At 40.2% G+C, this 229,925-nt stretch overlaps 4 protein-coding genes, 2 non-coding genes and 2 pseudogenes across 9 annotated transcripts; 6 read left to right on the top strand and 2 right to left on the bottom strand.

Moving 5' to 3' along the window:
• Positions 1–3,996: 3,996 nt before the first annotated feature.
• Positions 3,997–33,721, top strand: ACTL6A (actin like 6A). 2 transcript variants are annotated; one of them, XM_060639267.2, is made up of 14 exons: positions 3,997–4,189; positions 14,928–15,004; positions 15,171–15,345; positions 18,528–18,628; positions 19,721–19,818; positions 22,854–22,948; positions 23,269–23,375; positions 23,473–23,562; positions 25,154–25,215; positions 25,492–25,606; positions 25,759–25,839; positions 27,577–27,672; positions 30,839–30,925; positions 33,243–33,721. In XM_060639267.2, exons 1-14 carry the CDS (start codon positions 4,165–4,167, stop codon positions 33,321–33,323), a joined length of 1,290 nt encoding a protein of 429 aa, XP_060495250.1. In that variant the 5' UTR covers positions 3,997–4,164; the 3' UTR covers positions 33,324–33,721. The 2 variants fall into 2 exon arrangements, with proteins under 2 accessions (XP_060495250.1, XP_060495251.1); XM_060639268.2 differs by lacking the exon at positions 3,997–4,189 and adding an exon at positions 9,587–9,689.
• LOC132684109 (small ribosomal subunit protein eS1 pseudogene) lies at positions 9,141–9,791 on the top strand (annotated as a pseudogene).
• Positions 33,722–34,104: 383 nt separating the features above from the next.
• Positions 34,105–69,030, bottom strand: MRPL47 (mitochondrial ribosomal protein L47). 2 transcript variants are annotated; one of them, XM_060639269.3, is made up of 7 exons: positions 68,888–69,030; positions 66,154–66,305; positions 65,519–65,579; positions 47,735–47,831; positions 41,442–41,572; positions 38,301–38,396; positions 34,105–34,306 (listed from the first exon to the last, which is right to left on the bottom strand). In XM_060639269.3, exons 1-7 carry the CDS (start codon positions 68,983–68,985, stop codon positions 34,183–34,185), a joined length of 759 nt encoding a protein of 252 aa, XP_060495252.1. In that variant the 5' UTR covers positions 68,986–69,030; the 3' UTR covers positions 34,105–34,182. The 2 variants fall into 2 exon arrangements, with proteins under 2 accessions (XP_060495252.1, XP_060495254.1); XM_060639271.3 differs by lacking the exon at positions 68,888–69,030 and adding an exon at positions 68,342–68,871.
• LOC132684110 (non-histone chromosomal protein HMG-17 pseudogene) lies at positions 41,588–42,174 on the top strand (annotated as a pseudogene).
• A 51-nt stretch (positions 69,031–69,081) lies between the features above and the next one.
• Positions 69,082–84,009, top strand: NDUFB5 (NADH:ubiquinone oxidoreductase subunit B5). Of its 2 annotated transcripts, XM_078453193.1 has the most exons (6): positions 69,092–69,306; positions 75,651–75,739; positions 76,795–76,861; positions 78,200–78,261; positions 79,845–79,951; positions 83,775–84,009. In XM_078453193.1, exons 1-6 carry the CDS (start codon positions 69,183–69,185, stop codon positions 83,893–83,895), a joined length of 570 nt encoding a protein of 189 aa, XP_078309319.1. In that variant the 5' UTR covers positions 69,092–69,182; the 3' UTR covers positions 83,896–84,009. The 2 variants fall into 2 exon arrangements, with proteins under 2 accessions (XP_078309320.1, XP_078309319.1); XM_078453194.1 differs by lacking the exon at positions 79,845–79,951 and having other exon boundaries at positions 69,082–69,306.
• A 24,558-nt stretch (positions 84,010–108,567) lies between these two features.
• LOC132684529 (U4 spliceosomal RNA) lies at positions 108,568–108,707 on the top strand. The gene has a single exon (XR_009612715.1). It is a non-coding gene; the product is annotated as a U4 spliceosomal RNA (small nuclear RNA).
• Positions 108,708–111,767: 3,060 nt separating this feature from the next.
• Positions 111,768–229,440, top strand: USP13 (ubiquitin specific peptidase 13). The gene is made up of 21 exons (XM_060639274.3): positions 111,768–112,097; positions 134,320–134,445; positions 146,251–146,311; positions 155,591–155,712; positions 161,393–161,535; positions 163,170–163,354; positions 170,261–170,355; positions 171,679–171,866; positions 176,556–176,627; positions 177,248–177,341; positions 187,362–187,487; positions 189,206–189,359; positions 191,760–191,934; positions 198,406–198,494; positions 200,834–200,956; positions 202,567–202,593; positions 205,644–205,787; positions 208,872–209,038; positions 209,602–209,755; positions 222,823–222,907; positions 224,582–229,440. The coding sequence occupies exons 1-21, from the start codon at positions 111,930–111,932 to the stop codon at positions 224,673–224,675; spliced, it is 2,592 nt and encodes an 863-aa protein (XP_060495257.1). The 5' UTR covers positions 111,768–111,929; the 3' UTR covers positions 224,676–229,440.
• On the bottom strand, positions 130,831–130,988 carry LOC132684497 (small nucleolar RNA SNORA81). The gene has a single exon (XR_009612706.1). It is a non-coding gene; the product is annotated as a small nucleolar RNA SNORA81 (small nucleolar RNA).
• Positions 229,441–229,925: the final 485 nt, after the last annotated feature.

Here is a 229,925-nt window from a genome sequence, read left to right as displayed (position 1 = left end):
TTATTTGTAACAAATGATAATCTCCTGAATTTGTTTTCTAGCTTGCATTTGCAAGTTGAAGTTTTTTTCAACTCTGAGACTGATAAAGGCGGAGATGGGATGAGATCGGTAATATTTTGTAATGAGTGCTGTAATTCCATAGTCTGAATTCTGCCAGAGCTGGTGAAAAAAGGCGTGAGGTACAGCGTCTTGGGCAGGCTGATGCAGCATTACAAGAATGGAAGACCAGCGACCCAGTGAGGCAAAATCAAGTGTTACACTGGGTACTCAGAAGACATTCTTGCTGCTTGGAGATTACAAAGGATTTCTAAAAGGGCGCTTATTTTTATTGATCTGGATTCAGAAGCAACCACTGAGCATCTACTAAAGGCTAATAAGTTTACATACATGTTACTTCAATATCTTTTATTTTTAGGTTGATAGAAGGAGAATGCTGGCTCAGGTGGGAAAATTGTAAGCATTGGTTGTTTTGGTACATTATGCCCTTGAAAATTGGCACAGACAATAATCTTGAGTTGCTGTTGTTGTTGTTGCTTTTTAATCCAACTAGCTCTCAGTAATGTTAATGTAGGCTCAGCCAAGACTTTAGGGAAAACATGTTAGGCTACAGAGGAGAAATATTAACACACACACACACAAACACTCACATATTTTATATTTCACAAAATAGATTCTGTTGGGTCAGTATTTTCCTTTTAATGTATTTCCTACCAGCTTTCCTAATTATGAAGAATGGAAGCAAACAAGTTGCCACAGTATAAGTCTTACCACGAAAGAAACAATGTCATTATTACCAAGCATGTGCAGTTCTCTGACATTGTTCTCTTGGGATACTGAATAGGTTTCCTTTCTCAACAGTCCCTCCAGCAATTCAATACTTTAGGGGCAACAATCTTAGTGCCCTATTACAATTTTGCTGATTAAAATTAATGAAAGACTTAAGTGTGCACTTTTATCTGCATTAACATGTCATTAGTCCTGACATACCAGATGACTCTGAAGTTCAGTTCATTTGAAGTTCATTACAATGGTTTATTATCATATAAAGTAATGCGTCCCGTGATACATCAAGAGAACAAGCTGACCTGAAATTATGAATGAATGATCTGTTTTCTAATATCTTTTCGAATTATCAAATAAAGCCAATCCCTTATTATAAACAAAAACAACTAAGCATGACTTTCTAGCATTTTCTCAAGCTGTGTTCTCTGTGTTGTCATACTAAAGATTCTCCTGCACTCCACTGTGTTCTTTATGGGTGGAGACATTCACAGCATCTCAGGCCTCCCTGAAGGCTAGCTGTATGGTCCTCATTAACCCTACTGAACTGTTTTGTTTTCTGACAAACACTGAAGTTGTAGGACAAATATTTTACTTTTACTTTTATTTTTTTTTGTTTGTTTATTTATTTTGAGAGAGAGAGAGAGAGAGAGTGAGCAGGGGAGGGGTAGAAAGAACGAGAGACAGGCTCCACACTGTTAGTACACTGTGAGATCATGACTGGAGCCGAAATCAAGAGTCAGATGCTTAAGCAACTGAGCCACCCCAGTGTCCCAACTTCTTCAACCCAACTCTATTTCTCCATGGATGGGAGAGGTTGTAGATAATACTGATGAGAGATATCAAGATACATAATCCATTTTAGTTGGTATATTGAATTACTATGCATTTAAGTTGGTATATTGAATTACTATGCATTTAAACTATAAACTGATTTAAATGAATTACTGTGTATTTTCAACACAAATAGTATTGCTTCAACATTTAATTATTACCAAAGTACCACATGTTTTATAGCTCATTGGCTTTATTAGTCAAACAGCATAAAACCACAGAGTGGAAATGGAAATATTTTTGAGGATTTGATAGGTATTTATACAATGAAAGCTATTAGTCAAACAGCATAAAACCACAGAGTGGAAATGGGAATATTTTGAGAATTTGATAGGTATCTATATACTAAAAGCTATAATCATGGGGGCAACAATTAACATAGAGTACTTAGTGCACTGTGCTAGATGTGTTACATGCATTATCTCAGGGGTCAGTAAACTCTTTCTACAAGGGGTCTGATAGGAAACATGTTCTCCAGCTTAGTGTCTGTCATAACTACTCAACTTGGCCTTATACCCCAAAAGCAGCCATAAATGAATAAGCTTGGCTGTGCTCTAGTAAAGCTTAGTTTATGGTCATTGAAATGTGAATTTCATATAATTTTCACATGTCATAAAGTATTATTCCTAAAAATAATTTTAAAAACCATTTAAAAATGGAATAAACATTGTTAGCTCATAGGCCATACAAAAACAGAAAGCAGCTTGGGTTTGGCCATGGGGCTATAATTTGCTGACCTCTGCATTATCTCATTGGGTTAATGGGGATTTCCTAAATGATCAGATACACTGAGATTATACTATTAAGTGAATGGGACTGTTTTCTCACTAGCTTTGTTCCTCACCCTACTACCACTCTGCCGCGTTGCTGGCACTGAGACTTACGGGACTTTATTCCATTATTCCTAGGGCTAAGAGCAGCCTATATGTCCAGACTTTAGACAGACCAATTCCAGGGAGAGATATCAGTGACCTGGACTGGGCTGGTAAAACCAGAGGACTAAGAACAATAGACAGGCTAGGTATATATTTAGAATCAGGTACTTGCTTGGATGAGGATTGTTTGACACCTGTCTCACAGGATAAAAAAAAGCGATGATACTTTTATGGGGTGTATATCGGGCTCTGTGCTGACAGCTCAGAGCCTACAGCCTGCTCTCCATTGTGTGTCTTTCTCTCTCTGCCCCTCCTCCACTCATGCTCTGTCTCCCTCCCTCTCCCTCAAAAATAGATAAACATTAAAAAAATCAATGATACTTTAAAAAATAATTTTAGGGGCACCTAGCTGGCTCAGTTGTTTAAGGGTGTGACTCTTGATTTCAGCTCAGGTCGTGATCTTCATGGTTTGTGAATTCAAGCCCTGTCTCCAACTCTGCACTGACAGCGTAGAGCCTGCTTGGGATTCTCTGTCTGCCTCTCTCTCTGCCCTTACCTTGTTCAGGGACCACACACTCTCTCTGTCACATAAATAAATAAATAAACAAACATTTAAAAAAATTTTTTTTAATGTTTATTTATTTTTGACAGCGAGACAGAGCATGAGCGGGAGAAGGGCAGCGAGAGAGGGAGACACAGAATCGGAAGCAGGCTCCAGGCTCTGTCAGCACAGAGCCTGATGCGGGGCTCGAACTCACAGACTGCGAGATCATGACCCGAGCCGAAGTCGGACGATAGACCGACTGAGCCACCCAGGCGCCCCTAAATAAACAAATATTTTAAGGAATAAAGAAAAAAATATTTTTTTAAAGTGCTACCTAAATTTAGTTGGGAAAATATGTCATCTCTTTCTTCTTCTAATTATTAATAGTCATTTAAAAAATTGCAGGATCCTATAGGTTTATTTGATTTACTGTTCCCCTACCCCAAAGTTGAGCTTTTAACATAAAAGTTAGTTGAAAATCTTTTTAACATAAAAGTTAGCTGAACATACTTTTTCTGGAAAAAAAAAAAATTCTGCATCCCCACAACCCAAACCTGGGAGTCGCTGCGCGGAGACACTGTTATTTCCAGACTCTTTTCCAGGGTTTTACTTTCTTCTACCAGAGTCCCACCGCTGCTCGGCGCCCAGCCACACCCCTGGACCCGCCCGGACACTTCCCCTCGGACTCTCTCCTCCCTCTGCTGCTCCCTCTGCCGCACTCTCCCGCCCACTCAGGAAGCTCCGCCCACTCGGGAAGCTCCGCCCCCCAGCTACCCCTCTCGCCTGGGGCCAGTTCCGCAACCCAACTCCTTCCCTCCTTCCGTCGCTTTACCCTTTCCCCGCCTCCATGGCTGCCCTCGATTGGCTAAACTGGCTGTGCCGCGGCAGGGATGCAGCACAGCCTCTTTCTGATTGGCTAAAGGGTACCCGGGCCTCTTGTGATTGGCTGATAAGAGCAGACAGCAAGTGTGACTGAGCTCCGGGGTGTGTGGACGCGGCTTTGTTGCCCGAGGGGGGTGGCGGTGGAAGTTAAGGGGGCAGGGGGTTAGTGCTTCTCGGGACCCACACTCGCGGCCGTCGCAGTCACTTCGCCCGGTAGCCTTTAGCGTAGGAGTCGCGCGGACAGCAGCCATGAGCGGCGGGGTGTACGGGGGAGGTGAGTGAGTGCGGCCGGACGAGAGAGCGCGCCTTTTTAGCGTGTGGGTTTTGTAACCGCCGCCCCCAGCCCTCCCCAGCCCTCCCCTCCGCGGCGGCCCCTTCCGGTCTCCCCGCTCGGGACCCCGGCCTCCCCGCCCCATCCCCGCCCCGCGCTCTGCCCGCCCCCGGAGCCCACCCGGCTCTTTTGAGAGCCTTGGGCGCCCAGAGTCGCCGCCCCCTGCGGTTCCTTCCAGCCTCGGCCCCCCGGAGGAGCAGGGTTTTGGGGGTGCGCTCCGGCCTCGGGCTAGGCGGGCACTTCAAGGGGGTCGGCCCGCAGAACCCCGGCTTGAGTGGCCAGCCGCAGGGTTGCATCTCCCCCGGTGTCTCCACAAGTCTGCGACATCGGGGCGCGCGCGCGTGTTTAAACTTGGGGGGTTCCAGCAGTTTGCAAGCGTGGACGGAAGGTTTCCGCAAAGTCCCTTGGAGGGTAAAGCGAGCCGAGAGAGGTACCACTGCCTGGAGGAGTGGCGGCCACTCCCGACGCAGCCTCCTCGTTCCGTGCTTAGCAGCCTCACACCTTTCCGTAATTTCTGCCTGTTGACTGGGTTCTCCAGAGTTACCCATGGGAACACCTGTAACTTACAGATGCTTTCTTGGGCAGGCTGTAGTGTGGTGGAAAGATTGACACGGGTCTGGGAGTTACGCAGACCCGGCTTGTACTTTCAGCCCCACCATGTATTGAGCGCTTTAGCCTTGGGCAAGTTACTTAACTTTTCTCAACTTAGGGCTCATTTTGGGAAAGATAATTCCTGCCCAGTGGTGTGGCTGTGAAGATTCAATGAGATGATGCTATACGTGGCTCCGCAACGTGTGGTCCATGATCAGCAGAGTCAGCATCACCTGCAAGCTTTTTAGAAATGCAGACTCTCAAGCTCCAGTCTACATATACTGAATCAGAGCTTCCATTCTTGCTAGACAGGTAGAGGAAGCACTGGTGTATATGATTCTGGTTTGTGTTGTGTTTGAGGAGTTTCCAGAACAAGGAGACAGATTTGAAGTGTTGCTTTTGTTACTGTGTCTAGTAAGGATGGATACTGTTTCTGAAGAGGATGGCATTTTACAGGTAGGGGATAGAAATTGGGTTTTCAAAGTTCTTAGGAGTTTTTGGAGTGTAGCTAGAGTCTCTTTGAAGTAATATGCTGACCCTCAGCCCCTTCTTTCCCGTTTATGTTCTTGGTTTTGATTTCTCACATGTGAGCATCCCGTCCGTAGTTTCCCATTTTTTACTTTGGAGAAAGCCTAGTGGATCTTCATGATTTACCTCTTCCTCATCTGAAGATGCAGTCCTGGATCTTTGTGCCTTTGCCTTACGGAGGTTGTTGACTCTATTCTGACCTTTAGGTTCACTGATCCAAGGACTTAGAGGCTGTCTGGGAGTATTTCCTTTGAAGGCATTGTTTAATATGACTGAGGCAGAAATGGATATTAACGATACCAGCAGCAAACATTTATTGAGTGCATACTGTGTACTAAGAACTGTTCCCAGATACTTTTCATGTGTTGCATTTAATACATGCATTAGTCCAATCTATAACAACCATATAGGGGATGGTAATGCTGTCCCTGTATTACAGAATAAGAAAGTAATATGGAAAAGATGAACTGGCCAAGAGTTATCGAACTTCCTAAGAAATGGGGAACAAGAGTCTCTGGGTTGAAGAAGATGGCATTTCAGTAAAACCCTTTCCTATTTTAAAAATAAAAAGTTTTTTGGTGGTTTCTCCATAAGTCATTTTTCAGTTGTATAGCCACAGCATATTCATGTATGGTTTAGGTATTCAGAATAAACGTCCTTTTTCTCATTTGCTTAGGAGGGGAATATGTCATAAAGCCTATTCCACATACAAAATATTTAAAACTTACAAAAATAAGTGTATGATTTTGTGTTTGTGCTACTACTGTATGGTCAGTATTTATATTGGGTGACATTTTCCAAAGGGTGTATTGTGAGAAGAAACCAAACTTCTTCTCTCCTAGGTTTTGTATAATCAACTTAAGCTGTATTTTTTTTTAATTTTTTTTTCAACGTTTTTTATTTATTTTTGGACAGAGAGAGACAGAGCATGAACGGGGGAGGGGCAGAGAGAGAGGGAGACACAGAATCGGAAACAGGCTCCAGGCTCCGAGCCATCAGCCCAGAGCCTGACGCGGGGCTCGAACTCACGGACCGCGAGATCGTGACCTGGCTGAAGTCGGACGCTTAACCGACTGCGCCACCCAGGCGCCCCAAGAAGCTGTATTTTTAACTGACTTGCTTATTGAAAAGATGTTTGAAGTTTAAATTTTAAAATTTATGGCTGTCTTATTCTAATAATGATTTCTGACTAGATCTGACATTGATCTTTAGCGTTAGGTATAATGCATAATTTACCCAGATTTCTATACTTTCTAACTGGTTTCTGGACCTACTCATTGTTCCTGTGACTATCTCTCATGGTGCTCCTTTACTTCAAACTCTGCATTATAAAAATAAACAGGCCATCTTTGATAAATTGTTTCATCATTCCTGCACTCCTGACCCCCAGATCTCTGACCTTAAAATTTTCTCAAAATCTCCATCCCCATGAGTTGGTGTACCCTGTCCAAACAAACAAAAAAAAAATGATCTTCCCACTTTCTCCCAAAGTTATTAGCCTTCAGTATTATCTTGGAATGTTTTAAGACCAGGTTAGAAAATTGCCACCATTGTTTCATGTTTTCCCAGAAAAACCACCACACCTTTAAACTTGGAAGCCATTTACTCCAGAAAAGCATCAATATCTTCAGAAAAGTGAAAACTGTGTTTTTAGTAGCAAAGGGATCCAACTCTTGAGGACTTTTATCCGTTAGAAATTGTATCCTGGTTTTTAAATATCCAGACCTCTGTGGTTATGGTTTAAGTCTCCTATGTCCCTTTGCCATTCTATTTTGTGTTCATTGGTTCTAGTTGTTAACAACACAAGGTACAGGAGATAGACCTATACCTTTGAAAAAGGAAAAAAAAGCAGATGCAAAATTCTAAGCATCAGGAGTCTTACATTAAAATCTGTGTCTAGTTTGCCTCTCATTAAGATAGGAACATAATTGATTTATTAGATTTTTATTTTCTTATTTTTTAATGTTTAGTTTTGAGAAGAGAGAGACCATGTGAGCTGGGGAGGGGCAGAGAGAGGGGGAGACACAGAATCTGAAGCAGGCTCCAGCTCTGAGCTGTCAGCATAGAGCCCGATGCAGGGCCTGAACTCATGAACCGTGAGATCATGACCTGAGCCAACGTGGGTGCTCAACCGACTGAGCCACCCAGGTACTCCTAGATTTTCATTTCATAAAAAAATTTACCAGGTAGGTATAGCCTCTGTCTCCAAGAAACTCAGTCTTACAGGTGAGGCAGTCAAATAAATAGACACTGCATTTTATTTACTTCAGTTGTACATTCCCCCCTCCCCATATTTAAAGAGCTGAAGTTGGAATATTTCTTTTCTTTTTGAAGTTTTTCTATTTTACATATTAAATTTTTTTTAATTTTAATTCAAGTATAATTAACATGGAATATTTCTTAAAAAAAATTTTTTTTTTTAATGTTTATTTATTTTTGAGAGACAGAGCATGAGCAGGGGAGGGGCAGAGAGAGAGGGAGACACAGAATCCAAAGCAGGCTCCAGGCTCCTAGCTGTCAGCACAAAGCCAGATGCAGGGCTGGAACCCACAAACTGTGAGATCATGACCTGATCCAAAGTCTGCAGTTAACCGACTGAGCCACCCAGGCACCCCGACATGGAATATTTCTTGATGGCATGGCAGAGTTTAATTGGCAGCATGCTTTTTTTCTTGGTGCATGAAGAGATGGTGTATCTTACCATTTATAAAATTTTATATTGATGAGAAAGGGTAATTCAACAAAGTGTGTTCGGTAATGACGATATGTTGAAGGTACAAAGGTAGAACAGAGAAGAAAGTTACTAACTCATTGTTGGGGAGTCAGAGGACTTTACAAGAGAGGTTGTAGGGATGATGGAAGAAGAGTGGAGAAGGACAGCATATGCAAAAATTAGCTGAGTGAGAGTATGTGGTGTGTTTAGGAGACAACATTATCCAGTCATACTAGTGTGTAAAGTGGGAAATGAGATTACTGCCAGATTTTGCTAGGTCTTGAATATCAACTGGGTGAAATGACTTGAATTTTATTTTGTAGATGGTGGGAAACCACCAGATGATTCTCTTTTCGTTGAAGGATTTATGTACCAATATGTTGAGTTGTAATTTTGAAAGATCACAGTGCAGTAGTTTGTAAGGTGGATGGAAAAAATGAAGAGATGGGAAATACAATACTTACAGGGAATTGTAGTAATTCCCTGTTGAGATAAGAGCTTGACTCAAGACAGGGGCAATGGTAGCAAAGAGGAAGGGAATTGAGAAATATTTAGCAGAATGTTTGGCAGAACTTGCTGAGGGGTATGAAAATATGAAGGAATTCGCAATTCTTAGTTTTTTGTCTCTGCTGATTAGGCCACTAACTGTGATAGCACTGCTAAGATTAGGTTAAGTAGGATGGGGAAAGGAAGACAGTGCTTCAGATATGTTGAATATGAGGTAACCATGGGACATCAGGAGGAATCAATGTTGTACACTAAGAAGTTTGTCATATGGCCTTTTGGCTCTCTGAGTAGCATCATGGCGGTCATCAAGAGCAAGTGCCTCATGAAAGGTGGCAGAAAGGGAGTCAAGAAGAAAGTGGTTGATCTGTTTTGTTTTTCTTTTTCTTTTAAAAAATTTTTAAAAATGTTTTTATTTATTTTTGAGACAGAGACAGAGCATGAGCAGGGGAGGGGCAGAGAGAGAGGGAGACACAGAATCCAAAGCAGGCTCCAGACTCCGAACTGTCAGCACAGAGCCTGGCGCTGGGCTCAAACTCATGGACTGTGAGATCATGACCTGAGCTGCAGTCAGATGCTCCTGATCTGTTTCCTAAGAAAAATTGGTATGATGTAAAAGCACCACCTGTGTTCAGTATAAGAAATATTGGAAAAACATTAGTCACAAGAACTCAAGGAATCAAAATTGTATCTGATTGCCTAAGGGTCATGTTTTTGAAGTGAGCCTTCTGCAGAGTGATGAAGTTGGCATTTAGAAAATTTAAGCTAATACTGAGGATGTTCAGGGCAAAAACTGCCTGACTAATTTCCATGCCATGGATTTTACCCATGACAAAATGTGCTTCATGGTCAAAAAAACGGCAAACCATGGTTGAAACTCCTGTTGAGGTCAAGGTTGCCGATGGTTATTTGCTTCATTTAGTTTGTGTTGGTTTTACCGAAACAGGCAACAATCCAATTCGGAAGACCTCTTATGCTCAGTACCAACAGGTCCACCAAATCCAGAAAATGATGATGGAGATTATGACCTGAGGTATGCAGACAAATGACTTGAAAGAAGTGGTAAATAAATTGATTCCAGACACCATCAGAAAAGATCTATACAAGGTTTGCCGATCTATTTTTCCACTCTATGATGTCTTTGTTAGAAAAGTAAAAATGCTGAAGAAGCCCAAGTTTGAATTGGGAGCTCATGGAGCTTCATGGTGAAGGCAGTAATTCACTTTTTTTTTAAAAGGAAAAGCTACTGAAAATGAGACCAGTGCTAAAGTTTTTGTTTAAAAAAATTTTTTTTTAATGTTGGTTTATTTTTGAGAGAAAGAGAGGGGGAGGGACAGAGAGAGAATGAGAGAGGGAGAGAGAGAGAGAGAGAGAGAGAGAGAGAGAGAGAGAGAGAGGATCTAAAGCAGGCTCCAGGCTCTGAGATGTGAGCACAGACCGACATGGAGCTCAAACTCCCGAACCATAAGGTCATGACCTGAGCTGAAGCAGACACTTAACCAACTGAGCCACCCAGGCACCCCTAGAGACCATTGCTAAAGTTGAACGAGCTGATGGATATGAGCCACCAGTCCAAGAATCTCTTAAAATGCAGACATTTAATGGTAACAAATAAAAAATCTTATTTGTGATGTTTTTTTAAAAAAGTTTGAGACATGGATCTAGATAAAGGTGAGGGCTTGAGAGAAAGATTTGAGCTTGAAATTATTAGTAGAAGTTGATGCCGTAGGAGTGGAGCAGATTACCTAAGAGAGGGTAAATTAAGGGAGGGGTTCCAGTGTGGGGTCCCTCACCTCCCCAGGGAATCCACAGGTAGAATTATGTTTTGTTATAATTGGCTTCTTTTATAATCTACTTTAGAACATTCTAAGAAGGGAGTCCTAAGTTTCCTAATGTATCTGTATTAGTTTTCCAGAGCTGCCGTAACAAAGTACCACAGACTGGGTAGCTTAAATAACAGAAATTAATTTTCTCACAGTTCTGGAGTCAAGAAGTCTGATATCAAGGTGCTGGCAGGGTTGTTTTCCTTGGAGGTTTTTCTCCTTGGTTTGGAATGGCCATCCTCCCCCTGTGTCTTCACATGGTCTTCCCTCTGTACATATCTGTGTCTAAATTTCCTCTTTTTATAAGGACACCAGTCATATTGGGTTAGGGCATATCCTAATGATCTCATTTTAATTTAATCACCTCTTTAAAGACCTTATCTCCAAATACAGTCATATTTTAAGGTACTAGGGGTAAAGACTGCAATGTATGGATTTTAGGGGGAAACACTTCAGCCCAGAGCTTTGTGAAAGGGGTCCATGATACAGAAAAGGTTAAGAGCCTTGATCCTTGAGAATGAGAGTTGAATATTTTGGTTAACCTGGCAATTAATTCATTTAGTTAAGATATTTCTTTACCCAACATTGTAATTAGTCAGTGTTAAAGTTTATTAATTTATAGTCATTTGTTAACTTTACTGTTTGTACTTGAGTATACATGCTATGGTGAAAACAAATGCAGTGTTCTGCTTTTAAGGACCCCTATTTTCAGACAAAATAATTTGGATCAGAGAATTGTATCGAGAATGGGAAGTATAATAAATGAAGAAACTTCTTTTCAAATTAGGAATAAAAATAGGTGGCTCTTTATTTAAATAAAAATGAGATTATTATTCTGTAAAGATACCATCTCTTCACTATGAATATCTGTATAATCATTGGTTTTTCTTTATTTTAAAACTCAATTTTTAGTACTTCAAATATACTAATAATGAAACATATATGTAAGTTTGTATGTGATAGATGTAATATTTCACCATATTTGCCTGAGATATTTTAAGAAATAGAATGTTATTCGTATAGAGTCCCCTTTTCTCCCTCCTTAGAGGTAACCACAGAACCGAAGTTGGATATGCAGCATTACCAGGCCCCATGCATATTTTTAATACTAAGTGTGTGTGTATCCATAATGAATTAAACAGTATCGCAATGTGTATGTATGTATAGTAACTAGCCTTCTTTCTTTTTCTTTCTTTCTTTCTTTCTTTTTCTTTTTCTTTTTCCCTTTCTTTCTTTCTTTCTGTCTTTCTCTCTTTCTTTCTTTCTTTCTTTCTTTCAAGTTTATTTATTTATTTTGAGAAAGAGAGAGAGAAAAACCCAAGCAAACTCTGCACGGTCATTACACGGCCCACCATGGGCCTTGAACTCACAAACTGTGAGATCATGACCGGAGCCAAACATTTAACCTTCTGAGCTACCCAGGTGCCCATAGTAGCTAGCTTTTCAAACTAGTCATTTTTTTTTTTTTTTTTTTTAGATTTATCCATATTGATATGTACATCTAGATCATTCACTTTAACTGCTGTACAGTATTTCATGGTATGAATAATTTATAGTTTATCTATTTCCCTACTGAGAGGCCATTAGATTATTTTTATCTTTTCCTGTAACAAGTAGTGTGGTGATAATAATGATAATGGCAGCTCCCACTTATTGTGATTATTATGTGCTGTTCCTGTTGTAAGTGCTTATGTGCATTAAAGCATTTAACACATTTATTTATTATAACATCCTATGTGTTAGAAACTATTATGCACGTTTACATACGAGGAAACTGAGGCAGAGAGGTTAGAAATCACCGAAGGTCACATAGCTAATGAACGTTCTTAAACGTGTTTCCTTGTGATGTGTGTGAGAGAGTTTCTGTAGAGAAAATAAAAACTGTGATTTCTGTGTGTGTACATTTTCTTTGTGTGTGTGTGTGTGTGTCTGAATTCTCTATTTTGTTGGCTTATAAGTCTGCTGATCTACATCATAGTATGTCAGTAACATAGTGTTTTGATTACTGTAACTTTAAGTCTATAAATAAGGTACTGTGAGTTTCCCACTTTTGTTCTTCCTTTTTAAAATAATTTATTTTTTATTTTTTAATTTTTTAAAAATGTTTTTTTTTATATTTGAGAGAGAGAGACAGACACAGAGAAAAAGAGCAAGCAGGGGAGGTGCAGAGAGATAAAGACAGAATCCGAAGCAGGCTCGAGGCTCTGAGCTGTCAGCACAGAGCCCGATGTGGGGCTCAAACTCATAAACCACGAGGTCATGACCTGAGCCAAAGTCGAACGCCCAACCAACTGAGCCACCCAGGCGCCTGTATTTATTTTTAAATTTATATCCAAGTTTGTTAGCATATGGTACAACAATGATTTCAGGAATAGATTCCTTAATGCCTCTTAGCCCATCCTGCCTCCCACAACCCCTCCAGCAACCCTCTGTTCTCTATATTTAAGAGTCTCTTATATTTTGTCCCGCTCCCTGTTTTTATATTATTTTTGTTTCCCTTCCCTTATGTTCATTTGTTTTGTATCTTAAAATCCTCATATGAGTGAAGTTATATGATATTTGTCTTTCTCCAGCTGATTAATTTCACTTAGCATAATACCCTCTAGTTCCATCCACGTAGTTGCAAATAGCAAGATTTCATTCTTTTTGATTGCCAAGTAATACTCCATTGTGTGTGTGTGTGTGTGTGTGTGTGTGTGTGTGTGTGTGTGTGTACATACATACATATATATACCACATTTTCTTCATTCATCTGTTGATGGACATTTGGGCTCTTTCCATACTTTGGCTATTGTCAATAGTGCTGCCATAAACGTTGGGGTGCATGTGCCCCTTCAGAACAGCATACCTGTATCCTTTGGATAAATACTGTATCCTTTGGATAAATTGCTGGGTCGTAGGATAGTTCTATTTTTAATTTTTTGAGTAACTTCCATACTGTTTTCCAGAGTGGCTACACTAATTTGCATTACCATGTGTATGAACATTTTCAACTTTAGTGCGTATGACTAAATTGAGCGTTAGGGTTGTATCAGTTTATAGCTTTTATTAGTAAATGTGTAGGAGCTCCTCTTTCCCTATGTCTTTGACAATACTTTGTCTTATCAGATGGATTTTGCCAATTTAATGAAGATAAATAATAGCACTTTATTATTTTTAATGATTGAAAAAAATGAAAAATTAGTGCCTGGAAAACCCAAGTGTTTTGTTTTTGGACCATGCAGTTTTGGGGGAAATATTTTCAAAGTATAATTAGAGGCTTTTCTCTGAATTTGAATGTGAAAAAAAATCAGCTTTCTTTGCAACATTAAACTTTATCTACTACAAATCTTTGAAATGTGCAAACTTTGATAACTTTTTACTTGGCCTATGTAATTATGTTTTAAACTCTTACTCTTCAGGGTTCCTCTTTTTCTTGGGGTTTTGCTAAGTTTCTATCCTAATTGCATGGAATATAATTTCTGTTAACATGAAAAAATGGCAACTAAGTGTACTGGATATCTTCCGTTTGCCTCTCCACTTTCCACCATTTCCACCCTCTTTGTGCCCTTGAAGAGTGACCCTTACTGACTGTCTCAGTGGGTCTGTTAACCTGTGGTTTGGCCAGTGGTAGGGCAACCATGTTTCCTGCCTTATGCCTCTTGTCCTTGTATAACTATGAATAGGGAACCCTTTTTGCATTCAGAAGTGGCCCAGTTTGGGTGAGAAGTTGTAAGATTACCCTAGCCAGTAGAGAGGAGGAAGAGAGAGGTTGACATATTTATTAGTCTGGTTCCTTCCCCTCAGGGTCAGCCATGGCTTACTGCATCCCTCAACTGAAGGTCACGGCTCCTATCAGGCAGCCCTCCCAACACAACTCTCTCCAGGTTCTGCTAACCATTCTTTCTCCGTGTTTCTTCAGTTCTAAGGGTGGCAACAGATCTGTTATTAGTGCTAGGGTAGCATACTATCCCTTTTGGTTTTCCTGTGTTGTGCCTATATCTTTATAAATAGTCCCTTTAATAAGTAAACTCTTGCAAATTACCCAGTGTTAGTGTACCATCTCTTTTCTCATTGAGCCTCTACTGATATACAAGGTATGACTTGTTATATTTTAACTGAATGAATCTTTATTTTAAGGTGTATTTGAAACTAAGTTCAAGCTTATAATAATAAGAATGGAATACCTGTTTTAATTTTTAATAGAACTTTTTTACATTCTCATATTAACCACATTAAGTACTCTTTTTTATTAAAAATTTTTTAATGTTTATTTTTAAGAGAGACAGAGAGAGAGAGAGCACACGAGTAGGGTAGGGGCAGAGAGAGAAGGAGACACAGAATCCAAAGCAGGCTCCAGGCTCTGGGCTGTCAGCACCGAGCCCGACACGGGGCTCAAACCCATGTACTGTGAGATCATGACCTGAGCCAAAGTCGGACGCTCAAACGACTGAGCCACCCAGGTGCCTCAGCACATTAAGTACTCTTAATTTTCATATGAGACCTGTAAGTTGTTAATGTTAATTGTCCTTTGTTTTTTCAGATGAGGTTGGAGCTCTTGTTTTTGACATTGGATCCTATACTGTGAGAGCTGGTTATGCTGGTGAGGACTGTCCCAAGGTAAGTGTAGCGTTAGTTAATTGGATATGAAAGGATCATTTACTTGAGTAGAATTAAATTCATGCAGAAATTCTCACTCAATTATGGTAAAAGATTTTAGTTGGGAAAAAATGACTACTTGATAAAGCAGGTAAAACTTGTATTATCATGTTTTTGACTCTTCCAGGTGGATTTCCCCACAGCTATTGGTATGGTGGTAGAAAGAGATGATGGAAGCACACTGATGGAAATAGATGGTGATAAAGGCAAACAAGGCGGCCCCACCTATTACATAGATACTAATGCCCTGCGAGTTCCCAGGGAGAATACGGAGGCCATTTCACCACTAAAAAATGGGATGGGTATGATGTTTGCTTGTATGGATTTGATTTATAGAGTATATATGGTACATTTTAGACATAAGACAATGGCTTCTTATAAGTTGAATATCAGGTATTTTGTTTTTAATTCCATAAATTGATGTTCCAGGCACTGAGAATACAAAGATGCATCAAACATGTTCCTCTTCCTCAAGAAACTCATAGGGAGGTCGATGTAGATATCCAAATATGTAGGATAAATGTTGTGTTTGATAAGCAGTGGGATTGGAGAGGAGAGGTATTTAACTCCCATCATTGGGGATCAGTGGTGGTTTTCATAAAGGAGGTACCTTTTGCACTGAATCTTGACAAATAAATAAGGATTAGCCTGACTAACAAGGCTCGGTAAAGGGGAGCAGCCAGCATGTGTGAAGAGGTGGAGCTGTGGAAGCGGCTTCCATGTTTATTAGAAAGATCAGGGGCGCCTGGGTGGCGCAGTCGGTTAAGCGTCCGACTTCAGCCAGGTCGCGATCTCGCGGTCCGTGAGTTCGAGCCCCGCGTCAGGCTCTGGGCTGATGGCTCGGAGCCTGGAGCCTGTTTCCGATTCTGTGTCTCCCTCTCTCTCTGCCCCTCCCCCGTTCATGCTCTGTCTCTCTCTGTCCCAAAAATAAATAAAAAAAAAAAATAAAAAAAAAAATAAATAAAAAAAAAGAAAGATCAAAAATTAAGTATGGCTATTAACAGTGGGGTGCATTAGCATCAGTTGCAGGAGTGGTGGACAGAGAGCAATCATCATAGGGCTTGTAAACCATGCCAGGGGTGTATTAAGCTGGCAACTGAAAGATAACCCCAAAGGAATTTTTTTTTAATTAAAAAATTAAAAAAAAATTTTTTTTTAATTTGAGAGAGTGTGATGCAGGGAGAGAGGGGTGGAGAGAGAGAGAGAGAGAGAGAGAGACTGACTCATAAGCAGGCTCCATGCTCAGTGTGGAGCCTGATGTGGGGCTCAATCCCATGATCCTGGGATCATGGCTTGAGCCAAAATCAAGAGTTGGCTGCTCAACCAACTGAGCCACCCAGGCATCCCAACCCTAAAGGAATTTAAACACTTGGGTGTTTGCCAGCTGGAGAGATTATTCTAAGAGCAGTACATAGGCTAGATTGGGGAGAGATACTGGAGATAGGAGGATCAGTTAGGGAGGTGAGAATTCAGATGAGAAATGGAGAGGGTTTAAATTTTATCACTGATGGCTGAGATCCTGAGATGACTTTGAGAGATATCAAAGAGGTGAAAGGAGAGTAATTGAGTTCCCTAGATTTTTGACTGGGGTAATTGAATAGAGGGTACCACACATTGAAGTAGGAATAGAATGGGAAGGAACAAGTTTTACAGTCTTCAAAGGCAAATGTATTGGTAATATCTGCAGTCACTGTTAGGTTCATTTATTCACTAGAAGGACTCACAGGACTCAGCATATAGTTGTACTCATGGCTAAGGTTTATTACACTGAGAGGATACAAAGCAAAATTGACAAAGGAAAAAAAGGTATGGAGTGAAGTCCAGAGGAATCTAGGGCAAACTTCGCAGAGTCTTCTCACAGTGGAGTCATATGGGATGTACTTAATTCCTCCAGCGATGAGTTGTGACAACGTGTATGTTGTCTACCAGGGGAGCTCATTAGAGACCATTTTTACTGGGGGAGGTCATGTAGGTACCACGTGTCTAGAATTTACTAAAATTCAAGACTCCCAGAGGGAAAGAAAGTGTTCAGCACAAACCACATTGTACAAACAGTTTAGGTGCAGTGAACTACTGTTATCATTTAGGGAAAGTTTTATATCACTGTAGGGAACTGGTTATCAGTCAAGTTCTCAGATGGCAGTGAAAGGTCAGCCTTATAAACAGGCCTTTTTCTGTACAGCAAGTAAATGAGTTTGTTTTTGAGTTCAAAGTATTTGAATATAGGTGCTGTTCTATTCAGCAGGTGAGAAGATTTTAAGACATGGAGTTGCATTATTTATTAGCCAGAAAGAGTGTGGAATATGAGAAAAAGGTTGAGGATGGGTTTCCATGTGAAAGCCTGTTCTCTGTTTAACCAAAGAAAGGGTGCCCATGAAGGAGAATGAGAAAGAACAGTTAGGGATATAGAATATTCAGAAGGCCAAGAGAAGAAAAAGTTTTGGAAGCATAGAAGTCCAGTGATTCTCATTGTTCTCAGCTGTGACATTGAGAGTTACACTAAGAAGGGAAGAGAAAAGTTAGAATGACTAACGCAGTTCATTGACACCCTCCCCCCCCCCCCGCCCCCTCCCCCAAAGCCTCATAGGACTGTGGGAGTATGTTGTACAAGTAATGACATTTCTTCTTTGGATTGTGGCAGAACTGGTTTGCAAACTTTTGAGCAGTCAATTGTGTCAGATAATGTAAAGAGGTCAAGCTATATTACAAGTGAAGTTTCCGCTGGATTTGTCTGTTAGAAGGTCATATCAAGGGGCGCCTTGGCGGCTCATTCAGTTGAGTGTCTGACTTCAGCTCAGGTCACGATCTCATGGTTAGTGGGTTCGAGCACCGTGTTGGGCTCTGTGCTGACAGCTCGGAGCCTGGAGCCTGCTTCGGATTCTGTGTCGCCCTCTCTCTCTGCCCCTCCCCCACTCATGCTCTGTCTTTCAAAAATAAATAAAAATGTTAAAAAAAAAAATACAAAAAAAGATCATAACGAAATGCAAGCACTTTCAATGGAATGTTTGAGTGGAAGCCAAATTGAAGGCATGTTATATTCTCTGAGGGTTTATATCTATGTCTGTATCTATATTTATATCTTTTAATCTTTTTTCAGGTAGACTGTAAACTTTCTAAATCTCAGGTTTAGATCCTACCATTCTTTTGTATTTCCTCTTACCATTCGAATTGTATACTGTGCCTCTAGTAAGTACTTACTGAATAATATTTATTTGGTATTTTAGGTCTGTTAGATGCACTGATTACATTTAGGACAGGTCTTAGGGGTTGTGATACTGTTGCGGTTGGATGAACAAAAAAGAGGTTCCATATATTACAGAAGACAAAGATGATGTTTATATAAAGTGCTATCTTATGAAATAAATCTGTAAAATAAATAGGTTCTGTATATTAAAGTACTCTAAAACAGAAACAGTCTCTTAAAAAGATTCTGTATTCATCTTCAACTAAGCGTTGTTTTGAAGGTATTAATCTTATATTGTAGTTGAAGATTGGGATAGTTTCCAGGCTATTTTGGATCATACCTACAAAATGCATGTCAAGTCAGAAGCCAGCCTGCATCCTGTTCTCATGTCAGAAGCACCGGTAAGACAAAGACTTTCTTTTCTGAATTTCTCTAGTTGCTGTTGTTGTTTTTAACTGATTTGAAGAATGTTTTCCTTTTCTTTAAAAAGGCATAGAAGTTCGTGTTTTGAATTTTGAAAATTAGGGAAAGGGGGATTAATTTTTATATACTATTAAAGTTTTTATGGGGCGCCTGGGTGGCTCAGTCGGTTGAGTGGCCGACTTCGGCTCAGGTCATGATCTCGCGGTCCATGAGTTCGAGCCCCGCGTCGGGCTCTGTGCTGACAACTCAGAGCCTGGAGCCTGTTTCAGATTCTGTGTCTCCCTCTCTCTTTCTGACCCTCCCCGTTCATGCTCTGTCTCTCTGTCTCAAAAATAAATAAACGTTTAAAAAAAAAATAAAGTTTTTATTATTTTAATAATTAAAATATTCAAAGAACAATAACAAAGCACCCTAAATGGGGTTTGGTTATTTATTTTTTCCAGGGATTTATTTAACATTTGAATTCCTTGGGCCACTTCCCATTTGGGTTTATGAATTGTCCCTTGTGCCCCAAAGGCAGAGTGTATCCACTTTTATATTTTCCTCTCCAGGAGAGGAGTCAAATATGGAACTAGGGCTAGAAATTACTAGATCGAGGTCTCTTGTGAAATACATTTGGTACAGAGTCCACAAAGAGCCCAGAAGGCTAGCATAATGATCATAAATTATCAATATTTTGTTACTGTTTTTAACCTCTAGTTTCCTTTATGAGTAGCAACTCTTAAATAGAATTTGGTGGTTTAAAATGACTGGATTGACTCTTAAGATTTAATAATACTTTATAAGAATCCTGATTTTGGTACTGTGGAAAGTCTGTAACCTGTAAAATTCCTAGCAACAATTTTACTTTTTATTAAATAATAAATTTTAAATTATATTTATTAAATTTATTTACAAATAAATATAAATATACACAATTTTCTGTGGTATTTCCTATGGTTATTTTCTATGGTATTCTGTTTTTAATGTTTATATTTTTTTAATATAGTGCTGTATTGAATCTTGAGATAAATCAACATTTTAGTTTTTAAACAGTAAATAACTTACATTTCTTTTTCCCTCTTCTCAAGTGGAATACTAGAGCAAAGAGAGAGAAACTGACAGAGTTAATGTTTGAACACTACAACATCCCTGCATTCTTCCTTTGCAAAACTGCAGTTTTGACAGCGTATCCTTGAAAGAGTAACATTCAGCTTTTCTTTAGAAGTAAATGTGGTGGGGCATGTTTTGTTTTCCAAAACCAAAAAAATTATGAGAAGAGTGGAATTATTTTACTTTTTTTTTTTTTTTCAAATCTCTTTAGGGTCAGTCTTAATAGGAAACATTGGATTCTCATATCTGTCTTTTGCATTCATTCTGTACCGTATCACACATGACACGGTCTCTGGAAAACTCCCCTATACACTCATGAGAGAGTGACCGTGAAAAAGGCAAATAACATCTTAGTATTACTTTAAAAATTCTTTTGGCTTCTCAAACATTATTGGCCTCAGGACCCTCAGGACTCCTTTACACTTTAACAAATTACTGAGGACCCCAAAAAGATTTTCTTTATGTTGGTTATATCTGTCAGTATTACTGTGAGAAATGAAAACTAAGAATTGGTTTGACATTTATTTATTCACTTAATAATGACAAAAAAAACCCTCCTTAAGGTTAACACAAATAACATTTTTATGAAAAAGATAATTATATTTTCCAAAACAAAAATATTAGTGAGAAGAGTAGTATTGTTTTATCTGACTTCATTGATAGCTGGTTTCTTATATCTGCCAACTTCAGGCTCTGTTCTCTTGACAAGTTAAGCTAGTAAGGAAAGTTTTCTGCTGTCCAAGCTGCATACTGTTGGAGAATGCATTTATCCAAAAATGTAGCAAAATCACAGAACTCTTAGGTGCTGCTCTGATTTTCAAGAATAGATTACTCTCTGGGCACCTGGGTGGCTCAGTCGGTGAAGTGTCCGCCTTTGGCTCAGGTCATGATCTCATGGTTCGTGAGTTCAAGCCCCTTGTCGGGCTCTGTGCTGACAGTGCGGAGCCTGGAGCCTGCTTCGGATTCTGTGTTTCTCTCTCTCTCTCTGCCCCTCCTCCATTCGTGCTCTGTCTCTTTCTTTCTCAAAAATGAATAAACATTTAAAAAATTAAAAAAAAAAACAAAAAAAAGAGTGGATTACTCTCTGTTCTCCATGTTTTTGTTGGTCCCCCTGAAGTCCTGCTCCTGAATAGTATAGCAGTCAGCCAGAGATTTGGGTACCTTTTATACTCTGATTTTGGTTTTCACCCATTTGTGGTTCTCTGGCATCTAGGATTTCTACCTTAAGTGTCCAGCTTTTCTTTCAGCCCTGAAGTCCTTTACTGCTCACTCAAGGTGGTAAAATTGCAGTTTTCCACCACTGCTTTCCCAAGCCATAGCCATGGAGCTGGGGAGCATTTTTAGCTATAAACTTCTTACCCCTTCCATTTGCATTTTTATGAGAATAAATTTTGGGTAAATTTTGACTGCTTTTGAACACTTTCCAGAATCTTGAAATGATCGTTTAAGATAATTTGTCTAGATTTTATGATTGTTATTTATAGGAAGGTCCACATACCTTCATGCCACTTTTTAGTGTGTTATCACTGTATCTGACATTGTACTTACAGAGCATAAAATTAATGTTTTGTATATAGTTGGCCAGAGGTCAATAAAGTACCAGTAATAGCAAAGATAACTCACCAACCTGTCTTTCTGGCCATCGATTTCATGGATTCTGATCATCCTTACCCATTGCTTGCTTTTCTGCCATTAGCCCTTCATCTCTCTTGACATGCTCTTTCTGGTTTCAGTTACCCATTTTCTTGGTTTCAGATCCCAGTTACACACTAACAAATTCCAAATCCGTATCTGTTCTGTGTCCCAGACCTTTCTTGTTCGCTGTAGGCCCACAATCAGCTGCCCTAGTAGAACTTTTTCTGTTCTTTGTTTAAGCACTTGAAACTCAGTATGTCTAAAATGGAATTAATCTCTCCCCTTGAATTTATTCCTTCTTCTTCTTTGTAGTTTCCCAGACCAGAAATCTTTCTCTTTAACCCTTCAAATTTAGTCTTTCATCAAGACCGATTTTTCTTCTCCCCACTACCTCTCAGATCCATTTATTTCTCTCCATTGCCACTGCATTATGTGCAAGCTCTTTCCGGGATTACTGCAACCCTTCCTCCTCTCTTCCCTGTTCTTCCCACTGCCATGCTAATGATCTTTGTTAATTGTCAAGCTGCTTTAAGCCAAAATCATCGTCCACATTCTTTCAGGCTCTGCCGAACTACTTAGACTTCCCTGACCTCAGCATACCCTTGCTTCCTGGCCTTCCCACATATTCCTGTGTTCCCTGTCTTCTCCCTAGCTTACTTGGATTTCCCCAGGATTGGTTAGGTGGCCTCTCCTGTATACCCCTGGGGCACCCTGAGCTGTTATTTTCACAGCTTTCCTGATCTGTACTAAACAGGATATCCTTCAGGGCAGAGTCAGTTTGGGGTCACCTTTTTGTGCCTTCTGTGCACAGGAATGCCAGTGCCAGACGGACTACCCTCCCTTATTAAGCACCAGACTTGTCACTAGGCACATAATGCGCAGTAAATATTTGGTGACCAAGTGCATGGCCCTCCTCCTGATACTGGCTTATGATGTTCACGTGGTATGGGCCTTCTGCAGCTCAGAGCTGTGGAAGATGGGATCTGCCAATATTTGCTGACTGTTGAATCCACCTGGAATAGCTTTCCCATTGACTTGTGGGAACTGCCACTCAGCTGCCAAACTGCTGAGATGGTTTTTCTTTAATCCTATGTGGAGAATGGTTTTAGTTCCTAGCGCAAATGCCATAGCCCCCCACTGTTTTTACCCACTTTCTGTTGATTTGTTCATTGCTTCTTAATTTAAGTCCTTTACTCTGGCTCCAGAGAGTTTGAATGATTGTGCTAATTTTGGCCAGTTTAACAGATGTCTCTCTGGGATAAAAGGTCTCTTTAACTTCCTCTCACCATCATTTCGGAAGTCCTGCCTATTGTTATTTGTCTTTAAGCCAGAGTTTCTTCACACCAATATTTATCCCTAGATTAACACATTTTAAGCCATAATACACATTTAAAAATGCCTTAATGAAATTTTCCCTTTATAATAAACATTATTTTGGAACCTTGATACTTTCTTTTCCTTAATGCTTTATACTAGATTTGCTAATGGTCGTTCCACGGGTCTTATTTTGGACAGTGGAGCCACTCATACCACTGCAATTCCAGTCCATGATGGCTATGTCCTTCAGCAAGGTAATGTATTTAACTAGGGTACACGAGTTAAACAGGAGATGATGTTAGCTGTCATGACAACGTAGACAATGAAATAGAGCAGTGAATTGGACTATCAAGTCATATCAGTTTCCAAATAGTATCTCTTTTTTTAGGAGTTTTAAAAAACCTTTAGTATATAACGCATGTTTAAAACTAATGCAAGTCTTCATTCATGCTTAGAGAGATAGTTCAGTTGATTCTACTTGAAAAGATTATTCATATATAAATACACAGAAGAAATTTGTCCCAGGGAGTTTAGTTTTAATGCTGTCTTAGCCTCGTTTAATCTGTTTTCATAGGCATCGTGAAATCCCCTCTTGCTGGAGACTTTATTACTATGCAATGCAGAGAACTCTTCCAAGAAATGAATATAGAACTGATTCCTCCATATATGATTGCATCAAAAGTAGGTGATGCTTGAATTTTCATTTTGGAATTTATCTCCAGCTCCCCAGCCCCATGTCGTGAACTCTCTTAACCTAGCACATGCTCTTGGTACTCAGGAAGCTGTTCGTGAAGGATCTCCAGCAAACTGGAAAAGAAAAGAGAAGTTGCCACAGGTTACAAGGTCTTGGCACAACTACATGTGTAATGTAAGTACCCTTATTTTCTTTACAGGAGTATTACAGGCTCTAAGTTGTGGGGTTTTTTTTGTTTTTTTTTTAAATCTATTTTGAGAGAGAGAGAGAGCGAGCGTGTGAGGAAGGGAGGGCAGAGAAAGAGGGAGAGAGAATCCCAAGCAGGCTCTGCACCGTCAAGTGCAGAGCCCAATGAGGGGCTTGAGGGCATGAACTGTGAGATCATGACCTGAGCCGAAATCAAGAGTCAGATGCTTAACTGACTGAGCCACCCAGGCACCACCTAGGCTGTAAGTTTTTGAATAGAATGTGAGCACTTCATATTTTTAATGATATTTTGCAAACAAAATTATTATTTTGAGAAGAAAGGAGTATTTTTGTGTTTGTCAAACTAATTATCTCAACAAACTAGTATATATTCATTTGGATTACTCTGATGAGACCTGGAAGGAACTTTGGTTTTGGAGTAAAAACAAGCATTATGTTATTCTGTACCTTTTTTTTGTCTAAGAAAATGGTTTTAGTCTATAGAGACCTGGTAGTATGGCTCAGTTATGTTTGCTTTAACATCAGTCAGCCATATAAAAAAAGTGTCCTTATTCATAGCAAGGAGCCAGTAAGAGTTTCTTTTACTAAAAAATTCCTCTCTGAACATATACCTTACTGACAGGAGGACAGGTGAGTAAAACCTCTCACACTACAGATATACATTCATTTCTAATAGTAAAAGGATTTGAAAGTCATAATTTACTATGTGGGGGATATATCCTATCTCACATTTTTTTGCACCTAAGATAAAGATTTTTTGTGGGTGTTCAGTAGAAGGAAAAATTGTGAAGTTGATTAACAGTTTGGCCTAGCTATTAGACAGGATTTTTCTTTAGCAGCCCAGAGGTCACATGTATTTCACAGAATTTTTAATTGTTTTAAACTATGTGCAGTCATTAAAAGTTACATATGATGCAATGTATGTGCACATGTATATACATTCAGAAAATGAAATCTTGCCTTTAAGTCTAGGCTTATTTTTAAGGAAAAAACAATGTTCTGAAACCAGTTTTGTAATGCAGGACTGTGGTAGGTGTGGGGGTTTCAGATTGTTTTTATCTCATCAGTGTTCCATAATTGTTGTAATTTAAACATGATATAATTTAGCTTCTAGTTCAAATGCTTAAAATTGGGTTTCTTGATACTCAAGAGTCCTTGCTAGGTAGATTTATAGCCTTGAAATGACATAGCCATCCAGGAATGTGACCCGGTTTCATTAAGAAAAGTATTTTAAATACAATGTTACAAAAGTATAGGAGCGCCTGGGTGGCTCAGTTGGTTGAGCAACCGACTTCGGTTCAGGTCATGATCTCGTGGTCTGTGAGTTCGAGCCCCACGTCGGGCTCTATGCTGACAGCTTGGCCTGGAGCCTGCTTCGGATTCTGTGTCTCCCTCTCTCTCTGCCCCTTCCCTGCTCATGCTCTGTCTCTCTCTGTCTCAAAAATAAAAACATTAAAAAAAAACAAAACAAAAAAAACAGCTCTACAATGTTACAAAAGTATAGATTGCCTGTTTCTAACCGTTTCTTAAAAAATTTTTTTTTTTTTTATATCCACAGTGTGTTATCCAGGATTTTCAAGCTTCAGTACTTCAAGTATCAGATTCAACCTATGATGAACAGTATGTCTTCTTGTCTACAAGACTTAAAACAGCTCATTGAAACCTTCATACTAATCTTCTAAACACCAAATACTTATAAATGAGGAAAGAAATTGATTCGTTTTGTTAAAAATTGTGGAGTATGCTTAACTGGTCTAAAAGTAAAAAGTTAAGAAATATTGATTAACATAAAAGAAAGATTCTCACTCTGCTTTCTTACAAGTTGATAATTTCTTAGTTTATAATTTTGAAGAATTTTTTTGGTCTTTTGTTTAATGTTGTTTAATATGTTTTCAGAGTAGCTGCACAGATGCCAACTGTTCATTATGAATTCCCCAATGGGTACAACTGTGACTTTGGAGCAGAGCGGTTAAAGATTCCTGAAGGGTTGTTTGACCCTTCCAACGTAAAGGTGTGAGCACTATTTCATAATCAGCTTGGCCTTTCCTGTGTGTATGCACATCTTGTGTAATTATATAAAACCTACATAAGACCAACTGTAGAGATTTTTGGGTGTGCTGTGTTTGAAGTTCTTCTGTGTGACTAATTTTCATTTTGTTGTAGGGATTATCAGGAAATACAATGCTGGGAGTCAGTCACGTTGTCACTACAAGCGTTGGAATGTGTGATATTGACATCAGACCAGTAAGTGTCAGCCTCCTGTTTACGGTATAAAGGTATCTTTTAGGGTAATGAAATGCCCCTGAATCATTATTTAAGTTGGCAACTTTGGCCATTCACTTTGAAGTCCATTTTAGAATGTGTAAAAATATGAAGTATTAGAAAAGGAAAAATGTAAAACTTTAGAGCTACGGTGTCCAGTGTACTAGCTACCAGCCACATGTGGCAATTTAAATTAAAAGAAGTAAAAATTTAAAATTCCGTTCTTCAGTTGCACTAGCCACATTATAAATGTAACCAATGGCTACTGTATGACATGCAGATAGGGAACATTTCTGTCATCACAGGAAGTTCTTTTGGACAGTGCTGTTCTAGAGAGTTCCTAAAATGTGACAAGCCAAAATATATATTATTGATTTTTTTCTATGTAGCAGTTTTGCTGTTTTTATTGTTCAGGAAGGTATGGGTTTAAATTATGTAACTTCTACATGGAGTTTAGTTTAGATGATCTTCGTACCCTTCATAATTTTTGTGTTTTGCCAGGTTTTAAATACTAACTCCATATTATACACATATTAATTATTAGATTGATTATATGTTATTTAAACCCTAGATTCAATTTGTAGCCAACATATGTTGCCTTGGTATTGTTGGAGTTGATTCATTTGCTTAGAGCATAGTACTGATAGCTAGGGGTGTATAAAAACCATGTTGTTTCAAAAAAGACTTTTGGATGACTATGCAAAATGTTTGTTTCAACTAGCCACCTAGCAGGCACTTGCTGCTTCTAAGATGATAGGGATTAAGTATGGAATTTCTTTAGCACAAACTCAAGGCCATTTTGGGGAAGGCAACTGAATTGAATTATACTTACTATAAGCATGTAATAGATAACTTTCTGTTTTTAGTGTGATTTCTCCTCTAGTTAACTAATGTTAATTGCAGAGGAGATGCTTGTTTTCCATTTTTCTTTCAAAAGTTAGATGACTTAGACATCTGGAATACATTTTTAAAATATGAACTTAGCCACTAAAAAAGCATACAGGCTGACATATATATTGATTAACAGGAATTCAGTAAGAACTTAATAAAAAAAAAAGGCTGACATTAGCTTTCTGATCCATACATGTAAATTACAGATAAATATACTCATAAGTAGATTGATTTATTTTTTTTTAGGGAGGTATCAGCATGTGGATTTTGAAAAAGTTCCCCATGTGGTTCTGATGTCTAATACCCTGCAAAAGAGAAAGGTCACAGTCATTTTGGCCAGGGATGTTATCAGATTATGCATTATCCATAATAATCATTAAGCAATCTCATTGTCTAATTTTAAATACTGTAACTTCTACATGAGCTTTCTAAGATGAAGCCAATATAAAATATACCTCTAAATATTGGCAGCTATCTGCCAAAAAATTATGCTTGGGTTTTAGAATAATTGCTTTAAGTTAGTGGTTCTTAAACTTTAATGCACATTAGAATCATCTTGAGTTTTAAACAAACTAACAAAACCTTGATCTGGGCTCCGTCCCCAGATTTTTATTTAATTGCCCCCAGGCATTTGACGTTTTATAAATCCCATAAATGAGTTGAATGTGCAGTCAGGACTGAGAGCCATTGGATTCAGCTACTAGGTCTGTATAGAAGTAAAAATATTAAAAAAGAAAGGGTAAATTGTAGAGGAGGACAGTTTTAGTTGTAGTTGTGATTAAAACTTGGAAACATTTGGAACTAATTTGTTTCTGTTTTTTATCTTAGGGTCTCTATGGCAGTGTTATAGTGGCTGGAGGAAACACGCTAATACAGAGCTTTACTGACAGGTTGAATAGAGAGCTCTCTCAGAAAACTCCCCCAGTAAGTTGTTTGTTCTTTAGTGGTATTCTTCAGTCACAGGTATCCTCATCGCTGGTGTAGTCTTATAGATAAGGTTTGTTTTTCAGTAGTCGATTGATATTCTGTGTGTGCTTGATACAGTGTTACTTAAATAAAGTTAATATCCCTTGTTAACCAAATTTTCATAGATGACATCTTTTGGTTACTCTTGTACTATTTGAATCTTTTATTTGTTGACTTCATACTTAAGTACCTATAGTGTGCTAGGCACTAGGGCTGTAAATACAGTCCCTGCCCACTAAAGGCTCAGTCTGCTAGGATGAATAGACATGTAAAAATAAAGATAATGTGCTAAGTGGTTCAGTATGTCATGAATGAGACACTCTAGGGAACACTGTGGAGCAAGCAGTTAACTCCCTCATGAAGAAGCTGTTTGAAGGAATAGGAGTTCAACTGGTTGGTAATTTATGAAAGAACATCTAGGTGGAAGTTATACCATGTGCAGAATATGAAGGGAGGATGGCATATTCCAGTACTTCAAAGTAGCTGGCTTGTAGTCTGCAGAAGTGGGAAGAGTGATATGGCTGGAAAGATGGATGATGTATTGATTTCCTAGGGCTGCTGTAACGAAATACCACAAACTAAAGTAGGTGGCTTCAAACAACAGATAATTTATCCTTTCTCCATTCTGGAAGCTAGAAGTCTGAAATCCACATGTCCACAGGGCCATGCTCTCTCTGAAATGTAGAGCTGAGAATTCTTCTTTTCCCTCTTCTTAGCATCTGATGGTTTGCCAGCAATCCTTTGTTGTTTCTTGGATTGCAGCTCCAACACTTCAGTCTGTCTCCATTGTCAGAGGGCATTCTCTCACAGATCTGTCCTCTTTATTATAAAAACTCCAGGGAGGTGCCTGAGTGGCTCGGTTGGTTAGGCATCTTGACTGTGGCTCAGGTCATGATCTCATGGTTCGTGTGTTTGAGCCCCGTGTTGGGCTCTGTGCTGACAGCTCAGAGCCTGGAGCTAGCTTCAGATTCTGTGTCTCCCTCTCTCTGTCCCTCCCCCACTAGCTCCCTTTCTCTCTCTCTCAAAAATAAACATTAAAAAAACCCCAAAACTCCACAGTCATATGGGATTAAGAACCCACTCTGCTCCAGTATGACCTTATCTTTTTTTTGTTTTAATTAATGTTTATTTATTTCAAGAGAAAGAGTGCAAGTGGGAGAGGGGCAGAGAGGGGGGCGGGGAGAGAGAATCCCAAGCAGGCTCCTTGCTGCCAGAGGAGAGCCCAATGCAGGGCTTGATCCTGTGAATCATGAGATCATGACCTGAGCCAAAATCAAGAGTCAAGACACTCAACCAACTGAGCCATCCAGGTACCCCACCAATATGACCTTATCTTAACTTGTATGCTAATTACATCTGCAAAGAACCTATTTCTGAATTATGTCACATTCACAGGTACCAGGGATTAGAACTTCAACATATCTCTTTGGAGCACACTGTTCCACCCACACAGTTGGGTATCAGGTCATGTTGCTTATTAATAGGGAACTTACAGGATAAAATTTGGCAGGGGACTGCAGAGCTCCTATGTTTTAAAAAGATCACTGGGTGCATTGTGACAACTTTTAAAAGGATTAGAAGAATGTGGTTTGGGGAGAAAGTCTGGTACCCATTGATAACAGAGTAGTAGTCATAATCTTTATTTTAAAAAAAAAATGTTTATTTTGAGAGAGAAAGAGAGAGAATGCACAAGCAGGCAGGGCCAGAGAGAAAGGGAGAGAGAGAGAATCCCAAGTAGGTTCCACACTGTCAGCACATAGCCTGACACAGGGCTCAATCTCACAAATCATGAGATGACCTGGGCCGAAATCAAGAATCAGATGCTCAACCCACTGAGCCACCCACACTCCCCTAGTCATAATCTTTAGATTTTAAAACTTTTATCAAGTAGTTTTTTGTATGATACTTTGTATTAGTTATTACATTAAAGGAAACTTAGGGGTTACATGGGTCCTAATAGTATCTGTAGAATTTGTATATTTGGCAGTCTTTTTGTTTCTCATACAAAGGAACATTTTACATATGGCACATTTTTGTAATTGTTAAGTTATGTAAATACTGATATAGGCACAAGATTGACACTTGAATTGTATTTACTACATTCTTGGAGATATAGTCTGATCTGGAATAGAACTTAATTATAATACTAATCATTAGGTTTGATAATAAGCCCCAGAATAACAAATACAGACCTGGGCTGTCCAAGGTCTTGGTCAAGAGCAGTTAGATATTATCCATCTCATTTAGGAGACAATTAAAAATAGATGAAATAACAGGAAAAAATTCCATTGCAACAGATACCAAGCAGTTCCTCATCTACAAAAATCCATATTCATCCCTCCTGCTCCCAGCACCCTCTCCTCCCATATCACTTATTTTACTCCTGAAACATATACATTTATTTCACTGTTGAATGAACACAAACTATGTGTTCATATAAAATAATAGAGTATCAACAATTTAAGAACTATCCCTGGAAACAAAGTCCTAGGTAGGGGGAAAATCTCTTGATGCAGGGAGACAGGAAGCAATAGTACTGAGCCACAAAACCATGTTTATCAAGAGAGTGTGAGTTCAAAACATAAACACTCATTTGGGAGGAAACCAGTTATGAATAAAAAACCTGAGATCTAATGTCTGCATTTTGATGTGGAAGTGGAGGAGTGGTGGGAGTGACCTAAGATAGGAGGAATTAGGATAAGATACTAAAAAAGTAGTTAGAAAGGTGAGGACTATAGAAAGGGTGGCAGGTTGGGACAGTAATGGTATTTGGTATTGGAAGAAATGGAATACCACATGAAGCACTTAGCACGATACCTGATTTATAGGTAAGTGTTAAGTATGTGTTTGCTGTTATTCTAGGGTATCGTTGTGAATGCCATACTCTTTAGTATGCAGTTTTCTAAGGTTGATGTAATTATTAAATATTATACATTAAAAACCATAAAGTACTTTCTATATAGTAATTCAAACTATGCCTACTATTAGCCTAGCTTTTGCAAAATAATCACGTGTAACTGGTGTTTGAACCAATTGTTAAGAAGTCCTCAAAGTTGAATTTTTTGAATTGAGTCACCTGTTTTACTTGATTGTCCTAATACTTATTCTTCCCTCTCTATTTTAGAGTATGCGGTTGAAATTGATTGCAAATAATACAACAGTAGAACGGAGGTTTAGTTCATGGATTGGTGGCTCCATTCTAGCATCTTTGGTTAGTAAACTACTTTGAAAAATAGTCTTATTGAATGATTTAAGTGTACCAGTGAATATAAACTAAGTTTAGTAAAAAGACTAAAAATAATTTCAGTGCATCATTTATCTTTGTATAACTATCAAATGAATTACATGTTCTAATTTAACAAAATGCTTTAGTGCCTTATCAGTTGCTATTTGTCAGCCTCATTTCAGTTTCCCTTCTCAAAGGTGGGGATTCTACTAACATATTTGTGCCCTTTCATACTCCCATTGGAACTGGTCAGGACTTAAATCATTCCTTCTCAGGTTCTGGTTGTTCCCTGGCCTCTTGGTGAGGTTGAGGAAGTCAGGAGTTGGTTCTTGGGGCAAATGGTTGAAGTCACGTTGCTCAGATGGGTGCCTACCTTGAATCAGGAGGAAGAGTCCTTGTATTTATCTGCACCCTAGACTTGGGGAATTTCCCCTTCACCTCAGAGCAGCCAAAGTAAATGTCAGGAAGTACTTCTTTTTTTTTCTTTTTTTCTCTTTTGAGAGCAAGAGAGAGAGGGCACAAGTGAGCGAAGGGGCAGAGAGAGAGAGAGAGAGAGAGAGAGAGAGAGAGAATCCCAGGAGGGGAAGAGAGAGAAATGGGGCTTGCCTGAAGCAGGGCCTGTTTTTGTTTTTTAGCGGAAGCAGGGCTGGTTGGTGTCTACCTGATGCGGGGTTCGATCTCATGAACTGTGAGATCATGACCTGAGCCAAAGTCAAATGCTTAACTACTGAGCCACCCAGGTGCCTTCATGAAGTATTTCTATTAAACAATTAAAAAAAAAATTTTTTTTTAACATTTATTTTTGAGAGAGACCGAGCACGAGCAGTAGAGGGGCAGAGAGGGAGATACAGAATCCGAAGCAGGCTCCAGGCTCTGAGCTGTCAGCACAGAGCCCAACGTGGGGCTTGAACCCACAGACCCTGAGATCATGACCCAAGCCAAAGTCGGACACTTAGACAACTGAGCCACCCAGGAGCCCCACTCCTAAACCTTTTTAAGCTAGTAAAAGTTTATAATAATACATGAGTGTATTATTATACATAAATGTATTATAGACATAAGTGTCTATGTATTCTATTTCCAATCTTTTAATAGATCTTAGATCAAAGCTGGATACCACTGCAAGTCCACTTGAATAGAGTTAATCTTAGAGAATGGATTTCTCCTGCTTATATGTTTTATTTTTAATGTAGCCTAGGTTTCTTCCTTCTTGGTTATTTTTCTCCTTTCCATCTTCTATAGTGCTTATGCACTATATTTATTGTGTGTTCTTATAAAACTTTATCCTACTCCTGATGAGCACTTTTGAGGGTTTTTTGTTTTTTTTTTTTTAAGTTTTATGTTTATTTTTGAGAGAGTATGAGCCAGGGAGGGGGCAGAGACAGAATCCCAAGCAGGCTCCTTGCTGCCAGCGCAGAGCCTAATACAGGGCTCGAACCCATGAACCATGAGCTCATGACCTGAGTTGAAATCAAGAGTCAGACACTTGGGGCGCCTGGGTGGCTTGGTCGGTTAAGCTTCCGACTTCAGCTCAGGTCATGATCTCACGGTCTGTGAGTTCGAGCCTCGCGTCGGGCTCTGTGCTGACAGCTCACAGCCTGGAGCCTGTTTCAGATTCTGTGTTTCCCTCTCTCTCTGCTCCTCCCCCGTTCATGCTCTGTCTCTCTCTGTCTCAAAAATAAAATAAAACGTTAAAAAAAAGAGTCAGACACTTAATTGACTGAACCACCCAGGCACCCCAAGCACTTCTGAGTTCTAAATGCTGCCGTTAAGTGTTAGAACATCAATTCTGTACTGGGAGGAAACCTTCCGATAGTTTCTATTGTTGCCTCAGGTTGGCACCAAGCCATCATAGCTAAACCATCCATCTTCCTTTCATAGCCATTTTCTAAATCCTCATGACAGTTTAATAGGTATAGAAAGACTTATTATTCTTTCTAAATCATGTTTCTGGGTGTTCTAGAGGAGGGCAGAAATAAGGGAATAAGGGAGTACTATTTGGGGGAGGGGCTTAAGCGTTCTGCAAAGATCAGTTGTTTGTTTATTTTTTGAGAGACAGAGTGTGAGCAGGGGAGGGGCAGAAAGGGAGTCACAAAATTCAGAGCAGGCTCCAGTTTCTGAGCTATCAATAGAGAGCCTGACGTGGGGCTTGAACTCACGAACAGTGAGATCATGACCTGAGGCGAAGCTGGATACTTAACCGAGCCATCCAGGCGCCCCAAAATCAGTTATGAAAAAGATAATTTAAAAAGTGTTTTCTAACAAAAAGGCACAATATGTAATTTTTCTTTCCATTTTACAGGGCACCTTTCAACAGATGTGGATTTCCAAACAAGAATATGAAGAAGGAGGGAAGCAGTGTGTAGAAAGGAAATGCCCTTGAGGAGAGTTACCAGACCTCTGCCTTCCCGTGTCACCTTAAGTTCCACAGCTTTAGTGTACTCAGGAAAAGAGTGACCATCTTTTGTAGAATGTTTATACATTTTTGCATATTTCAATTTCCACTTAAATTTTTTAAGGCTTTAACTGGCTCTATAAATTAAGATAAGTTTGTGCTTTCCTTGAAATGCACTTATTCTTATTACAAGCATTTTATAATTTTGTATAAATGTCTATTTTCTCTAAATATTTTGCTTTCAGTAAAATGCTTTTCAACTCTGTTTAGTATATTAATTACCAGTGATTGGTAGAATTGGTTTTTATTGACTAGTAAAATTTACTGCCTATGCTTTTTACCTTAGGCTTGCAAAATTAAATAAAAGTTATTAGCCATTCCAGAAATGCTTTTTTGAATTATTGTTGTGTTGTGACTTAACTACTTTAAGTTTTACTAAACGTATTTATATTATTGAGTGAAAGTACTCATTGTTTATTAAAAGTAATGTCCACACCCCCTTCAAATGCTATTAATATAATAGTAGAAATGTTACCTGAATTCCAAAAATGACCTTACTGCCTTTGCTATTGCAGTTGACATCACTTTCCCACTCTAAGGTACAGGTGATGTTAAAGTTTGCTTAGATGTCAGAATTTTTAACTTCCAGAGTTAGCATGCCAAATATTAACCCTTAAACCAGTTGAGATAGTCATTTAACTAAAAACACAATTTAACCGTTAAAACAGTTGAGATAGTCATTTAACTAAAAACACAATTTCTTTATAAATTACTTAATACATATTTACTTTTGTATATAGATTGTTATCCAAGGAAAACAAAATAGTAACTTCAGAATTCAGACATCTTAGACAACACTTGACTTCTGGGCTTCAGAATGACGTGGAAACTTTTCCTGAAGAAATTTTTCTTTCTTTTTCTCTAAACTTTTCTTCCTTGCTTCAATGCGGGCTTGTTTCTCAATTCTCAATCTAGAATAAAAGCATAACACCAATTTATACAAAAATATTTCCCTGTTACTCAATATTCTCAAAGGATATCCAAATCAATTACTTAAAAGCCTCAGTAATGCTAGTCTCCCTATTAGGTGTGTCATGTGTATTATTATTATTATTAATTTTTTTTTAAAAGACTTTATTTTTAAGTAATGTCTTTACCCAACAAGGGACTCACAACCCCAAGATCAAGAGTTGCATGCTCTACTGACTGGGCTAGTCAGGTGTTCCCATGTATGTTATTAAACTTGAATAATCACTGTAAACCTACATAAGTCAAAGATAAACTTAGAATCAAAAGCATTTGTAACCCTACACCAATTCTGCCTATTTCCTACATAGAAAGAAATGAACAGATCTTAAGAGCCTATAGCAGACTGGGCTACCTTTTCTCCTCTTTTAAAAACACCAGTTTTATTGAATACAATATTTTTTGTATCCTGTGATACATCCTGAGACTTTTTTGAATTCCTTCATTCCAAATACCTCAGTCTACCATATCATTTTCCCTACAACAAAGAGAATAAAATTATGCTAAGAGATGATGGTTAGGTGCTAGACTGGTCCCTATGTGAGTGTGCATTCCAGAGCAGGAAGCATTTGTGCCTCAGCTAAATTATTTTGACCTCTAGGGTCACTTAAGACAAAGTTGCAAATGATAAATTAATAGATGCCAAGCCACTACTGTACTTAAGACAAGATTTTGCAGGATATTTTATTGATCACTAGGCATGAGTATATTTTAAAACAACATAAGAGATCATAGTGAGTAACTTACTTAGTATGGTCACAGAAATTTGAGCCAAGAATTCTATTTGGGTGAAGACCAACATAGGTGTGTACTTTAAAAATATAAGCTATTTTGTAAATTAAGTATAAAGATCAAGCAAAGCTGAAATCAGATTACTCATGATAGTCCTCAGTCTTTGCTCCAACTAAATTTTGGCCATTAAAAAAAATAAGCCCATAAAAATACAGAATAAAGGTTTGCTATTCTGATTTTTTTTGATGTTAATTTTTGAGAGACAGCATGCATGAGCGCAGGAGGGCAGAGAGAGAAGGAGACAGGATCTGAAGTGGGCTCTATACTGACAGCAGCGAGCTGGAAGCAGGGCTCAAACTCATGAACCATGAGACCATGACCTGAGCCAAAGTTGGACATTTAACTGACTGAACCACCTTGGCGCCCCAAGGTTTGCTATTCTTAAGAATATTCAGAAGATTATGATGCATGCCCTGAAGGTAAGGCTAAAAAAGATAGGTTCAAAAATAGAACAATTAGGACATGTATTAGGCCTGTAAAAGCAACACTGGATTCATAAATTCTCATAGTTGTTTATAGCTTCACCTTATATGACTAAGGGACAAAAGGACCAATGGCACGGTAGGTCTGGAGAAGTTGTAGAGGAAAAAAAAATGCAGTTAAATTTCTTCAACTGCTTCGTATCTGAACTGGGCCTTAAAATGTGAATGGTGGACGGGGCACTTGGGAGGCTCAGTCAGTTAAGCACCTGACTTTGGCTCAGGTCATGATCTCACTGTTCATGAGTTCGAGCCCTACATTGGGCTCTGTGCTGACAGCTTGGAGCCTGGAGCCTGCTTCAGATTCTAGATCTCCCTCTCTCTCTCTGTTCCTCTCCCACTCATGCATTCTCTCTCTCTCTCAAAAATAAAGATTAAAAAAATTTTTTTAAATGTGAATGGTAGAAGGATTTCAGAGCTGTACATAAAAGAGGGGAAAATGAGCAAGACTGTTTAGGAAACAAGGAGAAAGGTCTGACTTTGATGAGGGTAAGCAGGTAAGACTTAAATTGTGGGAACCCTGGGTGGGAAGGAGTTTGGATTTATCTGTAGACAAGAAGCAACTATAGGTTTCTGAACAGGTTATGTGATAAAAAGGTTTGAGGAGAATTAGCCAGGAAGCAGTATTTGAATGGACTGGAGTGAGGAAAAGGTTCAATAATTCATCTTGATGAAGAGGGAGGGCACCAGGGCAGAGAGTGGGAGCACAAAGGACAGATCCTGGAGACCTTCTGCAGGAAGAATGAAATCAAGGACTGACTGCTTCTAGGGCACTGATGATGAAAAATGCCCATGTAGAATGGATATACTATTTAAGGGGTACTGGACCTCATTCCACTGGTGGTGGTCCCCCCACCTCTACCCTCCCATCAAGCAATTCTCAGACACCAGCAGAATGAGCAAAAGTTCAACTCCATTCTGACACTACGTGGAGATCGTGTCAGAGGTTGTCACACATGCTTCTTAACCAACGACTTGCCACAGATCAGACATTCCCACAACTCCCTCTTTGGACTTCAGACAGCAGTCACAAGTCCAGGCTGTTACCTGTACTTTAAATCAGAGGCTACCAAGACCTCCTCCGTGGGTTCGATTAATTTGCTAGAGTCACTCACAGAACTCAGGAAACCCCTTTATTCACTATTATGGATTTATTATAAAAGGATATAAACTCAGGAGTAGCCAGACATGAGGTACACAGGATAAGGAGTGGGGAGAGGGCATGAGGCTTCCATGCCCTCTTCTAGGCACCCCACTCTCCTCCAGTCTCCATATGCTCACCAACAGAAAAGCTGCCTGAACCCTATCCTTTTTACAGAGGCCTCATTACACAGGCACGGTCGATTAAAGCAAATCATTGTCCACTGGCTACTGATTCACCTCCAGCCCTGTTCCCCTCTCCAGAAGTCAGGCTGTGGGACTGAAAGTTTCAACCATCTATTCCAAGTTGGTTCCTCTAGCAATTAGCCCCCATTCTTAGGTGCTCCCCAAAAACCATGTCATTAACATAACAAAAGATACCACCCCACCCACACCTAGAAAATTCCAAGGGTTTTAGGAGTCCTGTGTCAGGAACAAGGAGGAAGACCAAATATATGTACCTTTTATTATAAATCACATCACAAAGATAAAACTGAAAATGAGGAGAGGCAGCTGGTTTAATGGGGAAGATAAAAATTTTTAATTGTGATTCTAAAATGTACCAAGACACCTTAAAGCCAGTTTAAAGATATATTTTTTATTCCTGTTTAAATTATTTTTTTAAGTGTTTTTATTTGTTTGGTATAGAAACAAGCTCTTGGGAGAGAACATCAGTTTTTAAAGAACTCTTGATGAAAGTAGATTGTATTATCTAAGGCAGTTGTTACAAGCTATGGTTTTTGTGCTGCTAGAATTTCCTTCTTAAATTTCCAGCTGCTTTCCTGCTTGAATTCTGACCTCTAGCACCTTTAGCCAGTAACTTTGAAGTTTTCCCCACCCAGCTTCTCTCTGCAGCCACAGACAGCCATGGAAGTTGAGTAGCATGCTTTCCCTGAAACCACAAACTTGTAATTCTCTCCCCTTCCAACTTCAATTTGGTTTCTGTCTGCTTTTGGATGTGGATCCAGGGTTCTAAAATAGCCATTTTCTAAAATCTTTCATTTTTATAATTATTAGCTGGGGGCTCGTGGGACCACTTCACTTCTCTATAATAGAAACCCTATAATAAACCTCATGCAGAAAAAAAATTGTTGTAGTAAATATTTGGAAACCACCATTCTGCAGGGTAACATGACTGCAGACATAATGCAGCAGGCTCGTCTCCTCACCCTAGCCCCTTTCCATTTCATCAACCTTGCAGTAACATGAGCTCATATCTTATGTAACCAAAGTATTTAGACCTTCCTTTTCACATTACAGAAAGACTTAGTAACGTACTTACATACAGACTGATGAATAGAAGGCAATAAAACTTTTTGAAAGGATATACACTAGAATGTTAAGTTATTTTTGGATGATGAGATTATGTAAGATTTTAATTTCATCTTTTCTACCCAATTTTTCTATTTTTTTCCACAATACACATGTATTACTTATGTAAAAGCTTATTACTTATGTAAAAGCTTAACTTGTGTTATCTGATATAAAGGTAAGTTGTGTTACTAAAGGGTATTTGGGTTGTGCTCACCTCATAAAACGTTCCACATAGGGCATTGCGAAGAATCGTTTCCTGTTGTATCTTTTATTTAGGTACCAAGGTATAGGCCACTGCTTGAACTTGTGCCTGCCAAGAAAGCAAAGAGATATTGCCTTAATAGAAGATATTTCATACATTTTTTCATTTTTTACAAACAGAGTTTTAGCCATCTTTGAGCTAAATATATTTTCAATAAAATGAGATGTAATTGGCTCTTAAAAGATTTTTACAATTTTTATAAATTATGAAATACTCTAAACTTAGAAAAAAGTACAGACATGAACCCACTGAGTTCATGAGTGTATGTATGTTTTGCAATGTCTGCTTCAGATCACTTTTGAAAAAATATATATAAAAACTTAAAGATACAGGTTAAGTTCTGTATTTCCACAGCAGCTCTGAGCCATACACTGGAGTGTATCACTACCAGATGTATTTCATACTTTTACTCCATACATATGTATGTATGTACTTATTTTATATACACATGTATATACATACATACATAACAATATATAATACATACAAGTGTATGTATAGTTTTTTGCTTTTAAATTATAAATAAATTGCACCAACTGATGTAGGTATCTACATTTATCTCAACACAATGAAACCTAAAAAATCATAATGTTGAGCGGGAAAAAGAAAGTTGTGAATTCATACTATATATAACATTCATTTGAAAGTACTTCAATGAAAAAAGTAACAAAAGGATTAATTTCAGGCCATTTAACCAATCTTTTCTGATTGGTTAAATCCAGGATTAATCTGTAATATTAGAAGCCAAAGTTCCAATCTCTTCATAATTTCAGCTTTTACTATATAATGTGACAGTGCCACAAGAAATATGGACCACTGCTTTAAGCAGGATAGATAACGGTACTGTATTTCCCTCAGTTCATCAGGATGACAATCTACTACTCCTCAATAGACAAGGGCATGACGTGTCCAAAAAGTAATGTCCGATATTACTGCCACATGTTCTTTTGACAGAAAAAAAAAACTTAGATGAAATGTTTTTAAGAAGGAGCTCTGCATTTAAAAGGCTACCTTAAATATTGTAACATGGAATAAAAAATTAGGGAAAAGGTACTGGAATTAATAATGTTTGAGTTAATAAGCTATGTTGGAAAGATGATATAATTACTACTTTAACTCTGGAAAAGTTAAAAAGCAAAATTTTAAAAACCTAGAAGAGATTAGCACTCATACAGATTCTCTCCTCTATCCTCACCCTTCCCTAACTGACCTCAATTGTATTAATCCAAATAAAAATTAGAAAATAAAGTTTCTAGTTAGACATTTTGGTAATTTCTCTTTTCTGTATTGGATTATACCATTACAGACATACAGCTACTCCCCTACATTTTGCTCCAAGCAGCCCTATTACTGCAAACTCAATTTAAAAAGACTACCAGGTACGCCTGGGTGATTCAGTCAGATGAGTGTCCAACTCTTGATTTCGGCTCTGGTCATGATCCCAGGGTTGTGAGATTAAGCCCCATGTCGGGCTCCGTGGAGCCTGGGGAACCTGCTTGAGATTCTCTCTCCCTCTTACTCTCTCTCTCTCTCTCTCTCTCTCTCTGCCCCTCCCAACTTGTGCACTCTCTCTTTAAAAAAAAAAAAAGAGCCTATCAAATGAACAAGCACTACTATGTGTTATAATTTCGAGAGTACAGGGAGGGTCTCTTATTTTGCTATGCCTCTTTTGCTGACCAACATTTAAAAATTCTACTAAGTATGCTTCCTTTTAGCAGCTCAACCCAAATGTAAATAAAGCCCTGAAGACAGAGACTACACTGGGTCTCCACATTTATTTATACCTCAGTTTGAATGTTTATTATCAGATCCTTTCCCAGGGTCTGACAGGACTTCGGGAGCTAGACACAGGGGACAAAAGGTGGAAAGACTAATGAAAATAAACAGTTTCATAATTTGAACTAGGGCTTATCCTGATACGGCAGCAATGCTTTTTTTGAAAAGGGTTCATGTGGCCTTATTCCCTGAAAACTCTTTTTTTTTGAGAACTTTTTTTTAATCTCAAGTTCTTTTTAATTAAAAAAATTTTTTTATTGTTTATTTTTGAGAGAGAGACAGAGCGTGAGCTGGGGAAGGGCAGAGAGAGAGGGAGACACAGAATCCCACGTAGGCTCCAGGCTCTGAGTTGTCAGCACAGAGCCAGACACGGGGCTCAAATTCACGAATCATGAGATTATGACCTGAGCCGAAGTTGGCAGCTTAACCAACTGAGCCACCCAGGCACCCCTAATCTGAAATTCTTAATGGGCAGGTGCATGTCCTAAAATTAGCTTCATGGTGTTTATTAATGCTCTATAATTCTATGTGCATATGTACATTTCTCTGGGTAAAAGATCTATAACTTTCACCAGATTCCCAAAAGGTCACATGATTGACAGAAGATTAAGCACCACTGTTATAAAGAACCTACAGGGGCACCTGGGTGGCTCAGTCGGTTGGGCGTCCGACTTTGGCTCAGGTCATGATCTCACAGCTTGTGAGTTCAAGCCCTACATTGGGTTCTGTGCTGACAGCTCAGAGCCTGGAGCCTGCTTCAGATTCTATGCCTCCCTCTCTCTGTGTCCCTCCCCTGTTGTACTCTGTCTCTCACTCAAAAATAAATAGATAATGGGGCGCCTGGGTGGCTCAGTCGGTTAAGCGTCCGACTTCGGCTCAGGTCATGATCTCGCGGTCCGTGAGTTTGAGCCCCGCGTCGGGCTCTGTGCTGACCGCTCAGAGCCTGGAGCCTGTTTCAGATTCTGTGTCTCCCTCTCTCTCTGACCCTCCCCGGTTCATGCTCTGTCTCTCTCTGTCTCAAAAATAAATAAACGTTAAAAAACAATTAAAAAAAAAAATAAATAAATAGATTAAAAAAAATTAAGAAGTAAAAAAAACTAAAAATAATTGAATCATGAGAATGGGGTGCCTGGGCTACCAAATAAAGCTACCTTCATTCATATCTTGGGGTTCCAAAGGGGTCTGGGGACTTCTGTTTACATTAGATACATCTGTAATAAATTTCATGTGAGAGTTTTTGTAAAAGATACCGGACAGGAGAATAGGGCATGAGATTTCCACTCTCATCTTAGAAAAACCACAGTGGAAACTATGTACCAGATGATTCTTCCAAAGATGTCTCTTCTCCAGGCACCAGGTCTAGCTTTTTCTTGACCAGTCTGAAGAAGTCTTAGGGCATCCTCTCTTTCCTGGACAACTTTATCTAAGGCATCCATGGAATCTATTACCTGGTAAGAGATTAGGAAGATACAATTTCAACAATCACCTACAACAGAAAGGTGGGGAGAAGGACCCCGGGCCCCACCAAAGTTTGTGCTCCACTGAATCCCCACATCCAGCGCCTATGCCCTGCCACAGTCACCACCATACCCAAGAGAAAGAATGAAGGGGATGCTAAAGGACATAAAGCCAAGGTGAAGGATGAGCCACAGAGAAGATGTGCAAGATTTCCTGCTAAACCTGCTCCTCCAAAGACAGAACCCAAACCTAAAAAGGCCCCTGCACAAAAGGGAGAGAAGGTACCCAAAGGGAAAAAGGGGAAAGCTGATGCTGGCAAGGATGGGGATGGCCCTACAGAAAACAGAGATGCCAAAACAGACCAGGCACAGAAAGCTGAGGGTGTTGGAGATGCCAAGTGAAGTGTGTGATTTTTGATAACTGTGTACTTCTGGTGACTGTACAGTTTGAAATACTATTTATCAAGTTTAATAAAAATGCAGAATTGTCTTCTACTTAAAAAAAAATTTTTTTTTAATATTTATTTATTTTTGAGAGAAAGACAGAGCATGAGCAGGGGAGGGGCAGATAGAGAGGGAATTGGAAGCAGGCTCCAGGCTCTGAGCTGTCAACACAGAACCCAATGCGGGGCTCGAACTTGTGGACCATGAGATCATGACCTGAGTGGAAGTCGGACACTTAACCAACTGAGCCACCCAGGTACCCCGTGTTTTATTTTTTTTTAAGCTATGTTGTTAGCACAAAGAACACTTCATTGTTGTTTTGAGGGAGGGCATATGTCACTAACAGAGTATCTCCAAAGCTAGATTGATACAAGGGGAAAAACACCCTTCCCTTCTAGTTTTGAGAAACTTCCTCCTGGTTCCTAGGAGGAGGGATTCCTTGATGTCAACCCACATTAGCCACCTTGGCACAAATGCCTTGTGGTGTGGAAAAAACTAAAATTCATTAAAAAAATTCTTTTTGGGGGCGCCTGGGTGGCTCAGTCGGTTGAGCGTCCGACTTCAGCTCAGGTCATGATCTCGCGGTCCGTGGGTTCGAGCCCCGCGTCAGGCTCTGTGCTGACAGCTCGGAGCCTGGAGCCTGTTTCAGATTCTGTGTCTCCTTCTCTCTCTGACCCTCCCCCATTCATGCTCTGTCTCTCTCTGTCCCAAAAATAAATAAATAAAAAATAAAAAAAAAATCTTTTTGGATGCTTTTTATTTTTGAGAGAGGGACAGTGAGCAGGAGAGAGAGAGGCAGAGAAAGGGAGAGAATCCCAAGCAGGCTCCATGCCATTAGTGTAGAGCCTGACACAAGGCTCGATCCCACGAACCCGTGAGATCATGACCTGAGCTGAGATCAAGAGTTGGACACTTAACCAACTGAGCCACCCAGGTGCCCCGACACAGATGTTCCTACCTGATTGGCAGCTGCTGCTATTACAGAGAATGGAATATCAGTCTACCCTGATCCTACTCTCCAATGATCCATCAAGATGCAAGAAGATCCTACTGGAACCCCTATTTATTTTTATCTCTTTCTTTTAACATTTCTATTGAAGTTTAAAATGTATACAGTAATATATTAGCAGGGCAAAATATATTCTTTATAAATAAATATTCACCTTTGGGGACTCTAATGACAGATGAGCTAAATTTTTTCATAGCTCTAAATACTGAGGCATTTTTTCGGTTATGTGTATTACCTGTGAGCATCATGACATAGAAATACTGTATACGCACATTTGTTTCTTTTAAGAGCCCTCAAAAACAGAGTGGCAGATTAGATTATAAAGGTAAACTTCCAGGTAGCTGCAGCATCCAAAAGAGATGTGAAAGCCACAAATTTAGATAGACTACCTCATAACCTGTATACGCAGCTCACACTCTATGTATCTGCTCTCCCCTACTTCAATCAAAGCCACACTGAGCAGCTGAATCCACACGTACCTCCTCTTAACTGAATGAATTTCTACAAAACCCCTGAGAAATAAAAGATGGGTGAGAATGGTGAATCCTATTTGGAAGACAGACAAACTTAGAAGAGTGAAGTGCCGTGTAGCCCTTAGGAACCTAGTGAGCCTGGCTGTTCACGGACTACATTAGGGTTTGCCCATGCAAGGTTGCTGCTGGGGCTCCTAACGGAAATCATACCCGATTACTCATGCTCATGCCTCCAGATGAGAAGGAAAATCAGAAATATCAATTAGATACACTTTATTCAAAACAAGCCAACCTTGGAGACCTTTCTTTCCTTTCAGCTTAACTCTTCCAGAGCCAAGAATGTCCTTACACACTTCCACACCTTCAATTTATATCTTGAGAAGGATTCTTTTTAATTTTTTTTCTTGATAAATTTTCCTTAGTAGTATGTCACAAAACTTAGAAGATGCATACATTTGAGGCTTAAAAAAAAAAAAAATCATGATTGGGGCGCCTGGGTGGCTCAGTTGGTTAAGCATCTGACTTTAGCTCAGGTCATGATCTTGCAGTCTGTGAGTTGAAGCCCCATGTTGGGCTCTGTGCTGACAGCTCAGATCCTGGAGCCTGCTTTGAATTCTCTGTCTCGCTCTCTGTCTGCCCTACCCTGCTCATGTTCTGTCTGTCTGTCTGTCTCTATCAAAATAAATAAATAAATAAATAAATAAACATTAAAAAAAACTGAAAAAAAAAAAATTACGATCACGTTCAGTTTATCTGGAGAAAGCTTTCATTATTTTTGGAATTTACTAATCCAGAAAGTGCAATATATACGACCTATGGGGATGAAGCTCACTTCTGAAATGTATTTTTTTTATAGCAGGGAGATGGGGTAATCTATTACTGAAGTTTAAAAGTCTTACAACAGCACCATTCTAACAAAAGCTTATTCAACAAATAAACAATGCGCTATCCATAACTTTCCTTAATAGCAGAATTAGCAAATATCCTGAAAATAAAATCTCAATGCTTTATAAATGTTATGTGGCAATCATCAGGTCTTAGTTTCTAAATACATCATTCGTCATTAAAAGGAATCAGGGTATTCCCCTGTAAAATGGCTGATTCCAGGGATGGGGCAGGAAACGTACAAAATGAATCCAGAACAACTTGCTATGCCTCATAAAAGTGATGAGAACACAGGGGCGAGCCTGAAGGAATCCACACTGGTCCTTAAATCTGGGATGAAGGTATTCAAGAATTATAACTCACTGAATAAAACTGAAATCCCTGAGTCCACAGCGATAGAAGAAAGTGAAGGGAAAGCCATTCCTTACATAAAGCTAACCAATAAATGTAGAATGAATCATCGGATGAAAAAAATGCCCATTTAGCAAACATTGTAGTAATAACTAATCAATAGATGTTAAACCCACTGAGTGCAAGTTTGAGAAATTACAGGATGTTTATATATGATCTCAATACAAAGAAAAATTAGTAACTATATACACCATGGAGAAACCTGGCAGACATCACACTAAAAAATTATTTTTATTTAAACAAAAAATTTTTTAATGTTTATTTATTATAGAGACAGAAAGAGACAGAGTGTGAGCATGGGAGGGGCACAGAGAGGGGGAGACACAGAATCTGAAGCAGGCTCCAGGCTCTGAGCTGTCAGCACAGAGCCTGACATGGGGCTCAAACTCACAAACCACGAGATCATGACTTGAGCCAAAGTCGGATTTTTTTTTTTTTTAATTTTTTTTTTAACATTTATTTATTTTTGAGACAGAGAGAGACAGAGCATGAGCAGGGGAGGGTCAGAGAGAGAAGGAGACACAGAATCTGAAACGGGCTCCAGGCTCTGAGCGGTCAGCACAGAGCCCGACGCGGGGCTCGAACTCACGGACCGTGAGATCATGACCTGAGCCGAAGTCGGCCGCTTAACCGACTGAGCCACCCAGGCACCCCCAAAGTCGGATTCTTAACCAACTGAGCCACCCAGGCACCCCACACTAAAAAATTATTGATGTGAACGCCGGTAACAAAACAAATCCACATCCTGTGCCTCCTAATATTATGTACTGTAAAGAAAACTGTATCACTTCTATGATACTTCCGCCAATCATCATGATTATAATGAGAAACATTAAACAAACCCAAATTGGCCTACACTCTTCAAAAAAATCAATGTTCTGACACACAAAGAAAGACTGAGTATCCAGATTAAAGAAGACTAACGAGATAACAACTGGAAAATGATCCAGAATTTTATTTTGCTATAAATTAGAGGACAACGTCCGGATAACTGATGAAATAGATCTGCAGATTAGATAATAGTATTATATCAATTTCCTGATTTTGAAAGTTGTACAGTGGTTATGTAAGGAAATATCCTTGGTTTTTCACAACATATACTTAATTATTTATGGATGTATATAACTGACTCTTAAACTTCTGAAGAAAAAATGTGTTATTTAGAGAAGGAGGCAGAGAAGGATAAAGCAAATGGGTAAAATATTCACTTAGGGAAACTGGGTGAAAGGTACTTTTGTACTATTCTCTTAACTTTTCTGTCAATCTCATGTTGTGTCAAAATAAAGTTTCAAATAAAAATAAATATGCTATGGAATTCAATTTTCATTAAGTCAGAATAACTTCTTCCTAGTGAGGCTAAATACTAAAACTTTACTCCCTACATTCTTTGACTCTCTGCAGGGATATTAGGTCCACCCCTCTCAGAGGCAGTGTGGCAATAACGGCTGTGAGTAGCGTGGGGAAACGAACGAACGTGAAGCAGCTGAAGTTAGGCAAAAAGCTGAGTTCTATTTACGATGGCACAGAAACATCAACAAAGAATTAACCTCGTAAGCAATCCAGGCAAAAAACCTTGAGAAATTCAACTAAATAAAACACAAAACTTCTACATGGAAGAAATAGCTTAAACATGTACAGCCATTGGGATGCCCGGGTGGCTCAGCTGGTTAAGTGTCCAACTCTTGATTTCGGCTCAAGTCATGGTCTCATCTCATGGTCGTGAGATTGAGCTCCACGTCTGGCTTGCTTGGGATTCTCATACTCTCCCTGTGCCCCTCCCCCCACACTCGCATGCACTGTCTCTCTCAAAATAAATAAACAAACATTAAAAAAAAAAAATGTGTGGGGCGCCTGGGTGGTGCAGTTGGTTAAGCGTCCAACTTCAGCCAGGTCACGATCTCGCGGTCCGTGAGTTCGAGCCCCGCGTCAGGCTCTGGGCTGATGGCTCGGAGCCTGGAGCCTGTTTCCGATTCTGTGTCTCCCTCTCTCTCTCTGCCCCTCCCCCGTTCATGCTCTGTCTCTCTCTGTCCCAAAAATAAATTTAAAAAAAAAAAAAAAAAAAAAAAAAGTTGAAAAAAAAAAAAAATGTGTACAGCCTTGAAAAAGAAAAGGCAGATCTACATATACTGAAAGGGAAAAGTACCCAGGATATACTAGGTACGTGAAAGTACAAATGTCAGGAGAGTTTATAAGAGTTTATAACCAAATTAGATAAATTATGTATTAAATAATTATGTAATAATTTTATTATGTAAATAAAAATAATTAGGCACACTTCTACATGCAGAAAAAAATTCTGCTGGATAAACAGGAAACATATACAAATAATTACCTATAGGAGTGGAAATCATGAACCTAAGGGGATTTTTTTTTTAATGATGAAGAAAACCTAATTTGAACAATAGTTGACCTTTTCACAACAATGTGAATGTACTTAATACTACTAAACTATACTGTTAAAAATGATTTAAGAAGGTAAGTTTTATGTTATGTGTTTTTTACTACAATAAAAAAAAAAAAATGCACTCAAAACTTTGACCTGGTTGGTAGGGCAGTGGCTAAACTGAAACCAGCAATTTAAAATGGTGCAGCTACTTTAAAGAACAGTTGGGCTGTTTCCCAAAATGTTAAATGTAGATTTACCAGCAATTTCACTCCTATCTATGTACCCAAGAGAAATAAAAGCCCATGTCCACACATCTGTTGAGGGTTGCAGATGGGAATGGGGAGGGACTACAGATTGGCATGACACTTCATTTTGGAGTGATGGAGATATTCTACAATAGTGATGTTGCACAACTCTGTACATTTACTAAACATCAAGCAGAAACTTTAAAAAAGAAATCTACTTGCCAAGAAATACAGGAACCATAGACTTACATGTTTTGGACTTTATCCCACACAATAGTCTCTAGCCTCCACAAATGTTACCTTTTCTAACCGCTCCGGACTTGGCATTGGCAACCTCTGCCGCTTGGCCTCCTGCTCTAAAGTTAAGAGCATGTTTCTTTCTTTCAGTAGGACATACCTGTGTCAAAGAACACAAAGCTTGTGATGCTATTCTATGATTACATTAAGGCTATAGTTTTTGACATCAAAACTAATGATCTGTACTCAAAAATCCTTTAGAAATCTCAATATACAGATCATTACAAAGAATTATCGTTTAAACAGAGCTGTATGAATTCTTACTCATTTGTTCAGTAAATTTTCCATGTGCCACATACTGTATTAAGTGCCAAGAGAGTTACATAAAATATAAAAAATAATCCCTACACTCCAAGTAAAGAGAGAAGATAGACGGTAACATTCACTTACTGCCTATTACATGCCACGCAATGTGCTAATAAGCGCTTTATATATATTACCTCATCTAATTCTCACATCAACCCTTTGGAGTTGGTACTGTTTCCACTTTTTTTTTTTTTTTTAATTTTAGAGAGGCGGTTGGAGAGAAGAGCAGAGGGAGAGGAAGAGAGAGAATCTTAAGCAGGCTCCATGCTCAGCACAGAGACAGATTTGGGGCTCTATCCCATGACCATGACATCATGACCTGAGCCAAAATCAAGAGTTGAACATTCAACCAACTGAGCTACCCAGGCGCCCCTCTACTTTGTAAAAGAAGAAAGTAAGGGTGACAGAAGTAAGGTATTCTGGGGCACATAACTAATTCAAGATTCATAATCTGGACTCCCTGTGTGCAATATTCTTTTTATTTCTACTTCACTAGGCTGCCTCAGAAAATGTAGTGTGATGTGGTGTACTGAGTGGTACAGACGAGAGAGGGAAGATTTATGTGGGAGAGGTGAGAACATCTCTTCTAGCCAGGATGATCAAAGCAAGCTTCAGAAAGATGGGTTTTGTTAGGCTGGAAAGGAAACCAAAGCAAACATAACCAAAGGTACTAAAGTGGCAAAGGTAAAGTGGGGTAAGTTTTGTGAATAAATGTTTGAGAATTAGAGCTGGAAGAAAGGAAAGGAAATAAATGTCAAGGGCACTGAAAATGACACAAAAGCACTGGGGTATTTTTAGTTAATGGAGGAAGACAATTTTGGGGAAGGAGATAAAATCAGAAGATAAACAGGTTTTAGCCAAGATGAATACTGAACAGCCCTACCTATCCCTTCACCAGTAACCCATGGTAACAGTGCTTTCATACAACTGATTTTTCTACAATGAATCTGTGCTGTTCTACACATAACACTTCTGACACCAAATGAAAGGTTTTTTTTCCAACCTGATGCCAAATACACGCTGACTTTTTAACACCACTTCTCCAGCACTCTGACACTGAGTACCTGTGGTGCCAGATTAGATTGAAGGGTACAGTCCCACAAAACTGTCCCCCCACTTCACATGCCAATAGCAAGTTTCAAAGCCCGCATACATCTGACTAACAACTATAAATTCGGTTTCCAATGACCCCTCCTCCTCTGGTTTGATAATTTAATAGAACTGGTTTATTATAAAGGATACAATTCAGAAGCAGCCAAACAGAAGAGATGCATACGGCGTGGTGTGTGGAAGGGGTGAATAGCGTCCCTGCCTTTTCAGGGTATGTTACCCTAACAGCACCTCCATGTGTTCACCAACTTAGAAGCTCTTCAAACCCAGTTATTCAGGGATTTTTATGGAGGTTTCATACATAAGCACAATTGACTAAATCATGATTCTGGTTAAAGTCAATCCCAGTCCATCTCCTCTCACCAGAGGTGAGGGTGGTGATGAGGCTGAAAGCCCCACCCTCCGATCATGCCTCAAGTCTTTGTGGCTACTAGCCTCTGTCCTGAAGCTACCAAAGGACCCACTAGCAGTTGCTGAATTAGAACAAAAGACACTCCTCTTGGGAAATTCCAAGAGATTTAGGAGCTATATGTCAAGGAATTGGAGACAAAGACCAAATACATATTTCTTATTTTGTCACATGAGTAAGCCAATAATATGAATGGTTTTAATAAGTATTTTACAATTATTTAATCTGCCATGAAAGATAAATAACCTTTAAATCAGGGGATACAACTTTAAATGTCTACTACATTGCCTAGACAGATAAACATTTGTAAGTGAAGTGGGCTCACTGAAGGAACAGATGGGTAAAAAGTGGTCTGTATGGCTCCATTTAGATGGGGTAGTTGCTATACAGCAGCCAGTTGCTACAATGCAGGAAGGCAGGTCCAGTGTTGCCAGATTACACTTCTGATTATTTAAGAGGAACCAGAAATCCTTATTTTTGTGTTAAATTTCCCAATTTTAAAAACAGTACACTCCAAACAAACCCTATCAGCTCAGAGAAATCACTGTCCAGATTGGGAATGAATCTCACTCTGTCTCTACTGACATGAGAGCTACAGTGTTAAGTGTATCCCATCTCCCACTGCTATAAAGGAGCCTCTGTCTCAGAGTACTAATAAAACAGTTCAAATACTAGGGGTCTTTAACAGACCTCAACAGGTTCCTGCCTCTGAACCTCTTCTCTTTTGTCTAGGCACTTTGAGAGACAGAACTCTTTCTCCTCAGTTCCTCTGCCCCTATTGGGTGAAGATCTCTCAGAAAAATACCATACCAGAATTCCTTTCTTCCAAAATGGGGAAATAATTCTAGAATTTGACAGCAGTAATGAAAATAGCCAATCAGATAAATTAAATGGCTCTTTGGGGTGCCTGGGTGTCTCAGTAGGTTAAGCATCTGACTTTGGCTCAGGCCATGATCTCACGGTTCATGTGTTTGGGCCCTACACTGGGTAAGCTCAAGCCCTGCTTTGGGTAAAAACATGAGCCCTGCTTCGGTTGAACCCTTGAACCCCCTTCTCTCTCCTTCTCTCTGCCCCTCGCTCACTGCACTCTCTCTCGCTAAAAAAAAAAAAAAAAAAAAAAAAATTAATTTAAAAAATAGCCCTTTGACATCTTTTTTTGCTCCATCTCTGACAGCACTATAGCTGGAGTCCGGGAACACTGATCATTTGTCCCTATTGGATCAGTTACCGTTCTCTTTAGGGGCAAGGTCTCCAACTGATATTGGTAGAATCCACAGTTCATCTCCCATCAAGATTCAAACAGATCCCTCAAAACCTGTCCCCAGAATTAATGAATATCTTATAAAGAACCTTGCAAGGCATCAAGCCCATAATAAAAGATTACACTAGTCCCTGTAATACCTCTAATTTTACCTATAAGAAAACCCAATGGCTGAGGATGGAGGTTTGTCCAGGACCTCCAAGTAATAAATAACATTGTTATCCTTTGGCATCTTGTTCCTAACCCCTACCCCCATGTTACTGACACCCAATCCTACTGAAAGCAAAATTTTCACCACAACTGATCTATGCAGTGCATATTTTAGTATTTCAGTTGATGAGGATAGCCAAACTTGCACTTGGGAAGAATGGAAAATACACCTGGACAATAATGCTCCAGGACTAGAAAGTCCTTACTTTTAGAAACCTTAAAAACTGATGTGGATGACAGAGTTTTCTGGAGGCTCTACTTTATTAAAATATGTAGATTATTTGCCTCCTTGCTTCCCTTCTCAAAACTCTTCACAGGAAAACAGCATCTACCTGTTACAAGTTTTGGCTTTAGGGACATAAACTCTCCAAAGAAAAATTGCAGTTTGCTCAAACTCAGGTTTGATACTTAGGGCACCTGATCTTGGAACAAGGACATTTGGATTCAGGTAGACTTCAAGACATCCTGAACTTCCCCAAACCTACAACTAAGTGCCAGTTAAGAGGTTTTCTTGGACTTATTTGCTACTGTTGAAAATGAGATTCCAAACTTCTTACTGCTCTAACTCTATATATGCTTTACTAAAAAATGACAAGCTTGACCTTATTGTTTGGAAAGGATGGGAAGACATAGCCTTTGGGAACTTTAAAGAAGAGCCTAATAAATGCCTTCTGCCCTCTGGAATGCTAATTATCAACTTTCCTTTTTCCTCTTAGATAAGAGGGAAGGGAATGCTCTTGGGGGAGTACTCACCCAAAAACATGGGGACCATCATCAACACACAGGGCATTATACCTACCAACTACTCCCTGGGGCACAGGAGTCCCCCTTGTCTCAGAGCCATTCCTGCCACCACCCTTTTAGTTAAGGCCACTAACGAAATAGTAATGGGATCCCCTTTACCATCTTTGTATTGTGGCCAAGGACAAAACCACAAATATTTATGCCAATGGCTGGTATGCCTTTAGAGTAGCTGATGAGTTTGGAATATTATGGAAACAAGGTTTCCTTACATCTAATGGGGATAAAATTAAAAATGACTCCTATGTCCAAAATTTACTAGATGTCATACTTAAAAAAATTTTTTTAACGTTTATTTATTACTGAGAGAGAGAGACAGCATGAGCATGGGAGGTGCAGAGAAAGGAGGAGACACAGAATCTGAAGCAGGCTCCAGGCTCTGAGCTATTGGCATAGAGCCTGACATGGCCTTGAACCCACGAACCGCGAGATCATGACCTGAGCTGAAGTCAGACGCTTAACCAACTGAGCCACCCAGGCGTCCCAATATGCCATACTTTTACTGGCTGTTCTGGCTATTATTATTTTTTTTTGGTTTCAAGAGTAGAATTTAGTAGGGCCCCCCGGTGGCTCAGTCGGTTAAGTGACCGACTTTGAATTTGTGAGTTCAAGCCCTGCATCGGGCTCTATGCTGACAGCTCAGAGCCTGGAGCCTGCTTTGGATTCTGTGTCTCCCTCTCCTCTTCGTGCTCTGTCTCTCTCTCTCTCTCTCTCAAAAATAAATAAACGTTAAAAAAATTTAAAAAAAAACTTTTTTTTTTAACGTTTATTTATTTTTGAGACAGTGAGAGACAGAGCATGAACAGGGGAGGGGCAGAGAGAGAGGGAGACACAGAATTTGAAACAGGCTCCAGGCTCTGAGCTGTCAGCACAGAGCCCGACGTGGGGCTCGAACTCACGGACCGTGACATCATGACCTGAGCCGAAGTCGAACGCTTAACTGACCAAGCCACCCAGGCGCCTCCAAAAAAATTTTTTTTAAACAAAATAGAAAGAAGAGTAGAATTTAATGATTAATCACTTACATATAAAGCTCTGGCTATTATTAATATTCCAGGGGATTCCAGACTTAACTTCCTGGACGCCAAAGGAAACCACCTCACTGATATTTCTGCCTAAAACGCTGCTCTCAAGGAAACCAGGAGCCAAACCTCTGTCATGGTCCAAAGGGATGTTCTCCCAAATAGTAATTTGGAAAAAAAAAATGATCAGAAATACCCAACAATTGCCCCAGAGAGGGAATAACAATATTGGAAATCTAATTAATTGTTCCATAAGAAAGAGAGAACTTTGGTTTGGATCAAGTAACAATCCTGCCCTACCAGAAAATCTAAAATTCCCAATTACCACTGTATATGCATAAACAGTATCTACTCACATGATAGCATTCATGAACCAATATTGGTGGGGAAATGTTAATAAGGTAACAAAAGTGCCTACCTCCCTTGTCCCACCAAAATACAATACAAAGAAACCTGTTCACACAAATGAATTTCATACAGTTCCCCCGTTTCATGGATGTATATATGTTTTAGTCATGGTTTGTATGTTTTCTCACTCACCAAAGCTTTCTCTTGTAGATAGGTTAATGCTTCTTCTGTGGCTAAAATTCTGTTAGAAAAAGATTATCCCTACCTGGGGAAACCCTCTTGAACTCCACAATGATTGGTGAATGCACTTTACTAATTAGGTGCTTCAACCAGTCTGTGCTGTTTGGCCGGTTTTATAACACTTTTATTCTGCATATCGTCCTCAAACCTTGGGGTAGTTGAATGTACTAACAGCACTATTAAGACTCAATTGGGCAAAATTTGTAGAGACCCTCCAAATACCCTGGCCAAAAGCACTGCTATTAGTCTTTCTAAATCTCAAATCTACCCCCTTTGAAATTCATAAGCTTTCATCCCATGAGATAGTCACAGAACATCCATTGTAGTTGGCCCCTGCCTCCTGTGACCCAGAGCTGACAGAAGGAAGACAGACATCAATATTGTAAAGGCCCAATTACTTCCATTAAAACTAACTATGCTTTGTTAGAGCCATCTTTTCACAGTGCACTCCCTGGAGATGGCAACCTTAAGCATCACACTTTGCAACCTGGAGATTTCGTCTACTGAAAAAGACTAAAACTACTCTCCAAACTCCAAAACTACTCTCTTCAACCTTGCTGGGAAGGTACATACCTGCATGAGAAACTGCTAACTAACCCTCGTGCCGCCAAGGAATAGAATCCTGGATTCACATGACACATCTAAAGAAAGCACTAAACCCTGACTGGACCTGCACACCATCTAGTGACCTGAAAGTAAAGATTTCCTGGAATTGAAGCAGAAATGACAAGACAGCTTTATCAACATGTCCAGACCAGGCCTGCATACCTTTTCCTGTTTGCTTCTCCCAACTCTTTAGCTGAAAGTGGAAAGAAAACACCCTTATGTGCATTTCCCAAATGCTTGTGAAAGGGGGCAACATCTTTTTTTTTCATTATGGGCTTTCAGAAACAGCTTCATCATGATCTTGTGATGAACTACTTTTTTCACTTGCTTTTTCTGAAGGGTTAGAAGGTTCAGAATTCCAAAAGTCTTTCATCTAACCTATTATCTGATTCTGGATTCTTATCCAAATTCACAGTCTCTGAATATGTAACCTTATAGGTTGTATCACTGGATAATGTCTATTTTCTTTTCTTTTTTTTTTTTAACATTTCTTTATTTTTGAGAGAGAGAGAGAGACCGAGTATGAGCGGGAGAGGGGCAGAGATACAGAGAGGGATACACAGAATTGGAAGCAGGATCCAGGCTCTGAGCTGCCAGCACAGAGCCCGACATGGGGCTCGAACCCATGAACCGCGAGATCATGACCTGAGCTGAAGTCAGATGCTTATCCAACTAAGCCACCCAGGCACCCGTGGATAATGTCTATTTTCAAATAGTTCTTTTGAGATAATACTGTTTTAATACACCTCTGAAGTTTTGCTATTTTTTGCAAAAGTTCATTAACTATTGATCCATGTGTATACCTGCACTGTGTCTTCCAAAATGCACTTGATCAATTCTTCCAATGAGCTCTTGCAGAGTCCCCTATTTTGCTTTCATGGCCACTTTTAAGTGGGGACTTGCAGGAGGCATACATGACTCTGGGATGGAGTTTGCCTCTGTATGGAGAACTTTCTCCTATAAGTTGGAGTAAGTGCCAATAAATATCTTCAGCTGACTACTTTCAGACCTAGGGTCTTATTTAGAACCATAAAACAATTTTGAATTATTTTACTTCTTGTGTTTTATATAATTACTTAAAATTCTTATACTTTGTTTCTTTTAAACTTCTGTAAAAATGAGGCACCCAGACACATGGAAGATGGCAGAGTAGGAGGATCCTAGGCTCACCTCATCCCATGGACACACCTAGATAACACCCACCTCAATGTAAGTAACCCAGAAAATGACCCAAAGACTGGCATAATAGACTTTTTCACAGCTAAACGTAGAGAAGAGGCCACACCGAAGAGGGTAGGAAGGATGGAGACATAGTAGAGAGGCAAACAAACACAGGACCGTCTGTAAGAGGGACAGGGTGGGCACAGAAGAGAGGAGAGAGGAGCAGACCCCACCCCAGGCACCCCAGGCATGCAGGACCAGCACTGGGAAGATAGATTCCCATGACATAAAATTCCCATCCCATAATTCTCCCTTTGAAAACCAGAGGGGCTTAATTTCTTGAGTTCTTGTTGTCACGGGGGTTTAACACTTAGAACTTTAAAAATCAGCAGGCTTGGGTCAGGGAGAGTAGAAGGCCAAGAGGAAACTGAGTCCCCATCCTTAAAGAGACAAGACAACAAATAGCCCCGCTGAGATTCAGCACAGAGCACCAGTTTGAAAGACGCCTGGGGTGTACAAGGAGATTTGTTTGCTAATTTGGGGGCCTATGCTGGAGGGGCAAGTCTTAGGGAGACTTCTCCAGGAACAAAGGAATTGGTGGGCACCATCTCTTTCCCCCACTCTCCAGGCTAGATACAGACACCCGTGGGAACCAATGCAGTGCAAACAGTCTCTACCTAGCTCACTAACAGTGTGCCTGGCCCCCAACCACTTTTGCAGATCTACCCCTTCCAACCCAGCTTCTTCCTATAGCAGACCTGAGCAAACCCTGCTATCACTGTGCACCTGCCCCTGTGTTCCTCTGTGGACTTGCTCCCTCCAACTCTCTCTTAGTAGGCGTCCATCCAAAGTGACACCACAAGCCTGGAAGTGTGCAAGCAGCCCTGATGGGTTAGCATCACCCCAAATTGATTCCTGTCCCGGGGAAAGAGGAAGATAACCGCACACGCTAGTTCCACTGTGGTCCCAGCAGCGGACTGGGGGCAGACATCTGGTGTGACTACAGGCCTTGTCCAACAATGAAAGCTTCTTAGAGGACAACACAGAGAATACCCTACAGTTCAGTGCAACTGCAGCTCTGGCAAACACCTAGTCTGACCCAACTCAAGCTAAGGTTACCCCAGACAGGCCCACTAACAACACAGGAACAAAACTCTGGCTGCAACATGCAGAGAACCATTGTAAATGACTGACAAGGCAGATACACTTCAGCCGCAAGAGTAAGGTGCATGCCACACTCATAGGAAACACCCCTGAAGCACCAGGTTCAGGTGAAGTGCAGGGCACTTTAGGAACTCTACTTCATAAGACCACTACTTTCAAGAGCAGGAGAGATAGCTGACTTTCCTAGCACACAGAAACAGATGAAAAGAGTTAGACAAAATGAGGAGACAGAGGAATATGTCCCAAGTGAAAGAACAGGACAAAATCACAGCAAGAGACCTAAACGGAATGGAAATAAGCAATATTCGTGACAAAGAATTTAAACTAATAGTCATAAAGATACTTCCTGGACTTGAGAAAAGAGTGGAGGACCTTGGTGAGACCCTCAACAAAGAGACAGAAAATGTAACTCAATAACTTACATTAAAAATACACTAAACAGGGGTGCCTGGATGGCTCAGTTGGTTAAGCGTCCAACTCTTGATCTCAGCTCGGGTCTTTGAGTTTGAGCCCCACGTTGGGCTCTGCACTGACAGTGCAGAGTCTTCTTGGGATTCTCTCTCTCTCCCACTTTCTCTCTGCCAATCCCCCACTCGCACGCGCGCACTCTCAATCTCTCTCCCTAAAAATAAATAAATAAACTTAAAAAAATACATAAAAAATACATTAAATAGAATAAATGCTAGACTAGAGGAAGCAGAAGTATGGATCAACAACCTGGGGTGCAGAGTAATGGAAAGCAATCTTGCTGAATGGGAGAGAGAAAAAAAATAATTAAAAAAAAATTTTTAAATAGGCTTAGAGAACTCAGCAACACCATCAAACATAATACCATTAGCATTATAGAGATCCCAGAAGGGGAAGAGAGAGAAAAGGGGGCAGAAGAGTTTTGTGAAGAAATAATAGCTGAAAACTTCTTGAATCTGAGAAAGGAAATAGAAATCCAGGAGGCACAGAGCGCTCCCAACAAAATCAACCCAAGGAAGGCCACACCAAGACACTTAGTAATTCAAAGGGCAAAAAGTAGTGAACAATTTTAAAAGTAGCAAAAGAAAACTGTTACATACAAGGGGAATCCCCTAAGGCTATCAGTTGATTCTCAACAGAAACTTTCTAGGCCAGAAGGGAGTGGCATGATATATATTAAGTGCTGAAAGAAAAAAACCTGCAACAAAGATACTCTAACATTCAGGAAGGCTACCACTCAGAATAACAGGAGAGATAAAGAGTTTCCCAGACAAAAGCTAAAGGAATTCATCACTAAACCAGCTTTATAAGAAATGTTAAAGAGGATTCTGAGTAGAAAGGAAAGACCAAAGGAAAGTAGGAAGCAAAGGGCAATAAAATTAAGTATATCTATAAAAATCAATCAAGGATTTTACAAAATAAAAGGATGTAAAGTAGGACACTATATACCTAAAATGTGGGGGAGAGAGGAGTAAAAATTTAGTGATTTTAGGATGGGTTCCAAACTCAAGCGACCATTAACTTAATACAGACTGCTATATGCACAAAATGTTATATATAAACCTTATAGTAGCCACAAATCAAAAACTGGCAATAGATATATAAAAAATAATGAGAAAGGAATCCAAGTATATCCCTAAAGAAAGCCAGCAAACTGTAAGAGAGCAAGAGAAGGAACAGAGAAGGACAAAAATAATCATAAAACAATAACAAAATGGTTACATGCCTATCAATAACTACTTTGAATATAAATGGACTAAACACCAAATCAAAAGACATAAGGTGATGGAATGGATAAAAAAAACAAGATCCATCTATATGCTGCCTACACAAGACTCATTTCCGACCTAAACACACATGCAGATTCAAAGTAGAGGGATGGAAAAGCATTTATCATGCAAATAGAAATGAAAGGAAACCTCGGGTAGCAATACTTACAATGGACAAAATGGATTTTAAAACAAAGACTGTAACAAGAGACAAGGAAGGATGCTATATAATCATAAAGGGAAAAATCCAACAAGAATACGTAACAATTGTATTTATGCACCTAAAAACCTAAAGCAGCTAATAACAAACATAAAGGAAATAATCAACAGTAAATACAATAATAGCAGGGGACTTTAATACCCCACTTATATCAATGGATAGATCATCTATCTAAACAGAAAATCAACAAGGAAACAGTGGCTCTGAATGACACACGGAACCAGATGGATCTAAAAGATATTCCATCCTAAAAAAGCAGAATACACAGTCTTTTCAAGTGTAGAAAAGAGCATTCTCCAGAGTAGATCACATGTTAGGGCACAAAAGAAGTCTTAACAAATTCAAAAAATTCAAAGTCATACTATGCATCTTTTCTGACCACAATGCTATGAAACCAGAAATCAACTACAAGAAAAATCTGGAAAAAACGCAAATACATGGAGGTTAAATAACATGCTACTAAACAATGAATATGGCATCGACGGGGCGCTTGGTTGGATCAGTCGGTTAAGCGTCCGACTTCGGCTCAGGTCATGATCTAGCAAGTTCGTGGGTTCAAGCCCCGCATCAGGCTCTATGCTGACAGCTCAGAGCCTGGAGCCTGCTTTGGATTCTGTGTCTCCCTCTCTCTCTGCCCCTCCTCTGCTCGGGCTGTCTCTCTCTCAAAAATAAATAAACATTAAAAAAAATTTTTTTTTTAAAAAACAGTGAATGGGGACAAAAAAATCCAATGAACACAATGAATGGGTCAACCAAGAAATCAAAAAGGAAATTATAAAATACACGGAGACAAATGAAAATGAAGACACAACACTCTGAAATCACTGGGATGCAGCAAAAGTAGTTCTAAGAGGGGAATTAATAGCAATACAGGCCTATATTAATAAGCAAGAAAAATCTCAAATAAACAACCTAACCTTACACCTAAAGGAGTTAGAAAAAGAACAACAAACAACCCAAAGCCAGTAGGAAGAAGGAAGGAATAAAGATTAGAGCAGAGATCAATGAAACAGAAACAAAAACAATAGAACAGCTCAATGAAACTAGGAGCTGGTTCTTTGAAAAGATCAATAAAATTAATAAACCTTTAGCCAGGCTCATTAAAAAAAAAAAGAGAGAGAAAGAACTCAAAATCAGAAAGAGGAGAAATAACTGACAACATAGAAATAACAAGGATTATAAGAGAATATTATGAAAAATTATATGCCAACAAATTTGACAACCTAGAAAAAATGAATTCCTAGAAACATATAACCTCCCAAAACAGAATCAGGAAGAAATAGATAACTTGAACAGACCAATGACCAGCAATGAAATTGAAGCAGTAATCAAAAAATTCCCAACACACGAAACTAAAGGACCGGATGGCTTCACAGGAGAATTCTATCAAACACTTTTTATAAAAGAGTTAATACTTCTTCTTCTCAAACTATTCCAAACAATAGAAAAGGAAAGAAAGCTTCCAAATTCATTCTATGAGACCAACAGTACCCTGATACCAAAACTAGATAAAGACACTACAAAACTCCAGGCCAATAGCTCCAAAGAACATAATGCAAAAATCCTCAACACAATACTAGTGAAACAAATCCAACAATACATTAAAAACAATAATTTACCATAATCAAGTAGGATTTATTCCTGGGATGCAAGGGTGGTTCAAAAATCACAAATCAATCAATGTGATACATCACAGCAACAAGAAAAAAAGAAAAAACCTATGATCATTTGAATAGATGCAGAAAAAGCATCTGACAAAATACAACATCTATTCATGATAAAAACCCTCAACAAAGTAGATTTAGAGGGACTATATCTCAACATAAAAAAGGCCATATATGAAAAACCCATAGCTAACATTATACTCAATGGTGAAAAACTGAGAGCTTTTCCCCTAAGATCAGGAACAAGACAAGGATGTCCACTCTCATCACTTATATTCAACATAGTACGAGGAAGTCCTAGCTACAGCAATCAGACAACAAAAAGAAATAAAAGGCATCAAAATTGGTAAGGAAAAAATAAAACTTTTGCTATTTGCAGATGACTTGATACTATATATAGAAAATGCTAAAGACTCTACCAAAAAAACTACTAGAACTGACAAATGAATTCGGTAAGGTCACAGGATACAAAATCAATCCACAGAAATCTGTTGTATTTTTATACACTAATAATGAAGCAACAGAAAGAGAAATTAAGAAAACAATCCCATTTATAACTGCACCAAAAATAGTAAGGTACCTAAGAATAAATTTAACCAAGGAGGTGAAAGATCTGTACTCTGAAAATTAAAACACTGATGAATGAAACTGAAGATGATACAAACAAAAAGATATTCCATGCTCATGGACTGGAGAACAAATATTATTCAAATGGCCATACTACCCAAAGCAATCTATAGATTTAATGCAGTCCCTATCAAAATACCACCAGCATTTTTCACAGAACCAGAATAAACACTCCTAAAATTCATATGAAACCACAGAAGACCCTGAATAGCCAAAGCAATCTTGAAAAAGAAGAACAAAACTGGAGGTATCACAATCCCAGATTTCAAGTTGTATTACATACCTGTAATCAAGAGAGTATGGTACTGATGCAAAAAGAGACACATAGATCAACAAAACAGAATAGAGAGCTCAAAAATAAACCCACCATTATCTGGTCAATTAATCTTTGACAAAGGAGGCAAGACTATGCAGTGGGAAAGACAGTCTCTTCAACCTTCAACAAATGGTGTCGGGAAAACTGGACTGCTACATGCAAAAGAATGAAACTGGACTGCTTTCTTACACTATACACAAAAATAAACTCAAAGTGTATTAAAGATCTAAATGAGAGACCCAAAACCATAAAAATTCTAGAAGAGGGTATATGCAGCAATTTCTTTGATATCAGCTGTTAACAGTATTTTTCTAGATAGATCTCCCGAGGTAAAGGAAACAAAAGCAAAAATAAACTATGGGAACTACTCAAAATAAAAAGCTTCCACACCGCAAAGGAAATAATCAAGAAAACAAAAAGACAACATAGTTAATGGGAGAGGATGTTTGCAAATAACATATCTGATAAAACATCAGTATCCAAAATATATAAAGAACTTCTATAACTCAACACTAAAAAACCCCAACAAATAACCCAATTAAAAAATAAACAGAAGGCATTAGCAGACATTTCCCCAAAGAACACACACACAGATGGCCAACAGACACATGAAAAGATGCTCAACATTACTCATCATCAGGGGAATGCAAATCAAAATCACAATGAGGTATTATTTCATACCTATCAGAATGGCTAAAATAAAAAACACAAGAAACAAGTATTGGAGAGGATGTGGAGAAAAAGGAACTCTTGTGTACTGTTGGTGGGAATGTAAACTGGTACAGCCACTGTAGAAAACAGCATGGAGGTTCCTCAAAAAATTAAAAATAGAATTACCAAATGACCCAGTAATCCCACTATTAGGTATTTACCCAAAGAATACTAAAACACTGGGGCACCTGGGTGGCTCAGTCAGTTAAGTGTCTGACTTTGGCTCAGGTCATGATCTCACCGTTCGTGAGTTCGAGCACCGTATCAAGCTCTGTGCCAACTGCTTGGAGCCTGGAGCCTGCTTCGGATTTTGTGTCTCTCTCTACCCCTCCCCCACTCACACTCTGTCTCTGTCTCTCAAAAATGAATAAATGTTTAAAAAAATAAATAAAAAATACTAAAACACTAACTTGAAAAGATATATGCACCATGTTTACTGCAGCATTATTTACAATAGCCAAAGTATGGAAGCAACCCAAGTATCCATCAATAGAAGAATGTTAGATAAAGAAGATGTGGTATATATGTACACTAGAATATTAGTCATAAAGAATGAAAGCTTGACATTTGCAACAACACGGATGGATCTAGAGGGTACAATGTTAAAATGAAATAAGTCAGAGAATGACAAATAGTGTATGATTTCACTCATATGTGGAATTTAAGAAACAAAACAAAGTATAAAAGAGAAAAAAAAAGAGAGTCTTAGAGAACAAACTGATGGTTACCAGAGGGTAGGTAGGCACTGAGATGGGTGAAACAGGTGAAGATTAGTAAGAGTACACTTATGGTGAAAAGCACTGAGTAACTGGGTCAATCAGGTATTGTATACCTGAAACTAACATAACACTAAGTTAATTATACTGGAAATTTAAAAAAAGAAAATGATGCACCCAATAAGAGATGATCTCCAACAGTTGGGACCTAGAGAAAATATAAACTTTAGATGGGAAGTGCCTAAGAATTCTCCCTCCTAATCTTCCTGTTACTTAAATGTGATCTGAAGTGGTTTCCAACTATTAGGCACCTTCCCTCCAAGGTAGGACAGGACAACCAGGAAAGGTTCTTCCTGACACTGAAGGAAAAAACCACTAAATATAGAAAAACGGACTCTTCCTCAGCACTGCTTTCAAGGAGAGATCTTGATCAAAAGGGGGAAATGTGAGGGGCACCTGGGTGACTCAGTCAGTTAGCATCCGACTTCAGCTCAGGTCATGATCTTGCAGTTTGTGAATTCGGGCCCTGTGCTGACAACTCAGAGCCTGGAGCCTGCAGCTTGCTTTGGCTTCTGTGTCTCCCTCTCTATCTGTCCCTCTCCTACTCACACTCTTTCTCTCTCCAAAATAAATAATCGTTAAAAAAAAATTGAAAAAAAAAAAAAAAAGGAGGGGAATGTGAAAATTAATAAAAGGAAACCTCACTAAAGTAGACTGGAGATCCTAGAAGGGGAGCCATACCATTCCATGTCAGTTACAGGAAAAACTGTCAATTACAGATCCCTAATAGAAGACTCAACAGGAAAGAATCATCAATTACAGGCCCCAAAGGGAAAGATAAACAAGGCCATCTACAAGAAATTGACTACCTCTGAAACTCAGCCAATGAGTAACCATCATCACTCTGAACTCCTGCTTTTGTACAACACTTTCATTCAAAACAATCCCTTCCAACCTCCTCTTCCTTCTCCATAAAATAATATTCCTTTGTAGGATTTGTCTATGGTTTTGCCACAGCTTGCTTGTCCTTAATTAAAAGTGTCTAATTCCCAAATAAACCCATTTTTGCTGATAAAATAACTTATTTTATTTATTTATTAAAGTTTATTTATTTTGAGAGATAGAGACAGCATGAGTAGGGGAGGAGTAGAGAGAGAGAGGCAGAGAGAGAATTCAAGCAGGCTCCACATCATCAGTGCACAGCCCAATATGGGGCTCAAACTCACGAAACTGCGAGATCATGACCTGAGCTGAAACCAAGAGTAGGACACTTAACCAATGGAGCCACCCAGATGCCCCTATTTTTATTCTATTAAAAAAAAATTAAAAAAAAATGTTTATTTATTTTGAGAAAGACGAGAGTGTGTGCACATGTTGAGGAGGAGCAGAGAGAGGGAGAGGGAATCACGAGCAGGCTCCATGCTGTCAGCAGCAGAGACCTATGTAGGGCTCAATCTCACAAACCACACCAAGTGAACCTCATGAACTGTGAGATCAAGACCTGAGCCAAAGTTTAGAGTTGAATGCTTAACCGACTGAGCCACCCAAGCGCCCCAATTATTTTATTGTTAGGTTAATAGCAAAATGGATGAAGGGGGTAAGAAAGTACAAATTTCCAGTTACAATGTAGCAGGACTCTTGCACAGATTCCTGACACCGAGGCCTTTCTTTCCAGTAAACAACTTTATTCGTGCAGGCACTGCTTAGTTGGGTTCCTACAAGAAAAACTGAGTCCCGAATGCCACGCGGCACAGTTTTTTATACGTTTTCTATTTCTTTGTCTCCCATATATGGTAACACACAAACATGCAGTCTGATTAAGTGGTCTCATGTTACAAGGTCATGATGGATGTTGTCACATAGGTGTATAGCCAGGTTGCCTTCAGGTTTTTTGCATTTTTTCTCTCCTTAGGGAGGGGACCCTACCACAAAATAAGTCATGGTGATATAATGTACAGCATGGTGACTGTAGTTAATAATACTGTACTGCATATTTGAAAATAGGTAGGAAATGGGGCGCCTGGGTGGCGCAGTCGGTTAAGCGTCCAACTTCAGCCAGGTCACGATCTCACGGTCCGTGAGTTCGAGCCCCGCGTCAGGCTCTGGGCTGATGGCTCAGAGCCTGGAGCCTGTTTCCGATTCTGTGTCTCCCTCTCTCTCTGTCCCTCCCCCGTTCATGCTCTGTCTCTCTCTGTCCCAAAAATAAATAAACGTTGAAAAAAAAAAAAAAAAAAAAAAAAAAAAAAAAAAAAAAAAGAAAATAGGTAGGAAAGCAGATCTTGAAAGTTCTCATCACAAGGAAAAAAACTTTTCTATGTATGGTGACATATTTGAACCAGACTTACTAAGGTGATCATTTTATAATGCATACAAATACCAAATCATTACAGTGTATCCCTGAAATACAGCGTTATATCAATTACTCCTCAATAAAAATACAAATACAAGTAAATAAATAAATAAATCATCCATTAAAAATGCTTAATGGATGCATTAAACCACACTGACTTAAATCCTCTCAACCCTCTCTAATTCATCAGGAAAATTTGCCAGAAAAATTTAGCTAAATTCCCAATTAAATGCACCCTCCAACATATTTCCCCAGGGCAAATAAGCTAAAGATTCCAGACCATGGATAAGGTAATAAAAAGGAGGAAGGCTTAAATGTGACAAACTCTTCCTATTTCATTTTATTAGTTTACTAAAATTGTTAGTATAAAAATGCTTGTATGGGGATGCCTAGGTGGCTCAGTTGGTTAAACTCTCAACTCTTGATTTCCACTCAGGTCATCATCTCACAGTGAGCTTAAGCCTCTCATCAGCCTCAGTGCCGACTGTACAGAGCCTGCTTGAGAGTCTCTCTCTGCCCCCCACCCCCCCAAAAATTATGCTTTCTCTCTCAAAATAAATAAAATAAACTTAAAGAAAAAGATGCTAGTATGACTGGTAGCAGTTACAGTAAAATTTCTTAATCCCCAACTATTTGAGAACACTAATACATTTGTCTTAAAATCTTTACTGGTTTTACATATCATCCATAGTATTATAAGACAAATCACTTTCTCAATTTCTTACATCAAATAGATGTAAAGTTTATACCTCATTGTCATATTTTAACTGCTTCAAACACCTACATATTAATGTATTCAGTATACTTACCAAAGTTTATGTAAATCTTCATTACTTTTATTCCTTAATTGCTGACAGGTCCACGAAGCTCCTATTAAAATTATGAAATTCACAGACACACACAGAAAAATTTATGAAATTCACAACATGAAATAATTTTCTAGCTATGTGCCTTGTGGCAGATTATTCAACTTCTCTAAACCTGTTTCCTTATCTGTAAAATATAATAGTTTTATCATATCATAGTATAGTACACAATTAGGACTAAACTGGCATTCAATTAGGTAACACATAAAATATTAGTAATGTCACTGGCAATAGCATTAAAAAAATGTTAGTACTAAAAAAGAATGTGTTTCCACAGTTTAATACCAAAATATTTCATATCATTATAAACATGTAATTATCTCTAAAAAATGAAATCTAAACCAAATCTCTGGCCTCACTTCAGTTAACAATTTCAATTTACTCCTCTTCTAAGCCTTTTGTCAACCTGCCAATCAACAATTAACTGTACTATTACATTGTCCTTTTAATTTTCTCTCACATTCCCAAAAGAAATAAAAAAAGGAAACACCTAAATGATCCCCAAGGTGGATAAATAATCCCAAAGTAATGGAGGATTTAATAAATACATTTAATATCAGTCAACCCAAATATCTTACCAGATTTCACTTTTTCTTCCCCCCAATTCTTTGGGTCATCAAAAAATTCTTCCAGTCCTTTTCTTGACAATGTGGTATGAAGTAATCTACACTGGTGAAAAGATGTGACATTTGGTATATTCTTAGGCAAAAGACTAAGAGAAAACCTGCAACTGAACATATATAAACAAGTGATCAGAGTTTTGCAACATTTGGATTTTACAAGCAATAATTGGAATCATTTCCTCATCTACAATGTTAAAAAAAAATTACTCAGGGTTTTTGCACAAAGAACAAACTTATAAAATGCTTTAGAAATAATTTTCAATATTGCATTATAGATGCTGCTACCCTTTAATTTCAGAGATTAATATATTCACATAATTTTGGAGACAGTATCTTGATAAAATTATACTTAAGGTAACACTTTTAGGCTTTTCATTCCTGGCTAGTGGTTACATAAGCAGATAAAAACATTCTGAAGATTAATTTTGCAACATGTATCACAAGCCTCAATGCTTCCCCCTTCAACCCAAAATTCATCTAGAAATTTCAACTAAAAATATGATGAGAATTAATAAAAATATCTATTAAAGCATTATATGTGATATCCAAAAGTTGGTAATAATGTAAATATGCAACCAGGAAATGGTTAAAAAATTACTGTGCATTTGTATAATAATTTATTATGCAGTAATTTAAAAATCACGTTTTTAAAGAATATTTAATAAGCTGGTGAAATAATGTAAAACTCAATAGCAAAGTGTATCACAAGTGTTGTATTCCTACCAAAAAAATTTAACTTGAATCTAACCATGAGGACACAATCAGACAAATCTAAATGGAAGGATAATCTGAAAAGGCTGATCTGCTCAAAAATGTTCTGGATTAAAGATGACTAAGAAGACATGACAACCAACGACAGTAATGAATGATCGTTGGTTGGACCCTGGATAAAAAATTAAGAAAAAATTTGGACTGTATGCTACGTAAAAGCACGGCGACAGTAGTATATTAAATACTCCAGCGTGATCATTGTAGTATCATAGTTATAAAGACAGTGTTCTCGTTCTTAGGAGACATATACTGAAGTGTCACAATGCCTCAAATAGCTCAGAAAAAAATACACATAAGCATGGATATAAAGAGACATAAAAATGTGACAAAATGCTAAGGTTTGCTTAATATAGATGAAGAGTGGTTATTCTTTGTAGTACTCTTACAATTTTTCTGTTGGTTTGAAATTTTTAAATATAAAAAATTGGGGAAACAGGGTAGAGCACCAAAATGCATACATGTAAATATGATTCTGGCTTTATTTTAAAATTACATGTATGTGGGGGCACCTGGGTGGTTCAGTCAGTTAAGTGTCTGACTCTTGATTTCAGCTAGGTCATGATCTCATGGTTTGTGAGTTCAATCCCTGAGTCAAGCTCTGCTCCGACAGCTCAGAGCCTGCTTGGGATTCTCCCTCTTCTCTGTCTCCCACTGCTCCTTCCACCCGCACACCTGCTCTGTCTCTCTCTCAAAAATAAACTTAGAAGAATTACATGTATATGTATATATAAAAAGGAATGTAAGGAAATCTTTGAGTGGCAAAAATTATAGTTGATTATTATTTTCTTCAAAACACTTGCCTTATTTTCCACTTGCCTTATTGTCTGCAAATGAAGCAATATACATTTTGATAATAAAAATCTAAAATTTATTTTATTTACAATTTTTTTTAACGTTTAGTTCTGAGACAGAGCATGAGCAAGTGAGGAGTAGAAACAGAGAGAGACACAGAATCTGAAGCAGGCTCCAGGCTCTGAGCTGCCAGCACAGAGCCCGACTCGGGGCTTGAACTCACTGACTGTGAGATCATGACCTGAGCTGAAGTCAGATGCTTAACTCACTGAGCCACCTAGGTGCCCCTCTAAAATTTATTTTTAAGAAAAAATGACAGTGAATTACAGACAATTGATCCAAGTTTGTCACCTTTATCAAGTTACAACCTGTGAACCTCTGCAAAATGAAAAAAATATTGCTTATCTCTAAAGTAAGTGCAAGTAATATATAGCACATAATAGATGCTCAACAATTGTCTGTGCTGGATTCAAGGACACATACATGACTTCCTTTAAAAAAAAAAATCCGACATACCCAATGATTTATAAAATCCAACTCATTAGAGACAAAATCCAATAAAAGGGAGGAAACCATATACCATAAACTCGTCAGTCTGTCCAGAAGACAGGCTGTCTTTCCAGAAATAATAAACACCATATGTAGGATGTTCCTTTCTCACACCAGCAGAGCTACTTTCCGTTCTTTTGATTACTTTCACTTATTCACTCCACATTTACTGAAAAATCTGATAGATTCTGGAAATACAAAAGCGCCTTGGTTTTTATCCATCCAAACTTGACATAATCTTCAGTTCCATAACCAAATCCTCTTCAGTGCAGTTTTTCCCAACTCACCCATCCAAAGAGGATACTTCTGTACCTCTAGGTTTAAGTCAACAAATACAAATACTTCTGTTATCTACAGACCCCATGGACTGTCTGGTCCGCACTAGGTGACAAGAAAAAGTTTGAGAAAAGACCGGAAATGTCGGAGGTGGACGACTTCTCTAAGGGCATTCCCTTCTCACGCAGGTGAGTTCGGGTTCGGTTACGCGCGCGGCCTCTCAGCTGTTTTCCAGCATCTCGGCAACCAAACAAGATCCAAAGTCGGAGAGGAGAACAAACCTACTCCTCACATCACTTACCCTGTGCTAGGTGGGGCCTGAAGACTTATTAGCGACTTAGAAGCTTTCAGCCCGGTTAAGACTTTTCTGCAAACACTGCCCAAACTGGCCGCAGCCATGTCTCCACAGAAAGTAAGGATACCGCGGTTTCTCCACAATGATGTCACTTCCTGTGTCTCAGGCCGACCGGATGGAGAAAACAGAAATAGGCTTTGCCCTCACTCAAGATGGCCACTTTCCGCCTTCGCTCTCGTTGGTAAATTGGCTCTTTCGGCTCCTGTTACTCGCCCCAGCTTTTCAATTGCCCGTAGTAGCCATGGCGGCCATGAGTTTATTGCAGCGGGCCTCGGTCACTGCAGTGGCCGCTCTCTCCGGCCGCCGGCTTGGCGCTCGACTTGGATTCGGGGGCTTCCTCACCCGTGGCTTTCCGAAGACTGTCGGTGGGTGCTAGCTTTGGGAAAAGCGCGCTCAGGGGATGTGGGATGAGAGATGAAGAGCTCCTCCGGAGTGACCTTGGTGGGATCTGGAAGGAGCTGGGAGAAATTGCGGGCTTGGGGCTTGAGAGGAGAGATGGAGCGTGGGCTTTGTGAGGAGGTCGAGGGTTTTCCTGAGGTAATCAGATCGATCGTGTTTAAATCATTAATTAGCATTTGTCAAACACTTTACCACTCAGCCATCCCAGTTGGTGCTAATATGCGGATGAAGTTGAGGTTAAAAAGGCACAGACCAGAGATCTAGGTGTCTCAGGCACCGGATTCTCTCTGTACATTCCACCCTAGGTTCTAGTCCCACAAGGTTGTAAGTCATGTTGCCCAGGAGCTCACTGATGTTAGTAGGCAGGTGGAGAGGCTCAGGGTTAACTCCTTCAGTAGACACAGTGCCTACACCATACTTTTAGGGGTCCCTGCAAATGTTTTCTCTTTCTTTTAAAACCAGGAGGAAGAAAAAAAAAAAAAACAACAACAACCTGTAATGTTAATGAATGTGTGGTAAGGAATCCAGCCTGGATTGTATTCGTTTTATATCAACGGAGTCATAAAATAGTAATTTTTAATATCTTCTTACAGTGGAAGGGGCCCATGAAGGAAAAATCCCTAGGTCCAGGAAAGTCATAATGCAGTCATGCCAGGGTTATTTGAAGCTTCTTGGAGACTGTATTGACTTCTAGGAGAGTGAATAATTATAATAGCAAAGTCTCAGATGCATTGTATTCAATCTAATTCTTTCAAAGACTCTGCGAATTAAGTACAATGTTACTATCCCCATTTTACTAATGTAGGGACTGTGACTCCGTTATTACAAAAATAATGCACTAGAGCACCAAATGTAATATTTATTGAACACCTATGTGCCATGTACCATCCTAAGATCTTAAAAATATTAATTCATTTAATCCTCTTGATAAAAAATATACTGTAAGCTGTCTGCCCTGTGCAACACAAGAAGGTAGAGAGGAAGTGTACTCGAAAGCCAAAAAGATCTCCAACCTCAAAATATCTTTCTCTACCCCTTTTTTCTTCTCCCAATTTAATTTGAATTATGTCACTTCACATAGAGACTTGTCACAAAAATGATGGAGACAACTAGTGGAATTCAAGGATTTCCAGCAGGAATTTGAACCTGTTTTAAAAAAAAAAACAACTACATGTGCTAACATTTCTTGATAAAATCCCTTTGTAAGCCATTTCTGATTACAAATATCCTCCTCTTCGAATACTCCCTGGAGATAGTATTTATTCATGTCTTGCTGGAGATAAACTCAGGTGAAAACCTCACTCCCAGATCCCTTTTATACGTTATTCCTCCTTTCTTGGATTTCTGGAAGGATCAATACCAATAATCTATACCCTTTCCACTGGGACCAGGGAAGGATCTGATAGCTATATTAGAGTCTGTGTTTCAGCCTGATACCTGCTTTCAAAGGTATTTTGCAGGTGGTTTCATCTGTCACTGTGGAATGAAAGGTTTTAATCTGTTATGTTATTGCTTATGGCTGCTCCTATGAGACTGTAAGACCCAGGAGCAGAAAACCTTGTTTTGTTTTCTCTGGAGCTAGACTGCCTACATTCAAATCCTGCTCCAGAGTTAGTAGCTATGTGACCTTGGGTCATCATATCTTGGAAGCTAAATGGAAAGTACTTAATTGCTTGGAACCTGTGTTTCTTTATCTTTAAAAAAAGATGTTTATTACAAGTGTGCTTATATTCTGTTGACAGGGAAATAAATCTAATCTCTTTACTATTGACAAGTATTTATAATCCTGAAATATATTTCTGCATAAGTTAGCATCTTTCTAGAATGTCATTTTGAAAGGTGCTTGTCTCTTACCATAAGAACTGTTAGAAAAAAAAAAAAAAGAGGATGATAATTTTAACCTGCCTCATAAGGTAGTTGTGAAGAGTGAGTGGGAAAATCGACAGCACCTAGATTTAGAAGCATTGGTTTACTAACAGGCCCTGTGGCCACCCCTTTCTTATATATGTAGTACTGACATGTTATCTTCATTCACCGTCCTTGAAAACTTTTCTCAGGAAATAAGCAGATACAAGTGTTCTATTTAAATTATTTATTAAGTGTCTAATATCAAGGAATTACAGAAATGAGTTTAAGTTCTTCCCTCAGCTGCAGTAGCTTTAATATGAAGACTGATGTGTGCACATTATGGTTTAAAAAAACTGAGAAGAAATATTTAAATGATTACATAAACAGTGATATGGAGTTAATTCAGATGTAGAAGATGGGGCATTTTAAGTGGATTCTGGATAGTTTTAACAGCTGCAATTGGCAGAAGAATAGAGGATGTATTTTCTGATATATCTGAATATGGGGGGTCTTGAGATAGGTAGATGTTGAAAGAAAAGGCTTAAGAAAAGGGAACTTGGGACCAAGTTGGGGGAGTGGAGGACTGAATACAAAACCAAAGTATCTTAACTGTTTTGTAGGCTGCAGAGAGTGTTTTAGCAGGAGACCAAATCAGTAGTGTGTTTTGGGAAAATGCTTCTGAATTTGGATGGCTTATAAGGGGGTGTTGGTTACTTAAGCCAGTGAGGTAAAGAGGGCAGGAAAGAAAAGTTGAATCTTAGAATCAAGAGGCCTTGACAATTGATGAATGAGGGGTAGGTACAAGGAAGATGAATGAGTTTTTTAGCCTGGGTAATTGAGTTGGCAGAGTCATTAACTGGGAATAGTCTGAGAATGAAGGAAAGAAAATGGCTAGTTTTTGATTGTTGTCTTAGAGACACAAAACCTAAATTATCTTATTTGATCTTCACAAATATCACAGTTGTCAAAAACCATGTAAGCAGTATTCACCCTAATATTTTTAAATTGTAAGCAGGTGGCCTGACTACATCAACAACAAATCATGAAGGCTCAGAATGTTTGAGAAGAGTTTAGTGCTATGAAATATACTTTAGAACAGTTAACAATAATAATAACAGTAATAAAATAATAATAGTTATTTAGCACATTTAATGACATGAATAACTTGTTTAACAGTAAAGGTAATTATATGGAAAGCAAGCAAGCAGTTCACTTTACTAACTGCATTAATATTGCTAGAATACAGCCAGACCAAGCATTCTTCCATAGTTTTTTTATGTTACATTTTTTTATATCTGTTAATGGTGTTATGCGTAATCAGTTGTCCCTAAAACCAGGTAGAGTTTAATCCATGTCTTTCTCTCTGGGTAGTGTGTGTGTGTTTGCCTGCCTGCCTGCCTGCCCAGTTGAAAGGGAAAGTTGGGAGTACACTGTCTCTTCTGAGTAGATTTACTTTCAGAGAGTGAGGAAGGATCCCAACTGACATTTAATTTACTTAAGAAATGTAAATTCCAGCATATTTATGGAGCATCCATCATGTGGCAGACACTAAAAGGTACTGGGGATACAGTACTGAATAATGCGGTCCTTGACCTCATGGACTTCAACAAAATAATCAGGCTTAGTGTGTATTGTTCTAAAAGAACTAACCAAATAATATCACGGAGGGTAAGTAGGAGGCCAGCTTTGGATAGGGTAGTCAGAGAAGACCTCTTCGAGAAGGTTACATTTGAACTTGGTCCTGAAGGATGGAGGTGCGGCAGTAACTGTTCAAAGAGCCTGGGGAAAAGCTTTTCGGCAAAGAGTGCAAAAACTTGAAGTCTAGAAACAGTTCTTGGAGTTGGAAGGAAATCATTGAGACTGATAACTTGGAAAGGTATGCCTTTTTGTTCTAAGACAGACCATGTGTTCTGATTCTTTGAGGAAAAGGACCTTAGATATCCTCTAGGCCAACCTCTAGAATATCCTTTTTACATCCCACTGTTGACACTTGAATAACTCCAAAAAGGGGACTGGAGAGGCAGTCCAATTTTATTTTGAACCACTAAAATGGTTAGAAACTTCTTCCTTGTATTAAGCTGAAAATTACTCCTGGTTCCTCCTTTCAGGTCAGCACAGAATAGTGTGAGCCTTTGTTATGGGATAGCCCTTCACCTATTTAAAGGCACTTCTCTGCTTTCTACCCAGACTTCTTTTTTGTAGGCCAATCAATCAGTTGCATTTCTTTAAGCTTCAGTATATCAGTTTCCAGGTTGTTTGCCATACTGGTTGCTTAAGTTGGGGTGTGCTCCAGGTTGTTCCTCTAAAACAATATACTCTGGGATGGACACACTCCTGCAGGTGTAATTAGGAGATGGAGGTGGGTGTTCCTCCTGTTTTGACCCTACACTTCTCGTACATAAGATTAGGATTGAATTGTCTTTGACTTTCTTGGTTACCATATCACACCAATGACTCTGCTTAAGTCTGTGAGCAACTTTTGGGAGGTCCAATCAGGACTTTCCACTTCTTGTATTTAATCCTTTTAGATTGACCCTTTTGTAAATGTGTGAGAGGACTTTTGGGGATCCTATTTCATCATCAGTGTAGTAGCCATCCTTGTAGCAGTAGCTTTGTGTCATCAGGAATGCCATTTTCACCTCATCCAGGCCATTTGTAGAAATCTCAACTTCTCAGAGCTTTGGATGGAGCCTTTTGGCAGGTTGTTGGATTAAGTAATCAGCACCTTTTGGGTATAATCGATCAGTTACCCATTATAAATTCATCTAATTTGCTACTTCTCTCACCTTTTAATGCCCCTTCCTCATACCCCCCATCTCCACCATCCTGTCTATATAGGAACCTTACTTCTGGGCCTGGTTTTTTCTGACATTGCATCCTGTTTCTTTCCTTTGTTGGAAAGAATAGCCTAGCACAGGGCCTACACATAGTAGAATAGAATTAATGAGTGGTTTGTACTATTAACCAGCTCTTTTTTTTGCATCTAGTCCACAAAGAATTCCAATGTACCTTTCAAATGATTTTCTGAAATATATAATCACTTTGCCACATTCTCTTGTTATTTTAGAAACTTTAGTAGTGTGAATTGTACACAGTAAATGCATGCCAGCTTCGAATTCTCTTGTGAATTAACTTCCTAAATTCATTGCAAGCTACTATAGGTGATACCAAAATTAAGAATATAGTTCCTACCTTCAAGACATTTATATTTCAGTGGAAGCGGTGAAAGCAAGTATGCATATCACTAGAATATACAACAGTTCAGAAGTAGGAGACATCTCATGTGATTGGGAATAATGTTGGGTTTTGGAGGTTAAAATGTCATCTGGGCCTAATAATATCAGGAGAGGGAAAGGCATTCCAGACATTTAAGCTTGAACAAAGGATACAAATCTTTATGACCTCTATTATAACTAAAATTACTTTAATGGGAAATTAGTTTTGTATTCTGCAGTGACTCCCATGGGAAATTTTTTTGAATACACTTTCATACAGCAGAAACCATAATCTCAGTTTCCCAGTAACAGTGAGATCCTTTCCTGCTTTCAGCACAAGGGCTTAGAGTGCCTGCAGTGATCCTTCCAGGCATCCAAGAAAGGGAAATCATGTAGAAATAAGCTTAGGGGTGAAATTTTGCCTCAGTTTATCTCCAGTGAGGCTTGACTGCATACTGTCCAAGGGAGAATTTGAAAAGGAGAATAATCACAACCAGAAATGGCTTACAAGGGTGCCTGGGTGACTCAGTCAGTTCAGTGTCCGACTCTTGATTTCAGCTCAGGTCATGATCCCAGGGTTGTGGGTTCGAGCTGCATTGGGCTCTGCACTGAGCATGGAGCCTGCTTAGGATTCTCTCTTTTTCTCCCTCTCTCTCTTTCTCTCTTTTCCTCTGCTCATGCTCTCTCTCTCTCTCTCTCTCTAAAATAAAATTGAAGAAAAAAAAGAAAGAAATGGCTTACAGACCGATTTTATCAAGATATGTTAGAGTATTTACTTTTAACAAGTTCAAGTTCCTGCTGGAGATATGTGGAATAAATATCTTTCCATCTATTTTGCTGCAAATCCCTGATGTATATTTCCTCATCATATGAAGTGACACAATTTGAGTTTATTTATTTTATAGCATTAGCAGATATTTACTGCAGAGATAAACAAAGATAATTAGCCCACCAAGAGTATCTAACCTCCCTGCCTGCTCTGGAAACAAATTTAGACAATTATTTAGATATCTCTTTAAAGTTGAATAAAAATGAAGAGAGCTAGAGTTTACAATAGTACATTAGTGTTTGTTGAAAGATACCCTATCTGCCCTGCCTTTAGTACTCAAATAAGTATGTATTTTTTGTCTCAATTCATATTAAACATTTATGAACATACATTTTCTTATAACCTGATTTTATGTCAGAATAGAACAGTATACGTTTATGAGCCTTGTATATGTAACAGGGTAATTTAATATTGCCAGCTCCTGTGCGACACAGTGGAGATCATGGGAAAAGACTGTTTATCATCAAACCTTCTGGATTCTATGACAGGCGTTTTTTGAGTTTAATGGTGAGTCAAAAATTTTGCTAAACTAAACTCTTTATATACAAATAGGAATTTTTTTTTTTGGCCTATTTAGAAAATAAGCATCTTTCATTTCATAAAAGGTATTATTTTATTATTTCACATTTCTTTTTTAAAAGATAATTGAGATTTTGTCCTGTAATGTCTGATTTGTTACTGAATTTCTTTTTAAACTAGTGAGCTTTTCGTTCTTCATAAAAAAGGATTCATATGTATTAGAGGTAAAAAATGAGCCATTCCTTTATTCTCAAGATTGTGGGGTTTTGAAATGTAATCTGTGTTCACTGTGCATGCATGCGTGCATGCACACACCCACACACATACACTAAAGTCTATAAGTTATTAAACTTTGAAAATGGATTCATTTGGGGATAATTATTTATATTATTAAAATATTCTTTAAAATACCAAGGAACTCATTGAAAGACTTCCTTAAAGTAACTACATTATTTTGGACTACAATTTTTTATTTCTGTATTGTTCAGGAACATTGATTTCAGAGGATGAAGTGGGGTGCCAGCTATATATTTGTATCTCAAGGCTCTTTAAGGAAAAGTAGAGGCCTGGCAGATAGAAGATTGTCTGGACGCTGCCCTCTAGACCTCTTGCTCGCCCATTGTGCTCAGTGCCCCTCCTCACTCTCCTGGTTGAGCTCCCACTTTTCTTGTCATGACCAACTCAAACTCTACAGTGGGTAACAACACCCAGATGTTTTTGCACTTCCAATCTTAATACAAAAATTTCTCAACTTTTATTACATCGCCTTAACCAAAAATGGGAAAATCACTTAAACATATATTGTATTACCCTTTTACAATTAATCCTTACTTTTTCTTTCATTTTTGCTTCCAAATATAGGCATCTAAAAGTTAGAGCAAAAGAAAATCTCAGAAATAAATACTTTGGTACCACATCTCCAATATGGCAAATTTATTTTACAGGCAATGGAAAGAAATCAAAAATTGAAGACAGTTTAAGAGTGGGGAAAGAAAGTTAGGTAATGGTTATGTTATGTGAAAACTATTTTTTAATCTCAACAGAAATTCTACATTTTGTTGACTGGGATTCCAGTAGCAATTGGCATAACTCTGGTGAATATATTCATTGGTAAGTACCTCTCCAACCAAACTGGTAAATTTTTAAAACCCATGTATATTAATAACAGAAGGAAATTACGAATGTTATAAGAAAAAATTATTTAAATAATAAACATGAGATTTTATTTTACAGTAACCAGATCTCAATCTGCAACAGGGTACAATGTTGTTTTTTTAAAGATTTTTTTTCCCTTCAAGAACCTTGAAGGTCACCAACTCTGTAGAGGCCACAAATGGCTTCAGAAAGCCTTGTTTTCCTCCTTGTTATTTCTCCAAAACCAGTTTGACAAGTCTGAATAAAAAAAAAAAAAAAAAATAGAGATAGAGGTGGAAGAGAGGCTAAAGGATGGAAGAATTTTTTTATGCATCTTGGAACATGTAAAATTATAATCTAAAAAAGAATGAAACTGTGAATGACAGTGCAAATTAGATTTTCATGGGAAACACTGCCCAAACTACTTCTAACATCTTGACTCCTAAAATTTTTTGTCTAGTAGTGGTAGGGGAAACCAGAGGGAATAATGTGTCTTTTATTATATTTTGTTACATTGTATAAAAACAATGTGAAACTCTCCTATCATGCCTTAGACAATAGACAATGCCTTACAAGTAGAAGACATCTAAAAAATATCTAATGAATGAAATAATTTTAAACCACATTAAAGTGAATCTAAAATACAGGTGACCCTTGAACGACGTGGTGGTATCAACCCCTTGCTCAGTCAGAGATCCACATATAAGTTTTTGACTCCCCCAAAACTTAACTACTGATTGCCTATTGTTGACCAGAAACCTTACTGATAACATAAACAGTTGGTTAACACATACTTTGTGTATTTTTTATATTATACAAAGTATTCTTTGTATAAAGTGATAAAGAATTCTTGTGATAAAGTTAGCTAGAGAAAAGACAGTGTTATTAAGAAAATGATAAGGAAGGGCGCTTGGGTGGCTCAGTTGGTTAAGCGTCCAACTCTTGATTTCAGCTTGGGTTATCATCTCATGGTTCATGAGTTCAAGCTTCATATCGGGCTCTGCTGAGTTGCAGAGCCTGCTTGGGATTCTCTGTGTCCCTCTCTCTCTGCCCCTCCCCTGCTCCCACACTCTCTTCTCAAATAAATAAACTTTAAAAAAAAAAAAAGAAAATACAGTACTGTACTGTAAAAAAATCCACGTGTAAGTGACCCCATGCCATTCAAACCCATGTTGTTTTTTGGTCAACTGTATTTGATATCTTCATTAGTACAGAGCTTTCTTTAAAACCACAAGAGGTTGGTTTCTTAAATAGTGGAAAATTAATATTACAAACTGCTGATACTAATTGGACATCACTATTTTCTCTTATTAGGTGAGGCTGAATTAGCAGAAATTCCAGAAGGCTATATCCCAGAACACTGGGAATACTTCAAGGTTGGTATAGGCCATTGAAAGTTACTTTCCATTACGTGTCTTGTCAGTGTACTGATTAATGTCTTAATTTAGCAATTATGATATATTCAATTTTTGGTATGAGGGAGATGACACATTTTGTGCTCACTTTTTTCAAGCAACTTCTTTTGGTCATTTGTTTTATCGCTTTACGCTGTATGGTTTTTTAAAGAATGACTCTGCAGTGCGTTCTCATCCTAGCATATTAACCATCAGAACATATCCTAAGTTCAATGCCATAGGAAAGATTTTACCAATACTAATGCTTAGCTATTCTTTATCAAGCACCTACTATGTAGCAGGGGCTGTGGTAGTGTTTTGTAAATATTACTGTGTTCCATGTGAAATGTGCTATTATTATCCCCAATTCAGAGGTGAGGAAACTGAGGCATAAAAGAGGAGAAGTGACCTGTCCAAAAGGTAGGGCCAGCATTTGGACCTATGCAGGCTTGATCTGAGAGCCTGCACTGTCATTTTAGCACACTGTCCCTGCTACTAAAACAGCAGCGTCGGGCTGCTACGAAAGCAGTATCAGGTTCTGCACTGACGGTGTGGGGCCTGCTTGGGAATCTCTAAAGTTAATTCTGTTACGTGTCTTTATAAGTGTTGTGGTGAGATGGCCTTGAGTAGAGTATATTCTGTAATGTTTTATTATCTGACTGAACTATATTTCGGAAAAATATATCATTAACATAGCATTATTATATCTTAAGGCAAGTCATACAAATAGTTTATCTGTGCTGAGAGAAGGAGCTTCAGTTTTTCATCACCAAACCCTGGGTTTAGCTCCTAAATTAGCCACTTAAGATCCTCAGTGTAGTATAATGGCAAAACGCACAGATTTTGGAGTCAGACAGACCCAGTTTGCATCCAGATCCTGGCACTTAGTAACTGTATAACTTTGCAAAATTTGCTCATCTATAAAATGGGGACAAAAATAATATCCACCTAATGGATTAAAGTAATTTAAAAAATATATAAAGTAGTTAGCATTTAGTTAGTATTATTGATTTACCTGAGATGGGCATTTTTTAAATATTAAATATAATTTATTATCAGATTGGTTTCCATACAACACCCAGTGTTCATCTCAACAGGTGTCCTTCTCAATGCCCAAGAGATGGCCATTTTGTTTTTTTTTTTTTTTTTTTCAATGCATTTTTTTTTTATTTTTTAATATATGAAATTTACTGTCAAATTGGTTTCCATACAACACCCAGTGCTCATCCCAAAAGGTGCCCTCCTCAATACCCATCCCCCACCCTCCCCTCCCTCCCACCCCCCATCAACCCTCAGTTTGTTCTCAGTTTTTAACAGTCTCTTATGCTTTGGCTCTCTCCCACTCTAACCTCTTTTTTTTTTTTTTTTTCCTTCCCCTCCCCCATGGGTTTCTGTTACGTTTCTCAGGATCCACATAAGAGTGAAACCATATGGTATCTGTCTTTCTCTGTATGGCTTATTTCACTTAGCATCACACTCTCCAGTTGAGATGGCCATTTTGAAGAATAGTAAACTGAAAAGGCAAAGTAGTGTTCAGAAAATAATAAACAAATTTTCTCTTGTAGCATCCTATCTCAAGATGGATTGCCCGAACTTTCTTTGATAGTCCTGAAAAGAATTATGAAAAAACAATGGCTATCCTTCGAATTGAAGCTGAAAAGGCTGATTTACGGTAAAAAAGGGGAGAGGGGCAGGAAAGAAATCTCCTTCCTTACTATTGTAAGCCATAAGAAAAAAATTAAATTGTTTCAACACTTTAGGATGCTCCATGTAAAACAATGAAGATGGGGATGGATCTGGCCTGTTTAGAGTGGAGTTTATGAGCTGGAAACTGAGACTATTGGTTGATAATATCTGTCAGAGTAAAAGGAATTCTTTTTAAAATATCTCACTCTTTTGGGGCGCCTGGGTGGCTCAGTCGGTTGAGCGTCCGACTTTGGCTCAGGTTTCATGATCTCACGGTTCATGGGTTTGAGCCCCACATTGGGCTCTGTGCTGACACCTCAGAGCCTGGAGCCTGCTTCGGATTCTGTGTCTCCCTCTCTCTCTGCACCCAGCCCCACCCCCGCCCCCTGCCCCGGGCTCACTCACTCTCACTCTCTCTCTCAAAAAAAGACATTAAAAAAATTTTTTTTTTAAATTCTCACTCTTTTAAATGCAGGGAAGCCCTCTCCTCCATCTATGCCCCACCTCCCTCAATTTCCTTTCCTCCTCTACCTAGTCTCATCCTTAAAAGTGACTATTTAATTATTTCTTGTGTATGTCCCTAGAAGAAAATTTATGCCTTAAAAATATATTTTGTATATCATTTGAAAATATATTAACACAAATAGAATCCTCTTATAGACACCGCTCTGTACCTTGGCTTCATTTCACTTAAATAGATCTTGGTGATCTTTCTATAATAGTACGCACCCTGTTCATTTTAATGTCTGCATTATATATTTTACTGGATGGGTGTCCCTTAATTTTTTTAACCAGTCCCTTGTTGTTGGTACTTCGGTCCTTTATAAGTTTTTTGATAATATACATAATGCTGTAGTCAATATCCTTCTACATAGACTGCTGCATATTTATTTAGTATATCTGGAATATAAATTTCCTAGCAGTGGCACTGATAAACCAAATGTTATATGTTTAGATTTTAGATAGATGTTGCCAAACACTTTCCCAAAACATTGTTTATCAGTTGTTTTTTGTGTCACCAATACATGATAATTTCTGCTTTCCATACCATTCCCTGTAAATGGAATTTATCAAGCCTAAACATTTTGCTGATAAGATAGTTGAAACATGTTATTTCATTATTTCAATTTTGTATTTTTTTGTAAGGTTGAGTATTTTTTCACAAATAAATCTACTAGCTGTATTTGCTTTCCCGTAAATTGCCTTTTTTTCTACTAATGTATACATTTAACTAAAATATCTTTTTGTTTTTGTTGCAAGTATGTTTTCCTGACTTGTCATTTGTGTTTTGATAGTGTAAAATTTTTTGCAGCCTAAGTGTTTTTATGTTTCAGGTTAACAAAAGTGTAGTAGTGGTAATGTGTTTCTGAACACTTACTATGCATCAGTGTTTTAATTACTTTATATATATTTACTCATTTAATTATTGTCAAGTTTGTCAGTCCTTTTCCTTAGCTTTTGGGATTTTGTGTCATGCATAGGTTTTTGATAGTAATTAAATAGGGAAATATTTAAGTCCAAAATTATTATTTTTTTTAATGTTCACTCATGTTTCCTTTTGCTACTTTTAAATGTGATCCTGTCTGAGATTTATTTTAGTGTTTGTAGTGAGGTTTACATACAGTCATATGCATCCATTAAGTTCAGTGGGTTTTGATCAAGGAAAATAGCTGTGTAACCATCATAGCCAAGGTCATTTCAATCACCTACTGAGCCTCTTTCTTGTGCCTTCAGTCATTCCCCATCCCCTACTCTTGGCCCCAGTCTACCACTGATCTGCTTTCTGTTATTCTCTTTTAAACTTAATAGTTTATAAAAATTGCTATGATAGTAAAAAAAGTATGTATAGATATTTAAATGATTAAAAGAACTAGATATGTAATCATACATGTATATAGTTACCATATGGAATTGTTATGTATTTAAGAGCATGGAACCAGCAGTATGGCTCACACTTAGTAACATTGGACTTTTTTGAACTTCAGACATACACCTTTGAGTTCCAATTAAAAGATAGATCCTAGAATTCCTTAGACATATAGAGATTTTAAATAATTTCCAAACAAAGTGAAAGCCAAAACAAAAGCGTGACTTCTACCCCCAAAGGAAAGATGCTGTTGTGAGGATGGAACAGGAGTACCTATGTTTTTAAAAAAGTATATGTTTACGTGGGCGCGTGGGTGGCTCAGTTGGTTAAGTGTCGGATTCTTGATTTTGGCTCAGGTCATGATCTCACGGTTCATGGGTTTGAGCCCCACGTTGGGCTCTGCACTGACAGCATCGGGCCTGCTTGGGATTCTCTCTTCCCCTCCTCTGCTCATGCTGTGTCTCTCAAAAATAGGTAAACATTAAAAAAATTTTTTTTAAGTATATGTATAGGTATTTGGAAAACTGAAGCATAAAAGAAAGATACAAAATAGAAAGGGACTGTCTCCCATAATTGTTTCTGCCTAAAGATAACTATTATTTTTTTGCCCTCCACATTTTTTAATACTTTCTGCATGTGTATGAATACATATTATTTTCTGTTTTTTAGTGAAATGGGAAGACGCTACACATACTCATTTTATACTTTGCATTTTTTTTTTTTTTTAATTTTTTTTTTTTAACATTTATTTATTTTTGAGACAGAGAGAGACAGAGCATGAACGGGGGAGGGTCAGAGAGAGAGAGGGAGACACAGAATCTGAAACGGGCTCCAGGCTCTGAGCGGTCGGCACAGAGCCCGATGCGGGGCTCGAACTCACATACCGCGAGATCGTGACCTGAGCCGAAGTCGGACGCTTAACCGACTGAGCCACCCAGGCGCCCCTATACTTTGCATTTTTAATCTAACCCTATATGTATCATCTCTACTATATACAGATTTTCTTCATTCTTTTTAACAGGTGCCTAGTAGTCTATTGTAAGGGTAAAACCAGTCCTTCTTATGAATATTTTAATATTTGCATTTTGGATAATTACATTCTAAAGAGTAGAAAAAAAGGATAATATGATATATAATCCTTAAAAAAAAAAGAATACACTCTCTTACATACACAATACAAAGGTAGGTAGACTCTCATAGGTAGGGTTAGTGAGTTGGTTAAGGTTAATAAAGTGCATTATTTAACTGTGATAAATTTCCAGTCAGATGAAAAACTTAATATGTAGTCTATAAAAATGGAAAGGAAAGGTTTCGTGGAAAGGGCCTATTTCAAAAATAGGTGGTCTCAAGAGGGTTTTCTAGAAGGCAAGAAGATAGGAGATGCATTACCACTATTCAAGTGAAAGTGATCTGTCCAGATAAAGAGCTGGAACAAGAGGAAAGAATAGATTACCAATTCAAGTGATGTTTTAGTGATTAAAAACAGTATCTGTGGGCTAACTACATAAGCAAGATAATGAAAGTCAAAAATAAGCCCCAAATTTTGCTTATAGGTGCATATCAGATAAATGTATACACATGGATCTGTGGAGGTATATTAATACTTTACATACATACATACATAAATTTATTTATTTATTTAGAGAGAAAGAGAGTATGTGTGAGCATGGGAGGAGCAGAGGGAGAGAGAATTTGAAGAAGAATTTGAAGAATAGTCAGTTCAGAGCCTGATACGAGACTCACTCCCCTGACCCTGGGATCATGACCTGAGCTGAAATCAAGAGTCAGATGCCCAAACGACTGAGTCACCCTGGTGTCCCTTACATAAAGTACTTTAGATAATACTTTACACAAAATCAAAAGACTCTCTTTATGGAGATAATTCATTAATTTTGCAGTTGGAAATGATGGAATCACAGTATTGCTGTTCTGTTTGTTACAGATTAAAGGAGCTAGAAGTCCGAAAGTTAATGCGTGCAAGAGGCGATGGTCCCTGGTATCAGTATCCAACCATTGACAAGGCACTGATTGATCATTCTCCAAAAGCAACTCCTGACAACTAATCCTTTGTTTCTCTAAATACAAAATATATTCTCTTTAGGGGAAAATTAATTAATATATTCTGTATTTTTTGTTCACGTGATGAATAAAAGATCTTCCATTGCTTTTTTTCTCAGCATTGGTTCAGATTAAAATTTTGTGTGGGATTTTAATTTTTTTCAGTTTTATTGAGGCATAATTGACAAAATTGCAAGACATTTGAAATGTACATTATGATGATTTGGTATACACTGTGAAAGGCAGATTAAGACTTGATTTGTGGGTTTTGCTTTCTCTAAGGTTTATCATATAATAAAAAAAAAACTTGGACAAATAGAAATTTACGAACTACTAATGGTGTAACTTTAAAAGTCTAATGTTTTAATTGTCTGATAATTAGAAATTAGAGAAGTCTAATTATGTTAAATATCAGGAAATCTAGTAGTTTACATACATATCTTGTAGATATCTAGATTATTCAGAGGCAATTCAGAATTTTAAAGTATGTATATTGAACTAACGATATAACATAATGACACCTTTTTTTTTTTCAATATATGAAGTTTATTGTCAAATTGGTTTCCATACAACACCCAGTGCTCATCCTAAAAGGTGCCCTCCTCAATACCCATCACCTGCCCTCCCTTCCCTCCCACCCCCCATCAACCCTCAGTTTGCTCTCAGTTTTTAACAGTCTCTTATGCTTTGGCTCTCTCCCACTCTAACCTCTTTTTTTTTTTTTCCTTCCCCTCCCCCATGGGTTTCTGTTAAGTTTCTCAGGATCCACATAAGAGTGAAAACATATGGTATCTGTCTTTCTCTGTATGGCTTATTTCACTTAGCATCACACTCTCCAGTTCCATCCACGTTGCTACAAAGGGCCATATTTCGTTCTTTCTCATTGCCATGTAGTACTTCATTGTGTATATAAACCACAATTTCTTTATCCATTCATCAGTTGATGGACATTTAGGCTCTTTCCATAATTTGGCTATTGTTGAGAGTGCTGCTATAAACATTGGGGTACAAGTGCCCCAAACATCAGTACTCCTGTATCCCTTGGGTAAATTCCTAGCAGTGCTATTGCTGGGTCATAGGGTAGGTCTATTTTTAATTTTTTGAGGAACCTCCACACTGTTTTTCCAGAGTGGCTGCACCAATTTGCATTCCCACCAACAGTGCAAGAGGGTTCCCGTTTCTCCACATCCTCTCCAGCATCTATAGTCTCCTGATTTGTTCATTTTGGTATGCTGAAAACTATAGAAAGCTTATGAAGGAAATTGAAGAAGATTTAAAGAAATGGAAAAACATTCCGTGCTCATGGATTGGAAGAATAAATATTGTCAAAATGTCAATACTACCCAAAGCTATCTACACATTTAATGACACCGTAATAAACAGTTTTTCAGTGAACAAATCTCAGTTTAATATTTTCATGTTTTTTGGCCATAAACTGTTTTTTGGTCATTAAAATGATTTTTATTGAAGTACAGTTGACACACAATGTTACATTAGTTTCAGATGTAGTATAATATTGTGCTTTTTATTTTTATTATGTTTATTTATTTTTGAGAGAGAGAGAGAGACAGAGTATGAGCAAGGGAGGGGCAGAGACAGATGGAGATACAGAATCTGAAGCAGGCTCCAGGCTCTGAGCTGTCAGCGCAGAGCCTGACACGGGGCTCAAACCCAGGAGCTGTGAGATCATGACCTGAGCCGAAGTCAGATGCTTAACTGACTGAGCCACTCAGGTGCCCCTATGTTGTTCTTTTTAAATGCACACAGATGTGCACATCTTTTGCTTAGATGCAATCTCTTTAAGATTCTTAGAGTCCTTTTTTTGGAAACATGAGATGTTCCACAAGGTCAAATGATTACTTGCCAAGATTATAAAATGTGAGTAAAAGCTAAAATAATGGTTGTCATGTGCTAAGCATTTACTGTTGGTTGAGCACTATGCTAAATGACTGCATTTTCACATTAATTTCAAAATCACCTTATGAGGTACTATCACTTTATGTTTTACAGATGAGAGATTGAGGCTCAGATTTTAAACACATATTCAGTATTTACAAAAATCAATATTTACACTTCAACTTCCAGAATGACCTCTAGCTTCAAAAGTCCATATTTTCAGGAAATATCTTTTCAGTGCCCTGGTGCCCTGAAGGCACTTAATGCCCTTTACAATCCAGCCAAGATCCTCTGGAGTAGCTGTGTTTTCTTATTTACCCAGCAGAGGGCTGCCTCACCTAGCTACTTCCAAATTTCATTCTGAAGGTTTCCCCATGCAGTCTACTTACCACCTCGTATTTTTTTTTTTTTTTTAATGTTTATTTTTGAGAGAGAGAGAGCGAGTAGGGGAGGGGCAGAGAGAGAGGGAGACACAGATCTGAAACAGGATCCAGGCTCTGTGCTGACAGTTCAGGGCTCGAGCTCATGAATGGTGAGATCATGACCTGAGACAAGTCACTCCTTAACCGACAGAGTCACCTAGGCGCCCCAACCACCTCATATTTTTAACAAAGGATTTGGGAGAAGGGCATGCTGTCCCTAAGCCTCTGTTTGCATGAATCATTCAGTTTTGTAGGAGAGGGTAAGGAGAATGGAAGAATATAGGTCTTGAGTATGATAATTGTACATGATGCTATATGCACATTTACGTTCATATTTTTTAGACTTTACAGGTTATTTTCTGGCATCATTAGGTTTTACTTTATATTTTACTTTCTACTAATCTAGATGTAAGAAACACAACATAGAAAAATGGAAAGTATTATAAAAAATACTATTAATCTCACCACCCATAAAGAAATTTGAGAAATTTCTTTCAGTTTTTATTTTTTACCATAGCCGGAATCATATATAATAGTGTTTTTTGGGGTGTGTGTGTGTGTGTGTGTGTGTGTGTGTGTGTTTTAAGGTTTTTAAGTGTCTCTTGAAGGTAAATATTAACATAAAGCTAGAATATATATGTTTATACTGATTTTTATGCAATTTTTTTTCTAATTCAAATATTTAAGCTTATTGGTCACTATGATACATACAAGGGATAAAGTGGTCATCGCAGTAAACATGTTTCCTTCCCAGAGTTTAGTTTACTCTTTAGCATCGATGGTAGACCTCAAAGCAGAAATAATTCTATGCATTGGGTTTGATAGGAAGAAAAGGGCACTGTAGCAACCTGTGGGATCCCAAGCTAGCCTGAGTGTACATGGAATGATTGTAAGCTCATTTCATAGCATCTGGAACATAGTAAACAACTGAGTAAAGAACTGTTGAGTGGATGATACATGGAATTACTATTGTTTGGGGTTATCTATCTTTTTTCTTCTGCAATTCTGCAGAGCCCAGCATGGTGTTACATAAAGGCATGGACCTGCTTGGATTGAGCAGACCTCAGACTAAATCCTGAGTTGCTAATTACTAGGCCAATAATGATGACTACCATCTACTTGGTATCTGCTACATGTGCCAGGCACTACACTAGGAATTTAAAAATTTTTAAAAATGTTTATTTATCTTAGAGAGAGAGAGAGAGAGAGGGAGACACAGAATCCGAAGCAGGCTCCAGGCTCTGAGCTGTCAGCACAGAGCCTGACATGGGGCTCAAACCCACGAACCGTGAGATCATGACCTAAGCCGAAGTTGGATGCATAACCAACTGAGCCACCCAGACACCCCAACACTAGGAATTTTATATTTAATCTTCCCTTCTGTCTTACATTGGGAAATTTCCTTCACTGCTTTGAGCCCTGTCTCTAAAAGAGATTATGTTCTTCATCCCCTGGTACTGTTGTATAGATTACTGGGACAATGTATGTAAAGTGCCTACTACACCAGTAAATAATAGGTGATAAAGACTTATGTCTGCCAACTAAAGATTGAAATGGTCCACTCCTTTTTCAAGAAAATTACTAAATATCCCATACTATCTCTGCTTCAGGCCTATTGACTTCAAAGAATAATGGAGTTAAAGATAGACTAAAGCCAATAGGCAATGTTTTTGACACTAGTTCCAAATCATGGGAAAAGTTCAAATTTTACAGTGTAAATGTACCAAATTTTACAACGTAAATTAACCGTACTGTTCTTGTAGAAACAAATACACTCTGCTGGAGATCAAAAAAGAGTTTGCAGTAAATTCCTGAGCCCAATCCCTTTCCTTATGTCACTATTTTTCAAATTTCAGTGCTTGATTTTAACCATTTCTATTTTGCCTCCACATATGATATATGGTTATTCTCTTTAACCTTGACCTTTTTAAACTAAGTTTGAAAGAAGAAATGTTATGTCATGACTATGAATAGAAAATCAGCCCCTTGTCATAATTAAAAAGTAATCACAGATATAACTATTATATACCTGGCTCTCTCTCTGTTGAAAATGGAGAATTCTAAAATGAAATTAGTGGTGTTAAAACATACCAGTACCAAATCGAGGCTTTCTTTTATGTAATCAAATGGAGAATTGAAAAAGCAATAATTTAGTCATGATATGATGAATTATATCCTCCAGGAACATGTCCACATTTTTTTTTTGCTTTTATATTATTTTTTAGTGAAAAATAACTGACACAATATCATATGAGTTTCGGGTATATAACAGTAATTCAATATTCATATACATTATGAAATGATCACCACAATAAGTCTAGTTATCACCTGTCACCATTTAAAGCAGTTACAATATTGTTGACGATATTCCTTGTGCTGTACATGACAACCCTGTGTCTTATTTAGGACTGTTAGTTTGTACTTCTTAATCCCCTTCACCTATTTTGTCCATCCCCCTGACACCCTTCCCTCTGGCAACCGTCAGTTTGTTCTTTGTATCTATGAGTCAGTTTCTGTTTTGTTTGTTTTGTTTTTTAGATTCCACATATAAGTGAAGTCATATGTTATTTCTCTCTTCTGATTTATTTATTTCATTTAACACAATACTCTCTGGGTCCATCCATGTTGTCACAAATGGCAATAATTCATTCTTTTTTATGGCTGAGTAATATTCCATTGTATATAAATGTCACATTTGCTTTATCCATTCATCCATGGACATTTAGGTTGTTTTCATATCTTGGCTATTGTAAATAATGCTGTGATGAACATAGTAATGCATATTTCTTTTCAAATTAGTGTTTTCATTTTCTTTGGATAAGTACTTAGAAGTGGAATTGCTGGATTGTATGGTAGTTCTACATATGCTCACATTTTGCAAATATTTTTATGTTTCATTAAGATGGAAGTACCACTGACATTGGAAAATATGGAAATAAATATCCTCTCATGTATCAATTATAACTAACCTTAATTCACATTTTGATTTGTTTTTAAACTACATATTAATTGCTAAAGAAAATCACTTAGCATCACATTAAGTTAATTATCCAAAAGCATAAGTTATTTAGCACTGCATATCAGAATCCAACCACAGAATTTCTTTTTTGGAAAACGTTTGAACAAAACGTACCTAGAGCTGTGATCTCTTTTCTATTTTTAACCTAATAATCACATATCTAGGAATTTACCTTAAGAAAATAATCCACAAAAATGAAAAAGTTATATATACTAAACTCTTAATTATAACATTATATGTAATAGGGGAAAAACATAAGCAATACATACTTAATAGGAGAATGGTTGTTAATTTATTAGCACATCACTTGATGGAATATTATATAGCAGTTAAAAAACAATTATGAAACTATGTGGCAACAAGGATAAACACCTATGTTAGTTAAAAAAAGTTACTGAAGCTATTACAGAAACCTAAAATATATCACAAATGTGGTGGAAGTTTACTTTTTTACTTTGTAGAAGTGTCAGAAGGTATGGTGGCTCTCCCCCATGAAAATAGCAGGACGCTAGCTGGGCTCCTTCTGTCTCCTGGCCCTGCCATTCTCCACATGCAGCTCCTCTTGCATGGTCCAAGATGACTAATCTAGCCTCCACTGTCAGGATTAAATCCCAGCCCATGGGAAGAGGGAAATAAAAAAGGGAGACATGCTCTTTCCCTCTAAAACACAGGCCTGGAAATCACATGTCACTTCTGTTCCCACATCATTGGACAAGACCTAGTCACGTGATTATAACCAATTTCAAGAAATGTGTCCAGCTTAAAATTTTGGAGAATGGATGTTGAAGGGAAACTTGTGGTCTCTGCCAATCTTCTATATTGTTTTTTTTTTTTCAATCTTCTATAATGTTAAGTGAAAAGAGCAGGATGCAAAAGTAACTGCACACTAAACAGTAATTATGGAGGTAGCTGGGTGGCTCAGTCAGTTAAGCCTCAGACTCTTGGTTTCGGCTCAGGTCATGATCTCCCAGTTCATGGGTTCGAGCCCCACATCAGGCCCTGCTCTGACAGCACGGAGCCTGCTTGGGATTCTGTCTCCCTCTCTCTCTGCCCCTCCCCTGCTCACTCTCTCTCTGTCTAAAAGAAGGAATAAATAAACATTAAAAAAAAAAGGGGGTAGAAACAAAAGAACAAGGAGCTTTAAAAAAAAGAACAACCCAGTAATTATGCAGTGGAAAAGACAGGCAACGCCTTGACCTAATGGCCTGACCTCACACACATAAAAATTAATACCACATATGATGGACACATGTATAATACCCTAAGAAGAACACGACCTATGCAGTATGCCAACCAAGAATGAGCACTGCTAGGAATTTACTCAAGGGATACAGGAGTGCTGATGCATAGGGGCACATGTACCCCAATGTTTATAGCAGCCCTTTCAACAATAGCCAAATTATGGAAAGAGCCTAAATGTCCATCAACTGATGAATGGATGAAGAAGATGTGGTTTATATATATAATGGAATACTATTTGGCAACGAGAAAGTATAAAATCCTGCCATTCGCAGCAATGTGGATGGAACTGAAGGTATTATTATGCTAAGTGAAATAAGTCAGTCAGAGAAAGACAGATACCATATGTTTTCACTCATATGTGGATCTTGAGAAACTTAACAGAAGACCATGGGGAAGGGGAGAGGGGAAAATAGTTACAAACAGAGAAGGAGGGAGGCAAATTCTTAATACAGAGAACAAACTGAGGGTTGATGGGGGGAGGAGGAGAGGAGAAAGTGGGTGATGGGCATTGAGGAGGACACTTGTTGGGATGAGCACTGGGTGTTGTATGGAAGCCAATTTGACAAAAATTATATTAAAAATAAAAAAATAATTGTAAAAAAAAGAATGTATAACCTCAGTGTAATTCAACCTAATCACAAGGAAACATCAGCCAAATAAAAATGGTAAGTATTCCATTTTTTTAAAAACCTGAAGTGTATTTATTGAAAATATGAATGCCATAAAACACCAGGAAAGTCTGTGGAAATCTTCCACATAAAAAGAAGATGAAGAGAGACACGCAATTAAATGCAATACTTGACACTGTGCTGCACTGGTGCGAGAGGAGTTGTTATGAAGAATATTAGATCAACTGGCAAAATCAGAGTGTGGAATGTGAATCACATAAAAGTAGCATGACAGTAAGAAGTTGATGACACTATGGTTGTATGAGAAACTTAGGAAATAGACATATTTAGGGTAAAGGTGATATATGTGATATGTCTGTGACTTACCCTCACATGGTTCAGAAAAAATATCGTTTATATTTTATATTTGTCAATGTGTGTATATACATGTACACATAGGCATGTGTATAGATACATATACATATGCATATGTATATGAATATATGTACACATATATACATGTATTATGTATATGTGCATCTGTGTGTGTCTTTCTATATAGGTTTAGATCTGTGTGTGTGTGTGTGTGTGTGTGTGCGTGTGTGTTATGGGCTGAATTGTGTCTCCTCCACAATTCATATGTTGAAGTCTTAACTCAGTAGCTGAGACTATGACTGTATTTGAGGTAGGGTCTTTAAAGAGGTAATTAAGTTAAAATGAGGTCATTGGGTAGGTCCTAATCCAACATGACTGGTCTTTTAAGGGGAGGAGATTAGAATACAAATATGTACGGGGCTCCTGGGTGGTTCAGTCAGTTAAGCATCTGACTTCAGTTCAGGTCATGAACTCACCGCTCATGAGTTGGAGCCCCACATCGGGTTCTGTGCTGATGGCTTGCAGCCTGGAGCCTGCTTCAAATTCGGTGTCTCCCTCTCTTCCCTGCCCCTCCCCCACTACATTCTATCTCTGTCTCTCTCTCAAAAATAAACAAAAATTTTTTAAAAAAGAACAAAACATGTCCAGACAGAAGACCATGGGAAGATGAAGGGAGATGACAGCCTTCTCCAAGGAGAGCTGCCTCAGGAGAAACCAATGCTGCTGACTCCCCAATCTTGGCCTGCTGGCCTTCAGAGTTGTGAGAAAATGTTTTCCGTTGGTTAAGTCCCTGTGTCTATGTGCTTTGTTCTGGCAGCACTTGTAGACTAATGCAACATATGTGTATATCTATATATCTGTATGTGTGTGTGTGTACGTATGTGTGTTTCACTCACTTACCACCCTTATATACACACAGGAGTGAGAGCAAATTCAAGTATGTGAAGTACAAGAATTCTGGATAATCTGGGTAAAGAGTATGTGAACATTCCTTGTACTATTTTATTTTGTATTACTTTCAAATTTAAAAGTTTTTAAATAATATGCAAAAGAAATAAGTGTATGCCCACCATGATGGCAAATGTGAACAAAATCTAAAAGTGAAACAAGAAGAGATAAAATCATTGACATAAGGTAGAGGAATTAGTTTTTCTCTCAAATATCCAACTTCTTGTGATGCTATTTTATTGTGTTTTACATTTTAAAAAAATGAATTAGAAGTAGCTACCCCTTACTGAGTCTAAAACATAGCAAACACTAATTAAGCACTTTGTCTATTTTATCCTATTTATTTCTTACAATAATGCTGGAGTATAGATATGACTGTTTTCACTTAAATAAGAAAACTGAGGCTCAGAAGGTTAAATAAAGTAAGTAGCTTAAGGTTGCATCAAATAAACCTTGTACCAGGGGCACGTGGGTGGGCATCTGGGTGGCTTAGTCGGTTAAATGTCTGGCTTTTGCTCTGGTCATGATCTCACAGTTTGTGGCAGGCCCACATCAGGCTCTCTGCTGTCAGCACACAGCCTGCTTCAGATCCTCTGTCTCCCTTTTTCTGCCCCTCCCCTGCTTGTGCATGTGTTGTCTCTTTCTCAAATATAAACATTAAAAAAATAAACATAAAAATTCTACCATATTTCAAAAATAATTAAAAATAAACAAATAAAAGCACACCTGTCTCAGAGGGGAAGGGGCAGGACTGGCTTTGGTACACAGCAAAGTGACTTTCATTCTAGCACAGTTCTTTATAAGTGCCCAGTCTCCTCCTTCCCCTTGGATGTGCACAATTTATTTAACAATCCCTAATTTTGGGATATTTATATTGCTTCTAATATCATAATTAAACCTTTCCATGCATTCTTAATTTTTTCTTTGGAAGAAACTCCCAGAAGGGAGATTTTAGCCAAAGAGTATGTTTTTTAGGCTTTAGACGTTGGACTTTGAAGTTGCCCTCCTGTTGATGTTGAACCAATTCATACTCCCGTAGACTGTGTAAGAGGGCATCAATTTCCTCAAGGCCTAAAGGTGTAAAGTCTTCAAGTCTGTTGAAAACCTGATGGTACGATGTTGTCACAGATTGTTTCTTTTGACACTGGAATTCTCAACATATTATGTCCCACTCAGCACAGACCTTACACCTTTGCTCAGCATTCCAGATCTTGGCATTTGACACTGTTTACTAAATTGTTTGATATCTTCATTGAATTGCAATAAAAGATGATTAATGCCAACAAAACACATTTCTTCAGAAAGTAGTCTTCTGTTCCCTGTAGGCATTTAAAAATCTGTCTTTCATTTCTTTGAACACGATAATCATAGTTATTTTATATTGTGTGTTTGAGAATTCAAGGACCTGAAGCCTTGCAGGCACGTCTTTGTGTGTTGGTTATTTCAGCTGTCTTCCCTCATCACGAGTTTTCTTGTGTGCCTGATGTTGTTTCACTGTGAGCTTTTGATTTCCCTGACATTTGCTTCTGTCAACCATTGCCAGTCCAAATCATGTTAAGGATGAAATTGGTCTCCACAGAGCCAGTCGGGCCCCACTTACAGTCACTGATGATAGAGTGGGGTGCTGATGGAGCATCTGGGGGAACCAGTTCACAAATGCTGACGGCATTGGAGGTTCCCTGCTGCAAGGAAGAATGTAAAGCATTTGGGGTTGTAAGAGCTGCTTTTGTCAAACACTTGCTGGGTGATGGACCTGAAGGGAATATTCAACATGTTCGGCAATATGGCTTTGCTGTGTTCCACCTTCACCTTCAATTGTCTTATTCAGGGGCACATCCCTCAGGCTTTCGATTGTATCCCTGAGACATTGGCTGTGATGTTCAAGGCTGGAAAAAAGGAAGTTTTCCCAGACCCAGACTCAGTTTTGGACTGAGTATGTGACCTTGCATGGAGCTGTGGCATCAACATAAGCAGTGGCTGGCAACTTTTTGGCAAGCTGTGCATCTTTCGTCTCAGAGTCCTTCTTGGGAAACATGAAGACCACTTTACCCTGCATATGAGACCATGGTTTCTCCTTAGCCGGATTGTTTTCCAGATGTCGTTCCATTTGTTATGCATATCATGGTGTTCTTTTAAGATTTTTTTTTAACGTTTATTCATTTTTGAGACAGAGAGAGACAGAGCATGAACGGGGGAGGGGCAGAGAGAGAGGGAGACACAGAACCGGAAGCAGGCTCCAGGCTCTGAGCCATCAGCCCAGAGCCCGACGCAGGGCTCAAACTCACGGACCGCAAGATCGTGACCTGAGCTGAAGTCGGACGCTTAAGTGACTGAGCCACCCAGGCGCCCCTGCATATCATGGTGTTCTTGCTCTTCAGCACCAGAGCCTTTCCCTATACCTAGAAGGAAGCACGTCTCTGTTGCATTTACTTGGAGACCACAGTTTTTGCTCCCATAGCAAAATACTTTAGAAAATCTTTCAAAAGTTGGATTTTTAAGAAGGGAGATTTCCAGGTTGCTGTGTCTTCTCTGGACATCATGTCAGTACACCAACAGTGACATGTGAGATCCAAAGATGATGTTGTGCTCTCAGGAATGCATAGGGATCGGAAGTAGATTCTTAAAAATCTTTATTATACACTTTGTGCTCTCATAACTGTAGCATCATTTTATGACTCTAGTAAAAGGGGAAGATTGATGCCAACTTGAAAGTAAGGGAAGTCCTGTCAAAACAGGAAAGAAAAGACCTCAGATCCTTGAAGGAATAAAGGGAAGGAGGGAGAAAGAAAGGGAGAGGGGAGAGGAGGGGGAAGAGAGAGAGAGAGAGAGAGAGAGAGAGAGAGAGAGAGAGAGAGAAAGAGAAAGAGAATGAAGTCAGACATGAGTATCCTTTCATTTTTACCTACTCGAGGTCAAACATTTTTGGGGAGGGAAGGAAGTGAGAAAGAGATGGGGGACATGCTGTAGCAGAAATATGGTAACAGGTATTGAAGAACCCAAGGACACTGGCATTAGTAGCTCACTTCCTTGGAGAAGGCAGTGAGAATAAGCCTCTTGGGAAGCCCTCCTTTGGCCCAATGCCACATTTGTTCAACCTGAAATAGGAGCAAGCACTAAAATCCTTGAGGTAGAGAGGTAAGAAGGGAATTTCTAAGAAATGAAGGAAGAAACTAAGCCAATGCTAAAAAAGACATACTATGCTCTAGGAAATAATGGATGCTAAAATGAGGGTGTCTGGGTGGCTCAGTTGGTTGCGTCTAACTTTGGCTCAGGTCCAAGCCCCGCGCTGGGCTCTGTGACAGCTCAGAGCCTGGAGCCTGCTTTGGATTCTGTCTCCCTCTTTCTCTGCCCCTCCCTTGCTCGTGCTCTGTCTTTGAAAAAATAAAATGTTAAAAAACCTTTTTAAAAAAATAGGTGCTAAAACGTATTCTAATTTAATAGTATTTAGGGCTTAAAAATGAGGGAAATAGGGAGAGGTTGGTTAAAGGGTACAAGCTTTTGGCTATAAGATGAATACATACTGAGACTGTAACGTATAACATGGTGACTGTAGTTGATAAAACCGTGTTGGATTAGAAAAAATAAAAAATAACATGAGGGTGGGGAAATTTCCAGGCAGGAAAGTCAGATCATTTATAGGTAGAAAAGTCAAGCTTACTTCAAGTATCATGTGTTTCCATTTTTAAGAAATTATTTCTGACTAGCCATCCATCTACCTTTTAATCCATAGATATACAGAGAGAGATACCCGGAGTGAAGCTCACCTATTATTAATAATGTTAGCTCTGAGTGAAAGAATTCTGGATGATTTTGTGCTTTACTCCTTGTAACTTTGTTTTGTCTCAATGTTTTCATGTTGTTTCTATTTCTAGGACCACCATGGTGGGAAAATGTAATGACCATTTCTATCTGAGTGAACTAATGTTTAGTTCCAGAAACATTTTTGTCTATATTCTTTAAAAATAGGAGGGGGGTGGGCACCGGGGTGGCTCAAGTAGTTAAGCAACCGACCCTTGATTTTGGCTGAGGTCATGATCTCATGGTTCATGAGTTCGAGCCCCACCTCAGGCTCTGTGCTGATAGTACAGAGCTTGCTTGGGATTCTCTCTGCCTCTCTCTTTCAAAATAAATAAATAAACTTAAAAAAAAAAAAAGGATAAAGGGATATTGCTTTTTGTTTTGGCAAAAATGGAAAGAAGAATAAAGTTTAGCTGGAAACTTGAATACCAGTAACAATATTGTACATTTAGGTCTGTGTCAGTCAGCTTCTGCTCTGGTAACAACCCCAACATCTCAGTGGCTTATGATAATGATAAACTATTTCTTAGTCTTAAGGGCTGAGAGTTAGCTTTGAGTCTGCTGGACTCTTCACTACGTGTCTTCAATCAACCTTTGATAACCCTATTCTACCCAGAGGGAAGCATGAGAAGGGCAGAATAGGGATGAACAAGTTTGAACAAATAATGTAATATATAACATGGACCTTGATTCCATGCTGTCTTGTCTTGTTTCTTCATTTGTGCCACGTATTTAACTTTTGTCTTATGAAACTATAAGCTGCTTCTTCTTCTTCTTCTTCTTCTTCTTCCTCTTCTTCTTTTTGAAACTATAAGCTTCTTAAAGGGCAGGCATTAGGGCTTTGGATTCTTTCATTTCCTAGAGGTGTTACCTTGGCAAGTTATTTGATCTTGTATAGTCTTGATGTCCTCATCTGTGAAATGGGGAGAATAACTGGCCCTACCTCTAGGGTTTTGCTAAGATTAAATGATATAACACATATGTAGCCCGAGGTGTAACAGAAGCTTAATATGTTGTTCTTTTCCTATTTCTCTCCCTCTCTTTTCCTTCCCCCTCTCCCCTCCCCCCTCCTCCTCATCCTTTTATTGTCCTTCTTCTCTTGCCAATTTCATAGGACATACGTTTCTTGAGAAATATTCATCTATTTAAGCTGTACTTGCAAACTATTTAATTTGATGGGGCTGTCAAGATGACATTGGAAATGATACAACACAGTTTACAATGACTGACACCACATGTATGTGTCAGAAGTTTCATTAGCACATCTTAACTTCCTCCATACTTTGGAGCTTTCTCCCAGTGTGGACTCTTGTCATGGCATCCTTTCAGGAGGATTTAGGAGACGTCTGAGTTTGAAAAAAAATACAGAAATTAATGAATGTGCGAAGGAGAGGGAAGGTGCAATTCTAATATATTTTTTTTCATCCATAGAAAAAAAAATATATATATTTTATCTTCTGAACACTCTACAGATGAAGAGACACAGTATGGAGTTGTTACCTAATTCTCTCAGGTGATATAGGTAGGAAGCACAGTTGGATAGTCACAGCTGGGAGCAGAGTGCTGGCCTTCACTCTCCCAAATCAATGTCCTGTTGATTTTTACTTTGCAAATTCCCTCACATAACATGATTTCCACTGGCTTCCCCCGGTTTGGTCATTCTTGCTACATGCACTCTTACAATATCCCCCTGCAGGCTCTTTCTACCAGCTGCTGTCCCCCTGCAACTTAAGTCATATCTTGCCACCAACTTCATCTTCCTCAAAGGTCAGTTTCATGTGTGTCACTTTCCTACTCACCATTTTCAGTGACCCTCCATTGCCTGTAAGAAGGAGACCCAAAGTCCTTTCCCTTCTCCAATCTTCCTGCAATGTCATATTCTTTTCAATGATAAACTTCCTGGATCCTTGATTCTTGTCAAACTAGTCTGTTCTTTGAATTTATTTTGTGCATTCCCCCAGTAAGCTAATTGTGACCTGTGTCATGCAGTTGACAATTAACCCTGTGTATATTGTTTGTGAAACGTTGCATCTTAGGTAAGCAAGGGAAAAGTATGGACTTACACATTTATCAACTATATTTTGGGCATTGGTGATGTGTCGGGCATAAGATGCTGGGAGGTAGGAGTTGAAAAGGTAATAGGTAATTTATAGAAGAAAGTATAGTTCCTTATTAGAAGAGAAGTAGAGAGGTAATTCAAGTGGTATTAATTTGGGGCACCTGGGTGGCTCAGTCGGTTAGGCCTCCAACTTCACTCAGGTCATGATCTTCCCATTTGTGAGTTTGAACCCCATGTCAGGCTCTGTGCTGACAGCTCAGAGCCTGGAATCTGCTTTAGATTCTGGAATCTCCCTCTCTCTCTGACCCTCCCCTGCTCATGCTCTGTCTCTCTGTCTCAAAAGTAAACACCAAAAAAATAAAAATAAAGTGGTATTAATTTCTTATGACTGCTGTGACAAATTACCACAAATATGGTGGCTTAAAATGACAGAAGTTTATTTTTTCACAGTTCTGGAAGTCAAGCCCAAAGTCAGTATCACTGAGCTGAAGTCAAGGGGTTGCCAGGGCCATGCTCCTATGGAGGCTCTAGGAGAGAACTTGTCCTTGCCTCTTGCAGCTTCTTGTGGCTGTCAGCATTCATTGGCTAGTAGCCACATCATTCCAATCTTTGCCTACATCATCACATTGCCCTTTCGTCTTCTATGTATGTCAAAGCTCATTCTGCTCTCTCTCTTATAAGAAAATTTGTAATCACATTTAGGGCTCACTCCAATAATCTAGTATCATCTCTCCATCTCAGGATCCTTAATTTAATCACACATGCCAAGCACAAACTTTTTTTTTTCTATGTAAGGCAATATTTATAAATTCCAGAAATTAGGAAATGAATATCTTTAGGGAGCTGTTATATAGTTTATTGTACAAGTCATGAGATCATAAGAGCTTTTAATTAAGTATAATTACTTAGTACTAAATAATAAGTCATCAGAGTTTTAAAAATTTGGTCTGAATTTTCTAATAGTAGCTGTACCATTTAGAAATTGTATTCAGCTCTTTGTAACAGAGCATCACCCACTGACTACCCCTTTCAACAAAAGGTGACAAACAAGATAAAAGATAAAAATTTATTTAACTTTTATGTAAGACCATTCAGAAGAAGGCAGCTCTAAGATATTTTCAAGGACACAGTGTATTTGCATTTTTATATTCTGTCACACTTGGATTCCATTCTTAGGGTCACCTCAAGTTCCAAGATGGCTGCTGGAGTTCCAGGCGTCACATCCAGATGCTGGGCATCAGAGAGGCATAACCTTCTGCTTACATCTTAATGTCTAGAACATACTAGATGCACTGAGATGCAAATTTGGAACATATGGTTTTCCTTCTGAGCATATTAGACAGTTTATTTTTCTAAGGGAGAAGGAGATGGTTATTGGAAATTAATTAGCAATATTTCTACAGTAATAAACATTCTTTTTTTTTTTTTTTAAATTTTTTTTTTTAACGTTTATTTATTTTTGAGACAGAGAGAGACAGAGCATGAACAGGGGAGGGGCAGAGAGAGAGGGAGACACAGAATCTGAAATAGGCTCCAGGCTCTGAGCTGTCAGCACAGAGCCCGACGCGGGGCTCGAACTCACGGACCGCGAGATCATGACCTGAGCCGAAGTCGGCCGCTTAACCGACTGAGCCACCCAGGCGCCCCTACAGTAATAAACATTCTTAAAAACAAACATTTTTGAGAAACTTCTTTTCTTTTTTCTTTTCTTTTTTTCATATATATTTAAAGCTTATAATGTGATGATATGATATATATACCCATTGTGATATGATTACCAACATCAAGATAATTAACATATACATTGTCTCACATAATTAACTCTCCTCTTTCTCTCTTTCTCTCTCTCTTTCTTTCTTTCTTTTTTTCTTTCTTTTTGTGGCAAAATCCCATAATATCTACTCTTAGCAAATTTTAAGTATACCATACCATATTATTAAGTATAATCATCATGCTGTACATTAGATTCTCCAAACTTGTGCATCTTACAACAAGAAGTTTGTGTCCTTTGACCTACAGCTCTCACTTTTCCCTCACCATGGCCCCTGGCAACCACCACACTGTTTCTATGAAATCAGCTTTTCTGTTTTTTAAAGATTCCGTATGTAAGTGATACCATACAGTATTTGTCTTTGTCTAATTTATTTCACTTAGCATAATGCCCTCCAAGTTTATCCATGTTGTCTCAAATGGCAAGAGTTCACTCTTTTTATGGCTGAATAATATTCCATTATATATATATACATATACACCACATTTTCTTTATTCATCTAGTGAGCAGATAAAAACATTCCTGCTTTGTCAAAGATTAGTTGGCCATACGTTTGTGGGTCTGTTCCATTGATCTGGGTTGGGTGTCAGACTTTGGCTCAGGTCAAGATCTCACAGTTCTTGAATTCGAGCCCCACATTGAGCTCTCTGCTCTGACAGTGAAGAGACCGCCTCAGATCCTCTGTCTCCCTCTTTCTCTGCACAAGAAACAAAGCCTCCAGCTTTGGTTTCCTTTTTCTTTTTCTTTTTTTTATGCTCTTTCTTTTTAGTTTTATTTTTTAAATTTACATCCAAATTAGTTAGCATATAGTGCAACAATGATTTCAAGAGCAGATTCCTTAATGCCCCTTATCCCTTTAGTCCATCCCCCCTCCCACAACCCCTCCAGTAACCCTCTGTTCTCCATATTTAAGAGTCTCTTATGTTTTGTCCCCCTCCCTGTTTTTGTATTATTTTTGCTTCCCTTACCTTATGTTCATCTGTTCTGTGTCTTAAAGTCTTCATATGAGTGAAGTCATATGATATTTGTCTTTCTCTGACTAATTTCACTTAGCATAATACCCTCTAGTTCCATCCACATAGTTGCAAATGGCAATATTTCATTCTTTCTGATTGCCGAGTAATACTCCATTGTGTGTGTGTGTGTGTGTGTGTGTGTGTGTGTGTGTGTATATATATATATATATATATACGTGTATATGTATATATGTGTATATGTGTATATGTATATATGTGTATATGTGTATATGTGTATACATATCTTTTCTTTTTCAAGATTGATTTGGCTATTTGGGGTCTTTCTGGTTCCATACAAATTTTAGGATTGTTTGTTCTAGCTCTGTGAAGAATGTTGGTGTTATTTTGATACGGATTGCGAGCAACTTTTCTATGTAGAAGCAAGGTTTAGGCCTGGGGATACAAAGACGTATTACAATGATCTCTGGCTGCATGCAGCTTACAATTTAGTTAGGGCAACAGAGTGCATAAATAAAAGATCAATATATATATATATATTTATATATGGGGTGCCTGATGGCTCAGTCAGATGAGCATCTGCTTCTTGATTACAGTTCAGGTCATGATCCCAGTGTTGTGGGATCAAGCCCAGCATCAGGCCCTGTGCTGAGCATAAAGCCTGCTTAAGATTCTCTCTCTGTCTCTCTCTGTCTCTCTCTCTCTCTTTCTCTCCCTCTGCCCCTCTCCCTTGTTCCCCGGCTTGCGCTCTGTCTCTAAAAACAAAAAAAAAATTAGAAAAAAATATATATACACACGTTAGTAGCTAACGAGTGATATAGACAGTAAGTGTATGTGATAGGCTTTCTGGACAATGTGGGACAAGTAGAATTTAGATAAATCTAGTGAATGAAAGAGAATATATTCCAACTGGGGTACATCATGACCAAAAATTAAAAGCATGAATGTTCATGAAGTAATCAATGAATATTGGGTAGACTGATACAGTTATAGATATGTATGGAGGAAAGCAGTTCCCCAAAGTAACCTGCTGTCATTCCCATAGACAGGAGGAAAGAGTCAGATTTGTGGATAATGATAGAAACAATAAGAATGGTTAGCATGTTCCAAGAAGTCGACTAAGAGCTTTACAGATATTTCAAATCCTTGTAACAAATTCTGCAAGGTGAGTATAGTAGCAATTATGCACGTATGTATGTATGTATGTATGTATGTATGTATGTATGTATTGGTGATCAACATACCTTCTTTGCAGAATGGGCTGTTTTCCATGAGAAAAATCTGGATCCTGAGCAGAGACACATACGGATGGAATGAAATTATTGTCCCATTAACAGGTGGCAGCATCTGGAAAGAAGGTCTATAAGTGGCCACTACTGTGACCTTGGATCTTTAGTTTGTGGTAGTTCAGCCTATCCTTCAGTATTGGGAGTCATCCATTACTGTTACAAGATACTCCTTATTGCTTAGGTAGGCCAGAGCTGGTTTCTATTGCTTATAATAGAAGAACTCTAACTTTGTGAGTCTCAGAGAATGTGTTGCAAGCTGCAGATTCTGAGATGAGGGGGTATTGGAATTGTTTTTCAGTTACAAATTGAATAGAAGGCAGTTAGATTTCCATTCAGATTTCGAGACAGAAACTAGCAGCCCATAAATACTCAGTGGTGAAATAGATCAACCAAGGTAGCATTTGTGTTGTCTGTGATTGTATGTCCAGAACCACGAAGATCTGGGGGAAGGTGGCTGCCCTAGACCCCAGGGAGAAGGAAATGTCAGGGCTCTGTTTTATTAAAAAAAAAAAAAATTTTTTTTAAACATTTATTTATTTTTGAGACAGAGAGAGACAGAGCATGAACGGGGGAGGGTCAGAGAGAGAGGGAGACACAGAATCTGAAACAGGCTCCAGGCTCTGAGCAGTCAGCACAGAGCCCGACGCGGGGCTCAAACCCACGGACAGTGAGATCGTGAGCCGAAGTTGGACGCTTGACCGACTGAGCCACCCAGGCGCCCCAGGGCTCTGTTTTAAAAGACATTGGACAATTTTGATGCAAGAGATGGGCATGCTCAAATATTTACAGTCTTTAAGGAATAGGATGAATCTCAAAGTATTTATGTGACCATGATAAAATGATTATTTCCTGCTTGCAGCTGCAGAATGAGAGTCCAGAAATCAAATCCAACTTTTGAAAGTGCTGTCTCACTTTTCTTTTCACTTATTTTATGTTCATGTTACGGCACAGATGAGAAAAGAGTACGGTCCCCATAAGTGACGTGGAAAATCTAGGAGTATGTAGGAGACATGGAGAATCCCCAATTCTGAAATCCTTCTGAACTCCACCTCTAACACTTCCTTTTCTAAGGAAGCTACACTTCCTTTCAGAATCTCATTAGCATTGTTCCCTTTAGGCACCCCTGCAGTGTTTTCTACTGATAACTGTTTTCATTGATAACTCAACGTGGTCCCTAAGAGTAAACTGCAGAATCAGAGTGGAAAGAATTCAGCAGCTATAGTCAAAGGAATCATGGGGATCAGCAAATTCTATAAAATGTGGCAATATTTGTGGGAATGAATTTTGAGGATATTTAATCAAGCAGGGCAAAACATGAATTTGGATCAAGCCAATTTGATCAATGTGTATTTACTCAGCAGGCATTCTGTATAAAATGTATTGGCATGGGCATGATCCTAATACAAACTTGGGTTGCCCAGATGCTGACTCATGCTAAAGGATGACAAAACGGTTAGAAGTCCCTTGGCATAGCATAGAAGAAGGGACTGAAGACACAGAAATGCTGAATCTGACCTATCAAATATATCTCCAATGGGGCTCAGAGTCTTTCAAAAGCAATTTACTAATCATTCCAACAGGTCGGAGTGCTTCTTACAAGAGTTTTCCCTGAAGTGGGCTTTCTGATCTCTGTGGGGCTAAGAGTCCTAGGGAGATGCCCCGGGTGGTAGTAATTCACTGCCAGGAGCAAAGCTGGCATTAACAGATCTTAGGGAACGGCTAATTCACAGATAACTCTGGCTATCGTTTATTGTGGGGCTCCTGGGAGTGCAAGCAGTGGACATTCCACTAAGATGTATCCCACCCTCCTCAAATCCAAGTTTAACAAGCAAAGACCTGCATCAAGGCACCATGCTAGACAGTCACAGTCACAGACAGGAGTTAGTTGATTCCACCGAGCTTCTTTTTTTTAAATTTTTTTTTTAACGTTTATTTATTTTTGAGACAGAGAGAGACAGAGCATGAACGGGGAAGGGTCAGAGAGAGAGGGAGACACAGAAACAGAAACAGGCTCCAGGCTCTGACTGTCAGCACAGAGCCCAATGCGGGGCTCGAACTCACGAACCGTGAGATCATGACCTGAGCCAAAGTCGGACGCTTAACTGACTGAGCCACCCATGCACCCCTACCACAGAGCTTCTTGATTGAAGAAGAGGCTGGGTTCCTCAAGAAAGATACTACAGTATTACCAAATATGGACACTGTGCACCTTCCTTCTGGCCTTCCCTGTAACCACTCCCCTAGTAACTGTGTCCTGGAGAATGAGAAATATCCAAACTTTTTAGAGACTATTGGAAACTGGCTCTGATGAGAACTATAGCCTGGTGGAATGCCACTCTTATCTGCCAGAGCAGAGGCTTATTGGGAATAGATGATGTGTGCGTTTATGCGTTTTTTTGTAATTTTTATTTTATTTTTATTTTTATTGTATTATTTTTAATGTTTATGTTATTCTCTCTCTCATGCAGAGAGAGAAAGAGCTGCATGAGTGGGGGAGTGGCAGAGAGAGAGGGAAACAGAGAATCTGAGGTGGGATCTTCACTGTCAGAGCAGAGCTCAACGTGGGGCTCGAACTCAAGAACTGTGAGATCGTGACCTGAGCCGAAGTCTGACACCCAACTGACTGAGCCACCTAGGTGCCCCTATTTATTTTTAAGTGTTTATTTATTTTGAGAGAGAGAGAGAGAGAGAGAGAGAGAAAACGAGAAAGGGGGAGAGGGGCAGAGACGGAGGGAGAGAGAGAATCCCAAGCAGGCTCCATGCTATTTGTGCAGAGCCTGATGCGGGGATCAATCCCACAAACTGTGAGATCATGACCTGAGCTGAAATCAAGAGTTGGATGCTTAACCAAATGAGCACCCAGGTGCCCCTGATGTGTGAGCTTCTGACTCCTGTTTGCCTCATGGTAGGCAGAGAGGGACCCAAGCTCATCCTGTAGATAGTACTCTAGCTCTTGAAAGTATTATTGGAATACATGACCTTAGTGAACTGTAGGATCTGCACAATGGCTCCCTTCCCTGTTGGAGTAATCATTACTAGAGTAGGAAAAACCAAGAGGGAGCCACTGGTGTTTTCTCTCCCTAACAACAGTGTAAACATGAAATAAAGCTGCTCTTCCAGTGAAACTATATCAAAGACAAGGAAGACACAGAGTTGATGATTGCTATCATATTCCCATTCTTTCTCCCATCATTTCCTATTATTTTCACCATTAGAATGGAGAATGTTGATGGACTAGGGTAAAGTTAACAGGGTGGTGATTTCAACTTAGCTGGTATTCTAGAGATGATCTCCTTACTGAAGCAAATGAACACATCTCCTGGCATTTGTTTTGCAGCTACTGATCTGGTGAAAGCATTTGTTCCATTTAGATAAACAGGTTTGCCATCATATGGAGGTAAGTAGCACAAGTCTAAAGTGATGCCAATTCTCTGATTCTGGATCATAACGTATAACCTGTATTGATCTTGACCAGTGGTTGGCAAACTTTTCTATAAAGGGCCAGATATAAATACCCTGGGTCCATATGGTTTCTGTTGCACTTTGCTGTTATAGCACAAAAGCAGTCATAGATGATATGCAAATGGATGAGTGTGGTTGGAGTCCAACAAAACTTTATTTACAAAGCAGATGGCAGGCTGGATTTGGTCCATGGGCCGCAGTGCACCGACTCCTGGTCTTGGCCATCAGCATCTACAGGACATCATGTTAATCCCAACAGTAATGACAATGTGCAGACAGGACCTGGGGAGCAGGAGGTGGCAGATGTCCTGTGACAGAGGATAAGAGATATATTCTGAGAAATACAGGGGCTTGCCATCCCAGTGAAATTCCGGAGGGGAGTTTAATAATATAGAAAAATGAAGGTTAAGTTCTTCATCTTGAGCTCCCTATCACTAACAATGAGGCACAATGTTTGATGAGTTTCTTTGGATTTTGGAGCCAGTATGTATCATATTTAGGTTGCTTTGCCCATTTACTAGGAAGTCTGAAAAGTAATCTGTGGCCCCATGGTGTGTGTGTATGTGTGTGTGTGTGTGTGTGTGTGTGTGTGTGTGTGTGTTTTACTGTGTTTACAATAGTCTTTTCTACACCTGAGCAGAGGACACGTCTTCCTGTGTGTACATGGAAATGACAGTGGACATGAGTACGGATGGTGTCAGACTGGCCTGAAAGGCAATATGCCTACCTATCTCTATGAGTAACTTATGAGTCAGGCTTCTGGAAGAACTGTGGTGAGTATTACACATCACAGAACCCCAAGAGGTGAACAGGGATCTCAGATTTCCTTTTAAATTGACTAACAGCTTATCTCATCTTGATGTTAAGAATTGTTCAAGGAGTTTGCTCATTCCAGTGTGAACCTACCTTTTACTTATGCAGATTGTCCATAAGAAACTTGTTTAGTTTTATATGCGTGGTGAAAGGGACAAACAGATAAGAAAGAGGGCAAGTGGCAAAGAAATTGACATAATCAGTGATGGTATAAAAAGTTATTATCTCCCCTATTAAAAAAATAATAAGTGGGGGCGCCTGGGTGGCTCAGTCGGTTGGGCGACCGACTTCGGCTCAGGTCATGATCTCACAGTCCGTGGGTTCAAGCCCCGCATCGGGCTCTGTGCTGACAGCTCAGAGCCTGGAGCCTGTTTCAGATTCTGTGTCTCCCTCTCTCTCTGACCCTCCCCCGTTCATGCTCTCTCTCTGTCTCAAAAATAAATAAACATTTAAAAAAAAATAAATGGATAGTTAATGTAAAACATTGCAAGAACACAGAAAAGCACAAAATTTCTTTTTTTCACTTAGAGATAACTACCATTAACATATGACCCATTCCAATCTAATCTCTATTCTATGCTATGCCTATATATATGTGTATGTGTATATGTATTTAAACAAATAATAGTGCATATGTTTATTTATTACCAATTCTTGAAGTTTGCATTATAGTGAACATTTTTCCATGTCAATGAATATTCTTATAACATGACTTTTGATGGTAATATAGAATTTTCTTTTTTTTAATGTTTATTTTTGAGAGGGGGGAGGGGCAGAGATAGAGGGAGACAGAGGATCCAAGGCAGGCTCTGTGCTGACAGGAGACACACCTATGTGGGGCTTGAACTCATGAACCACAAGAATCATGACCTGAACCAAAGCTGGATGCTTAACTGACTGAGCCACCCAGGAGTCCCTAGAGATTTTCTTAAATGGAAAAAGCAGTACATTTCTCAAGCACTGATCTATTGTTTTTACACTTAATAACCCGTGCTTCTTGTGGAGGCTAGCTGCCAGGATAGAAAATTTTATGGATATGCCCCAAAACAAGCTATCACCGTATATGGCTTTACCAGATCACTGAGCATTATTGGAGGGCATCTGAGGTCAAGAGCTATTCTACTAATTGAAATACTTAAGATATCTTTTTTCTCTGTAGATTTCCCCAATTCCCCTTTTTGGCATTAGTCACAGTAACATTCATGTCATGTTTTAATGTAACCCATGTCAGTTCTGGGAACAGCATTTGTGAAACAATGTATTTTACATAAAACACAAAGCTGAGTGCAAAACATATCTATTACAATGTCACAGATGTGAGTCATTCACCTCGTAGATACTTATTGGGTGCCCAAAATAAACAGAGCAGTACCTTTATGGGCGGGCAGTATTCCACTGAGTTTCCACAATGTGCAAGGATCCTAAGAAAGAGTTTCTTTCAAACAGTGTATTATCTCTAGAGAGGGAAAGGATAGGGAATGAAGACGAATTAACAGTACAAAAGAAGTCACATGGCAGTATGCGATGATAGGCACAGGCAGTAGGGGCTGTCTGCATTTAAGACCCATCCCTGAAGGTTGGAACAGTCAGAAAAGGCTTGAAAGGATTGAGAAGATACAAATGAGAGTGGAGAGCTTTCAACAAAGGCTAGGAGACAAGTACATGTATCCCTGGGTACAATATAATCCACCTCACCAGAAGAAGGTGTGGGAGTCAAGTCTGAGAGAGTGCCAAAGAGTGAGGTCCTTGAATGCAAGGCCATGGGAGGCAAACTCACTGCCAATGTCCTACAAAGAGGCTTTTGAGCAGTAGAGTGACATGGTGGACTGAATACTTGATGGGACACAAGTTAGTTCTTAGTCTTAGGTTCTCTGACATCTCTTCAGAAGGACTGTGAACTTATGTTGGAAGTGAAAATTGTTTACCCGTCATCACTTTATTCCTGTCCTTTGATCAAGATCTACATGCAGAAACTGGTCCATTAGTAAAATAGTCAGGTTGAACTTTGGGCAGTGGCAGTGTTGGTGCCAATGAGGTTTACATGAAGCACCATTATTGCTGGTTGAAAACTTTTCTGGTTATAAATTCATATGTAGAATTTGTAAAATTAAATTAAAAGTTTCTGTAATTGGTCCAGGTTTTTTCAGTGAAGTTTCTCTTTTTGTCTTGGTACATTTTTATATTATAAACCAAATGTAATATCTTTGAAGACATTTTGAAAATAGAAACAAAATCCTATAACCAAATTCTAAACATAATTCTTTAAATTTTACATGTCTTTCCAGTCTTGCCAAAATGTATGTTGGTTTTTACCCATTTGCAATGACATCTTTTTTTTTTTTTTTTTATTTTTGGTACAGAGAGAGACAGAGCATGAACGGGGGAGGGGCAGAGAGAGGGAGACACAGAATCGGAAACAGGCTCCAGGCTCCGAGCCGTCAGCCCAGAGCCTGACGCGGGGCTCGAACTCACGGACCGCGAGATCGTGACCTGGCTGAAGTCGGACGCTTAACCGACTGCGCCACCCAGGCGCCCCGCAATGACATCTTAAAAGCAATATAAGTATGTGAACCTAATATACCAAAAACATGTTAACTGATTATTGAACTTAGAGTGTATAATTGAGTTTTAATTATTATTATTTTTTATTTTTATTTATTTTTAAGTTTTATTATTTTTGAGAGAGAGAGAGAGAGAGAAAGACAGAGGGAAAGTGGGGGAAGGGTAGAGAAAGGGAGACACAGAATCTGAAGCAGGTTCCAGGCTCTGAGCTGTCAGCACAGAGCCCAACTCAGGGCTCAAACTCTACAGCCATGAGATTACGACCTGAGCCAAAGTCGGAAGCTCAACTGACTGAGCCACCCAGGCTACTTTAATTATTTTTTAAAGTAATAGTTACACATAATAAAAACGTACCTTTCTAGAGAAAGGTAAAGACTGGCTGTGGATCGCTCTCTAATCTCTGGCTTTATGTTCCTCTCCATAGAGCCTGACTGTCATTAGTTTCTTATGTAGTCTTCTAGAAACATCTGAAGGCCAAATACACAGAAACACACACGCACGCATGCACATGCATGCGCACACATATACTATGTGCGCGCGCGCGCGCGTGTGTGTGTGTGTGTAGTAGCCTCTAGATGTGTATAGATAGAATATTTACCACAGGTGCAACCACCTGCAAGGAAGGCCTGTGGTATGCAGGGTGTACCAGAGTGCCTTGCATGCAGTCCTTGCTTTTGCACACCGACTTACACTTTGCTTTTTTTCTCAAGTAATGTGATTTGGATATTGCTCCACATCACCACACACCAAGTGCTTCCTTCTTCTCAACAGTGCTGTATTTTAACCACTTCCTGCACATGGATCTTTAGGCTGTTTCCATTTTTTTTTTTTTTTTTTTTTTTTTTTTTTACTATGAACAATGCTCTAACAAATATCCTTACACAGTGTGAAGTTATTGGTAGCATAAATGTCTAGATGAGGAATTCCTGGTCATCTGCAGCATCATATACTGGAAACAGTATATGCATATCAAATTATGGTCAGTAATATTGTTATTGTTTACTGTTTTTACTCCCACCAACAATGTATATGAGGCCTGTTTCCTATACCCAGGCCAACGCAATATATGTTTATCAGTCTGAAGGGTGAAAAACTGTCTCGATTTAAATTGCGTTTAATCTAAAAAATTTTTAAACTGTAGGTTTTGAGTGCTTTTGGGTAAAGTTTTTCCTGTAATTAGACAAGCAAGCATCATCCATGAACCTGGATGTGAAGTCTGCTTGAGCCTTGCCTGATGGTATGAGAATTTAGAAGAGCTGGGCAAGCGGGGCGCCTGGGTGGCTCAGTTGGTTGGGCGGCCAACTTTGGCTCTGGCCATGATCTGGCGGTCCGTGAGTTCGAGCCCCGCGTCGGGCTCTGTGCTGACAGCTCGGAGCCTGGAGCCTGTTTCACATTCTGTGTCTCCCTCTCTCTGATCCTCCCCCGTTCATGCTCTGTCTCTCCCTGTCTCGAAAATAAATAAAACGTTAAAAAAAAAAAAATAAAAAGAAGAGCTGGGCAAGCGAGGGTTCATCTCTGCCTGTTTCACATCAAATTCCAGGTACCTTTCCTGTCTCCCAGCTGAACCCGCACATCTGCAGAATCACGCAGAGTAGCAGAAATAATGGGAAGGAGAAAAAAACCCGATATTTTAAAGACAATTTGATCTGGGAGAGGCTTACAGAAATAAGCATTTTTATTCACTATTTCTTGCTATTTCTGCGTTCCAGTAGTTGTCAGGAATTACCGCCCTTTACACTGCGTGTAGTTAGCGAACCTCAGCGGAACTGAACCTGTTTTAAGAATTTTTTTTGGAGAAAATAAGAGTATGCTGTAGGGCAAGCTAGTTTGCAAATTAGTCCCCCCCCCCCCCCTTCATTATTTATTTTGAGGAATTGGACCTGCAAGACAGGAATATGTGTGTCTGAATAAGATCTTCAAACGAGGCTACTCAATGTTCAACGCAGAAGCCTCGAACACATCACGCAAAATACGTTCCAAAGAGAAAAATATAAAGCCTCCCCGAAAACAATCTTGATCTTCCTCTCCATGCGTAGGAAAAATCTGTATTATTGCAAAAATATATGTCCATCCTCACAGGATCCTGTTCTATTCTCTTTCAATAAGCTTTAGATGCTAAAAAAGTGAAGAACAAGGTTTAGTGAGGTTAACACCTAAGTGCAAAGCGCAAATTTAGATTTGGGCCCGGAGCTGTGCAATCCCGATTTGCACGTCGAATCCTATCCCTACCCAGGCAGGGGAAGTACCCGCTTTTATCTTCAGCTGTTTTAAAAGCAAGCGGTTGTTAACTCCCCCCCAATTCTGCCCTTTGTGTTAGCTGCCTCGGAGTTGCCCCTTCGCAACCTAACGATCTAGGGTAGAAAACACCTTGGGGCAGCCCCACCGCGGCCCGTCGGCGGGGGCGGGAGGGGGGTGTCCCCCCCCCCGCCCGCTTCCGGCTCCCGCGCCCGCGCCCCGGGGGTTAGTCTCCCGCCCCCCGCTGCCGAGCCGGATCGGGGCGCAGGGCCCCTCTCCAACGCCCCCTCCCCGGCGCGCTGCGGCTGGCGCTCCCCAGCGCCCCGCCTGACGCTGCAGCTGGGCCGGCGATTCGCCATTGGATTAAAAATAGCAGCGTCCCCCCCCGCCCCCCCCACGCCCGCTCGTCCGCCCCAGGCCCCCGGTGCCCGTTCCCGCCCCGCGGCCCGCTCCGCCCGCCAGCCCCGGCTCGGCCCTGGTCGCCCGCGCAGCCCGCCGCCGCCGCCGCCGCGGGCAGATCCAGCGCTCCGGCTCGGCTCGGCTCGGCTCGGGTGCGCGCCGCGGCCATGCAGCGCCGGGGCGCCCTGTTCGGCATGCCGGGCGGCAGCGGCAGCAGGAAGATGGCTGCGGGAGACATCGGCGAGCTGCTGGTGCCCCACATGCCCACGATCCGCGTGCCCAGGTCGGGGGACAGGGTGTACAAGAACGAGTGCGCCTTCTCGTACGACTCCCCCGTAAGTGAGGCTCGGCGGCGCTCGCGGCGCCTCGGGGGAGGGTCGCGGTGCCAGCGGCCTGTGGCGGCCGCGAGCCGCGGAACTGGGCGGCACGTGAAGCCGGGGGAGAAGATGCGCAGTGGCAGCCGGGGGACCTCCTCCCGCGGCGGCGGAGTTGGCTCAGGGGCACTGCAGTTCGGAAAACACTTAGTGAGCGCCTGCTGCGTGCCGGGCGCTCCTTTCCCCGAGGCTGCTGCAGCTGAGCACTGGGTCGCCGAGGCTTAGCTCCGCCAGCCTTCCTAGGCTGACTGGGCCCCAGCTCCCAGCTGCCTGGCCCCGGCTCCCAGCTGCCTGGCCCCAGCCCCGCCACCGTTTGAAAGGTAGATCCAATGGAAGAGTTCCCTGATCTGAACTGCACGTTGCGGATGATTTGCGTCCTCCCCGGGGCGAGAGTGGAGAGCGGGCGGGTGGACCGCATCGATCCCCCGTAGACACGCACAACCCTTCTCTTTCTGGGACCGTTTGCTCTGCCCAGGGATTCCCGCTCCTGGACGATTCTGATTTCCTCGCTGAGCTTTTCTATCTCCACTTTGCATTGCTCCCCCACTCCTTTTCTTCCCGTTAGAATGTCACAGGAAACCTTCGGGTGCCTCCAATTGGGCAGCAGAAATAGGGGGTCTACTGGATTATTACGGTTCCTTTAAGTCTTTCCCCTTCCTCTTCTAAATGAGTAGCTGGGGCTGAGATGCATTAGTATAAATTATGAAAAGTTTAGTCGCGGGTTGTGACCTGAGGCTGGAGGGGGAAGTTACGACAGATCACCGCCTTCCACCCAGGGAGGTTGGTGGTGTTTTTCACCAGGTGGTATGTGTATGTGTGACAAGGAAAAGGAGGGTGAATGTCCCTTTCAAGAGTCAGATGGGCTTCAAAGTGACTCAGCTGTCTGGCGTTTATCATGTCTTTTTGAGGACCAGGTTATTTTTATCCACCCACTTTAGATCTCATGTGTCACCGGCAGATCTCAATGCAACCGGGAGGTGCATTGGATTAGAGGGACTGAGGCAGGTTTCAAACAATAGTCTAACACATTTTATTCACATTATGTAGAGTATCGTTGGAGGGGGAAAAAAAAGAAAAACCAAATGAGAGGCCAATTTTCCAAAGTATCCTTTATTATCTGGTGGGTTGATATTGGCTGATGTCAGAGCATATTTGTTTGTTATACATTGGAGTCCCAGAATTAATATCCTCTCTCTAGGATATTTAGTTTTTCTTTTATGCTAATTTCAGATCATTTGGGGGATAAAAATTTTGCTTCTCGTTCATTATTTATTTTCTTTCAAAAAGGTCTAAGTGGAATGAGATGGTTGTATTTAATACTTACATATTGTGATCACACTACTTAAAGTGACTATCAGTGGTGTCATTAAATCCTGTTCTCCACAAAGTATTTGAAAATGCCATTTTCAGATTTTGTGTCTAGTGGTGGGCAGGTTCCCATTAATAGCTCCTGAGGGTGGAGAGGGATGATGGTCTTCCCTAACTTAAGCAACTGACAGATTGTGAAGTCCAGGAAGAAGAGAGTGGCCTAGTCTTTCAGGATAGCACAACATGTAGAGTGGATAAAGCTACTTTTACTGTATTTGATCTGTGCTGCTCTTCAAATTCTTAAAACTTTGGTATTAAAAATCTTTACCACATTATATAGTATGTGGCAGGTGTGAAAAAAAAGCTGATTGTTTTAATTCACTTCCACAAATAGTTACTGGGAGTTAACTGTGTGCCAAACACTATTCTAGAAGCATCGTGTCCAGTGTAAAATGATGATTTCATTCATGTCACAGTAGTTCCTTGGGGAGACTGGGCTTATTTACAAGGCTGATGAATCATTATATTTCATTATCTATGGGGAGAAAGAGAAAGAAGGTTTTATAACAAGTGATGTCAAAACACTATGTATGATAACGCAAGATCTTTCTCTCTGATACTGCTTCATCATGAATCACATACAGGTTCTTGAGCACCTACTGTGTGCCAGCTCCTACATGCTCAACTGTAAGAGCCAAACAGTTAAATCCACTGGTGCCAAACACACCAGAGGCTTTAATCTACAAGTGCCATAGGACTGTGGTAGAGGAAAGGCCAAAACCATGTGAGTGGAAAAAATTATCATCCCAGCATTGGATACTTTTGAAACTAGCCATAGGTAAAGAGGGATAGAAATAAAAAAGACCAACATGCAGTAAAGGTAAATCACATGGGCAGACACGTAAAGTGTGAATATGTTCTCCTTATTTGCCTGTGATGTATTGGGAAGAAAAAGATTGATTTAATAAGTAGTGAGGTCAGAACCAAGTAAGTAGAGAGTAGACGATGAGAGCCTTGAATACCTACAACAGGATCTTGATTTTATGTGGTCAGTTATGGAAAACCATAAGTTATGTGATTTAAAGTGGAGTTAGAGGAAGACTAAATTGGTCATTTTTTTATTATGTGTCTACTATGTCTCAGGCGTGGTGTGAACAACTTTGTTATTCCTCACCTGTGTGGGTATGAGGATTGGGTTGTACTGTATGGTAACATTTCAGTGTTCCTTCCTTTCCTTCCTGTCTTCTAGGACTTTGCACATGGCAGATACTCAGTAACACTTCTGGAATGAGTGAGAATTTGTTTTTTTCACCTACCAATTCATCCCAATTTCATCCCAGGCCCATCTTCTCACCTTGACCTACAGGTTCACCTCTCCATGACTTGGTTCATCTTGCAAGATGTGTAATGGGACCTTCCTGGAGAGTGAGGACTTTGCATCTTTATCCCCAGCTGCTGGTGCAGCATCTGGCATATGTATATGCCAGGAACTCAACTAATGCCTAGGAAATGTATGAATTACATGTGGTTATAGGTCCTGAAAATGCTGAGGATACAACATATAAGAAACAGTGTGAAAGGAATCATGTAGGATTATCATGTAAAATGTGGTGACTTTATTGACTGTGGGGGACAGATGTGAGAGAGAGAACCAGACTGGCAGGGTTTGAACCCAAGCTCTGTCTCCCAGCTGTGTAACTTGTCTGTGGTCCAGTTTCTTCCTTTGTAAAATGGGGGCAATAATAGAACCTACCTCATGGAGTTGTTTTGTGGATTAAATAAATTAATATGTGAAGAGTGCCTGGCCAAGTAGTAATCACTATGGGAAGAAAAGAAAGAGATAAAGAGAGTCAGTCACGGGTTGTAAGCCCAAGTGTTTGTCTTCAGAGTTATATAGAAAGGTTGGTGTGGTTAAGTGAAGACATTGGTCCGCACTTTTCTCACAAGCCTTCATGGACCACCATATAAACTCTACTTCTCTCCTTGGTTGTCGAATCCCTCGTTCATCTGCATACACTCTGTCCTGCCTCCCCTCAGCTTCTAGGTTGCCAGCTCTGGGGAGGCCAGTCTCTGGGTCTCCAGTGGCTAAGACTCATATTTCCTTTCCTGGAGCCACCTTCCTTTCTTGATCATCTTCGGGAGTCTTTCTCAGCCTTCCCTTTCTACTTGAGACTTCATCCCTTTCTCTGAAGCCCATTTTACTTAGAGTCTATGTCATACAACAGAGCAGTTTGTTACAGTCTGTCTTCCATAGTTTGTCATCACTTCCTTCTCTTTTCACTTAACTGGAAGTTTTAAAACATCTGCTAGATGTGAAGCTTTTTGCCAAGCTTTAGGAATAGGGACAAGGAGGGCCACTCTTGTGCTATGTCCCTTCCCCACCTGTCTGGATGTGGAGGGCTTATCTTATGCCTTGTCTTAGGTGGGGTCAACTGAAAGACTGAGACAGGAGCTTAGCATGGGCAGTTTATTTTGGAAGGGTATCCCAGGGAACATAAGAGGAAGAACGTCCAAGGGAATAATAACAAAAGGAAAAAGGGAAAGCCAATCCAAGAGTGAGTTATGGAGCCCGCTGCCGCAGTGGACCACTGGTGCTCAATCCAGCCAGGGACTCCCTGGGGAACTGTTGAATGTATCTCAGTGTCCTCCGCCTGGGACATGGACGAGGGGAGTGTTTATCCACTGGTTCCCGTGGTCTGTTGATCAAAGGTGCTCCAGGAGTGAAATGCTCTCACTCTTCGAGGTTTGTATTTGTGCCAGAGGGGCTGAGCAGGCTTCCCAGCACCAGCAGCTGCTGAGAAGAGAGAGGTCTCAGGCCACACCTGCTGTGACAAGCAGCTGCAGAGGTGGCTCGAGAGGATGTGAGAGTGCCTCCTTCCTCTCCTTCCCTTCCAGCATCAGCATTATTTTGTCAGAGGGATCTTGTTTCCCATTCTCTGAAGCTCTGAGGCCCCTTGGTGATGTTTGGGGTTGCTGGTTCTCCACATTCCTGAAAGTCTTTGTAAAACTCTGGGGAACTGGGGCCTCATGGTAGGGGCTGTTTTACATATCCATTGGGAAAGGCTTTGCGATCCTTTACTTGTAGGAACAGTTCCTGTTAGGGACTCACTGTGTGCTGCCTTCCAGGCAATGAGACTTGTCATCATGGTGGTTACTGTAGGGGAAAAATAATTTGGGATCTGTGTAGAAAACTCCTCCTCCTAAGGGATCAACAGATACAAGATAGTAAAACATTTATTTTTTCCTCTTTGAAGATATAAACAAACTAATTCTAATCAGGTTTACATATTAAAAGTTCCTTTCTAAAAGCAACTAACAAAAACATTTTTTTTAAGTTTATGTATTTATTTTTGAGAGAAAGAGAGAGAGAGAATCCCAAGCAGTCTCTGCGCCAGCAGTGCTGAGCCCAAAGCAGGGCTTGAACTCATGAACCGAGAGATCGTGACCCGAGCCGAAACCAAGAGTCAGATGCTTAACCGACTGAGCCACCCAGGCGCCTCTAAAACATTGTTTTATAGCAATGATTCTCAAGATTCTTGACCCCTGTATACTCAGATATTTTCAAGGACCCCAAAGAGATTTTGTGTGGTTTCTATTTATATTTACCATATTAGAGATTAAGACAGAAAAATTGAAAACAACTTCCACTCTGTTAGTTATTAGGCTGATGATGTCATCAGATGTCATGTAGTCTTCTGAAAAATGCCCCTGTACGCTCAGGATAGAACAGGAGTGAAAAAGACAGATAAGTTCATGTCATGAAAATAGTTTTGACCTTGTAGATCACTAAGGGTTTGGGGGCATGACAGGTCATACTTTGAAAACCCAAGATCTAGAGTTTAGGTAAGAAGAGTACAACTGGCTGCTTCAGTAACACATCTCACCTGTGTTGTGGCTTTTATGGGTTCATGTTTTCACATATGTGGGGATTGAATAATTGATTGTTAATCTTAGCTCAACTATAGAAGTCGTATGTGTCACGTACATTATTTTTTAAACTCATGCCCATTTTTTTGAAGCAAATTAAAATGTAGAGAATTTGACTCCTTTAGAAAAAAATTACAGCTACTTTGCTGGGAATTGTTGGCCTTTTTGGAGATGAGAATACCTTATTCTTCTGTGAGCGTCACTGTAATGTGATCTGGCTGGGCTGTTTCTCTGAGAACCTAAAATTTTAGCACCCTGTTTTTTTCCTTTGGCCACTGGCTGGGAGATTTTTGTCCTCTTTTGCCGGGAAAGGGAAGGTCTGCCCGCCAGGACTTGGGGAGCAGGGAACTGAGTGGGAGGAGAGCGCGAGGGTGGTCTTGGCATCTGGATGTTGGATACTGGCTGGATACGGTCTCCCGGTCCTCAACCCGTTTTGTTAAGCCATCTCCCATGTTGTAGGGGCTGGGAACCTGGGCACTACAGTTGCCAGAATCCTTTGACAGGAGGATTCTGATTTCGGTTCTGCCAGCGAGAGTTTCAGAAGAAGCTGCTACTGCTATTGCAGCAAAGGCACATACCAGATGTGGGATTTTCATCACCTTCGGAGTATCCGTCTGGGACTCAGAGCTACCTCAGCCATGGGGGAGCTGGGATCATCTTTGCAGTTACTTAAGATGCTTGTGCATCTTGATTTCCTGAACATGAATGGTGGTTTCTTTGACCTTGGCTCTCACAGCTCCAGCCATGATTGTTATGCAAACCTCTAATGCCCTGTGTTAAACGCCTCCCTGCCTGAAATACCTAGAATAGTTGGTATTTTGGGTCTACATCTGGACTGATAGACATACATTACACATACACCTCTAAGTCTCCATGTATTCAGAATGGAACCCTTATTCCTACCTGAACTCCTTGTCCCACAGACCCGACTGCTGTGTTTTTACCTGCTTCAGAGAATAAATCTCCAGGGGTTACCAGTGTGGGAGGCACCACTGGGAGTGGAGGAGGGATTTGGGTTTCTGACTGCTTACCTGGATGGATTTCCAAACCTTCCTTCTCCCTTTTTCTTTTTTTTAAATGTTTGTTTATTTTTGAGACAGCACAAGCAGGGGAGGGGCAGAGAGAGGGGGACAGAGGATCCGAAGCAGGCTCCCATGAGCCTGATGTGGGGCTTAAATGAAGTCGTATACTCAACTGACAGAGCCACCCAGGCGCCCCCAAACTTTCCGTCTTGTTTTACCCCTTGTTTCACCCCAGTTTCCAGAGTTACCTGGAGCTTCCGGTTGTGGAGCCTTTTGGAAATTCAGGGGTATATGTAAGATAGGGTCTTGGTTTTCTCTGTTGCAGGCCTAGGGTTCAGCTTTGTCAGCTCGTCTTAGTCTTTTAGTGCTTCTCCATCTTCAGTCCTGTTTCTATGGTTTATGTGTTTAAAAACATAATATTTTGCGGGGTGCCTGGGTGGCTCAGTTGGTTAAGTGTCTGACTTTGGCTCAGGTCATGATCTCACAGTTCGTGGGTTCAGGCCCTGCATCGGACTCAGCACTGACAGTGCGGAGCCTGTTTGGGATTCTCTCTTTCTCTGTCTCTCTCTACCCCTCTCTGATTTGTGCTTTCTCTCTCTTTCAAAAATAAATACACTTTAAAGAAAATAACATTTTTACAGTTCTTTTCTTTGGGTTTCAGAAAGGAGTGAATGGATTTATTTGTGTAATCTGCCCCATGTACGCTAGAATCCCACTTTTCCAAATGAGTAATGAAGAAGTCATTTCCTATCTCTTTTTGGCTGCCATTAATTACCTTTTAAGTTGTATCGTTTTTAGAGTTCAGGAGTGTAAGGGACGATGCTGATCCTGTCAGGGAGCCTTTTGGGAAAGTTTTTGTTCTCAGTTGTAATGAGTCTGGACATCTGTGCAACTCCGAATTCTCTTTCCACTCCCCTGTGTTGTCCTTCTGTGGGCTGGAGCTCCGTAAAGGTGCTGCACTTCATTTAGGGCCACAGGCTAGGAGATGTACAATATTATCAACTCTGCCTCCCTCTCCCTCTCCTGCTTTTAAAGAAACTGTGAAATACACATAACATAAAATTTGCCATCTTCACCGTTTTTAAGTCTGCTGTTCAGTAGGCCTTAGGTACGTTCACACTGTTGCGAAACCATCACTACCAGCCATCTCTGGAACTCTTCATCTTGCAAAACTGAAACTCTGTCCCCCCCTTAAACAATAACTCCCCATGCCCCATCCTCCCAGCCTCTGGCAACCTCCATTTTATTTTCTGTTTCTATGAATTTGCTCTAGGTCCTGTATCTAAGCAAGATCACACGGTCGTCATCCTTTTTGACTGGCTTATTTCACTTGCCGTAATGTTTTCAGGGGGTGTTCATGTTGTAGCCTGTGTCACAATTTCCTTCCCTTTTAAAGCTGAGTAACATTCCAGTGTATGTGTATAATGCATCGTGTTTATCCATTCACGTGCCACTGGACACTTGGGCTGTTCCCACTCTTTGCCTGTTGTGTGTAATGCTGCTGTGGACATGGTGTGGTTCCCATTAGAGACCAGGTTCTGGTGTAGGCTCCTCTCTTATCCTTGGCCCAGGCCCAAGCCCTCATCATCTCTTGCCTGGACTCTTGCGCAAGAAGCTTCTTCACTGACTACTTTGCCTCCCTTCCAGTCTGCCATAGTGCACTCAGTTTTTCTAAAACATGGGTCTTACCATGCCATTTCCCTGCCTAGATGTTTTCAAAGCACCATTGAGACTTTCCTAACACAGCACCTCAAATCAGTTTACCAAGTCGATCCAACTTTCCCTGCCAGTGTTGTTACTTAGCACCCGCCCTCTACTTACAGTCCCTTTGGCCAAGGGACTTTGCCTTCTTCACACGCTCCATGCTTTCAGCACTCCATGTGTTGGCTTATGCTCCTCCCTTGGCCTGGAATGGCTTCTCCCAACCTCTCACCCCCCTGGGAAAACCCCACTGATCTTTAAAAACCAGCTTGGTTGTTCTCTGTGAGGCCCTCACCACTGCCCCTCCTCCCTCCAGCTGAGTTAGACACTTGTTTTCCTGTGCTTTCAAAACACCCTGTACATCTCCATCATGGTTGGGATACTGCTTGTCGAGGACATGGAACAGTTGGGGTCTTAGAGAATTAAAGGGAAAAGAGAAGACAGAAGACTGTGCCGTTTGTAGACCTGTGCTAGTCATGCTGCATCTGTCCCTTTTTTTCCCCCTATTTTTTAAGAATCATGAGCATATCTTTTGGAATAAAAAAATGTTATTAAAATTAACCAATACCATATATTATTCTGTCATATTATAATCTGAAAAGTTGTAAGCTTGACCCTTGTCAAGCTAGGGAAAATTGTCTTGGGTACTTGCTGAGTGTTTTGTGTGTTGTGATTCTAGATGCCACAGGGATCTTGGTAGAGGTGTTCACACATGGTGGCCCTGAGGGAAGTGACAGGAGGGCTGGTCTCTGTGGATGTAGCCCAGGCATCTGTGCTGCTGCTCACGTCCCGTATTGTAGGCCGTCAGCCCAGGACTCCCCTTGTCCCGTGCATAGGGAAGATGGGGACAAGAGCAGCTATTTTTAGGGCTGGAACAGGAGGTCAATACAATAATGACAAGAATTGAATGAATCTGAACGTGCCTGCAGACTAGAGATGTTGCTTGAGGTGCACAATAGTATGTGCTTCCTGTGATGAGATTAAAAATAGAACGTATTGGGGGCACCTGGGTGGCTCATTCAGTTAAGTGTCCGACTTACGATTTCAGCTCAGGTCATGATCTCGCGGTTCATGAGTTCGAGCCCCACATTGGGCCCCACACTGACAGTGCAGCGCCTGCTTGGGATTCTTTCTATTTGTCCCTTCCCTGCTTGTGCTCCCGGGCTTTCTCGCTCTCTCTCTCAAAATAAATTAATTAATTAAATAAAAGTTTTGTGTTAATTAGCAAGCATTAATACTTACTTAGAACCTACAATGCATGTGGCACTGCCCTGGGAGAGTTTGAGTATTTAGGAGGGAAACAGGACCACAGTAAAGATGGGTATGGCATGGATGTTTCTAGCATGGTGGAATATGAGTGCCAATTTTGTGTATCTGTTAGGTGTCAAACACGGTACTGGATAATTTTATATACATCTCATTTAATTACAGTAGTAACTGGCTTGTAAATTATAACTACTATTGTTACTCTATTTTACAGAAGAGGAAACTGAGAGTCAGAGAGGTTAGGTAGCTTGTTCAGGGACTTGTTCAAAGACTGGTATATGACACAGAAGTGACTTAAGCCCTGATGTGTCAGGAGGTTAGACCCTGCAGCACTAAATAGGGTATTTAAGTTTTAAATAACATGGCACTTGTAATGTATGGAGATTTCAGACATGAGAATGAATAATCAGTAAAATCTGGCAAAGTTACTGGTCTGGACACCTGGATGGGATCTGAAAAAGTGGCATTTTGTGGGAGGAGGGGACCGAGGCACGGAGCTGGGACTGAGTTCCGCACACATGTAAGGAAGAGGGGGAGACTGGAAAGCAGGACTGAATCCTCTGTGGGTTGTAATGGTGGGTCTTGTAAGGTTAGGCCGGATGGGCTGGCCAGTTATGAGCTAGGGGACAGTGGTTATTTGCTGTGGCTGTCCTGGAAGTGGAGTGATAAGCGAGGTTGAGAGGTGGGGAGAGCTTGAACGCGAATTGAGCTAGGGCTCCTGTAGTTTTGGGGGTGGGTACTTTGATTGGGGTGATGACAGTGGGGCTAGAGATGGCAGGGTGGCGGGAACAAACTCAGAAATTTTGATCAGTGTAGCTTAGTGACCGAATATGCGGTGGGTGAAGGCGTGGAAGGAGCTGGAGGTGACTTCAAGGCCTGGAGCCTGACAGAAGGAGTGCATCAAAGGCATACATGAGGTAGGTGAGATGGTCAGTCAGGTGGGGGAGTACTGCGTGGAGAAACTCAGGAGCTTGGGGCCCTGTGTCCTCCAGGAATTAGAAATTTGAACAGATAATCACGTTGCACGAGCAGTCATAGATGGAATACATGCAGACTTTACTGTTTTATGAAATAAAATCGCTAGAGTAAATCTGCCCCATATGGACTCCATGGGCGATTGGCCTAGAGGCGAATAGCTCTTGTGAGTTGCACTTATGGAAACTTTCTCCTAATCAAACCAAAGGTTGCTTTTTTGGTCTTGATTAATTTTTTGGGTGTGGCTATACAGTGGTGACCAGGACACAGATGTCTCTGTCCCAGCAGCTGTTAGAAATAGGCTTAGGGGCACCTGGGTGGCTCAGTCGTTTTAAGGTCCAACTTTGGCTCACGTCATGACCTCACGGTTCGAGCGACAGAGTCCTGCATGGGACTGCACTGACAGTATGGAACCTGCCTGGGATTCTCTCTCTCTCTTCCTCTCTCTCTCTATCCCTTCCTCTCTCTCTCTCTCAAAAATAAATAAATGAACTTAAAAAAAAAAAGAAATAGGCTTGGTGGTCTATTAGTGGGATTCGTGGATTGACTGGCCAAGAGGAAAGAGGAGCAGGCAGGGGTCAAGGGTGAAAGTAATTCACCTATTGTATCCTTTAGGTACAGCTGCTGAATTGCTCGTTTGGACGTGCCATTTAGGTAGGTTCTGCCATTGAGTCTCCAGCCTGAAGCTTTGGAAGGAGCCCCAGCTGATGTGCACTATATGTCTAGGCCTGCAGCGGGATCACTGACAGATCCAGCCTAGTGGCCGGACATCAGTTGATGAGGGTGGGTGAGCCGTGGGGCTGCCAAAGCCTGCAGCTGCTTCGCCAGGGTCTTGGACCCCAGCACGTTGGGTGTCGCTGCTGTCTGGTCAGGGAGCTGTCAGCCTGGAGCAGCCATCTCCCGGGGACCCCAGCCGTTCTTCCGAGTTTGGGAAGTGGAGATGGCGGGGCCTGCCGAAGCCTCTCTTCTCCCCTTCAGGACAGCATGGCAGAACACCTGGCACAAGCCACCTACTCGTGTGCTCTCCTTTGCCTGCCCGGTCTGCTTTCCTGGAATGAAACAGCTTTGGTAAAAAAAAAAAAGAAGAAACTGCTCTTTTCTCCGAGCTCCCGTGGTGGCGTGTGCTTACTGACAGCTGCCCACCTAGCTCCTGCCACCAAAACAGCATCTGCTTCTCTGTTGCACCAGGCAGCATGTGGAGGGCCAGACTGGCCTGGGTTCCACCCCTCCCCCCTGCACTGTTACTACTGAGTAGCAGCATGACTTCAGCTGGTGCCTTACTTTCATTGAATTTCGCCGGGCCTTTGTCTCTGTAGTTCCTACCTTGCAGGGTTGTTATAAACATGGCTTCCCATTAAACCTACTTAATGTTATCTACCTCTCTAGTGGGATTTCGTGGCAGGGATCCTTCTGAGAAGAAGGTGAGATGGGAATTTATAGGGTCTTGGGGTTGCCAAGGAGAGACATCCCGTACTTGGCAATTCTGCATGAGGTTCTGCCCTACAGCAGAAGCCTTGGACATGAATGTGTGCTGGCTTCCTTGGGCGGCGGGTACTCTGTTCAGCACTATTATACTCAAATCCAGCTCATAGTGATGGGCTTTTATGGGTTCTCCTGGAAACCTAATCCTCACATTTAATAGAGTTTGTCAGGGGAAATGCATCCTGAAGAAAGCCATCTCTTTTTAAAAATGAGAAGAAATGAGTATAAAAGGTTTTTACCTTTGACAAGGTAGTTTCACATTTTCTCTTCTTGTGTGTCAGCTGGGAACTACTTAGGTGGATCGTGGCTTCAGTTTAGCACTGCTGAGGACGCTCACCTCAGTGTCTTCACTCTGATGATTTTTACTCTGCCTATGTGTCCTATGAGCATCATGGTAGCTGCTCCACAGGCCTTGCCCTAACCCTTCCCCAGCCGTTCTGGTGACAGCATCCTCATTGCTCCAAATACCCAGAGCAAGGATTTGGTTTTATCCTTAGGAAAAAAGTTAATACATGATGCTTCAGTGGAACAGTAAATTTGTGGTGTGTCAGAACATAGCTCTTTGAACTCTGCCTTTAGCTGTCTGGGTTGGCTGCATGGCTCTGAGGCATACGTGGGAGCCCTCTGCAGAGAGGAAAACGTCAAAGTGGGAGCAAACTGGAAGAATCATCACTGCATCAACATTTCTAGTTTTTCTTAACACTTCACGGCTACAAGCATGATTTATCGATGTTCAGCAGAGAGACCTACACTCTCCTGGGATTATATGCATTTGGTGTTTTCTACTTAATTTATTTGGATAATTTTATTTCAGTGGATTTGCTGTTGGAAGCAAGGTTTTATAGTTTGCAAATATTGCATTCTGGAAGTTCTGTTCTACTGGTGAACTATTTTTTGACAGTGCTTTTTTTTTTTTTTTTTACCATCACATTTCTGCTTTCTGTGGATTGCATGCTGGCTGCCCTTGCTCTGGAACCTTGTTTTACTTTCTTATTGCACATTTGTTTTCCATCTGCCTGTACTTAGTTTTTGCACTTACAAACTCTTGTCTGTTTGTTTTGCTCTAGAAGCCAGAATGTATTGGGAATCTGTGCTCTGGTCATTGGAATATTTATATCTACCATTCAGATATATGGAAGTACCTGCGGGGCAGAGTTAATAGACAGGTGGTTGCTTGATGGAAGCAAGAGTTGAGCAGAGAGAGGTGGGTAGTCTTACGAGTCTAAGAGTTAAAACAGGAACTGTCCTTGATCCTGCTCTTTCCCACAAACCCCTACAATCTAATCCATCTTCTTTGCTTAAGGGTTCTATCCTAAAATTATAACCTGCATCTGCCAAAGTTTCCCCATCTCTGCTATGAGTCCCCTTCCCTGACCTCCTGCCACCTCCCCCAGGCTAAGCCACCATCTTGCCTTACTTAGTTAGACAAGGACTGTCTAAAAGAACTTTCTGTGATGATGGAGTTGTTCTGTATCTGCACTGTCCAATATGGTAAGCCCTAGCCACATGTGGCTATTGAGCACTTGAAATGTGGCCAGTGTGTTTAAGAAACTGAACTTTTAATTTAACTTAATTTAGATCTAAATATTCACATGTGGCCAGTGGTAGCGTGGGTCTAGATTGCATAGCCTCATGACCATATACTCTCTTGACCCCCACCCTATAGATCCCTCCGGTAGCCAGAGTGATCTTTTAGTAGGATTAAATGTCATCAGAGCACCAATTATGCTTCTCTCTCTCTCTCTGCTGAATAAACGCCTCCTGCTCGACACCCCACCAACTTCTCTTGCCCCCAGAGAAGGCATCACAGCTTCCTTCTCTTTTGTAGCTGTTTTGCCCTTCACACAGACGATCTCTCAATCTCCCTTCTGTAAACATGCATGGTGTCTACCTGAGCTGGGGTACAGTGTCCTTGATTTGTTTCATTTTTTTTGTTGTAATCACATTCTCATCTGTCTCCCTGAGATTATATTCCTCATCACCTCTTTGTGTGTTCCCAAATTTCCTTACCTACAGCTTTTGAAATAATCTCTTAGTTTTTTCAGGTCACACTTTTATTGTGAGTTGCAAGAAGATACAGACTCTTAAAGCTATGAAGTTGGTTGTTAAAGCCTAAGGAAAGCTTGGGTTAAGAAAAGGGAGCATTTGTTCTATTATGTGTATGTACATTTGGTTCTAAACATATTTAATTAAGAAAAATTTTATTGTTTTTTACTATTAAAAAATGAATCAATTAATTTTTTTAATGTTTATGTATTTTTGAGAGAGAGAGAGAGAGTGAGCTGGGGAGGAACAGAGAGAGAGGGAGACACAGAATCCAAAGGGGGCTCCAGGCTCCAAGCTTTCAGCACAGAGTTTGATGTAGGCCTCAAACTCAACGAACTGTGAGATCATGACCTGAGCTGAAGTCGGACACTTAACCAAATGAGCCACCCAAGTACCCCTGAATCGGTTTTTTTTGAGAGATTGAGAGAGAGCATGTGTGGGGGAGGGGCAAAGGGAGAGGGAGGGAGAGAATTTCAAGCAGTGTGGAACCTGACATGGGGCTCGATCTCACAAACTGTGAGATCATGACCTGAGCTGAAGTCAAGAGTCAGATGCTTAACCAACTGAGCCGTCCAGGTGCCCCCAAAAAGGAATCGTTTTTTCTGAAGAAAAATGAGAAAATGCCAAAAGACAACATGAGGAAAGCAATCCCACATTATCTCTTCATGCTGAGATAACATCGCATGCCGCGTAGTGCATGCATGTTGTGTCCATTGTAACGTCATATGCAGGTTTGTTGCCTGCTTCTTTCACTCAGAAATACCATGTGCTTTTCCTATATCAGGAATTACTCATTACAAATCGATTTTAATGGCTGAGGAGTGTTATATTTCATGAATGTACCATATACTTGGGCATTCAGGTTATTTCCTTTTAGTGTTACAAGCAGCTTGTCAGTTGATTTCTTTTTCTTTGCTTTTAAAAAAATCAGTGTTCTAGAAAATACTGTGTTGTCCTTTTCATCTGCCTTTTGCATGCGTGTGTGAGTCACAGTCTTCCTGGGTGTTAGTATGTAATTTGTCCTGGACGTGGATTTGTTGTGACTCCATCTACCTACATCATGTTTCTCTTTGCGGCAATGACCGCTTGTTTTCCACACTGTTCAGTGGTTATAAAAACAAGTGTTACGCAGCGACTCTGTTTCCTGAGTGCACTGTTCACACAGGCTCACTCTCCCTTCCTGTCTTCCAGCGGAGGCTGGTCTCCAAGTCTCTAAGAACACACCATCGTAAACAAAGTTCTCTGAACACCTACTGATTGACAATGTGGTGTATTTTTATTTAAAATGACTGTTCACTTGCTATTCTGAAAACATGTAACCTTGACCTTTATATTCACCTCAGTTTTAATATTCTTTTAAATGGCAGCGGTATAAAAAAAAGGTGACTTCGTTCTTGATGTTACTTCTGAATGGCATGTAGGATAATACAATGTAAAGTAATAAATGAACAGCTATGTATCCATCGTATTTATATTGACATGCTTTGAAGGGTGCAATTAAACAACATATGGGCTTCTAATGTTGCTCCTCTCTCTTACTTTGATTGTGAGGTGGGAGAATTGTCATGGGAATCATTATAGAACTTCAGAGAAGACCTGAGTGGTATTTCTTGACTTCCTTGTGAATTCAGGTTTCTAAATTAAGTCTTACACATTGGTCACATTTCTGTTTAGTGCATCATGAAAATGCTAATTAGAATCTTATTTAGCTAAAAACATGCAGGGAAGCGCATATTGGTCATTCTGGGCTGGGTGACCTCTGGAAGCAGGGGCCAGATAGGGTCCAAGGTGGGATAGGGTGTGGACATGGCAGCCACAGTCCTGAAGAGCCAAGGAGGCTGGCTTGGTCACAGAAAGTAGGAGAGCTGGGGTAATGGGGTTCAAGTGTCCAAGCTGCTAAGGGCTTGACTTTAACCAAACAAACCTGAAAACCTAGTGTTCCTGCAGGTGCCTGAGGCTGTTTTTCTTTAAAAAAAATTTTTTTTTAATGTTTTTTTATTTCTGAGACAGAGAGAGACAGAGCATGAGTGGGGGAAGGGCAGAGAGAGAGGGAGACACAGAATCCAATGCAGACTCCAGGCTCTGAGCTGTCAGCACAGAGCCCAATGCGGGGCTCGAACTCACAGACTGTGAGATCATGACCTGAGCCGAAGTTGGTCACTCAACCGACTGAGCCACCTGAGGCTGTTTTTCTATGCACGGTCATCTGTTTTCTTTTGGTGATCCTCATTGTTTAGTGACTTGAGATGGAGCCTGTGCTCTGAAGTGTTTTAAATCCAAATCAGAAGGACACTGAGGATCAGTTTGAGAGAGAGACTAAACTATGTAGCCGAGTGAGAGATAAGTACACAAACTTTTCCACTCATTCCATATGTTTGTTCAGTTCTGCTCTGCACCAGAGAGTACTGTTGTTGGAATTTAGTAATGAATGTGACATGATTTCCCTACCCTTAAGGAGTGAACGTGTGATTCAGCATCTGAACATAGTGGCCTCAAATGAAGGAAGCATGGGTTTCTCACAGCTGTAGATTTCAGTGAGCGAGATGCTAACGGTTCTGAAATAAAAACGGATTTGAAGGTCAGGACCGGCAGCACTGCGTGAGGAGTCAGGAGATGTGGTCATGGGCAGAGGCTGGCAGGTGGATAAGTGGACAGGTGTGGAATCGGGGGTGCTTGTACAGTCGTGAAGGCATCATCGGTGTGTGTAGCTAGTTTTGATGTGGGCTGCTCTGAAGGCTTGGTGTCTCTGAAGGTCCTTGAAGTCACACTTCACCATGACACATTCTTAGAACTGCCCTGTTCCAGAACTGGGCAGTTCTAAGAATGGGGTGTGGACATGGCAGCCACTAGCTCTAGACCAATGCTACGCAAGTGTGGTCAGCTGACTGGTGCCAAGAGATAAGTACAAACATTGAGAGTAAGCACTTAGTAATTTCTATAGCAACTTGACATTGTAGCCACATCCAAGCATGTGAGCAGTGGATTAGTTTGTTTGGACAGCATATAGACCCGTTTGGGTTTTGTGGGACTTACATGTGGGAGTAAGTTCATATCTGGCTGAGCCAGGGACTAGTCATGTGCAGTGGGACCACATATCTTTCCTTAATGAACAGAAACAAAAGAAAACACAACAGAAAACAACCTGGTTCTTCATGACAGTAGTTTGACAAACACCTCTTTAGACCAAGCTCAAAGGAAACAGGAGGTAAGGCTGTGAGTCCCAAGGTCAAGAGCTTAAATATAAAACATTGATCACATTCCAGTTTCATTTTGGGTCTTGGTCAATGAACAGACTTCCCTTCTTCTCTTCTCTTTCCTCCCTGTCATCAGCATGTATTTTTTTTCATGAACATTATTTTTCTGTGCAAATTATACACAATTCTATACTTATGTTCTGTGTACATTACACATATTTCGTAATATGTCATTTTAAATAACATCATAGCATTTTGCTTTGTTTATGTGCCACATATTTTAGCTCCTTTGTTTGGGAGCTCTTTTTCCTATTATAAACAGTGTATCTATGAATATTTTGTGCAAATTAGCTTTCTTTTCTCTTTATTTTGGTTTCCTGAAGTCTGTACCCAAAGGAGAAATACTGTGTCAGAGAGTCACAGTTGGATTGATCTCTAGAAGGATGGAACCGATTTATACTGTGAGACTCCATCCAGGTTTTCTCTGTGGCTTCAGGCTTTGTAGATTTCATACTTTCTGCTGGTTTAGTAGGCATATACTTGCCCTGAGATTTTTTTTAATGTTTTTAAGTTTATTGATTTATTTTGAGAAAGACAGAGATAGCGCAAGTTGGGGAGGGCCAGAGAGGGAGACAGAGAATCCCAAGCATGCTCCACACTGTCAGCTTGGAGCCCGATGTGGGGCTCGAACTCACAAAACCGAGATCACGACCCGAGCCGAAACCAAGAGTCTGACACTTAACTGACTGAGCCACCCAGGCGCCCCCCCAGAGATTGTTTTACCGTGCTTATTACTTCAGGAGGTAGTGAGGATGTGATGATTTGATTTTAATATTTTCTCACAGTTAAAACTAAATGATCTTAAAAGAAAAACTTACCAAGTTGAACCTGAATGCTGACGTCTTGTGACTTTATCAGTTTTTACATAGCTTGGATATAAACTTTTCTTCGTTGTACTTCTCATCTTTCCTGATTCTGTGATAATTGGTTTTCTATTTGTTTCATTATATTATGTGGTATAAAACTTGTTCATTAGTGTTTACATTTTTATACTCAATTATGCCATCTTCCTCTCCTGTATTTTCATGGCCAGAAATTATTTCCCTCTCATAAGTGGGATAAAATATGCTATTCTGCTCATTTCTAGCTTTTTAAATGCTTATCTCTTGGAGCTCTCTGGACCTTATTACATACAGTGTTTGGCATAAGATGTGGATCTAGGTTAATTTTATTGTATACTGGTATCTAACTTCCCCAATAACTTTTATTAGTGATTTCCCCTTATTTTTGTGTTTCTTGTGGTTTGACATATATTAAGCAGTTACCATAGAATGTGTTTTTGGAATCTCTATTCATATGCTACCATTTATTTAAAATATTAATGCAATATATATGAATTTCATTTGTAATCTGTTTAAAAAAATTTTTTTTTTGAGACCGAGAGAGAGCATGAACAGGGGAGGGACAGAGAGAGAGAGGGAGACACAGAATCTGAAGCAGGCTCCAGGCTCTGAGCTGTCAGCACAGAGCCCGATGCGGGGCTCAAACCCACAGACTGTGAGATCATGACCTGAGCCGAAGTCGGACGCTTAACCGACTGAACCACCCAGGCGCCCTGTAATCTGTTTTAATAAGCACTCTACCACTATGACTTGAGAAAAGTATTATTTTGTATTCTGCCCTGATATTCTTTGAGTTGTATCTCATTGTTCGTTGGTAGTTTTCTAACAATGACTTTTTTCTTTAAACATTAAAAAAATTTTTTTTCTAAAGACATATTGCATCAAATCTTGAGACGAAAGACATTAAGAGAGAGGCCCCCAAGTCTTCACAATCTAGTGCAGTGTGTGTACTCTGCCAACATTATTACAAAAACCAAGATGTGATCCTAGTTTCCGCAGTTTTGACACAGTGCTTATATGAAAGAAGGTCCTGCCCGATTTCATGGCTGCACTCTTGGCCACAGGAAGGCAAGTGCTTTACGGGTATTTTCCGGGGCTGTAATCTTAGTGGGGGCTTGGCTGGTTAATGAGAGCACGAGGTTGAGGGTTTGAAAACTAAGAATCAGTTAGCTCAGCTCTGATCCCAGGCTCTAAAACTATTCTCTGTGCTTTGCTCACAGAGGAAATGGGAGGGATAGACTTGTCAGCATACACTGGTCATCATTAATGAAAGAAGCTGTTCAGAGCACATGGCATGGAGTACTGTCTTTGTATGCAAAAGAAAGTGTCTTATAGGGCCACTGTTTAGACATTAATAAGGCAGGAGGGAAGAAAACGTTAGACCATTAGACTAAAGTGTGTGTTTGTTCCGTATGGGGTAGCTTTGAGGGGGTTTGTGTCTCACTGTGTCCTGAAGCTTTCGTACTGCTGGCAAGTCCTGTGGGCAGTGCCTCCATCTCAGAGCCCCTAGTGGACAGGCACATACTGCTTCAGAGGCCCGCATGTGTCAGATGGAGGAGACCCATGGATGTTTGTAATAGAATCCTTTCCTATGTGGGACCATTTGTCTGTGAGTGCTGAAGCATTTTCCTCTCTGATTATCGACTTTGTGACAGTATCAAGTGACTCCAGACTGAGAACGAATGTTTGGGGTATATTAAATTTTTATCAAATTTCCCAAGAAGTCAAGAAGTCTTGGCAATGAAATTAGCAAAGACCTTGTGATTATTTTAGAGATTACTTTATAAACTCTTGCATTATATAGCTATTGTGTATTTTTTTTCTCCAGAAAAATGCTGCACTTGAACGTTTTTCTTCCTCTGCTTGCTGGTTTCTTGGTTCTCCTGCTCGTTGCTTAACATATTTTTCTGATAGATTAATATCTGTTGCCCCTAGCCTGTGTGGCTGACTGGCTCACTGTTTTCTTCCTTGTTTCCTCCAATTATAAAATGATTGAGCTAATCGGAGATACGTGTAGCACACAGACCTGTAGCTCATAATAAATAATTGCTATGAATGCTTTATAGTATAGAATGTATCTCATCCTCTTTGAACTTGACGAAACCATGTGAGGTGGGAATTATTGCTGCAGCCATGCTTGTAAAGGAGAATCCTGAAGCTCAGAGACTGAATGACAACCTGTCTTAGGCCACAGAGCTAATTAGTGGTAGTTCAGGACCCTGGTTACAAATCTCATATTTTCCCTGGTATATCTTCTGGTTTGAATTCTTTTTGATTGGGTTCCATCTCTTCCATTGGAAGAGAATGGAAGTTTTTTTTAAAAATCACAATATGTGGTGCTCAATTTAATGGGCTTAATGAATAACTAGCCATTATAATGATAACAAGTTTTTTAAGGGTTATGACTATGCAAAAAACACCTATTTTTAAAAAAACATTTGAAAATATTTAATTTGATGATCAAGTGAAGGTAATATGCCTCCAGTTGAAGAACTTTTCTAGTTTTATTCAAATGATCTCTTTCAAAGGGAAAAAGTTATCCAGAAGTACCAGCTAAATAACTGAGTTTTCTGGATGCTATTTTATAGTCAAATTTAAAAAATTTAATTTGCAAGTGTTTGTTGCCAGGGAGTAAACTTGCAATTGATTTTTGCCTATAAATCTGTATTCTATGACCTGGCTAAATTCATGTATTAGTTTTACTCGTTAGTAGTTTTTAGATTTTTAAGGATTTTCCATATAGAGTAGAATGTCATCAGCAAATTGAGACCCAGTTTACTTCTTTCTTTGTGATCTTTATGCTTTTTTCCTTTTCTTGCCTTATGCAATGTATTTGCTACAATAATAGACACATATTTGAACTGATGCTGTTGTAATATCCTCATTGTGATAAGACTCCTTTATGTCTGGCTTATAAACCATATAGTGTTGGGGAATTTTATTAGAAATTAAAAAAATAAATAATCTTGTGTTACTGGAACTTACAAATTATTTTTCATATATTTGTAATGAACATCAATGCCTGTTTTGATGTTGAATTTGTGCTCTACTAAAATGTAATGTAAGGAATTTTGACAGGTGCTTGCTATCAATTCTGACAGGTTTTTAAAAAAAATTTGTTTTTTAAAATTATGTGGTGAGGCGAGACTAATGAGAGCTTAATAAGAATCCACTTTCATTGAGGAAAAGGTGGTTGATTTTATAGGCAAAATTTAGAGAGATGCATGTTAAGCAAAGTGAGAGAAAAAGGAGAGATGAAATTGGCATAGAAAATCAAGTATCTAAAATGTGAACAATATCCTTGACTGTTCATTGTGACAGGGTGTCTGTAATTAAATAATATTTGAAATGTGGCATAGAAGGCTACAAAGAGAAATAGAGTCAATTTAACTGACATTTCTATGCTGTGAGAACTTGGGCAAGTGACTGATCCTTAATTCTTAAAAAATTTTTTTTAAATATTAAAAGTTTTTTAAATTTTTATTTATTTTTGAGAGAGAAATAGAGCATTAGCAGGGGAGGGGCAGAGAGAGAGGGAGACACAGAATCTGAAGCAGGCTCCAGACTCTGAGCTGTCAGCATAGAGCCCGATGTGGTGCTTGAACTCACGGACTGTGAGATCATGACCTGAGCCAAAGTTGGATGCTTAACGGACTGAACCACCCAGATGCCCCCTTAATTCTTTTTTTCAACTGTCAAATGGAAATAATAATAAGCAGCTTGTAGTATTGTTAGGATTAGAAATAATACATGAGAAGCACCTGGCACATATCAGGCGTGCAAAAATATGTAGCTAGGATTATTAGACGGCTCTATCCTTTATTATTTACTCATTAAGTTATTGATTTATTGAATTATCCTAATTTATAATGGGTACGATCAGATATTCTGTGTCATTGAAGGAAGAGAAGAATATCTTTGAATCGAAGAACCCCTGCTAAAAGAATATAAAACTTTATGTTCCTGGAGACTTGCACTGATCAGGGAGGGAGAATGATGAGACAGGCTTGCTGTGGTGGTAGCTGGTTCACTGGCCAAGCTTTTCGTTTCCCTTATGGTCCCGTACCCAAGTTTGGAGAGTCCGACAAGCACGTTTATTTCCCAGGCCCTCTGAGGCTCTTGCCTGACTGGGAGATTGTGAGCAGCTGTCCGGAGCACCTGGAATCCAGGTTTGGGGCAGACGCTGATGCTGTGGGTGGCTGTGGAGCCTCAGAGGGTCATTGCAGATGACTACAACAGCCAGGTGGCCTTTTGCTGGGCTTTGTCTTCATCATTTGCCCTCTTTCCCTTCCCTTTTCTTTATCTAAATGACTTGGCGAGATATCCTTGGCTAATGTTGTGACCTGTCTCTTTCTTCTAGAATTCTGAAGGTGGACTCTATGTATGCATGAATACATTTTTGGCCTTTGGAAGGGAACATGTTGAAAGACATTTTCGAAAAACTGGACAGAGTGTGTACATGCACCTGAAAAGACATGTGCGAGAGGTGAGCTGCACGTTTGGAGAACTGGCCTTGATATCTTTCCTGTGGCATTGTCGTGGTGTGGTTTATCACATGGAGAGTTTACTGTGCCCACATGATTTCTCATTCCTTTTGAGGATGGGAAACAAAAATGGGACCCTTTGCAGAAATTCACAGGTTTCCCCAAACCCTGTGTAACTCAGTTTAATTTTTCTCTTCCTCTGAATTTCTGATTGGTGTTAAGAAGACATGGGTCGACTGAATGAAAAAAAAGTTAAGCAAAAAAATACAGACAAGTACACAAAATAATGCCAGAAATGCAAAAATCACAAGTAAAAAACATTTGGATATTTTTGCTTCAGATTTTTTTGTTTTGTTTTGTTTTGTTTTGAGCGAGAGAAAGCTTTCCTGAAAGTTCGAGTCCCTTTTGTTTCCCTCTCCAGTAGTAACCATGGCTGCAAATTTGTTCTCGTTCCTATATAGGTCATTCTATTTTATTTACGTATGGGTAGTCATGAACAATACGTAGAATGACTTTATATGGTTTAAAGATGTAGATACATACTATCATACTGTTACTTATAATTCTGTGTAGAGCTTTATCTTTTCACATTGTTCTTGAAACCTATTCATGTTGCGATGTGCCTGAATGTACTTACTTCATTTTATTATTTGTTTGTTATTCCCTCTTGTGAGTACCTTGTCATTTATTATTCTTTTGTTCTATTAATGAACATTTAGATTGTTTCCTTTTTTTATTTGCTTCTACAAATAGTGCAACAATTAACATCTTTATACATTTCTCCCGGGGGTACATGTGTAAGATTTATTTTGGAAATAAGTATATCTCAAAGTGGTAATGCTGGCTTGTAGAGGTACTTATTTTCATTTTTGCTAGGTATTGCTAAATCTTTCCCCAGAGTGGTTGCACTCAATTTCTACTTCTGTCTGCACTGATTAGCAATTCCTGTTTTCCCACCCCCCATCAACCCTTGGTCAGACTTTTGATTTTTGCCAATCTAACGGTTGTAAAGTGGCATCTAAATAACTGGCATTTCCTTTTGTGAGGGTTGAACATCTTTATATATGTTTATTGGCCATTCTGGTTTTTTCTTCTCTGATTTTCCTGTTTTCTTATGGTCTATGGCTTATCTTTTTGCTTCATTTATGAATTCTTTTATGCAGAAGTTTTGAATTCAATGTTAGATTTATTAACCTTTTCTCTTATGAATTGTGCCTTGTGTATCTTATCTATGAAATTATTTCCCAACTCAAGGTCATAACAGTATTTCTTTTAATACTTTTTTTTGAAGTGCATGTGTATTTGCATGAGCATATGTGTGTTTTAGCATTTTTGGATTTTAATCCATCTATAGTTTATTGTATTTGTGTGAAGTATGGGAATCTGTTTTTTATTTTCCATACTGAAAACGAGTTTTCCTGCTGTGGTAGACTAGTGCAATCTTTCTAAATGATTTATAGTATCATCTTTTTGTATATTTTATTTATTTATTTTTTCATTTTAAACTATTTTATTTTAATATAATTTGTTGTCAAATTGGCTAACATACAGTATGTAAAGTGTGCTCTTGGTTTTTGGGGTACATTTCCATGACTCATTGCTCATCCCAACAAGTGCTCTCCTAAGTGTTCATCACCCATTTTCCCCTCTCCCGCATTCCCCCATCCCCGCTCCATTTGTTCTCTTAAGAGTCTCTTACGGTTTGCCTCCTTCCCTTTCTGTTTGTAACTATTTTTTTCCTCTTCCCTTCCCCCATGATCTTCTGTTAAGTTGCTCAAGTTCCATTTGTGAGTGAAAACATATGATATCTGTCCTTTCTTTTTGTACATTTTAACTTGCCATTCATAGTTGGGTCTGCTTTGGGGCTCTTGGTTCTTTTCTGTTGATCTTATTTTTCTGAATCTGCATTGGTGTGGCCAGCCTTGATATCTGGTGGTACAAATACTTTTTCCAGAACTTTCCTGGGTTTAGAAATTTATTTTTCTATACAGATTTTAGAATCAGTTCATCTAGTTTAAAACATCCTGTTGAGATTTTGATCAGGATCACATTGAATTTGTAGATTATAATCTATAGCATTGGTTAAGCTCCATGAGGGCAGGGATTTTTGTCTGTTTTGTTCAGTTCTGTGCCCTCAGCACTTAGCTGTCCCAACACACAGTAGGTGCTTCATAAATATTTATTGAATGAGTATTCAAAATGACATAGTTCATTTTGAATCAGTTCAGTATTCAGTTCTCTTTTGTCTCCTTCAATAATATTTTGTAATTTTCAGTAAAAGAGCTTGCATTTTGTAAGATTTTCTTAAATGCTCTGTAATTTTTGTAACTATTGTTACTGCTAACTTTTACTTACTATATTTTAATTGGTTATTGATGATGTTTGGGGATGTTATTAATTTTCAAGTATTGATTTTTATACTTAGCGACACTATTCAGCTTTCAGTCCTAATAGCTAGTAGACTGTTGGAACTTCTAGTCAGTGCTGATTTGAGGTTCATCTAATTGTTCATGCTAGCCTGCCTAATATATTCTCTGTTTAAGTTCCAGACAAAGGAGAGATCCCAAAATTGGACAGTGGGCAGAGTAGGAGGAAGAGGAGGAAGAAAGGCCAGGAGGTCAGATAAGCCATCACCTCAATGATTAAAATAGTCTAATATTGGCCCGATATTATATGATTTACATTCACTGCTCCTGTTATGTGGGGCATAGCAATTCTTATGAGGTCCGCTTTGTCCTGAACAGATGTCTTAGTATAAAATGATGAAGTTTTAGGAAACTGGGGTGGGGTGGGGAATGAAACTGAGGCCCAGAAGCTTGAAATAACTTGCTCACTAAGCTTGCGGCAGAATTGCAGAATGGTGGTAATTTCACATGGTTAACTCTGCCTCTGAAGTCTTCAGTTAAATATTTTACTCCCTGACTACAGCCTTCTCTCAGTTTAGCTCTGTCACTCATTTATTCTGATTTCACTCTGTTGTTCTCCCTCCTTGATATTTCCAGGCCCATGACTTGTCCAGGCGGCCACTGCTTCTGTTTGTTAAGCCTGCTTCTCATGACTTGAAACATTCTCTTACCACCAGTGCCTTCAAAGATCCTTTGCCCTTTGTCTCGCCTAACTGTCCCCAGAGCTCCAGCCAGTCATGCCATCAGCATCATCATGGGTTCTGTGTGCATACTGTGAGCAATTCTGCACCACCATGGTCTGGGGCCATGTCAGACTCCTGCTCTTCCCCTTTCTGCTGGGCGCACTCACTGCCCAGCAAATTTGGCCTGCACCTTCTCCCACTCCAGATTCTGGATGCAGTCTTCAAGGTGCTGCCACGACCTCTCTCACCATCCTTAGAAAACAATTTGACTGGTACTTTACCAAGAAAACAGGGACCCTGGACAGGAACTTCCTGAACTCCTGTCTTGCCTCCTCAGAACTCATTGCATCTGGTTCCTCCATCCCAGCAGAAAGCTATGTTCTGTCTGTCCTCACAGCTCTGTTCCTCCTCCTCATAAACTTGCTCCTTCCTTAACTCCCTTTTCTTCAATGTCTCCCTCCCTCTTCTGGCTTTTTCCTCCCACCTTAAAAAAAAAAAAACAACAAAAAACAAAAAACACCACTCTTAGACAGACAAAATCTAAAGGAGTTTGTGACCACTAAACCAGCCTTGCAAGAAATATTAAAGAGGACTCTTTGAGTGGGAAAGAAAGACCAAGAGCAACAAAGACTAAAAAGGAACAGAGAAAATCTCCATGAACACCAACTTTACAGGTAATACAATGGCACTAAATTAATATCTATCAGTAGTAACTCTGAATGTAAATGGACTAAATGCTCCAATCAAAAGATATCAGAATGGATAAAAAAATGAGATCCATCTATATGCTGCCTGCAAGAGACTCATTTTAGACCTATACACACCTGCAGATTGAAAGTGAGGGGATGGAGAACCATTTATCATGCTAATGGACCTCAAGAGAAAGCTGGATTAGCCATAGTTATATCAGACAAACTAGATTTTATTTTATTTTATTTTATTTTATTTTATTTTATTATTTTTTTCAGACAAACTAGATTTTAAACCAAAGACTGTAACAAAAGATGAAGAAGGGCACTATATCATAATAAAGGGATCTATCCAATAAGAAGATCTAACAATTGTAAATATTTATGCCCCCAATGTGGAACACCCAGATATATAAATCAATTAATAACAAACATAAAGAAACTCAGTGATAACAGTATAAGAGTAGGGGACTTTAACACCTCACATGCAGCAATGGATAGATCATCCAACCAGAAAATCAACAAGGAAACAAGGGCTTTGAATGACAGCCTGGACCAGAGAGCTTAACAGATATATTCAAAACATTTCTTTCTAACTCAGCAGAATACACATTCTTTTTGAGTACACATGGAACATTCTCCAGAATAGATCACATGCTAGGTCACAAATCAGCCCTCAACAAGTACAAAAAGGTAGAGATCATACTATGCATATTTTCAGATCACAACACTGGGACACTTGAAGTCAATCACAAGAAAAAAATTTAGAAAGACCACAAATACATGGAGGTTAAAGAACATCCTACTAAAGAGTGAATGGGTTTATCAGGAAATTAAAGAAGAAAAAAAATATATGGAAGCAAATGCAAATGAAAACACAACCTTCCAAAACCTTTGGGATGCCACAAAAGCAGTTATAAGAAGTAATTATATAGCAATACAGGCCTACCTCAAGAAACAAGAAAAGTCTTCAATACACAACCTAACCTTATATCTAAAGGAGCTAGAAGAGGAACAGCAAATAAAGCCTAAACCTAGAAGAAGGGAAATAGTAAAGATTAGAGCAGAAATAAATGATGTGGAAACAAACAAACAAAAAATCCATTAGAATAGATCAATGCAACTAGGAGCTGGATTTTGGAAGAATTAATAAAATTAATAAACCCGTAGCCAGACTCATCAAAAAAAAAAAAAAGAAAAAGGACCCAAATAAATCATGAATGAAAGAGGAGAGATCACAACCAACACCATAGGAATACAAACATAAGAGAATGTTACGCAAAATTATATGCCAACAAATTGTGCAATCTGGAAGAAGTGGATGAATTCTTAGAAACATATAAACTACCAAAAGTGAAATGGGAAGAAACAGGAAATTTGAACAGACTAGTAACCAACAAAGAAATGGAATCAGTAATCAAAAATCTCCCAACAAAAGTCCAGGGCCAGATGGCTTCCCAGGGGAATTCTCTCAAACATTTGAAAAAGAGTTAATATCTTTTCTTCTTAAACTGTTCCTGAAAAATAGAAATGGAAGGAACACTTCTAAACTCATTCTGTGAGACCAGCATTACTTTGATCCCCAAATGATAGAAGACCCCACTAAAAAGAATTATAGGCCAATATCCCTGATGAACATGGATGTAAAAATTCTCAACAAGATATTAGCAAATTAAATTCAACAGTACATTAAAAGAATTATTCACCACGATCAAGTGGGATTTATTCCTGGGCTTCAGGGGTGGTTCAATATTTGCAAATCAATCAATGTGATATACCACATTAATAAGAGAAAGGATAAGAACCATATTACCCTTGCAATAGATGCAGAAAAAGCATTTGACAAAATGTAGCATCGATTCTTGATAAAAACCCTTAACAAAGTAGGGATAGAAGGAACATACGTCAACATCATATAGACCATATATGAAAGACTCATAGCTAATATCCTCAATGGGGAAAAGCTGAGAGCTTTCCTCTATGGTCAGGAACAACACTCTCATCATTGTTATTTAACATAGTACTGGAAGTTCTAGCCTCAGTAATCAGACAACAAAAAGAAATAAAAGGCATCCAAATCAGCAAAGAATTATTTGCAGACAACATGATACCCTATGTAGAAAACCCTAAAGACTCCACCCAAAAATTGCTAGAACTGATACACGAATTCAGCAAAGTCACAGGATACAAAAATCAATGTACATAAATATGTTGTATTTCTATATACCAATAATGAAGCAGCAGAAAGAGGAATTAAGGAATTGATCTCATTTACAATTGCACCAAAAACCATAAAATATCTAGGAATAAACCTAACCTGAGGAGGTGAAAGATCTGTATGCTGAAAACTATAGAACACTTATGAAAGAAACTAAAGATGACACAAAGAAATTGAAAAACATTCCATACTCATGGATTGTAAGAACAAATATTGTTAAAATGTCTGTACTACTCAAAGCAGTCTACACATTTAATGCAATCCCTATCAAAACACTACCAGCATTTTTCACAGAGCTAGAACAAACAATCCTAAAATATGTATGGAATCACAAAATACTCTGAATAGCCAAAGCAATTTTGAAAAAGAAAAGCAGAGTTGGAGGCATCACAATTCCGGACTTTAAGCTATATTTGAAAGCTGTAGTGATAAAGACAGTATGGTACGGGCACAAAACCAGACACATAGGTCAATGGAACAGAATGGAAAACCCAGAAATAGGCTCAAAACTGTATGGTCAACTAATCTTTGATAAAGTAAGAAAGAATATCTAATGGAAACAAAGACAGTCTTTTTTTTTTTTTTTTTTTTTTAATTTTTTTTTAACGTTTATTTATTTTTGAGACAGAGAGAGACAGAGCATGAACAGGGGAGGAGCAGAGAGAGAGGGAGACACAGAATGTGAAACAGGCTCCAGGCTCTGAGCTGTCAGCACAGAGCCCGACGCGGGGCTCAAACTCACGGACCGCGAGATCGTGACCTGAGCTGAAGTTGGACGCTTAACCGACCAAGCCACCCAGGCGCCCCAAGACAGTCTTTCAACAAATGGTGTGGAGAAAACTGGACAGCAACATGCAGAAGAATGAAACTGGACCACTTAGCAACATACACAAAAACAGATTCAAAATGGATGAAAGACCTAAATGTGAGTGAGACAGGAAACCATCAAAATCCTAGAGGAGAACATAGGCAGTAACCTCTTTGACATTAGCCATAGCAACTTCTTATTCAATGTGTCTCTGGAGGCAAGGGAAACAAAAGCAAACATGAACTATTGGGACTTCATCAATATAAAATGCTTCTGCACAGCAAAGGAAGTCAACAAAAACTGAAAGGCAACCAACGGAATGGGAGAAGACATTTGCAAATAACATATCTGGTAAAGGGTTAGTATCCAAAATCTGTGAAGAACTTATCAAACTCAACACCCCAAACCCCCCAAATAATCCAGTTAAGAAATGGGCAGAAGACATGAATAGACATTTTTCCAAAGAAGACATCCAGATGGCCAACAGACACATGAAAAAATGCTCAACCTCACTCATCATCAGGGAAATACAAATCAAAACCATGATGAGGTATCACCTCATACCTGTTGGAATGGCTAACATTAACAACACGGGAAACTGCACATGTTGGCTAGCCTGTGAAGCAAGGGGAACCCTCTTACACTGTTGGTGGGAATGCAAACTGGTGTGGCCACTCTGGAAAACAGTGTGGAGTTTCCTCAAGGAATTAAAAATAGAGCTACTCTGCCATCCAGCAGTTGTGCTACTAGGTTTTTACCCAAAGGATACAAAAATGCAGATTGGAAGGTACACATGCAGCCCAATTTTTATAGCAGCATTATCAGTGATAGCCAAACTATGGAAAGAACTCAAATGTCCAATGATTGCTGAATGGATGAAGAAGATGTGGTGTGTATATATGTATATATGTGTACATTCCATAAATATGTATACATTCCATAAGTATATATATGGAACATGGAATATTAGTCATCAAAAAGAATGAAGCCTTGGGGCACCTGTGTGGCTCAGTTAAGCGTCTGACTTCAGCTCAGGTCATGATCTCATGCTTCATGAGTTCGAGCCCCCTGTCAGGTTCTGCACTAACAGTGCAGAGCCTGCTTCAGATTCTCTTTCTCCCTCTCTCTCTGCCCTTCCCCTGCTCACATGCATTGTCTCTGTCTTTCTCAGAAAAAATAAATAAACCTTAAGAAAAGAATGAAATCTTGACATTTGCAAGGACATGGATAGAGCTAGAGTGTATTATGCTAAGTGAAACAAGTCAGTCAGAGAAAGGCAAATACCATATGATTTCACTCATATATGGAATTTAAGAAATAAAACAGGTGAACATAGGGTAAGAGAAAAAGAGAGGGAGGCAAACCATAAGAGACTCTTAACTATAGAGAACAAACTGATGGTTATCAGAGGGGAGGCAGGTGGGGGATGGGGGATCTAGATGATGGATATTAAAGAGGGCACTTGTGATGAGCCCAGGGTGTTGTGTGTAAGTGATGAATCACTAAATTCTACTCCTGAAGCCAATATGAAACTATATGTTAAGTAGTTAGAATTTATATAAAAACTTGAAACAAACAAAAAGAACACACCACTAATTGTCTCTGTATAGTGTCCTCATTTGGTCATCCTATTCTTCAACTAAAGTAAGTGTCTCTAAAAACTTCTCATCATCTCTACTATACCTCCCTGGAAGTTCAGCGTTGCCATCCGGTTGATCTTCCTGCTAATCCACTAAACTGCCAGGGCTGCAGTGATCGCTCATTTATCATGCTTGGTGGATATGTTTCAGCTCTGATTTTACTTGCTTACAAGCATTTGAACTTGTTTTCCTCTTGGAACCGCTCCTCTCCTGCTTTCTTTGGCACCATTCTTTCCTGGCTTCCTGCTGTTTTTTAGGCTGCCTTTTCTGACTTTCTTTCACTAGCATCTCTTCATTCATTTATTCCTTAAATATCCACACTTCCTAGGGTGCCTTTGGACTATCTTTCTCTGAAAACTGTTCTTCCTCATCAGTGTTGTCCATTTACTTGTTTAATCACTGTCTCTGAACTCATGACTTACTAATCGGTATCTTTCCAGAGCCAAAGTCTGACCATCTGACTCTGAGTTGGTTTTTCCTACTTGAACACCTCATAGGTACTTCAAGCTCAGTGTGTCCAGACTCAATGAATACTCCTCTTTCTCAGAGTTGTCCTTCATCTTAAATTCTAGAGACCTAGACGTTTTGGATTCTGCTTTCATTCCATGGCTGGTTGGTGACCAAGTCTAGTTATCTGGACCTCCCAAATGGCTCTGAAGTCCATCCTGTCCTCTCCATTCCTGTAGTTTTTGTCTGAGGGCTCATTATCCCTTAAAAGGACTAATTCTTTAGCTTCCTGACTAATCTCCTTTCCTTCAAACTTGCTGCCTTCCATCCTACCCAGTCTTCATGGTACACCTGGAGTGATCTTTTCAAATGCACGTATCTGTAGCATTCTGAAGCTTAAATCTCTGTATCTCCCTTTGTTGCAAGATGAAATCCAAAATTCTTTTCCGTTTGATTACAAGGCCTTCCATGATCTGGCCTCTATAGCCTTTCTGACTCTTACTTTTATTATGTAAGCTTTGTGCTCTAGACACATCTAACCACTTCTTCCTGGAATACATTATGATTTCATACCTTTGTACATGCTGTTTTTCCTCTCTGGGATGTCTCATTCCTCTTATACCTGTTGTATCCTTGTGGTCAGCATATCCATCTATCTATCCATCATGCATGTATGCATGCATCCATTCATCCATCCATTCATCCATCCATCCATTCATCATCCATCCCATCCATCCATCCATCCATCCATCCATCCATCCACCTGTCCATCCCCCCATTCATCCACACATTCATTCATCATCCATCCATTCATACCTTCATCCATCTATCATTCTTCCATCTATCCATTTATCCATCCATCTATTCATCTACCTGTCCATCCTCCATCCATCCATCCATCCATCCATCCATTCATCCACTGATCCATTCATCCATCCATCCATCCATCCATCTACCTGTCCATCCCCCCATCCATCCATGCATTCATTCATCATCCATCCATTTATACCTTCATCCATCTATCATTCTTCCATCTATCCATTTATCCATCCATCCATTCATCTACCTGTCCATCCTCCATCTATCCATCTGTCCAGCTATCTATCCATCCATTTGTCTATTCATCCGTTCATCCATCATCCATCTATCCATTATCCATCCATTTATCCATTAAATAAATATTTGCTGAGCAGCCGCTCAATGCCAGACCTGCTGGTCTTCTTATCTGACCAGCTCTGCCCACAGCTTCCACCCCAGAAGAACTGTCATTTCCTCCTTGTAATCCTACCTTTTTCACACTTCCCTTAATACTCACCAGAATCTATAGTGCTGTTTGTATATATGCTCTCCTACTGTGCCCGTGGGCTCATCAAGGAATGGAGCATGTCTTCATTCACTTTGCAGCCTCAGTGCCAGCATAGAGCCTTACCCATGGGCACAGTCATGTTTGCTGACTGAGGAGTTGCCTTTTTTCAAACCCTGTTGATTTCTAGTGGAGACTGAGGCAGGCACAGAGGTGATGGTTTTTGGAAAGAAGACCTAGTTTTTTTTTCCCCTGTAAGGAAGTGAATCTAATCCAAGTCTAAGGTGTGGATCTCACAATCAAGGAGAACCTCATATTCTAGTAGGTTTTCATGCAGCCCTTCTCCTTCTTTTCTCCCTCTACCATCCTGCAGAAGTGGAGGAGACAGGTTGGAAAAGTTAAAAGCATGCCATAAACTTCTGTAGAGAGATTTCAAGTGACTCTAAGATTGCTAAATGTGCCTACAGGTTTTATTTCATCCCCTTTTTTTTGATGCAGGCACAAGGTGGGGAGAGGAGCAGGGGCTCTGAGACCTTGGTGGAGAGGGATTCTAAGAGAGGTGACATGAATTTGGCACGAGTAGTTGGAGAGACAGGTTTTTGAGCTAATGTGTTCTATCATATTCACATGCTTAAGATGTGAACCATAAACTTATAGTAGAAGCTGTAAACTTAATGTGAGAATCACAAAGATGAGTCACCCTTCAATGCCAAATGATAAAATGTGGCAAAGGAGACTTAAGACTGATAATGGGACAAACTAAAGCAGCAGCAAGGCCTTGATGCTGCTATAACATGTGGCCACTTGAAAAGATGCCAGGCTTTGACCAGCACACCATGGTGCGCTGGAAATGTACTCTTTTCTAATAACTGAGAGAACAAACAATGTGGAAATATCATTCTGGCCATTTGAAAAAAAAATTTTATAATCCTGTTTGAGAGTAAAATTTTTTGTAAAAGTAAAACCCTTTTGTCAGAAAGGTAATGAATGACTTCTTTTGCTTAACCACTTGAATGGACATTTATTTCATTGCTGTCAGGTACTTCCACCAGAGGTAGAAAATACACGAAGCTTAACATGGCAACTAACCATTAGTTGGTGCTCCAAAATGTTTAGGGAGGTTAGATTGAGATTTAATATGACCAGAATATCAGTGACAGCTAATCAGTATTTATTAGCTCTTTCAACAGTAATTTTTGTGCATACCCAGGACCAAGCACAGGGACCCAGTGGGTAGCAGGGGAACAAGAGCCTTCCCTCTGGGATCTACCACCATCTCTCCAGAATAGTTCCATCATTGGGCATGGACTCTAGCCTTTTGGGAGCATGTGCCAATTTGAAGTTGAAATTTCTAGTTCACCTTGATCCCTGGTTCTACGTCCCTTTCCAGAAGTGGTCTTGATAATTTGATGAAAATAATCAGGTGGAACAATAGCATTGCCCTTCACCTACCTCCATTGACTTGGGTCAAGTTCTGGTTTATCCTGGAATCTCTGGTCAGGTTGAGTATTTCCTCTCGCCTTTTGTTAACAACTGAGAACCCTTTCCCTCCCCAACTCCCCCTGTCGTCTCTTCTGCATGTTGCATTTTAACAATCTCTTATTTTCTTTTCAGAAGGTAAGAGGGGCATCTGGTGGAGCTTTACCAAAAAGGAGGAATTCCAAGATTTTTTTAGGTAATGTAAATAGTAATCCATAGTGTGTCCAGATTTTCTGTGTGTGTATGTATGTGCATGTGCATGTCTGATTTGGAATAATAGGTTATTTATTTTTCCTCAGTTTAAGGATAAGAGGTACCAATTTAACTTGGGATGATCTGCCTCCACTTTGTGTTTACATAGTGGTGAAAGATGCTTCTAGTACTCTTAGTTGGGTTTAGTGTTTTGAAGCAATTATACTTACAGTGACTGGAGACTAATTGTGATTCTGCTTCTGCTCTCTTTTTTCACTGCTCTGAAAGTAGAGACATTTTTTCTTTTTTTAATATTAGCCTAACTATAGACTTTATTCAGATTTCACCATTTTTTCCCATTAGTGTTTTCTCTTCTTTCTTTCTTTCTTTCTTTCTTTCTTTCTTTCTTTCTTTCTTTCCTTTCTTTCTTTCCTTTCTTTCTTTCTTTCTTTCTTTCTTTCTTTCTTTCTTTCTTTCTTTCTTTCTTTCTTTCTTTCTTTCTTTTTCTTCCTGGGATCCCATGTTGTATTTAGTTGTCATGTTTCCTTAGTCCTGTCTAATCTTTGATAGCTCCCCAGTCTTTTTTTTTTTTTGTCTTTAATAATTGTGACACTTTTGAAGAGTATTGGCCAGTTATTTTTGTAGAATGGTCCTCAATTTGGTTTTGTCTGTTTCCTTATAAGTCTGAAGTGTTGCATTTTTGGCAAGAACACCACAGAGGTGATGTGCCCTCCTCAGTGCATGATATTGGGGGCATGTGATGCTGAGGTGTCTTTATATCGGTGCTGTTAACCTTGATCCCTTTTTAAGGTGGTGTGTCTGCTGGGTTTCTCCACTGTGAAGATTCAGTGTAATTAATAAATACCTTGGGAGTAATACTTTGAGACTATGCTGATATCTTGTTTCTCTTCAAAGTTTTGCACGCTAATTAAAAAAAATTTTTTTTATGTTTATTCATTTTTGAAAGACAGAGAAAGACAGAGCACAAGCAGGGGTGGGGCGGAGAGAGAGGGGGACACAGAATCTGAAGCAGGCTCCAGGCTCAGAGCTGTCAGCACAGAGTCCGACGCGGGGCTCGAACTCATGAACCGCGAGATCATGACCTGAGCCGAAGTCGGATGCTCAACCGACTGAACCACCCAGGCGCCCCAGTTTTGTGCACTAATTTTATCATCTGTCATGGGATCTTGCCTGCCACAATGATTACTGTGGTATGTGCCTAGCAGTGATTTTCTTTTCCCTCATTTAGAAGAGCCAGTTTTATTCATGCTAATGAGCATTAATTTCTATATCCTATAATCATGATAATTTTTCACGTTAAGCTTCTGATATGTTTTTGCCAGGAGAAAAAGTGGTTTGATCATTTTTGAACAAGCAAGTTTATATCCCTAAATGCCTAGGATTATTGTTTGAAAGAAATTTAAAAATTGTTTGCATGTTATGATTTCATTTTGGTAAAAAAAATCTATACAATATATGCGCGTGTGTGTATATGTGTGTATGGGTGTATGCATGTGTGTACATATATGTATGTGTGTGTACATGAATGTGTGGGTATATACATACACGTATACGTATATAATTGAGAGTCCAGAAAAATCTGGCAAAATATATTCCAGATTGTTAATAGTAGCTCTTTTCCAGTGGTGGGATTGAGGTGATTTTTATTTTCTTCTTTTTGCTTATCTGTATTTAAAGTTTTTCTATAACAAACATGTGCTACTGTTGTAATGAAAAGACACATTAATTATTTGGAAAGGAAATCCATTGGAAACAGTCGTGGAGCTGAGTGTCCTTCCTGCCTTGATTCTCTGTTACTCTACACTGAGCTCATGCTTGCAGTCTTCTGTCCTGATTTTCAGTAGTGGTTTACTTTATGAGGCTTATCTGTTGTTGGCTTTTCCAGACTGACCAATCTTTCCCACCTCTCTATGGTCTTTGGACCACAGCCCAAATCAACCAGCTAACCCCAAACCAGCTCAGAATGGGCCTCAAAGCTGAAATGATTGTATGCATTCTGATGCTTTGGTTATTAGCCGCAGGCCCCCTTCTACTAGTAGAGATAATGTAACTTTTTTTTCATATGAAATTTATTGTCAAATTGGCTTGCAGAGATAATGTAACTTCTGAATTAAATGATATCAGCGTGGCATTCTTAGAGGTGGAAATAATTAAACATTTTTGATTACTGTTGTTATTTTTCATTATTTTCTTGATTGAATGAAGATGTTAGCTGACTTCCTGCCCTTTAGCCTTTGTGTCTTTTGCCTGAAAGACCTTGCAGTTTGATTTCTCTAGTGATCATTTTGGTGGTAGAGGGTATGGTAAAGTAGCTATTTTAAATTTAACATTTTTTAACGTTTTATTTATTTTTGAGAGAGAGAGAGAGAAAGGGAGGGAGAATGAGAGTGAGTGGGGGAGGGGCAGAGAGAGAGAGAGAGAGAGACAGACAGAATCTGAAACAGGCTCTAGGCTCTGAGCTGTCAGCACAGAGCTCGATGTGGGGCTTGAAATCGGGAACGAGGGCATGACCTAGGCTGAAGTTGGATGCTCAACCAACTGAGCCACCGAGGTGCCCCTTAGCTATTTTAAGAATTAAGCCAAAAGTAAGCACTGAGGTTTTGTGCATTATAGTGTGTGGACCTCTTTCATTGGGGAATGCTAACCTACCATTTCATTCCAGTCGATCCATTTCTATAGACTGTGGTCTGTGTTCACTCAATATTCCATATCTTAGGAAACCACAGAATATCCCTTAAACTCACAGTCCAGCAAAGATATTCTATTTGGACTGTACCGGGTTTAAAAAAAATTTTAAATTCGAACGTCATTGGTACTTTGGGGCTTGCCTAGGCCCTGTTTCTCTCTATTGTTTGTTACCCAGATGCTTCACAAATGAAGTTAGTTACTTCATCTGAGTAAGAATTTGGTTTTGCAAGCCCACCTTTATAGCTCCCTTGATATGATGCTTCATGTTCCCCAATAGCAGTGACTTTTCTCTTGTTACACTGATCACAGCTGTTTTCAAGTTGATGTGGCCTGTGCATTAATTTCAGTGAAGGACCACATTAGGCTTAGATCTGGTGTATGGAACAGAAAACTTAAAATATTGGTGACTTTAAATAAAGTAGATGTATATTTCTCTCTCATGTAGAGGATGTAGGGAAGTATCAAGTCTAGGCTAATGGGATGCCCTCATGTTCATCAGGATCTAGACCCTTCCCATATTTCTGCTTCACCCTCCATCCTGGCCTGTGAGTCTAACTTCATGGTCTCTTCATGGTCGTTACTTTTGTCAGCCTTCTCACAGATCCCTAAGCAACATTCTGTTTACACCTCTCTGGTCAGAACTTGGTCACGTGGCTGTACCATGTGTTGTACAGGAGACTGGAGAGTACGTAAAATTTATTAGCTGGCGTCATTGAGTAAAGTCTGTTACTACTGGGAGGCAGCTGGTAGCCTCTGCCACAGACTCCTTACCTAAAAGGGATGTTGGGTTGTCTCTTCTTGGAGAGGAAGAGAACGCAGAACTCTCTTATATAGTCTCTTTGTTTCTGTGACTGGAAAGCACTTTTCCATTGCTATTGAAATGTCATCCTGATGCTCCTCTTCCCCTCATAAAATAGATGCAGCTGACTCACGCGTTCTCATCAAAGCTTCTTGTACCCCAGTCGCTTCATGACTTGATGACCAATTCCTTTTCCACTGGCCTAATGGTGACATTGTAATCATTCATTTATGACTCCAGATTTTATAAGGGAAACTGAGGCCATTAGCTGGTGCTGAATGGCTTATCTAGGTCTCCTGAGCACCATCTTGCCCTTCAACATTCAAGTCAGTCTTCCCGATTACCTTGATGTCCATTCAGGCGAAGTCACAGTTAAAGATCCTTGCCTCAGCTCTAGCTTTAGCTGGTGTATTTTTTTATTTTTTAAATCAACAGTGACAATTATTAATTTTTGAATCACTTAAATTTTTACTTTTTATATTTAGGGTTTAAAAAACATTTTTAGAACAATGTTTTTTGGACACAGCTTAAAATTGAAAAGTTATGAGGGGCTGTATAATGAAAAGTAAGTTATTCTTGCTTCTCTGTCTCGTGGTTACTTGGTTACTCTCCCCAGAGACAAACAGTATTTTCTGTTTGCACATTTTTATATATCTTTTATATTTTTCCCAGCAATAGTATAGACATATATCATGCTTTTAGAATTTTTTCCTATAGGCAGTTGGGAACCATCAACACTTAGTTTCCAAATTGTACTCTGAGGCACCCTAGGGTGCTACAGTGAGTTCACAGGTGCACCACAAGGTATTTTTAACTCTTCAAGGAAACGACAGTGGTACTTGAACATTGCATGACCTATTTTAGTATATGTGCTGCTGAAGCGAGCACTACATTGCATGACCTATTAACTTGCTGTAGTTTTACTATTTGAGTATCCTATAGTCCTTTCAGTGACTTCACCTCTTGGTAAAGCTGATTTTTCGGTGGTTTCTATGGTAAAAGGGAGGTACCATGTGAAGATAAATGTGGAACAGAAAATGAGGGAGGCAGTGTTAACATCTGACTCAAGAAGTTGTGCAGTGCCCAACAGGTGCACACATAAGGGATTGTGGTTAAGAGTGAAATAAAACATTTCTTTCAATTTATGTTTATTTTTTCAAATGGTTACTAAATCATTAGAACATAAATATTTATTAAGTTGTTTGGACCTAACTACTAAATAAACAGAGCCCTTAGGCATTTCTTTTGGCTTAGGGCTGCTGTGCAAAAATCATTGGGATGCTTTACGCTGCTGTGTACTGAGAAAGTGGGTAGCTCTGTGTTAATGTTTTTAAGCTAGAGAGGGATACTATTAGATTGTCTTTTAAAAGATAACTTACAACAGTATGAGAGATTGTGAATTTTTGGGCTAAGCTGATTCAAAACTTACTGTTTTATGAGATGGAAGGAGAGAAGGGGGGAATATAAGGGGGTCCAGGATCTTCAAAGAATACCCCAGGACTCATGATGTGGTTCTGGCCTCATCTTACATACTTTTTTACAGTCAAGCTACAAATGTGTATAAATGTGTAAATACTTGCTAGTACGTTTAATGCATATCTTTGGTATGTCATAAATAGTGTTAAATATTCACATTTTTATTGACTTCCCCTCCTTTCCACCACTTTCACAAGTAGGAGTAAATGAGTCAAGTTCTTTTGTGTCTGAAGTCTGGGACATTGAAGAACCGTCACTAAACCTCAGAGAACTTGAATTTCCACCTTTTTGGTTTTAGCCCTAGCATTCATACTTGATGAGAAGTAGGTTGAAAACAGAGCGTTTGTAAAAAGTTCTAGGAGTGGGCCTGTTCAGAAAAGTCAACTGTACCTGTAACGGCCAGAAGGTTCTAGTGAACTCCATTTTGCCATTTCCTTCTGAAGTAGGTCCCAGAACAGGGTCTGTGTTCAAGGAGATTTCCCCCACCTAGTGCAGACCTCACAGCACTAGAGCAGCCAAACTGCTCACCTGTGGGGTACAAACTAGTTAATCTGGTCAGGCTGGGAGAACTCTGAGCTGGGCGTCAGAGCCCTGGTCTGATACAGGGATCTTTTCTTCCATGGTGCTTCTTCCCAGCTTAGGCAAGTCACTTCTTGGAAATGGCTGTGGTCCCAGCCACTTCTTCCAGGGATCTGAGAGGGTCATTGAAGTAGAATTGGGAAAAGATATTAAAAAAATTTTTTTAAGGGGCGCCTGGGTGGTTCAGTCAGTTAAGCATTGATTTCAGCCTTAAGTCATGGTCTCGAGGTTTGTGAGACTGAGCCCTGCGTTGGGCTCTGTGCTGAGTGTGGAGGCTGCTTGGGATTCTCTCTCTCCTTCTCTTTTTATCCCTCCTCTACTTACGTGCTCATGCTCTCTCTCTCTTGCTCTCTCTCTCTCAAAAAATAAATAAAATAAAGACTAATTTTATTTATTTATTTGTTTGTTTGTTTTTAGATTTAGAAAAAGAGACCATCCAGGTATTGCCAGTTAATAGCCATAGTGGAAAGTACCTGCTGGGAGAGGTTTGGTGGGGGTCCTAGTCCTACTGGTCCTTAGGGTATAATTTCTCTGTAGGTTCCTCAACTAGATATTTTGGGGAGTGGTAAGACTCTAATTAGAGAAATTTGGAAATTGTAGATTTATACTTAGGACTGTGGGGTCATATATATTTAGGAGAAACCATAGATTCGTCCCTTAAAATCAGAGTGTAAGTTACTTCTGCTGACTTTTCTCTCATTTGGATAAAAATGTTTGGGAAAGATCATGTCCCCTTCCATCCCATTGAATTAAAAATAAAAACAGGGGCACCTGGGTGGCTCAGTCGGTTAAGTGTCCGACTTCGACTCAGGTCACGGTCTCACAGTCTGTAAGTTCAAGCCCTGTGTCGGGCTCTGTGCTGACAGCTCAGAGCCTGGAGCCTGCTTTAGATTCTGTGTCTCCTTCTCTCTCTGACCCTCCCCGACTCATACTCTGTTTCTCTCAATAAATAAATAAACATTAAAAAAAAAAAAAGCAACTCTAAACTAAGTGTAAAAAAGCTCAACAAAGGGGGTTACCTGGGTGGCTCAGTCAGTTAAGTGTCTGACTTGATCTCAGCTCAAGTCTTGCTCTCTCAGGGTCATGAGTTTAGGCTCTGCATTGGGTGTGAAGCCTACTTAGAAAAAGAAAAAAAAAAGCCCAGTAAAGTTCTGCTTTTTGTACAACAGCAGTTTTGCTTATTGTTAAACACATATCAGTTACCAATTAAATAAACCCCGAACCCACAACTACCCTTCTGATGGTCTTGCTTAGCTGTTGTCCGTAGCATATTGGGGTCTTTAACTTCCTGGAGTCTCCTTTCACAGACATTTACTGAGTGTGTGGTATGTGCTGGGTACTGTGCAGGGGCTGGGGGTATGTAAAGTGAATAAGACTCGTTTCCTGCTGTGACAGCTTACAGTCTGGAAGCATTTGAAGTTCATATCTTCTCCATACTGAGATTTCATAGAAGGATCCCCACGTGATGTCATGGTCTTTCTGAAACTTATTTCAGGATTGCTTTGCAGCTGGGTAACCAAAGGGAAGGGGAGGCACTTTTGATTATGTTGGTTGTCAGGAATGTAGAGAAGGTGTTGATGGTGATTATGGCGGCTGCTATCTGTGGAGCCCCTAATACCTGCCAGATCCTATATTAGATGCCTTAGAACCTTATCTTGTTTAATCTTTTCAACAATCTTTTGGGGGTACATAACATTATTCATAGCTTACTCCTGAGGAAAATGAACTTGGAAAGAATTTGCCCAGGATTACATAGTTAGTAAATGACAGAGCAGGATTTTTTTTGGACTTAGTTTATCATTGTGTTCGGCCAGGTAAGATTTGACTTAGCATTAAATGAGTGTGTTTTCTGTGGACAAAAGGCGCTTAGATAATATGTTATATGAGCCCAATATGTACACAAAAACAAAAGGGTTGTACTTTGGTTCCTTAAAATTGTCATAAAAGATATAAAGATTAAAGAATAGAAAAAAGCCCACACACCCACTGTTTTCATTTGTTCAGGTTTCCTTCTATTGCTTGTCTGTGGGCATAACTTTTACAAAGTTGTCATTACCGTGAAGATGAATTTTGTATTTTTAACATTGCCATAGGATAAATATTTCCATGTTTCTACATAGTCTAAATAAATATTTAAATAATATTCTGTTGGGTTCAACACCATTCTCATTGAACATTTAGGTTCTAATTTTTAAAATTATAGATATTGGGGCATCTAAATTTTTATTACATGTAGAATGTCTGTGAATCATTTCCTTTAAATAAATGCCTTTGGTGACTTTAAAAAAAATTTGAAGATCTAATTGCTTTTATTAAATGATTCATGAATTGGGCATCATTCCGTCTAGCAAATAATGCCTTTAGTGACTTCTTAAATTCTTAGAATCATCTTTGACATTGCTTTTTGTCAACTTGAACACTTACAGCTATCAAATAATGTTGGTTATTTCTTTATTTTGATATTTCTGATTCTTAGTATTTGGACCTTTTATTAAAAATTATTGAGACTGTATTTCCCTGTATCTCATTTTCCACTTAACACTGCCTTCCTTTTGAGAATTCAGGAGCAGCGCTGTATACAAAAAGATACTAAGTTTGTGATTGGAGGCAAACAAGAAGGTAATAACAGAACCTAGATCCTTTGGTTCTCAGGCAGCTGCTTCGTCTGGGAAAATAACTTCTTCCTATCTATAGACCCATGTTTGTGTACCTGTTTATGTGTGGTGTGAGTGGAATATGGCTCAATCGCTCTTTGTCACCATAGTTCCAAACATCTAAATATACAAACATGATCTGGGATCCTGGCATCCATGTGAATGTAAGGCTGAAATGTCCAAGGAAATACTGTGACAAGACATTTCCTTGAGCCTTCACCTAACCTTTAGCAGAGATTAGCCAAGCAGATAGGTGATGACTTGATAAATAACAGGCTAGAGGAGCTCAGTTTTCTTACTGAAAATTCTGCACAGCCTGAGGACAACAGGACTAGTTATATTATGGAGTTTTCCCCTCTGGCTTACAATGCAGTATTTTAATAACTCCTAGAGGGGGAAGGGGACAGAGAGAGAGATGGAGACAGAGAGAGGGAGGTTGACATTTTATTTTTAAAAAATAGCCCTCATTCATTGACTACCCGTTATGTGCCTGATCTCTTGTCTACAATTTCTTACATACCCTTGTGTGAACTGTGTGAGGTAAGAGCTGTTATCTCCATTCTACACGTGAGGAAACTAAGGTTTAGAGAGTTTGTGACTTGCTCAAAGTTACATTAAATTTTGGAGCTGGGATCGAACCTTGGCTTATCACTTCTGAAATCCTGTGCTTTCTTCCATCTTACAGTGTTACGAAAGACATTCCAACCCATTCTTACGCAATCAGGAGCCTGGTACCCGGCAAATCATAGTTAACAATTTATTCCTTTAAAAATCTTTAAGAATTGAATATCTAGCACGTGTATCTATTTTAATTGTAAAGCTGTATGATCGGACTCAGCCTTTATACATCTGTCACTTATTAGTAAGTATTCATAACTTAGGAAAGATGGTAGACCTACATTTACTCCTGGTTTGGGGCAGATGGATGGTTGTCAGAGGAGGGAATCGTAAATGTCATGACCTTTGTTTGTCATTGCTGTGGATTTCTGGCTTTCCCAGTGAGTGTTGCCTTGGTGTAGAATGTTTTCTCTTCACTTCTTGTTCTTTGTTTTTGTTTTCTCCTCAGATCTAGATACTGATGACGATTTAAATAGCGACGATTATGAATATGAAGATGAAGCCAAACTTGTTATATTCCCAGACCACTATGAAATAGCACTACCAAATATTGAGGAGTTACCAGCCCTGGTCAGTGAGTGTGCACGGCTGCTAGCTAGATGCGCGTGACTCTCTGTGTCAGGTGTGTGTGCGTGTGCGGTGTGTGTGCATGTGGAGGTGGGGAAGGAGGGTTGAATGAGAGAAGAGGAGAATGAGCACGATCATGAGCATACTGCTTCTTCTCTGTGAAAGGGTCTTGCAGGGTGAGGTCTCAGTAGTGTTGGGCCAGATACCCTTTGCTGCGCGTTACTCCCGGTGCTGTACAAACATTGGGTTGGCCTCCCCCCAGGTGGCCGGGCTCCCCCCTCCTGCTCCGTGAGCTGGTCCCCTGTCTCCCCACCAAGGTGGGCTGGCCTCCGCCAGGCGAGCTGGCTTCTTGCTGCTTGTAGTTCACAGTCTGTTGCTTAGATTTTCACACTGTGCCCCTGAGATATGCAGGGGCTGCTGGAGAGGGGTGTCTTCTCATGAGAGGAGTGGCTATATTTTTCTATCTTCTGCATGTTAGCCCTCCGTGTGAGATTTTGTTTGGGGGAGAAATAAGGACTCCTCCGCCAAAACAACCGCAACACGATTATAAAAATAACCAAACGTTTACAAATCACAAGTCTGCGGGAGCTCTGTGGTAATGTGAGACTCCTTGAAAGTTTTGTTCCTCATGAGGACTAAGATTACTTTCTAGGTTTTAACATTTAGATTTAGTGGTGGATTTCTTTTCTCTTCCCTTCCCTTGTTTTTTGTTTTTGTTTTTGTTTTTGTTTTTGTTTCTGTGGAATGACTTTCATCTTCCTGAGCAGTTGTGAGGAAGCCAGGTTCTGTTTTAGTTTGAGGCTGTGAAGGGGCGTGGAGTGTCCTCCTACAAGGACACAACTGTGTTTCCTGTTCTTTCCTGTGTTGTCTCCCCCACCCCATCCTTCTCTGCTTTGTTCTCTTCCCTTTCTTTTCCTCTTTTCCAATCCGTGCATACCCTGAATTGTCAGAGCCTGGCCACCAGTAGTAGTGGGGTCAGGGTCAGTTGAGTTTAGGTATGCTAGTTCTTTTTTTTCCCCTCCTCACACTCCAGAACAAAAGCCAGGTGTTTAGGTCCCGGAATCTTCAGGACATTGTGTGACTCTGTGTCCACAGCCACCTGCTCACTTGCCTCTGCCAGGAGGGGGAGGGTGTTTGTGCTTGGGGTTCCCATGTCATTAGGGACCAGGTTTCTACCATACAACCTCTTTTGACCCTGACCTACTTTATCCCTAAATACAAGACCACAGAAATGAAAATGTTGTGTATTTACCTATTGTAGTTCTTTCCTTTAATTATTATATGTGACCTATCCTTTTTAGTGCTAAGTGCAAAGTGTTTAGCAGTGCACAGAGAATTAAATTACCTCTCCTTTCTCCAGTTCCCTGTGTTGACTCATGTGGCTGTTACCAAGGATAAAATATGAGTGGGCAAAATGGTCTTACCTCGTCCCATTACCTGAAATTATATACTAAAGCTTGTATCTCCATGATACTGAGAGTACTTACTGCCTGCCCTTGTTTAATAAAACTCTTATGTCTGCTGTCGGAAAAGAAAGAAAGAAGCACATTGTGAATAAATGTCATGAGAAATAGTTTTTCTCTCGCTCACTTATGAAGGAAAAGTCTGTGTGAAAAAAGTTGATAAAAGAGCCTTTAAGTGTTTTTTAATTATTCTTATATTCACAATATACTTTGATCTCACTCACTTAAGAAGGAAAAGTCTGTGTGAAAAAAGTTGATGAAAGAGCCTTTAAGTGTTTTTTAGTTATTCCTGTATTCACAATATAATTTGAAGTGTGAATACTTTTAGTTAAAATTGAAGTGTCATAGGAATCTGAGTCCAGCAATAAATGTTATAATTTTTAACACAGAATCTTTTAGAATTAAGAAATACTTAAAAAGAATTTTAAAAAAGGGGAGAGGGAGGATTATTTGGAAGTTGGGGTGGAGAGATTGAAGGAAACACCTGTATTTATCTGATGGGATAAATAATAGTAATCCTAAATAATAGGATTTATTTATATAATAGTATTTATTTATTGATTTATTTAAACCTAGTTCCTGTATTTTCTTTTTATGCTTCTGCTACATATTCGGTGTTTGATATTCTCTTTTTAAGCTTTTAAATTACAAACATTATTGAGCTCAAAATCACCCAACCAGATGACTCTTGCTTCATCTTTTGAGCTTCTCAGCACAGAAAACATTGCGTTTAAGATAGGAACTCCTTGGATGGTCCCGGACAGTTAAACCACCTCTCAGTGATGCAGAGTTCACAGACACATAGCATTTGAAGCTCAGTAGGGATCTTACAGCCTGAAATCCAATGCCACATTTTAGATATCAGGAACTCAAGCAGTGGTGTGCTTGTAAATATTTAGCAACCAGCTCCCTGGGGGAAAAGCCCTGCTTTGTAGTGTTTGATGATTTCCATGGTGTAAATATTCCCACCATGGCTGATCTCAGGCTAACATGTCTCTGAATGCAGTGTTGAAAAGAGAACGCGCAGTAGCACACCATTATACAGAATTTCCACTAGTCACGTAACGTAGATGTAAATAACCTCAAGAGCACACAGAAGATCGGAAGTTATAGTAGAACAGGAAGTGAAGAGTTTTGAATATTTGTTACCTTTTAAAAATGTATTTTACTTAATTGTAAGTTTTTGTAATTTAATTACAAAACTAATGGCTGTGCTTAACAACCATCTTGCAGAATTTCTTAAAATTTAACAATCAATTTTGTAAGCCAGTTTGAGTCAGTTCCAGAACACTACTGAATTTGAAGCCTATGGAGACCCGGGATGGAGCCAGGACTAGTATCACGTTCTTTCTCTTCACTGTGGACAACAAATCCAGGGAACCAGAGACAGATAATTCATAGTATAATTACAGGATAATGGATTCTGATCTTCAGCTGTGATCCATACAAAGTGTCACTAAGTGATTTCAGATGATACTCTGAAAACACTAGATCAGTGTTTTATAGTGGCCCAGAAGTTTAAGGAAATTTTGTTGAATGTCACCAAGAAGTGTATTCAAAGAAAAGAGAGAATATTATAGTCAAATCTTGGTCAACATTATTGTGCATTGCAAACCAGAGCACTTTAAAAAGATCTAATGGGGTGGAGAAGATTCAGAGGAGGACAGGGAAGGGATTGAGGTAGTCGTTGAAGCAACAAAGAGATTGTAATAACAGACCAGACTAAAAAGATTCGGATGTGTGCTTAGAAGTGCTAAGGCAGCACAGAAGTGTTAAGGCAGTCCAAACCCATAGAATCAGGAAGGGGGTTTATGGTGTCCTCAGCCCTGTTTTCTAGGGTCATTCCTGGAATGAAGTGGGAGATGAATTTTGATAATTGAAAGAAAAGACTAATTGTATATATAAAAGTGTTTGTAGTGAGAGATGAATGGGAATATCTCTTAAATTTTTTCTTTAATGTTTATTTTTGAGAGAGAGAGAGACAGAGAAAGACAGAGAGAGACAGAGCATGGGGGGGGAGGGGCAGAGAGAGAGGGAGACACAGAATCTGAAGCAGGCTCCAGGCTCCGAGCTGTCAGCACAGAGCCCAATGCGGGGTTTGAACTCACGAACCGTGAGACCATGACCTGAGCCAAAGTCCGACGCTTAACTGACACAGCCACCAGGTGCCCCAGGAATATCTCTTTAATAGGTTTAGATATATTTATGGGTGCCTGACATGTAATGGAGTATAAGCTTTTTTTTAAAAAAAAAGTTTATTTATTTTGAGAGAGAGAGAGAATGAGAGTGAGAGAGAGAGCAAGCCCATATGAGCCAGGGAGGGGCAGAGAGAGAGGGAGAGAATCCCAAGCAGGCTCCATGCTGTCAGCACAGAGCCTGATGTGAGACTCGATCTCAGGAACTGTGAGCCGAAATCAAGAGTTGGACGCTTAACCAACTGAGCCACCCAGGCGCCCCGGAGTATGAGTTTTTTTGAAGGCAGAGACCTCTTCCTTATTCCTGACTGTGTCATCACTAGTTAGTACCTTGCAGTTTTATGCCACAGAAGGATAGGATTTGATGTTCACAGCAGACCGCTCTGGCTGCTATGCAGAAGAGGGGCAGGAGTAGGAGAAAGGAAACTGCAAGGAGGCTGCTGTGTAGCCGTCTGGGTGAGCTGTCTTAGTGGCTGGGACAAGATGAGTGTGGTTGAAGTTGAGAAGAGGAAGGTTCCAAATAGAGTTTGCACGTAGGAGTGATAGGAATTGCTCATGGTTTGGGTGGGGGTGGATGGCAGCTGAGGGAACTTCCTTCCTTGCCTCTTAATGAATTCTAGGGCCACCCAGGGGAAAATACTCTGCATGAAGTTCAGCTAATTGTGTGGGATCTTAGTGATGTAGAATACAAACCTAAATTGAAAAAAAAACCATTAAAACCATTCAGTGGCTTTTATTATATTCAGAGTTGGGCATCCATCGCCACTATCTCATTGTAGAATATTTTCATTAGCCCGCAGCCATCACCCCTCAACCTGTCATCCCTCCCAGCCTCTGGCAATTACTAATCTACTTTCTGTCTCTGTGGAACTGCCTGTTCTGGACGTTTCATATAAATGGAATCATACGATGTACATAGTTCTTTGTGGCTGGCCTTTTTTAGACCTTACATATATTTTCAAGATTCACTCATGTTGTAGCATGTATCAGGACTTCATTCTTTTTCATTGTTGAATTTCCGTTGTGTAGACATATGATATTTTATTTATCCACTTATCATTAACAGACATTTGGGTTGTTTCTGCTTTTTGGATGTTATAAATAATACTTCTGTGACATATGTGTACAATAGTCTTTGTATGGGTACATATTTTCATTTATCTAGAATACATACCTAGGAGTTGAATGCTAGGTTATATGGTAACTCTGTTTAACCATCTGATGCCTAGGTATATTCAACCATTTGAGGAGCTGCCAAACTGTTTGCCAAAGTGGCTGTACCATTTTACATTCCCACCAGAATATGTTTTTAAAGACAGCTAGAGATAGTTTTTATAGCATTAAGTAAATGGCAAATGTGGTGATAAGGCATATGTCCAGGATCATAACGGTTTGGGAGAAAGCAGAGAATTTGCATCCCCTTCCCCTGTGGTCAGTTGGTGCCAAGCTGGACATCACAGATTTGCTCATGATGTCGACTGATCTGGCACAGAGACACCTAGGCCTGTCCCCATCCAGGGTCACATTTGCACCAGATTAAGAAATGGAGCCGTGCTGCTTGCATTCCATTCAAATGCCCTTGACCACATGCCATTGTGTGATGAGTTGAGGATATTGGATATCTGGGTGTATATTTGTTAGGAGGAAAACACACCAGTTGGGTAAATCCTAGGCATTCCTGTAGCTAATGTCACTCTTGTAAATTGTTTGCCATATACTTTTCACTCAGCTTGCTAAGAAACCGTTAAATCTGACTCTTGTGCTTGGGTTTACAAACTGGATTTGGTTTCTTGCTATCTTGTGTCATTATCAATAATATTGCACACGCCAGGTTAGGGATTAAACCTAGCTAGATTCATGGAAAAAGTGCTGGAATTAGCTAACTAGGATCTTGCTTTTATGGCAACTGCTGTTTGAATTTTCTTGGATTAGCCTGTATTTATTAATAAAGTTTTAAATTTGTTTTCTAGAAGTTGATGTTCTCTCAAACTGTTTTTACATATGATACCTGGGTTTGTCTTACAGGTAACAATTGCTTGTGATGCAGTTCTCAGCTCAAAATCTCCATATAGAAAGCAGGACCCAGACACATGGGAAAATGAATTGCCAGTATCCAAATATGCCAATAACCTTACCCAGTTGGACAATGGAGTCAGGATTCCTCCAAGGTGAGCATCAGCTAGTGAAATGGAACTTTACCCCTTAAAACTGGACAAAGGAATATTTACTTTTCTACCTTTTCTCTGAATTAGCAGTTACACATATTTTTACCAGATGCCTTTGATTAAAAATAAGCTCAAAATTCTTTCCAAAAATATCTTTACCTTTGTGGATTCTGAACATGTCAAGCCCATACCCCTGAGCCCATCCCACCCCTAGGTTTCCAGTGGCAGGTACCTGCAACTCTTTGCTTGAGGGCTTTCTCTGGCTGCTTGAGGCTAGGTAGGCCTGGCCATGTGTCAGTTAGAAATGCCACAGAGTTGGGGCGCCTGGATGGCTCAGATTGTTAAGCATCCGACTTCGGCTCAGGTCATGATCTTGTGGTTTGTGGGTATGAGCCCCATGTCAGGCTCTGTGCTGACAGCTCAGAGCCTAGAGCCTGCTTTGGATTCTGTGTCTCCCTGTCTCTCTGCCCCTCCCCTGCTCATGCTCTGTCTCTGTCTCTCTCAAAAATGAACATTAAAAAAAATTAAAAAAATTAAAAAGAAATGCCACGGAGTTAATGTTCCTTCCTATCCTCCTGGAACAGCCCTCAAACCCTCAACCGGTGGCTGTGGAGTGGATGGATAAATACCCTGGACCCTTACCCCTTGAGTGGGCCTATCTCCTGGAGTTCCCCAACTGGACTGAGCCCCAGTTGCCCATGATGGTCATCTTGTTGACATGCCTGGACTGACTTCCTGACCTTTCCAGTCTTATGTTCTTACAGTGCTTCTTGGGATCACCTCCTAAACAGGCTATTTACATTCAGATCTTTGTTTCAGAGTCTGCTTCTAGGGGACCCCAACTTATAAAAGTCTTTGGTTGTCTCATTTTTGGCTGGAATGTTCTTTGGTCTACATTAGCATCTCCTATCAGGTCTGTTGTGTTTCAGAGGCAGGTACTCGAGACAAAGAGTGGATGGATTAGGAGGGTGTCTAGTCTTGTTGAATCCTGCCTGTACTGAATTCCCATTCTGTGTGGTCTTAGGGGAAGACAGACTGCTTCTGGGCCTCAGTTTCTCCCTTTGACAATGGGGCTGATAATACTGATTCGGAAGGGTGTTTATTAGAATTAGGTGATCAGACTTCTGGAGAATTAGGTGATCAAACTTCTGGAAGGTACCTAGCACATACCCGACACTTAACCTTCAGTGAAGTTGACATTCTTTCTACTTAATACAGATTTACTGTGTAGTAGCATTTGTTTAAACTAGTTTTACTAAGTGTGGCTAATGCTTTAGAACTTTATATGTTTATATACATGGGATCCTTAGTATCTTAGATTTACATATTATTTATTAGTGTCCCTCACGTCGGAATTTTAAGGAAATGACCTCCCCTCCCAACCTCAGGTTCTATGTCAATTTTCTAAGGTAAAAGCCATTGTGGAGGCAGACAGGGTACTGATTGGTCCTGCTGCTCTGAGAGGGGTGACATTAATATCTTGAAGGGAGAAAAGGAGGAAAGAAGCACTGGTTTCTGTTGTCCACTGACCGTTTCCTGTGACCCCCAGCTTGAGACACTCTGTTTTCTTAGATGTTAATTTTCTAACTATGCTCTGAGTTCTGGCCATACCAACTGCTCTTCAATGACTTTTTCAGTGGTTGGAAGTGTGCCAGGTGTGACCTTCGGGAAAACCTCTGGTTGAATCTGACCGATGGCTCCGTGCTGTGTGGGAAATGGTTCTTCGACAGCTCCGGGGGCAATGGCCACGCGCTGGAGCATTACAGAGACATGGGCTACCCTCTGGCTGTGAAACTGGGAACCATCACTCCTGACGGGGCAGGTGAGTGTGCCTTTACTGACCTGGGGAACTTGCAGTGGCTCCGTCTGCATTTAACCAGTGCCTTCATTCCCAGGGTGGAGGGTGGAGGGTGGAGGCCATGACACAGCTCACATTTGAATCTTGATTCTGCTTCGTACTAGCTGTGAGGTCTTGGGCAAGTTTTCAAATACTTCTCAGCTTCAAGTTCCTCATCTTGAGGATGATCAGGGCATCTCCCTCATAGGGGAGGGAGGCTAATGTGTATAAAGTATTTAGCCCAGTTCATACAGTAAGGCCTTAATAAAAGTTAGTTGCTACTGTTCACTCTTATTATTATCTTTTTGTATATCTCTTGGTTAAGAGGACAGGGGTAGGAACCAAGACCTGTGAAGTGAACAGGGATAATCAAATCACAGTAGTGGGAAGCCCTAGAATTCATTAGGGGTTAGTATCGTTTCAGGAACAAATGGGTTCAATATGGAGAAGAGGGGTTTTAAAGGCTGTTGTGTGACAGCAGCTGGCAGCAAAGGGTTGGATTTGGTTCCTGCTTGTACTGTCAGCTTCAGAGTTGGCTGTCTTTATGCTCTCACACTGTATGCTCTCAAGTGTTACTTTTTGGCCACGTTTGTTTAGTTAATTCCATCTACCATTTTGTGATGGAAAAGGGAAATCATATCAGGATCAATAACAAGAAACTTAAATACTGAGCAATGGCCATAAGAATCCATCATGTAAGTGTCATTGAAAACGTTTACTAAGCATAGATCTGGACCAACAGCTAGGTCAGTCTTCTTCATCTTTCCAAGCTTTAGTCTCTGTTTCTTCTTCATTTTAAGGTAAGATGATTTTTTTAAGAGACGTACAAAGACATTTGTCTTTTCTTCTGTTCTCTTTCTAGGACTGAGTTAGCCTGCTTCAGAGTTAATTGGTTAGGGTGTTTTCACCAAATGTGGCATACTTCTTGTCTACCATGCCTTTTCCATCAAACAGGTTTTGTTTTTCATTTGTTTTATAATTGAGGGCTGACAGTTTAGTCATGTCAAGACCTTTTGATTCACATTTTGGATTATTTTCCTGCTTCCACAGTTAGTGGACTAATGTTTAACTCATTAGAGATAAGTAGCTGCAAAAGTCCCAATTCCTGGTCCCAAACCTTCCTCCCGCAAATGGATAAACCTCTCCACAAGCCAGGTTGAATCCTAAGAGTTCTAGGATCTGAAGAAGAAATTCAGGACGTGAAGTTGGGTTGGGGGTTACAGCAAGTTTCTTACAGGTCTTCCCTATGTTGAATGACTGCTGTATGAGGCAACCATCATTGTCCTTTTAGGGGGCTACAGAGGGAAGGGTTTATAATGTAGGAATTCTAATGGGAAAAATTGCAAGGGGAGAATAATCTGGATGTGTCTTCTTTCTGTGTTTTTTGTAGTGCTTTGATAAGACCAGTTATTAGAAGTCCAGTTCTCGGAACAACCTAAGACTACAGCTATTTGTATACGTGGCTTAGTTCTCAAATTTCAGTTGTTTGAGGGCAGAGCTCTGTCTTACTCATCTTTGGGTTCTGTATGAAATCTTACGCATGGTATGCCCAAATACTTTTGTTAAATAAACCAACTGGTATGTAAGTATTTAAATAATTAAATTCTATTTAAATGTATGCAAATAATAAAGGCAGGGGTTAATTTTGTTCTCTGTGCATCTTTAATTTTCCAGAAGCCTTTTTTCCAGCATGACACTTACTTTCAAACTATGATTTAGAGTACATCTAAAGCTGTTTTCCTTACAGCTTGAGGAAGGAATGTTTTATATTTGCCCCTTGATTATACAAGAAGCAGATATTTAGTGTAACATATTTAGAAAACAGAAAAGCTTAGAGAAGTAAATAAAAATTACTAGTAATACCATTTGGCAAATCACTTCTAACAATTTGGGTATTTCCTTTTAGTTTTTTTCCATGTTTTAAGGCCTTGATAAATTCTTTCTTTAAAATTTTTTAATTAACATTTTTAAAAATTTTATCTATTTGGGAGAGAGCATGAGTGCACAAGTCGGGGAGAGGCAGAGAGAGAGGGAAGAGAGAGAGAATTCCAAGTAGGCTCAGTGCTGTCAGTGCAGAGCCAGATGCGGGGCTCACGCTCATGAACTGTGAGATCATGACCTGAGCCAAGATCAAGAGTTAGAAGCTTAACTGACTCAGCCACCCAGGTGCCCCAAGGCCTTGATCAATTCTTACACAACATTCAACAGCACCCTCAACCCCTGCCCCACATTTTTACAAAAATGGAATCATAGTGTATAAAATTTTATTCCTTATTTTCCTCTATTTAACATTAAATTTGTATATATTCCATGTTATTAAATATTCTTCAATAAATGTTCTATGATAGTTCCATTAATTATTGCACTATTCTCCTATGAGTTGTTACAATTTTTTTGCTATTCTGATGAGTATCCTTACATATATGGAAATCTTTGGATGTTTGTCTAATGATATATTTAGGATAAATTCTTAGGGACAAGGATTGATCCTTTTACATTTTCAATTGCTGAATTTCTTTTAAACAGTCATAGTAATTTACTTCTCAGCAGTGTATGAGAATACTCATTTTAGCCAATCTTTGACAACTTTCAGTATTCACAATTTCTTTTAAATGTTTATTTATTTTTGAGAGAGAGAGAGCAAGCAGGAGAGAGGCAGACAGAGAGGAGGACAGAGGATCCCAAGCAGGCTCTGCGCTGACAGCTGAGAGCCTGTCATGGGGCTTGAACTCATGAACCGTGAGATCGTGACCTGAGCTGAAGTCAGACGCTTAACCAACTGAGCCACCCAGGTGCCCCAAGTATTCACAACTTTTAAAAACCTTTGCTAATCTTGTATCTTGTTTTCTTTTGCATTACTAGTAAGGCTAAACATTTTTCATAGTAATTTTGGCCATTTGTAGTTCTATTTGTGAATTTTGTTGGTTGATTTTCTAGTAGTGTATGTGTAGGTGTTCCTTACTTGTTTAAAAAAACTCTTTAGCTACTAAGAATATTAATTCATTATCTGCCATAGTTAAGTGCTTTTTTTGGTTTTGTTTCGTTTGTTTTTTTAAAATGTTTGAGAGAGAATGCGTGCCTGCACGTGCAAGTGGTGGAGGGGCAGAGAGAGAGAGAGAGAGAGAGAGAGAGAGAGAGAGAGAGAGAATTCCAAGCAGGCTCTGTGCTGTCAGCACAGAGCCCTACTCGGGACTCAATGTCACTAACTGGGAGATGATGACCTGGGCCCAAATCAAGAGTTAGACGCTTAACTGACTGAGGCACATGGGTTCCCCTGTTTTTTTTCATAGAGGAGGGACAACTTTCAGGGTTTTTCCTCTCATGTAATTGAGAACATTTGAATAAGTACTTCTGTTTCTATCATAGAAGGCATGACAACCAGCGATGTAGATCATATAGCTTGTGATGAGGGTTCTTGAATTGATTCACCTGCAATAATGTTCACTTTTTGAAGAAAGATCAGGGTTTGATTTCTGCTTGCCTTATGCAGTGTTGCACAATGATTATTTTTAGTCTAATTATCATATTAGTTTACGGATGTATCAATTTTATTTTAGTTTCTTTTAAGTCTGTTTAATAGATTGCTAATCATAACTCACTTATTTTAAAGTCAAATAAGTTAATGAAAACATACCTGAAGTTTGCCTTAATGTCTGATGATGAGCCTTGTGGACATTGAGGCCTAGGAGGGTATGGTGCCCCCTGTCTAGGGTGGCCATCTCCTGGTGAAGTTACCACTGCCAAGGGTCCCATTTCCATATTCGCTGGGTTCACCCAGGCTAATTCAACTCACAAGAAAGTGTTTATTTTTTAGTTTATAGTGAGAACCACAACTGCCTGTAAGTGGGATGTTTATGTTGGCTTGACCAGTACATTCCTTCCCTGTGGGGAGCTGACTTATATTTAGAATATTGCTTAGTGCACATGGAATCCAAGCAGGTTGTGGACTCAAGTATTTAATGGCAATGTGATCTGATCATCTGGTTTCCTTCTCCCCAATAAGGATATACCTGTTCAGTGAGAAACTCCTACTCACCTTGAGGTCACAACTTAGAGTTAGTTCTTCCAAGAAGCCTGGACCATGCAGGCTAGGCCATTGTGGTGGCATGGGTAATAAAAATGGGCCCCGTATTAAATTCCATTCTGGGTTTCCATGGGTACAGCGACAAACCAAGAAAACAGATCACCATACAAACAAACAAATAAAAAACTTTCCTCTATGGGAGGAGACATTGATTTGGCAAAGCAAGGATGAGGTTCTTGGTAGGAAGGGACTGAGGAAGGACAGAGGCAGGAGAGGGTGTTTTGTTCTTCTATTGTGAAACTAGTTTACTTAAGAAGAAGCTATAATGCCTTGGTGGCTGCAGGAGAAGCTTCTGGAGATGCCCACAGCAGCTGTGAAATAGCCTGTCCCACCAACCCCTGTGCCAACTCAGTACATCTCAAGATGGTCTTTCCTGAGTCCATTTCACATTTTTTTTTCTATGACTACATGTCACATGTCATTTATAAATTCTTCATGATTGCCAAAAGGGTCACAGTTCCTTTTTAGATTTCTTATATGTTACTCACAGAACTGTTTTTATCATTGTGGTAAAAAATAACTATCATGTCTGACCAAATCATGTCACATCTTTGGAGCAGTTAATGACTGGAGGTAGGAAACATTAATTTCTCATTATGGTATGAGCCTAAAAAGAACTATAGAGTGCTGTGTGGTGTTCACTTATTTCAAAATCCTAAGCCAATGCCATCAGTTCAGTTCTGGCAATTTCATTATTTTCTAATAAAGTTCAAATAATTAGAGTCTTAAACTCTTTAAGTCTTCAAAACTGTTTCGTTAGTTAATAATAACCAAAGTGAAAGTGCCTAGGGAATGTCATTTTCACCTCCCAGCTAGTATTTGAGTGGTATTTTTTTGTTACTTGCCATAGATTAAAAAATATTATTTATATATTTGTTTCAAATTATTAGTTTAAAGATTTTTGTTGGTGTTTTTAGTATTTAAACTTTTGGGGAAGTATTTTTTTGTTTGTTTGTTTGTTTCTTTTGAGGGGGATGTTTTTCTTGATTGGGCTGGGGATTTTGTCCTTTGTTTTGCTTTTGAGAACACGGAGTTGTACTAAAGAAAGAATATAAATGAAGGCTGCCTACCTACAAGTTAAAATGGGTCCCTAGAGGAAGAGGAATAGCAGAGAAAGCTATACAACATTTAATCTATTAATAATAAAAAGACTGAATTCCTTTGGTGGCCATGAGTCTCCACATGGGTCAGAAGGTTACCATAGTTTCTGTGTGTGTGTGTGTGTGTGTTTATTTATTCTCCCTGTGATGTTCCAAAGAGGAGGAACCTCTTTGGACAGTCTATCTTTTCCTGTCCTAGAGAATGCTATCTTTTTAAAAAAATTTTTTTAATGTTTGTTTATTTTTGAGATAGGGACAGAGTACGAGTGGGGGAAGGAAAGAGAGAGGGAGACACAGAATCCAAAGCAGGCTCCAGGCTCTGAGCTGTCAGCACAGAGCCTGACATGGGACTCAAACCCATGAACCGTGACATCATGGCCTGAGCCGAAGTTGGATGCTTAAATGACTGAGCCACCCAGGCACCCCAAGAAATTGTGATTTTTGACTCTTCATTCCTGTTAAGGGCTTGCGATGATGCTTCACCAAGTCTCTGAGTCTCCTGAGAGATCTAAGGAAATAGAATGGCACAGAGAAAAAAGTACTGGGGGGGGGTCAGGATTCCTGGGTTCTGAGCTGCCTGTGGGGTTTGAGGCCAATTATTTAACCATATGAGCCTCTTTTCCTCACCTGCAAAATGGGCCTGAAGATATCTGTTCCCTCTCCCACAATTGCACTGCTGTGTCAGGACACCGAAGACAGTAGTTTGGAAAGCTTTGGGGGTTATTTGCCAAGAAGGCCAAGATGCTAATCCCTCAGGCTCTGGTGCCCAGGGACCGGGCCTGGGGTGGCTGGAACCTCCTGAGTTACCCTGCTGTGCCACATGCATCCTCATTTTCTGTGTGTGCTATGAGGTGGACGCATTTGGGAAGTACTGAACAGTTTTCACTAAATCACTCACCAGCCATGTGGGGTGTGGACACTAACATTGGAAAGAAGGGATGAAGGGGCAGGTGGGAGGTGGAAGTTGGTGAGCTGGTAGGTCTGAGACCATAGACGATTCCACAGGCAGAATTTTGTTTTGTTTTGGACTTAAAACCTCACCCCAGCCATTCAGCTGCTCCCCAGGGCCTGTGCGTTCCCTTTGTTCCCTCCCAGCCTCCCCCTGCCGTGGCAATCGTTAGGCATTTACATCTGTTTAATTTCAATTATTTTAACTTTAGATGCTGCTTTTTAATTTTTTTGTTTCAGAAATCCTTTTTTTATTTTATCATTTTTTAATTAATTTTTTAATGTTTGTTTATTTTTGAGAGAGAGACAGAGAGCGAGTGGGGGAGGGGCAGAGAGAGAGGGAGATGGAAAAATATGAAGCAGGCTTCAGGCTCTGAGCTATCAGCACAGAGCCCCATGCGGGCTCGAACTCACGAACTGTGAGATCGTGACCTGAGCTGAAGTCGGACACTTAACCGACTGAGCCACCCAGGCGCCCCAGAAATCCTTTTTAAAAAATTACTTCCTGAAATGTCAAAAGACTTGATATATGTCAAAAGACTTGATATATGGGAATAATTACAAAATCTATCTCTTTATTATGTGCCTTGTTTATCATCTTTCCTTTCTCCACTTGAGTGTAAACTCAGGAGGGGTTTCTCTTGACTTTATTCATTGATATGTCCAAGCCTGGTGCATAGAGGGAGCTCAATAAATATATGTTGAATATTGAACAACTTGGTTAAAAATCTCATTCCTTGTTTTCTCCTCACCCTCTAGATGTTTATTCTTTTCAAGAAGAGGAACCTGTTTTGGATCCTCATTTGGCCAAGCACTTAGCGCATTTTGGAATTGATATGCTTCATATGCACGGGGTAAGAAGGTCGACTTTGTCTGTGCTCCCTCCTTGCAGGGAGGGAACCATTTGGTTTATTTAATATGTAATTCCTGTAACAGGAATCTTGCTTCTATAGGTTTTCGGTTTTAATGTGTGCATTTACTTCTTTGATTTAATTCATTAGCATTTTCTTTTGGTTACCAGCTTAGAATATTTTTTTAATGGTATAATAAAAGTGGCACCTCCTCAAGTACCATTTGTTTTAGTTGGAGTTTACTTGCAAAATTTCTGTCTCCTCTGATGGAGAGTTGCATGAATCACTCCTTGTTCACTGAAGCGAGAAGGTACGGGAAGATGACCTTTAAAATGATCTGTGACCGACATCACTTTAATTAATTTCAGGAAGGGAAGCAGAGCTCGGGGGTGGAAAGAACAAGCCAACATACTGTTGATGGGAAAAGCTTTGCTTCATTTAATATTGTGTTTTCTAGCTGATATCATGCCTATGTAATGTTTGTCCCTGTGAGGAGCTGTTTGAGTGTGCGTGCTCTGTTGTGGCCCTTTCTTCCCAGCCCGGCTCCCTGTCCTCAGGCTCTCCTCCTCTGTCTCCTCATCCTCATTCATGTCACCTTCTAGTTTACGTTCTGTGCTCTTCTTAAACCCCCCTCTTATTTCAGGGCACTCCTAAGGCCCATGATTTTCCTTCACTTTCCTCTCCAGCTTTCTTGCCTTTCTGTTTGCAGTATTGTGTTGTCTCTTCCCTTGAAGTCACTCCACTTGCTTCTTTCTTTCAGTTCCTATTTGCCTTTCTTCCTCCTCTTATCTCCTTTCCTCAGTCTCTTTCATTTAAAAATTTTTTAAGTTTATTTATTTTTGAGAGAGAGAGAGCATGAGCATGGGTGCGGGAGGGGGAGAGAGAGAGAGAGAGAGAGAGAGAATCCCAAGCAGGCTCAGCAGTGTCAGCATGGAGCCTGATACGGAGCTTGAACTCATGAACTGTGAGATTATGACCTGAGCTGAAATCAAGAGTCAGACGCTTAACTGACTGAGCCACTCAGGTGCCTCCCTCTTTCATTTTTTAATCTTTTAAAGATGTGTTTCTTTTTTACTGTGGAGAGACGTACATAACATAAAATTTACCATTTTAACTGTTTTTAAGCACGTGGTTCTGTGGCATTGAGTGTGTTGACATTTTTGTGCAGCTATTACTACCTCAGTCTCTTTAATTAGGTTATTTTTCTGCTTAGCTGGAGGAATAAAGGGACAGAAACATCCACTGCTGTTAGAAATAATTCTTGGGACATGATCTTTGGGTGATAATTACAAGTAAGGTTGGTTTCCTTCATTGACTTTGCCCCAGACAGAGAACGGGCTTCGAGACAATGACATCAAGCCGCGTGTCAGCGAGTGGGAAGTGATCCAGGAGACGGGAACGAAGCTGAAGCCCATGTATGGCCCCGGGTACACGGGTCTCAAGAACCTGGGCAACAGCTGCTATCTCAGTTCGGTCATGCAGGCCATCTTCAGCATCCCAGAATTCCAGAGAGCGTAAGTGTCCCCTTGCAGACCTGTGCGCACAGCGCTGCCCTTCGTCCACTCCACGTCCAGTCCACTCCATGTCCAGTCCACTCAGCATGTGCCGGGGACCCTGTCTTCCTCAGCTGCAGGACATTTCACCACATCCTCATGGTGTGACTTCTTGCACTGAAGCTGGGTGAGAACACTTGTCAAGTGTGACGGGAATCAGGTGAGATTAGGAGAGCTTTGTAACTGAGAAACTCACAGGGGTTTGTCATATTAATAATGGCTTCCATTTTTAGACCATCAATCACCCTCTATGCCAAGAAAATATTAATCATCAATCTTCATGGAAGCCTGCCACATTCCTTCCTATAGATGCTCTAGGAGAGATTCAGTGATCGGTTTGATCAGTGTTGCCCTCCTGGTGAGTGGAGTTTCTTGGCGGATTTAAGCTTTTCGTTTTTTTGCTACTCAGAATGTGGTTCACAGACTGGCACTGGTCCTTGGACTGCTGGATAGGGATCTGTGATAACTATGGAAATTGAGTGAGGATTTAGAAGTTTTTGTAGCAATTTGACATTGTCATGCTTTATGAGAGGTGTTTCATTTTTTTCTTTTATTATATTTTTTAAAGGAGTCACCTGTATGAGTTGAAATAAAACAGCTGGCCCTTCACCATAGATAATTGGGAGGCACTGATGTAGGGTGCTTCCTAACTGTATGTGTATGGGGCTGCCTTCTTCCTCCCACATGGAGGGGGAGAGCAGCTGTGTCTGTGGCCCTTTTCTTCCCTAGGCTGGGCTTAGATGGGTCGCTGCACAGACTGGGAGTGTGGCTGTGCACTCGTGGGCAGCCACTGCCTAAAGTTTAGAACATTATCTTTGGGGTGCCTGGGTGACTCAGTTCCTTAAGCATCTGACTTTGGCTGAGGTCATGATGTCATAGCTCGTGAGTTCAAGCCCCACATTGGGCTCTCAGTGCACAGAGCCTATTTTGGATCGTCTAACTCCCACTCCCCCCCCACCAAATAATTAAACATTATAAAAATTAAAGAAAAAGAAAATTATCTCTAGTGTATTCCAGAGCGGGTAGGTTTCTACCATGGTTCAAGTATGGAAGAGGACACATGTGCTTACAGATGGAGGGGTAGGCAGCACACTAGGAACAGCACAGGGCAATTTTTTACTCACGTAGAGTTGAAATGCTAATTGCTTTAATGGTGGTTAATCAAAAGTATATCAAATATCCTTTTCTTTCCTCTCTTGGTATTTGAATTCTCATTCCTCTTGCTGTTTTCTGGCTTTGGAAATTTATGGTTAGTTTGCATGTCTAGTTTTCCTTTTCACATCCAGCCAATGAGGAGTGGTTCTGCTCTGCTCAGCAGTGTGTTGGGTGCAGGGGTTCAGTGGTAAACAAAAGGACACGGTGCCTGGCCCCACTTGGGCAAACAGACACTGAATAAATAAATGATCAGAAGAGCAGCTGCATGGTTATAAACATAGTAAGTTCCACGGAGGAAAAGGGGAAGAGGTGATCAGGGAGGATCTCTTTGAAGAAAGGACATGCAAAGGGGCACACACCTTGACCCATATGCAGGAGGAGTGGGGCGGAGGGTTTTAGAGGAAGAGCAAGTTTGAAGCTCTGAGATGGGAAAACCTTTTCAAAGTTATGTATCACACGTCGTATTATTTTCACAAATTTTTGCCATTGTCTCCTACTTGTATTGTTATTTGGGGGCAGTATAACTTCGTCTTATGTGTCTCATGGTCCAGGATTTTTAAAAAAAATATTAAAGGAAAGACCTTATGGTAGGTGTTGTATAATCACTATTTCTTTTAAACTAGAATGGAGGAAACTTGTGTTCTTTGGTTACAAAATCCAACATTTTCAGTGCTTTATAGTCTATAGTTTTTGAAAATGCTTTCTACCCTCCAAAGTTTGATGAACGGTTTTATCTTTCTGATTTTTTTTTTCTTTAATGAAAAAATGTACCTCACATCTGTGTTTTGGATTTAAGATTCAAATCTCTCAGCTCAGTGTTGTTTCAAGAGTTTTAGAATTTGATATTACTGAATATTTAATTTTCTGATTTCTGCACATTTACTGTATATATTTGAACATGAGCAATCTATTCATACTCATCCTCAGTCTGCTCATTCTTTTACCAAGTGTCAGTTGATTGAAATACTTGCTTTTCTGACTCCTTTCTCCCCAGCGGGACTAACTCAGTGGGGTTAGATTCAGGGGACAGTGTCTCCATTTTGTAAGTAGAAAGAGTGTCTCACAGAGAGATTAAATGCCTTACGTACAACCACAGTGTAATTTAGAAATGTCAGCCTGACTCCTTGATACTCTTTCTGCCACCAGAACCCAGTTTACATTTCAGAATACTTCTGATGAGGATCCAGTCTAAGTAACCTGGTGTAGTGTACAAACTGAATGAGAGCTAAGATGGATTATCAGATAGCAAAACTGTTTTTCCTTTGAGAACTGCTAGATTGCAAACTAAAGGTATAATACGTATTTTAAAAAGTATCCAGCATTGCTTCTGTGTTTTAACTTAATTTTGTTGTAAATGAAGAATATTTCTCGTCGATTAGAAAAGTAATATAAATTACTAGCAAAATGGGCTTTTCTGACATCAAAGATTTGCCACCTTTAATTTTTTATTCTTCTCCACCAGTCTTGCCTGAAAGCATAAGCCTTTTCACTAATGTTCATCTTCATATCATGTTCGAGATATGATAAAGACTGGTTTGTAGGAGAGCTGATGAATTCATCATGTTGTGTTTTAACAATTCCTCAATACAGTCTCTGGCTGTGGACAGTTTTGTTCCAAAGTTTGGTTGATCTCTTATTTGGCTCTTGGTCGACTGAAAATTTCTAGATGGAATTGTTGCCCTAGTGACACATCCAAAAACCATCTGAATGGGACTGTCCCAGAGAAGTGGGCTCTGTTAACTTTGGCATAAGTACATAATATGGGGAATAAATTCTGAGTTTGTAGACAGCAGGTGCCTACAAGTGTCCAGTAGTTGGGGGATCTGATTAGAAGTCATTGCTGACTATTATTTGTCATGGTTCTCTGCTAGGGCTTTATTATAGTAATGCCTTTTATGTTGGTTTGTAGGTAGTCAGTTATGGAAATTGGTTATACGGTTACACAATATAAATGTATTCAACACTTTTTTAAATTAAAAATGTTTTTATTTGAGAGAGAGAGAGCATGATTGAGGGATTGGGATAGGGAAAGGGAGAGAGAGAATCCTAAAGAGGCTGCATGCTGGGTGTGGAGCCTGATGCGGGGTGGATCCCATCACCCTGGGATCATGACCTGAGGAAAACCAAGAGTCAGATGCCCAATCAACTGAGCCACCTAGGCGCCCCCCACAAATATTTTATGAGTGCCTTTTACATGTCAGATGCTATTCTAGTTCTGGAGATGCAGTGATTCAGATCATTTATCTGCCTTCATGGAGATTATACTCTCGTATATAATCTCTAGAGAGATGATAAACAGGGAGATAAATAAATTATAGAATTGCAAATACTGAAGCATGCCAAGAAGAAAGTCAGCCAGGGTCAGGTGATAGGGAATTAGGAGGGGTGGAGAGGTGCCTTTTAAACAGACCTGAGATGGAGCAAGGGTCTGTGGAGAGAACATTCCGGGAAAGAGAGCAGATGGCATGACCTTGAAGCAGGTGTGAGCTTGGCATGTCCTGGCAAAGAAGGGCATGTGGCTGGTGTGTTGTGGTCTAGGGGAGAGGGATGGGAATGAGGTCAGAGAAGTGGGCAGAGCAGAGTGCATGAAGTGCCAGTGAAAGGGATCTGCTTCTAGATTCTTCTTTCTAGAGCTTTCACACTCAGAGAGTTAAAGCTTGAAAATGGAAAGATGAACAGCACAGAACAGAGGGTATGAAATAGGAAGTGAACTTGAGAAGTGAATGATTGTATAGTGAGATTAGCTGTGGGTGGTGGAAGTTGGCGCTGCTCTGTCAATGTAAACTGGTCAGAAGGACGGGTTGGGGACTGCTCAAGGGATCACAGATAGGGCAGGTACTTCCAGGAAACTGGTTCAGAGCATAGGTTTGGAGCCAGGCTGCCTGGGTGCACTCTGGGCTTCATCACTCCTTCCTTGGGTGACTTTGGAAGCATCCTGATTTCTTATCTCTCCAATGGGTAACAATAACCATCCCTTCCTCATATGGTTTTCATGAAGACCCAACCAGGTTATATAGAGACCCCTTAAGGGATAGTAGTTGTTACTCCTGTCATCATCATTATTCATCTTGATATGATTGGGATAATTTCCAGCCTTACCATTCGTTTTTGAGATGGCAGTTGTGATGGCATTAGCCGGTGGTTTCTGACTCTGGCTACATGTTATAGTCATTTGGGGGACTTTGAAAAGATTGCAAAGCCCAAGCCTCAGTCTCAGGCAACAACATCAGAACGTCTGGGAGTGACCCTGGCTTTGGTATTTTTTTGAGAAACTTTTTAGGTGATTCTAACTTGCACCCAGGGTTGAGACCCACTGATAGAAGCACAGTGGAAGGCCATGAAGATAGCTGTAAAGGTAAGATTTCAGGAAAAGTTTTCTTTGGGTGGATGAGTTAACTTTGATAGAAAGACAAGAAGGTCTTAGCTAGGATGGCAGCTTATTTTATTTCTGTTCATTCACTTCCTACGTTTTGACTCTCCCTTCTCATTTTCTAGGTATGTGGGAAATCTTCCAAGAATATTTGACTACTCTCCTTTAGATCCAACACAGGATTTCAACACACAGATGTAAGTGCTGATTAAAAGGTATCTAAAGTTTTTTTTAGAAAATTATCCAGTAAGTGTTCTTAGTGGTTATTGCTGGGTTGCAGAATTAAAGGCAATTCTCTTTTCTTTTTTCTTTTCTGTATTTTTAAAAGTGTTATAAAATGAGTGTGTGTTACTTTTAGAAGAAGAAAGATATTAATAGTTATTTATAAAGGACTGAGGCTAGTTTAAAAATGACATCGGTATCAAGAAGAATGAAATAAATAAGTTAGTGTTTAAAGTTTTTAAGATTTATTTATTTTGAGAGAGAGTGTGAACAGGGGAGGGTCAGAAAGAGAGGGGGAGAGAGAGAGAGAGAGAGAGAGAGAGAGAGAGAGAGAGAGAGAGAGAGAGAAAATCCCAAGGAGACTCTCAGCACAGAGCTGGACATGGGACTGGAACTCACAAACTGTGAAATCATGACCTGAGCCAAAATCAAGAGTCGGAAGCTTAACTGACTGAGCCACCCAAGCCGCCTTAAATAAGTTATTTTTGAGTAACCAAGATAAAATGTTCCAGCTAAAAGCATTCATAGATAATGTTAATATCTCTATGGGAAAACAACAATGATGTTTTTGTTTTTCTTTGTCCCTCCTGTCCAGGACTAAGTTAGGACACGGCCTTCTCTCAGGCCAGTATTCAAAGCCTCCAGTGAAATCTGAACTCATTGAACAGGTGATGAAGGAAGAACACAAGGTATGTGTCCCAGTGTTTGCCACATTGATATGCAGGTAGGAGGGGACTTAACCAGCTAAAATACGGATTTCCTATGTTTTGGCAATTGGTGGCTGTAAATTTAGGAAGGTATTAGAATAGCTATTTCATTTTGGAGTCTAGGGTGTCTGTGTGCTCTTAAAAGTTGTGGTAAGAAATAGCTAGGGTTGGTGTTTCTAGTCATAGTTGCTTTATGGATTTTATGTGCGTGCCATTGTCACTGGTTTTCAGAACAGTGTTCTTTGTAAGATAGAGCTGAGATGGAAGGAATAAACCTGATACAAATATACAAACATTTTCTCCTTGGGCAGCATAATCTTGGCCCTTATAATGTCTTTTTTCTCCTAGGCCTCAACTTTGTTTGCTAGGATTTCTCAAGAAGCTGGTTGTTAAAAAGCAACACACACATTCCTATTCCACCTCCTCTTCCACCCTGCTCCCACCTTCAGAGTTGGGAATTCTGAATTTCTGGGGAGGGGTGGGTGGTTCTTGTTTTTGGTAAGCTCCTAGCAGATTTGTAAACCACACTCAGATATGAGAGACTCAGTTGGCCATTCAGTCACTGTTTATTCATAGAATAAATGCAAGATGCACCCCGTCTCCTAATAGGGAGACTTGCGTTTCCATGTGCCTACAGAATGGGCTACTGACCCCTCCCTGGGTGGTTCTGTTGCTCAACTCCAGAGGACACTGCTCACAACCTGGTCTTTTTGAGAGGTGCCCTTGAAATTCTGCAGTACACAGCTTACACAGCTGCGTTTGGCAGCCCGGCTCGTGGTGCTGCATATGGCCTGAATGGAGTGCGTGCCCCTTTTCTCTACCACCTGCTCTGCCCTCGGAGTGCTCTGTTTTGACTTAGTGGGCAAATCTGTTTCTCAAGTGTTGACCTCTGTGTTCCCACCTTCAGTCGGTCATCCTTAACAAGACTGACAGCAGGAATTCAAAGTGAATAAACGCTTGTTCATAACAAAGCTGACTAGTTGGGGAAGTGGAGAAGCTGGGAGAAGGGAGATTATGAAGGGAGCATTTAGAGGTGGTGTTTGGAGGTGGGGAGAAGGAAGGGACTTAAGAGGGTGGAGAGGGAAATAGATACTCCGAATGGCCGGGCTGGGAGATCAGAGTGGTGTGGGGGCAGGGAGATGCGTTGGTATCCACTATGGCGAGATAACGAGTCTTTCATCCATCCAAGACTGGAAGGCCCTCATCTGGGACACAGCTGAAGGGATGGTTTGGATGTGGGGCTGGAGTATGGGGGTTATTCAGGCTTCTTCCACCTCTGAGCTCCCATGAATCCTTGAAGAGGTGATGGTGAAAACAGCTGGGCCCAGCATTTTGTTTTCATCACATTTTATCCTGGGTTTTCATCCACACTATGTCACTTTGTGGGACACTTTTGGGTCAGAGCCCACCTTCCTTGGTGGAGGAGAAGGAGACTGGATTGGGACTCGGGGACTCTGGCTTCCTTTCCTGGCTCTGCAAGGAGCTGTGAGATCATGGGCTAGTCACGCAAGCTTCCAACCCCAGCGGTCAAATGGCAGAATTGGTGTGGGTGGTGGTTGTGACTGTTGCAGGTGTGAAGGTTGTCTCTCCAGTGTAAATAAAATCTGTGTGTATTCCTGCCTGGTGTTGTGCTTTTGGAGTCTCTTCATTTGAGAAAATATAGAATAAAAATCATCAACTTAGTAATATTTGCAAGTAAAGTTTGGTTTGGTTAATATTACAATGTCCTTTTACATTAGAAAAAAAGTAGTTCTTATATGAGTAAGGCATGTATTTATTCAAATTCTATGAATAGTGACTGCTTGGGGCCCTTGCCCCCTCCTCACTGTTGGGTTTAGTGACTGTGGTGCAGTAGCTCTGTGATCTCCAGGGTCTGTAGCCTACAAGTGGGAACCCCAGCTTTGTCTGGCCCAACATGGGTAACCCAGCATTTGGGCCATATTTGGCCTGTAGGTGTGTTTCCTTGGCCCACACATAAACACCTGAATTTCCAGCTTCTCTTAAACACTAAGACCCTGTGGCGATTCCAGGCCCATGATAGCAGATGGCTGGAGCTGAGTAGCAGCCCTCCCTTCAAACAGGACACACAGTCCCCAGCTGGCTCCAGTCCCTTTGTGATTCGTGACTTGGCCAGTATGCTGTTGCATTTGAGTGTGTGACCTTTAATCTAGATGATCTGTGAAATCCTTTCCTGCTCCAAGGTACCGTGATCTAATGGTCTTAGAGAAAGGATCCTGAATGTGACCAGTAGTACAATGTGCATCTTGGGAGTGTGGGGAAGACCATCTAGCTGGGTGGGATACAAGTGAGCCTTTGGTTCAGAGATCACCAGGGTCTCTTTAACATTCAAAAGGAGCTTGAGTTGACCATACAATCTGTGGCCCTGGGGGAGTCAGTTTTAAGCTGCTGTTTGAACAGACAAGTGATTCATAGTAAAATCTCCATTTCCCCTCCCAGTGGAGGGAATTGCTTTCTGAGGCATCAGGATTTTCACTGGCAGTTGGTTTCAGAGAAACCAGTTTGTGAGACTCTTCTCTGAGGTGTCAGGAGCCCTTTGGTGAGGTGGCCTTGTCCCAGGCCTGTGGCTTTTGTGATTTGTAATGTGCCTGAAATGCCCTAAGAGAAGAAAGAAGGTGTGCTAAAGCAGAGAAGGGGATGGATTACAAGAGGAATGTGTTGTGGAAGGGAGAGAGCATGAGAGAGAAGTCAGAGCCACCATGTGGTGGGAAGGCCTTTTTACACGGCCACCACCACCAGCAATACGAATCGCTAAGATTGCATAGTGCTGAGGAAAGGCCTGGCTCTTCCTGTATGTTCGCTAATGCACAGAAACCTTGCCTAAAGTTACACAGTCAGTGAGTGGCAGAGCTGGGATTTACACCAGGCAGGCTGGCCCCTGAGTCTGCATTTGACCCCTACATTATTCTGCATCCCTGATAGTTGTTCTGGCTTTGCTTCAGGCTTTCCAGTGCCCCAGTGTGTGGATGGTGTAGGTGGATGACAACAGGGGGTCCTTAAAGTTTGCAGAATTGCCAGGTGGCCCAGCAACTTGTGTTTCTCAATACCTCTGTCTTACATCTTGGGTCCTTTCTAGGCTACATGCTTCCTAGTTTTAAGTTGGTCTTCTGTAGACCAAGGCAAAATCTAGTTTTTATGTACACATGCTTAATGCACATTTTCATCTATAAAAAGATTTGCTGTATTTGTTTTGGGCAATGCCATTTCTACATGAATTTGTTGAATTGATTTTTAAAATTAAATTGCATCTGCTGTAGATAAAACCTCCTCACTTTTATAAAAGGATGCTTTTTCTTCTTCTTCAAAAAATACTCCTGATTTTATGCATTCTAAGACCATGCTTTCACACATTTTAATGCTGAATAACTCTAATTTATTTCTTCTTCTGAAGATAACATGTTTTAAACAATTCTGTATTTTAAACAAACTGCATTTCTTACATGACAATTCATTTGATTTCCCCTCTAAAAAAATACTTGATGAGGAATTACCGGTCTTCGTTTTTGATCACCATGAGATTACCAGTGTTCTGCTTTGAGGTGATGTAGTTTTACTCCCAAGCATAAGAACTTTATTTTCGCTAACCTCCATTTTTCTCGGTGGGGAAAATGTAACATTTCTAACTCACTTTTTGAAATATGAAAAATAGCTTGGGGAAAGCCCTCTGTTCCTTTCTCTTTGGAGATTTGGGGTTTGAATCTGGGTTAGGAACTACTGGCCCAAGGTTTATGGTTTAAGATTAATAAAAGTTTAGGGGCGCCTGGGTGGTTCAGTCGGTTGAGCATCCGACTTCAGCCAGGTCACGATCTCGCGGTCCATGAGTTCGAGCCCCGTGTTGGGCTCTGGGCTGATGGCTCAGAGCCTGGAGCCTGCTTCCGGTTCTGTGTCTCCCTCTCTCTCTGCCCCTCCCCCGTTCATGCTCTGTCTCTCTCTGTCTCAAAAATAAATAAAAAACGTTAAAAAAAATTTTTAAAAAAAAGATTAATAAAAGTTTAAATGAACAGATGCCATACACGTGTACTGAGGACAGGCTGAGATGCATCTAGCTTTCTTTTTATTCCTGTGGTCTTACAATGTAAATATCCATACGGGTGTTGCTCTAATGTGATACAAAGCCCCACTCTTCCTGTGTGTTTATTAATTAAAGCTTTAGGCTCAGCAGAATGTGAGTGGAGAGTATCTGGCTGCTTTCTTGGTACAGAGTTAAACAGAAAGCCCTGTATAAGTAAGCATGTGGGAAAGATTCTGAACACTGTAGTCCTCTCGCTAATTTTAGCTGATCTGTTTTGCAATTGCTGATGGAGAAAGTAAGTACAGTATCCTATAAATATGACAGGTTCCTTAGGTGGTTGCTATTTTGGAGACTCCTGGGGCTCCCTCTTAATAAAGTTAGTTGTTGAGACTAGCCATTGCTTCAGGTGTTTTAAGAGCTGGCTCATGGTGAGAGTGTATGCTTCCTGAAGGCAGGTCTGACTCTTGGTCAGGTCTGGTCACTCCCTCTCATCTTGTGTGGTGATAGACCCATAGGGGACACTGGGATGATGTCAGTGACGCACTGCCAACTAAGAGATGTGGTTTCTGTGACTTCGTTCTTTGATTCTTATTTTGGTTTTTTGGTTTCTTTTAACTAACTGCCTTATCCAGAGCCTGGTCTTAAAAAAAATTTTTTTTTTCTTTAAATTTGCAAATATGCACACAAGTAGCATTGTGTAGCTTTAGCAATCACCATTCTGCCAGTCTGGTTTCAGCAGTCCCCCTTGAGCTCAACTTTTCCTCCCTGTTCTCTTCCTCTTTCCTCCCCTTCCTCTCCCTTCTCTTCCCCGCAGGATTTTAACACAAAACCCAAGCATCCTCCTTTTCTACCTGTACATGTTCAGTATGCAACTGTGACTAGAATGCCTCCCCCCCCCCCCAATAAAAATCATGTTAAAAGTTGTTTAAAGTGTTAGTAGCACAGTAACAAAATTCACAACCATTCCTTAGTATCATCTAATATGCAGTCCATGCCCAGAGTTTCCCCTGCAGTATCAAAGATGACTTTTACAAATCCCCCTCCCTTTTTTTCTGCAAGCTATTGATTTATGGAAGGAGCTGAATCATCTGCCCCAGGATTGCTTTAAAGATTGTTGCCTTTTTCAGCTTGTGTTCCTGATAAGCTGGAAGCTAGATCTGGAAGATTTTGGACTATGCTAGATATGAAGGGAACATACTAATAGTTGAGTATAGGAATTAGTAAGACTTCCATCTGAAATCAGATAGGTAAGGTGTGGGGCATGGGCACAGGCAGGCAGGCCAGCTGATGACCAAGACATTAACTGTGGAGTTCAGCTAGTTTTAACTAAGATGCTTGAACCCGGTAAAAGCCAGGAGCTGGTCTGCAGTGTGACGTGGAGAGGAAGAGATAGCGTCTCTCTGGTTAGGAAGCTTCTTCAAATAACTTTTCAATGGTAAACAAGCTATAGCTTGACAGAGGATCGAACAAAGGATTAAGAAAGGTCAGTCCAGGGAAAACAAATGAAATGGGCACAGAAAGAGAAGAGGTGTGGGGGTGGGTAATGAATGAGGCTGGGCCACGGCCCAGTGCGGGGCTGAGGTGCTGGGGTTCTCACCACAGTCCCTGTTGAAACTTCTCCTCCCAGTTGTATGACCACACAGTGAATGGCACAGAGCAGCAGCCAGCTTTTCTGAATTTACTGACTTGTTGAACTTTCCAAGGCAGCTGCCTTGATGGGGACTGGCAGCCACATCGGGTTGAAGTGCAGCTTGCAGGAAGAAATGTCATCAGCAGCAGGCAGTGAGTGCGTGTGTATGTGAATGCCTGAAGATAAATGCTCAATGTGAAAAGGCTCATTCCGTGTGGTGCCTCTGCACTGCCAAGAGCAGAGGAATAGTTGCTGGACTGGCCTGGAATGTTGACTCCAGAAGTGTGTGGGTTTGAAGAGGGCTCAGTCAGAGTCCAAGGCATACTGTTTTCCTTTTTTCAGCAACTGGTGAGATGGACTCAGGGCCATCAGAGATGAGAGCTAGTAATTATTACTAGCAGTATTAAAACATGGGATAGGGGTGCTGGGTGGCTCAGCTGGTTGAGTGTCTGACTTTTGATCTTGGCTCAGGTCATGATCTCATGGTTCCTGAGTTTGAGCCCCATGTCGGGCTGTGTGCTGATGATGCACAGAGGATGTTTTGGATTCTGTCTCTCCTACTCCTCTCTGCCCCTCCTCTGCTTGTTCACTCTCTACAAAAAAAAAAAAAAAAAAAAAAAAAAAAGACCTGGGATAAAGAGAGAGACAGACACACACAGGGAGACAGACAGTGAGATAGCAAGTAGCTGACTTCTGTAGCTGTGTGATCCTGGGCCAGTTACTTAATACTTCTCTGCTTCAGTTTCCTCATCTGTCAAGTGGAGAAAATCATCATCATTATCATCACCTCATCAGGTTAGGTGAGTTAAGCAAGATACATGTATAAAGTAGTTAGAACTACGCCTGACATCTAGTAAGTATTTATCCAAGTACCTAGAACAATGGCTGACATGTTATAGCACTCAGTAAATTTCTGTTAAATGAATGAATAAATGTTAGCCGTGATGCAAGGCATTATTTTTGTGTGCTTGTGTTGGGTGACACCATGTGGTAGACAGGCATCAAGCAGTGTGAGTGAAGAGAGTTACGCTTGTTACATCGTCCCCGGGAGGTCTTTATACAGGTAGTAACATTAATTATCAGGTGTAAATTGGTCTTCATCTAGCACTGGAAGCACATCTGACGCCACGCATGTGTGTAAGCTGGTCATTTATGTACAGTTTCCAGGTCCTCAGATGCCCAAATGCTCCCACTTTGGAGAATTCTCCTTTAAGAGCTGCTGGCGCTGTTGTGGGTCTTCTGCAGTGTCCCTCAGCATTTGTTACAGACACGTGTGTTGTCTTTCATTTCCCCATGGTCTCTCAGCTCTTGGAAGGTGGAATCCCCAGTAGTGCTCTGTGTGATGTAGGTGATTAGTAAATACTGGATGACAGGGTTAGGTCACATATATATTCAACAAGATAGGAAAAATCACCAGAGTTTTATTAGAAACGTTGCTTTTAGGAAATATGTGTTGGGGAGAATTTACACGTAGAGCCGCTATGGGACTGCAGGGAGATAGGTACGAGAGTTTTCCCATCCCCCGTTGCATCTGATTGTGTGATCGTGCACACCTAACATGGTCCCTGGACCCTAGGCATTGACCTGGATGTCCAGGAGATCTCATAGAAGTGTGAAACGTGGCCTCCACCTGCTAAAGCCTGCAGTGAGGCCGAGGAGGTGGGCCAGAGCAGACTGGAAGTTACAGGAAGTGGGAGGCACGCTGTGCTGTGTACTCAGTGATGGCCCGCCCAGGGACCACGTTCGCTGGACTGCAGAGGGGAACGTGGCCCAGAAGCTGAGCAAGTGGAGGTTTTTTTTTTTTTCAATATATGAAATTTATTGTCAAATTGGTTTCCATACAACACCCAGTGCTCATCCCAAAAGGTGCCCTCCTCAATACCCATCACCCACCCTCCCCTCCCTCCCACCCCCATCAACCCTCAGTTTGTTCTCAGTTTTTAAGAGTCTCTTATGCTTTGGCTCTCTCCCACTCTAACCTTTTTTTTTCTTTCCTTCCCCTCCCCCATGGGTTTCTGTTAAGTTTCTCAGGATAGCAAGTGGAGGTTTTGAGAAGAAGTAGGTGTGCAGCAGCCACACAGTTTGCACAGTACATGAACCACTTCCTCTGCTTGCTTGGCAAGCTGAGGTTTGTCTCACTGAGACCTACTGTGTGCTACAGCTGCCACTCCCTATCTTTGCTTCAGAGAGCTTGGAATTGGAATCACAACTGGAGTTCATTCTGGTTCTGCTCTGTTAGCTGCATGATAATCTGGTCGTAAGACCTCTTTGAGTTGAAAGATCTGTCTGGCACTTCTCTGCCCGTCTCCATTTCTCTAGCTATCAAGTGAGGATAACAGAAGTCTCTTCTTTGCGGGGTTCTTGTGAGTATTGGGTGAAGTGACATGTAACACCATTATTAGATGGGTGAACTTGGAGGGGACTCAGGAAACAGCTTTATCATGAGCCCACCTCTGTCCTCCGTGGTGATATGGACTCATCCTGTTCTGCCTCTTCAGAGCATCTCAGGCAGATCGCCTAGATTTCCAGTGATTTCCTGCAGATTACCAGCATTAAAAAGTCCAGTTCACATCAAAGGCAGTTGAAAGCATCTCTCCCCTACCAGGCTCGGAAGTCATGGAAACCAGCAGTGCACAAGGGGTAGCTAGCATCAGCATCCTCTGGTAGCTTTGTGTCCTTGCTCCCTCTGGCTCTGACCCCTCTAAAGTCAAGTAAGGATCAAGGGATGGAGATACTAGACAAGAGGCAGAGCCTTTCACTGAGCTAGTGTGTTTGGCTTCCTCTTGGCTGCCATGTGTATTCTGCCATGGTTAGCCTTTTTGTAGGGGCACATTAGTGGTTCCTTAGAGGTGTCCCTCCTCCCTGCTTGTCTCCTCAGGGACCTCCACAGGGACCTTTCCCTATTTTCTGTTCAACTGACTTCTGTAACCCCCACCTTGGCTCCTGCCTCAAGTCTCCTCTGCCAGCTGACTTTCCATCATCTTATGCAGTGTCCTTTCTGAAGGAGCCTGGCTACTGTTTTTCTGGTCCCAGGGAAGTTCACATATCCTTATCTATCAGAGTTGTCCCTGCCACCCACTCTTTGCACTCTGTCATCCTGGCAGCTGCTGCTAGCCTCCTCCAGCTTCTCCAGGCAAGGGGCAAGCTCCTGGAAACAACCCATGCTCTGATCCAGAAACAGCCAAGGGCACGCTCATGAGCCTGAACACTCTGCAGCGGTTACTGGGGGCATGCTGTGCCATTTCCTCTCTTGGAGGTACAGGCATACGTCGAAGAGAATGTGGGTTTGGTTCCAGACCACCACAATAAAGGGAATACTGCAATGAAGGGAGCCAAATGAATTTTTTGGTTTCCTGGTGCATATAAAAGCTATGTTTATACGACGCGGTGGCCTTCTTTTTTTAATTTTATTTTTTTAATGTTTACTTATTTTTGAGAGAGAGAGAGATACAGAGACAGAGCACAAACAGGGGAGGGTCAGAGAATCTGAAGCAGGCTCCAGGCTTGAACTCGTGAATCGAGAGATCGTGACCTGAGTCGGAGTTGGATGCTCAACCGACTGAGCCACCCAGGCGCCCTGACACTGTGGCCTGTTAAGTGTGTGGTAGCATTATGTCTAAAAAAACCCCCCCAAACAATGTGCATACCTTAATGAAAAATACCTTACTGCCAAAAAATGCTAATCATCATCTGAGCTTTTGGTGAGTTGTAAGTACTGATCACAGGTCACCATAACAAATATACAATAATGAAAAAGTTTGAAATATTTTGAGAATTAAGCAACATTTGACACAGACACAAAATGAATGAATGCAATTGGAAAAACGGCGCCCACAGACTTGCTTGGTGCAGGGCGGCCACACACCTTCAGTTTGTAAAAAAACACAGTATCGTCGAGTCACGGTGAAGTCAAGCACGATAAAATGAGGTGTGCTGCACCCCCGTCTCTACGGGGGCTTCTCTCAGACTCTCTCACAAGGAGGGAAGGGGGTGCTGCAGAGCTCTCCTCCCCTTTGGCCTCTTTCAGAGAACCCCCACTCCTGCCTCTCTCGCCTGCCCTGAAGTGGGCCATAATGGCCTGCCTTGGAGCATGTCCTGTGAAGATGGGTCGAATAATGCCTTTCTTTAGAGAGTGGAGGTGTTTCTCCTGTGTTTCGTTAATGCGGTGCCTGCTGCACACTAAACGTCCAGCGAACGTTGGCTGTCATCACTGTTTAACTTCTGTGGGCTTTAGTAGTCTCATCTGAAAATCGGGACTTATGGTCATCCCTACCCTGCTGGCCGCTCAGTGCTGTTAACGTGTGTGAAACTATTGTAAGTTGGTTTTATTTTTACATCTCAGCCTCAACAGAATGGGATCTCTCCACGCATGTTTAAGGCCTTCGTAAGCAAGAGCCACCCGGAATTCTCCTCTAATAGACAGCAGGATGCCCAGGAGTTCTTCTTGCACCTGGTGAATCTAGTAGAGGTGAGAAGGTGGTTTTCCAAACTGCTCAAAGCGTTGTAAGAGGTGTGCCCAATCCGCAGGTGCAGCCCACTGTGTTGTGGCCAGGGTGCCCACCCCCCGCCCCTTTCCTGAATCTCTCATGGTCCAAGCTCATGTGGCATTGGTGTGAGGCTTGCTCTGCGCAGCCCGTTGGGCAGAGTCGCTTCTCAGTCCCTGTTTTGTAGCACTTCTGGATCTTCCTGTTCTTCTTTAATTTGTAATTATAAGAGTGTTTGTCCATAATTTCATTCACAGGTTTTTTGGTCTCCATGACAGACTTCCTTAAGAGGCGGGTGTGGTCTTTGGTGTCCTTGTGCCACCACTCAGAAGAGATGGGCACGTTTTGCTCACAGCAGAGTCAAACCACATTAAACGCTGTGGTTTTTCAAAGCTACTGAGAATTTGTGATTAAACTATTTTTCCCCTTCTTAAAAAACAGCCACTTTTTCCTGATTACAAACATGTTCTTGTGGAAAATATAAAAAGGCAGAAAGAAAATAAAAATCACCAGTGAGAACAGCCCCTACCAACAACCAGTGCTAACATTTTGGTGTCTGACCTACCAGTCACTTTCTGGGTGCATTTTTTTTAAATTTTTTTTTTAACGTTTATTTATTTTTGAGACAGAGAGAGACAGACCATGAATGGGGAAGGGTCAGATAGAGAGGGAGACACAGAATCCGAAACAGGCTCCAGGCTCTGAGCCATCAGCCCAGAGCCCGATGCGGGGCTCGAACTCACCGACTGCGAGATCGTGACCTGAGCTGAAGTCAGACGCTTAACCGACTGAGCCACCCAGGCACCCCTGGGTGCATTTTTTTAAAGCAGGTTTCAAACCCACTGGGACTTGAACTCACGACCCTGGGATCAAGACCTGAGCTGAGATCAAGAGTCGGATGCTTAACCGACTGAGCCACCCAGGCGCCTCCCTGGGTGCATTTATTAATTCTCTCCAGACTGTTTCATAAGCATTGTTTTGTCTTCTTTCTTTTTAAAAATTTTTTAATGTTTATTTATTTTTGAGAGACAGAGACAGGGTGTGAGCAGGGGAGGGGCAGAAAGAGAGGGAGACAGAATCTGAAGCAGCTCCAGGCTCCAAGCCGTCAGCACAGGGCATGACGCGGGGCTGGAACTCACTAACTGTGAGATCATGACTTGAGCTGAAGTCGGATGCTTAACCGACTGAGCCACTGAGGCGCTCCTATAAGCATTACTTTCCACTTAACCTGTTGTGAATGTTTTGCCCATATCGTTACATATTTGGATGTAGCATGATTTCTTTTTTATTTGTATGTAATTTACACAAATGCATTTACATGATCATATCATATGTGCCTTAATTTTTCCAGGGCAACCCTTTATTACCCTCGCCTCCCCCCTGCCTTGTCTTTAGTATGGCTCCCTCACCCCCTTTCTTCTGATTCCATCTAGGTCAGTCCCTCTTTCATAACTGTTCATGGCTGCATAATGTTAATTCACATGATGAACTACAGTTTATTTAACCAGTCCCCCATTTTTTGACTTTAGAGAAATGCCAGTGTTTTGTTATGAACGTACTCTAGGTGAACTGCCATGCCCAGAGGGAATGCTTAGTAATGCCCAGTCTCTACACAAGATTGATAGATACTCTGTTTTATGCCAGTTTTTATTTATGGCTCAATAGTCCTAAATTTACTAACCTGATACAATCTAATCTTCAGAGGAACCGCATTGGCTCAGAAAACCCAAGTGACGTTTTTCGGTTTTTGGTGGAAGAACGTATTCAGTGCTGTCAGACCCGGAAAGTCCGCTACACGGAGAGGGTGGATTACCTGATGCAGTTACCTGTGGCCATGGAGGCAGCAACCAACAAGGGTAATGGTTCCAAAGTGGGAAACTAGCAGTGTGCTTTCTCATACGTGAAAACCCTCGAACTGGAGAGAAGGAATACGGTTCAGTCACTGCCAAGTTGCGTCAGGAGTAGACCCAGCCCAGATGGTGTCTGGTTGGCACGTCTCTTTTCCTCGTTTCCTCAGTCCCCATGTGATTTTCTTGTGAGAAGAGTCCAACGCATCACAGGTTTTAGTTGGAGGGATTACGGATGGAACCTATTTTAGTGCCTATAAATTTGACCAACCAGTTGGCTTGGAGTCAGCTTAATTTGGTGGGACATTATTTGTAATTATAAATGTGGGAAATTCTTTGAACATTAGCACTCATGAGTTGTGCTATAAGTTCTGAGGGAAATGATCAGAACTGCGTTCTTTTTATTTATTTATTCTTTTTGGGGGGGGGTGCGCAAGTGAGCAAGGGGCAGAGAGAGAGAAAGGGAGAGAGAAAGGGAGAAGTGGGCTCACCCAAAGTGGGGCTTGAGCTTACCCGATGTGGGACTCAAACTCACGAACCATGAGATCATGATCTGAGCTGAAGTCAGATGTTTAGCTGACTGAGCCACCCAGGTGCCCCAGAACTGCATTTAAAAAAAAAAAATTAATGTCTTATTTATTTTTGAGACCAAGAGAGACAGAGCATGAGCAGGGGAGGGGCAGAGAGAGAGGGAGACACAGATTCCGAAGCAGGCTCCAGGCTCTGAGCTGTCAGCACAGAGCCCAACGCGGGGCTCGAACCCACGAACTGTGAGATCATGACCTGAGCCGAAGTTGGACGCTTAACCAACTGAGCTGCCCAGGCACCCCCAGAACTGCATTTTTTGATGTGAGACATTCTAGCAGAGATCTTGAAATAATCTGGCTTTGACCTCTGAGTATTGAAAATGCCTCCTGTGGGAGATGAAGTGGGGCAGGGGCTTTTGTAGGACCAAGACCCATTAGAAGGGTCTCTGGACTTCAGAAGAAGGTAGAGGAACCATGGCCAGGCTGGGGTCTCAGGAGAAGGTTCCTTCAGTTTGTTTATCTGGTTCTTCCCAAGCAGAATAGAGGAAGGGTATTATCTACTATGTTACTTATGTCCTGTGAACTGGTCATTTCTGTGAAGGTCAACAACTCAGTGGGTGGCCTTTTTCCCTTTTTTTGGGGGGGGGGTCAGTTTGTTGTGCTAATGAGGATTATGATGATTTTAAGATGAAATGATTTCCATTTTCTATAAGCTCCTGCAACTTTGGACCAGTTTTAAAATTCTTATCCATTATATAATGTAGAAATGAGGGTAGGGGTCTGTGGTTTGTTTCTGTTTTAGAATAAGGCTTGATTGCTTTCTCTTGCCAGCCTTGGGGATATTCTACTCAGTTCTGTGATCCTCTGTAACTCATTGTTTATGATTTATGAGTAGTAACTATTCTTTTTCAGAAAGGAGATTTATAATTTAGTCTCTGGGAATTGATTGTTGGGAACACCTAATGCTGGCATCCTAGATATAAGTACATCATAAACTGATGGTGGGCTGGACAATGAATTTTAAACCCATGCTCAGATGTGCTTAAGAAAACACATAGGTACATAAGGGTGCTTAAAAACTGGTAATTCAGGAGTAATTTGTTTTATTTTGGGTTTTTTTTTTTTTTTTGGTTAACAAAAGGAATTCCCAAAAAGGCCCTTTCAAAATTATATAAAATTTTGACTTATAGGCAGTTTCCAAGAGCAGATCTGCTGACTCTTGGGAAGTTGATGATGTGATGTTTTCTTTTTCCCTTGGTATCTTAATTGTTTGAGCAGGAATAGTGTAAAAGGCCTTCTAGGTTGGTGGCTCTGCTATCTGAGGTGGTGGGTAACCTCAACCCGAGTTGTCTGGGCAGCATTGGTTAGAATCACAGGCTCTGTGCGGTAGAGACTCTGGCCCCTATAGGTCTTCTTGCTCCTTGGTCCACACCCTCCATGACCTCTAATCAGAATGAAGAGATGACCCTTGGGTCTCTTTCAGTGTGAAATTCTCTGGTGTGAAGACTTTGTGATTGGAAGGTGGCATTTGGGTAATCCCAGCCTTGACCTCTGGACGAATGAAAGACCAGGTTCCTGCATCACTCACATTACACATGAGGGCAGAACCTCTGATCTGGGCTGGAGTTCACAGGTCCCTCTTGTCAGTCTCAAAGAAGAACAGGCAAAAAAAAAATATGAATGGCTCATGCGGTCTGTCGGTGCCACTTTAAAGATGGCTCAAGATCAGCCTTTCAACAGGCTTTTCTGGATCTGTGGAGGGCAACAAGTAAGCAATCTTGCCCCAGCCCAGAAGCCTTCGGGAAGGTTGGCCAAAGGGCGTGTTTTTCACTTTAAGAAGATAAGAGTGAGTACAAGGTCATTCATGTGCTCTTTTACTCAGATGAACTGATTGCCTATGAATTAACGAGAAGGGAAGCAGAAGCAAACAGAAGACCCCTTCCTGAGTTGGTTCGCGCCAAGATACCATTTAGTGCCTGCCTTCAGGCCTTTTCTGAACCAGAAAATGTCGATGACTTCTGGAGCAGCGCCCTACAAGCAAAGTCTGCGGGTGTTAAGTAAGTGTGTATATGTGTGCACCTGTGTGTGTGTTCTTGTATGGTGGGAGTGGGGTGAGGGGGGACCCTTGACAGGTGGGGAATGGCTAGGGGAGAGGTAGCAGGGAACTGTATAAGTCTGCACATGCTTGCTCATGTGAGATGGGATAATGAATCATACAACCCTAATTATAGAGCTCACTTGTATGAGACCTGTCCAATAAAATGTTCATAATTTATATTATGTGCTAGGGAGGGAATGCCTTTTTTTTTTTTATGCCTTTTAAAGGCAAGGCTGTGGTTTATCCTCTATTAGGAATTTCTTTTTTCCAAGAGGATGTAGTCAAGAACTCCAACAACCCCCTACCCCAACCCCATGGTAAGAATGATATTAATGAAGAAATTATGGAAATACTCATGATAGTCTTCAATATTTAAACTCCATATGATATAGTTTAATTCCATAATTAAAAATTTGGCTTAGAACTTGGTGTCCAGGGCTCTCAGGGTATTTCAAAGTGGACATAGGGCTCCTGCTCTTTGTTCAAATGAGCTGCTCAGGACTTAGCTAGGAGATGTTCAGTTTCCACATTGTGTGCCTCATTGTCAGGTACATAAGTTTTTTTTTTTTTTCTGCCCTTGACACCTTAATCGATTTTATACAGTCAAATGTGTAAAGCCCACATAGTCACATAAAATGAAGGGAGGTCTGGAAGTTTGGTTCTGGGAATTTTATTCCTTTTAGATATTATTTGTTTTTTAAATTTATTTTTAAGAGAGAGAGACAGCACAAGCGGGGAAGGGACAGAGAGAGAGACACAGATCTGAAACAGGCTCCAGTTTCTGAGCTGTCAGCACAGAGCCCGATGCAGGGCTCGAACCCACCAGCTGTGAGATCATGAGCTCACGAGCCAACGTCAGATGCTTAACTGAGCCACCCAGGCACCCCCACTCCTTTTAGATATTCTTTGGCCATCTGTCCTCCTGACAAAAATTGAGCACTATCTAGTTGATGTGAAAGGGGAATGAAGGCTGAAGAGCTACTGCTGGATGTTTTATCACCTCAAGTAGCCGTCAAACCTAAATCCTTTATTCTCTGGAACAGCCATCCTTGGGATTCCTCTTTGTTTCAGATGATTGACTTCATATGTTAAAAATGGGAAAGCACAAAGATTTATTTCAAAGAGCTAAAAAAAGCCATAATTTCTTAAAATGATTTTTTTAAGTGTTGTTCATATCCAAATGAGGTTAATAATTTTCCATTCCTTTATCAGTTATTCAATGTGAAGTAAGTTTTTATCCTAGGATTGCTGAGTTACAGGGTCTGTGGTGTGTGTGTGTGTGTGTGTGTGTGTGTGTGTGTGTGTGTGTTGTATGTGTGTCCTTGCAGAGAAACATTGATAAGTTGGTGTGGTAAATGTGTCAAATTTACTTCATTGCAACTTGGAGACATCATTGGGCAGTTAGACATCTACAAAGTATCTTAGTGGTAGACCCACTTTCTTTAATTATTTTTCCTCCAGCTTTATTGAGATATCATTGACATTATTGAGATATTGACATATATAGATATATATTGAGATATAATAACATTGTGTACGTTTAAGGTATACAACATAATGATTTTATTTTATTTTGTTTTTTTTTTTGCTTTAATTATTGACAGTAGGTGGAAGATTTCTCAGTTATCCTTCTCTCTTTGCGCTTTAATTCTGTTTATGTATGGGATATAGAAGTGATCAGGGGACCTGGCCACCTAGAAAGTCCCCAGCATCAGATGTAAGCTGCAGAGTTGTTCTTCGTATACCTGTCTGCTTGGCTACCCTTTTCTGTTCTTCAGAAAAGTAGCCTTGTGTCTTAGAAGTGCAAGGTGTGACACACTCTCTGGGCCTGCAGAAAGGAGCCTTCTTATCACTTGGAAGAGGCCCATCGTTAAAATGGAGTTGGGAGGCATTAGCTTTCCAGAGACAGAGGCTCTCACCCCAGGGTGAGTGATCAGGAGATCTAGATCCTTCTCCTGTGTCCACTTCCCAGCCTATGTTCTATCCCAGGGCACAGTCACCACCCAGTGTCCTTCTTGCATCTGTAATGGAGGAATGATGCTTGCTTACCTGGTTTTTTCCTCAAGCACTACAGAATATTTAGTTGTAGGCAGTGCTAACATAACTCTCTAGAGGAGGGGTTTCTGCTTTCTCTAATCCTTGACAGTAGATATTAAACACGTTTATTCCTTTCCTCTGTCTTTTACATACATACATGCTCTCATTCTTTTATGTATATGAAAAAAATTAATACTGGATGTATCCAGTTGTTAATAATTGAAAACTGGTCTTTGTGGAAAAGGAGAAGACAATGTTAGGTTAATAAAGCAGCTACCATATTTTGGTCCATTTATTATTCCAGGTCATGTGTTAAGCACTTACCATCAATTGTCATTTAATCCTCTTGGTACTACTGTGAAGTGGGTGCCATTCTCCCCCTTTTATGGATGAGGAGATAAAAGGAGAAATAATTGGCCAGTAAGTGGCAGACCTGGAATTCATTCAGATCTATTGAGTTCAAAGTTTAAACTCTTAATTCCTCTGTTACATAGTATCCAATTTCCCTTATCATTTCGTATCTGCTTATATCCTTATAACCCTTATACAAAGCCTTGCATATTCCTTATTATGCCTTATCATGTTTCAAGTATTAGTTTTGGGAGACACAGTTCAGGAGATTCCTAAAATATTTTTTTTCTTTTTCTTATTTCTAGCAATATAGACACGATCTCCTTATGTTAGTTTAGGGTCTTGAATTTTTCTTGTGTTAGACCCAGACACTGAAAGACCAGGAAGAGGCAAAAAAAAATGTCCTTTTTGTAGATCTTCAGTCAGTATAGACCAGAATAAAGACTCTTTCTTCAAATAGTTCTGAACAGACAGTCTCTGGGAAGAATATTAGTGTTTGGACATTTCATTCACCTAGCAAGTATTATTGTTCACCTGGAATATTCTAGGCAGTGAGTTGAACAAGACCTAGTTCCTGCCTTTAAGCAGCTCACAGGGGAAGGGTCAATAGGGAGAGATTTTGTGTGGACTTTCATCATTTATGAAGAGGAAGGTACAGTGTAGGATTCCAGAGTGCAAGCTTTGAATGGACAGGTAGTGTTTAATCCCCAGTGCAGAACTTACTGATACGTGACCTTGGCCAAGTGACTTCATCTCCCTAAGCTCCTGTTTCCTTATCTGTAAACCAGGATAATAATAGTTTCTTCCTAGGGTTGGGGTGAAGGCTAAGGCAAGATAAACTATGCAGAGTGCTTTGTATAGTGCCTCACATGCTGTAATTACTATTACCGTTGTTTTTATCTTTCCTTTCCTTTTTTTTTCTTGCCTTAGGTTATACAGTTGGACTGTGGTTGATTAATTGTCATATTTTCAACATATTCAATGGAAAGAATAGAATTGTATTTTTTTAGTTGCCAGGTTTTCAATACAGTGGACAATATTAATTTCACAGAGAAGGACAGCTTATATATTTTCTTATTAAGGCTTTCATAGTGTTTTTGCCTTGATTATGATTGGCAAACAATTGATATACTTTAAATGATGATAATAGGTTGTCAGTAGACAGTTCAACAGTGTTGTCAGGCACAATTCTAAGCACTTTGTATACTAACTGATTTAGTCCCCATAGCAGTTTTTTGAGGTAAATTTGCTGTGTGTCTACCTAGATCTTTTTGAATGGTTTACAGTCTAATGGTCTTTCAGGAAAAATTTTAATTTCCAGGAATTAATTTTAGGAATAAAAGAGTAAGTGGTGCATAATTTACACTTTTTGCTAGATTTAACTAACAAACTTGATGTCCCAAACCTGCAATTAATGAATGCACATTACTGATTTTGAGATTATTTTGAACAGATATATATTGAGCAGTTACTGTCTGTGTGATTCAATTTGAGACCCTCTACAGGCTACAAAGATGAATATAATATATAGCATGTTTACCTAACAGGGTAAATATAATGTGGGCTCCTCTAATCTGATTTCTGGTACTCTTAGGTTGGTAGTTAGTTACCCATAACAAAGGGATGTGTTAAATTATCCACCCCTCTCCCACCACACCCCAGCCTCCAGTTCCCTGCACTGCCCATGGTATCACCAGCTGATTTACTCACCCAGATACTGACCACAGAGCAATTTTTAGAGTCTTGGGGCTTTTCAACCACATTTTGGAAATAACTGATATACTGATGACTTTTGGCTGATCTCACTATTACATATTTTCCAGCTTTGAAGTTGATGTGGTAAGAAGAGATCAGAGAGGTGACATTTTTACATTAGTTGAAAATACTGCAGCTGGAGTTGGTTGGATTTTGGTGAAATTAGGACTTGGCTATATTGGAGTAAGAATGATGTTTATTACTGCTTCTCAGAAGGTAGGAAGCCTAATTAGAGATAATATTACAGTTTCTGGAGAATGAACCAGGGTAATAATAGATAAGTTCCTTAGGATCGTTAAGTTCCTGTTTTTTAAAGAACTCCCTTACATTATTGCCTGGACCCTTCTACCATCCTTGTGTTGGAGAATTTGAGATACAGAGAGGTTAAGTGACTTGCTTGGGGCAAAAAAACAGGTCAGTGATAGACCAAGTCAGTGTTCAGTGCCATAGATTCTAGCTCTTTTATGACAAAATAATCGTGCTAATTCCCTGGGTATACATAGTATATGTTCTAGTGTGCAAGTAGATATGATTAAGAAATCTGTTTTGTAGATGTGAAAATGGAGCCTCAGGGAGGGTCAGTGATTTGTCCACATTGGAGTGAATTAAGTAGCATATTCTAGACCCAAATCCACATCATTTTGACCCATTTTTGGATAGTGTTTTGTCCCTGTACTATGGCTTTTCTTCTACACTAGGGGGCAGCAATGCATTTGTATTTGCTTTCTGAATTCTGGGCCCACTGCATTCCAGGTAGAAGGCAATGACTTAGATATGAAAAGTAGAGTTTGTGGGGACGGTGTTCGAGAATCTTTCATTTTAAGACATAGTATCTGTCTACAGCTTATTTTCTTTTTTACATAACCTACTATATCCACATTGACACCACATAGAAATGGTTGTTATAAACAAGGTGATAAATGTGGAGAGAATGAGCTGGAACTGGGGCTTGAATTTGGTATAGTAGGTAAATAGTCTGCATGAAATTGTCAAACTAAAGTCTAGACAATTCCTGAAAGTTTGAAGGGAAACTCGAGATATTGACCATATGTATGTTTAAAAATGTAAGGTCAGATTTAGATATTTTAGATGCTTATCTCATTATGTATATATATTTACATATATTTAGGATTCACATGATCATGGATTTTAGATACAGTAGTATTTTAATGAGGTGTTGGCATTTTCAGTAGTCAACCTCAACCAAAGTTTCAATAAACCTTCCTTATGTCAACTTTGTGCTGTAAGATAGTGATTCTCTGTGGGAGCAGAGATTGGGGGTATGTCAGGATTGCTTGTGGAGCTTTTCTTTTTTTTCTGTTTCTCTTTTTTCTTCTTATTTTTTTAATGTTTATTCACTTTTTTTTGAGAGACAGAGACAAAGTGTGAGTGGGGGACGGGCAGAGAGAGAGGGAGACACACAATCTGAAGCAGGCTCCTGGCTCCTAGCTGTCAGCACAGAGCCCAGTATGGCGCTCGAACCCACAAACTGCAAGATTATGACCTGAGCCGAAGTCAGACACTTAACCGACTGAGCCACCTAGCCGCCCCAACTTGTGAAGCTTTTCAAACCCCACATACAAACATGTAGTACATGCACGTATTATCCTGCAGATAATACACACACACACAGACACACACACACAGACACACACACAGTTGGTCCTTGAACAACATGGGTTTGAACTGTGTGGGTCCAGTGGGTTTTTTACAGTACAGTGTTATATTTTCTCTAGCGTATTTATACGGTAAGAATACAGTATATGATGCATATAACATAAAATATGTTTAATTGACTCTATGGTATTGGTAAGGTTTCTGGTCAACAGTAGACTATTAGTAAAGTTTTTTGGGAGTCAAAAGTTATATGTGGATTTTTGATTCCATGGGGGGTTCAGCACCCCTAACCTCTGCGTTGTTCAGGGGTACTAAACTGTACTAAATTCTAGCAAGGGTTTTAGAAAAAGATGTCTGTGGTTGAAAAGTACTTTTCAGAAATACAAAGTGCCACAGCAAAATAAAAGTGTAATTTTGCACCATGCTCCAAATCACTCTCTAAGGACAACATTCTCCTCCGTTAAACATTTTCTCCTTGGGAAAAGGTCAGGAAGAATGACTGGTTGTGGGTGAGTGTGTGTCTGCTTGTGTCTGTTTGAGTGTCCTTCCTTCTCAGTGCAGTCACTGGAACTGCCAGGTGTGCCTCAGACAAAGCTTTGGATGCTTCATGAACTATAATCATGATTCTGATTGCCTTGTTTCATTGATCTAATCCCCTTGTGTTTCCCAGAACATCTCGCTTTGCCTCATTCCCTGAATACTTGGTAGTGCAGATAAAGAAGTTCACTTTTGGTCTTGACTGGGTTCCCAAAAAATTTGGTAGGTATCTTTTGCATGCTTTTGCTTGAAACATCAAATTAGCCATTAAAAAAAATGGCGTGTGAAAGGGCCCATGTGGTTGGCTGTCAGAAATAGTTCCATTTCGTTCTTTTTCCATCGTCCTCACCTTTCTCTTTTGAGTCACAGTATATGATTTGGACTCATAATAAAAACTATCACATGCTGCCCACCCCTGTAATGATGCGTTCTGGGATGACTGGATTCTGAGAGTGAAAATGGCATCTCCACATTATCAAATAAACCATGCTTTCCAAACTTTAACGTGCACACAAATTATCTGGGATCTTGGCAAAATGCAGGTGCTAATTCAGCAGGTCTGGGGTGGGGCCTGGGATTCTTTATTTCTAACAAGCTCCCTGGTAATACTGATGCTGCTGGTGCTGCTGGTCCAGAGACCACCCTTGGAGGTGCAGGTAATTGAAGGTACATGCTCCTCTTATTATTTCTCCTCTGCCTCTAAAGTAGGCAGGTGTGGCTGAGAATAGTCACTTAAATCATACAAATTTTATTAATAACAAAATGAGTATAGTCAGTTGCATTAAATAGTCAAAAAAGGGATTTGATTTTTGCCTTACTTGGGTTTTTTTCTTGCTAATTTCAGAAGCCTTTGTTAGAGGTTAGTTTTCTAGACAATGTATGAGAACATTTTCTCCATCGTCATGATCCAACATCAAGATGTTACTAGGCTGTCTTCCGTGCCGGATGGACAGTTTTACTCTTTGTCATTTCTCAAGCAGGTAGCTCAGGCTGCTTGCCAGTCTTAAAGATTTTCTGGTTTTGAGGGCTTAAAAAATAACTCAGGTCTTATACTGGTTAATTAAGCACTCATCTGCTCATCTGAAGGGGGTAGGTAGAAAGAATGTAAAATCAGCAGGACGGATTTCCCCAGAACCTCTAGCACTCCATTGACATGGCACTTGCTTGCCACGTGACCTTGTGCAGGGCCGTGACTGATTCTGCAGCACATCTTCGATTTTCCTGGTGGAATGATTTTGTGGGCAGGATGATCATCACTCAGCCTTTCCTCTGTGGACCTGAGAAGTACCTGAGAGAGAAAACTGCTTTCTTCTAAAGGCTTTTAACTGCTTTGGAAACAGCTTTCTTATTTTTCTTTGTTATTGGATTTTCTGTAAAAATTCAGATCAGATTTCATAGACTTGCTGAATTTAAAGGAGCCTCAGAGCTTTAATGAACCTGAATTTTTCTGTTGAGGAACAACTGTATTGACTTTGTCGGACATTATGTTTGTTTTTGCTATCCCCTGAGATTGAAAAAAAATTTTTTAACTAAGCTTTTTCTCTGGGTTGTTGTTTTAAAATAGGATTTATGTATCTGACATCATAGCTAGTTTTGGGGATAGTATTTTCAGGTTCTGTGTGCTAGCCCAAGAGACCTATCCCACACCAACATTGGGACCCATTTTTCATTATTGTCATAACTGAATATAACACTAAATCTCAGCAGACTTTTAGACTAATAAATTTTGTATTTAAGTAAGTCAGCACAATAACAACTGACCTGAGCAGTTAAAAAAAAATACCCCAAGCCTAATACACTTGAGATTCAATTTTATTTCTTTAAAACTTCATTCTTTATTACCTTGGTTAGAATGATCGCAGTCCCTGTCATGATCTGAGAAAAGGCATAATCTAGGGGCTGCAAACTCAAATGCCTAACAAGCACAGGGATTAATGTAAATGAAAGAAGTACATTGGATATAAGAAATGTGTAGCCTGGCTATCTTGGTCTTTCTTGGGTATTTCCACTTTGGATAAAGACATGGCTTAGAAAAACATTTCTTTACCAGAAGAATCAGAATAGCACAAATATGATGCTCAGGATCAGTAGGCAGCAGTGGGGTCTGTGATAGGCTCTAGGGCACATATTGTCTAGAGTGGAAGCTGAAAATTAGACCCAGGCAGTTATTACCATTTGAGAATATGCTATAGCTTTCTGTTTTTCAAAATAAGCTGGAAATAGGGATATTTAAATGAAATCTTCTGATTTAAAAATTGGAATTTGTTGCCAACATTTTAAAAACATTAAACAGAAAGTGTCTGGGCCACAAATAGTCTTTGGGTTCCCAGTTTACAACCTCTTGCTTGTTCAGTGTGAAATGTTCTGTACTTTCCCTCTGCTTCTCCATTAAATCTAACTAGTCTCAGTGAGTTTACTGGTCCAGTAATCTACTCCAGGGAACTGAAAAGCATCCCTTAGCTCTGCTTAGACACATGTACATAAGAGTTAGAGGTGCTGGTTTTAGGGGGTGATTGTGGGTTTTTGGAGAGTTGGTGAATGTAATCTCTCTAATTTTGCAGATGTTTCTATTGACATGCCAGACCTACTTGATATCAACCATCTCCGAGCCAGGGGGTTACAGCCAGGAGAGGAGGAACTTCCGGACATCAGCCCCCCTATCGTCATTCCTGATGACTCAAAAGGTACCATCTTCTGTCAGGAGGATGTTCTCTCACTGTCTCCCTGCCCCACCCGATGATGAAGTCTCTTCTCTTCCACCACTCTGTTGTCCCTTGGCCATTTTCCTGTGTTTAACCCACCACAGACATACAGTAGGAGGCCTGGCTGCAACAGTAAACTTAAATTAGTCATGGGAGGAGGCACAGACCCATGATGAGTAAATGAAATGGACCTGCAGAAATCACTGGTAACAGAAGGCAGCAAATCTCCAAACAGTTTTTAGGTTATGTTGCCTCTGGCTTCCTCTGCCTCTTCTTCCCCCAAATGGACCTGTAGGGAAGATAAGGAGTGTGTTTTCAGTAGGCTTTTAGTTTTGAGGAGCTGTGTCCTCTTGGGAGTATGGTTGGACAGCCAGAAGGGGAAGTTCAATAGTGCATGTTGGTTTTAAAAATCTTGACCACATTTTACCTCCCCAGCTTAGTCACTGTTTCATACAAGGGAGCAGTTGGCTCTGTGAAGACTAAATTTTTATTTAGAAATACTTAACTTAAAAAAAATTTTTTTAATGTTTATTATTGAGAGACAGAGACAGAGACAGAGACAGAGAGCATGAGCGGGGAAGGGGCAGAGAGAGAGGGAAACACAGAATCCAAAGCAGGCTCTGAGCTCAGAGCTGTCAGCACAGAGCCCAAAGCGGGGCTCAAACTCATGAACTGTGAGATCATGACCTGAGCCGAAGTCAGATGCCAACCAACTGAGCCACCCAGGCACCCCTAGAATACTTAACTTTTTAAGGGAAAAGGACATACAGAAAATAATTGCTTCATCTTTGTGGATCTGAGGACAGGGGCAAAAAATCTTGGTTTTATTGTTAGCTCGGTTACTGATGAAATTGGTTTCATTGTGGTTTCATTTGCTCACCTATCTATTTACTGTTCACCTTTTTAATCAGTTAATTAGGTGAATTAATAGTGATAGAGCACTCTGGGCCCCTCTACCAAAGGTTTTTCATTAGTTGAGCATTGAATATTATTGGTGACCAAGTTCAGGTGCCAAAGAAGGGTAAGGTGAATCCAGAAGGAGCAAGATCATATTCAAGATAGGCATCTATGTTCCATTATTATCTAGTGCTAAGGCAAATGCTAAATTGTAGAGTATGGAAAGTAGGGAATGGAACTCTGTGTGGCACACTCTGTTATGTGGCATAGGTGGTCCATTCAAGGGGCCAGAGAGCATAGATCAGTGTCAGCATCAGAGAAATACAAGATGGTTTATAGTTCATTAGAACTGCTCCTGCTTTCTCTGATGTTTCTAACAGAATCCTTAGTTTGTAATTATATAGAGTTCTTAGAAATACAGGGAGATAAATCATTTCGTTCATTAAGGTGATAACCAGAGCATCATGTTTTATCTGATTGAAATGCCTGAAACCTGTTTATTTTCACTCCCTACTGTGATGATTTCATATTGAACAGACTTGGTGGTATGTGTTGGGGGGAGCTGAGTGGTTGACAACAGTGTGGAATCCCTCGGGGTTGAGGGATTAGAGAGTGCCCTGCATGAACTCTTACTTTTTCTCTAAAACTCTTTGCCATGCTTTGGTCTCATTTTTTCCCTCTCCTTTAATTTCCAGATCGCCTGATGAACCAACTGATAGACCGTATGTATCTTTCGAAATTTTTCTCAGTTGTCCTACAGTTGTCCTGGGTCTGACATTTATCTTTGGGAATTCAATAAAGGGGCATTGTTCTCTACATGTGTATGTGTGTAGCTTTTTCCTGGGTAGGAGTGATTCTTCATCTGCAAGTTGAGTTACCAGTAAATGTAAACCAGTGACATGGTGATTAAATGGCTCTGTAGCTCAGAAGAGTGATCATCAGCATGAAAGCCAACCAGCCCCGGATTGGAAACCTGGCCCTGCCATTTATGACTGTGCAACCTAGAAAAATTTACTTAACTTCTCTGAGCCTCAGTTTCCTCAGGTGTGAAGGTGGGCTAATGATGCCATTTCTTCCCACTCTGGCCATGAGTAGGGCTCTAGAGCAATGATGGCACTGTGGCCCAGCATTTTTTCCACTCCTGCTGTTGGACAGGACATGGCTGTATTAATTAATACTCTAAAGGTTATTAGTGTCATTGGATTGTGTTAATTTTGTAGACTTTTAGTTCCTTAATCCTGTGGGAATTGGTACTCTTGGTTTTCTGAAAAGAACATAATAAACTATTTATAATGAATATTTAGAGATTAATTAGGAGGAAGAAGGAATGTTTAACACTAAATACTCTCAATCTTTTTGTCTACAAAGCCCTCCTGGAGACAAACTATTGTTAATTTAGAAGTTCATGTATTTTGCAAATGATTGATCATGTGGCTTAGACCTCCACATTTCTTTTCCTTGGTCAATTACGGTTTGCTCTTTGCTAGAAGAAGCTGTTAGGGTCAGCGAGGGTCTTGGGAAAGCCATTGTCTCTGTGCATAATCTATAACAATAACAATGGCTGTTACTACTTTTGAATGGTTACCATGAGTTATATTGCATTTATTATTTCATAAATTCTTCCAATGATAAATAGTTTTACTATTCATACAAAATCCAGGTTCTTATTTGATTTTCACAGTAAGAAGGGCAGGGCAGGTAACCTTTTACAGAGTATAAAATTAAGACCCAGAAAACTTCAGAGACCAAAGAGCTGGGACCAGAACCAGATCTAGGAGTCAAATGTGCTTTTCATGCCACTTGACATTTTCTGGAATGTGAGAGGTTTGCTGGCTGCTCCAGATCCTCCAGAGAGCTGTCCTTGCAAGGCTTTTGCCCCAGGGGAGGTGATGGGTGGTTGGACCTGACTGCCAGAGGAGTCTGTCTCTGATTGGAAGCACTTAGCCATTTTCCAGTGTTAATGGTTTGGCCATTGATTTCTTCCTAGATCTGAGCCTGCTGTCTTATCAGCAATTACCTGTACTCAACAGGAGAAGTAGAGTGATCTGGGCTTGTTTAACATTTGCATCCTTCCTTTCTCAGATTTTTAAAAAGAATAACTTTGATTATTTTCTTATTATGAGAGTAAAAAGGTATTTATAAATTATGGATTATCAGTAGGAGCCATCTATGGTTTCATCGCCCATCTATAATCACTGTTAACTCTTGGCACATATCCTTCCCCTGTCCTTGACCCATGCCTGGCTCACTTAATTTTTCACAAAAATGGAATTAAACGCTTTCAATCTAATATGTTATTATAGACATACATACACCATTTATTGAGCTGCGCTTCTTAAACTGCATTGTAGGGAACATTAGAGTCTTACAAGATGTTGAAAGGTATCCTGTAGAGTTTCCTAGTTTCTTTACTGTAGGAGTCTTTATTACAGGATGTTTGAGTCTTCACTGTGCTGATGCACCTTGTGATTTCTAAGGGGAGAATAGAGAATGTAGATTTTAAAACTAATTTGGCCATGGAAAACCCTTGTTTTGTGGTTCAATAATGACATCTCTCTTGGAACACAAGGCCACCATACAACACAACTTGGGAGCCACTGTTGTCCTAAATCATTGCTTTCTTAAAATTTGGTCTTGATAGGATGTTCTTTGTATCTTCCTTGTATGATAAATACATTTTGGATATAATTTTTATAGAAAAGATATCTCTCATCCTCAGTTCTACTACTACTGTGTTCTACTAATTGCCATCTTTGGCAGAATTTTCAGTAGAGACATCACGACACGGAAAACATGAGGGATATATTTTGTGCTCCTCTTCCCCCCTAGTTGTTGGATAATTTGAGAGCACTATGTAGGTGTTTATGTGTGCACTTATGCATACATGTATGTGTATATATATAAACATGTATATACATGTGCAAAAGTATATACAAAAAATTTATTGGCCTATATACATGTATGCATTATACATGCATGTATTTATGTGTGTATGTGTGTACATGTACATATATATAGATACACATGCCTGTAGGTTTTAATGTATATTTTTGTACATTATACATATACAGACGTGTGCTTCTATGTATACACATGGACACACACACACACACACACACACACACACATACGTATGCACACACATCTCCACCAACATCTATCTATTATTATGAAAAGAAAAGAAAAGAAAACGCTCTGTGTCCAAGCCCAAGTTAGGTTTATAAAGGCTATCTCTTTCAAAATCTTAAATGTATACCATTACAGAACATATTCTGTCTTTTCTACTTAACATTTGGGCTCTCCATTTCCCCAGAGCTGATTATTTCCTTTGACCTGGTATATATAAAATACATATATTTTCCTAAAGGCCTAGTATAATTTCCTTTGGGATTTAAAGAATAGGCTTTTAGGTCTGTAGATAATTCTTTTCTCTTCAGATTTCAGTCATAGAAGAACTGCTATAGGAAAGGTCTTGAGATGATCTGAGAGGTTGAAATGGTTCTGGGAATATACCAAATCTCCCCTTATGAAATTAGAGAATTGTTTTTCCGTGCTTGGGCTGTCCAGAGAGTTAACATGGTTCCTATTTAGGTCAGATATAAACTCAGCTCAAATAGCTAAATATTTGGATGACTTAAAACACAACAAAACAAAGTTAAACCACCAAAAAATAGCACTTTGTTTGGATAGCACGTAGATAGTGGGTGAGGAGAAGCTAAGACCAGAAGAGAGTTTACATTTTTACACCAGAATATTCTGTTGTGCCCCATAGCCTCAGACATTGATGAGTCATCAGTGATGCAGCTGGCCGAGATGGGTTTCCCTCTAGAAGCGTGTCGGAAGGCTGTGTACTTTACTGGAAATATGGGAGCTGAAGTGGCCTTCAACTGGATCATTGTTCACATGGAAGAGCCAGGTCAGTGGTTGGAAAGGGGAATAGCTTTGGAGTCTGATGAGATCTTCAGTGTTGCTAAGCCATGGAGATACTAACATGTCCTCTGAATGTGTCCCAGAAAATGACTTTTTAGCTCATGATTTAGCTTCTTAGCTCACTTTTTCCTGCCCCTCATAATTTAACTTTTTAGGTCACTTTTTTTTCTGCTTCAGTGAGGTGGCACTTTGCCTGTGGAGCAGAGTCACAGTGTTAATCTTTACTCTCACTCTCTCTGTTTTTTTAAATAATAGCTTTACTGAGATATAGTTCACCTTTTTTTTTTAAGTGAGTACTTTACATTTATTTATTTATTTATTTATTTTTTTTTTTTTCACCTTTTTAAAAATGTTTATTTGTTTTTGGGAGACAGAGACAGAATGTGAGTGGGGGAGGGGCAGAGAGAGAGAGGGAGACACAGAATCTGAGGCAGGCTCCAGGCTCTGAGCTGTCGCCGCAGGGCCTGATTCAGGGCTTGAACCCATGAATCGTGAGATCGTGACCTGAGCTGAAGTCGGATGCTCAACCAACTGAGCCACCTAGGCATCCCATAATTCACCTTTTAAAGTATGTAATTCAGTGGCAAAAAGACCAGTGGAAAGATGTGGGACATACAGGCATATGTCAGAGAGATGTTGTAGGTTGAGTTCCAGACCACCACAATAAAGTGAATCAAATGGATTTTTTAGTTTTCAGTGTATATAAAAGTTATGTTTACACTATACTGTAGTCTGTTGAGTGGGCAATATTGTTTACTGAAAACCACTGGGTGTATACTTCAAGTGGGTGAATTATAGGGTGTGTGAATTATACCTTAATAAAGTAGACAGAAGTGAAAGCTAACTAAACAACCCCCATTTCTTCATGCACAGTTTTCTATTTCAAGTCCTTATCATTTCTTAGTTAGAAATATAGGCATATCTCATTTTACTGCACTTCATCTGATTGCACTTTGCAGATATTATACTTTCTACAAACAGAAGCTCGGTGGCAACTCTGTGTTGAGCAAGTCTATTGGTGCCACTTTTCTAACAATATTTGCTAACTGCGTGTCTCTGTGTCACATTTCTGGTAATTCTCACAATATTTCAGACTTTTCCATTATTATTCTATTATGTGATCTGTGATCAGTGATCTTTGATGTTACTGTTGTAACTGTTTTGGGGTACCACAAATTGCACCCGTAAGATAGCAAACTTAATCCACAAATGTGTGTGTTCTGACTGCTCCACCGACCAACCATTCCCCTGTCTTTGTCCCTCTTCTTGGGCCTCCCTATTCCCTGAGACACAACAATATTGAAGTTAGGCCAGCTAATAACTCTATGCTGGCCTCTAAGTGTCCAAGTGAAAGGAAGAGTCACACATCTCTTAACTTAAAAGCCAGGAATGATTCAGGTTAGAGAGGAAGGCGTATTGAAAACAGAGAGGCCAAAAGCTAGGCCTCTTACACCAAACAGTTAGCCAAGTTGTGAAGGCAAAGCAAAAATTCTTCCACAGAAATGAAAAGTGCTACTCCATTGAACACACCAGTGATGAGAACACACAGCAGGTTTATTGCTGATTTGGAGAAAGTTTTAGTGGTTTCGACACAAGATCAAACCAGCCACAACATTCCCTTGAGCCAAAACCTAGTCTAGAGCAAGGCCCTCACTCTCTTCAGTCTGTGAAGTCTGGGAGAGGTGAGGAAGCCATAGAAGAAAAGTGTGAAGCTAGCACAGGTTATTTCATAAGATTGAAGGAAAGAAGCCATGTCCATAACATAAAAATGCAGGTTTTTCAACAATCAGGCTGTATTGTTTTACATTCTACCACCAATGTATGAGGGTTCCAATTTCTCCATATCCTCACCAACCCTTGTTATTATTGTTTTTATTATAGCCATTCCAGTGGATGTGAAAGTGGTAGCTCATTGTGATATTGATGTGCATTTCCCTAATGATTAATGAGGTAGAGCATCTTTTGATGTCCTTGTGGGTAATTTAAATCTCTTTGGAGAAATGTCTATCCAATCCTTTGCCCATTTTTTTTTTTTTTTTTGAGAGAGAGAGAGAGCACTTGTGCAAGCATGTGTGTGTGCAAGTGGGGGAGGGGCAGAGGGAGAGAGACACTCTTAAGCGGGCTCCACGACATGAGGCTTGATCTTGATTATGAGATAATGACCTGAGCCAAAATCAAGAATCTGACACTCAATTGACTGAGCCACCCAGGCAGCCCAACTTTTGCCCATTTTTAATGAAATTATTTGTCTTTTTATTGTTGAGTAGTAAGAGTTATTTTCATAATCAATACAAGTACCTTACTGTATACATGATTTGCAAATATATTCTCTCATCCTGTGAGTGTTTTCACTTTCTTGATGGTATTTTTTTTTTTAATTTTTTTTTTTTAACGTTTATTTATTTTTGAGACAGAGAGAGACAGAGCATGAACAGGGGAGGGGCAGAGAGAGAGGGAGACACAGAATCTGAAACAGGCTCCAGGCTCCGAGCTGTCAGCACAGAGCCCGACGAGGGGCTCGAACTCACGGACCGTGAGATCATGACCTGAGCCGAAGTCGGACGCTTAGCCGACCAAGCCACCCAGGCGCCCCTCTTGATGGTATTTTTTGAAGCACAAAAGTTTGCAATTTTGATGAAGTCTAATTTTCTATGTTTTTTCTTTTGTTACTTGTATTCTTGTTGTCATAGCTAAGAAGCCATTGCCTATCCTAAGATCTCTAACATTGAGGTCAGGGAGCCATTTTGAGTTAATCTTTGAATATAGCTTGAGGTAGGGATCCATCTTCATTCTTTGTATGTGGACATGCAGTTGTTCCAGCATGATCTGTTGAGAAGACTGCCCTCCCCCATTGAGTGGTCTTGTCAAAACTCAACTGACCATAAATCTATGGGTTTATTTTTGGACTCTCTGAATTCTGTTTTAGCTGATCTATATGTTTATCCTTAATGCTAGTACCAACTGTCCTGATTATTATAACTTCGTAGGTATTTTTCCTTCTTAGCTCTAAAATGTTGTTTATTTCAAGACTAAAAAAAGGAAAAGACCTGAGAATGATTATTTTCCCCAGATTTTGCCGAACCACTGACCATGCCTGGTTATGGAGGGGCGGCTTCTGCTGGGGCCTCTGTTTTTGGTGCTACTGGATTGGATAACCAACCTCCGGAGGAAATTGTAGCTATCATTACTTCCATGGGATTCCATCGGAATCAGGCTATTCAGGCGCTACGAGCCACGGTAAGTTCAGTTTAAAACAATATAACCTCACTAACCAATGCTGTCACCATTAATCAAGGCATTAATCTTGTCTCTACTGCAATTTCAACAGTTCTGCTGACATTGAGGGAGAAGATGCGCTAACATGGTACTCACATTGGCATCCCTTCTACCTGGCATGGCTCTGCAGAAAACACAGTTGATAGGGAATGTGGTGCATGCAGTTATTGTGGCCTGAAAAAGGGCTGTTCTTAGACATAGGCAATACTCTTTGATATTCTGCACCTCATCAGTAGCATTAGCCTGTGGAAACACTGATCTAAGACTGATATGGACTTTGGAATGCTGGTCTGCTGCTCAGAACTGTTTTCTGGTGAATCCAATTACAGACCCCAGTTGGGAGACTCAGAGAATACCAGCTAAATGTGCATTTCATATGCAGGGTCAGAGCTTCTCACTCAGAAGCACTTAGGACTAATGAATTCAGGCCTCTTGTCTTATCTGCTTGACATCCTGGTTCAAGTGGGCAGGATATAATGAGGCCCTGGGATTGCATTCATTGTAAAAATGTTTTATTTTATTAGAATAATAACCTGGAAAGAGCCCTGGATTGGATCTTTAGTCACCCTGAGTTTGAGGAGGACAGTGACTTTGTGATCGAGATGGAGAATAACGCCAATGCAAACATTATTTCTGAGGCCAAGCCTGAAGGACCTAGAGTCAAGGATGGATCTGGAAGTAAGTTCTTGCCTTAGGGATCGTCTGAGCAATCGTGACCATCCGTTGGCTCATGCCCTCCTCCCCCCACCCCAACTCACATTAAAACCTTTGCCATCATCCACAATCAACACAGATACCGTCTTCTCGTAAATGGTGCATTTTGCCATTTTTTCATGGCTGTGGTGATCCGATGAAGTCTTGGACAAACTTAAGAGTCGTGTTGCCTAGAACTGTGTGTGCTTAAGCTTAGTGATTGCTGTCAGTTTGTCACTCCTTTGAGATAAATTTTTTTCATGGACCGTGGAAATTTTTGTCCAAATGAGAGCATTTACTTTCATGGTAGTATTTTTTTGAATAATTGAAAAGCAGTCTTATACCCTTGACCCTGTCATTGCCCATACCAACTGCTCATAATTTTTTGAACAGCTATCAAGAGGAAGAGGCCAGTATTCTACTTTTTTTTAAGTTAGTTTGTTTATTTATTTATTTATTTTAGTAATCTCTACACCCAGTGTGGGGCTCAAACTCACGACTCTGAGATCAAGAGTCATACAGTATTCAACCTTTTAATAGCAAACACATATGTGTCACTAGGTGCCGGGCACTTATTCTAAGAACTTGGTATATAGACCCTCATTTAATCTTCAACACACCTATTTTACATGTGAGAAAACAGAGGCACAGAAAGATTACATCCTTGCCCAAGTCACACAGCTCTTAAGAGATGGAGCTAGAGGGGCGCCTGGGTGGCTCGGTCAGTTGAACATCCGACTTCGGCTCAGGTCACGATCTCACGGTCCGTGAGTTTGAGCCCCGCGTCGGGCTCTGTGCTGACAGCTCAGAGCCTGGAGCCTGTTTCGGATTCTGTGTCTCCCTCTCTCTCTGCCCCTCCCCTGTTCATGCTCTGTCTCTCTGTCTCAAAAATAAATAAATGTTAAAAAAAAAAAATTAAAAAAAAAAAAAGAGATGGAGCTAGAATTCAAACCCAGAATCCCATGTTCTTTACCACTATGATGCCCTGCTTCTTGAGCTGTCATTGCCTCTAGAAGAGTGTTGTCTTATTAGCCTGGTGGTCACCACCTCCTTGAGTCAGATGACAGCGCGCCTCATTGCTCAGCATTATTTCTTTTGCACACCTCCTTCCCCCACCACATATAGCTCAGCTGCCTTGCTGCTGTAGCCACACCACCAGCTTACTCAGGGCATCGACTCTCCCTACTTCTAGGCCTTTGCTCAGGTTAATCCTTAATTGTGAAATGCCCTTCTCTCCCATCACTTCCCACTAAAATCCTGACCATTATTCAGAACTTGGCCACAGATTCTATTCCGTGGGACTGCTTTCCCAGGGTCTTCATAATTAGTGCTTCCTTATCTCATGCCAGTAATAATTATACTGATATTAATGATACTTCCGTTTGTGCCACAGTTAATCCTCACAATAATCCCATGAGGTAGATATCATTATTATGTCCATTTTATAAATGAAAAAACTGAGGTAGAAGAGAAGGTTAAGCTTGTCGAGGTCACATAGCTAGCTAGTGATGGGTATAGAATCAGAATTCCAATCCAGGTACTCTGCCTCCAGAGCCTGTGCCTGAAACCCCTATAACATAATGTTTATTCTTTTGTTATAAGAAGTTTCAAATTCATCTTGCAACATAAAATTATTTATGTAAATATTTGCATCTCCTGTTTGGGAGCTTGTGGAAGGGAGAGGCTGTTTTATTTTATAAAGCTCATGGTGTCTAGCACATAGAAAGTACCAAGTAAAAAATAATTGGATTTAATTAATTTTACATTAGCAGCATTTTTTCCTGTAATAATAAAGCTGTAGCTCTCATTAATGGTCCACGCATTAGTGGTCTTACAGGATCTGTAATGTGTATATTGATTTACCTCTAGAGATAGACGGTGGGAGGGAAACTTTCTTCTTCTTTTATATAAAATAGGAATTTCTTCACTGAAACTTGTTATCCCGACTGGGTAAGAAAAGGATGAGATCTAGTTCTCCCAATTTCCATATTCTTCTAAGAGTCTTGTATTACTTTTTGGAAATTGGTGACTAATGGATGTTACTCAATAATTCATGAGCAGGATTTTATTACATGTTACATATCTATCGGTCCACTTCTTCCTTGATTTTCTGTAATGGACTTTCTTTGGGGATGGTACGTCCTCCTCATGGAAGGAATAAACCACAAGATGGGGCCATTGTAAAGCTGCCAAGATATTTGGCTGCAGAAAGAGGGAGAATCTGATCCTTACATTTTCCTGTTTTCTGATGGAGCTTGGAAGGACCAGTCACTCTCTTACAGATGGTCATTAATGGTCTGGAACAGCCACATCATCTCCCTGGGCTTACTGACTTGGAGTGATCTGCAGGTACTTCTGGTGCTGCTGGTTTTGAGTTTCATCCTTGAATGGGATGTCACGATGATGCTTTTAAGCATCCTTAAATTGCAGGCACTTGGGGCCAAGCTCTGTGGTCTTATTCTTCACTGCCCCCAAATTTAGGGCTCCTGTGGGTGAGGGTGGGGAAGGAGACAGTGATGCACCATGAGAAATCAGGTATAGAATATACTGCATCTAAAAGCAGTAGTAGGTGAAAATTTTAATTATGAAAAGCCAAAGAAGTATAACCCACCCTAACTTACCCATTGCGTTTTGTATCCGATTTTTAAGAAAAACGGATGTTTTTAAAGTAGACTTTCCAGCACCATCTGCCTTGCCCATGGGAGGTGATCATAAAAATGAATGATTGAATGAAGGATGAATGAATGTTGGGAGATAAAGTTTTTGCTGTCTCCATTAAGTGCCAGATGGAAGAATTGGTAGTGTACCGTTTTGTGTTCTATCACATAAATCACAGGAAAAGAAAAAGATGATTTCTTATACTTAGCTGCATTAGCACTCCCAAACTCAAATGTCAGTCACTTCTTTTTTTAAAAATATTAACATTTATATTATTTTTCTTATAATTAAAAAGGGTATTTAATAATTTTAGCAACTTGAGAAAGTGCAGATATATGAAAAGAAGAAAATAAAAATTACTTACAATCCTACTTCCCAGTCATAACCACTATTAATATTTTGTGTGTGTTCTTTAGGCCTTTCTATGAAACTGTATAAAAATGAATATAAATATGTATATTTATGAAAGTAGAACATTCATGGGACGTCTCAGTGACTCAGTCGGTTAAACATCTGACTCTTGATTTCAGCTCAGGTCATGATATCACAGTTTGTGGGATTGAGCCCCATGTTGGTATGGGGGGTGGGCACTCTCAGTGCAGTGCCTACTTGGGATTCTCATTCTCTGTCTGTCCCTCCCCCACTTGTGTGCTCTGTCTCTCAAAATAAATAAAATTAAAAACAACCACAATAAAAAAAGCAAACATTCATTCTGTACATGCTGTTTATAACCTGCTTTTCCCCTGTGTGTGTACATATATGTAAGTCTAAATCGTTGAACGTATGCCAATAATATCCCATGTACAGTAGTACCATAATTTATACACCTGATTTTAGGCCAACTAATCATTATATAAATAAAAGACAGTTGTAGAAAGAGTTTCAAATAATAGGGTTATTTTTACATCCAGAAGATAATAGCAATTATTTTTAAATAATACATGTCTTAAAGGATGAATTCTGTTTACAGAAGTACAACAAATACCTCCTTCAGTCACTGTCCAGATAGTAACCATTTGTTCCATGTTTAAGTTTTTTTCTCTTCTGTGCTCCCTTACTTTTTTCTCTATTAAAAATTATTTGATTATTTCCTTAGGGTAAATTTCAGAAGTGAAGTTTTTGAGTCAAAACTGTGTATTTTCAGGGTTTTAATGCAGATTATTACATTGGCCCCCAAAAGCCAGCTCTGGTGACTCTCTTGCTCCCCTGTCCCTCGCACCAGTGCCGTCAGGCTAAGTACTGCCCTTAGTTTTCATATTTTTATTGGCTGGTTGTTTTTCTTCTTGTGTTAATCACTTCCTCATTTCCTTTGGTCCATTTTCCCATTTTTTATTGAGGTTTTCATCTGTTTTTTATTGATTTGTATGAGAGTTTCATATATTGCATATTAGCTTGGGAATACCTGGTAGCTCGACAATATTGAGTTTTTCTGGCCAGAAACTTGCTATTTATCCTTTTTTTTTTTTTTTTTATTCACCTCTCCCTTCGCCCACCCTTGCAAAGCTATATGGTTTTCTTCATAAACTTCCTGTGTATTTGTGGTTTAGTGTCTTCTCAGAATTACATTTTCTGTTACTTATGAATATAATTTTAATGTATTTTTAAATATAATTTTTCCCCATTATGTTTTCTAAATTGTTACTGCTGAATTTTGGAAAGTTCCTGATCTTGTAATTGGCCATTCTGTAGGGATTCGGTTAGAATTACATTAAACTCATAGAGGTTCACCTTGGGAGATGTGTATTCTGTGTGGGGTAGGTTGTTTACATTCCCAAAACATTACTTTGGATCTCTTTTTGGGTTGGTGACTTGGTGGAGACATTTGACTTGGTGGTAATGGAGACAATTTAATGGTTTAGGTAATTGTTATTTAGGAGCAAAATGGAGAGCCAAAACCGACAGGAAAACCAAGTAAAACCAACAAACTCCGTTTTCCGGTTCTGCTGTAAGTGGAAGGAGAGCTGAGCCAAACTTATCTAAGCAAAAAGGGAAGTATTGTATCATAAAACCTGGACAGTCCCAGGGAGACCATGCCCTTGATTCTGGGACTGAACCCCCCCCCCCTTTTTTTTTAGTTTGTTTTAGAGAGAGAGACGGAATGTGCTAGTGTGAGGGGGAGAGGGGGCAGAGGGAAAGAGACAGAATCTTAAGCAGGCTCCATGCTCCACGAGGAGCCCAGCACAGGGCTTGATCCCACAACCCTGGGATCATGACCTAAGCTGAAATCACAAGTCCAGATGCTTAACTGACTGAGCCACCCAGGCGCCCCTGGGACTGAAACCCTTATATCTGTTTGTTCCCCTTGGCTCTGCTTCCTCTGGGTTGGTGCCACTCTCAGACAGCGTCTCCCTAATGGCCCTGAGGTGACTTCCAGTGCCTCCTACAATGTATGTCTCCAGGTTAAAATCCAGTGGAGTACTGTCCTGGAGTTCTTAGCGAAGGTCCTGAGAATCTGAGTCATGTGCTGCCCAGCCTTCCCCTGATCACTGGACCCACTCATGGAACCTGAGGGTGGAGACCTTCCTTCCTAGCTTGTGATCTGAAAAGGGAAGGGAGTAGTCCTGGACCAGGAATATCAGCATCATCTGTGAACTGGTTAGAAATGAATATTCTTGGGCGCCACTCTAGACCTATCGAATTAGGACCTCACAGGTGGTCCAGCAATTTAGGAGTCAGCAAGCCCTCTAGGTGGTTCTAATTCAGCCAAACTTTGGGAACCACCACCCTACAAGCCAGGTTAGGTTACCATTGCCTTAAGAAGGAGGACAGTGGCTGCTGGGACATCACTATACCATGTTAATGTGGAAAATAATGGCAAGACAGGTGTTTGAATTAGGAAAAAAGTGACTATATAAGGACAGGGATTACTGAAGCACTTGTACTGGGGCACCTGGGTGGCTCAGTCGGTTAAGTGTCTGACTGGCTCAGGTCGTGATCTTGTGGTTTGTGAGTTGGAGCCCTGCGTCAGGCTCTGTGGCGACAGCTCAGAGCCTGGGAGCCTGCTTCAGATTCTATGTCTCCCTCCCTCTCTCCCCCTCCCTCACTAGAACTCTGTCTCTGTCTCTCTCTCTCTCTCAAAAATAAACATTTAGAAAAATTAAGAAAAAAGAAGGGTTAATGCTAACAACACTGGGTGAAATAGCGTGTCACTTATTGAATGCCTGCTAAGGCACCAGCTACTTCCTCCACAGCTTTCCTTCACTCCTTACGGCTGGGTGTTCAGATGAGGAAACAGGGACCTGACAAGTTAGGTGACTTGGTGGTGGGAGAACCAGCTTGGAATTCAGGTCTGTCTGATTTTGAAACCTGTGTACCTCCTCCTTCATCTTACTGAAGATTTTCTAAATTGGAAGGGAAGGAGGAGTCTGTTTTTCAAAAGGCTCTATTTATCATCATATTCTGCACATTGTAGGGCTATCACCTAACTTTCTGTTGAGTTTTTAAATATTATAAAAAGTGCAAAAATCAGGCCTTTCAGTCTGACCTATCTGGGCTTTTGCCATTTGCAAAATTATTTCTGTTTCTGTGTTGTGCTTAACGAGCATTTAATCTTTCTTTCTTTCTCTCTCTCTTTCTTTCTTTCTTTCTTTCTTTTTTTTTAAGAACTCACTGATTGCCAATGTAATTAAAATGTGATTAGGCTGTGATTACTCAAAATCTGCTCTGGCTCCTTCAGCCGCATCGCTGTAATGGCATAGACAGCTTCTACTGCAGCTGAGATTTTCCAGCAAGGGGAGCAGAGAGACATTTATATAATGGTGGGTCTCCCAAAGTGTCAGGGTCCCTGAGGGATGCAACGGGAATAGGATCCACAGAGCAGGAGGTACAACCACGCAGTGGAGCTAAACACAGGTGGTCTACTGGAAAGCAACACACACTTAATGCAGCTGGGCTCCTGAGCCCATGCATTTCAGTATCTGCTTGTAATTCCTATAGGCCTTTTTTTTTTTTTAAATGGTATTATTGGAAGTTAAGAGGAAGCCAGTCTGAAATAAGCTAATTTATACTAAAGTATGAATGACTGAGAACTATTAAGCTTTGGAGGGGATTGGTTGATATTTAGAGTTTTAGGCAGTATAAGAAAGAGAAGTCAAGAGGTTTTGGTAATTTTGAGCTGGCTGAGGTTGGGGAGCCCATTTGTAGGCTCTTTAAGACTCTGTCTTTGTTGTCAGCTGCCTTAAGCTGTTCTTGATTTACCCAAATGCTCCTTTTGCTTTTTTTGGGAATTCTGAAGTTTTCTCAAAGCTCCAAATCCAAATCTACCCTGTTCTCTCCCCCCCCACCTCCCACTGTGTTCTTTTCTCAGAGCAGTGATGAGGGAAATCAAGCTGTTCTGGGTAGAAATTGTTTGCAGATATAAGGTATTTGTGAGTCAAATGTTAATAAATTGGGAATGATATCCCCCCCCCCCCCCACCGTTGTACAGAAGGAGTTAGAGGTGGGTAATGGATCCAGTTATTCCAGTTAGGAAGATTCAGTTGGAAGACTCAGTTTGGGTTTCTTACCAAAAAGCTGTGGAGCCCCTGGGGTCTCGCTGGTCCTTTCAAGGAATCTGTTGGTGTTTGTGTACTCTGTGCACGCTCTGTAGACTAACTAATGTGTCACACCCTTACAAGATAGTACTGCTTTTCAAATATACAGCATATAGATGCTATAATGGCTTAACAAATATAAATTCATTGAACTGCACTTCCGAATCTAGAGTTGCTTTAGGTCATTACGAGTTGTTGAACTATACTTTTCAAAAAGGTAAAATCATGATTTTCAGGTACATATAAACTGAGCACGTATCACAGATTTTCTTTGACTCATTAATTACTGAGGGGACCAGTTAGTTTTTATTACTGGTTCAAAGCATCGGAGAAGCCAGGATGTTGAAAGATAATTTGACTGCTGAGTTAAATATAAAATTAGTGTCTCAGGGTCATAAATCCTTGAGGGTATACAATCCACTGGAAAGAAATTTTTTGTACTTTTACCAAACAAAAATCTACAAGTTAATGAGTAACTTTACTAAGTCTGGGACCTTTAGTCAGTAGTAAGCAGTGAGATGAACTTTCATTCCCCTAGCCTGAGGCCAGCAAGCCTTTCCTCTAAAGGGCCGGAGAATAAATGTTTCAGGCTTTGTGGGCCATAATTATGTCATCTGGTATTTTTGTCCCTCTCCTCCTTCCTTTCTCCTTGGCAGTACAGAAGTAGTCTGAGGGCTGGATTTGGCTTATGAGCCATCATAGTATGCCAGTCCCTACCCTAGACAACCCTTGGGTGGCCATTCCTCCATATGACATGAAAGGGCAGGCTGCCTGGCTCCTCTGTTTTCCACGTGCCACCCTTGTTTTCTGACAGTCCTTTCTCAAAGAATAAAATCAGGGCATAGTCGCTGTTTTATTGTTTAGGGGCAGTGGTGGTAAAAATTTGATATTAAAAAATTCTTCATATTAGGAAGGTTGGACACATTTTTCTAATGTTCAAAAAAGGACAAGTTTTGTTGGGAGAGGGAAGTGAGGGGGAAAGATGTGAGTTGGAGACACTGTTTAATTCTGGCTTTCTAGAGGGACATAGTGGTTTAGGCAGTTTTGTCCAGCTCTTCCGGGTACTTCCAGAGTTTCTCTGTTGCAAGTAAGTATTTAAAAAATGATTTGCCTTGCCTCAAACTGCTTTTTCTATCTCCGTGAAGAGGGGTCTGCACATTTTTTGGGAGTGTGTGCACTGATGCTGTTTTTTTAGAGGGAGGCCTCTGGGAACTTGGAGAAGAATCAGCAGTAGCTGCCCTGTTGGGTTTATTCGCCTTCACTTTCTCTTTTGGAAGCAAATATCAATTGAGATTTCTTACCTGTTGAGTTTTTGCAAATGCATTGGGAGAGATGCTCTCTTTTGCTGGCGGTTCCAGCAGGAGGTCTTGAATAATGCATGGGGTGGTTGCTTATATTGATAAACATTGTTAATTTTAATTATAGGACTAAGATTTATGCTAATCCTTTTTTTTTCTTTAATTCATTTTTATGATTCTGAGTATACATTGAATTGTTTTTAACCAAAGAGAGGAGAAATGCCTTTGGGGGCTTGGGAATGTATGGATCCATCCCTTTCTCTGTCTTGTTTTGTCAACTCATTGGCTGTGTTGGGGTCTAAGCCATGTTTCATTGTATGACCCGTGCTTAATGTGAGCAATGTTCATTAGATACTCTGTTCAATTATTTACATCATTGTTTTGGGGATCAGTTCCGTGGGAGGGGGGAAGTCTTGGTTAGGGTATCATGTCCTGTCTTTATTTCATGAAGACTCTAAGAGAGCAGCTTCATTTTGGGAGACCAGTACTGTATCTCAGACTGAAGTATTGGAATTTGATATAGAATTATTCCAAAGAGTTAAAAAAAATTTTTTTTTAATGTTTATTCATTTTTGAGAGAGAGAGAGAGAGAGAGTTAATGGGGGGGGGGGGGGATGGTGCAGAGAGAGAGGGAGACACAGAAACCGAAGCAGGCTGCAGGCTCCAGGCTCTGAGCTGTCGCACAGAGGCAGATGTGGGGCTTGAACCCGAGAACCACTGAGATCATGACCTGAGCTGAAGTTGGATGCTTAACCAACTGAGCCACCCAGACACCCCATTCCAAAGAGTTTTAAAAACCAGCCAGGGTCTAGAAACATGAACCGGTCTCTGCCCACACTCTCCCTTGCTTACTGTAGGGTAGGTTCTTAGTGTTGGGGGTGCCAAGGGGAGGGAAGACCAAAAAGGGTGCTTGGGTCACTATTTCAAAAACTAAGTGCCAGGCAAAATGATTGCCACTCATAATTGTTTTTGCCTGGTTTCAGGTTTTAAACTTGGATTTTATTTATTGATTGATTGACTTAGTCATCAGTTGATATGACAGCTAACAACAAAAATTTAGTTAATGATGGGAAAAGCAATCCCCTCTGAATGATATCTTTTTTAATAATTATTTTTTTAAAGTTTATTTTGAGAGAGAGAGAGGGGAGGGAGGGAGGGATGGGCAGAGAGAGAGGTAAAGAATAAATCTCAAGCAGGCTCCACACTGTCAGCTTGCAGCCCGACGTGGGCCCCGAAGTCACAAACTGTAAGATTGTGACCTGAGCTGAAATCAAGAGTCAGATGCTTGACTGAGCCTACCAGGAACCCCCTTTTTTAATAATTATTTTACTAATTTATATTTTGGTAGGTGGTTTATAAAATATATACAATATAAGATGATATAAAAACAAGTGAAGAAATGGAGTGAACGAAGTTGTTCTCTAATTCATACATTTATTTATATGTTCAGCAAATACCTATGAAGCATCTATTGCATGCTAAGCCACCATTCTCTGTGTCAGGAATATTTCAGTAAACATAACAGACCGACTTCTTATCCTTATGGAGATATATTCTAATCTGAGATAAAAGGAGATAGACAATAAATAAACACACAAGTAAGTATGTAATGTGACAGGAGTTACTTCATGCTGTGTGGACAGTAATAAAGCAAGGTTGGGGGTGAGCTTAGGAGTGAGGGTGGGGGTGGAAGGGAGAGTTGCTCTTTTACAAGGTGGTTCAGGAAGTCCTCTCCGAGGTGATATTTCATCCATGGTCTCAATGAAGTAAGGAGTGAAGTAAGTAAATGACATCTGAAAGAAAAGTTTCAGAGAGGGAACAATAATAGAGGCTTGAAGGCCAGAACATGCTGGGTGTTTGAGGAGTAACCAGGAGGTTAGAGTAGCTGGGATGGAGTGAGGGGGAGAAGGGGAGTAGCCAGGGTGGAGTGAGGGGGAGGGGGGAGTAGCCATGGTGGAGTAAGGGGGATGGTGTGTAGCAGGGGTGGAGTGTGGGGGAGAAGGGGAGTAGCCCAGGTGGAGTGAGGGGGAGAAGGGGAATAGCTGGGATGGAGTGAGGGGGAGCAAGGGAATAGTTGGGGTGGAGTGAGGGGGAGGGGGGAAGTAGCTGAGGTGATGTGAAGGGGATAGGGGAAGTAGCCAGGGTGGAGTGAGGGGGAGAGGGGCAGGAGATTGGCCTCATAGGTCATTGTGAGAGGAAGAGTTTACTGTGAGATACAGGATGCCACTGGGAAGATTTTGAATAGTAGTAATCACAGTTTGACTTCCATTTAAAGACCACTGTGACAGCCATACTGAGAATAGTCAGTAGAGGGCGAGGGAGGAAGCAAGGAGCCCAGATAGGGGGCTGTTGTAAAAATTCAGACAAGTGATGACAGTAACTAGGATCAGGCATTACTAGTGGAGGTGGTAAAAAGTGGTTGGATGCTGGATATATTTTTGAAGGAAATGCTGACAGGATTTGCTGATGCATTGGATGTGTGTAAAGAGCCTGAGGAGACATGAAACTGATATAACATTGTGTGTCAACTATACTCAAAAAAATTTACCGAAAAGAAAAATAAAGATGGGTGTCAAAAAGAAGTCAAAATTTTGTCCTGAATGGAAGAATGGAATCACCATTAACTGAGATGGATAAGGCCGAAGAGGGAATGCTCAACAAACTGGAAATGAAAGGAACTTTCTCAACCTGACAAAGAGCATCTACAAAAACCCCATAGCTCATATCATGCGTAATGGTGAAAGACTAAATGTTTTTCCTCTAAGGTCAGGAACAAGACAGGGATGTCCACTCTTGCCATTTCTATTTAGTATTGTAATAGAATATTCTAGCTAAGGCAATTAGGCAAGAAAAAGAAATAAAAGGCATCCAAGTTAGCAAAGAAGAAGTATAACTTCTGTCTATTTGCAGATGATATAATTTTGTATATAGAAAATCCAAAGGAATTCACTAAAAACTTTTAGGACTAATAAATGGATTTAACAAGATTATAAGAAACAAGATCAGCATACAAAATTCAATTGTATTTCTGGGCATTAGCAATGAACATTCCAGAAATTAAGAAAATAATTCCATTTAACTCCATGCAATGGGATGAGATCACCCAAAGAGAGAGTGTGTAGAATGGAGAAAAGAAAGGTCTGAGGTCTAAGTTCCAGGTCATCAGTGTTTGAAGGTCAGGGAGACGAGGAGGAGCCCACGAGGCAGCTGAACAACCAAGAGACAGTTGTGTCCTGGGGGCAAATATTTGAGGAAGGAGCAGGTGATCAGCAGTGCGTGATGTGAAGTGAAGGGGGAGTAAGGTCGGGACTTGTGGGAAAGTAAGAGGATGAGCCTGAGTGAACAGCAAAGGAGAGAAGGAATTAGAGAGGGAGGGTCAAGGGAAAGAGTGTGTCCAGAAACAATACTTTGGAAAATGCAATACAAATTAAGCACTAGAAAAATGAACAGGTAAGCTGATTTTCTTTCCTTATTAGATTCAACAGACATGAATACTGTTCTGAAATTATTATGAAAGTTTGTAAACACTCCGTCGTGGCCTGTAACAGTTTGCAGAGTGGACGGGTACCAGTCCATGGAGCCCACTCAGTGTTTTTAGATTGAGGCCTGGCCCGGGGAGCATGAGCTGAAATTCATTCAGAATGGGGATGTCCAGAATACTTTGCTAGATGGCAGGAGGTACTTGTTAGAGAATAAACATCGGTCTTACACTAAGGCTCTATATTTTCTTCTTCAGAAAGCATGAAGTCTGAATTTTGGTCCCGTATCGTTGTGAGCAAGTCAGAATCCACAAGAAGCCTACTGTGAAGCATTAGCCTTTTCTATAAATGACAACAGCTCTCTGCTGTCTTCCTCATAATCCTGACATTTGTATAGTATTTTAGTCTGAATTGCTCACTTACGCCTTATACAACCTTGTGAAGTGGGTGGATTTTTTAATCACTGTGAAGAAACGAGCTCAGAAAGAGGAAACCACTTTCTGCTCTCATGCTGCTTAGAAGTGAGAGAGCCAGGACTTCCCCGTTAGACCCATGAGCTTGCCACCAGACTTGGCTATGGGATTTTAAAGCCCCTTCCAGATAGGAATCTAATGTCAGCTGTGCTTTGATAGTTTATGTCCTGTGTTGTGATGAATTTGCAGGTCAAATTTGATGTCACTTTGGGTGTGTGTGTGTGTGGGTGGGTGTGTGTGTTCTCAGCATAGCAAGGTAAACAGTCTTTGTCTTTCAATCTAAACAGTTGCTGGGGTTCACTGTTGTTGGCTTTAATTTTTTTTAAGTTCATTTATTTATGAGAGATAGAGACAGCAAGAGTGGGGAAGGGGCAGAGAGAGAGGGAGACACAGAATCTGAAGCAGGCTCCTTCAGGCTCTGAGCTGTCAGCACAGAGCCCGGTGCAGGGCTCAAACTCACAAACTGTGAGATCATGACCTGAGCCGAAGTCAGATGCTTAACCAACTGAGCCCCATAGGCGCCCCCACTGTTCTTGGCTTTAAATTCTAATCAGAAGCGGCTTTGGTTTCTGGTAATGCTGCCTTGTAACAGAGGTGTTTCTTCTTTCATAGTGTATGAATTATTTGCGTTCATCAGTCACATGGGAACATCTACAATGAGTGGCCATTATGTTTGCCATATTAAAAAGGAAGGAAGGTAAGTCTTTTTTAGAAGGTAAATGATATCCATGTTTTATTAAGCACCTACTGTATGCCAGGGACTCTACTAGGTGTATATTATTGTTATATTATTTCATTTGGCTCTCAACAATGGTTTTGTAGGGATATACTCTTAAAGCCATTTTACACATCAAGACACAGGAGGCTCAGAGAAGTTGAATAGCTTGAACTTAGCCTGTAAGTAGCTGGTATTCAAAGCCTCTCTCAACCATTATACCAAAGCGACTTCCCAAAATAAAGATACATCCTGCAGCCGAATGTGTAGATATTTGGGACCTCCATAGGATTGCCAGTTTTAGCCAACAAAATTAGAAAACTGGATGCCCTGGAAATTTGAATTTCAGATAAACAACAAATAACTTTTTAGTATAAACATGTCTTCAGTATTACGTGGGATGTATTTACACTAAAAAATTGTTTGTTGCTTGCCTGCCATTTAAATCTAACTGGGTATCCTGTGTTTTATCTGGCGTCCCTAAACATCCACTTGTTTTGCCTTATTGTGGCCTTACAGTGGGCTTCTTGGCTTCTTAAGTAGAATTGCTATGTGTGTGGTGAGCCGGGAATAAGACATCTACGGCATGTGAGGTTGCTGCTCTCTTCAGAACCTTCTCCTTGGGCTGGATCCCCACACACCCCACTGGTTTGTCTTCCTTGAGCTTTCCTCTGAGCAGCCTGTGTGTCGGCCTCCTGCTTGAGGCAATGCTCAGCCCCTGGGATGCTGGAGAAATGGAGTCTTGCCCTGTCCTGGTGGGATGTTGATCTCTCATACAACAAGATGCACTGCAGGGGAGACACGTCCCCCCACCCCTGCGACTTGGTTGTGCCCCTTTTTGGTATGTCTTTTAGTGCTGTCATCTTAACTTGATTAATGAAACAGTTGCGCACAGACACTTGATTTATAGTGAGAATTTTTTTTATTACTAAGCAAAATATTCTTCTTAAGAAAATGAGCTTAATTATAATTTAAAAAGCCATACAGTTTATGGCAAGGAATTTGTAAAGTGCAAAAACATGCAAAGGATATGTCATTTGAAAGCCTAAAGATAATCATTGTTTATATTTTGATAACGCTTCTCTTTGTTTTATTATTTTCGTTGGGAGAGGGTATATGTCTATGTACATATGCTATATATAAATGTACGTATGTATTTACAACTTTTCTAAAAGAGTAAAGTATGCACACAGCACATACAATTTTTTAACCTTTTTCTCCACTTCATACCATATTGAAATAATTTTCCCACTTTACCAAATATTCCTTGAAGACATTTTAATAGTTGTACAGTAGTTCACCACGTGGCTCTTTACTTCTTACTTTTACCTAGTTTTATGTCTCAGGCTGAAATAAGTGCTGTCGTACATAATTCTTTGACTTAATTTCTGAGGCCATCTATGGATTTCTACAAAAGGGGTTATGAGATCAAAGGGTTTAAAATGTTTGGAAACCCCTTTAATGACCACTTTTGAGCTCAAGAATAAAAAAAGTAGTAGTAAATTCCCACCAGTGTTCTGTTCCTTTTTATACAACAGGCTTGGGTTTGGTTGTCTTAAAACATCTTGACTATTATAAGGATGGAGCAGTAACTTTTTTTCCGCTAAGCTTCCTGGGACTGACTGAAATCATCGAGTTCTTCTCTTTTGTTTTCAGATGGGTGATCTACAATGACCACAGGGTGTGTGCCTCAGAAAGGCCCCCTAAGGACCTGGGCTACATGTACTTTTACCACAGGGTACCACGCTGAGCCTCAGATGTGCCAGTTGGCCAGAAGAAGCCACACGCCTTTTTAATTTGCCAAAAAAAAAAAAAAAAAAAAAAAAAAAAGCAGAAGTTGGGACAGCCAGACATGAAATGAAGGAATACATGGGGGTATTTATAGTTTATTTAAAGAACATCATTTGACACCTTCTGAAATAGAACTGGGAAGGAATTTCTATTAGTGATAATACACTACTGTAGATAGTTTTTCTTTTTATAAATGTTCAAGGAGAGGATGATTAAAAAAAAAAAGTATTTATACTGCTGGTGGGGGATCTGCCAGTGTCACACCAAAAATGGGAATGTGCCATCAGCCCTCTGTTATGCTTTGGGGGCCCATGGTGTGGCCTCACCCCCAAATAAATGAGAAGCCCATTTTTGTTTCATATCAAAAATCAGTAATGGGATGGGCTTTATTTGTGACATAGTTTTTTCATTACACACAATTTCTGACCTGTCCATGTATAGAAGATAAGAGCATCTGCAATGAAAGGTATTTTTAATTTAATCGTATCAAAATTCATAATGTGATTGTGTGAATGTGTGAGGGTGAGACTGTTATCGTCAACCAGGAAATCTATGACGGGCTAGTTTTTAAAGGTTAAAGCAGTTGGTCTTAAACATAGCTGAGAAAAGCAAGTAACTATTTTAAAGAAACTATAACTCAGGATCAGTTTTAAAAATTGGTTCCCCACTTAGATTTTCAGGAGTAAAAAGGGCTGAGTTGTCCCTTTAAAAAAGTGTTGTCAAGAATCCACCTGGGTTTGTGACATTTTGTGGGAGAATGCCGGATGCCCACAGCAGCACAACATTGTTCTTTGCCAAATAAAAGTAGATGAATTCTGGTCCTCAGCAGCCCTTCTCCCTAAGGCATAGTATGTATTTTTAGTTAAAATAGCTAATCTTACCATAACACGTAACAACTCCCTGGAATCCCACTAAGTGCCCCAAATTTGTCTGTAATTTTCTTGTCCCTGAGCTCTTCGCCTGCCTCCATTTTTACATTTTTCTGGGGCTAGAGTCTCCTCTTGGCCCTTTCTGGGCTAATCACCTCCTGACTTGCCTTTGCTGCTTGTTTGCTGTGACCAGCAGTGTGATCTTGGGCACCTTCAGGGCTTCAGATGCAAGGAAGCTTTATATGACATTGTGAAAAACCATCATTTCCATTTTGGTGTTTTAGTATTTTTGTTGCAACCTGGGATTAGATCAGGGTTTCAAATGTGATGAAAAAGTGCAACAAGAGTGGTGTATAATCTTCCTGCAGCTCTGTACCGAATTCTAGAGTCTCTGGAGTTTCTATTTCAGATTATCCAGTCAAATGAAGAAGGATCTACTGCAGTCTGCCTAACGTGCATTTGATTGGTAGAAAGGATCTGTCTAGAAACTGTAGGAAAATAAAGTAGAACCAGTTGGGTAAAATACCACATGGACAAGTGGATTGCAACACGGTGAGTTGTGAGCAGTCAGGATTCTGGTTAAGATCGGGGCTCCTTTTACAGGAGATTAGCTACGCTGTATGTCTGAGGAGCACTGAGCCCGAGGCTGGGAGCCTGGAGATTTGGGTGCTGCCCCTAGCTTGGCAAGACCCTCATCCTCCCTGTGCCTCAGCTTCCTTATCTGCACAATAACACCTGCTCTCTCTTTCCAGCTGTGCTTTGAGGATAGATATGTGAGGTTTGATACGGTGACCCTTGAAAGAGTAGCAGGTGGTATGCCGTGTGGGTCCCAGTAGAGTGTGCTCCCTCCTTCTCTCGTCTGATGTTTTCTTCAATTTGGGAACAAATGCAATTGGCATGAGGAGGGCGCTCACGGTGCAGTAACTCTACTCGGTTGTGCCCACCAGTGCCGCCTTTTAGTGTTGTTTTGGAGATCCTAAAGCAGCCCCACTCTGTCACATGAGTCCCTGGCTCCTGTAGAAATTCCTACACAAAGCAGCCTTACAAAATCCAGTCTCCTTGGCTGAGTGTCCTAGAATACTGACTCCAAACACACGTGAAAAATGACTCGTTTTCAATGCTCTTACAAAGTGAAGGCCTTCTTCGGGGGTCGGGGGATAACTTGGGGTTTGGATTGAAATGTGAACAAAGATAGCATGTGTATTTTGAACAAAATAAAAATTTTGTAATAAAACTTTGCAAAATGGTGTAAAATCAGTACAAGATTATAGGCTATCCATTATTTAATTTCTTCAAGTAGAAAAATAAACTTAGCCCTTTTGATGCCTTGACATATTGTAAGAGAATATTACTATGGCTGCCTTTTTTTCCTGCCTCACAAAACAAAGGGCTATTTCTACAAGGCAAAGTTTTGTATATGTGCTATTCTTTATTTCAGATTGAGAGTTGGGGAAAAACTGGAGCAAATAATGTGTTTCTTTCTTGCTTTTAAAAGTGTGTTTATATGTATACCTTAATATATACAAGGCAGATTTCCCTGGAATAAAAGTCTGGAACATACTCCTTAATTTTACCATGTATGTTGACGAGATTATTTGTGACTGAAAACTGGAATAATGTGTGGATTTTGTCAGATTATCAGCCTGTTAGGAGTCCTCTGTGTGAGGCGTGGTGGTGTAATTGTGAAATTCTCACCGTGTGTGGGTGTACGTGTGAAAGAGTGCACCTTTTTTTTCCTGTAAATATCTTTTGATATCCATTTGTGTAAAATCCCAATGAATGTGTCTTTGGAAAATGTATCAAAGTTTTTATTTTGTCAATTGATCTGAATGCCCATATAACTGATCAGAAATCCAGTTTTGGTTCAGATTGGGGGATTTTTTTTTAAGGGAAAAAAGCATGCAGAAAGGACTACTGGAAGAATCATGTTTTAATGCCATTTACATCAACATTGCTTCGGTATTTTGAATTGACACGGCTGTTTTCTTCCAACTATAAGAGAATGTGCCTGCTGTTCCCCCACACTCACTTTGGGCTACAGGAAGCCCGGCACAAGTAGCTTGAGCCTGTGACTCCCAACATCATTCTTTCCCATGACCTGCAGTGTCCAGTGTGTGTACCCGGGTTCGTGGCCCGACGCCACTCCAGGTGCCGTGGGCCTTTTACCTCTCTGGGCCTTTTTCTTTACAATGAGTGCGGTAGGCTGGATCAGCTCAGAAGTCCCCTCCTGCCCTAACATTCGATTCTATTTTTATTTTCCTATAGTTACTATGGGGGTTAGACGTGGGATGAGGGAGCACACAGAGGTTAGATGTAACTTGTTGGTTTGTTATAGGTCGTACTCCCCAGTTTATAATCTGCATCATTTTAGTGTCCCCACCCCAACTTCTCTTCCCACTTCCTTTGGTAATTATCCTCTTTCTCTCCCATTCTTGAAACTTGCCACTTCTTAGTCCACAAGATACCTTGTTCCCATCCCCTTCCAAAATGAAAAAGTCTGTTTAAAACACCTCCTGCGATGAAAAGGCTCGGCACCACTTTCAGCAAATAAATCTGTAACGTGTGTAGACGATTTTCTTACTCTAATTCAGTCATAGCTATGATCCCCAAGTAAGTACTGAGAAAGTTGTCTGTCACAGAAAGGATGTCTCTTCCTCTTGTGAGCATCACTGTTGCTAAATTACAGTATCTCTGTAGTCTGTTGAGGAGATGGCAGGTGCTGAGCAGGAGCAGGGGATGGGATTAGATGGAATGTGATTTCACCCTTTGCCTCGGTCAGAAATCCTAGGTTACAGAGCAAGATTTTGTACTCTTACGTTGGTGTATAAGATCACTTACCCAGTGCCATGAAGATTCCCTACACCGTAAATCATCTTGAAAGAGTTTGTATTAAAATGTGCTGGATCTGTGCTACTGGGTGTAAGGGTCAGTAGCCACATGTAGCTAGTGACCTCTTGAAATTTGGCTTGTCCAAATCGAGATTGTGCTGTTCATGTAAAACATACACCAGATTTTGAAGGCTTGGTACCAAAAAGAAGGGAACGTCAAATATTTCATCAGTATTTTATATTGGTTACATGCTAACATGACAATATTTTAGATAAATAAGCTGTTACTAAAATTTCACTTATTCCTTTTTCTCTCTTTTTTTTTAATATGGCTACCAAAATTAAAATTAGACATGTGGCTGGCATTGCACTTGGACAGGTGCTGCTCTAGGTTCTAGATGGTGTGGAGTCAGCAGTGAGATGCCACGTGTGGAAGGTAATTCTCCCAATAGACAGAAGCAACACACATATTTTCGCTGGAGTCAGCTCGGTGAGGCACAGAATGCCTTCCAGACAGCAGAAGACTTTCTATGTAAAAACCAGTATGTATAAGACTCCAATAAAAAAAAAAAACCCAAAACAAAACTAAAGCAAATGAGCCCCAAACCGCGTTCCTTCAGCTTTGCTTAGAAGCTAACTTTGCACTTATTTTTCAAGCATCTTCCATGTGCCAGGGATGCTGGCTACATGAGGGTGCTGGGCATATTTGCTTCACCTTAGGCAACATTCTCTTGTGGTTTCCCCTCCCCAGGTATTGTGTGGTCCATTCAGAGCTGGGTGTGATGATGTATGGTGTAAATCTCGCCGCTCCTATCGGCCTGGGCAGAGGCTGAGCCTGCTGCCTGCGCCCACCTGCCCAGCAGGTTTGAGGTTGACTCCTGAAAGAGTTTGTATTTATTTTATTTTGCACTAGTCACAGCTGCTGTTAAAATATCTCAACTGTTTGGGGAGAGCATTGCCTGTGATGGAAAGAGAGATGGATGATTTATTGCTTCAGTTGTTTTAAAATTAAAAGCTATTCTCACAATCTGAGGTTCCTTTATGGCTCTTTTTTCTTTTGCAAAATGTCAAGTAAACTGATTCTGCCCTTGGCGGGTTCTCATGCATCAACAGAACAGGTAACCCAAGACAGTGACTGATTTTATTTCTCTTTGGGGTTTCTTGGTGTGGGCACCAAGGCCGCCTCATTCCCATCAATAGTGGAACATCAGCAACGGTGCAAGATGTTTCTTCTGCAAAGGAGGGAGGGGCCGAGGCAGGGAAGTCTTTTAGTCTTTCTCGAATGGATGTCAGGTGCAATACTGGAGTCAGTGGAGACCCTGCTGTGGTTCTGTGGCTCTCAATTTGCTGGTAGCTTCCCTAATGCAGGTGCCAGCGTGCTCAATACTGGTTGCACCAAGGGATTTCAGCATTTCGATGGCACCGTGTTTGTAGGTTGTATGAATTTCCTATTGTTGCTGTAACAAAGGATTATAAACTTGGTGGCTCAAGAGAGCACATTTATTAGGTGAG

This window comes from Panthera onca, chromosome C2 (genome assembly GCF_046562875.1).
Source record: "Panthera onca isolate mPanOnc1 chromosome C2, mPanOnc1 haplotype 2, whole genome shotgun sequence".
In the NCBI taxonomy this organism is placed as follows: Eukaryota; Metazoa; Chordata; class Mammalia; order Carnivora; family Felidae; genus Panthera; species Panthera onca.
The sequence above is the reverse complement of the archived record's forward strand: the minus strand, read 5'-3'. Positions and strand labels throughout refer to the sequence as shown.

Bases quoted from the DNA above. Each gene is read 5' to 3' on its own strand.
- ACTL6A (XM_060639267.2), top strand. From the start codon at position 4,165: ATGAGCGGCGGGGTGTACGGGGGAG. The intron at 23,376-23,472 runs GTAGGTGATGCT...CTTGGTACTCAG, and splicing joins CATATATGATTGCATCAAAA to GAAGCTGTTCGTGAAGGATC. The intron at 25,607-25,758 runs GTGTGAGCACTA...ATTTTGTTGTAG, and splicing joins TTGACCCTTCCAACGTAAAG to GGATTATCAGGAAATACAAT.
- NDUFB5 (XM_078453193.1), top strand. From the start codon at position 69,183: ATGGCGGCCATGAGTTTATTGCAGCGGGCCTCGGTCACTGCAGTGGCC. The intron at 75,740-76,794 runs GTGAGTCAAAAA...TAATCTCAACAG, and splicing joins GGCGTTTTTTGAGTTTAATG to AAATTCTACATTTTGTTGAC. The intron at 76,862-78,199 runs GTAAGTACCTCT...TTCTCTTATTAG, and splicing joins TCTGGTGAATATATTCATTG to GTGAGGCTGAATTAGCAGAA.
- USP13 (XM_060639274.3), top strand. From the start codon at position 111,930: ATGCAGCGCCGGGGCGCCCTGTTCGGCATGCCGGGCGGCAGCGGCAGC. The intron at 146,312-155,590 runs GTAATGTAAATA...TTTTCTCCTCAG, and splicing joins GAATTCCAAGATTTTTTTAG to ATCTAGATACTGATGACGAT. The intron at 198,495-200,833 runs GTAGGTATCTTT...CTAATTTTGCAG, and splicing joins CTGGGTTCCCAAAAAATTTG to ATGTTTCTATTGACATGCCA.
- MRPL47 (XM_060639269.3), bottom strand. From the start codon at position 68,985: ATGGCTGCGGCCAGTTTGGGCAGTGTTTGCAGAAAAGTCTTAACCGGG. The intron at 47,832-65,518 runs GTAAGTATACTG...TCTTTGACACAG, and splicing joins GAAGATTTACATAAACTTTG to GTATGTCCTACTGAAAGAAA. The intron at 41,573-47,734 runs GTAACATTTGTG...ATCTCTTACCAG, and splicing joins GTCCGGAGCGGTTAGAAAAG to GTAATAGATTCCATGGATGC.